Consider the following 288358-nt stretch of genomic DNA (forward strand, 5'->3'; position numbering starts at 1 on the left):
GTCCACCATGAAATTGAATGCAATTTCACTATTCCCTCAGAAATGAGACAGCCTTTAGAAATTTTTTGTCAAGCCACAAGGGCCATGTTTTTGATTACTACAGAAAAGGCGTGTCATAAAAAGTAAAACGATCGCTGACTCAGCCGGGATCCTTGAGTTACTGCACCATTGCTGCTGCCATGTGCTGGCAGTGATCTTGGAAATGACGAGGGTCTCCTTAAACCTTGGGTTCCCATATGTAAAACGAAAAGATTAGGTAAAAATTTCTCTCTGGTCCTTTTTGGTTCTAAATGTCTATTTCACATCTGTGGCATTTGCATTTGAACCATATTAAGAGTTGTAGAAAGCAAGATTCATTTATTTCCTTTGACAAATATTTATTAAATGTCTATAACTGGCCCTACCATTGCTGAATTTGATAGCAAACAAGACAGACAATATCTGTGCTTTCCGTGAGAATACCAGAAAAAAACTTTAGTTGTTTTATTAGCACATCAGCATTTTTATTTATTATCATTCTTTTTTTACCTCCTTTGGATGGCACTTTTCTTTTTCTTTTTGGATGGTACTGGGATTTGAACTCAGAGCCCCCCACTTGCTAGGCAGGTACCCTACCACTTGTGCAACTCTACCAGCCTGACACTTCTTTTCTATTACTACATTTATTACAGTCACACATGGGCACTTTCCAGGTGTTGTCTTCCTTTGCTAGGCCAATGGGTGGCTTAAAGAACAGAAAAGTATTGTCTCACAGATCTGGAGGTGTGTCAGTAGGATCCTTCAGAGAAACAGAGCGTATATACATATATACACATGTGACTTCCATATATATGCTAATATATATATATTGCAATTAGCCCACATGATCACAGAAGCTGGGAAGTCCCATGAACTGCCAAGCTGGAAACCTTAGAATGATGGTGTTCAATCGAATCTGAGGCCAAACATCTGAGAATCTGGGTTGGAGAGGGAGTGGGTCATGGAGGCACAGACTGGTATAAGTCCTGGAGTCTGAAACCCAAGAGCCAGGAGCTGCAAAATGGGAGGACAAGAGAAGATACATGTCTCACCTCAGGAAGAAAGCAAATTTGCCCTTGACTTACCTTTTTTGTTCCATTTTGAATTCAATTGAATTGTGTGATGCATTTTAGGGAGGGTAGACCTGTTTTATTCAGTTTACTGACTCCAATGCTAATGTCTTACAGAAACACTGTCAGAGACACAGTCAGAAATGTTTGGCCAGCTATCCTGGCATCTCACGGCCCAGTCAAGTTGACATGCAATTAATCATCACAGGGGAATAAAAGTCTGAGCTCCAGGTGTGGTCAGGGCTGGTTCCTTCAAGACAGTGAGAGAGAGAGAATCTGTTTTAAGCCTCTCCCCATCTTTGGTGTTTCTTGGTTTGTAGAAACATTGTCCCCAACCCAGAATTCATGTTCATCTGGTATTCTCCCTGAGCATGTGTGTGTGTGTGTGTGTGTCCAGATTTTCTTCACTCATAAGGACAACAGTCATAATGGATTAGGTCCCATCCAATCCCAGTGTGGCTTCATCTTGACACTGTCATGTGCAATGAACCTTTTTCCAAATAAAGGTTCTAGAGCTAGCTCTAGAATTGTTTTTTGGGGGACACAGTTCACTCCATAACAGAGCTGTTGGATGGCTGGAATGGTGGGTTGCCGTCTTCACTCACATTTTCTTTCTTGAAGTTGTGTGTACTGCTGGAAGACATGGTCTCTGTCCTGTATAATGCAGATGCTACACCCACTAGGGAGACTGAGATGTCAATGTTGTGAAGGAAAGGGTGCCTTCATGTGGAGGGAGGTGAGCAGAGATGGAGAGGCTTTCCCATGAAGCCCCTGAGAGAGGCAGGAACTGTCCTCCAGTCCTTGGAGTTGTCCTGAGAGGGTTGCATGGAGCCATGCACCCTGCAGAGAGGAGTGAATACCTGCTTCCAAAAGCAGCATGGCTTCCAGAATGAGCAGATCAGCAGCTATGCGTGGCTGAGGATGAATGGCTATGTACTACATTCCTAATGCCCTGAAATCCACCCAGTGGATTTAGGTGGAAATCTTACACAATGTGTGATTACAAATTATCACAACCCCAGTATCTGTTTTCTTTTTTTAAGTCAAAGCCATGAATGTGAGTCTTGAGCCTCCCTCAATTTTGTGTCTGGAAGAAAAACTTCAGAATGGGTTTTGTTTCTTCAGCCTCTGTAGCGTCAGTTCTGGGGGGCACGTCCCCACTGGTCACTGTAAGTAATCTCAAAGACAATGCCATCAGCACAGACACTAGCAAGGGGTATCTTTTAACATGGGCCAACATGACCACCTCTTGGGGAATGGGTCAGTAGTGACCTGCGCTGGGGACTGGATTGAAGACCAACTGTGAAGGGTGGGGATGACTTTGAGAGACCTCGGAAGCTCATTGCTGGAGAGACAGAGCAGACAGGAGTCAATTTCACTCACTGTGGAGCACTTATTAGGCTCAGGTCACATGGAAAACAGTTATGTCTCTGTTGATTAGACTGTTAAGCATCAGAGACTAAATACCCAAAGCACGACGTGTGGCAGATGGTATACTCTACACAGAAATCAACTATTCCATGTGTTCAGAAACCTGGGGATGGGGAAAGTGAGGGCGGATTTGTAAGACTTCATAGAGAAAATTATATCTGAGGTGTATTTTATGGCCTGCTGTGAATTGTGCTTTCGCCATCAATGTGCTGTTCACATCAGCAAAAACAGCAGCGTGTGGTAGTGAAGCCACACAGGCTACTGTGTGAGCATACACAGGGCTCACTTGTACAGTTGGGTGGAGGTTGGTTTTGTATTTCTCCCCGATGCACCTTTACGTTCTGCGCTGCTTGACTTCTGTTCATGTGACCACAGACTACCTTGGGAATACACGAAAGGTCATGTGGGGTTCCCCGTGAGCTTTCGGCCCTTCCCCACCGTGCATTCTCTTATCCATTCATAACTTCCGGGGTGCTCCACCAGGCTCTGGGAGGTGTGGATGCATTTCTGTCAAAGTGCATCCTGTTTCCATCTTCTAGGGAGAGGCCAGAGTAACAAAGTGCTGTTGTTAGGGTCCCTCACAAGGCATTTCTCTTGAATAATGACATTTCTGAAAAGAAGGCAAGTGCTTGTTTGTGTTTTTGAAAACAGAAAATATTTAACAACATAACTTCTCAATGTAGATGAGGCCTATTTTTTTCTGGTAAAGACATGAATGTAACAGAGGAAGACAAATTATGCAGAACTTCAGGATTGTTAATTGTTCTTTACATTTTTAATTATCAGGTTACTGTTGCACTGGGGGTGCATTGTGACATTTACAAAAGTTTTCACAATATATTATAGCTGAATTCACCCCTCCATCATCCTCCTTTATCCTCCCTCCCCAATATTGTTAAAATTTTTCTGGTTTAATTCTTGAGGCAAATAGTAACTTAGGGCTCAGGTTTGGCAGTGGTGCTGACCTGAACCCCTCAGGAGGTCTATGACATCTATGCTATTGCCTTCTGCATTTTCCAGATGAGAAAACAGAAACAGAAAGCAGTGCCTTGTGTAAGGTCATTTGGTTTGCAGGCGGTAGAGCTCAAAAGCAGTACGGGGGTAGGATTTGGAGGGAAAACCTCATAGTGGATTTCCCGGGTAATTCAGGAGAAAAGAGCCTATGCATTGAAGAAACACCGGTATTTCACATACGGTCGTACGTTTTGTTCATACATGCATGGCTGACATGCAGTTTAATACTGTGAACTTCCAGCCACCATGACTGGCAAGAAGATAGGAATTCCACGTTCAATGAGAAAAAGGAACGGACTGCTATGCCTGCGTCATATGCAGAGACGCACCAGGCCACCCAGGTTGCCCCTTTCTCCATAACCAGGTCATAGGTGAAGACATTGTTTTGTTTTGCTTTGTTTTTTTATGGATGCACAAACCGAGTGAGAAGGCATTTCTTGTGGGCACAGAAAGGCTCTCAGCTTTCATTAACTGAGGTTTTGGGGAACTCAGAGGCTTTCTCATGTTTGTCTGGCCTGAGGTCTGGCCGCAATGGACCCGAGGGCCTAGCTGCTTTACTCAAGGTCCTTGAGGTTAAGACTGAGTCACCCTTAACCTCAAGCTGCCCTTCTTTCTAGCAGCTCTTTGTTCCCCTAGTGTTGGAATCAGGAAGCCACCATCGGGGGTCTTATTTGCATCACCATCCTTGGGGTGACCTGGGTGCTCCAGCACAGGCCTGCATGCCTCCATCCTGGTCCTGGGGCAAGGTGGACCTGGCAGCAAGCACGGGCCGGCGGCAGGGGGCACGGTTGGTCGGCAGAGGGCGCTGGCGGGCGGGTCCGGCAGGCCGACCCTCCCTCGCGCCCGCGCTCTGTGCGCGCTCCCGCTCCCGCCGCCGCTTCCCGCGCGGGCTGCTCTGCTCGGGGCAGAGGGCGGGGAAGGAGTAAAGGGCGCTGCCGTGCGGGCCGGCGCTGCTGCGCGCCCTGGAGACCGACAGTGGGCACTGACACCCGCAGCCGACATCCGGCAGAGCCGTCGAGGCCGCGCGCCACAGCCGAGCGGGAGTCCGGACCGCGCGGGATCAGGTAGGTGACGCGCGCGTCCCCTTTGTGTCGGCATCACCGGAGCCTGCCGCGGCGCTGGGAGGGCGGGATGTGGCTTTGCGGGGGTCGGCCTCGGGGCTCGTGCGGCGCCCGCCTGGCCCGATCCATTCGGACACTCGGATGGCGTCGGGGCGGAGGCCACTGGCGCACAGTGGGGTGGGGTCCCGCCGGCTCCTGGCCGAGGACGCCCGCCCTGCCCTCGGTGGCCCGCGCCGGTGCCGCCTGCGTCCCAGTGCGGTAACCTCTTGGGAATCGCGCGCCCTGGGGTCGTCTGCAGCTCCCGGGGCTTGGGTCACGGTCGCCTCTTGCCGGGCCCGTCCGCAGGCCCCGGGCAGGGCTCGGCACGTTGCTGAACAGGGCGAGCACCGCCCAGGAGCGGCCGCCGCGGAAAGGTCAGGTCCGGCCGCCACCCGTCCCGGGCCCGCCAGTCCCCGAGGCCGCGTCCGTCGCCCTCTCGTCCACCCCGCGCCTCCGCAGCGCGGCAGGCCACGCGCGCCATCCTTGGCGCCCAGCGATCCGATCGCTTCTGCAAGCCGGAGGCTTCAGGGCCGCGTGGGAAGAGGGGAGACCTTTACCTTAAAGATCTTCATGGGCAGGGCTCAGGGTGGTCTGGCCGAAAGTTTGGTCTGCTTCTTGTTCTCATTTTCCCCCAAAGAATAATAACAATAAACTAAATACAAGGAAATGCCTGTTGAGCTGTTTTTCCCCCTCTGCACTGTGTGGGGTCAAAGGCAGGGTAACCAGAGAGGTAGAGATGGCCCCAGCGATCACTGTGCCGCACTTTCTGGGAGATCTACTAAGAACCAGTAACCAGGCCAGGGTGAGTGTTTGGGCAGCAGATAAGGGCCGTTTTATAAATAAAATGCCAGGCAGAAGGGAAGAGAAGTTGGTCTAGATGCTGTCAGCACTGTGGCAGTCCTCGGGGGAGGGGAGGGTGGAGATGGGCCAGGCAGGGGCCTTTGTGAAGGAGGGGGCCTTGGAGTCCAGGCTCCAGGTGGGGCAGGGCCACGCTGGTGGGAAGGGCCCCTCTTAGCGGGGAACTGCCCCAGTTAAGTGGGGGTGGGAAGGTAGGGCAATGAGAGTGACCACTGGGGTTGACCAAGTGGCTGGCTAGGAAGGAGACCAAGCTTGCTTACTGAATCATTTTCTCCAGTGCTGAGATTAGGAGCCAAGTTTGCTGGCTTTTTTCTAGTGCTTTCCCCAGTTTTGTTTTTATTAACTTTTTAAAAAGCGTGCAAAAAAAATGGGGCTAGAGAGGTCAGCTGGGGATAAATCCTGAAGTCTGAGTTCCAGGCCAAGGCTTTGGACTTGACTTTGTGAAGTGGGAGCCATTGATGATTTTGGAGGAGCACAGTGGGCTGTGTAAGCCTTGCTTTACAGTGTCCACAGCAGTGTTGAAGAAAGGGTAGGCCTGCCCAGTATACCCATTGTGGGCTTTAGAGTCAGACATCTCTCCCACTCAATTCCCCCTGCCCCAATACACCAGGTGTGGCCTTCCACCTGTACCACTTGCATGAGGATCAAGGTGAATTGAGGGCCTCATGAGAAAATGGGTGCATATGGCCTAGTTTGAAGGGATGGAAAATTTCCAGCACTGATTTATCACCATCTTGGAGATGCCCCAACTCTAATTTCAGTCCCTCTAGAAGGGGGACTAGGGAAGGGAAGCTGAAGTGATGTGGCTCTCACAGGCTATGCAACGGAGTGGGGCTCTGCCAACTTACGTATTTTGTAAGCACATTCCAGTGTCTTCAGCATGCTAGCTCGTAATGCCTGTTTCCAGATGCTCCTTGACTTCAGTGTGGTTTGGGACTTTGGAAGGACCTCATGCACTGTTCACCTGAAGCTGCTGATACCCAGGGCACATGTGCCGCTCAGTCTGTGTCGACAGCCACAGGGCCAGAAACTACCAGCCACACTGCCTGACTCACAATCCTGGCTTTCCCACTGTGGTTCCTAATTTGGCCTGGCTGCCTTCTTCTGTTTAATTTTCTCCTCTTTTCTGGGGAGCCTTTCTCTCTGGTGGTAGAGACGGGAAGGAAGCCTGGCTTGGGCTACTGAGAGTCACAGAAGTACATGGACCCTCACAGATCCATTGGCTCAGCATTCCCTCAAACCCCATGCCCACTGTGACTATGAGGACACTGGCTGGGGAGGAGTGGTCTGTTGCCTTGGTCACACTGGGCTCTGGTGGGTGTGGCCTGGCATCAGTTCTTCCTACTATCTGTGGTCCTTTCTCCCCCTCTGCTCTTGGAACAGGATGAGGATGTGTTTGCTTCCCTGGGAGGCTGTGTTCTATAGCCACTCAAAGGTATTGAGCCCTTGCCAGGGCATTTGACCAAGCAAAGACCTCCATTTCATGGAGTGTGGGATGTGAGAGGTCATTCAGAGACCGTGGGCCAAATGGAATCTTCTCAGGAGATTGACTGTCTCTATTCTCCTTTCAGATCCAAGAATTATGTTGAAGGTGCTTTCCTTCCAGGCTGGAACATTTGACGTAGTTGCTCTAGGTCCAGCTCCCTTGCTCCCCTGTTTCTGCATTGTTGATGCACAGGGATACCGTTTATTAATCAGATGGAGTTAACTTAACATACCTGCAAGTACTAGCATGCAACAGTTTCCCCCACCCCCCAGGGCTCTGACCTTGGATAACCAACCGGTACACACCTTCACCCTTCTGTATGTCCCCAGTCCTTCAGGATAGCACCATGGTGTCAGCCTAAATATTTTCCTACATTTAGAAAAACAGATGCACTGCTTCAGTGGTATTTGCCAGGAAGATCAATATTGTAGGACAACTCACCATATAAAAAACCTTTTGTAAGAACTTTAGCAAGAAAAAAATGTATTTTAACTCTTAGAAGGGCGGCTTTTCTCCAAGGTCATCTGTTGAGAAACGAGGCCTGAGAGGAGAACGGAGTCTCCACTTTCCTTCTGTGAAGCTCAAGCTTGAGTTGGAAAATGCCCCCTGGCTGTTCTACAGAACTGGGAGAACCTTTCTCTAGGGTGTGAGTTTACAAGCTGGATGCAGGTTACAGAGAAAAGTCACTTCCCTGATGGCCTGGAGGAGTGTGTCAGCTAGCATTTGATCCTAAATCGAGAGAAAACAGTTAATATTCACTGGGCATTTGCCACATGCCAGGTGCTGAGCATCGGTGCTTTGCATGGATTGCAGGTGCAGCTCTCAGCATTTCTCCCCCTACCTGACAGAAGGAGTGAAATCTAGAGCAGAGATGGCTTCTGAGGTCTCCCAGGTGGTTCATGTTGAAGCCCGGCTTTGACCTCAGAGGCTTGCAGAAATGGATAGATTCCATGATCTTGAGGAGGATATAGTCTGGGGATAGGGAAGCAAAGCCATTAATATGTAACCTTAACAGTGGAGTCAGAACAGCAGTGGAGGTGTGCAGAGTACAGTGGGCCTGATCCGAGGAGCCTGCCCTGCCCTGTGTGGTAAAGAGCCTGCTTACTGGGATTTGCAGGATGAGTCCCGCTACACCACACAAATAAGAGGGTCAAGGCCAAAAATCTTGGCCTCAATCTGCAAGAAACAGCCTCGGGTGAATAGCGAACTTAGAACCGTCACAGAGGGGCTGAGGTCACCTGGTCTGTCACTGTCATGTTTGAGAGTGATCCTTTGTTTCTGAGAGCTGTTCCAACAAAGATTCCCTTTTGTGGCACTGTTGATTCATTTGTGGGGTCTTCTGAAAGTCCCATCAGTTCATTTTTATGTTCATTGTTTTGTTTGGGAACCTCTTTCCTTTAAGTGTTTCCTCTGTTTCCCTTCCTACCCCTCCAGCTGTACTTGGTGGAGGAGAGAGTCCAGGGAAGGGTTGGAGGAACCTCTGTAGCAGTCATTGTCAGTACAATCCAGGAGTATTGCTGTCCTGTTCTGTGGCCTAATAAGGTTGGTGGCACTTCTAAGGCCCTATCACCACCTGTGGCTCAGCATGGAGAAGCTCTGAATAGAAGTTAGTCCCAGCAAAGGCATCAGGGTCTTCTGCCTGGGCCAGCGCAGTTCCACAGCAGAGACCTGTGGAGCGAACAGGGTAGGACCCCAGATTTAAAGCAGATGGCGACCATCCTTCAGTTGGTTTATGGATTGGACGGGTTTTGTGTCTGATCTAGGAATATGCACCTGGGAGAACTTTTTAGGCTTCCCAAGAGCTGGTTTTCAGGCAGTCCTTTGGGTCAGGGCACAGGTGGTGGTGGCACATTAGGACCACCTGTGGGGGAGGGTAACTGTACAGATGCATCATACTAGAACATCTCTGGATGTCCTTGACTTGTGAGGCATGCAGACAGCTGACCTTTTCTAGTGCATATCAGAGTGTAAATTGGTGACCAGGATAAGTGGCCCATGGCTCTTGAGCCCTCCCTACCTGCCCTCCTTCCCTGTCTCACTGCACCCTCACCTGCGGGCTTCTCCTATTCCAGAATGGACCCTCAGGTTTCTATAACACTTGCTGGACCCCATCCTCTGCCCACATCCCCACAGGAAGGGAGCCTGCTGTCAGAGGCAGCCAGTGCTTGAGGCTCCACTTGACTGGGAATAGGAGGTATTTCCCTGCACAGAAATGAGCAGAGCTAGGCACCGACAGTCTTTTTCCTCAAGTTCAGACTTTCTCTTTAATAGGTGTATGCAAAGGCACAGGTAGTTTTTCAAACTTTCCTGGGATGTTTTATGTTGGTACTGTGGATTGACCCTCTGCATTCTGACCACTTACCTCTGGTCACTCCCTGCTCAGACACCACCAGCAACCCTGTGGCCTATTGAAAGCCTGAGTAGCCCTTGGTTGAGCACTCAAGATGCCTCACCAGCGGCTCTAGCCCATCATCCTAGGACTGATCTCCCAACAGTTGCTGACTGGACTTCTCTCCTGCTGTGTCCAAGGCCAGACTGCTGAGGGCCCCCTCCCTATACCTGTCCCCTTTCCCTTATAGCTGTAGAAACGCGAATGTGGGTGACAGTGGAGAGCTGCTCTTCTGACACTGCATTTGACAGAGGAGGAGATGAGGCACAGGGAGCAGAAGGCCCACTGCAGACGTGGACCCTGGCCGTGGCTTTGCTCTGGGTTCAGGCGCCTGCCTCCTCCTCTCTGCAGGCTTCAGGTTTTTCTCCCCCAGGTGGTTCCATAGCAACTTTTTTTTAGAAGCCATAATTGCATTTATCTAATCTAATTTTAGTGATCTGTGTAGCTCTTATTTCCTCTACTAAATTATAAGCTCCACAAAGGCAGGAACTTATTCATTTTGGCATTCCCTCAGTGCACATCACACCCCTTCTGCGTGAGAGTCTGTGAAGTGATTGAAAACATAGTGGTTCCAGAGGGAAGCTGCAGGAAGTTCCTCCATGAGGAAGTGGAGTGAGCATTTAAATTCCCTTCTCCAGCACAACCAGAGAGTGTCAGGTGATGTTGGGCCTCTCTCTGGAAGGCCAGGTCACAGAGCTGTACACTGCAGAACATAAGAAGCCAGGTGGGGACAGTGGCTTGCCTCAAGAGTGGAGAGAGTTGAAGGCAGTCCTGTGGCTCAATGTGGTGGGGAAGTCCTAGGGTACTGTGGCGGGTACTGTGGCAGTGTAGGCAACAAGATAGGACAGTTCCAATGTAATAGACGTGAACTTTATTCTTTGGTGGTGGTACTGGGGTTTGATTTTAGGGCTTTGTGCTTGCTGGAACCCTCATCCTCCTACGTTCATCTCCAGAGCAGAGTAACTGGGACCACAAGCATATGCCACCACTTCCTGCCCTGATGAGTCTGTTTTCTGAGTGACTATGGGGGTCACTTAGGCACTCACAAGCGTGGTACACATGTGTTCCCTGGGAGACGTACGCATTGCAAGTGTGCATGCTTGCAGAGACCATGGGGCCTCTTCTTCCTTATGTGATCAAAACATACAGAAGCAGCTGGTCCTGGTCCCATTAATCAGTTTTCCCTGACTGTCCTGATTGCCCCACAAGACCTCTTGTAGCTGGAAGTGGAGTGGAACATTCTAGGGCAATGGAATAGAAAGACCTCTGTAAGGCTGTCAGCGTTAGTTCCCCAGGATGGAAAATTTTTTGGCTAGAAAGTGTATATTTCTTCCTCTTCATTTGGCAGGAGTTATACACTCGAAGTCCCCAAAGTGGATGGGTCAGATCTGACTCTCTGCCCTCTTTCTTAGGGCACAGGGTACTGGTCACCACAGGCCCTGAGAGCAGAGCCAGTCTGGTTGTTGGATGGGGTGAGATGTGGCAGAAAAATGAAAACCAAAACAAATCTTTTATTCTGTCAGTTGGTGGACTCACTCCCAAGGACCTGCCTCTTCAAGGTGTGCCTTTCCTCTCCCACCCTTGCTCTTAGACTCTCCATTACTCCTGTCACCACACATAGTGTGGCAATGGTAGCCAAATATGAGAGTTTTTATCCTAGGATAGGAGCCAGTAGGGAACTCAGAGTGCTACGTGAGCCAACCACAGGTAAAAAGCAGATGCAGGGTACAGAATCCACGCCTGTACATCATTCCAGTGCTTGGAATCTTCCTTCTCTGCCTCTCTGTTGCTGCTTCTCTTTTTGTGAGAACCCCAGTCACATTGGACTAGGGCCCATCCTAAGAAGCCATTTTAATGTGAGTGCACCTGCAAAGACCGTAAGGAGGGCACACTCACAGGTATTGGGGAGTTCAGCATATCTTTTGAGGAACACACACACATGTATAACCCAAGTATGGGTTAGTACACATTTGTGTGCATTTGTATATGTTATGGTGTACTTGGTTAGCAGCAGAACACCTAGTAACCAGGACTTGAACTAGCAGAGGTCTGTTTCCTCAGTGACAAGGTGTCAGAAGCAGGTGATTGCTGCTGGTGCAGCTGCTCTGTGATGTCACCAAGAACCCAGGCTCTCCTCTTCCTGCCTCACCATCCTTATCTTATTGTAACTTTGCCCACATGATGGTTGCCTGGTGGTCCATGATGGATGACCTTGACTGCAGGCTGACATCTGTGTTTCAGGTAGCCACAGAGTCAGGTAGAGTCAGGGCATGTGGCACCTGTCTCTTTCTATCAGGAAGTGACAAGTTGTTCCAGAGTCATTGCAGCAGCCTCTGTTCAGGTTTCAGTGGCTTCTTGGAGCCTGGCTGCAGGACAATCCCAGGAGTGAGCGAAGGTGAGCTAGTGAGAGCCTGGGAGCAGGGAGGAGGTGATTTGAGGCCTGGACCATATAGAGCCCATGAAAAACCACCTACTGCAGTGGTTGGCTGTGCTGGGTTTAATGAACTGTCCTTCCCTTCATTCATCTGCAATTCCTTAAAAATCAAGAATCTGTGTGGGGCAAGATCCAAGCAACGTGCATGTGGCTTCAGTGTTCAGAAACAAACACAGGCCCAGTGTGGAGTGGGGCGAGGGCCAGGCACATGGTCCTGATGTGCTCACTTCTGTGTGCCTTGAGCACCTGCACAGGTCCACACCATAGGCGCTCCATAAGTAGTTGTTTGAGTTGAATCTGCATCTTTTCTCATCAAAGGCCAAAAACAGTCTCATAGCCATTAAGCATCGTGCTATTCATTTATTTTATTATTGGTAATGAGTTCTGGGCATTTAAAGGCAAATTAAAGACTGTAGAGGGAGGGTAAGGACATTCAGAGAAGGCATGAGGGGCCATGAGACTTTTCTGGGACAAGGGAGGTTGTGGCACACTGTGGCCAATTGGGCAAGGCTTCATAAGCTGTTGGAATTTTATAAATTCCAGTTTCAGTCTAGGAAAAACACCCAGCTGGAACACGTAGGAAGTGCTTTCTCCAGCCTGTCACCTGCTCCTCACTTCTCCTCATTGCGAGCTAGCTGGCTGTTGCTGGCGCTCCATAAAGATTTATCTGGGCTCTCCCTCCACCAGCCACTAGCTATGGAGTATGAATGTCACTGGGAAGGACCTGACTTTCCTTCCTTGTGACGTGATTCCTGCAGGCCGATTGGCTGCCAGCCGGGAGTGGTTCTTATCTGTTAATGCTCTAATCACTCCTTGGACTCCTTCCCCTTTGGCCCTCAGCACAGCTTCCTTGACAGTGACCTTGTATTCGCTCTGTCCCTGGCCAGGGCAGAGAGTACAGCTCAGCTGTGTGTGCTGGGGACTGACTGATGGAGGCTTTGAGCTGTGTTCGGCTGGCCTGGCCGATACGGGTGGTTTCTCTAGATGGTACAACCTCACTTGTGCCAGCGAAGGGGAAGTGTGGTCCAGGAGCCTCTGGCAGGTCCCAGTGAGCTGCCCTGGAAGTGGGTGTCAACGATTATAGAGTGAAAACCAAATATGAAGGCTCTGTAGTAGTTTTTATATGGATCACAGGTTGAGACGATATTTTTGGTTACATTGGCTTAAATAAAATATATTACTAAAAATCACCTACCCTTGCTTCCTTTTTTAAAATGTGGTTATGGGAAATTAAAAATTACACATGCAGCTCTTGTTCTGTTTCCTTGGCCCTGTGTGCTACTGACGTGGAGGAACTTGGAGACATGGCTTCTCTGGATGTTAGTAGCCTTTTAATGAGCCCTGCTCCTCTGGAGAGCTTGTCTGCCCCAAGGCCTGGCCCACGGGCATTGTAGGCTCCCACACCAGTGTCTCTGGCCCTGTTTTGTGCTGTTTACCACCTTCATTCATGTCTGGAGTCTGGTGTGGATGCTTGGGATTCCTGGCCCATGTGGGCACTCGTGTTCTCTGCAGCCTGTTATTATTAGGATTTTAATTTAGTATCAAATTAGATTCAAAAGTTCTCGACTGTTATTATTTTTTAAATGTGTAGCAGGAAGGGCTAGGGTTAGATGAACCTACCATTTTTCCTCATAAAACTCCTGACCACTGAACTATACCTGGATGTCCATCACCTTTCCTTCAGGTTAGTTACCACATGTCCTAGTTTTTCTTCAGTCTGGTCCAACGGTTCCTCTCACAGCTGCGAGGGAGTGGGCTGTTGCCATTTTGGCCTTCCAGGGCCAAGGCAAGTGCACTGTCCAGTCCTGGACATACTTGGTGCCCCATGAGGCTGGTGAGGAGAGACCTCTCCTATGCCTGCCTCTGTGGCAGTTCCTGCACCTGCACCAGCCCAAGTGTGCAAGTTCCAAACACTGAGCTGTGGCCCTGGCCAGTTGCTCACTCACCAAACACTGCTGTCCTCAGGCTGACCGCCTCCAGGCAGCTGACCTCCTTTTGGGGAAGGCTGTGGTCCTCATCTGCATCCTTGCTTTCATAGCTGCCCCACTTTTTTTTTTTTCCTGTATTGCCAAAGCCTGTGGCTTTCCCTGACCTATTCTCTGTGGCCTGCATCCTTTCCTGCGGTCACCTGACACACTGTGCCCCTGGGCCTCCTGGCAGACTTCATCTCCCATCCCTATCTCAGCATTGTCTCATCATATACCCTACCCTGATGGTCAAAGAACGGTTCAGTATCTTCCTGCCCCTCAAAGGGAGCTGTGTGGCCCCATCGGGCTTCATTGCTGTTCTAAGAGGCTCTGGTCTTGGAATGACGGGAAAAACTCGGAATCCCTTTACTCACTGGGTGGGTGGGGCACCAAAGCTTGCATGAGTATTGCCAAGTGGGATATTTTTAAAAACTGGAAGTAAGGACTAGCTCCAAAGTACTTAAAAAACAAAACAAAACAGGATTAATGTTAACACATATGTTTTATTATGTCAACAAAATATAGCTGTCCTTGAGCCAACTGAAACTCATGTACACTTAGATAGAAATCATATCTACCCTGAAATGAGGGAGCTTTTAAATGTTTGTCATGAAGTGAGGTGAGGCCTTTCTTTCCCCCACCTGGCTGTGGAGATCAGCCCAGTCTTGGACGGTTGTTGCCTGGTCCACTTCCAGGGGTGAATGAACAGAAAGTAGGGCTCTTGGGGCAGAGATGTATCTTGCTCCAACACAGGTCCTGGTACACCAAACTTCAGCATGTTGACCTTTTAACTGAACTCTGCGTTTTAAAAATAAAGGCTATTGAGATTTTGCCTGAAAGTTTTTCTTTTTTTCTGAAACACCACCCTAGGGTGATTTTCAAAACCACTCACCTGTATAAACTAATCCTCAGTGAGCTGCTAATAAAATAAGCATGTGGAAACTCATATAATTGTATTTGAATGACTTTATGTTTGGATGTTTCCCTGTATTGAATCTGAGCATATTTTCTACACCATACTGTTTATTTGAAGTCAGCCTAGTTACAACATAACTGTGTTAAGCCATAATAAATACCTTACTAGATAAGATAAAGGTTTTCTTGGTAAACATGAAATCCTTATCATTTAGAATTTTTTTCAAAGAGAAATTAGCTAAAAGAAACATTTTCTAGTATGATGAAATGGCTTCGTGACAGGAAGGAAGTGATATAAATCCTGTTGGCTCAGCAGGAGGGATAAATTTCTAGAAGGGATGGCTGAAGGATAAATACATTATTTTTTTTTTGCAATCCAGCTCCAGGAAATGATGCTAAATATGGAGAGAAATAAGTGGTTTATGCACAAATGCTTATTGTTTTTGTTTTTTTAAATAATAGCTCCAAGTGGACAAGATCTAAATATGGGCAAGATCTAATTAGATAAGGTTTTTAGAGATTGTGACCATGGGAAAAAGTTTATGATTTATTATGAAGTGAAAACGATGGTGAGACCGAACCATGTGCTCAATATGGTTATAAATACGGACAGTGCATTGAGGAAAAGAATCATAACTCACAAGGATCTTGACATTTTTTCCTGTTTTTGGCTTTTTAGTGTGGCTTCATAGTGGGCACTCTGCAGCCTTGAATTCAACCAACCTGAAATTGAAAGATTTTGGGGGAGGGGGAAATAAACCCCTGTCTACTGAACCATGTGCAGACTTTTCCCCCGGTTATTCCCTAAATTACAGTATAACAACTATTACATAGTGTTCGGATTGTACGGGGCATCGGGACTTAATCTAGTGATTTAAAGTGGAAGGGGGGCGTGGGTAGGTTCTGGGCAAATACCATACCTGTTCTCTCAGGACCTTGAGCATCTGTGGATTTCCGTGTCCTTGGGGAGCAAAGACTGGAACCAAGCCCTGGCTCGATACCAAGTGACAGCTGTATTTCATTTCATAGTGAAGTGTATTAATTTAGTGAAGCAATTTTTAAATGTAAATTGTGCTGCCCCCAACACACGCATTTTTTAATTTCACACACAGCAAATTTGTTTCAGTGAATTAACCCTCGGCCTTAAGTGGGCATTTTGCTGCAGTGGCTTGAAGAGAAACGAGTAAGGCGCAAGGAAGGAGCCTCCTGTTATTAGACAAAACAGAGCAGGGCAAACATCAGCACTGTTCCCCAGGGCGCCTGTGGGGCTCCCGGTTATGTCAGGCCCGGGCAGATTGGGAGGCTGGTGGCCAGCCTCAGAACCGAGGCAGTGAGCCCGAGCGCCTGCGGCCCTCTCACAGGCTGGCGGCTGTGGTCAGTGCGTGGGCAGGATGAGGTAAGACCACGGGGACAGAGAGGAGGGATCTTGTCCAAGACCTCAGCCCCTCCTCCCCAGACTTGTGCAAAGACCTTCAGCTTCTCTGTAAATAAATGTTCCCATTTTATTTATCTTTAAATAAAATGGGAATAAAATGAGAGTAGTACTAGGATTGCTTCTGTTAAAAACAAACAAACAAACAAAAACACAAAATACAGAGAAAATGTTGCCGGCGCATCCAAAAGGTGAACCCACAAATAGCCACAGTAGTTTGACAGGTGACAGGTAGGACCTTGGAAAGGTGGCCTGTGGAAACTGAGAGTGGCACACACTACTGAGGTATTTACATCCCATCTTGAAAAACACTTCATCGGCCGAGTCAAAGTTTACCCTTCCAATTCACAAGAATGGGGAGACTTCGGGGCTGGGGATGTGACTCAGTGCTAGAGTGCTGGCGTAGCACACCGGAGCCCTGAGTTGATCCTCCTGTTTGCATACAAACAAACAAGCAAGCAAACAAACGAACGAAAGAATTAGACCCATCCAAGCTGTTGATTATTTTCTCTAGTTTCTCACCTAAAGATAGGGTAGCCTAAATGAAATAGTGCCGTCTCTTCCTTCCCCTGTTTTTCTGTTTTGATCATTGTTTTGTGTTAAATTTGTAGTGAAAGTGCTGGTGGCCTTTGTGTTATCTCGAAGTGGGCTGTTTAGTCTCCAGATAGGTGGGGCTTTTCTAGCTATGTTTCTGTTACTGGTTTCTGTGTGAATCAAGAGCACATTTTATGATTTCTGTGTTTTTGTTAATCATTTGTTTTTACATTTGAGTTGTGTCTTATGGCCCAGAATGGTTCATAGCATGAGGAGGAGTGAGTTTTCCTTTTTTTTTTTTGGTACTGGGACTTGAACTCAGGCTTTCACTTTGAACCACTCTACCAGCCCTGTTTTTGTGAAGGGTTTTTCGAGATAGGATCTCATGAACTATTTGCCCTGGTTGACTTTGAACCGAGATTCTCCTGATCTCCACCTCCTGAGTGCTAGGATTACAGGCGTGAGCCATGGGCACAATTTAGGAGTGTGTTTTCTGCTGTCCTTGGATGGCAAGCAGTCAAGTTCAGGGTTGTGCTGTTGAGTTACCTTTGTTCTTCCTGTTTTTTTTGCCTGCTGGGTTTGTGCATTTCTGATAAGAGGGTGTTAGCTAATAAATAAAAACTATTTAATAGCTGACTTGTCTGTTTCTTCTTAAGGTTCTATCAGTTTTGCCTCCTGTGTTTTGATGCACTGTTGTTAGGATTTTTATGTCTTCTTGGAGAATTTGACCCCTTTATTATTCTGTAATGTTCATCTTTGTCTCTGATGACTTCTTGTTTTGAACTCGCCTTTGTCTGAAATTAATGTACCTGGTCCATCTTTCTTTTGATTAGTGTTAGCATGGTACATCTTTCTCCATCTCTTTACTTTTAATCTGCATCTGTATACTTAAAGTGGGTTTTTGTAGACAACACAACATACGGTTGAGTTTTGCTTTTTTTATCCACTCTGAAAATCTGTATCTTTTAACTAATATATTTAGGACATTTGGTTTAAAGTGATTTTTTGATCTTGGACTAATGTCTATCATGTTTGTTGCTGTTTTCTGTTTATTGCATCTGTTATTTTTTTTCTGCTCTTTTTCTGACTTCTCTGGCTCAATGTTTATGTGATTCCATGGGCTTGTCTTGCGACCTCAGTTTTTTTTGATGGATCTAAGAAAGTGCTGATTTTTGGGTTTCTCTAGCCTTTTCTTGTAAGGATGGAAGTACAGACTTTTCTGTTCTTCACAATCAGAGCTCAATTCTAAGGTGTCCACCTTGTAGTTTAATCCCCACCTGAGCTACTCTGCCTGCTTCCCATGTGTGTTCAGTTACACCTGTGGAAGTACTGGACTTAGTGGTAGAGAAGGCAGCATTTCATATGGGTCTCTCAGAGCTGGGCAGCTTTATGGTTCTGGTCTTGACCTTCTAACCTGTCAGTAAACTTAATGAACTCTCCCTTCTTTCCCTCTAGCTTTGAATCCAGCATTCTGTCTCTTTTAAATTACTCGTGTTCCTTCTGCATAGGTTGGGTGTGCTAGATACCTTATTGACATCATTTTTTGTCCTGTTAACTAGGGAATGAATACTTGGATATGCTTTGCATGGGTAGTTTCATCTTCTGTGGGATGTGACCTAATTGGTTTACAGTATTTAGACATTCAATTTTTTTTCCAGTACTGGGGCCTGAACTTAAGAGCTACACCTTGAGTCACAACGCCAGCCTGTTTTGTGAAGGGTTTTCTCAAGATAGGGTCTCATGAACCATTTGCCTGGTTCCGATCTCTGCCTCTGGAGTGGTTAGGATTACAGGCGTGAGCCACTAGCACCTGGCACATCCAAATATTTTTGAAAAAAAAATTAACAAATGACTGATGGAAATTTTCTAAGAAATATGTTATTTAAATTTTAGTTAAAAAATGAACTACAAAAGAAGTCAGACATTAAAAGTTAGAAAATCAGATGTCTCCACTGATAGGAACTCTCCAGAAGAGACCTGGGAGAAAATGTAGGAAATGACTGCTTGTGGGTTTGGGTTTTGTTTCCAGGTGATGAAAATGTTTGGAACTGCACAGCACTGTGAATGTACTAAATCCTGCTGACTTGTGAACTTTAAAAGAGTTCACCTATGCTATATGAATTTTACCTTGATGAGTAAGTAAAATTCATGCAAGACATTTAAAAATCAATTGTCTAACATTACAAAACCAAGAGTGCAAGGCAGCTCTCCCTCCTGCCCCAGGACTTCAGTCTTCTGAGCCAGAGGCATCTGTGGGCCTCAGTTTCTTACATAAGTGATCCCTCCACTGTCATCCCCCCACCATCTCTGCCACACATTTGTTTTACATAGAAAATAGTGCAGTTTGCTGTTTGGAGGTTTTTTTCCCCCTTTCTGAGCACATGTAAATTTACATTATTCCCTTTTAGAGGTGTAGTCAAAATAATTGCTTTCCAGGCTCTTTAAAGTTAGTGTGTGTTTTGTCTCACCATTCTAAATAAATTATTTTCCTGGACTAATGTCTGTGCTACAACAAACTTATTTTGTGCCTACTTTGGCATCCTGTCGGGAAGATCAATTGGTTCTTTGTGAACAGCTTTAAGCCTAAGAATCAGCTCATTTTTATGAGTGATTTCTTAGAATTACGAGTGATGGCAGAATTAGCCAAATGCCTTTCATCACCGCAAGAGATAAAAAAACCTCACTTAATTAATTGATAACCAGTGAGCCACTGCCTTGTGCCATTGCTCTAATTTGACAAATGTCTCCATTGCTGAAGAGTGCATTTTATTTTTCCCCAGAGAAGACAGATATGAAATGACTGCAAGGCAGCTCTGAAGCTATGACTGTGGGGCCCTTCGTTTCCCAGTGCACGAGGCTCAGTATACCGTACAGCAAACAGAGGCGCCTTAGTGCAGCTGGACAAGACCGCTATTCATATTAAAGCCAAACAAATCACACGTGTGCAGACCTCCACGAGCTTCGCTGCCTAGAGCTGTGCTGTGTTTGGAAATCCTGACTGGCAAGACCAGCAGCAGCTCCTAAGTCCTAGATGTGGAAACAGGGAGGCTGGGGGGAACAGGAGGGATTCTTTTGGATCCTCTGAGCAGTGTTTTGCAGTGATAACTGGTGAGCAGGTGAGCAGAGTCTGAACTGTCCATTCATCATGGGGAGGAAGAAGAGAGGCGGTCAGGTGAAGGAAGGTCCCCACTAGGTCCCACTCCTCTGTGTGTTGTCCAGCAGCCCCTGTACTACCAGTGTGCTTCAGGGATCCAGGAATGCAAAGAAATGGGGTCTTTTAGCTCAGAGCTTGCAATATATTATAATTAGGATATGTGATCCTTTGTTGGGCAAGAAAAAGAATGACTTTTCTCTTAACATACAAAAATTTGGGTAAAGTCTACAATATCAAAAACTTAGCCTTGAAAAATTTAAAGTTATAAATGCAAAAAGTAAAATGAAGTTTAGAAATGGAATAAAATGGAGAGTAAATCTCTTTTCACTTAAAGCTATTATCAGCAGGTTTTTACATTTTTTATTATTTATTATTTTTTAGGGGGGTAGAATTGGGGTTTGAACTTAGGACTTTGCACTTGCAAAGCAAGCACTCTACCACTTGAGCCACACCTGCAGTCCATTTTGCTGTGGTTATTTTGGAGATGGTGTGTGTATGTGGAGTCTCTCCAACTGTTTGCCTGGGTTGGCCTCGAACTGCGATCCTCTTGATCTCAGCCCCTCCAAGTAACTAGGTTTACAGATGTGAGCCCCTGGTGCCTGGCTCACCAGGTTTACTTTTCCTTTGCATTCTTCTAAGAGCAATCGTGTGTGTTCAATTACTTTTACAAATGTGGTCATATTTAAATTGTTTTGTACTGTGCCTTTTTGTTTGCAGGTGTCTGCATAACAGCACAGGTAGGACCAGCTTATTCTTCAGTAGTGTGGATGATACCACACTCAGTTTGTCCTGTACTGGTAGACATTTAAGTAGTCTTCCTGTTTCTGCTGTCACACAGGCTACCAAGCTGAGCCATCAGACTTGACTGTCCTCCTCCTCCCCGTGTGAGTCTTCTGCACACCTCCCAGACCCACTTTCCTCCATGTTCTTGGGAGAGTTTAGCAGCTGGCTCACTGTCTTCCTTTCTGTTCCTACTTCACCCATTTTTGCGTCTCCACAACAGGCCATTCTGAAACTTAGGTCCACAGTTTCTCCCTGGTCTCCTCTATACAGTCTTCTGTCTTAGCTCTCCCATTCTCTCTTGTTTCTGTCACGTACCCAGGGATTCTGGCTCCTGGACATCAGTAGTCTCTGACCCCTCTTCCTCTCTCATTGCAACTGACTCCTTTGTCCCTGATCCCTGGAAATACTTCCACCCCATGGGGACCTTTGGCCTTGCTCCTCTTTCTTTGTTCATCACCACTCTGTCCTGTCCTCACTGCTTTCTAGAAGGCCATCGTTGTCCTTGTTCCTTCTTCTGTCATCACCTGGCAACAACCCAGCTTTGGCCAAATGCAGATTCTTCTACTCTGCCTGCACCTGGCAGCTGGATGTGGTTGGGAATTCCTTAACCCTTCACCTGGACTCCACATTGATGAGCTGAGCCTCAGGACTTCTCAGGCAGACTCCGTGGTCCTGCTGGATCCCTTGGCTTTCCAAAAAGATGCTCTCCAGGTTGATTCCTTCCATGTTGGCTGCAATGCACACCCTGTGCACAGTGTTGAGCACTGTACTGAGGCAAAAGACCCTTGTCTTTTTCCTTTGACCCCCTTGCTCAGGTGAGCTCTTGGGATCTCCTGACTACTACAGCATAGACACAGATGGCTCCACTCTGTCCATCCCAGAGTAGCCTAGTGGCCCCACGCTCACCACCTGTGTAGATCCTGCATGTGTACAGGTGGTGGAAGGGCACCTTGTCACAACAGCCAAGCCCAGTCTCCATCAATGTTGGCTCAACATGTTTTTTTTCCCAAGTGTCCTCTTGTCCCCCTTCCTCATTTCATTCAGGTCTCACTTAAAATATCACTCCTTCATAGGCCTCGAAGACTGCTTAAGAATGTAGGATGCCTTCCTCTACCTGGAATTACTTCATTTCTCTTTTTATGGCTTGCTGCTGATGCATGTATACACACATGTATGTGTGTGCATGTGTATGTTTATATACGGACACCACAAAGATCCAAGGATCTTAGTGTTTAAAAAACTGCTCTCACAAACTTTTTTATTTTAGCGATTCCAGCTGTACTTAGTTCTTAGTTTTGTTCATTTATTTAGTAAGAAGTGATGCTAGCGGTAACAAGGGCTTGCACTATATGTAGCTCACATAGGACCCTCATGTATTGATGTGCATCTAATTGATGAAACAGGCGAGTGAGATACTTTCTTGAATATTTGTTTTTGCAACACCTCGGCTTTCTTGGGTTATTTTGAAACTTTCACTTTTTATAACTCATAGTGTCCATGTTCGTATGAAGGAGTGAATTAATTAAATTGGAATTGCCTGAGGAACACACTGCTGGGAAAAGAAGCCTTGTCCCCTATTTTGTCATATTTGCTTAAAGTGACAAATAGTAGTGTATTTATCGTTGTTGTTTTTGCAATTACTTGAAGGGCTGGGTATGGGCATAAGGGTTTCTGTGTTGTCTGAACTCCTTGAGAGCAGGGACCTTCTTAATAGGTTCTGAGCCCTCCTGCCAGTGTCCCTGCAGGTGGCAAGAGCGCAAGATTCGGTTGAGAAAGAGGGGCATCTTTCTTGGTGTTCTGCAAAAACAGGCACAAAAAATATCAAGGTTTGCTGAGAAGCATAAGGAGAGGACCGGCCGTCTGACATGTGCACTGCTTTCTCACTGTCACTGGAGTATGAGGGGGAGCAGGACTGGCTACCCAAGAGGCGTGCACCACAGCTGGGGCCTGTACATTAAAATACACATGACAGCCAGCCAAGTGAAATGCTGCCACTCGTTAGTCCCCCGCTTTTTCTGGAACTGAGGCAGTGCAGATGCAAGCCAGCTTTGTGACAGTGGGCTGCTGGAATGGTGGCAACAGGGTTTTGCAGCCTGGCCACAGCCTGAGAGGCAGGGGCACAGGGCTCCGGCCACAGCCCCTGGGCAGAGAGCTCTGCAGGCCAGCAAGTGAGCTCTCTTTTATAAAGCTGTTTATGATGCAGCTCTGAAGACGCCTGTTGCTAGTGCATCAGCTGAGCAGAGAGCTTCCCTCCTGCTGGAGGTTACAGTTCTATTTACAGGCTGTTCTTACCTGTGAAAACCAGCAGAACCCTGGAGCAAAAGAGACTCTATTGTCTTTTGTCTAAGAGTCAGGATTGTTGCCATGTGAAGGCAGAGACTGGATTTGCAGCTTAGTGGATATCATTTCCTGGAACAGGTGTCTCAGCTGCTGAGGGCACAGTAGGAGCAGCTGTACGTAGGTGAGAGGCTTGCTCTGTGCAGGCTAGGGGTGTCTGGAGATGGGCTCAGTGCTATGCTGGTGAGGCGTGGTGAGCTGTGATGGCTTTGGCCTTCAGCAGCCTGTTCTTAAGCACTGCAAAGAAAAAAAAGGTCAGCATTCCCAGGATGCATGTGGGCAAAGCCTGTTATTGTAGTGAGAGAGCAATGAGGAAGGAATAGAACTGAAGAGGTGTTTGTGTCTGCCCATCGGCTTGTCTGCTGTCCACTTGGCTGCTTTGAAGGTCCTCGCTGAAGAGGCTGCAATGGTTGGTTAGGCTGGAGGGGGAATAGAAGCCCTTGCCATTCTTTTCTCTCTAATCAGAAACATCTGAAAACAAGCAGTGTGCAGATGCTGGTATTGCAGTCCTGATGAGCTAAGCTGTACTTGAGAAAAGCAAAACAAACTTGGAAAGTTCTCATGCCATCTTGCTTGCCCTGCTATTTTTTCTTTTCATAACTTTTCTTTCTCTCCTCTTCCCTCCTCTCTCTCCTTCTCCTCTCTTCCTCCCTCTGTGATAATAGTTTTATAGAGATAAAATTCACATAGCATAAAAGTCACCACTTTAAAGTGTGCCCTTCCACGTTTTTTAGCATACTCAGCTTTTCAAGCATCACCATTAGTTCCAGAACATTCTCCAGAGCCTACAGCTCCACCTGTGTCCATTAAGCATTCGTTCCTTAATCTTCAATGCTCCAAGCTTTTGCAAACCAGTAAATCACTTTTGTTTCCGTGGAGTTTCCTACTCTGGACATTGTATATAGATGGCTTTGTATACTGTGTGGCCTTCTGCGTCTGATTTCTTTCACAGTGTTTTCGAGATTTATCTGTGTCGAGGTGTGACTGGGAACCACAGCCAAATCTATGGTGTGGATAGACCACACTCACCAGGTGATGCAGTGGGGTTTTGGCTAGTATGAATATCGTTGCTTTAATCATGCCCATTGTTTTCAGTTGCCTTTTGGTGTATACCTATGTGAGGAATCCCTGCATCGTGAGCCCTGGTGACACTGTGTTTTAACACTTTAAGGAACTGCAAACTATTTCCCAAAGCACCCTCATTGCTTTATAGTCTCACTGGCCTGAATGGGCTCAGATTTCTCCAGTTCTTGCCTGTATACTTCATTCTAGTCACCCAGGGGCTGTGAAGCCTCCTTGTGGTTTTGGTTTTCATTTCCCCACACGAGGAATCGTACAGAACTTCTTGCACATGAATGTCCTCTTCAGAGACAGGTCTGTTCCAGTGCTTTGCCTAGTTTTCATTTTCACTCTTTTGAATGTTAAGGATTTGTTATAGATTCTCAATCAAGTCCCTTATAAGATATATGATTTGCAGGTATTTTTTTTTCCTGTATCATGGGCTGACTTTTCACTTTCTGGATGACGTCCTCTGACATACAAACGTTCTTTAGCTTGGATGGGGTGTGGTGTTTCTAGTTTGTGTCCTGTTTGTGTTCTTGGAATCCAACCTAAGAAGTCATTGCCTGACTCAAAATGAGAAGGTTTTGCTCTCATTTTCTTCCCAGGAGTGTTATGACTTTAGCTCTTACAGTTAGGTCTAGAATCATTTGGTTAATTTTTTGAAAAGTGTAAGACCTGTCATGCGATTCAGTTCTTCAGCCCTATTTGTCATTTTCCCACCAAAACATCATGGCACTCCTGTCAAAAACCAATTAGCCATACACATAGGGGTTTGTTTCTGAATTGTCAACTCATCTTTGTCTGCTGGTTTTTGGTTTTTTTTTTGAGACAGATTTTCACTGGGGAGTCCGGGTTGTCTTCAAGCTTATATTCTCTTGCCTCACAGCTTCCCAAGTACAGAGATTATAGGCTTGCCATCACAGCTGGCTTTTTGTCTTTTGTAGTATGCTATCTTTACTAATATAAATTTGTAGTAAGATTTGATGTTAAGAACTGTAACTCTTCTAACTTTCTTTTCTTTTCAGGGTCCTTTTGGCTATTTAAGGTCTTTTGGACTTCTGCATGAATTTTAGGACCAGCTAGTCAATTTTTGCAAAAAAGGCATCTGGAATTCTAATAGAGCTTACATTGGATTTATCAATTATCTACTAACCAATTTTGGAAGTGTTGCTATTTTAACAACAGTTTGTCAGTCTGTGAACATGTGATGTCTTTCTACTATGTAGGACTTTAATTTCTTTTAATGATATTTTGGTGGTTTTCAAATTTACAAGTCTTACATTTCTTCAGTTAAATTTGTTTCTAAGTATTTTACTGGTTTTGTTGTGAAATGTGCCTTATGTAAAAGCACATAGTTTTTATCCATTCTACCAGTGTCTTCCTTTTATCTGGGGTGTTTTAAGATATTCAGTGTAATTACTGATAATGTGGAGTTTATGTCTGCCCCTTTAGGCAGGCATACTACAGCTTGAGCCACTCCACCAGCCCCCTATGTCTGCCCTTTTAGTGTTTCTTTCCTGTGGCTCTTCTGACCTTTGAGTACCTCCAATCTTCCATTTTGCCTGTTTATTGTGTCTGTTGTACCCTTTTAATTCCATTTTTGTTTATTTTATCATACATTTTTGAGTTATACTTTTTGAGGTTGTCCCTGGGGAGCACGCTTTTCTCTGACTAAACTTTTCTCTATAGGAACACCGTTGAACAGAATGGGAGACCAAGGACAACTTGTGTGCTGAAATTGTCTGTATTGTTGGATTCATGTGATAATGTCTAGTTGGAATTTGATTGTTTTCTCTAGTAAACTTCACTTCTCCAGTGAGCTATCAGGCTTTACAAAGTTAATGTGGAAGGTATCTAATGGTTGTGTCAACAGCCTTCCACCCATGCTTGGTGACACAAAGGCTCTACTACTGTTGGCCTGGTGACCCACCAGTTGTCCTCCCTGTTCCCTGACTGCCTTGTCTTTCTCTTGCTTCCCAGGTACCTTGCACCTTGCTGAGTCTGATGCTCTCAAGGGACCCCCTTCCCAGGTCAGGGACACCTAGTACCAGAGACCTCTTGTCACCTCCCCATGTGGGCTCCAGAAGTAAGGACAGAGCCAGCTGAATGCACATAAGCCCAGCAGGACTCTGGGGCCTGGCTGGAAGACACCTCCTTCTCTGTCACCTGCACTTCTCACAGGTAACTTTGAATCTGGAAAAGGAAGGCTTGGAATCCTTTGCTTATCTCTTCCCACTGAGTCTCAGGACATTGTCAGGAAAGACAGTAGGGTTGCCTGGATGGAACTTTCTATCCCTCTTAAGTTGCAGCGTTAGGTACATTTCCAATAACTATCCTGAATGAATTGTAAGGAATATCCTTGATACGAGGACATTCCACAAGTGGTTCCTTTATTGCTTCTAACTATGGTGGAGGTTGATGTTGCTCCTCTTATGCTGGAGTCAGGAAACAGTCTTAGAAAGTCAAGGTGCCATACCCAGGGTCTCACAGATCCATGAATTCATTGAGGACATATGGACTGAACTCTCAGGCACCCTCCTTCCCAGTTTGCACTCGCCATGCACACAGCAGCACACCTGACCACTCTCATGGAGACTATTTAGGTAGAGGTGTGAGTAGAAGAGAGGGTGGGTCAGGCACAAGAGACAGTGTACAGCTTACAATATGAAAAAGTAACTTATTTTACATGATAGGATTCAGGTGTGGAAAAAAGAAAACGTAGACCAAGCTTTGTGGGTGGGGCAGGTTGTAGTTTTTAACGGGGCAGTCAGGGAAGTCTTGCTGAACAGATGATATTTGAACACAGACTTCAAGTAGCTGCAGGAGCTGGCAATTTACCCCTGAGCAGAGAGAAGGAGCAGTGGATGCCAAGGCTTGAGGGGAGAGCATACTGGCAGGTTGCATGAACCCATGGAGAGCAAGGGCCAGGGTGGGTCAGGAGATGGCACTAATGGGCTTGTTTGGTGTGGCAGTCATTGGAAAATTCTAGGTTGTGATGGGAAGGAAGTCCATGTGGAGTTTTAAACAGAAGGATGGGACTCATTTCATCCTGGCCTCTGTTGAGAAAACTCTGCAGGAGGTGGAAGGCAAGGGTAGAACCTAGGAAACCCTCTTAGAGGCCACTCTAGTAACGTAGACAGGAGTCACTGTAGCATGTTTCCTAGATGACACTGGAAGTGTCTTCCTGGATGTATTTTGAAGACAGAGCCTTAAGATGTCCCACCATTGGTAGAGGATGTGAGAAAAAGAGGAAGGTCTGTAATGATGGCCTGTCCTTCAGTTTGAGGTAGGGATGGGAAAGGCTGTGGCCCCCAAAGTTGGGTGCAAAAAGAGATTAGAAGTTGGGTTGTGAACAAGCTGAGTTTGAGAAGATTATGGGATACCCCAGTGCAGGGGCTGCGTGGGCGCTGTATTCAGAGCTGAGAGGCTCAGAGGAAGATCTGTGCTGGAGAGAGAATGGATGGGAGTCTGGCTGATAGTTGGTGTGTGAAGAAATAAGATCAGAGGGGATCCCCAGTGAGAGAGACGTTGAAAGGTTGGGCCCTGGGAAATTCCTGTTTTGTGAGGAGCAGGAGGGGAGGCCAGGCCAGCAAAGCAGACCAGGGGAACAACCAGAGGCATAGGGGAAGCAACAGTGGTACATCTGGAGGCCACTTGGAATCATCTCAGAAGGGTAGCAAGGAGCTGTGTTCAGGTGCTGATGAGTCCAGTGAGGACTGATGGATGCTTGGGTCCCAGCTATCTGGGTCATTTGTGGCTTTGGTGGGGACAGTTAAGGTTTTTTTAAACCTTAACTTTAGAGCTATAGGAATATTGCATCTATGCAAAGTACTTACTGGTCACAAGGTACACAGACTCTTCCAGGTATGCGGAAAAATGTTAGAGCGCCCCCCAAAATGTACTGAGTGGAGCCTGAATTCCTTCCTGTGTCTACCCATACCCACCTCCCAGGACGTTCTGTTTGTGACTCTATCTCAAACAAATTCCAAAAGCTGTGAGATGGCTTCATATTCACAAAAGACCCACATCAAAGATGCCATAATACCAGGAAATGACATTCCAGCCCCAGAAAAAACGCTTTTAAATGTTTAGGATTGAAGTGAAATGGTTTTCCTGTCTGTAGACGCCCCTACTTATGTGATGGAAGTGGCTGAATCCAAAAGATAACTTTTTGGCTTTGTCTGTCTGTTTGTTTGTCCCTCAGCACAGAATATCATTGGTTTTTAAAAAGGGAATCCTTGGCTGAGAAACTTTGGCTCAGCCTTGACCATTGTTCAGCCTTGGGAGCAGCTGGGAGTCAGAGAACCACAGCTGGTTTCCTGCTCATTGCTGCTGCGCTTTGGGCTGCTCCGCCCGGGAGCAAAGGCCATTTTAAAATGCCAGCTGGAAAGGCAAATATCAGTACCCCGTTCTGGGTCTCCGTGGGTTCCGAGTTGCTGACGTGGAGAAACGATCCACGTGTTTTAGGAAGGGAAACAAACGGTTAGAGATGCGGTGGCTGAGAGTACGGTTTAGAGAAGTGCTAGCAGCCACATTGCCCACATGTACGGTGTTTTGTTTGGCTTATTTTATTTTGGAAGTGTTTTGACCACTTTCATGGTTGCACGTGCTGCAGTCTGTTGTGCTGGGGAGACTGCATGGCGTTCATGAACACTGAATCGGAGTGGTGGGTCCCTGGTGGAGTCTGACAGTGCAGAGTTCTCCTGCAGGACCAGGCAGCAGGCGTGAGAGACGCATCTGCTGCGTGCAAGGTCACCACCTGCGAGGATACAGGAGCACACACAGGCAGCTTTCTGCTTTGGGGGACAGGTATCCTTTGAGCCGGGTGAGCAGGCTGAGGATGTGAACTTCAGCTTCCCAAACCTGAGCAGGGGCCAGAGCCACCAACTCTATGACCACGAGAAATGGCTGCTGACTGGCAGAAGAGTTCTCACAACCAAGACCTTAAGATGGCATTGGGGAGGAAAGGAGCAGAAAGGAAGACCTCAGGTGCAGTGGCAGGGGGCTGAGGGTGGCCAACCTTGAGTTAGAAGCTAGCTCACTGATGGGCAGTGGGAGGACCTGTAAAATATGTGAAGGGTGGTGACTGGCTTAGCAACTGGGCTGGGACAGGTTTGTTGGATGGTTTTGTGCTTGTGGTGGAGGGGAAGCCTGAAGGCATGGACAAGACCCACAGCGGAAAGCTGGGTCTCCCCGATTTTTAAAGCACAGTTGTTGTTGTCTTTGTGTGTGTGGGGGGGGATTAATTTCCAAAAGGCTGGCACTAGCACTTTCATATGCATACGTATTTACCAAAGAAATACCATGCAGCCCTCTCTCACTTACGGCTTCATAAATAACTTGTAGTCTTGCCTCCATTTACCATTGCTTTATTCAATATAAATGAGGAAACCATTAGCATCTCACTCTTGTAATTTATCACAAAATGGATAGCATTATATCATTACTGTAATCCCAGATTTATTGATTATAACAATCTATTGTGTAAGTCGTGTTCCATAAAGTATTGCTCAATGTTTTCAAAATATTTCTCTTTTTGTAATACGGATAATACACATAAAACTACATAATAAATATGAAAACATTTATTCAAATTTTAAAATAGAAGGTAGAAAAGATTTTCCTGGTGGAACAATTGGTTTGATCATGAGACCTCCTGTGCCTCTTGGTTAATTGGAAAGATTTAAATATGCAAATAGCATTGGCAAGCATGTAATTCAATCATTGTTATAATAAAATCACATGTTAAGTTCTTTTCTACACTCCTTCTGAGTATATTGGCTTAAACAGGGTGCTTGGAAGAGAACGAGTAACAACTAAAATGACATTGTTTACAGAATCGTCACACAGCCCTTTGATCCACTTCCCATAACTTGGGACGTGAATGACTGATGTCTGGGGATGAAATTCTTGAGCAGGTCTGGTGGTTTCCAAAGATTTTCTGTTGTGGTAGGATCTGCTGATTAAATTGTCAGCTGATCTCTACAGTCAGGTTTTGTTATTGTTCTGTGATTTTTGGCATATGTGTAGAAGTAGTTGGAGAGTTGGATTTCATTTTTATAATAAATCATTTTTTCTCAGCTGTGTGTTTCTAAAAGCAAGGTAATGGAGTTATACCATTAGATAGATTTTATACACACACACACACACACACACACACACACACACATACACTTGTTTTCTTTTTGCCTAGTTTCTCTCCCCTTCCACCCAATGCTAGGCAAGTGCTTTATCACTGAGTTACATCCCAGCTTTAAATTCTTTTGAATTTTTTAATGGCAAATGTGGAATATGCAAAGGTCCCTTGTGGGTTTTTACATTTTTAAAAATACCTTTATTTTGCAGTACTGGAGTTTGAACTCAGAACCTTGAACTAGCTAGGCAGGTGCTCTGCCACTTGAGCCAAAGAAACCAGGAAAATCAGTGCTTCAGGCCACACAAAGCATTTGAGGGACTTTTTGGGGGTAGTTAGAAGGATGGATATCCACAGTGGAGAAACCATGCAGCACCCAGCCCCACCTCTTCCTGGAAGGTGATCTTGGAGAGCCACTTATCTCATGGCCTGTGGGAATGAGATTGGTCCTCAGTGAGGATCAGATGTGTTGAAGGAGTAGGAAGTTTGTCATTTGGTGTAAGCCACACTGAGATAGCAGTCACTCAAGTACTAATTATGGCTAAGGCATAGTCTGTTTTCTGTTGCCATAACGACATACCTGAGTCTGGGAAATTTATAAAGAACAGAGCTTTATTTAGCCCTGGGGGCCGGGTATTCTAAGAATAAGATGCCAGTATCTGCTCAAAGTCTGGTAAGGGCTTTCTCGCTGCATCTTAGCATGGCGAAGGGCATCATGTGGTGAGGCAGAGCTAGCCTGCTAACTCGTGTCTCTCTTTCTCTCCTAAAGATACTACCACTGTCATGGCGGCTCCTCTCTCTGATCTCATGAGTCCTCCCAAAGACCCTACCCCCAAATCCTATTAGGTGTCCAGCACATGAATTTGGAAGACACGTTCAAACCACAGCAGGCTAAGAACTAAAAGCAAATAAAGTAATCATGCACTGCCTGCTGTGGGGCCCTGAGGGAGAGGAGAGAGTTTGGGAGGTGTACCTGGGGTGGCCATGGTGAACCTTGAATGCAAATAATATGCCAGGAAGCACTGGGGGCTGCAGCAGCCAGGAGGACTAGGCATTTAGATGGTCACACCGTGCATGCTTTCATCTCAGAAGCGGGGCTATTCTGATTATGAAGGAGTGCTGTAGGGTTGGGAGTACAGCTAAGGGGCTCTTCTTTCACAGCGTGGGGAGAGGGGAAGGCTTCTGGGAGCTTGATTGCATTCCCAGGCTCTTGGAGCCACACAGATCGGACCCCGCCCACAGGTCTGAGGTGGCATGGAACAGCGATGGGTGGCTGTTGTTTACAGCTCTCACTTCCATTTTCTTTGCAGTTCCTAAGTGCACTTCCTTATGTGCATACACTAGTTTACATAACTCATAACCCTGTGAATTTTGGTGTTTTCCATTGTGCAGTTGAGCTAGCTTAACTGAAAGAAGCTTGTTCAAGGTGATGCAGCTGGTCACGGGAGGAGGTGGAACAGAGCCCACCTTCCAAACTTCCTATGACCTTTGTGCCTGATAAGAGTTTTTTAGAGACTTAGGAGAGCAGGAAGATTGGGAAATCTTGGGAAATGTCTTCATTCAGAATAAAAGTGATGATTACAAGACCTCACAAGGGGTCAGATGGATGTGGGGTGGTGGGAATGGAGTGGGGTCATTCCTGGATGTTGGTGCTTTAGGGAAACCCTTATACACCTCTCCCTCCCCCAACCCTTTTTGCTCTGGTTATTTTTGGAGATAGAGTTTTGCTTTTTCCCCAGACCAGCCTGGATGTGATCTTCCTATTTTATGCTTCTTGTCATAGCTGGGATGACAGGTGTGCCTCATCACACCCAGTTTTTTTTCCATTGAGATAGGTGTCTCTCAAACTTTTTGTCCAGGCTGGCCTCGAACCATGAGTCTCTTGATCTTAGCCTCCCAACTATCTAGGATTACAGGAGTGAGTCATGGGTGCCCAACCTAGAGAAGCTCCATTAAGCAGTGCCAGTTAGTGTTCTGTGTGCCTCAGCAGAGATCTTGAGCCCTAACTTTATCTGTGCCCCATTGTGGGAGGTGACACACATATTGAAATCAGTATATTGAAGTCCAGTAGTGAACCCAGTTGGTGGGGGTAGAAGAAAGGTCACCATCCTAGAGAGGATGGATGGCCATGCAGGAATTCCACATGGTTCAGTGAAATTCTATCCTGATCCCCTTTGTCCAACTTAAGTTGAACATGGTGGTGCTGGCTGAAGTTGGTTGTGGATTCAACCAACTGCAGTTCGAAAATACTTGAAAAAGAAAATTGTGCCTATAGCAAATGTAGGTAGGTATTTTCTTGTCATTATTCTCTAAGCCATCAGTCTAACACCTATTTGCTGGGCATTTACATTGTTTTAGGTACTGTAGTAATCTAGACCTGGCTTAAGGTGACGGGAGATTTAAGATGTATGTGCCTAGGTTCCATGTGATTACTGCACCTGCATCCTCAGGTTGACATAACCTGAGGTTCTGGAGCCAGTCCCTTTTGGATATGAAGGTGATACTTTACTCTTTCTAGGAAATCCAGAAACTTCCAACAGAGTAGAGAATGAGCTGGGAGTCCAGGGTCCGAGGAAAGTCCTTATGTACGCCAGTGATTAGAGACTGTTCTCTTTATCAAAAGGACAGAGACAGATCTGGGCTACCTTAGCTGGTCTCTGGCCATCGAGACGGTTCAGGCAGAGGGTGTGGCCATGTCTAGGACTTTCTTTCCATGGACCCAAGCTTGCCAGACCTACCATGTTTTCTTTAAATTCATTGCTGATAAATCAATACTGCGTTTTCTGAATCTGTTCTCAATCCGTCGTTGTTCTTCATCTTAAACCTCTGTATTTGAGTTCCCAAAGTTTGCCAGCTACTTACTTAATTAGCTAATTAAGCTTACTGTTTAGTGTCTGTTTTGTTTGTCAATACTGGGAATTAAACCCAGGGCCTCATGCATGCCAGGCAAACACTACCACTGAGCCTCATCCCCAGCGCACTTTTTAGTTTTTAAGTGAGTATGCTCAGGTTGTAAATTCATGAAAGTGTAATGTAGAAATTTACAGAGTGGGTGTAATGTAGAAATTTAAATTCTCCTTTTTGTCCTCCCCAGAGAAAAACACCACTACAATTCTTTTTTTTTTAGGTTTACCTTTCTAGAAAATTGAGGACATACAAAAATCCCATTTTTAATATGCAGAAGATTATGGCATGGTTCTGTCCTAAGCAGTGTTTTTCAAGAAATATATCTGGTGGAATGTGAAGCCTGATTGGTGACTACCCACGAGGCTGCCTTCCGAACCACAGCATCACAATGCTGCAGCCGGGTGGCTTCCTGTTGCCCACTTTCCCCTGAACTGCCTACTCCCTTCCCATGCTATTACTCCTTAACAGTGATGCCATGTTGTAAGAGGACCTGTACTCTGTGTTCTCAGAGTTTCATGTTAGCTCATTTCAACTTTATGTAACATGTGATCATTTCAAATCCAGCAGTTCAGACACTCTCCTGTCAGTGGATGTTTGAGTCATTCTTTGCTGTCACAAAGCATACAACCGTTTACTATTCTTGTACCTATCCCTGGTCCATAAGTGCATTTTTTTTTTCTTGGTTAAATACTTAGCGTGAGCCATTGGGAAAGAGAAAGGTGAAGTAATGATCAGCTTTACAAGAAAATGTCCAGTGATTTCCCAAAGTGTGCTTACACCAATGCACTTGGCCAGCAGCAGTGGATAAAGTTTCCTTTAAAATTCGTGCCTCTTACCACAGCACTTGGCATTATTAGCATCTTAATTCCCGCCAAATGGGTAGCAAAGTGAATTCAGCGACTGCAGCGCTGTGCCTGCCTTCACGTGTTCAGTCACCATCTGTTTTGTTGAATATCCAATGGTTGTTCATGCCTTTGGTCTAGATTTCCATTAAATAGTTTTTCTTGTCATTGTTTTGAAAGTGTCCTTCTTTCATATAGTCTGAAGACTGTGGCTGGTTTTGTGTGTGAAAAATATCACCCAGTTTGTGCCATATACTTTCATTTTCTGTAAAGTGTCTTTTTGATGACTAGATAGTCTTGATTTTAATATATTGAACATGTCAACCTTGCCCACTGATAAATAGTTAGGGCCTTATGTTTATCTGAGGTCGTAAGTTGTTCCCTTATATTTTCTTTTGACAGTTTTCAAAGCATTTAGAATTCATTTCTGTGTGTGATGTGGAATTCTGATTTGTTTTTTTCTTTTTCTTTTTTGGTGGTGCTAGGGTTTGAACTCAGGGCCTCACACTTGCTAGGCAGGCAGTCTACCAGTTGAGCCATTCTGTCAGCCCTGTTTTTGTGTTTTTGAAATAGGGTCTTATGAACTGTTTGCCTGGGCTGGCCTTGACCCTTGATTGTCCTGATCTCTGCCTCTTGAGTAGCTAGGATTATAGGAGAGCGCCACTGGTGCCAGGCTCTGATTTGATTTTTATACATAAGGAAAAGCAATATTTTGTACCATTTGTTGAACGGTCCCTTTTTCTCTCTAGTGATTTGAAATACACGTTCTGTTGTGTCACATTTATAATGATGGGTTTCTTTCTGTCTCCTGTTGGTCAGTTTACCCAGCTCTATAACCATACAGCTTACTGATAATCACTACAGCTCTGGAAGGAGTCTTGATTTTTGGGGTCCCCCACAGACCTGCAGCCTCTTCTTCAGAGGTGTTTGACTACACTTGGGCCTTTGCCTTTCTATAAAATTTTAGAGTTAATTTATGAAACCAACAGCATCAGCAGAGAGGGAAAAAAATCCAGCAGCACATCCTGTTGAGAACTTGCTTTGATCTGTAGGTTGTAGATTATGTTGGAGCTGTGGATCAGTTAAGAAAAAAATTGAGGCCAGGCATGGTGTTTCACTTCTATAATCCCAGCTACATGGGAGGCAGAGGTAGGAGGATTGCCATTTAAGGCCAATCTTGGGCAAAAAAGATTGGCTATCTGGAAAATAACTAAAGCAAAAAGGGCTTGAATGTATGACTCAAGTACAAAGTACTGAGGTCAAACCCCAGTAGTGCCCCCAAAAGAGAAAGCAATGGACATTTTTTTCTGATATTCAATCTTCTCCAGGATCATCCTTGTCACTGTCTGTGTATTTATGTCTTCTCACATTTTTTTCTGTTAGAATTTTGTACATGTCGCAACTCTGTAGAATTTGTTTCTTGTTACCTTAGTCTTTGGGTGTCTTTGGAAATGGTGTATCCTGGGGTATGCAAACATAATTGGCCATTTTTAATTGACCTTTTATCGATACTTTTTCTTGTTTTCCTCTTTGCACTAGCACCTGTAGTGCATTGCTGAATCACAGCAATGGAAGACATTTTTGCCTTGTTGCCTGAGTTTTATAAATCATATTCTATTTTAATCAAGAATAATATTTGCTGTCACTCTTTTCTAAATGTCTTTTATTAGGGTAATGAAATTCCCTATGTTTCTGTTTTGTGGAGTTGCATTTTGGGCTTCTATCACAAATGCATGTTGGGATTTGTCACAGGCTTGCCCTGTGTGTGTGAAGATGATATATTCAGTTCCCACTGTTCTTCTCACTTACTGTTCATCCACAGTCAAATTCCCTTGGACTCTTTGGAAAAACTAGTTTGTTTAAATACACATCTGGATTCTATTTGGTCATATTTTGTTTAAAATTTTTCTTTCTTTACTCATGAGAGAGTTTGGTGTATGTTTTTCCTTTCTTTAACTGCTTTTGTCTGATTTAAGAGGTTTTTGGGTTTTTTTTCCTCTCAGTTTTTCATTTTTTTCTCCCTTATTTCCCAGAAGATTCTGTGCAGGAGGTGAATTAGCTACTCTTGAAATCTTGGTGGTTCTCAACTGAAAATGAGACCTAGTGATTTCATTGTGGGAAGATTTCTAACTGCTCCATTGTTTTCAAAACTTATACAATACTTTGAACTCCTATGTTTTCTTGAGTTAAATTTCCTGCTTTCCAAGTCAACAGGCATGCAGGTACTCATACTTCTTAGTCTCTTCTTGTTACAAATGCAGTTCAGGTGTTTCTCCTTTTTCATCCTTGACCAACCTGCCGGAGAATGTATATTCCACTATTAATTTTCAAGAAAAATACTTTGTTTTTTACTTTGTTGGTCCTATCTACTGCAAATGTATTTTGTGTTTTATTTATTTTTATCTGTTCTTGTTTAGTCTGCTGTAGCTTTTCTGCCTCTTGAGCTGGAAGTACTCCGCAGTGCCGAGCTCTCTCTTTTTTAACCAAGATGATGTGTTACTGTTCCGGTACTGCGTTCGTGGCAGTTCTTATGTTTTGTTAAATTGCGCTCTTCTGACTTACTTCTGCATCTTACACATTTCCAGATTTACCTCTCTAACCCGTGGGTCATTGGTAAGTCAGCATATTCAAATGTGGAGAATGCCCTCTTTACTGATGTCTGTATTAATTGCACTGAGGCAGGGACGCAATGCTCCATGTTACCAGTTGTTTGAAGTTCGCTGAGTGTTTCTTTATGTTTTGGGAGCAAGTCAGGTTTTGCAAGTGTTATATGTGTTTTTGAAAAGATGGTGAGTTCTCAGTTTGTCAGGTCGGGTTTTTCCTGTGTTGGTTAAGTCAAGATTGTTTTTAGTGCTTGTCGTATCTTCTTTACTTTGACTAGTTTTACATGTCTGCTTATTAAGCAGGGTCTATTGAATTTCCTCACTGTGATGGGCGGTGTGTTTGTTGGTTTTGTCAGTAATTGTGTTATTTTTGTTTTGTATGTTTTGAAGCTATTTGACGTATACACGTTTAGAAGTAGTATAGTTTCCTGATAATGAATTGAACCTTTTACCACAGTGTGTCACCTGACATTTTTTTCTGTATTATGACATTTGCTTGAGAGCCTGTTTCTTCTGATGGCTTAGTTTTGGTACTGGTTTTCCTCCATCAGTTGCCTCCATCCTTTAATTGCTAATGTCTCTGATTCTTTTTGGCTTTAAATATAGTCCCCACTTTTGGAAATTCAACTTTACACACCTTGTAATCCCAGTACTCAGGAGGCTAAGGCAGTAGGATTTCGAGTTCAAGGCCAGCCTGGGATACATAGCAAGACTGTCCATTTCTTTGTTTTGGCTATCAAGTTTAATTCATTTATTTCTCATGATCCTTAGTGTCTTATGACTATTTTATCCAAGTGGTTTTATACTTTTTTTCTACTTTCTGGCTTTTTCTCTTTAAGTAGATTTTATATTCTTCATTTTCTTTCTTTTGCATTTGGGAAGGTGTGCAGTCTACTTCTCTTAGTAGTTACCACTGAAATTTTAACATGTGTACATAAAAAATACCCTTAATTTCTTTTTTACCCCAAAACACAAGAGCCTTAAACTCTAGTTGACCTGAGGACTTATAAACTAGGTTACTTATTTGGTTTTTTTAGCTTGACCCATTTTAGCCCCAGTGGGAAGGGTCCTTGAAGTGTGGTGCAGGATAGTGAGGGGAGCAGATGTCTCCAACTTGGTCTTTGTTGCCACTGCAGATTGCAATGTCTCCTTGGTTCAAAGCCTGCTTCAGTATTCAGAGCATGCAATGATGGAGGCACAGCAGATTGTCAGGGTAGAAAAGAACGTTTTTGGCCGGTTTAACTAGATGAATGGCTCAGATCTCACTTGTATGCAAGAGCAGGTGTTTCATCATACATTATATGGACAAGGAGAAGAAGCACAGCATTTCTAAAATAAGACAAGTGGTGTTCTAGGTTTGTTTATTCCATGGTTTTATGTTACTCTTGTTTTCTGTAGTAGCATGTATTAGCATTCATCAAGAGACTCAGGATCTCTCTCCCCTCAAAATGTAACTACTATATTTGAAAAAAGAAATTTCTTTGTCCAATTTTTTTTTTCCCAGTAACTTGAAACTTCTGGACACATGAGGACTTCACTGTCAAACATGTTAGTAAGTGTCTGTGGCACGGTGTCAGGCCCTTTCAGGGTGATGTGGAGGGCCCCTTATCTTAGGCAAGTCTTACAGTAGGACAACACCAGTGTGTGTGAAAGTAGAATTACAGCAAATTTAGCTTACAGGTGTCAGGGGCATCATTTAGTACAGGAATCTCCAAAAGTTATTTGGGTGAGATTATCCTTTCTGCAGAGGAAGTCTTAAAATCTTCTAAGAAGACTTAGAATTCAGTTCAAACAGAATTCTTCCCAGGTTCAGGCTGGAACAAGCTGGGGGTCCCTGTGGCCCTCACTCACTGAGGCCTCCCATCTCTGTCCCCCAAGGCAAAGCCAGAGAGCTACAGAACTCCCATGAACACTCTTTATGCATGACGTTTTCATTTTAGCAGGGGAGGAACTGGAAGCTGAAGGAGCCACAGGACTGGCCAGTGGCTGGACTCCAAAGCCCCTACCAGACTAGGCAGAGTTTCTGTTTGATGGCAAGCAAAGCTGGTTAGGAAATGATCAGGTACATTTTGAAATTTTTTTTTTTCCTTTAAAGTCAGCACCACGTCTGGGCATTTTGCTGGAGGGCCCCCATTTGCAGCAGGCTGGCTCTGTCGGTGTGAGCCCCCAGCCGTGGGCCTCCCTGGGTGTCTTGCAGACTGGAGGAGCTTATCTGGTGTCTAGTAATAGGTGTGGAGACAGAAACCCCATTTTCTTTGCTGTCTTTTGTTTGCTGGCTTTTGCTGGTCTTGTCACAGTTTGTCACAGAGGAGCTGGTTCTTCTCAAGCAGACAGACCACATGCTATTTCTGGGCTGTAAATTTCCAAAGCTGCTTCCCTATCCACCTCTCCAACCACACACTGGAACAAGATGTGTGCTCGCAGCTATAATCAGCACACTTAAATACTGGTTAAATTCGAAGTGAGTACAAAATCCGTATAGCTCCTCGCCCCAAAAGAAGCTGTAAAAATATGACATGGCCACAGGCCCCCTGGGGCTTTTAAAAATAAGGTGATCCCTCCTAACCTTTTTAAAGCTTATTGGGGTGTTCCAGAATAGCCCAGACCACATGTTAAGGAGCTGTCTGATTCAGAGGGGACTGTGTCTCACACGCAGGAGTCCTGGCCGCTCGCTTCTTCTTGTTTCTGTTTTTCTGGGATGAGATGCACAGTAATAGCCATTTATTTTACAGTAAACTCCTTGAGGCTCATCCCTGTCTACAGCATCTTCAGCAGCTAGTCTGTTCTGAGCCTGAAGAAGTTGTGAAACTGAGGCCTTAGGAGTCAGAGCACCCAGAGGAAAGGTTCTAAAGCTCTCTGCCTCAGTGGCCTCATTTGTTCACTGCTGTGCTTTTGTGCCTCATTTCCAGAGGTCGTCCCATCGATCCCATGACAACCTGTGGGAAACAGGGCAGTTCTTCCTAACCCAAGTCGTAGGTGATGATGCTGAGGCGTCCAGGATTTGGGTGATGGTCTCCAGCCTCATGAGTATAATTTGACATTTATCTTAGATATAGATTCTTTCCTTCTCACACAGACCTCAGTTCTGTCTCAAAGATGCTCTGTTTTATTACAGTGGCTTTGTGTGATACTGCTGAGCTCCTGCCTAAGTATAGCCCTCCATGCTTCTGGGGGACTTGGAGCTGTGTAGTGTACCTCTCACACATTACCCAGCAGCCTCTTGGCATATACATGTGCTACAGAAAATGTGCAGGGTGCCTTCACCTGCAGCCACGTTCTCACTGGTTACTCTGCCTGACACTGCAGAGACTCATTCTTAAAGGTCAAACTTTTAAGGCACATTGCTGAAAATACCATAAGTGGCTTCCAAGGCTGCAGGAGCAAAGTTTGGACTCTTTCTCAACCCATGAAGCAGCTCCAAATTTGGCCCATCTGCAGCCTCATCTCCTCCTGGTTTCTGAGCCCATCCAGACTGGAGGGAGGGACAATCGAGAGTCTCAGCCTTTCCTTTAGTTCCAGGGCCCTGCTTACTCCTAGGACTTGCCATCCTTCTTGGTCAGGTGTCTATAGGAAGATTGTACTGAGAGCCAGTCTGGTAGAGAAGCCCCTCTTCTGTCCTGTGCTGCCTCTGTTGAAACCTGTATCTCCCTCACACTGTCCTCAGAGATGTCCTTGCTGTGATTGGGCTCTGAGGTCTGTCATGCAGAAGGCCATGCATCTGCTCGGGCATTGAGGGTACTGGCAGTTTTGAAATCACTCAGTAAATGTTTGCCTAGTGAAACAACTACATTTTTCAGAATTCCTTCAGATGTGTGCAAAGGGAATTTGATGTGGCTGTTGGGAAGGATGCATTGTTGGCAGATGGGTACTCAGAGGTTCACTGATCTACCCAATGTCCTTCCTTGACATTGGTGGTCCTAGGCTCAAAGGACACACTATACAGAGAGCAATGGCATGGTCAGGGGAGCAGGCACACTGCCTTGCTCATCGACTTTCCCCATATAGGTCTGTCTGCTTTTTCCCAGAGCTGGCTCTTAACAAGTGTTTGTGGACTAGGCAGTGCTGAAATCCCTCACAGCACTTGGTCTTTGGGAGCATTTTGTTCTGGGCCTCTTCTGACATCCTGGAGAGCATCTGAGACATATTTTGATGGCCGTCTCTTTGCAGATGGCTTTTATTTTAAGTAAAAGAAATTTCCTCGCTTCCTCCCACCCTCTTTGCATTCTTGGAGCAGTATATTGTCTTTAGGTGCTGGGACCCATTGCTCACTCCTGCCTCCCACCACTCTATCCCAATTTGCCTGTTTTCAGCAGCTCACATCAGGTACCCAGCTTTCCTTCCGGGGCTGCCGCAGAGGTGCAGTTAGGCATTGGCAGACTGAGGGGTGGAGGAGTCAGGAGGGAAATCCAGGGAAACTCATGGATTGAAGGAGAGCTTCTGTCACGTTGCACTGAAGGTGACAGATGAAAGCACATGGCAGTCTGCTGAAAGGCTATCTTCTGCAGCCACCACATGGTGGGCTCACGGTGACTTCCTCGAAGTTGGAACTCATTCACCACTGTGCTTGGCCTGGGCATCCCTTCTGAGGCTACCACCCTGGGCTGCTGCTCCGAAAGAAAGGCTGGTGAAGGGCAGAAAGGAATGATGTCACGATACTACCTGGAGAAGTCAGGTAGCTCCAAGACAGGGACAGGACAAACCAGTAAGTAAAGACAAACCTGTCTTGCTTTTGGTCCTTGTTTTGTTTTTTTTTTTAAGTTATCATCCAGTTTGGGAGAAAAAAAAAATATGGCAAGTAGTATACTCAATAGAAGGTTCCAGAACCAGGCTTAGGGATCTGTAGCCCTGTCAGCATTTATTGTGAGAAAGCAATGCTTGCGGTCCATCGTGACGCTGTCGGTGGACCCCAGCTCCCTCCGGGCTGTGACATGCATCTCCAGTCACTTAAGAGGCAGCCGTTTTCCTGAATCATAGTGGTGGGTTTATGGAACTTTGATGTGGCTTATTTTGTGCCAAGCCACAGCCTGTGTGCACAATTCTGGGAAAATCCACATGGTCCCTGATGGCCGCTCCTTCCCAGTTCCACAGTTGCTTGTGTGGACTCTGCAGATTAGAGACTGAGGGGCCTGGGCTGGTGTGGACCAAGGTGGGGCTCCAGGTGTTGTTTGCGTAGAGCGATATTGTCATGGCTGTCAGGACAGGTGGCCTCACCGTTTATGGGTTTCCAAATCCACAGCAGTGGGAAGAAGTCACAGTATTTGAGACCCTACTGGACCTCAGCAACTAACATGTGTCCAGCATTTACCTTTCTTTTACTGATGAAGCTTTTGTTTGGCATCAGAGCTTTTTATATTTTTCCTCTAGTCAAGTATCACACGTGATAGAGCTGGTATGGAGGACTTAGAACCCTTTCTCCCGTGTCCTGATCTCTCTATGTGTTCCTTCTGCGCACTTCCCAGCCCTGTGCCTGCTGCCTGCTGTCACAGACCATTCCTGAGCCTGCCAGAATGGGCAGCACGTCCAGGTGCACAGGTGTGTCTGAGCAGGAGGGCCAGGGGCCTGCAGTGCTGCCCCTTGGGTCCCTTGCAGGGCTTGCTGTAAGCATTACTGCCCTGCTTGTTTCCATGGAATTAACTCAGCTATCCCAGGAGCCCTAGGGACTCTCTGACCAGAAGGAAGCCTCCTCATCGTACATCCTCATTGTATCTGTCACCTAGGTGCTAAAAGGGGCTGCTTTTATCACACAACAGTAAAGGGTATCAGCCCCATCAGCTGCTTTTTAGAAGGACTTGTAACTATGGTAGGATGTGTTTATATTAAATATTAGGGCACTCCAGTGTATTTTTTTCTTTAAGAAGTGTTTTACAGTGACTTTGCCCTTCGGTTTCTTGTGGACTCCATAAGCACTAGTTAGAGAGTCTGTTACTTACCGAGGATCTCCTATGGCCACGCACAATGGGTATTTGACACAGTTTCTGATCTGGTCCTTGCAGTCACAGAGGCACCGTCCTCTTATCTGTAGGAGTCATCACTGCCATCACTACCATCTTGATGGGAGGAGACAGGCTCAGCTCAGTGCTCTCTGACTGTTAATAGGGCTGATTCCGACTAAACATCAGTCCTGCTGAGGAGGGGCATATCTCACCTCCCCACTCCTCCCTGCTTTCTCTTGCCTCTTTCTTCCCTAGGCAACAGGGAAGGTACACAGTCTTCTAGAGACAGCTTTCTCTTCCTGTTCTCCTTGGACTAATTAATTCAGTACCTATCCCTGCAGCTCCTGCTTTGCATAAGGCAAATGTGAAAACCCTAATGGATAGCAACATTACTAGGAAACTCCCTGTAAGGGAGACCAGGTGAGGACCTGGGCTTGGAGTCTTGGGTGCCATGTGGTGAGGTGGGGCTGGGATGTGCTGTGCAGAGATCAACGTTGAAAGTGGCCTTATGAGCTGGGGACATGGCTCAAATGGTAGAGCGCTTGACTCACAAGCACAAAGTCCTGAGTTCAAACCACAGTACTGCAATTTAAAAAAAACAAAAAGAAAGTGGCTTTATGAAAGGGATCTACATTGGACCCAATGGCTAGGCTCCTAAGTTGTACCTTTGTTGGTGCAGGGTGCCCTTGGTCATTGCTCCACATTGTTTGCTCATCTGATCATTGTTCTTGCTGCTCTTAGAGCAGAGAGCATGGGTCCTCCCATCGGAGACCCGTTAGGAAGGCGGTCCCTTGGGGAGAGGATCGAGCCTCTGAACCTACGAGTGAAGATAGCACTTTGGAAGCATCCCCACCTCTCTGTGACTCCAGGAAGCACTGATCTGTACCTTGAGGTCTATCTCATGAAGCCTTGCAACCTTCACAACCTGCTTTTCCAGGGAGATCCCTGAGGGTGACCAGGGGATGGGAACTGGTGGGAGGAAACGGGAATTGAGAGGCAGGGTGGAAATGAAAGATGGACTTAGCATATTTGCAGTTACGGAGAGTTAGGATGCCAGGGATCATGGCTTAGTTGGCAGGTGCACTGGCAGGTGGGGTTCCCCAGGACCTCCCTAGCACAAGGTGGGTGCCTGTTCTCTGGGGTACAGACACCCTGCCCTTATGGGTGTCTTTGTGTCGCTTTCTTTCCTCAGTTTCCTGAGACCCCTCACATTCTGTGATTCTAAGAAGTTGTTTTTCTTTAGAAATGTGCAGACTGCCCTGGTATCTGGGAGCAAGTTTAATAGCAGAGCCCTTGGAATAGTGCATGGAAACAAGGGAGGAGGAAAAGTAAACTGCATTGCTTTGCTTTTTTGCTCAAAATCTTTTGCTTTAAATCTTTTCTCCCTTTCCTCCTTGGAGGAGGCTAGGGAAGATGTGCAGACATTTGCTCCTTTGCAGTGGAGTCTTTGCAGCAGAGCCAAAACCCTCTGAGGTTTCCAGGCCAAGTCTTAGAATCAGCCTTGCTTATTACTTTCTACAAGTCATCCTAGCTGAGGTTTGCATCTGGAGCTCAGAAGAGGACCTTCCTTTTGTTTGTTGGGGACCTTGAATCAAGCGAGGTCCTCTGGCCTCGGGTGCTGCTTTTCATCAAGTCAGAGAGGGACAGGGCGCATTGGAAAGTGATGACCGTGGACGTGGCCATCTTGATCACTGATCACCATCTTGAATCGAAGGAGAAAGTAATCATGACTCCAAAGCACTGAAGTTCAGAAGGAAGATGGTGGAAGTTACAAGAGCCCTGGCTTCCTCTCTGTCTGGATATGGCATTTATTTCTCCTCTTTGGCCCTTAGTGTCCTCAGCCATGAAAGGAAGAATCCACACCAGGTAACTTGAGGCCCTTGCACATCTGAAAGATTCGTGGCGAATGGGCCCACTGTGGGATGTGAAAACAGTGGCTGTCTGTGTGAGGACGCAGCCCTTGCAGTTCACAAGTGGCTTGTTTAGTTCTTCCACATGAAGGGAGGACTGGAGGAAGTCCTGGCCCGCACTTGACTTTGAAATTGGCAGTGAAGTGACTGTGTGAAGTCATTGCTCAGTGTAATGCCAACTTAAATTGTGTGTGTGCACGCACCTGTGTGTACATGTGTGTGCTCGTGTATTTGGTACTGAGGAAAGGTTTTTTTTTTTTTTTTTTTAATATACCTGCCTTTGTGTTTGAAATAAAATCAGGTCCCTGGAATGTCTTGGTTGGTTCATGGATTTATACTTTGTTTTTATGCTTTTTCTGGTGATTTCTTTTCAAAATAGCTTTTGCTACTTTTACAACTGGAAAAGAAGTAATAAATGACTTTGTCTCTTAAGGCTGATGTGAGATCAGCCTCGGGGAACCTCATTGCCTCTTCTTGCATCATAGGGAGGCCTGTTGCTTCATAGGTTTTTGATTTCAGTTCAGATGATACCTTCTGTCTTTGATTATACTTAGATGTTATGATAATAAAGGTCATGTTTAGCCTCTATCTAAATAGGAAAGACTAAACTATTTGAAGGAGTGGAGGTATTTTGTTTTTGAGCTTGAACTTCTGTAAAAGAAAATTTCCAGCCTGTGAAGTGCACAGAGCTTCTTTGAATACCTCCTGTGCTCAAGGTTCTGTGAGTGGAGTTTTTGGGATGCAAAGATATTTGATGAAGATCTAGTCTTCGGAGACGGTAATGTCTTTAGGGAGAAGAGATCCACACATAAGTAAGGATGTGATCCATGTTTCATTTACAGAGCTGTGCGACACTAGGAGAGGGAAGCTTGGGTAAGGGGTGCTAGCTTTTGCTGAGTGTGACTTCCTCCAGGTCTCCCTTCTTTTCCAACACCTGTCTTGCCAGTTTCCATTGCTGTCTGCAGTCTTTTCCACTCAGATAACAGCACCCGCCTACTCCTGCTCTCTTAAATCCCAGCATTGAACAGTCCCACTCCATGAGGCATTCATGACACCACCTGGAAGTGCCCAGTCCCGTTTCCTAGGCATTGTGTGATACGGAAATAGTATTTGGTACAGTGTCTGGTCAGCATTTGGAAATCTCTCTATTGTTACTAAATACACGTTAAATTCTGTGTGAACTGTTTGCCTTTTGACTGTCCATTCCCTTATCCGTACACTCACATATCACCCTGGATTGGAGTGATGTTAAGCTAATGTAAATAGCTAGGGCTCCTCACGTTTACCAGGCATTCAATAAAACATTAGCTATTTCCTCTTCTGTTTGCTTAGCTGTATGCTCTTGTCTTCTTTATCTGTGGTGCTGTAAACTTCCTGAGGCAGGCTAATGTCATACCCGTTGCTGGCTCAGGCCCTCACATAGGGAGGGCAATGACTAGAATATCATGTCGTCTCAAGGCTGACACCATCAAATACCATATTGACCCATTAAAGTTTTTGAATGGATCGGTTATTGAAGGTAGTAATGTGACCATAATGGTGATTTTAACAGATGGATGTGTAAAGTGATGCTTTTAGCATTGAGAAGACAGGAGATAGGTTGAATCGGACCTGGACTAGAATCAGGTTAACTTTGGGGAGCAGCTTGCATTTGAGGATGACTCTTTTTGCACTGGACTTTCTACACACAGATAGTAAGGTCTGGAAGGACCACAGGTGACATCACGGGTCCTCAGGTGACAAAAAACTTTGCATATGTGAGAATACAGACCTGATTTTTGGGAGGTAGCATTTTCGCCCTCACTGGCCAGGCAAGTTGTCTCTGGATTGAAATGTTTGTATGCATTTTAGGGATACATGAATTTCCGCCATTTTGTGAGGGCATCAGAAGTAGTAGGTCACACATTCAGATCAATTCCATCCTTGCATTGGCATCACCCTGTTTCTTAAGGGATTAATTGTGCTCTGCCTTGGGTCCATGTCACAGTCTGACCTTGTCCACATTCCTTATCACATATCAAACTCTTCCTTGACATATTTTCTTAAGTTAACCCATTTTTGTGGCTTAATTCCCTTTCTCAGAAGGAATCTGTGTAATTGAATATGCAGTGTCTGCTTGGTAGCCATCAACCTGAGCATCTATGTCCAACAATGGTAAGATAAAAATAGCACTCCAAAGGAAGAAGACCAAATAAACTCGAGTTTAACTCCCTTCCTTTGTTCCCACTCTCCCTCCCTCCCTTCTTGCTTTCCCTCCCTTTCTTCCTTTTATTCGATGAGCAAAATTCTTCTGGCAAGTTAATGGCATATCTGGATGTTGAACGTAGGGTTTTCGGTGATGAGTCCTTCTAAGCCAGTCACTGCATGAGGAACTGGAGTTGCCAAAAGGAACTTAAGATAGTCCCTGTACCCAGGCAACCCCAGACTAGAGGCAGGCCTAAGGTGGACTCTGTTCCTGGCAGAGTGCTCTGCCCTGAGAACCCTCACTATAACAGCTGTGTGGGGACTTGATTGGTCTCACCTGTTGTCCCCTCCCCTAGCTCATAGGCAGGGCCATAAAGAACCCAGTGAAGTGGCTACCCAAAAGAGGAATAAAGTGAAAGAAAACCTATTGCTAGGGTGGCAGAGAAAACAATGGCGAGAGAACACATTGACTTCTAATCTGAATTTTCATTCTTTGAAGCAGAATACATAGAGTATATGGTTTTGTGCTGCTTCTGAGCTCAATGAGAGCAAGGAGGTTTGTTATAGAAATAGGATTTATGCTCTAAAAAGAGTGTTGACCCAGCAAAACCCCTTGTTCCTTCCTATTATTGCTTATACTCTCTCTACAACAAAATTAGAGATAAGGGCAAAATAGTTTCTGCTGGGTATTGAGGGGGGGAGCGGGAGGGGGTGGAGTGGGTGGTAAGGGAGGGGGTGGGGTCAGGGGGGAGAAATAAACCAAGCCTTGTATGCACATATGAATAATAAAAGAAAAATGAAAAAAAAATAATTAAAAAAAAAAATAAAAAAAAAATAAAAAGAGTGTTGACGTGTTCGCATGCTGGATACTTTCCTTGGAATTGTGTATGGAAAGTTGTGCTCGGTGAGTGTCCAGAGTTGCCCCCACTTTCATTGGCAGGTCTTTTGAAGATCCTGCAGGAACTGTAAAACAACTGTGTATGTGGTGAGCTGGGATAGGGCATGGCTGCCCCGGGCGTCTAGGGAAAAGAGGACGCAGCCTTGATTCATGGAGAGTATGCTGGGGCTGTTATAGGAGGCAGGTACTCAGCACTACCTATGCAAGGCCCCAAGTGTGACTTCCACCACACTTGCTAGAGCAGAGAAACTCAGGGTAGTGGCTGGGACAGGCACTCAGTCACCCAGTTTTAGGCACCGTACATTCAGGGTCTTTACAGAGTTTTGGAGACTGTGTGTTAGAAGAGGGAGAGTATTTCATGACTTGGGCATGAGGTAATGTTCAAGTACACATAAATTTCATGGGTGTAAATAACTTAATTGCAAGTGTGGAGTTGACAGGTCAGTGGTGTGGAATTCTGGAAAATGGCATAGGACTATATCTTTAGGGTTTCATCTCTGAAGTTGTTCTGCTAGCCTTTCCTTGTAAAAAGTAAACTAAGCGGAGCATTTATTGTTTTTGAGTCATTAATTATAATACTGAAAGAGTATCTCTTTTATCTACCAGACTGTTATTTGTATTTGGTGAACAGACAGAAAAGTTGCTTCTATATGTTTATTGGGGTTCTCATTTATTAAGCTTCCAGTTTTTAAACAGAATGCACATTTTAGTATTGAGAGAGTTAAAAGTTTAGTATCATTTAAAGAAAGAAAGAGCCAGGTGCTGGTGACTCATACCTTAATCCTAGCTACTTTGGGAGGCTCAGATTGGGAGGATTATGGTTCAAGACCAGCCAGGGTGAAATGATTGCAAGACACTATCTCAACTAGTAGCTGGGGCTGGGTGCAGTGGCACACACCTGTAATCCCAGTTTCACAGAAGGTTAAGATTGGGAGGATTGTGCTTCTAGGCTAGGTAGGCCAAAAAAGTTCTCAAGACCTCATCTCAATGGAAAACGCTGGGCGTGGTGATGTGTACCTACCTTGGGTATGATGGAAAGTGTAAGTAGGATGCTTGTGGTGCAGCCCAAGTAAAAGTGAGACCCCCATCTCAAAAATCATCATTGCACAAATGGCCAAAATGGCTCAAATGGAGGAGCACCTGTCTAGTAAGCTCGAAGCTTTGAGTTCAAAACCTCAATATCACCAAAAAAAAAAAAAAAAAAAAAAGGCTGTGGGAGTATAATCACAACAATATTGGCCAGAAAACCTTTAGAATTTTTTTTTCATTTTTCTTTTATTATTCATATGTGAATACAAGGCTTGGTTCATATCTCCCCCCTGCCCCCACCCCCTAGAATTTTTTATATTGGAGTGATTCTTCAAATGTAGGGTAGGAGGTGGAAGCAACCAACAGTACCCACACAAAGACTAACCAGTCAGTAGCTGGCACCATGGCTGTGTCCTCCCAGAACCTGGGCAGGTGGCACCCTGAGGTTTGTTTGGGGAGTAGGCTAAATTGCCAGTGGAGGAACGTCTGTCGCTGGAATGTCCAAAGCAGCCGCTATAAAAAGCGGCTCCTCGGGTGGCTGGTGACAGGAGCTCAACTCCTTTCCATGGCAACCTCCGCCCTCGCAATTTTGAGTACAGTGAATAGCGGTGTGAGAGAATTCGTGATGCTGAGGCCGTTTTGCAGTGGCCTCTCAACTTTGTTTCACAGGATATCACTGTGCTATATGCTGCACAAGGTGGACTGGAAGTGGGTGGTATGGCAGGTGCGTGAGCTTCTGTGTCCAGGTGGGGACAGCACCTGGCTCCCCGTGGCCAGGACTCTGCTTGTACTTCCCAGGCACTTCCACCTGGATGCCCTCCAGACCTTGCAATACCTGGACTTCTATCCTGCAGAGACTTCTTGTCCCATGTCCCTGCTTTCTTGGCTTTTGTACATCTGTGGCTAATGTCAGGAGAGCGTTCAGCCATCCACACTGGGCATTCTGCAGACACCTCTGTCTCACCCTGCTTCCTGCACACGGTCTTCCCCATGTCCAGCCACGTTGTCCCATCTAGTGACTCTCCCAGCAGTCCTTTGCTTCTTCATTTTCTCCTCATCTGTCACTCCCTGAACTGAGGTTCTGAGCAATTCACATGTGTCATAATCACTTTTAACCATCACTGTGTATTTAGGTCATTCTTTCTCCAATAACAGTTTAGTTCAGCTCACAGATTATCACAAATCAAGCTTGAGAATGTTATAAGAAGCATGTCACTCCTCCTGTGTGGAGAGATGTGGCTCCAGTGTCATCTGCCCAGGTGCTCTGTGGTATCCACAGTACAGGAGAAGGAGGACAAGTGTGAAGACAGAAGCTGAGGTCTGTTAGGACTTCCTGTGGCTGATTCTGGTGCCTTGCTGCCATACGCTTCCCCTCCGTGCCTCCTGGTCCTGCTGTGGGCACTGGAATTTGTCTGAAGAGCCCAAGGACTGTCCCTTTGGTTGGATGGAAGCATGATGACCAGCACTAGCTCCGACCTGGTCCTGGAGCAGCCCTCGTTCCATGGGTGACAGATTGTGAGGCAGGATGTGACAGTAGCTTCCAAGTTTATTGTGTGATTAGCATCCATTACCCACATTGGTCACTGTGATGGATCCTTCATTGGCTGCCTTTCTTTGCCTGCCTTGCAGCCTCATGTCTATAACAGTTTACCAGGAAACTCATTCCCCAAATAAATCACTTGACCAGGAAACATTGTCTTGGGCCCTACTTTTCAGGGAAGCTAAATTAAGACACTTCTGTAGACTTCTGTCTTGCATGTGCAAAGTGAAGGGATGCCAAGAACTTGCTGGAAGACTCAATGATTAAAGAGCATGAATGTTGCTTTGATCTCAGAGCACTAACCTATTTGATTTGGGGATTTGGTTTTTGGTGGGAAAATGAATTTCAGGGAACACCGAGGTTTTCCAGAAATGGAACCGAGAGGGGGAAGGGCTCCCTTCTCACAGGATTCTTGCTTCTGATCACCTCCTGAGTAGCTACGATTACAGGCTTGAGCCACTGCAGCAGCCTTATTTCTTAGTTCTTATTTGAGTTAATGTTGTCCTTTTTTCCTTATGGTAAAAATAAAACCTTTTTCAAAGGCTGACACTATGGAAGTCTCATTCTGAGCTCACTGGCACTTGTCTGACAGGTGATGAGTCAAGGGTATTGCTCCTTTTGACAATAAAATCAATTTCAGATTTTCAATTAGGAAGAGACATGTAGGATAACGGATATATGCTGACATTTTTGGAACTCTGAGCACAGAGAAGAAAACTTGTACCATCCAAAACTTTCCTTTTGACTTCTACAATAATGAAATACTTCACATAGACAGGTAGAAGTATAGAATGAGTAGACTGATAACTCCTTAGTTGAATTAAGGCCAGAAGAGAAGATAGAATCCATCTATTTATTCTAAATTATTATAATGGCACTTATATTTATTTTAATAAAATCGTAGTAATTTTTAAATATCCATAAAGTGCACAGATAAACTTACTTAAACGCATATATTGACAGTCCTGCTGACATGGGCACCTGCCCACTTTCTGCACAGTGCCATTCTTCTCACTTTAGGAAGATGGTTAGGATCTTGTGTATTCACAGTGTTTATTCCTGTAAGTACGAATAAGCACAGGTATACCCCGTATACCCAAGATTTAGCATGTTTGTACACTTTGCTCTTTTTCCATAAAATAGTGGGGGTCTTTCCACCGAATGTTCGCAGGCTCTTCCACTCTCTAAACTGGTATAGAGTTCCATGGTGTGAACATTCCATGCTTTGTTCCACCAGTCCTTTTTTGGGGTTGTTTATGGTCTTAGTATTGTAAACAATACCCCAATGACTGATTTCATATCTAGGTCAAATGCCTAGAAGTGGGATTAATAGGTCAATGAGTAAATAGGTAAAATTTGGGTAAATATTGACACATTGCCCATGTCATCCGTCATAGCCTTTTGTACTTCACCCAGTAATTTACGCCTTTGGTGTTGACCTACAGAATGCTTTGCCATGCAGTTGGGGTTTTTCCCCATTGCAAATGGTGTCTTGATGAAGCACATTTGCATTTCACTTCTTTTGAGCATAGAGATTTAAGGGTCGTTTGTTTTTCTTTTCCTGTGAACTGTATCTTGTTCTTTGATCATCTTTTACTAAATTGTTGCTGTTTTGCTTGCTTTTATCTACTAAAGAGATGAACTTTTTTGTCTTTTGATCAACTTTGCAATTTAAAAAATTTTTATTTATTTTGACTTCGCTTGGTTTTGCAGTTTTTGAAGGTTGTAGTTATAAAGAAATACCGCAGGAAGAAGAAGAAAAACAATCTCCCCTCATTTTAATCAAATGATGATTTTATTTGTGTGAGTATTTTCCTGTATGGTTTTTCTGCTTACTCTTCACCTACTAAGACCATGTCCTAAAAGCACTAATACTGTAAGATGGTATTCACTGACATACACTTCTCCATTTTTTTCTTTTACTTGTCTGATACCTCTCTTAACATACTATATGCATGCACTTCCAGCCTTCTAATATTACAGGAAATGCTGTGCTGAGCATTTTCGTGCCCCTTACTTTTTATTCTGTGGATGAATTCCCAGAAATGGGATTACTTGATCAAAGCATTTAAATGTTTTAACACTCTTTGATCAGTATTGAACGTTGCCTCTCAAAACTGGCATTTTCTTGTGTATTACCATTAGCTATGTTTGTTTCTCCAAGACAGGAGCCAAGTTATTACAGTTTTAAAAAGGTCCCGCTGGTGCTTTAGGAGGAAAAGGAGCCCTGTCATTGTGCACATGAGCAAAGGAGCTTGCAGAGCTGGCCAAAGACCAGCTGGGCTGGGAGCCAGGCTGCCTGTTCTCAGGAAGGGAAAGCTGGCTCCTCTCCACTCAAGGTTACCGCACCAAAGCGCAGGTGGCTGTGCATGGTTCTGTTGAAAATTTGAACATCATATGTTTATTGGGCCTTTATCAACATTGAACTTCAATATTCCATGTTTAATGAGTGCTTTTATTTCTCTGTAGAGAAAATCAAACCTCACGGCCAGCATTATCAAGTCATTCCCTCAGTAAATATTTCCTTCCCATGTGTAATGCATTGTACCAAATTGTGGCTATTATCCAGCCATAGCTGCTCTCTGTTACCTCATGGTGACTTTTAATGCTGCAGCTGGGGCTTCCTCCCAGGTGGTGAGTCCTAGAGTGTGAAGTAAGTTTTATTGACTGGTTTTTATGAAGCACATACTTTGTGCTCTTGCTGGTGTGTAAGCTCTTGAACTACAGTAGTGAATAAAGCAAGTAAAAACCAAGGCCCTCCTGCAGCCTAAGGCTAGAAAGAGAAACCGGTAGTAAGCATAAGAAGTAGCTCAGCAGTGGACAGTGAGCAGAGTGGGAAGGTATTGACTGGCAGCGGGTGAAGAGTTCGCATTTACTGTGTCCACTCAGGAGGCACTGGAGCGCCCAGGGACCCGGAGAGACTGATGGAACTGTGTCATTGCAGGTCTGTGGTTACCTGTGGTCCTCTGAGAGGGCATCCCAGCCTCATGCTCCTTATTTTCACACAGGGGTCAAGAGGCTGGGGGGGGGAAGGGAGACTTGTGGTCTTCCATGGCCCTGGGGACAAGTATCTACTTCTTTCTGGAATGTCAGGATGCATAGGGCTGACCTTCATGTGGCAGAGGCCTGTGGTGGCCTGTGGTAGCCCATGAGTGAGAAGACATTGGTTGGATATAGTGGGCTTGCTATTTTTGATGCTGTGACTCTATTAATGATTCTCAAGTGATCAAGATGCTGTGTGCTCTTGCAGGTACCTGATCCCATTAGACCCATTACCGTGTCGACAACTGTGTCCTCTCCCCAGACTGGTGCCTCCAAGCACAAGGATGCCTTGCTGTGGTTCTAGGTGTAAGAACCCAAGCTTGAAATGGGGCTGGAAATAAGTGCTTTCTAGACTTGTGTTGTTATGGGTATTCCCTGTAGGAATGCCTCTTGCCTTGGAAACTGTTCCCAAGTTGTCACTGGGGTTTTCTTGGGAATAATTGGAAGTTCGTTTCTATTTCCCTTCAGGAAAAATTGCATCAGTTTACCTGATTACATTCAATTCCCTTGAGGTTGGGCTCTGCACAAAGCTTCCTGCTCAGGAAACTCCTGAGCTGGCAGTGTAGTCTGACTCCTGGCGCTGTTGGTCTGGGATTTTCCTAATGTCTTTGTGAAATCTCCCTTTTCTAAACTTGTGGGGGGATTTATTGCCATGTCGGAACTCATTCTGAGTAAGTTTTGTGGTTTTTCTGTCTGTGGGGTCTTCCAGTGTCATCCTCTAAAATATGGAAAGTGGGGGCTACTGGGAGAAAGAAGGACACAAAGAGGCTTGTAGTATTGCTGCAAACATGCCTGTTGGACTGCTGTTGAGATCTCTCTGTCTTGTGATCTTGTCTGCACCTTGGATCTCTCCAGCCAGGGCCAAAATGTTGAGGGATTGGAGCAGCCATAGGTGTTTCTTGAGTGAAGGTTGGAAATTGGGTTCTACAGTAGGGATGGTGACTCTGGGACTTTGGAAATAAATGTCTCTTCTGAATGAATAGGATGGAGCAATGGTGGGTTGGGTTGACCCTCAACCTATGGTCTTCATTCCCATGCAAGGACACACTGAAGTCCCAACCTTCTTCACCAAGAGATGAGGATACTAAAAATTGGATAGCAGACTTTTTTCCCCTCCAGGTATTATGTCAGACATTCACTAGCATTGGCTATGAGTGAAAGCAGAGGATTTCTGTGTGAGTATGGTCAGGATCATTGTGCTCTGGATTTTTTTTCCTACATCTTGGTCAACTGAGTGGTCTATCACTGACATCTTTAAACCAAAGGCCTTAGTTAATACCTAAAGGATTCCATGATGAAAAATATATTCTTCTTAGGTGTGATAAAGTAAAAGAAATGGACTTGCTTCCTCAGTGGGCAACCTTTTCAGTATTTCTACAGATTTAACAGCCAGATTAGCAGTTGCACCTTTGTGTGGGGCATAGGAGTTACTGTCTGTGAAAGTACCTAGGATACCCCACAGCAATGGATAAACTTGCTTGCACTTGGTAGAGTGTAAGTATAAAAGGACCACTTGGTTTCAGATACTGTCTGTACCGCTGTTATCTTGGGAGATTGTTGGACAAATTATTATGTTTCATTCTTGCTTTTGTTCTTTATTTTTTGCAGTACTAGGGTTTGAACTCAGGGCATTGTGCTTGCTAGGCAGGCAGGTGCTCTACACTTAAGGGACACCCCAACCTGATACTTTCTTTTCATCTTTTGGTGGTACTGGTGTTTGAACTCAGGAGGGCCTCACAACTTGCTAGGCAGGCGCTGTACCACTTGAACTACTCTTAAACCTCAGGTCTTAACCTATTAAATAAAGACAAGGAGTTGACTTAATGTCTCCCTACTGTTGATAATAACTTGTAAAATATAAATGGAACATGGATGTTAGAAAACACTGCGGTATATAGTAAGTGTATGGCAAGATGCTATAAAGCATTATTGATCAGAAAATGGGTACATGCTTGTCATGTACCAATAATACGGGTCATAATGTTGTATCTTTAGGCAATGTCACATTTTATTGAATTTCAATAGATTTGTCAGCTATATCAGTTTCATCAGCTTTGCTTCACCAAATTCTCCTTGTTTCACTTGGAGTTTTGACCATGGCAATTTAAGTTTGTAGTTCTGTTCCAATCTTAATTGCTAATAAGCACTCAAATCATACATCTCCCATCACACAGTTGTATATAGATCATATTAAAACCAAAAAGGGTAAAGAGCCTATAGGATTTAGAGAGGCAATGCAAAGAGTCAATACGGGTAGTCAGCTATTAGGTTAACAGACTGATCACAGAAATGTTGAGACTAGGGGTTCAGACATCGTCACAGTTGATCATGCAGTTGGCAGTAAGGATTGTACTGAGCTGAGTCTAGAAATAGTTGGGAGTTTGTCTTCTGGTGATCTCCTTCGCAGACATTGTGAGAAGTACACTAACATGATCATGACAGTGACAGGTCAGTGTGCCATGTTACACCCTGACGTGTATCTGTTCTGATTTAATCAGTCTGATGTGTTCTGTGGGTTCAATGTGTAGTGCTTATTTTTAAGCTGCATCTTATGATAAGTCTGACAAGCTAGGGTGTGTCTGGTTACCTCCAACATCTAGTGGTTTTCTACGTGTACAGGCAAGGTGCAGAGTCATTCCACCTTGACATTTATACCCCCGTATACAACAACTCAGGACAAACCCCTGCTCTGTACAGGATGGAGGAACTCAGGGCAAGGCACACCTGCTCTATGAAAGGGAGCCTCCTCTGTTTTTTAGTGACAGAGAGCCTTGGCTCCATGGCTGTTGGAGAGAGGAACCACCAGGGGAGTCTACTGTTTTGTCCAACCTAGTTAACTCAGCAGCAATGGAAAGAACAAAGCACAGCATTTTTTTTTTTTTTTGAAAAAAAATTTTTTTTTTGAACAGCTGACTTCCTTGAGGGGATTGTGCTTTGAACAATGTAGATTGGTGACATTATTATCATGGCCAATACAGTGCTGCAGTGACACTGGGATTCTTTAGGCTTGTGCTTGTTTTCTAAAATGAAAACTAGTTCTCGACTCTTTCTTCCACTGGGACAGCGTTGAGGCCCTGTGAAATTCAATGTGATCATTTCTGCCCAGCATGGTGCAGCAAGTTTTAATTCTTAGGGATTAATTGTCAGCTGAGGCCATGTGCGGAAGTGGAGAGGAGGGTTTGGAGATGGCACAGGAAAGAGAGTTGTCACCAAGATGCTGCCCTGTCCAGGTTGGCAAAACTAGGGGTGCTCTTCAGTGGGGTTTGCTCGTGCTGTTGTATGTCATACAGTATTGCTTCCAGCTCTACAGACCTGAGACCAACAGCCCAGGTTCCCAGGTGGCCTGAGTGTTTGCATTTCTGTCTCCAGTGTAAGCTGCTTGGCAGGCTCCAAATAGCAGAAGGGGGATTTGAAGGCTCCAGATTTCTTTTCTACAGGAAGTCTCCTGGAAGCTCTGCACATGTCTGTGGGCCACCCTCTTTTTAGAACAATCCCCTAGGGGCCTGTGGAGCTCCAAGCTTGGGTGCTAAGATGGGGAAATGCAAGATTGTCAGATATGTACAGCTGTCTGGACACAGTTGGTGGCAGAGCTCACAGTCACTGTCAAGCCTTGGGCCACCCTAAATTGCTGTATGGAAGGAGAGAGGAGCTCAAATCTCCAGTTGTTTTTCTTTCTAGCAACAGAAGATTCCAGAGGGCTGCTTATTGTTATGCAGCTATTAAGGGAAGTCTTCAGGATGCAGGTGTCTGACTTCCTTTTCTTGGTCTTGACCTCTCATCTAGTGTCCTGGAGAATTTCTGGCTGGAATTTCCTGATGTTTGTGAGCCTCCTCTGTGATCTTCCGGAGGGCTGTATGCACAACACTACAGAGGTCAGACTCAACAAGCAGGGGCTTGTGGGAGTCAGCAGACCGTTCTGTAAAGGGCCAGAGGGGTAAATATTTTAGGCTCCAATGACCTCAATTTCTTTATTTTGCTTGTTTGTTTTGTAATCTTTAAAAATATTTTCAAAAAATTCTTAGCATGTGGGCTGTACAAACAAACAAACAACAACAGTAAACTCAGCCCAGCCTCTTGTTGCCAAACTCTGCTGTAAGCGTCCTGAGGGTCCTGTCCAGCCTGGCGCCTGCCTGGTGTGGTAATGGTGTGTCTCCATTACTGGAAAGGAGAGGAACATAGACACACCCCAAGTCCTGTGGGTCAGTGGTGGTGACTCTGCACCCCACCCACATCTCCCAGGGATGGCCACTAGGACCTTCCTCTTGCTTTTGCAGGGCAACAGCCTCAGGGGTACCCTTGACTCCTGCCTTTCTCCCACACCCTCTCCACCTTCCCAGCACATCCCAGCATCTCTTCATTTGAAGTGTATCTAGGCTGTATCAACTTGCTGTCAGCTCTATTTGTCACTGTACCTCGGGGGACAGCTCCCCAGTCTCTGGATTGTCCTTATCACCTCCCAGCAGAAACAACCCTGGATTGCGATGCTCTGCCTTCACCCCCAGAGCACCTGGCACCCCCTGCACAGTTACTACCTAACCCCTTCTCCCCCTAAAATGTTTCTGCTGAGCTCACATTGCCAAGTGATAAGCTGTGTATTTTTCCAGTTTGTCCTATTGATTCATTTTCTGTCTCCCCAATAGAATGTAGGTTTCTAGAGGGCAGAATATCTGTATCTTCCGTTGTCTGTCAGTCTTACTACTAACTGGAGTCAGGCCTGGGCAGAGATACTGCTTTAGAATGATTAGAAAGGAGTATCTGCCTTTCGCATTTGTGAATTCAGTAGTATTTTTCGCTTAATTCATGTTTTAGTTAATATTTTTATTTGGCACAAATATTGTGCATATTTAGGGGGCCATGTGATGTTTTCAATACCTCTGTGCCTTGTGTGATGTTCAAATCATGAAAACATCTCTGTTCTCAAATGTTTAATTATTTCTTTGTGCCTTTAATTATTTCTTTGTTGTGAAATGTTTAATTTGTCTTAACAACATTGGTAGACATTGGAAAAATAAGAATAAGAGAACATGCATATGTTCTGTGGTCATGTGAGTCATGAATGTTCCCTACCTCTGGGACTTAGTTTGGTCCTGGAATCAAGTGACACTGGAAACTGAGGTGGGATTCTAACAAGTACTTAGAGGGTGTTTTTGCTAAAAGCACTGACTCTTGGGTCCTACACATGATTGATGGATAACTAAACCCAACGTCTCTGCCTTCATTTTGTATCTGTCTCCTTTCCCTTAAACTTGGGGTCAGGTTCTTGCTCAGCTCTGCACATAGGCCTGTTGCTCTTTTAAGGAGTGTTCCATCTAAAGCTGGTAATCCTCCCTCCTAAAGACTGAAGATGCCAAGACAAGAGTAACTAAGGTAATTTTACCAGATGGCCAACTGACAGCTCATACTGCGTCCTGTTCCATACCCCTGGAGTGAGGCCTAGAAGTCTCAAGTCATCGCCCTACACCTTCTAGGAAGAGCAGAGCCCTGCAATCAGGTCACCCCGTAATGTGACTGCCTCCACCACCACCCTGATTAGGAGTCACCAGCTCATGGAATCAAATAGCTCCCCTTCTAGGATCACAGGGCTGATAGATAAACGTCCTGCAGAGCAAATGGCGATGTCACCTGATCGAGGATGATTTCCTTGACACCAAATGAAGATTCTTTCCCCAACAACTACAGTTTTCTTGGCATGATGACTCTGTGTGATCCAAACTGAGATAATGATCAACCAGACCAGTTCCACCAAGACTGCTTAAATATGAAAACCTATTGTACCCACCCCAGTTTGTCTTCTATTTAAACCTGAAGCTCATATGAAAATCCCAAAGACAGGGTGGAGATACTCCGTGCTCTTGTCTTTCTTCTATGGCTGTATTACATTTCTTTCCTGCTTTCTCACCATTGCTTTTCCATTTAACTTTTTGGGGCTAGTGACCATAACCTAATTTGTTGGGACTCTCCAAAATCAGGCCCCCTATAGCCTGGGACTCTTGTAAACAGGACAAGGTCCCCCTCTTTGTTTTGTCAAACCCCTCAGTGTGGGAGTTCTGTCTGTAGCATTGCAAACATTGATTGGCTACTCTTAGTCCACAGTGTTGACTCTGCCTAGTTTTCCCAGTTTTCAGTGCCTGCCATTCTCTCCTTTGCTCCCCGCTAGCTTGTTAGAAAGCAAAGATAGCGGCAAAATAAACTTGGTATGAGAAACTTAGACTTGGTGTGATAGGAAATCCACTTTGTATTAGGAGCCCTCAAGTTTTACCTCATTTCTGTTGTAAGTGTGTCAGGTAAGTAAATCTGCAACCTAACGTTAAGGAAAGAAAGGGGGATTCCACTTGACCATCCAAAGTTGCTTTGAACAGAGGACTGTCATTCTGTTCCTTTAATTTCCTCCCATTCCTCTTACGGTGAACTCTTTAAAGGCAGGTGCTGTGAATATTGTTAGACTGTGCTCTGTGGATGGCTACCTGATCCTGTTGGTTGTTGTAATCCAGTGTTTACAACAGTGCTTAGAACTTTCTAGAAACCTAATCCAGTTTCCTCAATACTTGACAGTGAATAAGTAGAGGATAGAAGACATGTAAAAGTAAGGATAAGAATGGCAGGGCACATCCCTCCGATCCTGGTCTTTGTTCGTGGGGTTGGAACATTAGGAAGTGTGTCTCACTTTGAGATCCATTCCCCTTTCACAGACAAGCTAAGTCCCGTGACTTCAGGTGGACTGGAGGCCTGAGGGTTTCACAGGCTTAGAGAAATTGAGATTTCCAGGAATCCCGAAGCAGCTCCTTAAGCCAGTGTCCCCAGTTGCAAATGAGGTCAGTAGTCCATTATGGTACAGTGAAAGCTTCAGGGTTGCAGGCTCAGCCATCCTCAAAGCTAAGTTAGTTACAACCTAGGTTTTTTTTCCACTTAGGTTTTTTAAATCTGTTTCAGAGAATCCTATCCACTGATTGTCCCCCACTGACTTCCTCCTTTCCACTCCACTGCCTTCATTACATTCTGCTCCCTTAACTCCAGGGATTGACGAGCTCCCAATCCGGAAATTTCCCAGGCTTGTTGCCCTGGCAGCAAGGATTCTGTTTGGTGCCTTGAAGGAAACAGCCATTGTACCCTATGCTGAGTTGGCTACTGGCCTGGTCCACAACACACTCACAAACACTGACTGAAGGAACCAAAAAAACTGCAGATGACTGTAGAAACCAGCCTCTTCACCCCACAAATGGGTCTTTGTGTAACCGAATGTGATAAAATCAGATCCCTGCAGAGCAGGGACCCATGGCTCCTGCTCCCCCAGGTTGCCCTAGCTGCTCATGCATTCCGCTGACTTCTCTTTATACATTAAGACAGGTGTTTCATTGACAGAGAGGAAGAAGCAGTGTTGACGTGGGTTGGTATGTCTTAGATTAAGGAAGGTCTCCCTGAAAGGTTGAGTGATCCAAAGATCCCTTTCAACATTAGAATTTAATGTCTTGATGTATGATTTTTAAAGCACTGACGCATGATGTTTACTAGGGCACATGAATTGAGCTGAAATAATAGGTCCTTTATGTCTTCCTCTGCATTTCATTCCTGGATAGGGGTCAGAGAGCACGGTTATGTCAGTGGCCTCCGTGGGAAGCAGACCATCCTGTTGAAGCCTCTGAGACATTTTGGGCTTGTGAGCAGAGTGTTTTCTCAATGCGCTGGAAGGGGTGGCTTCAACTGACTTGGTCCTGGGAAGGAAAGCATGAGCTTGCTGCTATGAATGGCAATTGTTTCCTGGGCCAAGCACCCTACAAGAGAGGCAGTGAGTTGGGCAGACTTTCTGACACTGAGATGAAAGCTTGACAGAAGCAATTTAAAAGGAGGAAGGATTTATTTTGGCTCACAGTTTCAGAGGTTTCAATGTATGGTAGGCTAGCTGCATTGCTTTGGGCCTAAGGGGTCGCCCATGGGTGAGAATGTGGGGAGCAGAGCTATTTACCTCACAGTGACTGGAGAGGAGAGAGAGAGAGAGAGAGAGCACCAAGATACACCCTTCAAATGCACATCTCCAGTGACCCATTTCCTCTGATTTGACCCTACTTTTCCACAGTTCTACCACCTCCCAGATGTCTCTTCCAATTTTGAATCTGTCGATGGAGTAAACCATTGATTAGGTCAGAGTCCCCATGGTCTCGTCATCTCTGGAAATGCGCTCACAGACACACTCTCAGGTGTGCTTTACTCAACTATGCGTTTCTCAATCTTAACAAGTGGACCGTCAAGATTGACCATCACAGGCAGCTCCCAGAGCTGGTGTGCAGCTCTGCAGATGTTGAATGCTTTACCAAAGGAATTTCCAGCAGAATTTCAGTCCTGTGCATTAGTCACATCCTGTGCAGTGATAGGAGCCCTGGGAGTCCTGTAGGTAGGCCTTTCTTTCTGTGGCCCTTCAGTGGGAAGTGCATACTCCAGAATTGTTAGGATAGGACGGAGGGAAAGCTTGAGCTGTGTGTGGACAGAGCTCTGTCTGTGAGAAGCCATGGTTCCATGTAAGTAGACATTCCATTCAGCTATCCTGTGCATTTCAGCATGTAGTCATGGATGCTGTCCTTTACCTTGGGATCCTCATCATGACTGACCAGATCGCTCACCTGGGCAGGTATATATTGAAGGTATGAAGTCAATTCCATGAGGGTGGCTGTTCCTTCAGTGAATCTGTCACCAGCTGGCTCTGAGCAAAATGGCAGCCCAGGCAGGTGGGTTCCTCCTCTGGTCCATTGGTCTCTTGTTCATTGTGTCTGTTTCTCCCTGCTCTCCTGTAACACCTGAGTTTAGGGACATCTCTTAGAGTCAGATGACAGAGCTCTGCTTTCGTTCTGTCTTGCAGAAGCTTAATGAAAAGCTGTCTTTATTATTAAGGTGTTTTATGGTCCATTTGAGCCCTGTTGTGCACCCTTCTCAGATTGAGTTTTCATTATTCATTAGCATAAGAACCCCTATGGGCTTCAATGGTTAAAAATAAATAAAGAGACCTGTTCAGCTATATTTAATCTAGTTTAATCAGATTTTTAGTGTTGGTGGGAATGTAGACTAGTACAACCACTCTGGAAAAAAATTTGGAGGCTACTTAAAAAGATGGACATCGATCTACCATTTGATCCAGCAATACCACTCTTGGGGATATACCCAAAAGACTGTTACTCCAGAGGCACCTGCACATCCATGTTTATTGCAGCACTATTCACAATAGCCAAGTTATGGAAACAGCCAAGATGCCCCACTACTGACGAATGGATTAAGAAAATGTGGTATCTATACACAATGGAATTTTATGCAGCCATGAAGAAGAACGAAATGTTATCATTCGCTGGTAAATGGATGGAATTGGAGAACATCATTCTGAGTGAGGTTAGCCTGGCTCAAAAGACCAAAAATCGTATGTTCTCCCTCATATGTGGACATTAGATCAAGGGCAAACACAACAAGGGGATTGGACTATGAGCACATGATAAAAGCTTTAGCACACAAGGGAGGGGTGAGGATAGGTAAGACACCTAAAAAACTAGCTAGCATTTGTTGCCCTTAATGCAGAGAAACTAAAGCAGATACCTTAAAGCAACTGAGGCCAATAGGAAAAGGGGACCAGGAACTAGAGAAAAGGTGAGATCGAAAAGAATTAACCTAGAAGGTAACACCCACGCACAGGAAATCAATGTGAGTCAATGCCCTGTATAGCTATCCTTATCTCAACCAGCAAAACCCCTTGTTCCTTCCTATTATTGCTTATACTCTCTCTTCAACAAAATTAGAAATAAGGGCAAAATAGTTTCTGCTGGGTATTGGGGGGGGGAGCGGGAGGGGGTGGAGTGGGTGGTAAGGGAGGGGGTGGGGGCAGGGGGGAGAAATGAACCAAGCCTTGTATGCACATATGAATAATAAAAGAAAAATGAAAAAAAAAAAGATTTTTAGTGTTGGTCTTAACATTACTATTTGGGGGAAGACAGTTGCTTAAAATGTTAACTGTGTTGAATCTGCATTTCAGTGGGCTTATTGGGTTTAAAATAATAGATTTTGTCCTTATTGTTTTGAGACAGAATCTGATTGTGTAGTCCAGGCTGGCCTCGAAGTTGAGATCCTCCTGCCTCAGCCTCCCAAATGCTGGGTGGCACATGCCACCATGATTGACTTAGGTTTTTTTGTTGTTGTTGTTATTATTGTTGTTGTTGTTAATAAACTCTTTCTTTTAGGGCAGATTAGGTATAGATTGATAAGCTTGGATTAGAGGGAAAAAATGATGCAGATAGATTAGAGCTCCCATGTATAGACACCCAGTGTCCTCTGCTAATATCTTGAATTGCTAGAGTGCATTTGTCCCTCTCACTGAGCCAATATTGATAATTATTCATGAATAAATAAAACCATCACTTTATTCAGTCATCCTCATTTTTACCCTCATGCCTTTTTTCTGCCCTCAAGATCTTGAGTTTCTCAGACTTCCCTGGCTCCCTAAGACCAGTTTTGAGGCACATTTGACAGATATTTTGTAGACTATTATTGACCTAGGATTCATTTGGTGTTTGTCTCATGATTATACTAAGGTTGTGGGTTTGGAAAGGAAGACAGCCAAGGCAAAGTATCATTTTCATGAGGTCCTATCAAAAGTGTATGCTGTCTCCATGCCTGGTCACTGTGACATGGACTGTGGTCACTTGACCAAGGCAGTGTTGGCTAGACTTCTGCATTGTGATGTCACTGTCACCCTGTGTACCCTGTGCTTCTTGGCAGGCATCCACTGTGTACAGCCCACGTCAGAGTGGAGAGCTGTCCTTCACCCCCCAAGGGGGGGGGTAGCAGTCAAAACCATGTGGAACTTTTCTGCCTGAGATGTCTTCTTCTCCCTCAGATATTTACTCATTCAGCCAATTATTTATGGTCCCACTGACATTAGTTTTGTATTCTAGGCTACCATTCAGAGTGCTTTGCAGCTTGTTCATAGTTATTCTGCTTCAGCCATTGGGAACTCTCCCGGGGTTGCCATGTTGCTCTGCATTTCTCTGGCAGTGTAGGAGGCTGCCTATGTGAGAACTTCCTTGCAGCACTTCAAGGTATTGCAAGCTCATCTGGGGTATTTCTTGTCCTATTGTTACGACCAGCCATTTGTCCAGTGCCCACCCTCGCTCCTTAAATTGGGGCACTTTGTTTTTTGAGACAGGGTCTCACTGTGTAACCCAGGCTGGCCTCAAATTAGGATCCTCCTGCTTCAGCCTCCCCAGTGCTGGAATGATAGTGATGCCACCATACCTGTCACACCATGTCTGTCACATAAGGCACTCTATTAAAAGCAAGATGTGTGCACCCTAGGTATGTTTCTTGCGAATGGTGTCCTTGCTTCCATGCCCTCCTCTGATGGAACAGGAAGTACATGCGTTTGTACTTAGCAGTGAGTATACACACCAGCAAATATTCCCTGTGTTTCCATCTGCATGAGTATTAAGGGAAGCATGAGTTCATATAGCTCCAGTTCTATTCCATTACCACGTGGATCATTCCAGCCTCGCCCCAGCTCCACAGAGAATTCTCAGAGCCATGGTGCAGATAAATGGATAATATCTGAACATGATTAGTTCAGTGTCTGATGCACCTTAAGCAACCTCTTAATGAATATCTCTTTCTATAGAATTATTATTATTATGGAGCACTGTCCAGAAGGATTGAGCACAACACTTTACCTTGCATAATGTATTTTCAACTTGGGTAGAGAAACTATCACACATCACAGACTTTGTAAGCCACACCTAAACCAGAAAGAGTTGTGATAAAGAGTAAACGGAAGCCAAGATGCAGAGTCCAGCTGAGCACCTGGCCGACCCAGGCTGCTCGGTTCTGCTGTGGAGGAGCTGGACATTGGGTGAGCTTGAGTCCAGGTGGACTTTGGAGCCAGGTGAACATGAGCGGAAGTGGTATCTAGTGGACCAAACCAGACGAGTGGTTCTCAGGCTGTGTGGTGAGTCAGTGTCCCCTGAGAGGCTTGCAAAATTACAGCTTGGAGTGCTCCACTGAGTTTCTGATTTCATAGTTCTGGGTTAGGCCCAGGAAATAGAAAACTAGCAAGTTCTCGGGTGATGTGGCTACTGCTGTTCTGAGGAGCAAGAAAAGCCCCAGTAGGCCACATGCAGCAGAGACATAGAGAAAGGGGAGTTAGTGGAGGGCTCAAAGAAATCAGGGCAGACTTCACAGAGCAGTAGGGACAGGTGCTGCACAGGGGGGATCTGCGATGGTCTGGAGAATTGGTGAACAAAGAGAAAGGAGGCTAGATGGGAAGAAACATGGATCTAACTTGGCCATCTTCAGGAGAGTAGGGACTTCCTGGAGGAAGTTGAGACAGGAAGAAGTGGATAACAACAGGCTGGCAACTGCTTCCCCACCCCAGCATTGTTTTTTTAATTAATTTATTTTTTTATTATTCATATGCGTATACAATGCTTGGGTCATTTCTCCCCCCTGCCCCCACCCCCTCCCTTATCACCCACTCCACCCCCCTCCTTCTCCCCCCCACCCCCTCGATACCCTGAAGAAACTATTTTGCCCTTATCTCTAATTTTGTTGAAGAGAGAGTATAAGCAATAATAGGAAGGAACAAGGGTTTTTGCTAGTTGAGATAAGGATAGCTATACAGGGAGTTGACTCACATTAATTTCCTGTGCGTGTGTGTTACCTTCTAGGTTAATTCTTTTTGATCTCACCTTTTCTCTAGTTGTGGTATCTATATACAATGGAATTTTATGCAGCCATGAAGAAGAACAAAATGTTATCATTTGCTGGTAAATGGATGGAATTGGAGAACATCATTCTGAGTGAGGTTAGCCTGGCCCAAAAGACCAAAAATCATATGTTCTCCCTCATATGTGGACATTAGATCAAGGGCAAACACAACAAGGGGATTGGACTTTGAGCACATGATAAAAGCGAGAGCACACAAGGGAGGGGTGAGGATAGGTGAGACACCTAAAAAACTAGCTAGCATTTGTTGCCCTTAACGCAGAGAAACTAAAGCAGATACCTTAAAAGCAACTGAGGCCAATAGGAGAAGGGGACCAGCATCGTTTTGAAGGCCTTAAGGGTGGGAGGGCCACAGCACTGAAGCCTAGAGACGGGACGGTTCTGAGAGAAGGCCACCCTGACTGTATCATGCTGAATGTCTTTCTGGGGGGCGTTGTCTCTTCCAGCTTTTTCTTGACTTGTATCCATATCTTTCCCACCACCATGCACAGCCCTCTCTATAACCTTGGCCCTGTTTCATAAGTAACTTGCATTGTAAACATTCCGAATTACTTAAATTGAATAATACTTGTAATTGAGCAGATGTGCCTAAAATAGTTCGTTGTTTCCGATGACTTGACATTCACATTAGGAAAACATAAAGAGTGTTTTTTCTTGCATTGTGCATTGTGATTCTCTTAGCAAATTCCTATTACAAGTTTGCAGCTGTTCCATGTTTGCAAAATCCTATGAATGTCATCCTGTGGGGGGGGGAAGGTCCATGATGGGTTTACACAATATGTACTTGTTTTATGTCTTACTGTCACCATGTGAAGCATGGCTTTGAGCATAGCACAGAAACTACTTACTCTAATGGGGAAAGAATGAAGATGTAGCATCAGAAATCGAATTTGACCTGCTTCAGGTGTAGCTTTTGGGGCTGCAGCAGGAGCAGAGGTGAGGCCGAGGGCTGACTTGTGCCCAGGGCAGTGGAAAGCCATATTGTCTGGGGGGTCAAGTGGAAATCATGGTCCAGGAAGAAAGGAAGCCAGACAGTCTTGACCCTAGTGGCCAAGGGTCACTTTCAGAGGCTATAAACTGGAAGAGGAGCTAGACTCCAAAGTTAGGGACAGTGGCCTGGGACAGAGGCTATGGGAGATTCATGTGGTAGGAAACTGTTCCCATGAGTTTGCCTGGGCCAGGACTTGTGGTAGGGTGGCATGAGGGGACCTGAGGACCTTTTGTACAACCTACTCCCCTCTAGGGTTCTGCCACTCTGCAATACCTTTTAGGCCAATATCCTGTCTCCGGCCACACTACTGAGCCGAGAGTCAAGTTCATGGGGCTTCAAAGCTGAGGTTTTTTAGGGCTTTGGTATTTGCTTCTTTCCAAGGTCTCAGCCATTGGCTTGAAGCCCCTAAAAAGCTAATTTTATCCTGTTGTTTCTCTATGGTACAACATTTCCATTTAGTTCATATGGGTTAATTTTCAGATTTTTTAAGCTGGTGTGATAAAGAGCTTCACTTTCCAAGCCAGAGATCTGCTCAGGAACATTAACTACACTGTCACTTACTTTCTACAAGTTCGCATGTGTATAGGTTTGGAGGGAAAAAGCTAAGAGGTTAAGTAATTCCCCCTAAACCCCATCCCTACGTGGCAGAACAAGAATTTGAACACAGGTTGGCTGGATTCCTTTCCCCTATGATGACTGCCACCATGTCCTAAAGAGTCTAGAGCTAGTGTTTATTTGACATTGTTCCCTGCCATCCATGCCAGAGAAGCTTTTGACCCTGGAGACATTTCCAGCCTGGAGTGACGTCTGAAGCCTGCCCCAGCCTCAGTGCTTAGGGTAGGGCTAGCAAACATTCTTAAGCAAAGTCTTGTTTTGTACAGTGGACTTTAACTTGGGAAAGAATCATTAGGAATTAAAACTGGGAAGAAACTGCAGAGCACAATTAAAAAAAATCATGGTCCACAAACTCAGGATGCAGATAGCCCTCGTGAGCATTAAACTAATATTATTAATAAGCAACATAATGAGGCTGCAGAGAAGTGGTTTAAGTGAATAAGACCGCGGCGGGGGGACGTGAGAACTGGTCTAGTGCCCCCTGTGCCCCAGAGAGCTGAGACCCAAGAATCCTCTGATGTCCTAGTCATGGGAGCATGCTTGCTGAAATTATCTGGAAGGCTCCACCCCGAAATCACTTGAGTTTTTGTCACAGGATCCTTGTAACAGTGGAAAACATACTTCCCTCAGGTGACGTCACTCATGGGCGATAGCTGCCCTGGAAAAGGTCAGGCCATCCTTGTAGCTGCTGTCCCTGCCCTGAAAGTCCGTTGCCTGGCCTTATTCCCCTGCCCCTCTGTCATTTCCCCTCACTCTCTGCTGGCCAGGTCTCACCTGGTCATGATGCTTCTGGCCGCTTGCTCCTGTCATGGGTCACCGTGTCATATCTGCTATGTGAGTTTTCGAGTCAGGGTGCTCCTTACTTTTGAGACACAGGTACCATTTTTACATAGAACTCAGCAGGTACTTTGTCCTGAGTATATGTCCAGTGACACCCAGTGACAGAACTTGAGAAAGGAGTGTCAAGTTTTTTTTAAGATGTCTGACCTTAGAAGTAGCTTGCCAGATGATGGTGAGAGTCACACCTAGTTTCAGAGCTGGTGGCCCCTGGAACAACTTCAGCTGGATGAGACACTACAGGGAAGGGAGGCAGGGTTTATATTGACCATTTACTAGTGAGGCAGGGCCTCTGTAGGAGCTCTGTTAATCTCATAACCCCTCTATGAGTTGTCTTGGGAACCCGGTGTGCAGTACAAACCAACCCTGGTGGTGGTTGAGGCTGTTGGAGCTGGTTATGGGAAGAAGTAGTTTGGAAATAAATTTGTCTGATCACAAAGCAGAGTTCCTTCCACCCTTACCATGGTGCTCTGTACCCTGTGTCTGATGAGAGATGGTAGGACATTTTCTTTCCCACTGTGTGAAATGTGACGTCCCCCAAAACTCACGCTTCTTCTTCCTGCCAAGCCCTGCTTTCCTGAGGATTCTACCCAGGCACTCTCTTGTTACCAAGTGTCTTTAGCCCTGACTTTGCACATAATCACACCCTGCCTTGTACGAGGGGTGAACTTTTTATTTGACAAACTATGTTTCTGAAATGAGTGTGGGGAACTCCCTCATCCCTCTTGGGTCTTTCCAGGGTCCTGGAGCCATGTGTCTGTTCTGTTATGGGTGTTTTGTTTCACTTTCCCTTTCCTTCTTGTGTATGTCCTTGTCACTATGTTTAAAATGTTCTAAATCCAAGGCTACACAAGACATAGCCTCTCTTTTCGGTCTCACAAGCTAGCAGGGGCTGCGGGTACTCGGGGGGTAGATAAGGAAAGGTGACACCACACTACCTGTACTGTTTGGATCCCAAGATTTGAATAGCAAAGTAGTGAGTGTTCAGATGGCCAGAGATTTCATCTGGAATTTTAACTTAATCTTACTCAAACTCAAGTTTGGGAAGCATGAACAGCCGGGGCTCCTGGAATAAGGAAATGTATCCTTACTGATTTCAGGTACAAAATAAATGCGTGAGGCTTACGTCAAGCCCAGGGGCTCAACACGAGCACTAACATCTCCAGATAAAAGGATTTGTTCGTGCAGTCAACAGGCAATCACTTAGCGGCCCAATGGGCAGGGGCTTAGTGACAGCTGGAGATACCCCCTTTCCTGGCTCCCCCTCTCCCCCCTGGGAAGGGAAAACTTACTTGCTGCCTACTTAAGGAGGAAGACATTTTAGCAAGTAGTGGAAGTGCAGTGTGACTGCTATGCAATAGGAAAACACGGGATCAGGGGACACCAACGATGGTAGTGTTGGGATGTGGTTAGAGAAAGTTCTGGGTGAATAGTGAAGGACCATGTTATTGCTCCAGCATCCACTGTACCCTCTTGACCTCCATAAGTAAACCTGTCTTTCAGAGACCCTTGCCTTCCTGGCATCTGACCTTCTAGAAAATCTGCTGGCTCAAGAAGCAGACTAGGGGTAGGGGGGAGTAGTGTAGGTAGAGAAAGGAGTATCAAGGTTCAAGGCTAGCCCAGGCAAAAAACGTTAGTGAGACCTTATCTCAGAACACAAGCTGAGCATGGTATGTCATGCCCATAATCCCAGCTACATGGGAGGCAGAGGTAGGAAGATCATAGTCTGGGGCAGAAATGTGAAATCCTATCTGAAAAATAGAAAGCAAAAAGAGTGAGGGTCAGGGCTCAATTGGTAGAGTGCTTCCTAGAGGCCATGTACCTGCCCCCCACCAAATAAATAAAAGCAGAGAGCTTCTTGCTGACCCTGAGGGAGGCTGTTGGCAGCCAGTGGGGAGGGTACATCCTTGTGAGAGCCCAGGGGGCCATAGACAAGGGCTTTGCTGACTGATCTTCTGGTATGTTTTCACAGCACACACTGGAGATCAGTCAAACCCCAGCTGTGACTGTTCTCCCAAAGGCTTCTCTTCCATAGTAGCTGAGCCCTTGCCCTCTGAGCTGGGTGCTTGGTTGAGAGGAGGTTTTCTTGCTGAGTGTACATTGGAGGGATATAGAGGGAGGAATGGGGGTGGGGGTCCTTTCCTATTTTGAGGGTCGACATGAAAGTTACTAACAGATGGTAAAAGAACCACAGAGGGACCCGAGTCCCCCTGGCTAAGCCTCCTCAGAGGACCCATCTGTATTCTCTGTAAGACCCCGACCCTACCCACATAGCAGCCAGGAGATGGGATCCCAGTCCTGACTGTGTGCGTCTCTCATTTCAGACTGCTCTGCGATGACAACAGCAAGGTACCGGCCCACCTGGGACCTGGCCCTCGACCCGCTGGTGTCCTGCAAGCTGTGCCTTGGGGAGTACCCAGTGGAGCAGATGACGACCATCGCCCAGTGCCAGTGCATCTTCTGTACCCTGGTTGGTGTCTGCGGTCAAGCGTGCGTTCCACAGAGTTTCAGGCAATGGTGCTCATTGCCAGGCAAAGCTTTGGACCAGCTCTGGTGGGATGATGAGTCTCTTTGTCGAGGCCTCTTTCTAGCCTCCTTCTTGAGGCCTTTGGCGGAGTTTTTCTTGAGTCAGGCAGGTAGCCAAAGTAGGTTTCCATGACAGTTGCTTGGGGTGCAAAAGCCATCACTTGCACAGGATTGTAGAAGCTGGTGGCAACATTTAGAAAACTTGTAGCATATGTTCTCTGTGCCAGGCAGGAAACGCTTTCTCACACCTCATGGTAAATTTTATTTACTAAGCCCATGATTGAGATTTTAGAAGGAGTGACCTAATGGTTGTCTGTGGCTGGAATATTCTGTCATCACTGTCGTCTTTCCCCGGGAAGTGCTAAGATGGAATGTCTATAGCTTAAAAATCACATTGAAATCCTTAAGATGGAGCCAATGCCCTTTGGGGGCTAGAGGAGCTGTTCTTACAGAATCAAACGGCTTCTAACTCTAGAAGCTTGAAGTTCAACTTTAACACAAACCCAGAATTTTTATCCATCAGAAAGAAAACAGAAAGCTTTTTAGCAGAAAAGACAAATAAGTAAGAAAAAAGAAAAATAATTACTTTTTGTTAATCTCATTTAATTTTTCCTGGTGTTTCTTTTTTGTTTTTATTAGGGGATCATAGGTGTACCCAGGTACATTGTGACATTTACAAAAGTACTTACAATGTATCTTACTTAGATTCACACCCTCCACCCTTCTCCTTTATCCTCCCACCTCCTTCTTAGAAGTTTCATTGTTCCATTTTCATACATGAATACATAGTACTTCTACCTTTGTCAAAGCACAGAGGAAAAGTAAAATTTTATAAAAGCTTCAAGTAACCTAGTACCTGTGCCTCCAACTGTAATCTTAGCTACTTGGGAGGCTGAGATCTGGAGGATTGCAATTTGAGGCCAGCCGGGGATACAGCAAGATCCAAATTCCAAGAAAACCAGAGCACAAAGCCCTGAGTTCAAACCCCAGTCCCACCACAAAAAAAAACCCCAAAATTTCAAATAGGCCAGTGGTTACTGAGGGAGATGCTGGTCACAGGGTAGAAAGTTGCAGTTAATTAAGTTTTGGAGCTGTGGCAGAAGGAATGTAGTAAATAACACTGTATTGTGCACTGGAGATTTACTGTGAGATAGACCTGAAATGTTCTTACCAAGATGGAAAAAAAAAAAAAAAAAAACCAAAACATAACTATGTGAGATGTTGAGTGCTTAATTAGCTCAGTTGTGGTAATCACTTCACAATTCTTACATGCCTCAAAACATCAAGCTTGCCAGGTGTGGTGGTGCATAGGAGGAGGAGGTAGGAGGATCATGAGTTGGAATTTGCCTAGGGTTTGTAGCAAGACCATATCCAAACAGACACAGAGCCAAAAATCCCCATCAAATTGTACAACTTATATATATTATTTTTATTTGTCGGTTATATTTCGGTAAAGCCAAAAATAAGTAAAATACCACAGTTATCATTTTTGAAAGTACAGAAAAACTTTCTGCAAACTATAAAAAACAAACCTGTTGCTTCTGAATTTAACTGCGGTCTTAACTGGGCGGTGTGGGTGGCCATCTGGATTTTTTCAACGTCAGGTTAGAATCTGTCCCTCGGTCTTTCTTACTTTCTTCTCCCTGCTCTGGTCACATTTGCCCTTCCTGCCCATGGTTTGCAGACTTTTTCTCTTGTACCACAGGGATTGTGGCCCAGCATCCCTCAGCAGCCTGAGTCTTAGAGCCAGAATTTAAGTCTGCATCTTGTGATTTCCTGTCGATGCTGGGCTTGGACTTTCAGAAGGGCAGAAGTCTTTCTGGCTCGTTCTCCATCCCCTAAACAAATAGCTTAGTGCAGAACTCAAAATAGCTAATCAATAAAGGCTCGCAGATTGGACTGAAGGGAATTGATTTCACTGCAGGAGCTGACATCCACGAAATGGGCCTCATTAAAGCCCCAGGAAAATCATGTCAACTGCAGGGAAGGAAATTGCTTTGACATTTCTCTGAAAAGGGGAGGATAGGCTGCAGCCTGGGAACGGTGGAGAGCAGGCCTCCATCCAATTAGCACAGTGAGTGGGGCTTGTCTCCTTCTACAGGATGAGGTGGAAGGTGACTGGTATAAATAATTAGCTCTCTGCAGAACGCCTCCCTCTTGCCTGAAGGGACATTTCTAGGCCCTACCAATTACAAAGGTCCCCCTCTTCCTCAAGTGTCTTTGGGCACACTTGCTGTTTCTCCTGCCACCTTTGAGATGTCAGAGACTCAGTGTGTTTTTTTTTTTTTATTGTTGTACTGGAGGTACATCATGACATTTATAAAAGTTCTTACAATATGTCATAGTTGAATTCACCCCCTCCATCATTCTCCTTTATCCCCCCCCATTCCTGGAATAGTTTCAACAGATCTCATTTTTCCATTTTCATACACGAGTACACAATATTTCCACAATATTCACCCTTCTACATCCTTTCCTTATATCCTCTCCCCTCCTGTGGGTACCAATCCTTTAGATAAGACCTGTTTTGTCTTCTTAATCTCCATTTTTGTTTAAAAAAATTTTTTTTTGTTTGACTAAGATAGCTACATAGGGAGTTTCCTTCTGACGTTTCCATATATATGTGTGTTATAACCTGAATTGATTCATCCCCTCTATTTTTCTCCTTTCTACCTTACTCCCCTTCAACAGGTGATTTCAACAGGTTTTGCAAATCTATATTCATTCTTGTGTAGGAAGTCCGTCATCAGTGCAGGTTTTAATATCCCAGTCTTCCTGCCTTTGTGCCGAGGCTTTCATTTGTTGGTTTTTTGCTTTTAGAGAATTGACACGAAGTAAATAAGCAACTCTAATTCAGACCACAGGCTGAATTTCAGTTAAAGAGGAACCAAAACTGTTTTCTCAAAGAGGTGTTACTTGAACACCAAAGGAGCAATGCAACCCTTGTGATGTTTTTCTCCAGAGCTATTTATTGAAAACTAAATTGTTGAAAATAGCTCAGCTTCGGTCATAGCTCGCTGTAGTGTGAGGCGGAGGAAGCACCTGTGTGGCGGCTGGTTGAGAAGAGCAGGAGGTGTGCACATGCTATGCTTGCTTCCATCATGCCCTGCCCTTTTGCGGGGTCCTCAGGTCACCCCACCATGGGCAGGCGACGGAGGAACCAGAGCCTATATCAGACAGTGTGTCAGACTGCAAGGAGGCACTCTTAAAAGACAGTAACTTCAGAATTACAGTCAAGTTCCTAAGTAAATTTATCCCAAGGAAAAAAGGACTAGAGGGGAAGTGTGAGCTCTGAAGCCAGGCATCCCCATTTGAAATGCCAGCTCTATTTTTGACCTGAGGAAGCCTCACTGATCCCAGCTGTGTGATAAACATAGTTTGCTTGAAAGTTCAAAGTGAAGGGCTTATGTAAAGCACCGTCATGGGTGGGTACTGGGTCGACCTGCCTCCTCCTCACTTCTGAGCTGGAACTTAGAACTTAGAGATTGAAAAAGAACAGGGGACAGTTTGCTACAATAGTGTTCTGAAGCGCCTTTGTCTCGACAAGTGCACTCCGAAATGACTTCTGTGCCTCAGTGGGTTTGCTCAGCATTGCATGCTGCATTCTTGTCTCTGTCATCCCAAGATCTTCTGGGTTCCCAAGAGCATGAAATGAGCTAGTCCCTAGCTTGATACACTGCCTGTAAAACCTGCATTTTCCAAATGTATTTGAGCAAGGAAATTGTCCGCCTTCTAGTTACTGTCATGCACTGCCTGAAGCCTGTTCCCTGGGGTTGGCTTGCTTGCAGGGGACCTGGTGATCTTAGGATGATTCCCAAGGTCTTTGCGATTTTGAGGAGGTCACAGAGAGCTTGTGCTTTGAGGTTCTTGGACTTGCCTTGACAGGGCCATGGTGCTTTGGCAAAGGATCTGAGTGGTTCCAGGAGCTAACTTGGGTCTATGTGCCTTCCAGATCCCGTGCCAGCTGGGGGCCTGGTGATGGTGAAAATGGTCAGGTGATTCCGTTTCAAATGTTCCCATTTTGACTCAGTGTGAAATGAGACTTGAAATGGCTGAATGTGAACCTGAGCACTTGTTTGCAAAAAAGTGAACTGTAAGCAAAGCTGACAGTTACTCTGGTAGAATACTGGGGGAACAGAAAGGGTTGTTGACACATCAAAATAAAGCAGCCCTGCCCCTGTCCTGAGAACCAATCTCATTTTGTGTCTGCAGTGGCCCAGCAGAATCCTTCAGAACCAAAATCCAAAGTGTTACATACCAAAGCCATTTGGTTTCCCCTGTACTTGTAGCATTTGATATTTGCTGTTTGAATGCTTGTGTTGTTTTATTGCTGAGTCTGATAGCTACCAGAGTTAAAGGTAATGTTCTCTTTCCAAAGATGGGGACACATGAGGCTCAGAGAAGTGCTGTGATCCCCTTCTTGTGTCATGCAGGAGGTGGAAATGTTCACTTACCTATTAGTGCTTAAAAAAATGCTTAAAAAATCATGGCAAGATTTAATAAAATACATGTATATACATTTATATTTAATGTGTACACAGATATCTTTCTTTAAGCTAGAATCATACTTACTCTGCTATGGGCTGTATCTAGTGATTATTTTTGTCATTAATATCTAGATGACAGGGATTCAATAAATAAGCTTGGAAACTTGTAACTTTTAGTAGACAAAACCTTTTCCGTACAGAATGTATGACTATAATGAAAGCAGTTCTTGTGCCCTATATTAAAAATTGGGACCAGGTGGCTAATTGAGCAAGTGATTGGACCCACATATTTTTTCAGTCTCTCATTACTATGTGATTTTTTTTTTCAGCAAGCTGCTTCATGTCTCTGAGCCTTTGTTTCTCTGCTCAGCCTCACGGACAATTTATGATCACGTGTGTGCAGTATGGAGCCAAAGCCTGCTGGTGATACATCCTAGATTTATCACTTCCTTCTCTTCCTGTGCCTTGCCAAGACCCACGCCCTCTTTGCTGTGGAAACATTGCAAGAACCCTAGCCTTCTGTGTGGTTACCTTTGTTACACTTCCTCACCTAAAGCTTGAGCTGACTGAGGCAGTGGCCTTACTTTACTGGGCTTCCTGTCCCTGCCAGCTGTGCATGCTGAGCACAGTGATGCTTGTCCAAGTTCACAGCAGTGCTCCTTCACTTGATCGCTCAACCCTTATGGAACACCTGCCTTGCACCAAGGGCCAGGGATATGTGGACAAGAGTACATTCCTGTTCTCCTGGTCCCTTGGTCAGCGTGGAAACCCCTGGGTGTGGGTTGTGATCATTTATGGGTGAAACTGCTTACAGTTGCACCTTGATTTATGATGGGGTCACATCCCCACAAACCCATTGTAAACTGAAAATACTGTTAGGTCAGAAATGCATCTGGTACCCTAACCTAGATGGTCACAGTGAGCCATGGTCCACTGGGCAGCATCAGTGTTTGCTGGCTGGGGGCTGAGGGTCCTGCTGCTGCCCAGCTTTGTGAGAGGAAGGAACCACATGGTGTCAAGCTGGGAAAGATCCAAATGCTAAATTCCAAGCCAGTTTCTCCACCATCCTAGTGGAGAATTGTTAAGTGGAACCACCCTGACATCAGGGACCACCTGTGTATACCCTGCAGACAGGGCTCTGACAGCTCAGAGGGAACAGTGACTGATGTCTGGCAGTGTAGTGCAGACTGCAGGGGCCTTTGAACTAGCTCCTGGGAAGCATGACCTGGTAGAGCCATCCCTGGGAAACCATGTACTTGTGGCATAGTGAGACCAGGACCAGAGGCCCTTGGTGAGGTTTCCACCAAATTCTAAAACATAGCTGTGACATAGTTGACAGGGACCAGGGACTCCAGGCCAACGGGCAGCATGGAGGTAGATAGAGCAAAGCACAGAATGCAGTAGGCCTTGTCACTTGCAGAGTGGCCACTCTAAGACCCCTGTATCCGGCCACAGCCACACAGGGAGTAGAAAGGTTGGATTCAGAGAGGGCTTAGGTTTTCCCTCAAGACTTTCCTCAAGACCTTTCCTGCACTGCCCATGGTGGTAGCCATGACTTGGCTGTTGTGTGGGGATCATGTGCCACTGCAGGAGAAGCACTCAACTGTGGAGTCATGAGTTTAGGCTCAGGCTCCAGTTGTCACTGCCGTTAGTGATAGGGCACCTAGGGGAAGTCCTTCAGCTCTCAGCGTCTCACTTCTCCACATCTAGGACAGTAAAGTGGGCTCCTCGTCTGTCTCTGAGTGCCAAGATTCATGAACTTTGTCCCGTGTCTGTCCCACTGTGTTTCTACCAGATTCTTCATGTACATGCAGGCTGCTCACCTCTGTGTCTTAAACCAGGAGCAGGCTCTCTGGTGTTCAGCTCAGTGGGATCTCCTCTTTGTGAGCTGATGGGTGGTTGTGGTGTCCCTGCCACCCTGTCCCAGGAGGGGGAGGAGAGAGCTAACAATAACTCCTGAAAAGCCACTTTTTTCCCCTGGGAATACTGCTAGCCTCATTAGCTATGTAGTCCTCAGGTCTTTACTGTGGGGGCAGCTGAGATGGGTGTACCTGCTGGCTAAGCCAGTGGCCTGGAACCTGACCCGCATCTAGGGGCCAGTCCCCTGGACCTCAAGACCAAGAGAGAGGTGGGTCCTGATTGGAGCTTAGAGTATGGCTTAGGAGGGGTAAGTCTGTACCTCACTCTGAATTTGTGCCTAGGGAAGTTCTTCATGTTAAGGGCTACCTGAGGGAAAGCCCCGGGCCTTGTCTATGCACTGCCCCCACCTATCTTTTTGACCCATGGCCTCAGTTTGCCACACGTAGTCATCCCATATTACTAGAAGCTTCCCAACCCTTCCACCATCTGGCTCTTAACTTTATATCCATTTGCCAGGTGTTGTGATTAGGTGTCCTTATCTAGATCCTGTGCTGCATGGTGTTATAAGAGCAGAGATGGGGTTTGTTTGTTTTCCATAAACTGACACATTGTGTCCCCTCAAAAAAAAGTTTGTTGATTGATTGTTACATACCTGAGTTCAAAAGGTTCAATGCATGTACGGACCAGGTTTTCCTAGCTCTGAGTTTATGATTACACCTGTAGCTGCCACTACTCTGTGGCTACCTCTTCCTGGAGAGGGATTGTCTTTAATGATAGGGCCATCAGGTCTAAAGGAAACTTAATTCTTTCTTCCTGTGTGCTGTCAGCCTGCCCTGTAAGAGGCAGGAAATAGTTTTCTAAGTGTTTTTAAGCTAAGGGTCCCATTGTTCATGTGAAAGGCTGGTGCATGAAGAATGGTCACAATCACTCTCTGTCAGGAGCCAAGGGTCATCTGGTCATTCCTGACTGCGTGCTGGCTCCTGGCCAGGGTTTGGGGGCCTTGAGGACTGTCTTTTCCATGGGCACGGACCAGGACTCTCCTCTGGGGTCTGAGAGGTGTAGAGATGGGGGGGTCTGATGATCAGGGTGGGAGCGGCATCTGTGTTGGCTTCCCAGGTGGGGAAAAGGCAGGACAGGCTGACTTCAGATTCTTGGGGTGGGTTCCAGGGCTGAACAGGGACCAGAGACCTGGTTTCCTAATACCCAGAGGCCTGCAGTGACTTTGTGTCCCGTGCCCAGAAAACCTTCCCAACCTGTGTGTCTTAAGATGGCACCTAGACTCCTCTGAGTCTCTACTGACTTGTCTCACAAGCCACAATCAGAGCGTTATTTTCATATTTACCTCGAGCTTTAGGACCCTTGATAGTAAAGAGGAAAACGAGTGACATTTGTTGATAGTTCCTGGTGTGCCAAATGCCTTACTGTGCCATCTCCCTGCTCCTAAAAGCCCATGGAATAGGCAGAATTCCCTGTCTCACAGAAGGGATCCCTCAGGTGGGAAAGGAAAAGGAGCCTGTTCAGGAATGTACCCTGGATGTGCCTTGATTCCTTGGTGCTTGTTCCTTCCATTAATATCCGCTCCTCTTTGTTGTTTACGTGGGGTATTGAACTGAAATGCTGTTAGTGAGTTTCACCTGCTCTTACACAAGTACACACACACACACACAATCGATATTCTTAATGGCATCATCCCTTTCTCTTACTGATGCCCTGAAAATTGTAACATGCAGCTGCGCCCCAGGCCAGTGGTTAGTCCTGTCAGTCTCTGTTTTTCAGAACCTTGGGTGAAGTAAAACAGTGTGATGAGAATCCTTCATTCAAGTCCAAGGCTTCATGCCCAGCAGAGAACTTCACTCAGAGCTTGCATGTGCTTTGGTTCTAAGGTTTGCAAACCAGCTGTTTAAGTTTCCTAATATATAGTATAAAATGCTTCAAGCGTGGAAGATGAGGGGCTCTGTGTGCAATTAACCAGGAAAAACACTCCATTTTCTGACAGCACAGGATAAATAACAAACCAAAGCATCACGGCCCAAGCTGCTGAATGCCCTTTGTGCAGTGACACCTGACATCTCCAGGACTTGAGTGTCAGGACGGGGTGTCTGCCCTTGTCACAGCTGGGGGCGGGCACAGTGCTTGAAGCCCTCACAGTGTCCGTGCTGGCCCAGAGGAGAGTCGGGGTCCTCTGAGACAAACTGCCGTTCTCCCCCTTGCTAGTCTGCTCTGATCAGTCGCCAGCCTCCCTTCCTTGCTGAGGCCTCTGGGGATGCCTTAGCAGCTGCTGGCCGCTCTGCACACACAGACCATCTCTCTGGAGCCTCCTTCCCCTCCTCTCTACCCTTGCCACCTGCCAGTCCAATAACAGCCTCTAAAATAGACACTTGCTCTTTTAAGTGGGGCTGAGGGGCCCGTGCTGCCGGTCATACTGTTGCTCACTAGCAATTCCCTATCTCATAGCAGTCCTTAAGAAAATGCTGGCTCTTCGTATTGCTTTGCCCAGAAACTTAGCACAGTGCCAAGTGCTGCTCAGGAGGCCTTTGCACCCCCACCTGGGGTCAAGGTCAGAGTCCCTTGTTACTCATCACAGGCCCAAGCACCTTCCTACCTGGGGAGGATCTGAATATCCACTTTCTCTCCCTGTGCTGAGGACTGTTCCATCCCCAAACTGGCCTCTCCAGTACCTGTTGAAGTTAGGTCCTGGAATCCTGCCCCAGTATTGGTCAGATACCCAAATGGATCACTTGCGGGTCTCCCAGCTCCTTCTTGTTCACAGAGTAACAAGCAAACAAACAAAACTCTTGGTTTTGCCATTTGATGGGATGATCCTCCATTGTCTGGAAAATTCTGATGTTTCCTAATGAGACTAGGTTTACAAAGAATCCCTGCTGTACTTTAACCCTCAGGTGTTACCAGTTCCGAGCACCTGCACATGTGTTCGTGTTGTTGCATTCTCAGACTTATTCTCATTGTACACTTCTGTCCTTTCTTTCCTCCAGCCTTCTTATGTTCCCACACATATAGAACCTGTCCAGTAGGAGCTAACCCAGGTTTTATCTGTTCGTTCTCTATTTTTGACAACCCACTTTGACACGGACTACATCTTTGGTTCCAGTAAATAAGTCTTTGTTGAAGGGATAAAATGGATGAGAACTCCCACTCCCTGCTCCTGATGTCTGATGTTATTTGTGTATCATCTACTCTCCACAGTGTCGCTATCTATCTATCAGTGGAAAGCCTTGCATTCCACTGGGAAGGCTTTGCCATGAATTCTTGGTTGGGTTAAATGCTAATTTTCACTCCTCATTGACTTTGGGTTTTTATATTCAACAAGGGGGAGGTGTGGGTCTCTCTCACTGCTTCTCCTTCAGCTTGTGCAGAAGAATAAGAAGTGAGGGGACTTCTCGCTGCCAAGGAGAGAATGGTGCACTATCTCTCAGGTTCCCTCTTCCCCAGCCATCCCTGCACCACTCCCCCACTACTCTGGAGGACAAAAGGGGCCTTCGTGGTTCCCTGGTTCTGTGAAGCAGCAAAATGCACAGGTTTTGATGTCAGTGTCTTCTTATGGCTGAAGAGGAGCAGTGAGAAGTCAACTAAATTCCCAAAGAGCCTCAGGGTGATCCGAGCTGGGTCATGCCATCTGACCATCACATCCTGGTCTCTTGATTGCACTGCCAGTAGCTCCAGCTGTTCCCTTTCCCCTTCAACTCCTTTCCCTTTTCTTATGCTGCCATTCTTCCAAGCAGGTCATCCTGAGGACATAGTTGCCGCCTGCTTCCCCTCATCCAGTGTGTGGCTGCATGCATAAGCCTCCTGGGGACAGCCACATTTTGATGGTCACTTTGATAGATGATGACATAGGTTGCATTATCCTGGAGCTGCCATCTTACAACCATTTCCCACAGCCTGGCACACAGTGCACTGATTGAGAGCCATCCCATCACCCTGAACCTTGAGCTGTGCCCTCCACTTAGGTTAGTCCTTAAGCTGCTGACCTTTCATTTGGCACATCCTCTGCAGACTCCTAGACTGCTCTCGGCTGTCCCCAGAAATAGCATCCTGATGCTCAGCATGCCCCGTTGTTCACTGGGTGCTTCCTGCAGTCAGCCACAAGCACAAACTGCTGTTGGAATGCACCCCTTCTGCCTCCCCATGTCCTGATAAGTTTTTGACTTAAATGGACTCAGCGTTGGAATGTGTGGTTCCTTCCTGTGACATGATCTTGAATAGACAGCATCTGTGTCCAGCCCTCACCTTCCTCAGTCCCGCCTCTATGGGAAATGGAGCTCCTGGGAGCTCCAATGGCTGTGCAGCGAGGGCTCTGTCCTTTCAGCCTTCACTCCTACTTCCATCACACCTTGCCGTGGAAAGGTGGCGCTCAGTGCTTCTGCTGAGTTGACCTCAAATTCCAGACAGGAGACAGACCTACAACCAACACCTCCCTCTTGGTGTCCTTAAACGAGAGTGTTTTTCACCAAATCTCTCAGTCCACATCTTCCCTGGGCACCTATAGTCACAGGCCCCTGTGTATGGCCTGGAAGGGTGACAAAGAGCTGAAGAAGTTACAGCTGCTCAGCTTCCTTCCAGTGTAGGACAAGATGCAGTTTGCCACCCAAAGGGGACAATGGGGTTCCCTTGGATAGCACATGGTGTGTCTTGACAAGAGACCATAGTCATTCCATTTTGGTATAGAAATTTTGCTTGAATAGAATAAGCTTGTTAAATGGGGGGGTGGTAGGGGAAAACTGAACCAGTATTTATATGGTTCTTTCTAACAAGGATAGTTTCTGCAAAGTAGAATCATTATCTTTGTTCTGCAGTTGAAGGAACTCATCTTAGACACTTAGGAAGAAGGTCCAGGGTAGAGCAGAGCTGGAAGCAGAGCCCGATCTTACCCCAAATGAAGCCAGTTGTGACGTGTGCTGGCTAGTGGCAGAGTCTTGGCTTCAGAGAGCCTAGGACACATTTGTTTAAGAGATGGAGGATCTCTGGGTTGGCAGCAGCAGAGTGTAACATAGATAGCAGAGCTTTGCGTTTTACAGGTAAAGTCTGGATTTACTTTTCTTCCAACAACTTTAGAGAAACAGCCTTCATAATTTGGACTTTGTAGCTTATGAGTGAAATCACATTCCTGTAGCCTCAAGGCCAGAAAAGACACTGGAGCTTGTGGATGGTTTGCTCTGGGTTTTTAAGGCTAACCAGTGACACTTACTCCTGGGGTTCCCAGGAAGCTGTCCTTTTAAGGGTGTGCTGGTCCACTGCCAGCACCCCTGAGGGCTCTGCGGAGACAGGCCCAGCCTTCCTTTCCTGCAGAGGGCCACGCTTGGCAACTCAGCTGCTTTGCAGTAATGCTGTATAGACAGCTCACCTCTGTGAGCTCTGTGTCAGGTCTCCAGCTCTTCTGCTGAGATGCAGAGCAATGTCTGTTGCCAAGTGTCTGCTCACCTGTATACCCATCCTTCCATGCTGAGCTGTGCTGCAGATTCATCACCCTTTGCTGCCAGCACTGTTAGGACGAGGAATAGAAAGATAAACAATGTGCCATTTAGTAGGAGAGAGACATCCACGGATCATCCTTTATTGATGGCTCCAGAAGTGGGAGAACACATGGAGGGTCCTGGTGATCTTATGAAGCAAAGTATGTCCAGCTCTGGAGCTGCAGAGCAATCCTATGTGCTACCCCCACTCCCCCCGGGGCAGAGGCTGATAGAGGAAGGCCCTGGCCTTTGTCCCACAGTTGGTAAGCAGGTGAGCCAGGATTCAAATCCTCTGTGGTCCCAGGACCCTTGATCCTTAAATACTGCTCTTTGGGATCAGATGCTGATCAGAGTACTGTTCATCTGGATCTACCTACATATGATGCTTACAAATCATGGTTCCTAATAAACTTAAGCCACTCAGTCACCTTTGAGCAAGTTTCTGGGTGCTTTCTCCTGTTGATAGGGTCATCAGTAGCCAGTAGGCCTTCCAGGAGGAAGTACTTGCTTCAGACTTGCTGCAGTCTTAGGCACAGCAGATGTGTCTCTGTGGCCCATTTTCCCTTGGCAGGAAGGCTCTGGTGCGGTGGAGGTACATTGGCAAATCAGCAAAGATATTTCCCCATCGGGTTTCAAAGAGTTGGAAGCCACAGTGGAAAATGAGATGTCTGGAATATTCTGTGGCTCTGCTGCTCCTCCTCCTTCCTCCCAAGAAAAGAGGCACAGCAGAAGCCTCTTCCTGGAATTCCTTTGTCTTTCTGGCCTTCTGTACTCCACCCAGGAGAGTCCCCTCTCCACCCCGAAGCCTCTAGTTAGAGCCTCACTACCCCTTGAGCATCCCCATCAGAGCAGGCGCACAGAGCAGGGCTGCATCTTCCTTCCATTCCAGACTCTGACTTCTCGCTGCCTGGGATCATGCTCTAGACTGACTCTGGCTTTGCCAGTTTAAAGTACATTTACTTTTTGTTCTATGCAAAAGTTTATGAGGTACTAGTAAATACTTAATAAATAATTGCATCTGAATGAGGTCCTCCCTCCCTCGCTTCCTCTTTCCTTCCCTCCCTTCTTTCCCTCCTTCCTGCCTTTCTGTTCTTGCTTTTGTTTTTGGAGGCAGAGTCTCGCTACGTATCCCACGCTGGTCTCAAATTTTTCCTCCTCCTTCAGGCTCCCAAGTGTTGGGATTACAGGCATGTACCACCCCACTGAAAGAATTCTTAATCGAGGAAGAGGTTGGGAAGAATTTTTAAAAAACAACAAAATTCGCCAACTTTGAGTCAGGCACACATGACTTGGAGCCCTACTGCCTGGACTTAGAAAACCTGACTTTGCACTGGGTTTTAACTTCCCTGAACCCTGGTTTTCACAGCTGTAAATGGCGTGATGACACCACTTACAATTCTCTTGCCTGTGTTTTGGGTTAACCTAGGCAAAGTAACTAATGTAGACTAGTACTTAAAAGGCTTTTGGCTACCAAAAGCTACCGATGTGATAAGCAGAAACTGTGTCAGTCTTTGCTTTGGGACTGCATATTTATTTTGCAGACGTTTCTCTGTTTACCTATTTTTTTTGTACTTATTTCAAGACATCTTTTTGCTATTAAATTGAAAAGCATGGTTTGTGAGTCATGACCCACTTTATATCTGGAAGGAGACTGTACTGTTTTCGATGGAGGCAAGAGCAGACACACAGACCCTCCTCTGTCTGTACACAATAAACAAACTGATATTCCCAGGACATATCATTGTAGGCTTTGAGCTCTAGTAGCATAAGAAATTCAAGGTTTGCTCCTGGCTAGCTTTCATCCAGATGTGACTCACACCTTGTTGCCATCTGCACACTGTTGAACAGTGGTGTCTAGAGACTTCCCTGGGGTTTACATTTCACACCGGTCTTAATTGTCACACTTTGCTTTTTAGGGAGAGCAATGTTCTGTCATTATCTGCTGCTCTGCCAGCATTGTCAGCGTTGTCAGCATTTCATTGGTTGAAGACATCCCAGTATCCCCCAGAGACCTGGTTTAGACAAATTGAATGACAGAAAGTAAAATAATGATCTTGTTGCTCAAGGTTTGGTGTTTTTATGCCCGTAACCACAAGAAACATATCACATGGATGGACAAATAACTTAGTTGGTACTGAGTACCAAGAATGGTGCCATGTGCTGTTATCTACTTTGCTTCTTAGTGTCAAAAAAGTCCAACAAGATGGGTATCCTTGTTGATCGTCTAGGGAGCTACGGCCCAAATGCATCAGTACCTGCTGCATGGCCTTGGGCAGAGGAGCCAGCATTGCTTGAGGCTGTGTGGCTGTACAGCTCCAAAGACCCCACGTGCTCTGCTACCTCCTTGTGTTCCCCAGATCACAAACAGGGCATTCCACTTCTCTACTAGCTGTAAACAGGTCATTGTGACAGCCCTTTGCTGTCCACTAATTCAAGTGGTATGAGGTCGTGACAGATCAGTGATGCTGCCCACAAAGGGGGCTGTGGCCCTAGGGAGTTTCGGTATGACTCCTGTTTTTCCTGGTCTTCCACTCTCCCTTATCTGGAAAAGGCTTTGCATTGGTGATCATGGGTTTGTGTCTAATGACTGCCATCTCATGCTCAGACAGCTCTGAGACTGGGCTCGTCCCAGGCACTACTCTGGAAGCTCTCTTTATAAGTGATGTTTAGCCAAAGGTAGGTGTGCCTGGGAGTGATCTGTGTTCAAGGCTACCACAAGTCTGCAGAACACCGACAGATCAAGAGAAAGCAGGCTGAGGGGTTAGAGCCTCTGCTCAGAATCACAGTGTTATAATTTCACATCATGGTGATGAACAAAAGCCTTGGGAGATAGCTCTGTTGGAGGATAGCCTTGATTTCCATTTTTTAAAGAAATTTCCATCTAGAGTCTACGATGAATGAACTACTGTTTTGCTAGAATGGAGAGAATTCTCTGTTCAGGTCAAATTGTTCTTTATGTACCAAGCATACATTCCTCTCCAAATATTCTGGGCTCTTTTAGAACTGCACTGGAAAGCACAGTAAAGTACCCCAGGTAGCAGATCAGGAAAATCAGGCTGGTAAGTGAGAATGAGCTTTTCCAAGCAGAAGAAGCAGGAACTGCATCTGACCATTGGTTAGGGCTTGTTCATTAATACAACCAGGCATTCTTGTAATGAAATCAGTGTACATTTTCAGGGGAAGGTAGTGAGTAAGGAAACACAGCTTATGGGTTTTTCTTGATGAAGTGCTATCATAGCATTTTAATAGTGGTCTTTTAATAATAAAATAGTGTTGCTTTAGCACTTCACTGGGCAACCTGGGACTCTGCTTCAAAGTGGATTTGGAATGCTGTTTTGAGGTGTCTAGTCTCTCTAGCGAGTGAGCCTGTCTGGGGAAGACCCTATCTCTTCATCTCCTTGCTATTCATCATGTGCTTTTTTGGGAAGCACTGCGTTTCTAAGACTAATATACTTTGTAAAGCAAGAGTAAATTAGTACTGAGAAAAGGCACGTAATCGTTTATATTAACTGTACCTTTGTCTTCAACTTCCTTTTTTTTGATTCGCTTCAGATTTTCCGTAGTTCCCCCTAGAAGGTAAGGTCTGTAGTTACTGAGATGTCACATGAAATATCACGATCGAGGGCTGAGAGTACAGCTGTATTCCCAGCAGGGAAAGTGTGGAGAGTGGATTATGAGAAGCCTGTGAGAACTGGACATAAGTAAGGTGAGATGCAGCTCAACAGCTTTTCCTAATCTGTAGGCCGACATTGGCACAGCTCTGGTCACAGAAGAGGAAAATGAAGAACAGCTGCTTCTTCTAAGTTATTTATGTTTGTTGAAGTAGGAACGCAGGTTTCTCCTTTTACAATGTCATGCCCCTCCTGGAGAACCGCTGCTCCACCCTGTTTACCACTGGGTATAAAAGACTCCCTGAAGGAGGATGTGAGGCTTTTTGCTTGGGGTTTTTGCTTTGAGCTTTTTGCTTTGAGGCCTTTGCTTTATGGGCTTTTGCGTCTGGCTTTTAGGGCTTTTTGGCTTTTTGGTGTGGGCAGCTTTTGGAAGGGAAAAGGATTGCTGAAGGGAAAAGGATTGCTGAAGGGAAGGTGCTGGAGAAAGACCGCTGAAGGAGGAAAATGAATTGAAAGAAGAATTGCTGAAGGAGAATTGCTAAAGGGGAATTGATAAGGGGAATTGCTAGCACATCTGAGGGCTGAGACTTTAAGAAAGCTAAAGAAAACTGTATACATAAGCTTTAGAAAAGCTAAGCTAAAGAAAAGCTAAAGGGAACATGGGGCAGTGCAAGTCTGGGGGCAAGGACTTTAAGAGAGATTATGCTAAAGAACAGCTAAGAGAAAACATGGGGCAGAGCGAGTCTAAGGAAAGAGGTTTTAAAGAATAGTGAAGCAAGGTTTTAAAGAACTGCGAAGGAATAAGGCCTTAAATAAAAAAGACAGAGAAAAGAAGTGGAGTAAATGAAGAGAATAAGAGAGAAAAGAAGCAATGAGGGTTGTGCGTCTCCACTGGAGCACCCAACACACCCAGTGCCACTTTCTGTCTGTCTGTCTATCCTGTGTCCTTTCTGCATCTCCTGTCGCCACCCATTTTGGTCCAGTTAGGTTCAGTAATAACAAGGGAGCTAGAGAAACAGCTTGCTCCAAGTGTGGGCACATTAGCTGAGGAAGCTTGGGTTCAAATCCAGGCTCTGCCTGTTCTGTCTTGGGGTGACATTCACATCTAAAAGATGAGTGGTCATACCTTTCTTGTCAGAGTGTTCTAAAGACTTAATCAACGAGTAGAAGGTCAGAATTTAGTTCAGAACCTGACACCTGCTATGCATTTGAGGACTGTCCTTTCTAGCCACACTTGCTGCCCATCTCGCTCTTAAGTCTTGGGTTTTGTGCTTGCTGACTCTGTGCTCTGGGGTCCCACTCCAATCTTAGCTCTGGGAACCAGCTAAGTCTGAACAGTCCCTGGTCAGACTAGGTACCCCATAAAAATTCAGCAAATAAATGAAACCCCAAAATCTGATGGTTTTATGAGGTATGCAGTGAAACTATAAAAGTGTAATAGAAGAAAGTGCTTGATTGTTCATTTTAAATTTTTTCTTTAATATTATTTATTTATTTACAGTATTGGGTTTGAACTCAGGACCTTACACTTGCTAGGTAGGCTCTCCACTACTTGAGTTACTCCACCAACCCTTTTGCAAGGATATTTCTGAGACAGGGTCTCACTTTATGCCCAGGATGGCCTAGTCAGGATCCTCCTATTTGTGCTTCTCTGCATAGCTGGAATGACAGGCACAGCCACCATGCTCCACCATTAGTTGAGATGAGGGTGTCTTGAACCCTGATCCTCCTAGTCTGCACATTCTGAGTAGTTAGGATTGCAGGAACGAGCCACCACACCCAGTCCTTGACTAGTCATTGTCTTGATGCATCATTGTGTCTTTGGCATCAAGAAAGTAAAGATGCTTATAGACTCTCCTCTGTTTTTCTTTTAGTGCCTGAAACAGTACGTTGAGCTCTTGATCAGAGAAGGACTGGAAACTGCGATTAGCTGCCCGGATGCCGCCTGCCCCAAACAGGGGCATCTCCAAGAGAATGAGGTACCTGAAAGTGAACCCATGTTTGCCACACGTGTGCTAACTCACCCCGCCAGCTCACGGGGCTGTGGCAGGTTCTGTGTGGGCTTACATTGCTGTTTTCCAGCCCTCAGCTTGTTACACAGCTTGTTCGTGTTTTTTTCTTTTAGATTGAGTGTATGGTTGCAGCTGAAATTATGCAAAGATATAAAAAACTGCAATTTGAAAGAGGTAAGTGGCCTGGTAAACCAGCCAGTTGTGATTCTTGTATCAGAAGGTGGATAACTTTGGGAGCTTCCTGGGGAGATATGGATACATCATTTTGAAACAGTTAAGAAGCTACAAGAGGAATGGAAAGGTGGGTGTAAAGTGAACTTCTGAAATTCAGCTGACATTTTGAACTCTCTGAATAGTTTGGAGGCCTGTTTGGTAGCAGGAAGAACTCATGAGACACATTTGCTTACAGGGGCTGGTTTAAACAATGCCATGGAACTTTAGTTTTTTCAGCCAGTTTAAGGTGTAAAGGTTTCAGGGCTAACCCCTTAGACCAGCCCTGAATTTAAAAATCCAAAAGGCGGGGAGGGAGGTCCTGAGGCTCAGTGTAGGTCACCTGCACTGGCATTGGCGTCTAGCCTGCTCTGCCTCCCTCCTGCTGCAGGCTGAGATAGTGGGCTGATAAGTAGTTGAATCTTGGGTCCCAGTATGTCACACACTGTGGAGCTGACACCAGAATGCTGTCTGTCTTCTAACTTTTAACTGTAGTGGGGTTAGGGACCAGATCACCCACCCATAGGTGCAGGCCCTGCACAGCCCTTTTCCCTGGCGTGGGCTGAATGCAGACCCAGGCCTCCTACAAGAGAGCCACGTGGAGTGACACAGGATGAGTGTGTGCCAAGTGGTGGAACTGTGTTTGGGGATCATACTGTTAAGGACTAAGACATGTTGTAAGTCCAGGAGATGCCTTAATTGATGCTCTTAAAGTATCCCAGGATCATAAAATGATATTTAAAAGAGGCTTGTGGATTCCATTGGCTTTCAAAAGATTCAAATGCATTCTGGGCTTCATCCTTACCTGGGAAGAACAGAGTGAGAGACACAATCCGGCAACAAGCCTGTAGAGCTTCCTCGGGGGCGGGGTGAGGAGGCACTGGGATCTCAGCACAGTTGGTACCTCTGGGGTCACTTTCTTCCTGGACATGCCTTTACTTCCAGCAGGGACACACTACTGAGCTATGGGCCAGAATGACGTGCTTACTTGAGAGCACTGTGAAGGTGCAAATGGGTGGCACAAGACCAGCAATGGACCAGAGCAAAATATCAGGATCCCTGTGGATTTAGGACTTTTGCAAATTCTTATTAAAGAAATGCCAAAGGTAACTTTGAGTCTTCTCAGAACAAAAAAAAAAAAAAAGCATAGCCAACTCCAAAATTCAAACAAGTGTTCTGATGATGGCTTTGAAATTTGTTCAATAGCTTATTTCTTCTTTCTTTTTGTTGGTTTGAACTCACTGACCTGAGCTTGCTAAGCAAGCTCTCTGCCACTTGAGCCATGCCCCCAGCCCATTTGCTTTTAGCATTTTTTTTTTTTTTTGCATTTTTGCACAGGCTGGTCTTAAAATCCTCTTACTCTTGCCTCCCAAGTAGCTGGGATTACAGGCGTGCATCATCATGCCTGACTTATTTTTGAGACAAGGACTTGCTGACTTTTTTCCCTGCACTGGCCTTGAACCTTGGTCCTCTTGCCTCTGACTCCAGAGTAGCAGGGATTACTATTACACCTGGTCTTTTTTTAATTGCTTTTTTTGTTGTTATTGTACCGGGGTATCATTGTGACATTTGCATAAATTCTTAAATATATCATAGTTGAATTCACCCCTTCCATGATCATTCTTTATCCCTCCCACTGCTATCAACCCCTACACAGGGCCTGTTTTACCTTTCTGTTCCCCGTTTTTGAAAAAACAGTGATATTTTTGTTTAAGATAACTATACAAGATGTTTCATTGTGACATTTCCATGTATTTATGTATTATAACCTAAGTTCGTTCATCCCCTCTATTTTTCTCCTTTCTACCCTAGTTCCCTTCTTCTGGTGATTTCAACAGGTTTAAAAATTCTATATTCATTCTTGTATAGGAAGTGCATCAACCATATCCACCTTCTTAACTTCCTTCTTTTACCCTCCCTCTCCTGTGACCTCCCCTTAGTGTGATCTGTTTTTCCTAATATTGCTTGTATTCCACATACGAGAAAACACGTGGCCTTTGGTTTTCTGAACCTGACTGACTTCACTTAAGATGATGTTCTCCAGTTCCATCCATTTACTACAAATGACAAAATTTCATTCTTCTTCATGGCTGAATAAAATTATGTTGTGTATAAACACCACATTTTCTTAACCCATTCATCAGTAGTGGGTCATCTTGACTATTTCCATAGTTTATCTGTTGTGAATAGTGCTGCAATAAACATGTGAGTGCAGGTGTCTTTATTGTAACCTGACTCACATTCCTTCGGGTAGATCCCTAGGAGTGGAATTGCTGGATCTTATGACAGTTCTATTTTTAGTTTTTTGAGGGGCCTCCATACTGTTTTCCATGATGGTTGCACTAGCTTGCATTCTCACCAGCAGTTATGAGGATTCTTTTCTCCCCCCTGCATCCTCGCCAGCATTTGTTGTTCTTGCTGTTTTTCATGATGGCTGTTCTAACAGGAGTGAGGTGGAGTCTTAGTGTGCCTTTGATTTGCATTTCCTTTATGGCCAGGGATGGTGAGCATTTCTTCATGTTTTTTGGCTGTTTGGACTTCTTCCTTTGTAAAAGCCCCAAGAGTGTGTTTCTTGAAATGGCATGTATCATTTGCTTTGGGGCAAATGATGCAGTGCTAAAGCCAGTATGGGGGCGCTACAAAATTGATTAATTTGGGTTTCTGAGACTTTCAGGGTCTTCTAAAATTATTTTCCAGAGAGAATCTTGACAGAAACTGGGAGGTTGTTTGGGTTATAAGAATATGAACTTTCCATGACATTGAATTTAATTTAAAAATACAGCTGAGTGAATTTTCCTACCTAATAATTTTAGCTTTTTTTTTCCAGTATTTTGGCCTAGTCAAAAAATTTATTTTTCTTTTGCATAAAAATGAAGCCAAGTTGACTTAGGTTAGAAAAATACCTCTCTCACTTGAAAACATTATGCTAAAAGGTTTTTTTTTCTCTTTTTTTTAAAGAATCTAGACTTAATACCACAGAAGCACTGTCCCAGTGAAATATGAGAACGTTGGGGCTAAGGTAGAACTTTGGATTATATACAGACCCTTGTACAAACCTGGCAATGTGATCTGAAAGCAAACTTATTTGCTCTGCTTCTTTAAAATTTAATTACTGGAGGATGCCTTAGCAGAAATTAATCTCGATGATTTTCTAGCAACATTTAGTTACCAAAAAGCCCTATAGCAAATTCACCTCATGCATCTTCACTTAGTCCCAGTATGTCTCCAGCTGCATGGAAACTTCTTTCCTTCTTTAGCTGAGGCCATTGGCAAGCCAGAAGCCAGAGGAAGGGAGACAGGGGCTGCCTTTTCTCTTTGTGTACCTGCATTCCCACCTGGCTGACTCCAACACCTGGGCAAAGACAGGCTTTTGAGAGAGGGCCCTGGCTCAGCCTCCCATATGTGCCTGCTCTGCTGTATCTGAGCACTCACCATGCGAGGCTGCAAGTCTTTCTTTCCGTGTCTGTCTGTCCAGAGACTCCTGCCACCCCAAGACAGGGATGTGGCTGCCTGAGTTCTCTGTCCCACCTCCAGAGGTCCAAAGAGTGCGTAAGTCAAGCCTTGTACTCTTTTTTCAAAGAAAGAAAAACTCAGAGAGACTAAAAATATGCCAGTGTGTCTACCCAGCCATCAGACCTGATGAGAGCAGAGGACTGACTGAGATGGCCCTGGCTCCTACCAGGGCCCCACCCACCACCACAATCTGGGGTCAGGACTCTAGTCAGGGCAGGCAGCACGGTAAGAGCGAGTACATAGGTGTGTACTGGGTGTGTTTCCTTTACAGTAAAATCTGTTTTTAAAAAAATAAATCACTTCCGTGACAAGCGTTAGACATGTTTATAAGCAGAGTTCTCCGGGGGACTTGCTTCGTTAAGGTTAGTTAAGAATTAAGTACAACCTCCCAAGGATGAATTATAACAGTACTCAAATTGATTTTGGGGAAATTGGTATTAGGATTAGTTTCTTCTGCCGTTCCAGAAAATCTGTGGTTTCGCTTGTTTGAAAAAATGTCCCATGTATATAAAATATAGTAACTAAAAAACACTGTATAAGATAGAATGTATTTTGCAGGGCATCTTTAGACATACAAGTGATGGAGAGGTAGGAAGGCAATACATTCTGAAAAGAAACACTTGCGTGTTGCCTGCTGTGGACTTGGTTATCGGCTCCTTCCCATCTTGAATGCAGAGCTGGGGAAACTGGGACGATGGCGGGTATGTTAATAGATGTCTAAGCTAGGAGCCTGGGCGCTCCCAGGGGTGACGGGCCCTGCAGTCTAGATAGCACACTCTCAGGTCATTGTCCTTTACCTTGCCCATAGGAAGTCTGTCCACATGAGGACATGTGCCATGTCACAGCTCCGCGAAGACAGTAACAGAATTGAAGTTGTTATCACGGAAACCTTCCCTCCATGCCATGGCAGAATGGGGTCTTCCATGAAGAGGGTGTGTGATGTCCTCTCCTGTGGTGAGGTCGCAGGGAGGACAAAAGGACAGATAATGAGCTTTGTGACTTCTGCTCCCTTCTGCTCTTTGGGACTCCAGAGCTCAGGAAAGGGTAGCGATAGCATGGGGATCTCAGGGATCTGAGGCAGGCAACCTGCTCTGTGCAGGCTCTGACCATAGCCTCACAGCATGACGAGTGTCCACACCCTGCAGAGCTTGCTTCAGGAGCTGTGTGGATAGAGGCCGTGTAGCTGGTCTGGGGCTGGCTGGTTCACCCACAGCACACAGGGAGGCAGAGGGCCTCTGGGTAAAGTCAGTGGCAGGAGCAGGGGCAGCAGGGCTGCCAGGCAGAGTGAGCAGCTTGGGTTCCTGGGCTTGCGAGCTGCCCAGGGCCTTCCTCCCACAGTAGCCTGACCTCTCCCAGGAGGCGGGGGCAGCCTCCTCACGTCCGTGTGCTGTGTACCCTCAGCTCTCTGCCTCCACATGTGTCAGCACATCCAACAGCTAGGAACCATTTTAGGAAAGCAAGCATTGAAACTACCCTCGAATAAGACGAGCTGTGACATTGAGGGTTTGACAGTACTGGATGAAGGTCAAGGCGGAGGACAGGGTCTCAGGCTCCAGAGCTCTTTCATTGCCACGTGCTGCCCAGTCCCCTGCAGGCACTACCAATGTGATACTTGTGTACGGTTATTCACTTTTTGTTTGGGCAGTAGGTTTTGAACTCAGGGCCTTGCCCTTGCTAGGACAGCACTCTACCACTTGAGCCAGGCCCGCAGCCCTTTTTGCTTTAGCTATTTTTCAAACTTAGGGTCTCATGTTTTTGCCCTGTCTAGCCTAGACCACGATCCTGTTTGTTCTTCCTGCATAACTAGGATGACAGCTGTGTGGTTGAGATGTCATCTCATGAACTTTTAGCCTGGGAGATCCTCCTGATCTCTGCCTGCTGTGTAGCTGGGATTACAGGCATGAGCCACAGCATCTGTCCTAATTCACCTTTTTTTTTTTTTTTTTTTTTTTAATAAAGAGGCAGAGGTTACTTACATTGAATCAGGAGTCAGTCAACCAAGGCCAGTGTACCAGCCCTGGCCTGAGCCCTGTCCTACTTCCAGGCCTCTGTAATTAAGGTTTTCCTGGAACTTTAATTTACAGGTTGCCACATATGCTTTTAACTCCAACAGATGACACCTAGAAATGGTGTGGTCCACAAAGACTTAAATAACCCCTCTGTACCCTGTACCCAGTTTGCCAGCCTCACAGGAGACGAACAACATTGTACCTGATGCAAGCATGTTTCTAGAACACTAACTCCAGGAACGTGGTACCTCCAGGAAGGTACACACCTATGTGTGCATGTATGTAGTCAACTCAGCTAGTGACATAGTACCTAAATTGCTGCCTGTCCTATGCTGGTGTGTGCAGGTGAGGTCTGTGCCCCAAAAGCTCCCAGTGAGTAATGATCCTGTCTCTGAGACAGGTGTGCTCAACCTGGCTGACTGCCAGGCACAGAGCTGAGAAGTTTGTAAGCATCTTTTCTTGGCCATCCATTTTTTCTCAGCAGAATTCAGTTTTCCCCATACTATGTCCCAAGAACAGGCCTACCAAGAAGCTTAGGAACCAGTAGCCTACTTGCAGGCCTGTGAAAATAGCCCATAATCTGTTGGCCTCTGATCGCTCTTTGGCAGAATGTCACACGCTGCGTGGTTCCCTCCCACTGCCCCTCTTGAAAATTCAGTGTCTCCTAAAATGAAAAAATGAGATGCATAACCAGGCTCACGATGAAGGGCAGCTCAAGACCAATTATTTAAGCCAAATTTTTGGGCAAGGTTGTGAAGGAATAGGAGTGTCACTATATCCTGTTTTACAAACGAACTTCCTGACTAATTCCATGAAATTAGGCTTCTTAGTAACTTTGGCTCCAATTTAGAGGTAAAATGCAGCTAGTGAAGCTCACCCCTTAGATTTAGATTGGGAGGGAGACCATCTTAGGCAGACGAGTCATCTGATTGGGAGACTAATGGTCTTCCTTCCCTCCTTTCTCTACCTTTTGACAAACACATCTGAGTGCTGGCTGTGCTGAGCACGGGGCTGGATTGTGAAGATACAGGAAGAGGGTGCAGGCCTGACTTCAGAGACAGCGTCCTCAGAGGCAAATAAAGAACCATGGTGCTGGCATGCACCAGCTGGGCCAGTGGGTGCAGCTCTGTGGAATATAGTGACCTGAGGGCCGTGAGCCCAGCCTGGAGAGCAGGAGGGCATCACAGGGAGCCGGGGGCACAGCATGTGCACAGGCGGCATCGTGGGGGTGCCAGGTAGGGAACTGGGAGGGGTGGGAGCCCATGTGGAAAAACAAGATGGGCAGAGAGTTGAGGGCCAAGTTTATCCAACTGTTATCTGGGCACTCTCACTGCCATATGTGTTAGGCAGTGTCCTGGTGTGACTCCTCCACGATGGCCCCTTCGGTCCCCTCAGTGTCCTGGGTCTGATGTGCCTGTTTTGTCTCCTTATGCTAGAGGTGCTCTTTGACCCCTGCCGGACATGGTGCCCAGCGTCCACCTGTCAGGCTGTGTGCCAGCTCCAGGACATGGGGTTGCAGACCCCCCAGCTGGTGCAGTGCAAAGCCTGTGACATGGAGTTCTGCTCTGCCTGCAAAGCCCGCTGGCACCCTGGTCAAGGCTGCCCAGAGAATATGCCGATCACCTTCCTTCCTGGGGAGACCAGGTACCCTCCATGCATGAGCTGCTGTGTGGGTTGGAGGTTGGGGGCTGGGGTTGAGGACTGAGAGAAAGAAGTACCCTTCCTTCTTGAAAGTGCCAGATGTGGCTGAAAGTGCAGTGGCCTCAGCACTCACTCCACCTCTTGAGTCTCATTCAGACCTATAGTTTATTTGTTTGATGGTTTATTGGTGACAGCTATTTGCCAGGCATTGTGCAAGGCCTTGGAAAGCTAAAGATGCCTGGAATGACAGTTCACAAATACATAGCGTCCATTACCATGCAGGCTTTGAAGTCCTGTGGTACCTGTAGTATTCCCCAAACTACACTCTATTGAAGCAGATCCGAAATGGGGGTGTAGAAATGGGAACAAGAGTAGTGGGTGGTTATAAACACCAGAAGGATCACCAAAAACAGGTGCACAGCTTCCTAAGACTAAGGGGCTACATCTTCCTAAAATCCCAAGTCTGTTAAAAGGATTTGGGAAAAAAACTGCTGTTTCTGCCCTTTCTTTCCCACTAGCCAGATGGTCTAGCTGTTTGTCCAGATGGAATTTGTAGATTCATTCTGTGTACTTTGGAATTCAGTAGGGTGAAGGGTGAACCATAGAAATTGATAATATTCAGAGCTTTTTTTCATATGAACAGAGTGGCCATGTTTCTGATGGAGGGACTGTTATGGCTGCCCATTGCCTAGCCAAAGGTGTCATCACCAGCTGCTCCCTATTTTCCTCTTTCTTTCTGTTCTGCTGTCCCCCTGCCTACATACCTTGGGACATGTCCCCTGAACCATGTTTTGTTTTATTTTCTTCAATAACAAGAGGTCCCAGTACCTGCACTGGAGCAGTGCACACAGCGTAGCTGGTGCTGCTTGGCCTCTGCTGCTGTAGGGTGTCTGGTGGGTCCCTCTGCACAGGTCTCACCAAGTGTGTCCCACAGCTCTGCTTTCAAGATAGAAGAGGCTGATGCACCAATCAAACGCTGCCCCAAGTGCAAGGTCTACATTGAGCGGGATGAGGGCTGTGCACAGATGATGTGCAAGAACTGCAAGCATGCCTTCTGCTGGTACTGCCTGGAGTCCCTGGACGTGAGTACTGCGTGGCCTCATGGGTGAGGGGTGAGGAAAAGAGACCAGCCATTTCCTAAAGTGCTTGGAAGTTATGCCTATGAGTCAGATGGATGGCACCAGAGAGTGTTTGTTCTGTGATGTAGTGATATTAATTTACTGAATGTGATGGTGTCAGAGGTAGGAATATGGTCAGGAGTGCTGGGTGTGGAAGTTCCGGGCAAGGTTGGAAGCCTGGCTGATCTTGGGCTTTGTCCTAGCCCTATTGCTGTGTTTGGATACCACAGACGGGCGGTACAAAAACCAGATGTCTGTTTCTAAGGGTTCAAGGGGCAGAAGTCTGGGAGCTGGGTGCCAGCACATCTGGTTCTGGTGAGGGCTCCTTCCTGATTTTTCAGTGGTGTCTTCTCACTGTGTCCTCCCATGGGAGGAACAGCAAACTCTGGTCTCTTCCTATTTGAAGGACACTAATCCTGTCATGGGCCTCCACCCTCAATCTAGTACCTCCTGAAAGCCCTACCTTCCCATCACATTGCAGCTTAGAGCTTCACTAAATGAATTTTGGAGAGGGAGGCATATTTAATCCAGTACAGGGACCCTGTGTGGAATACCAAGGCTAAACAGAGGCAGAGATGGCAAAGCATGCTGGGCATGGGCACTGTCCATCTTCATTAACACTTATGTCCTTTGTAGGGGAGGAGGGGCATGTATGCCCTTTGTTGTCTGACAGAATGGAAGTGTCTGGCCTAACCTGGCAACTTTATCCCAAGCATCCTCTATACTGAGGCTCTTCTGAGTGATTCCCAAGCCCCTAACCCTCCTATGCAGCAAGAGCCAAATCCAGGTTTGGAAAGAATTGACATTGCAAAACATGAATTTCTTCTGACCCTTCATACTCAGAGCGCCAATGTGCCTGGGTCCCTACTTTTTTTTGGAATTTCCAGGCCTGCTGTCAAACAGGCTTCTTCCAGCTTCCTGTTCTCATTCCTCACCCTAAATGGTGTCATTAAGATTTTGGTTTTAGAAGAATTCAGTTGTACATACTTTTTCAGAACTACAATTAAATAGCAGATCTAATCGTATATTAAGCACTATAGTTATGATAGTCCAATAAATCAAGTCATATATCATGAAAGGGATATATTTATATCTGTTCTATGTAGCAAAGATGAATGCATCTAATTCATCAATAATTGCATGAAACCACGAGATCTAATTCAAATAAAGGAGAGTTAGTACAAATCCATGTTATACACTGTTGGGGGTTCATCTGTGCAAAGTCTGTTCTTTTTTTTTTTTTTTTTTTTTAATTTTCAGTGGGACTTGGGTTTGAACTTAGGGCTTTGCACTTGCAAAGCAGGGGCTCTACTGCTTGAGCCAAAACTCCAGTCCAGTCTCTTCTTTCTTATCTTGACTAATACCACTATTTCTTGGTAAGTGTCAGTGCCAAAGGGCTATATCAGAGCACTCACCTTAGGTCATAATGGATGAAAGGGTCAACTCAGGTTGCCAAGGTGAAGGAGAAATGGTCTAAACATGGGGCAGAGGGAAATAACTTTGATAGTTTGGCCATCCTTCTCAGGACAGGCTAAGAGATTATCAAGAAGAAAGCAAGTATCTATTTGAAACACAGTATTAACAGGTCGTATACATAAAGCTATCTTTTAAAAATTGAGATAGGTAACTTCTTTGGGGGATTGTTCTTTTACAAAGGCTATAATTTCTTGGTTAACTTTAAGTTGCTAAATACATAGGAAAACTTAATGTAGCTGAACAAATCTGGAAAAATGTTATCATTCTTCTACTTTGGTGGGTTCATCCACTTCCTGGTCAAGATTAATGAATCAGTTACAGGATTTGTTTTCTTTAGCTTAAGCTGAAACTACAAGGCTGTTTTCTGACCTTGTATAGTACCAAGGACATGCTTAGGATGTCTATTGAAATATTACTGAGTTGTTTCTACTCTTCTTTTTTTGCATTTTACTGTTTTCTGGGTTTCTTGAAAACTGGCCACTGAATTATGATATAGTTTGTGTCTGGCCTGCAATTCACCACTCTAGGAAACTCTTCCTGAGGGGAAAGGAAGTGAAATGCCAGCTTTAGTACTTGTTATCAGACCCCCTTGGGGGACTCTTCAGGAGCAGTATTAGAAACAGATGGAGAAAAAGGTTGATTTCTGAAGCAGTCATGGTTTATTCTGCTCCTTCCTGTACTGCCTGGACCACTCACAGGAAAGGAAGTCCACATCTTTCTCCATCTCACACAGCAGTGGGCATCTCATGTGGCACTACCTGCCCACTCCATTTCAAAGCCCCAGTCCTGCTTCCTTTACTGATTCTGCCTGTACCCACCAGGGAGCCTCATGGCACTTTTCCTTACAGTCAGGAGCTCCATGTTGTCCTTTGCACATGAAGAGCTGCTGAAAAATGACCCTGTTGCTGGGGAGAGCAGATTCCAAAGGAGAAAGGGAGTCTACTATGTTGGCAGTCGATCAAGACCTTTATGGCAATTTAGATGAGCTCATAAATACACAGCCAGATGCCAGTTGGAAGCACTGGGCAGAGGATCCAGGAGCACCTTCCCACCTCCTCTTCTCTCACGACTTTTTCTTCTAAGACACAAGTTTGTGCACGTACAAGCCTCCAGGAGCTATAAATGACTTCTTACAGCTTTCTTCTTCCTACTTCTCTGTAACTTGCCATGCCCCACCTCCCCTTGAATCCTCACTGCTTCATAGCTATGCACAGGGTTCCAGAATGAGCTTATCACAGAAGCACCTAGCCGTTGGCTGACATATTGCTGAGTCTGTAGGTCCTACCTCCTGGCTATGTGTGTTGGCTGCCAGGTGGGTCTGAGAGCCCAGAGCCCAGACCCTTCCCCCAAACTTATGATTTCCACAGCCTCTTCCCCCCACATAAAGATGATCTGTTGGGCAGGTTCTGAAACCACTGAGATCTACCTCTGGGTCCTGCATTCTGGCAAGAGTTTACTGCCAAGCAGGACTGAGAGCCCCAAGCCCAGGCCCTCAGAATCACATGACTTCCAGAACGTCCTCCCCCACAAACAGAAGTGGACTGATTGGTGGATGCTGAAAGCACTGAGACCAGTAGGCAGAGTGCCTCAGTGCTTTTGTTCTCCCCCGCCAGTGTTGTATTCAGTGCCATATTTGCCCTCACCTATGCTTCCAACACATGTGAGGTTCATCCTTAGGCCTAGACACTTGCTGCCCCTAGGGACACACAAACTGAGGCTTGTAGAGCAAGTGGGAACCTGTCTATCTGGGAAGCTCACTGTGGCTGGAAGCAGCTCCCAGTTCACAAGAAGGGAAGCTTTTATAGTGAAAGTAACCCAGAAGCAGACAACTGATCCTACTACAAGACTTCAGTTAGTTTTCCTCAGTCTGAGCATTGCCTTGAGCACATGGGAGAATGCTTGGCTACTGTAGAGTGGTGAGAAATAACACTTTGGCAATGCCACTACACTGTCCTACCTGAACATTGAGAGTGCTTCACCTGAAAGAGCACAAGTGATTAAAAGGTTCAACCAGTGTTTTGGCCTCAGATGCATAATTCCCAAGACAGAACACAAGAAAAATGAAAAAACAAGGCAGCATGACTCTTCCAAAACTGCACAACTCCACACCAAAGTATACTAATGCTAATGAAGTGGATGACATCTCAAAGAATTTTTTAAAAAGATTATAAGAATGACCAGTGAAATTAAAAAGGACACAATAAAAACCTGAATGAATTCCAAGAGAACTCAAAGAGTCAAATGAAAAAAGGAAGACTATGCAGGGCATGAAAGAAGAATTCAGCAAAAATATAGATATTCTGAAAAAAATCAGATTGTAATTCTGCAGATGGAAAGCTCAATAAATCAAATTTAAAAAAGAGAAAAATTCAGTTGAAAGCCTCACCAGTAGAATTGATCAAATATCGGGGCTTGAAGTCAGGGCAGATGTATTAGAACATTCAGATGAAGAAAAAGAAAAAAAAGATGAAGATGTATGAACATAACATTCAAGACTTCTGGGACACCATTAAAAAGTCAAATCTATGAATCATGTGTATAGAAGAAGAAGAGGTGCAAACTAAAGTCATAGAAAATATATTCAATAAATAATGGCAGAAAACTTACCAAATCATCAGAAAGAATGGCCATACAGCTACCAGAGGCTTTTAGGACCCCAAACAGAGAAGCCCAGAAAAGAACCTCTTCAATGCATATTATAGTTAAACATGAGGCATACAGAGCAAGGAAAGAATATTGAAAGCTTCAAGAGAGATGCACCTAGGCAAACCCATCAGAATAACAGCAGATTTCTCAAAGGAAACTTTAAAAGCAAGGAGGGCATGAAATGATGTATTTCGAGCACTGAAAGAAAATAACTGTCAACCAGGATTACTGTATTCAGCAAAGGTATCCTTCATAATTGAAGGAAAAATAAAACCTTCCAGGATGAACAAAAACTTAAAGAATTCTTGACCACCCAGTCAGAACTCCAGAAGATACTTAAAGGAATTCTACACATGGAAGAGGAATATAAAGACAACCATAAAAATGCAAGCATGCCAGAAGATACTTAAAAGAATAATACACACGAAAGAGGAGCATAAAGACAACCATAAAAATACAAGAAAAAAAGTAAATCCCACTAGATGAGTAGAGAATCAAAGGCTACAAAAAATGGCAGGAAATACCACACATCTTTCAATAATATCACTGAATGTGAATGGTCTCACTTCCAATCAAAAGACACAGATGGTGGAATTGGATTAAAAAACAAGAACCATTTGTTATGGTTCTGGTGAGGAAATGGGCCTCACTAGCACAAACAAATGTTTAAAGGGAAAGGATAGAAAAAGATATTCTAAGCAAATGGAACCCAAAAGTATATCATATCTGACAAAGCAGACTTCTAGCCAAAATTAATCAGAAGAGACATAGAAAGTCACTTTCTATCCATAAAGGGAGCAGTCTACCAAGAGAATATAACAATTGTAAACATATATACAGAATGTCAGTGTACCCAGTTTCATAAAACAGTCACTACTAGACAGAGAAACACAGGTAGACACCAACACAGTGATAGTGGGTGACTTTAATATCCCCACACTCATCAATAACTAGGTAATCCAGATTAAAAAATAAACAAAAAAACTTAGGAATTAAGAGACATCTACGTAATATTTCACACAACATCCACAGAATATACATTCTTCCCAGCAGCCCATGGAACTTCCTCCAAAGTAGATCATATTTTGAGACATGAAGCAAGTCTTAACAAATATAAGAAAATTGAAATAAACTTCTATATTTTTATCAGACCACAATGGAATAAAATTGGAAACCAACAAGAGGAACTTCAGAAAATATTTAAACAAATGAAGACTGAACAGTATACTGTTTAATGATCAGTGTGAAGAAATAAAGAGGGGAGTTGTCAAAAAATTCCTGAACTACATGAAAATGTAAACAAAACTTACCAGGATGTTTGGGACACAACAAAGGCAATGTTAAGAGGAAACTTTATAGTTATGAGTGCCTGCATCAAAAAAATCAGAGAGAGCTCAACTGAAAAAAAACCTAATAGTGTATCTCAAACTCTAAGAAAAATAAAACCAAGCCAAACCCAAAGAAGTAGACAGAAAGATAATAAAGATAAGAGTAGAAATGAACAAAATGGAGACTAAAAGGACAATGCAAAGAATCAGTACAAGAGTTGTTGAAAAGCTAAACAAGACTGACAAATCCTTAACCAAACTTACCAAAAGAAAGACAAAGGTCAAAATTAACAAAATTATAGATGAGGACGGGGATATCACAAACCATATCAATGAAATTCGGAGGATCAGTTGGAAATATTTTAAGAACTTACATTTTAATAAATTAGAAAATTTAGAAAAGATGGGTTAATTTCTAGATGCATATGACTTACCAAAATTGAACCAAGAAAATATAAACCATCTAAACAGATCTGGAACAAACAATGAAATGGAAGCAATAATAAAGAGTATGCCATCAAAGAAAAGACCAGGATTGGACGGATTCATTGCTGAATTGTAGCAGACCTTTAAAGAAAAGCTAGCATCAGTGATCCTCAAATATTACATAAGATAGGAAGGGAAGGAATGCTACCAAATTCACTCTATGAAGCCAGTATTATCCTGATACCAAAACCAGATACAGACACACACAAAAAGAAAAATATAGACCAGTTTCTTGCTGACAATAGATGCAGAACTTCTCAACAAAATACTTGCAAACTGAATTTAACAACACATTAGAAGGATCATACATCATGATCAAGTTGGCTTGATTCCTGGGATATGGGGGTGTTTCCACATAGAGAGATCAATCAATGTAAATAGCACATAAACAGAATAAAGGATGAAAATCACTTGATCATCTCAATAGATGCAGAAAAAGCCTTTGACAAATTTCAACATTCTTGGGTGACAAAAGCTCTGAAGAAACTAAGAGCAGAAGGAATGTACCTCAACATAATATAGGCTATGTAAGATAAATCAATAGCCAATAACATAGGAAGTGGGGAAAAAATGGAAACCATTTCCTAAAAAGTCGGGAATAACTCAAGGGTGTCCACTCTCTCTACTCTTCCTCAGTGTTGTGCTTGAATTCTTAGTCAGTACAATAATGCAAGAGAAAGAAATCAAAAGGGTACAAAGGAAGAAGTCAAATATGATGCTATTCTTAAAAGACCTTAAGACTTCACCAAGAAACTTTTAGATCTCATAAACACTTTCAGCAAAAAAGGGCTGGGGACATGGCTTAAGTGGTAGAGTACCTGCTTACCAAGTATGAGACCCTGAGTTCAAACCCTAGTACTACCAAAAAAAAAAAAAGGATTACATGAATGGAAAATTAATTGAGACTGGGTATGGGGACAAGAGAGGGTGAACATGGTATGAGTGTGATCGAAGTACTTCATACACATATTTGAAAATAGAATAAGACCCTGAAACTCATAAAAATTGTTTTAAAATTGGGGGAAGGGTATAAGAAAGTAATAAAGGGAGTGAATTTAATCAAAGTACATGATGTGCATGTATGGAAATACCACAATGAAACCCCTTTGTACAATTAGTATACACTACGAAGAAGAGCAAACATTTGAGCATTTGAGAAGAGTTTTGTAGGTAACAGATGTATGCCCTCATAAAATTGTACTGAATATATAGTTTATTTGTATAAATTATACTACATAAGAATTACACATTTTGCATAAATTATTTTCTGATGTTTACTGTTGTCTTTCTACATACTTTTATGGTTTTCAATAAAGCTAAGACTCGTAAAAGAAAGCCATATGAGACTGCTTTGGTCAGAGGATCGGAAAGCCCATCTTTAGTGAGGCTCCATTGTTTTTAGGAGCCCTGCTCTGAGTTTGGGCTGTAGGTGGATGAGGGTGGAGGCAAAAGACTTTGACCTTGAGGGGCCAGTCCCTCCCTGGCAGGAAATCCCACAGCACATGATGCAGGCACATTGCCATGAAGACTGCTTTTCCTCAGGGTGTGAACCTCTCTTTTGCTGAGGGCGCACAGTGGGGCACTGAATGGGGACTGGCGGGTGGATAGGGACCGTGAGGCTAAGTGAGAGTTCATTCACCAGGCAGAGAATAGACAGTGCCCAGTCCCCCAGCTACCAAAGAACTGCACAAGAAGTCGTGTAGGATCTGAGCATGGCCAGAAATGTTGGTCACATGAGCCAGAGTCACTGTGAAGGTCTCTGTGTGCAGAGCTAAGAGCTGTGGTCCAGTGCAGGGACCTGAGCACCAATCCAAGCAGCTGACTAAGCATAGGTTGGATCAGAACTGCTCAGGGAGTTTGGGAAGTAGGCCCTGTGCTAGACCTGTGGGGTAAAGCCCTGGAGTATTGTTTCCCATAAACTGTCTGGGACATTCTGATGTGCAGAACTTGCTTCCACTGGAAAGACTGGTGAAAACTTTTAAACTAGGTGGCGCTACATGCTTTGGTTTGGTTTTTGGCAAATTATTTTTTAAAACTTTTTAAGATCCCACACTACAAGACACTGTGACCAACAGCCTCAGTAAGTGAGACCTGCAAATCAAACTTGAACTGATCTCATTAAGAGCAGTGTGAAGAAAAGAGTAGTTAGAAGTTCAAGGAGGAAAGAGCACCCAGTGGACTGAAGTGGTCCTGTATGCCTTCATCATAGACATGTGGCTTAAAGAGGCTATGGATTCATTTGTCCTGCCCTTCCTCCCAAAGGCGAGGGCCCAAATAAGGAACGTGAGGAGATGGCAGCCTCTGGACTTCCAGCCTCTAGTATTGTACCATAAAAGCCAGAATTTAATGCCACACTGTCATGCATTCATAGCCCAGGAGACTTGGCCTCTCACATCAGCAAAGTAAAGGCTGGCACTCTTCTCTGGAGGAGAATGGCTGGTCTAGCCACCTCTCCTGGCTCTAGCCTAACCTAGTTGAATCTGAGGGGCCAGAAAATAGCAGCTGGTGTCCAGCTCTCTCTGATTTCAGAACAGTGACTTAGGTTCTGTCAAAATCACATTGGACCTTGTATTTATTTTCTGTCTGTTTACAGCCTCAGTTAAATGAGTAAACCTCACTGCCTTAACTGGGTACCGTTTACTACCTGCTTCCTGTGTTGACAATAGGATAGGCAGGAGCAGAGGATGTGTGCAAAGCTGTCTTTCTGTCCCCTGTGCTCAGCAGTACTGATGGAGATTCTGTATAAGGCACTGACTGGGCGGGGGGCATTGTTAGACAGATGGCATTGTGAGGGCCCTACTCCAGGAAACTGCCAGTCTGGGGAGGGTTGTTGTGTGAAGTGGGAGGAGATCCAGGTAGGGCAAGACCACCTGGAGAGAAGTGTGGACCAGAGGTTTTCTATGAACCCTGCAAAGGGGGATCATTGCTCGCTCTGGATAGAAATCGTGAGTAGGTGTGGTTTCTTGGCTGATGAGAAGTTTGAGATCCTGCTGGAATGACCTAGTGGGATGAAGCACTGGCAGGCCCACAGGAGCTCTGGGGAGTAGGAATCTGACCTGCTTCTCCAGTAGCCCAGTGTTGGTACAACATTTGCTCTTTCCTGAGCTTGCTCCAGAGACAGTCATTTTCCCCAGGAAGGCCCTTCTTTGGGCTGGAATCTGAAATCTGGCCCAAGACTCCCTCTAGTGTGTGAGGCTGGCTGTCACCTCTGGGCTGCTCAGTGTAAAGTGATGGCTGGTCTGGCATGTCAGTGGCCAGGTGTGTAGTGCCTGCCTCCCCTCATTGTCATCCTCACTTTTCCTGTCACCACTTACTGTGCTCATGGAAAAGGCAGTGTGGCTCAGGCTGGTTATGCAGTGGACTGAGTGGACTTTCCCATTCAACACCGCCCTTTCTCTGCCCTTCACAGGATGATTTCCTTCTGATACATTACGACAAGGGGCCCTGCCGCAACAAGCTGGGCCACTCCCGGGCATCTGTGATCTGGCATCGAACGCAGGTAAGAGGCAGCCCATCTGTAACTTTGATCTCGGGAAGAAGGAGAAAGTGTGTTTTCGTGTGTGTGTGTGTGTGTGTGTGTGTGCACATACATGTACACTTGCCAGTTGGTTGAAGGTCTGCTGTTTAAAAAGAAAGACAGAAGGTCGTTCCTGCTGGTTTCTCACTAGACTGAAGTTATGTCTGTGGTCATTCTGGCCAAGGGGGAGAAGGAACACACACCAAGTGAGCACCCAATGGATCTCTGCCATCACTTACCACGGACATTACTCATGACCTTTATTGTGATCTGTGCTGACCGTGTTTCATTAATCATGGTATAGCCTGTAATGAAGAGCTGTCTAGAGAGTGCCAGAGGTAAGCAAGTGCATAAAAGGCAGAGATAATGGGGAAGGAATGCAAACGCTCCCCATGTAGTAATGTTTTTTTAGCCTGTGGAGTTTATAATGGGCCCTTAGGTCACTTACTTACACTTTCAACACGTATTTAACCACCTACTGTATGTCTGGTAAAAGGCTAACACATCCTTCTCTTAAGGAACCTATACTCTGTTTACGAGAGAGATAACAAACCAGCAAACATCCACAGTGTAGTGATCTGTGGAGTGACAGGATGGGGAAGGGATCTTCAGATGGAGAAGATGAGAAAACCCTTTGGAGTGGTGCCATGGCTGAGTGATGAGTGGCCCTATGAATGTGTGGAGCAGGACAGGAGGACAGGGATGGGTGAGGGTCTGCATGGGCAGAGTAGGAGCAAGGAGGGTGATCAGAGGGGACAGTAGGGCCAGATCCCACAGGACTCTGCGGGCCCCGGGGTGGCATGTGAATTATATTCTGGCTCAAGTGGAAGCCATGGAGTGAATTAGCTGGAAGAGTCAAGTTCAGAAGTCCCTGGTTGCAGGTAGAAGAGGCTTGATTTACAGCTTTTCTCAGGAGTCCTCTGTTGCTGTTGTGACCCCCATCTGGAGACAGACCGCTCTCAAGGAAGTGGATAAGGAGTGGGAACAGATCCACCCATACCTGCATTTCTTCAGCAAACTTAGCCACAGGTCTGTGGCAAAGCCCATGTGTGTCCACAGCAGGGCCACAGCATGTCCTGTCAAGGGCCACATATGATGACATCTGTTGCAGCTGTCAGCTCTGCCTGGCAGCACACAGCACCTGGGCAAATGGGAAAAAACTCTTCTTAGAGCCATGGTATAATCCCCTGTGGCAGTGGTCACATGACTTACTCAGTGAATGCACTGAAGACGATTGAATTGTGCACTTTAAATGGGGGAGTTGTTTGAAGTGGGAATTGTATTTCAATTAGACTACTATTTTCCAAAAAAATGAAGCATCCTTTTTGGGGCTTAGTGTGCAAATGTTGTGAACAGTCCCCTCCTTGGGAGCATGTGCCACTGTTGCTTGCGTCTATTTGTCTATTTTCCTAGGGGACCTGGACATGGCCCTTTCCATTGGACTTTCACATCTGTGGCTTCCTGCTGTTCCCAGTTGAAGCTTCAGACAGGTGCATGGGTGCCTTTGCAAAGCTTCAGGGTATGGTGGCCAGGGTTCACTTGGCTAAGCCGTCATGTCCATTCTTACCAAGCTGTTACACAAGGAGCATGTGACAGAGCCCTAGTGGCAGAGCCAAGTTTAAGTCTCCTGTCTGCCAAATCTACATCTTGAAGAAGTGGTGCTTTGCTAAGTTCAATGCAGGTGAATAGCAGCTCATCTGAATGACTCTGGGGTCAGGTACACCTTAGTGTGGTTCCCGGAACAAATGGCAAGGGCTCCATTGTGCTGCCCTCCTTAGATCACACCCACTCTTAGATCCCATTTGCTGTCCAAAAAGACTAGAACAGGCTTTTGGGCCAAAGGCTAAGGCGTGCTGCCCACTGGTCTAGAGTTAGCTTGGTTCTATTGCCATTTCTCCCTCCTTGGGGCACACGTGACTTCAGTGCTGCGCTTTCCACATCTGTGAGTCTTCTCAGGCCACTGTGGCAAAACTGCAAACCGGGTGGTTTGGAACAGCAGAAATTTGCTGTGTGTCCTTCTGGAAGCCAGAAGTCTGAAATGAGGTTGGTGGAAGGGCCACGCTTTCTCAGACCTGTCAGGAATCCTTTCTTCCTCTTCCAGCACTGGGCTTTGCCAGCACTCTTTGGCATTCCTTGGCTTGAGACGCATTATGCTAATTCTTCGCCTGTGTGTGGGCCAGTTCTCCCTATATGTCTTCATATATGTCTTCATATATGTCTTCATATATGTCGGTCCCTGGGTCCAAATTCCCCACTGGGTAAAGACACCAGTTATGCGGGATAAAGGCTTATTCTAATACCACCTTATAACTAGATTGCATCTGCATATTTCCAAAGGTTACATTCTGAGAAACTGGGGACTAAAACGTCAGCGTATCATTGTGGAGGAGCACAACTCAACCACTAACAGCAGCCGTGGCCCACCGCCCAACCCTCACAAATACTGTAGGAAACTGCAGTGAGGGCTTTTGTTTTTCCCTGGGTGTGGATATGGGGCATCCTGCATTTGCATAGCCACTGTGGGAGTGGAAGCTGTGTGCACCTCAGCAGAAACTTCGAAAGTCCGGGTGAGGCTAGATCTTGGAAATCCCACTGTCCAACTAACAGTTTACATGCAGAGAAATTGAGTTCCAGCTGAGAAAAGATGACTTGCCCTAGGGCTTTATCTATTGCTGGGTCTTAAGTAAGTCTCCTCAAATGCATTTGCTTAACACCCCCTCATTTACGATGCTCTTTCATCTGCACTTGTAAGCAGGCTTGGCAGCTGGAGCTCGTTCTGCCCGAGCTGGCTGGGGCAGATCTCTTATTTCCCATCACTTACTGTGAGCTGGTGGTTGTTCCTGGCTGCTGATGGGGTCTCAGCTGGAACTGTCAGTCAAACATCCTTCTGTGTATCTTCATATGGCCTGAGTTTTCCAACTTCATGGAAACTGGGTTACCAGGGCAGGCCTCCCAAAAGAGGGGGCAAGGAAGGCAGAAACTGTGGCTACCCTTTTTGTGTGGCCTGGGCTGCCACACAGCATCACTGGCATCATCTATTTAGGAGAAATGAGCTAGGTGTTCTCAGGGCCCTTGGTAGCAGTGCGTTCCTGGCAGAGACACTAGAAGGAGGCACTTGAGCAGCACGTCCACATGCCTGTATGTTCCACTGCTATAGGGGGATGATCAGGGTGCACCATACAGCCTTGGTCACTCCCTACGAGCTGCTCATACCGTGTTCTGCTGAGGACCTGAGATGGCCTGGAGCCGCACAGGGGCAGGCATGCTTCCTGGTCTTAAGGAGCATTCAGTCCTGGAACTGTCCCATGTGATTGCAGGGGGTGCCTCCTGAAGGCATTTGCTATTTTCTCTGGTATATGGCATTCCAGAGACACACAGGCCTCAGACCAGCAGAGGACATACACACATTAGTCTTCAATGAGCAAGCCAGTGTCTGCTGGACAGGCAAGGTCATTACAACCATGAGCCAAGTTCAGGAAGGATAAATCAGGAGAGGTGATGTCCAGACTCATGGCACTAGCTGAGGGATACTGCTTATAGGACAGGACCTGTCTCAGGTCGACATGTGCTTGTAAACAAGGGAAGGCCCTGTGCTGGGACCTACAGTATTAGCCACACCTAACACAGGGCAGCATGCATGACCGAGTCATGTTGTGATGACATTGCCTAGAAAGGCCTCATTCCCCTGCCAGGCTCCTGGTTCTGGATCCATTTGGTGCCCCCTGCATGTCCTCTTTGGACCGGCTTTGTGCCTTTGCTTTGCTCTCAGAGGAGTGTGAACAGTCCTGTGAGTCAGAGTTTGACTTTATTTGTTGCAAAGCCCTGCGGGCACAAAATGGGTTTCACCATCTTTCCTCAATGTCTGCATGACTTCTTGCTGAGTGTTTACAGAGCCTGGAGCCGTGTGGGAGGTGCCGATGGCTGGTGCTCAGGGAACCTGGTCCAGGCTGACCATGCGTCCTGGACCATAGCTTTCTCCTCCTGTGCTCCCTCCGGAATAAAGCTCCTGCCTGCATGTGGTTCTGCTGTTTCTCCTGCCTCTTCCTCATCACCCATGGCTCTTCTGAGTTTCCTGGCCATACCCAGCTCTGCAGCCCTGTTCTACCTATGCAGCCCCGTTCAGGTGTCACATCCTAGTTGATGACATCCAGTCTCTTGACGTCCATCCCTGGGCCCCACTTCTGCTATACCCCTTGCTGCTCGCACCATCCTCTCCTCTTGACCCTGTCTCATCCCCTGAAGTGCACCGGAGTATCCTCAACGACAAGGGCTTGTTTTGCCCCTGTGTGGCCTGGTCCTGTGCCTGGAACAGAAATTCTGTGGCTGGATGAAACAGCAAAGGGTCAGCTGGCCTTTTGTGTGGCTGGCTTGCAGCTTCCCTCCTGCAGCTAGTGCTTGCTTGTGGTGAGGGCTCTTACGGCCAGGCAGGGGCAGGGTGGGTGGGTGCCCTGCTGCTGCTCCTCTCTGTGGCGGGGCTCTCTGCTTCTGCTCCAAGTGTGTGGAGACACCAAGCCTTGTTTGCTCCCATGCAAACAAAGAGTAAATGGGTGAGGCTACAGAGGCTCTGTTACTTTGCCTTCTCGAGCCAAGCTTCAGACGTGGAAAGTGCAGTTGTGTTTGGGGAAACAGCAGCGATGACTGACAGCATGATGCCCTACCCTCCCTAGAGGTGCCAGGCTTCGTTCAGACTCATATTTGTCTGTCTTTTCGAAATGGGTCCATTAAAGGGATCACTTCCACTGTCTCTTGCCTGGTTTTGCAGCTTCTTGTGTCTCTCTTGCCACCTTCCTTCTGCCCTGCTGCAGCATTGTTCACTCTGCACTCCCCATGCAGAGCCTTGAATGAAACCCAGCAGCACAACGGATTCTAATTGAAACCTTTAGGTGCTGGGTGCTGGGAGCTCATAAGATTGCAAGGCAGGGTGAGAATTGGAAGCAAGGAAGTGTTTCTTGTTGCTAATTCAGATTGTGAGATTCAAGAAAAACAGCATGAAGTGAAGGCCAGCTAGATCAGACTTTAGTGATTATGAACACTAAGTTTGTGGAAAGCACTTTGCGGGACCAGGAACCAGCCAGGGACATCTGGGGTGCAGCTGATGAGATGTCAGGCATGGAGTGATAACTGGACCAGGAGAGGATAGGGTACCATGCTGTTGGATTAAGACTGGCAGTAGGGAGCCACAGAGGGTTTTTAGAGCAGCAGAGTAAAACGCTTAGAGGTGCATAACCTGAAGGCTTTTACATCATGACATTCCTGGTCCACCACATCCGTTTAACCTACATCCGTCTCTACAAAGCAGCAATTTGCTGTCCTCTTCCATTTCCATGTCTGTGCTCTATTTGCTTCTCCTCTCCCACCCAGATCCCTTTCTTCTTGGAGATTGCTCAGCCCTATCTCCTGCAGCCAGCTATCTCTAATCTCCGCAGAACACGGGCTAACAGAAGCAGCAGCTTTTGAACTTGATTTGAGGGCACCTGTACCTTGTAACTCACGCAGGTGCTTGTGCATAACTCACCCACTCTCTGCTTTTATGTTTTCCATTCTGTCCCATTTATCAAGTCCAGATCTTGACCCACAAAGTGGATTTTTAACGCCCCTTGAATGAATGGGTCAGATATGCCACCCCTGGCTCTTTGACCTTCTCAACAGGTGTTTTCTTGTGTGCCTTGGGGAAAGCTTCTATGTCTGCCACTCAAGGCCTTGCCCAACTCAGATCTCCCCAGTTCTCAAAACTGCACCCTATGGTCCCAGTGTTGAAGAGTGGTGTCCTCCCAGTATAATTGGTCAGTTTTGCATTTTTGCAAGTGTTTTGCTCCCTAACTCTTCCTGTCTTGTAGATGTTCTTTGAAATTGTTCTAAGAGATGTCGGTCTTCAGCATGCATCTGGCAACTCCCGCAGCTTGCCTTTATTATGGTTAGGCAGTAAAAGTATTATTCACCGAATATATTTTACCCAGCACTCTTGTCAAGTGAACTTACTAACAAGACAATGTGCTTGTTATGAACAAATAAATTACATCTTTGTCATACCAAGGATTTGTGGATTTGTTTTGTCCCAAGTGATATATCTGTTATTCCATGTAACAATGCCTCCTTGCTGAAGCAAACAGGAGTGAGACAGCAGGGTGTCTGTGCCAGCTCTGGTGCACATCTCATGTGTTGTTAACTGTGATGGCCCTGTGTGGGAGCCTCAGTCCCTATGGACCTGCCTCATCTGCCCTGCCCCTGCTCTCCTGTACATTTTCCATACACACACCACCATGAAATGTTTTTCTGCCTGTTCCAGTGCTATTTCAGAAACTGTTCTCACCTGGAAGAGCTGAAAGGCTTGTTTCTTTTCATGAGAGGAAATCTACTCTTTTATGATGCCTGCACCTGCCAGGACAGAGTCTTGATCCAACGCTGGCACTTCCTTCTCCAAGTAACAAACGGAAACTTTTTATCCAGATCCAGCTCTGTTAAAAGGCAGAGCTCATGTTAGCTTGAGGATGGCGCTTTGGACATCCAGCCAGTGGGTTTGTGACTCTGCATTCACACTTGTGTGTGCATCTCTGCACAGGGCATGTCCTGTAACTGAGCTGAAGTCACCCTTGTCCTGAAGCCTTATGAAGTGGCTGTTCTAAAACAGTGAAATGGGTGCTAGGATGCTCTCTCTGATATCTGAAGCAACCGTTAGCACCTTGGAATCACTTTCTGGCCATAAATTTTGCGGTCGTGAAATAAGACACTGGGACTGAATTATAATCCACTTATCCAATGTGGTTTCATTATCCTATGCTTATTTTCTCCATGTGATTCCAAATTTCTGTGAATTACAGGTGCTCGTTTCACCCCGCTGCATCTTCGATTTTGGCTTAGTTTTCCCAAGCTCTGGAATGTGGTTTGGAGAACTCTCTGGAGAGGCTCTTAGAACAAAGTCAGTTTCTCCTCAACTGCTTCATCCCAGGACCATGTATTGGACATCCGTCATGAGAGAGGCACTGTACAGCATGTTAGTGGGGATCTGAAATACTCAGAAAGAGTGCCTTCTGGTCTTGAACTGTGCATGGTTTAGAAAGCTCAGTGGAGGGATTCCCTGCTCTGAAGTTCTCGAGGTTTTCCAATGCAGATCTCATTGTGTCATGTAGGGACCCAGGCAGAAACATGGACTACTAACCATCCCTCTTTCTCCCATGTCGTTTGATCTAGCACCTGACATTCATTCATGATTATTTGATTATTTTCCTTTTGTGATACTTGTTTCTGTCTCATTATTTCCTGTTGGCTACCTTCTTCTGGCAATTGCTACTTCTTCCTATCACCAATTGGCAATACATTGGCAACTCAACTTATCAAACAGAATGAAGTAAGAGACAAGGCAGATGGGGTGGCAGGCTGAGATGGTGTCTCACTGGGAAGGGTTTGGTGTGGGTGTGACTGCAGAGGGTGTGTGACGCCTTTGAGACTGACAGTCCTGTGCCAGGCAGCCAGGATTCGCAGGAGTGCCTTCCATAAAAGACCTGGCTGCCTGTTCTTACGGGTTTGAGGGTTTCAGTGTGCATGTGATTTTAACAGTGTGAACCAGTTTGCACTATGTGATTCCACATGGCATCGACATTCAGCAATAAGTGTTGCCAGTTTAATTGCCACAGAAGAGCACAACACTAGCACCATCTCGTTTATCGTTGCTATGTGACATTGTTTATTAAATCTTTATAAATGCTGGTGCTGTGTTTGTGTGGCAGTGTGGGGGTGGGGGTGTTGGTTTTCAGACAAAATCTCATACAAGGTATCTTTTCTTTCACACACCTGAGATGCTTTAGTGTAGTAATCCGTTTTAGATCTGACAATAGCCCTTCCACATCTTTTGTCTCATGTGTTTATAATTAAGTTGAAAAAAAAAAAGGGCCCTAAAAGAAATGAAGAATTAATGTGAACCACAAACCCATGCACTCATGCGCTTATCGCTGAGAACACTAGGTGGTGGTCTAACTCCATCTTCAGCTTTTGGTCCTGTGCTTTCCTTGTCTGGTAGAGATGCAGCTGATGGCTCCTTTGAACAGCCATGCTTCCTGATTTAGATGACAGAAGCTTGTTCTACTCAGCATTTACACATACCTAGGGGTAAACGTGTTTTTAAATCAAAAATTAATGTCTGTAACAGAGTTGGGGCTTACACTTCAGGAAGGACAAGGGTCAGGTCGTTGCCTAATGTGTCATGTCTGTGCTGTCCCCATTCCTTTGTTTGGAGTGGCTTACTGTCCCAGTCTTTCTTGTATATTAATCATCTGCGTATCTCTGTAATCACTGCCATCTCCCACTGGGACCTACCCATCCTCTAGCAAATGTAAACCTCTGTCACTTGGGTGCCCTTTGTACCTGGAACCTGAAGAAAGTTTCTATAACATGTGTTGTTAACCATTGATGAAATTTTGGTTTTACTCCACCAGATGAGGTGCTCCTTGAGGACCCAGATCTAGGGTGCCTTTGTATTTGCAACATCTAGTTCACTGTCTGGCTCACAGTGGCTCCTCAGCGACATCCTTGGTTAATTGGATGCATAGATGGAGGGAAGGAAGGAAAGGCAAAAGAAGAGAAGAGAAGGGATGAGAAAGGAATAGAGAAGGGAATGCAAAGGGAGGGAAGAGGTGAAGAGTTGAATCAATGGCTGGGTGGATAAATAGGTCGTTGGGTAGCTAGGTGAGTGAGTAGGTAGATGTATGATTGTTAGAAGAATAGATGGAGGGGTGACTAAATAGATGATAGATGGGTGCCATGATGCCTGCATGTATGGGTGGATGCATGCATACATAGATGGATGGTTGGTTGAATTGATGGGGAAATGGATGAATGGGTGGTTCAATGGATGCATGGAAGAGTACAGTAGAATGATGGCTAGATGGGTATGTGGTTGGATGGTTGGATGGATGGATGGATAATGGATGGGTAAGTGGTTCTGTGGTTTAAACTTTAGCTATGGAATCTACAGACTATCCCTTCTTACCTCTACTCTTTGGTGTCCTTCTTCCAGGTCGTGGGAATTTTTGCTGGATTTGGGCTCCTGCTCTTGGTGGCCTCGCCTTTCCTGCTTCTGGCCACTCCCTTTGTACTTTGCTGCAAATGCAAGTGCAGCAAAGGTGACGACGACCCATTGCCCACCTAGAGAACAGCACGGTGCTGGAACAGACCCCTGCCTTGGGATGTGTGGCTCCCCACCCCCACCAACCCCTCTCACTAAACATGTTTCTTGCCTTATGTGCCCCATTGAGCTTCACAGTGTCAGGATGGATGCCGTGATTTCAGGGACATCAGCATGTTTGCTGAGGCCCCAGGTATGGTCACCTGGGCATGGGGAAGGCAAGGCAGATGTGGGTAGGGCGTGTCCCACAGAACCAGTGTCTGCAGACCCAATGGTGTTGTAAGTAGCAACGCCAGGCAGTTTCCTCCCCATGGCCATAGGCTGGGGTTGTCTGGTGGTCGCGTAAGAGACCTGCTCAGACAGAGCATTGTCCGTGTCCTCCTTGGCTTCAAGATGGTGCCATGTCTTTTAAGGATTACAACTCTCTTCAGACAGAATCTGATTATTCCGACTTGAGAAAAGCACTCTGTTTATGACAACTGTTTTTATTACTAAGGCATTTAGTAAAATCCTTTTTAGAAGGCTTTTTTTTCCAACTGAGTAGTGAAAATCAACAAGGTGCATATAAACCATCCTATGCCTTTCTTGAAATGTGCATTTTAAGAAGTTCTAGTTAAAACACTTTTTCAGGAGATTTAGAAAGCCTTATGTACTCTTTGTGTTTTTCTTAAAATTTGCTGTAATAACTTTTGAATGCTGTAAGCTGTGTACTGTTATAACGTGGGTCCTAAACCGCTGCATTACTTGGAAAATATTGATACGTTTAAGGAACATCTTCTCTAGGTTTGCCCTCTGTTTCTTCCTCTTTGGTGATTCAGCTTACAGGGCTCCACCCTTCTCACCAAGGGAGCAACAAATACCTTTTCATATCTTTAAACCAAATTTTTTTTGGAAATAGATCTATTCAAATTACTGTGGGTTGGCGCCTCTTGCCCCAATTTTCAAGTAGACAGTAAGAAGTTGGCATTATCCATTCTTGGAAGCAGGGCCTCCTGCTAGGGAGGCTAGGGATGGGGGAGCTCTTAGAGGCTGGGCTGGAGCTTTCTGGATTTTCACACTTTTAAATGCTTTAGTTATTTTGAAAAATATGCGTGTTGCTTGGTCCCAAGCCCTGTAAGCTAACCAGTTTGCCCTTGCTGACAAAAAAAAAAAAAAAAAAAAAAAAAACCCTTCCATTTTATTTAGTTATTTTGATGTAGGTGTTTTAACACTTGGTCTTTCCTAGGGCTATGGTGACTGTTGCCATGGCATCAAAATGCACGGATCAATAAGAAGTACATTACTCCAGCCATTGAATTTGAAAAGTAGAGAAAGTGCTTCCTTTAAAGAGAATTGACTTTCAAAGCCAAGTGTACTTGCTAGGAGCAAAAGGCAAACAGAGTAGATTTAGTATAGAGGAATTTCTAAAGACTTATTAAGAAGTCCACAAAGAAGTAAAACAAAAACAAAATCCTTTTATCTCAGTTAGTTGCGCATTACAAGCACATTTTCAACATATGGTTATTTTGTGTGGGTTTGGCTCCACATTTGTGTATCAGTCTCAGGTGCTGACATATCTTCCCTGTCTAGAAATGTCATTGTTATTTCTTAACAGTCAAGAGCTAAGTGAAGCAAAATAATTTCTCTATTCATCTCTGGTATTGATTTTCTTTTTGAAACTAAAGCCATTTAGAAGATCAGCTTGTGTCAAAATTATGTTGCAGAAGTTCTCTTTGTTTAAAAGTTCAGTAATTAGAGCACGACTGAGGCCGTCTTTGTGGATTCAGCCTGGGCCTAGAGCCACTGTGAAGGGTAGGATGCTTTTCTAGAGAGGGTCGACAACTTCATTCCCGAGTCAGTGGCTGTGGTTTGGGACCTCAGCCTGCAATTTGTAGGTGTGGCTTTCTGGCCACCACCCTTTAAAATGCCTATCAAAGGTGGCCACCCTGTGGCCCTGTTTGCACAACAAGGCAGACCTTCATGCCGCCTCAGTCCTTCCTGTCTTGAATAGCTGCTGCTCATTGTAGGAACTCACTGAGTGGTACCCCATCCTGGGGGTAGGAGTTGGAGCCTTTGGAAAGGTTGTGTCCTAAAGGCTGGAGCTCAGACCCCCTATTCTAGAGTGGCAGGATGTCCTTGTGTCTTGGGAAAGTCTCCGGCCCCATCACGCACACCAGGAACCCAAACCATGCCTGTGCCTTTACCTGCAGTGTGTTTCCCAAGCACATGGCTTGCCCCAGGTAGGGACCACAGCGATTCTGGAGTCAGCCAGGAGCAGTCAGGTTAGCTCCTACCTTCTCTGAACTTTTGCACCAAGCACACCTCCTTTGCTCAGTTTGATTTAGCCATAAATCTTTCCATTCCCTCTATGAACACCAGCAAGAACACACTGAGATACATAAACTGCCACAGCTGTTTGTCACAGGGATGCCATCATAACTGTTTTCCATGTAGAATGGACAGAGAACATGGGAAGATGGTCCTGGATGTGAACTTTGGCCTTGCTGTCACTCCCCAAGGAAACATGGGGGAGTTCTGCATTCAGTAAATGAATTCATTCCTGCTACTCAGCCTGGTTTGTCCAGGTTGAAAAATGACATTCCCTTTTACTGATAGTCTTTACTTTGTGGCCTGGAAGGCTGTGATGTTCATTCACTCAGAGGCCATTTAGCCCTGGGGACAAGGAGAAGACCCTTAGCAACAGGCCATGGCTGTTGCTGGGCTTTCCGGTGGGGAGCCCATGGAGGACACAGCTGACCTGTAGGTTACCTGAAACCATTTGGCAACTAACTGTGTTTGGAGGTTTTACTGAATGAGCCTGGTCTCTGTCCAGCTCAGCCATATGTCCTGCAGCCCAGCCAGCCAGACTTTGCATCTTCACATAGGTGACACTGCCAGAGAGAGACAGACTCCCTATAGATGTTCATTGAGCAGAGGTTGGCTTAGCACCTGAGCAGGAGCAAAAGCTTGGCTTTCAGGAATTCCAGTTCACTGCAATTCCTCCTCCCCAACCAGGAGGAGCTCAGACTGAGGAACCAGCATCTGCCACCTCAGCATCTTTCTCAAGGCAACAAATTCTCCTTACAGTTTATGACACACGCCATAAAACTGATGTGGGATCCAGGCCAGTTCTCAGTAGAACGCAGGGCCTGAGGGGAGAAGGATTGTCAGAGATGCAAACGTGACTTCAAGATTAGTATCTTTTTCACTAAGTTACAAAAGGCAAAATTATTTCAAAAATTAGAAGAGAAAAATTTCTCTTGGTTGTCTTTAAAAATTAGGGGATTAGAACGAAACAGGGAGGGCTTTCTGTAATTTCTCAGATTCCATTTATTAATAAATTCACCTGTGTAAATATATGTAAATTGCAATGAAACCATCAAGGGACAACAGTTTGCATGTACAAAGCTTCATGAAGGTCTCTTTGAAAAATACCAAAGCTTGTTTATTCCTTATAATAACCCAAGCCTTTATGAAAATAAACAAAATAAAGAGATTATGACTGGTTATTGCCAAAAACCCTAAACGGAGCAAAGGGGCCTGCATTAAAACATAATTGCTAAAGTATCACACCTAGGACAGCATGCTGTTTTGATACCTAAGCCTCACTGTCTCCAGCCCTCCTCTGACATGTGTAACCCTGTCTTCTGTGATTCCAGGACCTTCAGTTAGGGGTAGCTATGTGCCACGTGCCTGACCTTCCTTTGTTCCTTGCTCATTTGCCATGGGTGTATTTTATCTTGTATAAAAATATGCATGGATGAGTCATGCACACGTATACACTACGTATTTGACAAGTGGTGGTGAAACAAAAACAAAACAAATTTGGTTTGTGTTTTTGAAATGTCAGTCCATTTTGTGCCACTAACACTGTGATGTATAAAGAGCTGTTTGAATGCCTTTTGACGTTGTGTTTTGTACTTTGCAATCATATGGAAAAGTTTGATTTGTGATTTCAATACATATTTTAAATGTATTGTGTCTTTCTCTCCCCTTTCAAAGGGATTTCTTTTTAAAGATATTTTGGCTGGAGTACGGGTGACTTTTGTAATCCTGTGTGGCTCCATGCTTAGTTGGCTACTAGCCTGAAGATCAGGAAAAGGTGGTGGAAGGGAGAAAGGGCTGGGCGGTACCACTGGGAACATGGCTTCTGTCCTCTGAGACTTTCTCTCTTAGCGGTTGTTTGAAAACTTGGATGCCAAAGTCAGCCAGATCACTGGGTAGGTCAGTACATCCACCATGCTCTGGGAAGAGTGCTACATAAGGTACTCTGCTCTCCGCCCAGATAAGCACCTCGTGGACTGATGAGTTTATGGGAGCACCATAAAGTCAGTGAGCTTTCCTTTTCTGCTAGAGAAAAAAGATAGAAGTAATGTGGCTACTTCAGATTTGATAAATACAGTCATCTTTCCATATTCACAGTGCATTGGTTCCAGGATACCCCTCAGATACCAAAATTTACAGATGCTCAAATCCCTATGTAAAATAGTGTCATATTTACATATAACCTACACTCAACTTTCTGTGTACTTTAAATCATTTCTGAGTTAGTCATGAAACCTAATATGATGGAAATAGCATCCTATGGAAATGGTTGTAGTGTGTACTGGTTAGGGAGTAATCACAAGGAAAAAGTCTACATGTTCAATGCAGATGTGATTTTAGTCTTTTCCTGAATATTTTCATTCTGTGGTTGGTTGACTTCTGATGCAGAACCTGCAGATAAAAAGGAATAACACTAACAGTAAACCAAGATTAGAGTATTTCACCTTGATTTTCAGCTGCCTCATCTACACTTCATAGAATATATACCTCATTCACAAGCATGACGCTAAAAGGTAGGAGTAGGCAATTAGTTTCTGGTTCTGTATTTAAGTTTAAAATCTGTCCTTAATAACTTAAGGCACAGGTGGAAGCAGTGATTTATATGGGCAAAGACTCAGTATACCATTTTTAAGAAGTTCTTAGTGTGAGGGGAGACAGAGAAGTCAAATTACAAGGAATGGCAAGTGCTGTTGTGGAAGCATGTACAGCAGGCTTTGAGAACAGCAGGCATGGACTTCGGCCAGTCCTAGAAACCAGAGAAAGCTATCTAGAGGATGCCACAATGAGCTGGGTCTTGCAGACAAGTAGGTATTAAGTAAGGAAACACAAAAAGAGTGATGGAAGAGATGGCTGCTGCCAACAAGGAAGTTCAACCAGTTTGGTCTGACTGCATTTGGGGAGAGTTACCGATGGTGTCACGGTGGCACCGGATCATGACCTTCCTTATAAAGCTTCTGGGAAGTGTGTGAGTGCCCTAGGGCTGCTGAAAGAAGAACCACAAACAACAGATACTCATTGTCTCACGGTTCTGGAGGCTGAATATCCAAGATGAAGGTCACAAGGGTTGAATCTTTCTGAAAGCTGTGAGGAAGTCTTAACCATGTCTCTGCTTCCTCTTGGTGGTGTCTTGCCATCATTGGCATTCTCCAGCTTGTAGCTGCATCACCCTGATCTCTGATTCCATCTTCACATTGGGTCCTCCCTGTGTGTGTCTGTCTACTGACTTCTTGTTATAAGGACAGTCATATTGGATTAGGGCCACCTAATAACCTCATCGTAACTTGGTCATCAGCCACGATTCTATATTCAGATAAAATCACATTCACAGGTTCTCGGGGTTAGGAGATCAATATCTTTTTGCAGGGTGCTATTCAACCCACAAGATGGAGTGTGGTCTGTGAGTAACCATTCTGGTTTTACTGAGGCCAGTCAAGGGAGGCATCCATGAGCAAAGGGTGGTGAGGCTCAGCTGCTGATGGTGCTGCTGGGGGGCATTCAGATTAGTTCTTTCCCACACTGGCTTGACCTCAGTTCTTTGAGTGTACCTGTATTGTGGGAATTCCACCAGGAATCTCTCTGCTGGAGAGAAATTACTTTAAAAAAAAATAAACCTAAGCCATTTCTCTACCACTTAAGCCATGCCCCAGCCCAAGAAAAAGAAATCTACATGTGCGTGTGTATATGAGTATTTGATCACAAAAATTTTATGAAATTCTCTTTGTGTCAATGCTTACTGATGTCAAAGACCTGGAGGAACCCACACATGACAGCCTTGGAGAGAGGGACATGGCTGTGGTTGCCTGTGCTTGTGGGGAAGGCTGTTCTAGTTGCTGACTTTATTGTCCCAAGGGAGGATCTAATTGCTGGGATGACCAGACCATGAGGCATTGCCACATAGGCAACTCAGCTCTGCCCCCATGGGGTGACCGGGCAATACTGCTCCCCACTGGCTTATAGTTTGTTCACTGGGGATGTACATTTAGGAGGAGGACAACACTGAATGTGAAGTGAACAGCATGACTGAGTATGGCTTGGCCACTGTGGTCTGGGAGGGCTGAACCAACCCCAGGTGGGTGATTTCTTGTGTGAGGCACTCAGCCTGGGAGCACTGCAAATAAAGGTTTAAAAAATATGGGCTCTTTCAAGAGATAAATGATGAAATGGCAAATAAAACACAAAGAAAGATGAAGAAATATTCTCCATATGGGAAGATCTTAGTTTGTACTCTGAAAAGTCATTCACTGTTCTCTGGGTAGTTATCTGAATCTGTGTTTAAAATATATTTTTATTTATCCTGCTTAGTTCTCTGTCATTGACCTAGAAAAATCCATTCAGAATGTACATACACCTAGTGCATTTCCCATGGCACAAGAAAGATCCAGCAAGCAGTGATCTCTTCTCACTCCTCGATGTTTCTCGGCTTATCACATCATTTGTTAAAAAGCCCAAAATGCAAAAGGAAATAACATTCCAAAAGCTTCTGCCAGTTGGACTGCATCATTCACTTTATCCAGGACTTAGGAAGTTTACATTGTAAGTATGAGATTTTCTTATTTCCCTAACCAACTCTTGCTCTCGTCACACATGCTGTTGAATGCTCGTCACACATGCTGTTGAATGCTTGTCCAATGAAGGAATCAAGCTTGTGTGTAGGTTGAAAGAAAACCCCTAGTATAGGCCAAGAACCTATTACAAGCCACATTTTGCTTCCTCCTTTCCAAGGTCTGTGTTTAAGGATCACAGACCTGCAAGTCTTACCATCACCAAATTAGTGAGAAAATGGGCTAAGAAGCTTCTGGGCCAGTGACTTCAATGGTAAGTGAAAAGGTGAAGTTAGCCCAGGTTATCTTCTGAACCGGTGTTTTTCTCATTACAGTTTTACTGACTCACCCCTACTGACCTATGGCGACATCCCTAGCGTGCAGGTGGCTTCCTTTCTGTCTCCCCAGCAGTTCTAACTGTATTCTGACTGAAGAAGACTGTTTTCAAGCTAGCTGAATAAATGAGAAAGGTGGCCCTAGGGAGTCCTGAGGGGGAAGTGGCTGCCATTGGAATGCTTTCAGATTCTGCAGACCAAACGCTCTTCACCCCACACCCAGTGATCCCTGAGGGACCCTCCATGGGGCCTTCCAGGGTATCTGCAAGGCAGATACTGTGCTTCCTGGGTCAGTGTTCTGTGAAGAAGAGGAGCTGACTCACAACCATTCTGGGAAGAAAATACTGTGATTGTCACAATTCTTCTTAGGTGAGGAAGCCAAGGTTCAGAATCATTACAAGTCTTGTCCAAAAACAAGTGATTGCTGGGTAGACCACAGAGTTGCTGCCCAACCCCACAGCCTATAGGAATGAACACTGGTCTTCAGGCACCCAGAGCATCAAATGTCAAGGACCAGGTAATCATGCTCAGAGGGGCCTCCCTGCAGTGTGGTGTTAGAGAGGCTGGGGTCCCAGCATCCTTACACAGCAAAGACTGAGCAGAACGTGGGCATCTTTCTAACTGTGTTTCCATGACAGCAAAGACCTTCATAGGAAAGGATCACCCTGGAAATTGACATTCCCCACAATCAGAAATAGAACACAAGTGAGCCAGAATGAATTTGGAAACCACCGAAGTAAATGTCATAATCTACTCAGCAGGAGACTGACTTAAATTTCACGTCCAGTGTGGATTCGCAACTGGCCAGGATGATGTTCCTTCAGTGGACACCTGCTCTGCAGAAACCTTTTAACAAGCAAAATGCAAGGAGGCACAGCGCTTCCTAGCCCCTGTGCTCCAGATCTGGTGAGATTGACAGAGTAGATGGCCACACCACCACATGTGGGAGGTACTTTAGGACTACAGGAGTGAATGCAAAGCATACTTGGAGTAGGGCAGGGTCTGGGAAGGCTCCTTGTGTCAAGTTAATGAGTGTTGAGGGATGAGCAGTTCTCAGGTGGGCGGTGGGGCTAAGTGGTGACAGAAGTGTGAAAGGGTGGCAATTTCAGACAAACTACACAGTGGCCTGGCATGCATACTCAGTGCTCAATGAACACTTGTTCTTTGAATGAGCAAATAAGTAATGGAATTCATATGGCTGAAGCCCAGGGATGAGGTGAAATTGGCAGGATGTAAGTTAAGAGTCAGTGGAAAGAGCCGTATATGGGGAATGAGTGACTGGGAAGCAGAGCTTGCTCCCAGGATAAAGAACCTCTGGAGATTTTGTGTCCTGCTTCCATCCAGCACACAAAATCCCTGAAATGGCTCACTTGGGACCTACAAAGGATGAAAAGGACAAAATCCCAACTGGGCTCAGCTCCTTGAGAACTTTTCAGGGTTAAGAAAATGAGGTTGCAGTTAGAGTTCGTTTCTCTATTCTGCACAACTTCTAATACATTGTTGTGCACAATGAATGTTAACTAATAATTAAATGTTTTTATTAATGACAAAGAAGCAATCAACATGTTAATGAAACTTGCAGATGATACTAAACTGGGAGTTATTACAAATAGCAATTAGGGGATGCAGACAATGGAAAGAGACAAAAAAGAGGGAATGTTACAACAAAGCAAGTTTCTGTTTTGTAAAATACAAGCAAATGCACCTGCAAAAAAATGCAGACTGTGGGGAAGCCCGGAAGGCCAGGCTGATCCAGGCTTAAAGGGAAAGGAAGACAGTCCCAAGGCAGCACATTTTGGAAATGGCAGGCTCCCGTGTGTGATACCTTGCTAATGGTGAAAAAAGCACAATCCACCTGAATTCCCCATTGAAAATGCATTCAGCCCTATGTCACCTCACTTTGGTTAAACTTTACAAGATACACATGACTTTGAACTCTGTGCAGCCCAGGTTCACATCCTCTTCAGTTTCTAGTGGATACACTTTCTGCTCCTTGTCCCCCACTCCCTCCGTCTGTCCCCACGATGCTCTCTTCACATGTTGTGATGACCTGTTAAAAATCTTTGAGGACCACCTTTACCTGTGTGATCTAATCAAGTTCTTCTAGCTACCTACTTTTTCTAGATTTTTCTCCTGAAGAGACACATGTATCAGCTCACCTTTCTCTGGTGGGTGTGACCTGGAGCCCCATAGATGAAGTACAGTGCAATCACACAGAGTAGGACATGGTGTGTCCCCTTCAAATGGAGGAAGAGTGAGATGTAGATGGCAGGGTAGCAGCCACACCTGTGTAGCATGCTCCTATACCATCTGGCCTCTGCGGTGTTCTGCAGATACAGACTCCCCTTCTTCTCTCCTTTTTAGAAATTCTTCTTAATCTGGGCTCCAGATCAAATGTGGTGTCCTCTACAAAGCCCTCTCCAAATCCCCCAAGTTGACTTGAGTTTCCCTTTTCTTGCACTCCCCCCAAACACCCTTGGCACCTCCCATTCAGCCCTTTTCCTTGATGCAGGCAGGGTGCAGGCAGGGGAGAATGCAGAAGAGTGAAGCCTTGGAAGCTGGGATAGCTTGGCAACTTGGGGAGAAGCCTCACCTGGGCAGAATCTCCATAGGGGTAGACCTTCACTGGGGGTGGAGAATAAGATGGAGAGGACCCCAGGGACCAAGCTTGGCTGGAGAATCCCAGGGCAAGGTGGGCGGTGACACGGTAAGGTACAGGTGTTGTCTACCCCAGGGAAGAAGGAGTGGTAGAGGACCAAGGCCTGGAATGTGTAGGAAGCTCTGAAGTGCAGGGAAGAGGAAGTGGGGTCCCTGCCCAGCCTCTGCAGTGCAAATGGGAGTTAAAGAACAGCAGTAACAGGATACAGAAGATAGTGAAGGTTACAGTGCAGAGGCGTGCTTTCTACTTTCTCAGGCATCTTGGCTAGCTGTGTCCGAAGAGTGGCCTCTTTACCAGGGTATTGGAGTAGCCATGGTTATCTGGACCCTTTCCTGGGCTTTGTTGTGGCCTTGTGTTCCAGGATTTCATCTGCCGAGTAGAGAAGTTCTGCCCTGGTTATGTGGGCCTGGCTGCTTTCAACCCCACAGGATCTTTTCAGTGGTAGTGCTCACTTCCAAGAGAATCACTAAACTCCACAGTGTTTGGAAAAGCCCCAGGATGGGATTGCTCTGCTGTACCCAGTTCTTACTCCTATTACCTACCCCTTAATCCAACTCAGTTAGGACGTTTAATTAAAAAGAACACAAATGCTTCCAAAATGTCCTTTGCCTTGGTAGCTGTGACCAAGAGAGGAAGTCACAGAACAACAGACCAAACTGTCACTTCAAGTGTCAGCTCACCATGATTCTTTCTATGGTTTTTCACAGGATGTAGGCACTACAGCCTGGCATCTAACGTGAGAAGCCATGGAACTCTTGTTTTCTCATCCCCACCTAAATGGGAAAATTGGTATTATTTGGCACCCATTTCATGGATGAGGACATCTGAGTCCCAGTGAAGCTCATCCGCTCACAAAGTAATCCATGCAGCCAGGATCTGAGCAGTACCGTGGGCTCCAAAGATGGTTCTCTGCATAGAACCTTCCCATTTCCTTAGTGCTCATAAAGGGAGTCTAGCAGAAGCTGGCTGGGGGGATCACTGTCTTGAGGGGATGTATTCTGAGGACCAACATGCATGTGTTGACCCTGCTTCCCAGTGACAGCCCTCTGGTCTCTTCTACATTTGAGAAAGGAAACCCATTGGTCATGACACCCATACTAACAGTGTCTCTGTCATGACAAGGAGGGGTGACTCACTTACTGAGGACCTTGCTGCTCTCCAGAATGCTCAGCTGTGTGTGAATCAGGATGACTCCTGCAAGGGAGCCCCCACCACTACTCACCGTTTGCACATGCAGTAGTTTAGGCACAGCTACTGTATGTCTCCTTCCGACATTTTTTGCATTAGTAATCATTTCCTTTCTTATGCATAGCACTATCTCTTGAAAGTCACTTCTTTGGAGTACTTCCACAGGGCTTAAACCTGCTCAACATAATTTTTCAGTTTTTAGTGAAATCGAGAAAATCGATTTAGAGATTAGGAACTGGTGACAGATCCTTTCTGTTGATTCTTATCTTCTCTGGCTCGTGTATAACCAGAGTTGGAAGACATTCAATTAGTACATATCTAGTGTTTACTGAAGACGTGGTTTCAGATTTGCATTGCCTGAGAACTAGATAGGCATGCAGAATCTCGGGCAAACCCCTGGTGATTGGTGGGCACAGCGTATTAACGCATAAAAAGTTAGCAAAAACTCAGTGCCTTTACACTTTTAAATAAGTAGCCAGGTGTAGCTGCGCATGCTGGTAACCCAGCACTTGGGAGGTGGAAGCAGGAGAGTTGAGAATCCAAGGCCAGCCATAGCGTTCCACAGAGAGACCCTATATAAAACAAACAAAAACCCAAACTTGTCATCAAGTCTGCAGTATGTTTTTGTCTTTTTTTTTTTTTTTTGAGGTGCCAGGGAGCAAAGCCAGGGCCTCACATGTGGTAGGCAGTGCTCTACCACTGAGCTACATCCTCACCCCTGTGGCTAGGATCTAAGCAAAGCCAACTGCTCCTGCCTGAACTGCTACACAGGTAGCCCAGCTACCTCCCCGCAGGTGCCATTTAGGGAGTTTTCACTTTACCAGACTGAAAATCCCCAGTTCTAACTTCTAGTCATTCTTACAATTCTAAGTTGATTCTCAGGAAATAACCCCAAAATCCAGGTCCCTTCTCACCAGTGGGAAATGGCATTCAATAAAACCATCTAAAAAGCAAAACTGGCCCATCCTGGTGAGGGCCTCAGGGCCTTTGTCAGTTGCTCTCTGGGCTTCCCTACTCAGGTGCTGGTGAGCATGTACCTTCTGTAACCTGCCGAGGTCCAGTGAGGTCCTTGCTGTGACTGCCTGGCAAGAAACTAGTCAGGAGACTGCATGAAGTCTCCTTCCCACCCCAGACTAGTGCAGTGTTCCACAGGAATCTAATCCACAGGCTGATTTTAGCATTATAGTCAATGACCTCACTTCTCTGTGGTCTCAGTTCTCATAGACATTAGGCAGTCCATAAAATTCACCCAGAGAGCCTCATGGTGGCTGTCTTAATCGCATTGTGCCCCCTTCGACATGCTCACACTTGGAATTCATTTGAGGTCATCTTCATGCCACACGGAGCCTGCATTTACCTCTTGTAACTGTGTCCCCTCTAGCATCCCTGACCACCTTCCCGTCCCTCCCATTCCACCTAACTTCTCAGGTAGTTTTACTTCCTCACCCCCCATATCTCAAAGCATCTCTCCTTCCCTTACTCATGACTGTTCTGGATTGAACTGTGTCCCTTCAAAATTCATATGTGGGAGCCCTAACCCCTAGTACCTCAGAATGGAACTGTATTTGGAGATCTGGCCTTTACAGAGGTAAGGAAGGTAAAAGGAGGCGCCAGGGTGGCCCTAATCCAACACGATGGGACCCTTATAAACAGATAGGACACACAGAGAGATGCCAGAGATACCCACACGCAGAAGGATCCTGTCTATATAGGATTAGACAAGGATTAGGAAACCTGATAGTTCAGAATGATGACTTGGATGTTGATGAGGAATCACATCCTGGACTGCTGTCATTAACAGAATGACTTGTGACATATGGCATGGCCTTGCTGACCCCAAACTCCCACAGCCCCTGGAAAAATGACAGCCCTGATCTGTCCGTTCAAGGCTAAGAACTCCCCTACCCAACACGTGGGAGGAGTTAATGATGCAAAACCCAACTCCCCTGAAGTTGATGACACATCAACTCAGTTTTTCAGGACTGACCACCATGTCCACAGTCACCTATAAAAGCTTGAGGTCTGAGGCCTTCCAGTGCAGCCCTCCTTCTGGAGCCTGCCCACTTCCCTGTCTGGAGAGTTCACTTTTGCTATGCTTTCGCTTTGCTTTGCATTAATAACCTGCTTCTGCTTAAGTCTCCTCGGTGTCTGTCCTAGAATTCTTTCCATGATGAGACAGGAATTTTCTGAGAACCAGTGACCCAAGTCCAGTGACAATGCAGGGATATAGTGAGGCCGTGTGCAATTCAGGAAGAGAGACCTCAAAATAGACATCTTGATTTTGGACTCTTAGCCTCCAGAACAATGAGAAAATAAATTTCTGTTTAAACTGTCTTTTGCTATGGTAGTCTTATCGAACTAATACAATGGCAGGACAGACCTGCTTTTTATGTACTTAGCCACATGCCTGCGGTCCCTCCTCATCCAGCTGCCATACTCTGTCTAAGGTTATTTTGCCTCTTAATCTCTTCTCTGTCTTTGCAGCTCCAATTCCAGGCCGGCACCTAATTCCACTTTCCCTTTCCCTTTCCTCCCTGCTGCAGCCCTCGAGCGCCCCCTCCTGTTAGGAAATTGCCTCTGCATATTTTGTTTGCAGTCCTTGAAGCCAACACTTCATTCTGGTTCTTCTCCTTCCTTACCCCGACCCTACCTGCCTGCCTTCCTGGCAGATCTCGTGCGTCTTCATTCACTGAAGTCAGGACCAAAGCAGGCATGTGCACCCAACACTCCTGACAGTCTCTCTGCGAGGCACAGCCCTCCGGCAGCCTCGCCTTGGCACGCTTAGCTCTGTGCAGCCTCTGCCTCCTTCAGCCTGGGATTGCTGAACCTGAGATTCCCTCCAGTCTGGTGTTTATCAGGGAAGCTGTTTACACACCATCTGGAGGAGAGGAACTACGGGAAGAACAATTGCATCTTCCATCATAGAGGGTTAGAGCTGTCATGCTACGTCTTTGTGCGTGGAAAGCTCTCTGCAGCCGTTATTAAAGAACTGTATTATGTTTATCTGTGAGAGATTCTAAGTTATTGGAAAGTTGAACTTTTTTCTCCTCGGTCTCACCTCTTCTCCAGCATGACATTTAATGCACGCAAGAGTGGTTGCTGAATGAGTGCTCTCTGGCGCATTCCAAAAGCAGAATGTGGGACTCTCACTGAGGAAGGATTCATAACCTCAAGGCAGTTGTGTGGCCTCTTGGCAAGGGTGTTAGGGAGGCAGCAAGATGTCAGGACACCTGGAGTGTTGTTCTCCATTCACTCACTAGCTCCGTGAACTTGGACAAATGTTTTCTTTGATTTCCCTTTTTCAGTCACCTAATTTTGCTAGTACCTCCCATCCAAGGCTCTGGTGGATGGTAGAGTGATAGAGAATCAAGAGACTACGATTTGCCTTCATGTGTTGGTATGGGAGAGGTTCCATCCATCCTGGTGAGATTAAAGATCTTACAATTCCTAAGTATGCTCAAAACCTCAATTCACAAGTGCTGGGTACCATCTACCAATTGGAGTTAATTTGCGATAGCTCTACCAGCCCTGTAACAATCACTTCAGCAGACTGCAGTACATTTTCGTACAGAAATCTGCACAGATATCAAACATTAAACAGGGATTTGTCAGTGGGCACAACATATTTAGAGTGGAGAGGCCAATGGGGGCACTTGTGTCCAAGAAACTTCTCAGAGGAACAGAACTGGAAGTGGTGTTGAAAGGACATGCATGTTTAAATGGTAGAAGGTAAATGCTGCACTTTCAGTGTGCACTGGCTGCTTTACAAATGTTATTTAGTCTTCATAAGAGTAAAGAGCTGTCTCTTCTTAATGTAAATATGACAACGTGGCAGGCGTTTAAGGTACACATCAATAGGATACTTGACTTGTCTGCTCTGGAAACATGCAGCTTGTCCTGGGGACTTGGGCACAGTTCCAAGAGCTGAGACTTGAAGAAACAGTAGAAATTAGATCAGAAATGGAGGAAAGAGAAGGAGAGCAATAATCAAGAAAAAACCAGGGTGCTCTGGGCAGAGAGAAAATGTGAGCTATGTTGCCCAGCTCAGAAACGAGGATGCAAAAAGGACTGTAAAGAGAAAGTCATTACAAGGATTTTTTAAAGATTTTTATTATGGGAAATTTCAAACGAATACAACACAGAGACTAGCATGGGGATCTCTATGAATTTAACCCTACTTTTAACCTTTAAATTGTGTCCGTCCCTCTTGCTTCATCTAAATAGTCTTCACCTTCCAACCTTTATGAGACTGAAGTGAACAAGAGTTAATGTTTGTAAGGATAAGGGCTCTTTTTAAATTAAGTGTAGCCCATGCTGTTGACCCATCTGAAAATTTAGTGATTATTTCTTGATACCACAAGCCTTTCAAGAGTGTTTAAATTTCCACTATTGTTTCACACATATTGGATTAGTTGGTTCTAATCAGATACTTGGAAAGGTCCATACATGGCAATTTAGGGGACAAACTGTCCCTTTGACACGATAGATTTCTCTTTCCTCAGTTTTTTCTTTGCAATGTTTTGTTGAAGAACAGGGTTGTTTTTCTCCAGCATGCACTACAGTATGACCTGTATCAGTTGGTGGGGAAAGCATGCTCTCTTTCTCCTGGACTTTCTGAAAGCCTGTGGGTCATGGCAGTGACCTGGTGACCTGCATGTCCAGGGGTCATGAGAGGTACCTGCAGGTCTGCAGGTGATGGAAGTTACCTGTTTGTCTGCATGGCAATTCTACCCAGGGGTACTTGGATAGGAACTTAAAGTGGGCATTGTAAAGTGTACTGACATGAGATAAGATGAGGGACTCCTTAGGAAAAATGTCATGGTGCTCATGGATGATTGTACACAGAATTCACCAAAGGCTTTGGTTTTCCATGTCTCTGGAACTCATGCTCCATCTTCCCCTTTAATCCCCAATCCACCTCCTCCAAGTCAGGCGCCGAGGGCATCTGTGTTGAAGTTTCTGGGTATAGTTATTACATTGAACACCAGAGAGAAGCTAGAGTCAAGTGTCCACATTACAGTTTCAAGAGGGACTTTGCTGGAGATGCAGTGACCAGCGTAGACCAAGCTGGGGAGCCAGAGGCCACCATCTTCTCAATAACAGTGTCCAGATACCAGCAACCAGGGATCAGCAGCCACATGAAATATCAATGAATTTTGAAAAGAGCACAGAATCAGAGAGAAAATGGAGTGAGGCAGGAACTCTGAGCCAACTTTAAAAAAAAAGAAGAAGAAGAAAAAGAAAGCTGTGAAGTGATTGTTTAACATGAAATGCTAAAATCTAACTTCTGCCCTTGAAAGATAGAGATGCTGGAGGTGTCAAGATAGAGTTGCTATACATTGTTATGGATGTCTGCACCTGTGGAAGCACTCGGTTGCTTAAGGTCTTGAATTGCTGTCCCAGGAAAATGACCCATCGGAAGTGTTATTGCCTGTCACATGAGTGTCCTGACGTATTATCCATCTTCTGGGCATTTCAGCTTATTAGAACAAGAATTGAAAACCAGATTCCTCTGGAGTGAACCCTCATTGAACTTGGTTCCACCAAATTATGTTTCCTCTCTCTCACTCACTCTCACCCACAACTTCTTTTCTTTCCTTCTTTTCTTTTTGACCCTTCTGTTTGTACCTCCCTCAAAACTTTTGAAAGTCTAAATAAGACATGATTCTAATATTTTTTGAACTCTAAAGTTTCCAGTTGGATTATTCTGACATTCTGCTTTCCCAGGAAGATGTCTAGTCTGCCAGAGAAAGCCTGGTGTTGTCCACAGAGGGTAAGAGCGTCTGCACAGCCATGTGTCACAATGACCTATAGGCTGAATGTTTCCCTTGTCTTTCCAAATCTCCAAGGACCCAGATAACTAACATTCCAATGCCCTTGGTAGTCTTTTTCTCTTGCAAAACTTTGCCTGGAAAAAAAAAATCTGAATGGACAGAAAGGTCACTGCATTTTTTGGAGCCCCAAATTACTGTTCCACATTTAGCTCGGGTTTTTCCAGCTCTCGCTTGTTACCACCTTGTGTCCTTCACTGTTTCCCAGAGCAAAGCAAAGACACTGGGAATTCCTCTCACTCTCTTCTCAGCTAGAGGAATGATTAACCTCTAGGAGATCCAGCTCAGGTGTTCTATCCCATTATAAAGCTTCTCACACCTTCTGCTCATCTACCCCCTCACCACCCTAACCAGCATCTGCAGTCCCTCCTTCCTCTGATGCCACATTTGTGACATTTAGTCAAATTGCCATGTTGTCACTTAGGCTGAGTAGCCACTACCTCCTTACAAAGAGTGTTGGTCTTCTTTCTTGGAATGTGGTTTCCTGGAGAGCAGATGGGGCCTGAGTTTAATCACTTATTTCTCCTAACATTTGGTGAATGGGCAATAAATGATGTCTAGAAGGCCAGACAGAGCCCATGGACTCAAAAGGGACTTAAAGAAATGCGTTGATGATCTGGACTCTACTTTAAGACTGGCCTGAGCAATCCCACCTTAGTCACTCCTGACATTCCGCCCCTCTGTGGTCAGAGGTGGAAGAGGCTGCTACCTTTTCAGACCTGAGCCTCAGCATCAGCTCCAAATTAATTCCCAATGTCTAGGCTGAAGCAGACCATGGTGCTCTGACAACTCTCCCCAAGCTCATCTGTGCAAATATTATTCTGCAGTTTCATGTCTCTACATTGGTTTCTGTCTTCCAATGTCAGCCCTGATGAGAGCCTGGCTTCCCACTAGGCTTCCGTTGAATATGTATGAATACTCTGTAGTAGCTGCCTTCTATTGTTTCTGGAAGACTTGTATTATTTAGAGAGCAATCAATCATACTCTGAGGGAGAGTGGGGGAGCCAAGCCACATGGTGAGATTTTTGATGGCTTTTTCTTCCAAGATGAGCAAAATAATAACTTCAGCCAAGGCATTCCTGAAGATTTGCTTATCTCTTGTATTGCTCTGCACACATCTCTACAGCCAAGATGGAATTCCACTACCAAGCAGGTAGCCAAAGAGCACAGTTCAGGCCCTGCTCCCAGCTGTAGAAGCTGCAGAGGGTTGGCACACCTGCTCATTGAGCTCATGATTTAGGCCAAATGCTGAAGTCGAGAATTCCATCTTACATTTATTTTGTTTAGGATATCATTGCTCTTCAGATTACCCAGCACAAGGATGAGAAATAGTTCTAGAACTTCAGAGGTTAGTTTGAAGGAGAGATTAACACTGAAGTGGCTACTGTGTACATTAGTCATATTAGCTGATAGGCATTACCTATGGAACATTGTACATATTATAAATAGTTCTTATACAACAGGCCTAGTTTCCCACCTTACTCTCATGCAGAGAAAAGAGGTTAAGTGGTGGTATATCCACCTGCCATTAATGAGATGAGTGACGGATCACTCCAAAATTCAGTGATTTAAAACAATGAGTTTCTTTTCATGTCTATGAATTCAGGAGTCCCCTGGGCAGCTCAGGTCTCAGCAGAGATAAATGAGCCACTGGCAATGGTCTTTTGACAGATGGGTCCCTATTTCTCAAGTGGAGGCTGGGTCTTCTCCCTGTCTTATATGTTAGCTCAGTCTGTGTGCTGCCTCCTGTGGCCTCTGCTTTCTAGCTGGCTTGGCAGGAGCCTTCCTCAGGGAGCCTGGACAAAGGTTTGAGAAAGAGCAAAAATAGCACAGTCTCTCCAGTCCTGGGTTTGAGACTCACATTTTAATTCTGCTGTGATTTTTGTTAGTGGTCTTTTGTTTTTGATTTTTTGCTCAAATGAATCTCACAACTGGTCCATCATTAAGGAATGTCTTGCTGGGAGCTACTGTAAAGTCCCATCGCAAAGGCTATAGGCTGTGAATTCAATCATGCATGTGTTTGAGAAGTGTGTAGGGTTCTCAGAAAAAAAAAATAGAACAGGAGCTTTTAATCTCAGCAAGAAAAGTTGGCAGTTTCCGGAGATCCCCATCAGTGACCTCCACAAACATCTCCTCTAGCACAACAAAAAGTCCTTTGGAAGTATTTGTGATCAGAGTCCTGAGCAAAGATGGAAAAGCTAAAAGGGTGACTTTGTCCTGAGGCCAGGTGCTAAGCAGCTGAGGCATGCTCAGCCTTGCCAGGAAGGAGCCCCAGTGTAGACCCTTTCCCTAGATCAGAGTGCAAAATGAGAATCAGCCACAGAGGATGGCAGAAGTCCTCACCATAACCTGGGCAGAGTTTAGAAAGAAGATGTACTTCAAAGGTGTTTGCAGAATGAACACTGGAGGTTGCCAGGTGTGCATACATGGAGATGACAGAAAAACAAGGGCTCCTGGATTTGGGCTCCAGCCCTGGATGTGTGGGTATAGTGTCTTGGGTGAGGAGCACAGAGAGGGAATAAGAGAGAGAGGGAAGATTATGGTTTAGTTCTAGGCAGGCAAGCTTGTTTTGCATATGTGGGACCTAATGAGAACATCCAAAAGGCAGGAGAATTAAGAGACCAAAACTTAGGAAAACGATGAGGGTGGGGATTACTTTTGGGACCATTGCTGCATGGATGAGCAGTAAAGCAGTGGGAATCAGAGAGGTTTGGAGAGAGCCTAGAGGCAGCAGGTCAACATGAAAGGTGGACTGAGGAGGAGCAGTCAACAGGAGGTAGAGGGAGTGGTAAAGGGAGAAAACAAGAGTGGAGAAGAAAGCAGTGCAAAAGGAAGACATTGCCAGATGTGTGGAAAATTCACAATAGATCTTTCTGAAAGTATCCATTATCTCTGGCAATATGGAGGTTGAAGGTGATCTTAGCAAATTCAGCTTCGTGGAAGAGAGAGATGAAAACCTTCTTAGGGCCATAGGCCATGTTTAGGAGATGTTGGAATGAAGAGGGGGAAAGAAATGAATTAGTACCAGAGAGGAATACCGCTGTGTAGAAAAAGCAAAGGTTGAGATGGAATGGATCAAAGTGTATCTAAAGGCAAATGCTAAGCTTCTAGGGACAAGAGTTGGGGGAGGTCCTGGAGCAAGGGGAATTAGAATTCCCCTTAGAAGAGGGAATTCTCCTACTGTGACTAGAGAAGTAGCCCAAGAGGGTGAGCTAGTAGGCTTGGCTGAAGGAAAGCTAAGGAGCTCCTGGCCCCTGACTTCCTGGACTCCATCGGAGCAGAGAGACGAGAAAGCTCTGGTGTTAGGGTCGCTGAGGGAGCACACACCAGCTCAGGCTGCAATGAAGCCCAGGAGAATGGGGGAGGTACAGCTGAGATTGTCTCAGACAGAGGGAGGGATAAAAGACCCTGTTTGACCTTGGCCTTGACACATGAATGCATGACCTCTCCTTTCTAGAAAAAAGCAATTTGAGGATGAAGAGATATTCATGAGCGGACAGATATGCATGTAGCAGGGAGTGCAGAATGGCTTCTGGTCACTTTGCTCTAGATTAAATCAATTGACACTGAGAGTTTAGGGTGGTTGTTGGCTCTTTTTGTAGTCCCAAGTGGATGAAACATGATTTCTATCTGCCAAAGGATAGCTCCCCATGGAGCAGGCTCCAGTAACCCAGCAGGGAGCATGCTAATGTTTGTAGAGCCTCTGCTGTGTGCCAAGCCCCACTCTGAGCAGTTTCCATGGGTTGACTCACGCAATCCTTGTAATAGTCTCAGAAGGTAGTTATCCCCATCCTCTCCTACTTACATGGGGAACTGAGGCAGGGAGAGACCTGGTCTCCCATCCCACTCCCACTGAGTGGGAACTCCTGTGTGGAGGCGAACTGCCAACCACCACACTCACCTCTGAGAGTGGAGAAAGGTCTCCTCAGGAAGGCTGCACTTGACTCTGCTTCTGCTTTTCTTCCAGGTGACTTAGTGACCCGATCAGAGCTGTTTATCAATCAAGTATCCAGCAGCCAGGTGAAGAACAGGCTGTTAGGGAGAGGGGAGTGGGGAACACCGGCTTGTCCTAACTATGAGCATGGCTCTGTGGCTAAAGGGTGTGTGGATCGGGAATCTGTTGGCAATTGCACTAATGATGACACTGGTGACCCTTCTTGAGGGTTTAGCAACTCCTCAGTGAGGTGCTTAGCATTTTAGACACATTTTCTTATGGAATTCATCCAACAGGAGTACGAGTTTGGTCATTTCAGTTCCAGTTGATAATTGGAAGATTCGGTTAAATGGAGGTTCAGAAACGTCAAGTAAATTGACCTGAGATCACACAGCTAATAAAGAGGGAAAAGAATGCAATTCCAGGTGCTTTGACCCTGGGTGCACGATGATCTCATAGCTTAGGAGTGCAGACATTGGCTGCAAGTTTCAAGTGGAGATCTCTGGAACACAGCAGAGAAATGGAGGTAGTTTACGACAAGATACAGGTGGGCATACAGGAAGCTCTTGTGTGGAGTGGGAAAGAATGCAGGCTCTCTAGCAAACTCTGAAAATTCTCCCCAGTTCTTTTGCATAGACTGGAGACTTACACTGTAGGTTTTCTCCATGTCAGCTTCCTGCTTACAGCTGTTGGTAAGTTCATATTTGGGTTTAGGTTAACACTGGAATCTTTTTGTTCTAAGTCCATATTCTCAGAGAGGACCCCTGATTCCTGAAAAAAATTGACCTTCTACTGTCCCATCAACAGAAGCCATCTTGACGGATGCTATGTACCATAGCAGTCACTGATATGGTGGAAATGAGCATGGAGTTTGGGACCCAGGGGCTTTCAGATTCCTGAGCATCCCTGACATTGATGCTGGTGTCATCACAAATGTCATAGAGAAAATTACTGGCACCTCCTGGGTCTGGACTCTGAGACGGTGCCATCCCAATGTTATCATGATAGCTCATTCTCAAAGCAACCCTATGGAGTAGTCACTTTGCCTGTAGGAAACTGGAAATTGACAGTCCACATTGCTCTAGATCATAAGTAGCACAGCAAGAAAGCCAATCAGCTCACCCAACCTCCCAAACCCATGACTTCATGTGGGCCTTGTTCACATGGAACTGGGAGACACTGAGGTGGGGAGCTGAATGGTGAGTACCAAGGCACTTGGACCACCTTCCTGATTGCTAGAGCTGCCTTTTTTACATTCCAACATGGCTGTACTAGTGTCAAGAAAACATGGTTGGGATGGGCTGTCTAGCCTCTGGTCTCTATCATATTGTAGCAATGAATTAATCCTGTTTTAAGAGTAAACTTGGGTGCCAGAGGCTATTTGATAAGATTTTCTACCAGGCTTTGTTCCAGCAATGTCTCTTAGCACCACTGAGCACCACCGTAACACTGCTTTTTCATATTTTCTCTTTTTCCCTCCCTTCTCTTTCAGAGTGTTTCTGCTTCTCATTTTTTTCTCTTTATGTCATTTACTACCTGTCTCTCATTCTGAATACCTGCCTCTCTCTTTTTCATTCTCTTTGTCTGACTGTCTTGCTCTTATCCTGGTAGTTGGAAATTGAATGCTTTTACAGAAATCTCTCGTCATTTGCAAATAAACACAGCCTAATCTTACCCAAATTTTGGAGAGATGAGCACAGAGTGTTTGGGTGCAAGTAGGTGAAAACTCGGGCCCAGCCTGTACCCCGGAGCAGGTACAAGAAGCACTGCACCTGCACATGCAGGTGAAGATGCAGGCTTGAACTAGTCTACTGGAAGTTCCTCACATCCTGGAAGTGTGCTCCTGGAAACAGTTTAAAGTTTTGCCTTTAGTGATGAAAATAGCTTAGCTTTCAATACTCTGTCAACAGTTCTCTTGCTTGAACTTTTCAAGATTGAAAGCTGTCTTTTTCTATGCATGGAAGCGCTAAAATAATGACACAGTTGTGTTCCCCCTAAAATGTGGCATATGGGTGAGAAGGTCCACAGTGCCACATAAAGGTGAGAAATACAGAGAGAATGCCATGATAAGAGATAACAACTAGAAAGAAAAAAAAAGTTATCAGCAATCAGCAGAAGCTATGGAGAGGCCAGGGAGGACCCTACCCACTTTCAGGAGTGAGACCCTGTTAAAGCACTTGATCTTGGACTTCAGCCCCCAGAACTGTGTGCCAGCAAATGTGAATATTAAGCTACACCCTTTGGTGTGATTTTTATGGCAGTGCTAAGAAGCAAACAGAGCCAGCTGCAGATCCCTTGTTAGGCAGAGGTGCGGTGTGCAGTGTCTTCGATTTCCCCAGATGGGAGGTGCTGAAGAATTTGAATACTGACAATCAGAGATGGAGTGCAGGTCAGAAGCCTGTTGGATGAGGTCAGGGGTTTATATGGTCAGTGTAAGTTGACAGGCTTATAACTTCTAGCAGTGTGACTTTGAACAAGTTAATTAGACTCACCTCCATTTCTCAATTCCAGTTCCTGCACAGCACCTATGTGATGATTACAAGCAAGTGCCACCATAGGTGAAGTGCAAGCACAGGCTTGGCATTTACTAAGAATAATATGATTCTCTTCCCTATGCTGTCATTCTGGAGATTTGAGATGCTGCCCTATTTTTTTCCTGGTGACAATAAGCACTGTGATTGACACAGGTCAATGTGGTCAGGCAAGAGTGCTCAGGTATGCAATGACCCAGTGAACTAGATGTAGCCTTGAGGCATTTTGTAGATATGATAAGCATCTACCATCAGCTGGCTTTGAATAAAAAAAGACCAGTCTCCATGTTTGGGATAGGCCTGGTCACTCAGTTGAAGGCCATAAGAGAAGAAAGAACTGGGTTTTCCTGAGAAAGAAATTCCACCCAAGACCTCAGTCTTAACTCCTGCTCAAGAGTTTTTTGCCTGCTCTACGCATTTCAGACTTGCCTAGCCACCGCCCCACTACCCCAGTTACCTAAGCCAGTTCTTACTGGTTCTGTTTTCTCACAATCCTGATTTATATGGGTTTGGGTACTAGGAAATAGGGTGCTACTGTAATAAATATTAAAAATCTTAAGTGACTTTGGGCTTGAGGATGAGCAGAGAAGAAGAGATAAAGCATAGATTGCCTCGAGCAGACTGCTGGTAGCAATACGGAGGTTACAGGTGCTGCTAACGAAGGCGGAAGGAAAACAAAGGAAAGGGAATCATTCTTACAAAGTGCTTCCAGATGTCCCATCCACATCTACTATGAAAAGGACAGCTTGGCCCTTGCTAGCGCAGGTCTTGCGATCAGATTTTCTGATTTCCAAGTAACCTGGAAGGCCTTTCTCTCTCCTGAGCCCAGGCCAGGAAACCTCAGCAGGTATGGAGAGCCTCTGTGGAGAGCTTGTATCATGCCCATGACACCTCCCTAACCCATTGGCCATCAGCCACTGGACAGCAAAGGGCCTGTCCTTCACACTGAATAAACAACTCTTGGAGCCTCTTTTTCTCCATAACTGTAACTCGGTAAAATGAAATGATTTATTTGTGCTGCTGCTGGACCTTGAATTTCTTTAGCAACCCAACCCTGCTGTGTGCTGGGGAATTAGCCGAGGGGTGGTGCAGTGAGACACAGACTTGGCCTCTCTCGCAGCCCTGATTTCCTACAACTGTCCTGTGACATCCTGCTGTGCAGGCTGGCCGGCCTATGGCAGCTGCGTTCTCCATACCCCGGCACACACTGCTACCCGAGGCCTGCTATGAGCTGCTCTTGCTGAGAAATTTCTCCTTAATACTTCTAATCCTTTATTCAGTCCTTAGTGATTGGCTTTATCCTTAAAAGGACAAATAAGAAAGTGAGTAAGAAACTCTAAGACAATTTGCACAAGATGATGATGTTAGGAAGCAGTAGCTGGATTTGGCTCATCCTCAAAGTCTTAAGTCTCCAGACTCAATAGTTGAAGCAATGACCAAGCCAACTATTCCAGGCCAATGGGCAGATGGTGCATATGAGATGTATCTGAATGTTTGCATTCCTCCCTACCCTCTGGATCCCAAGGATGCTGGGAGAATTCCACTAGCACATCCCCTGCTTTCTGCAGAGCGATGAGCTCTAGAGGGTGACTAGGGCTCTTCACATTCTCATCTACTTCCATATGTAGACCTCTGTTCACCTTGTCCTTATACTTTACAATGAAACTCTGCTTTCTGTCTTCAACCTGTGTTTCCAAAACAGGCCTTATTTATGCTTTAGGTGGCCAGTCCAGGCTAAATTACCTCTGATCCCTGGAGCCCAAAATAATGGGGACTGTCTGCCAGGCAGGCTTCACTTCTGGTTCAGTTCTCAGGACCAGACTCAGATGGTGGCAGGAGAAAATGATTCCACTCTTACCACCCACAGGTGACAGGGCTGTCATCCCACTACTTGGATATGGGGGTCAGCCTGCAGGGCTAACAGGACTTTCACTAGCTGCAAAGACAAGGTGTGAAGATATGAGCTAGAATCTGCTTTGCTACTGATGTCATATGGCAAGGGCTGTACCTATTGGAAGCTGTGGGAAGTGAAAGTAGGCCATCCAGTCTCTTCTTGAGCAGTGTGATCCAGAGAACTTGTGTGAAAGAGGCGCTGTGCACCCATGCTAATGGTGTTGGAAAGCCTTAGTTGTCTTCCTAGTATAGCCCTACAAAGGCGAGGTTTTTTTTTTTTTCAGATTTACAACATTTAAAATTCCACTACCATGAATGAAATAGACAATGTCACTGTAATAGTTAAGAAGAAAGTCAAATTATGAATGTGACAATCTGTATGAAATAGATAAAACTTCTTGAAAAACCCAATGATCACCAGCGACAAAAATAGAAAAGTTGAAGAGTAAAGAAGCTGAATACATAATCAAAACCCTGCAATACAAAAAACAAATGAAAAACCTGGGCCCAGATGGCTTCACTAGTTAAACTCTTAACAAAAATTTAAGGAAGAAAATTTAAACCTCTCACACACAAAGTCATTCAAGAAATAAATGAAGAGAGACACCCTTCCCTTATTTTGTAAGGACCAGCAGAGCATTGGTACCCAAACCTGACCAATCACAATAAAAGAAAATTATGTGAACATAAATGCCAAAATTTTAATTAAATTTGGCATTCAAATCTAACAGCATGAAAGTATAATTCACCGCAGTGAGAATAAAAATGAGTTATATAATTATCTTACAAGGTGCTTGTAATAGTCAACTTCCATTTATGTAAGAACTCTTAACAGACCATGAATAGAGGGAAAATGCCATAATTGTGAAAGAATATCTATACAAAGTCTACAACTCATAGTGAAATACTAAATGCTTTCACCTTAACATGGGGAATAAGGAAGGGTTATTTGCGCTGTTTAGTTCTGTCCTAGTTAGTTAGAGTAATCTGCAGGAAAGACATCAGGATTTGAACAACAAAAAGTAAAACCGGCTTTATTTATGGAGCAGATGATGACTTAGCAAACTCCACAGATCTACACAAACCTACTGTTGGTACTGACTAAATTAGGCTTTTTTAAGATATAGGAAAAACAAACACTTGAACACTTAGTTGTTGAAAGTCCATTCAATAGCAGCAAAAACATAAAACACCTAGGAATATATTCAACAAGATAAGTGCAGGAGTTCACTGTGAAAGTCTCTGTGCTTTGCTAAGAGCTGTTAGGCTTATGGAAGGAAGCAGCAGATGCAAGACGATCCTGAGTTGGAGGACTCTGTGCTGTGAAGACACCAATTCTCCCCAAGTTGCTCTCACATTCAAAATATCCTCAAGACATAAACTTTAGTTTTTGCAAAAACTAAAAAGTTGGTTCTAAAATTTACATGGAAATACAAAGGAACTGGAAGAGTTAAAGCAATCTTGAAAAAATTGGAGGACTCATACTGCCCGCTCTGAGATTTCTTATGAAGCTACACGAATCAAGGCACGATGGTTTTGGGATACCCTTATGGAAAAATGGGTGTTGGCTATTGATAGCCATGGGCAAAACGCAGTCTTTGTCAGTTGTTATACTACCTGGCATTCTATAAAGATAATTTTTATGTTTTAAAAGTTAGACAACATCAAAAGAATGAAGATATTTTGTGGCACACAGATATTACAATGTTGATTAATTGATCTGTTTTCCATGACTGCTTTCCTTCCATCAGGACCTGGGTGACTGTGCAACACAGACCATAAGGCTTGCAAGACCTAAAATATTAACTTGATGCCCATTTTTTGAAGTTTTCCAGTCCCTGGATGAACAGATCAAAAGAAAGAAAGGAATGCTCCAACTAGACCTGCATAAATACAATGTTAGCTCTCACCCAAAGTGCCCAGGCAATTCCAGGCTAAAAGTCCTCTAAACAAATGGATCCATAACTGGGTAAGTACATAGAAAAAACCTGGCCCTCCATACACACTTCCTCCCATCCTACCAAAACTAAGTTGAGATTGAGCTTAAGTTTAACTCAGAAGATACTGGAAGAAAGCATGGGATAATGTCTTTCTGACCTTGGAATAAGCGGAGACTTGTTTGAGAGAACAGAAAAGCATTAACTATATATAAAAAAACCAAGATTGACAAATAGCATTTATCACAGTGAAAACTAAAAATCAAGAAGGGATGCCATTAAGAAAAAGGAATTGGTTTCATATAATCTTTCTCAATTTTTTTATTGTTGGTGTATAGAAAAGCTAATGATTTTTGTAAGTTGATTTTGTATCCTACCACATTGCTGAAGCTGTTTATGGTGTCTAGGAGTTTTGGGGTAGAATTTTTTGGGTCTTTGAGGTATAGGATCATGTCATCTGCAAATAGAGATATTTTGACAGTTTCTTTACCTATTTGTATTCCTTTTATTTCTTCTTCTTGCCTTATTTCTCTAGCTAAGAATTTCAGAACCATGTTGAATAGGAGTGGGGAGAGTGGGCACCCTTGTCTCATTCCTGATTTTAGGGGAAATGGTTTTAGTTTTTCTCCATTAAGTATGATGGTGGCTATAGGTTTGTCATATATAGCCTTTAAAATGTTGAGGTACTTTCCTTTATTCCTAGTTTTCTTAGAGCTTTTATCATGAAGTGGTGTTGAATCTTATCAAAGGCTTTTTCTGCATCTGTTGAGATTATCAAGTGGTTTTTTATCTTTGCTTCTATTAATGTGCTGTATTACATTTATAGATTTGTGTATGTTGAACCACCCCTACATCCCTGGGATGAAGCCAACTTGGTCGTGGTAAATGATCTTTTTATTATGTTGTTGGATTCGGTTTGCTATTATTTTATTGAGGATTTTTGCGTTGATGTTCAATCAAATACCTAAGAGTTAACTTAACAAAGGATGTGAATGACCTCTACAAGTGGAACTACAAACCTCTGAAGAAAGGGATTGAGGAAGACTACAGAAGATGGAAAGATCTTCTGTGCTAATGGATTGGTAGAATCAACATCGTAAAAATGACTACACTACCAAAAACAATCTACATGTTTAATTCCCATCAAAATCCCAATGACATTCATCACAGAGATTGAAAAATCTACCTTAAAGCTCATTTGGAAACACAAGTCACTGTGAATAGCCAAGGCAGTACTCAGCAAAAAGAGCAATGCTGGAATCACAATACCCGACTTCAAACTATATTACAAAGCAGTAGCAATAAAAACAGCATGGTACTGGCACAAAAACAGATATGAAGACCAGTGGAACAGAATAGAGGACCCGGATATAAATCCACTTAGTTATGCCTATATGATGGAAAACAGACAGCATCTTCAACAAATATTGCTGGGAAGTGGTTATCTGCCTGCAGAAAACTGAAACTAGATCCATGTCTATCACCCTGTAGTATTATCAACCCAAAATGGATCAAGGACCTTAATTTCAGACCTGAAACTCTGAAGCTAGTACAGAGAAGAGCAGGGAATACTCTGGAAACAATAGGTATAGGCAAGGACTTCCTCAACTAAGCAACTAAGAGAAAGGATGGACAAATGGGACTACATGAGATTAAAAATCTTCTGCACAACAAAAGAGTCTCTAAACTGAAGAGACCACCCACAGAGTGGGAGAAAATATTTGCTAGCTATACATCAAAGGACTGATAACCAGAATATACAGGGAACTCAAAAACTAAACTCCCCCCAAATCAATGAACCAATAAAGACATGGGCAACTGAACTAAAGAGAACTTTTTCAAAAGAAGAATCCAAATGGCCAAAAAAATGCTCACCATCTTTGGCCATAAAGGAAATGCAAATCAAAACCACAATAAGATTCCACCTCACTCCTGTTAGAATAATTATCATCAAAAACACCACCAAGAAACAAATGTTGGTGAGGATGTTGGGAAAAAGGAACCCTCGTACGCTGCTAGTACAACCACTCTGGAAAACAATATGGAGGGTTCTTACAAATCTAAACATAGATCTGCCATATGATCCAGCAATCCCACTCCTGGGGATATACCCAAGGGAAGGCGACACAGGTTACTCCAGAGGCACCTGCACACCCATGTTTATTGCAGTGCTATTCATAATAGCCAAGTTATGGAAACAGCCAAGATGCCCCACTGCCAGCAAGTGGATTAAGAAAACGTATTTATACACAATGGAATTTTACTCAGCCATGAAGAAGAATGAAATCTTATCATTCGCAGGTAAATGGTTGGAACTGGAGAACATCATCTTAAGCAAAGTTGGTCAGGTTCAGAAGGCCCAAAATCGTATGTTCTCCCTCAAGTGTGGACTTTGGATCTAAAACAAATGCAGTAATATTATTGGACATGGGTCACAAGCTAAGGGGAGAACACATACAGGAGAAATAGGGAAAGGTAGGAAACCCAAAACTTGAAAGTGTTTGATGTGCCCACTGCAGAGGAGCTAATACAGTAACCTTAAAATGACAGAGGTCACTATGGGAAGGTGACCCAGACATAGTGAAGAGGTGTGGTAGAGATGGATCAATTCGGGTTGTGATACACTTGTGCATGGAAGCAATGCTAGGAATCTCTCTGTATAGCTATCCTTATCTCAACTAGCAAAAACGCTTTGTCTCCCTTATTATTGCTTTTGTCTTCTCTTCAACAAAATTGGAGAAAAGGGCAGAACAGGTTCTGCCTGGAAGCAAGGGGTGTGGTGAGATAGGGAGGGGGCGGGGGGGGGGCAGGGGGGAGAAATGGCCCAAACAATGTATGCACATATGAATAAATGAATAAATTAAAAAGAAAAAGGAAAGGCAACATGGTTGGGAGAAATTACTCATAGTATAGCACCTAACAAAAGACTTATATCTCAGTATATAAAGAACTCCTGTGCTAGGCATGGTTGTGCACACCTGCAATTCCAGTACTGGAGAGCCTGAAGCAGGAGGATCCCAAGTTCAAGTCGCCTGTGCTACATAGAAAGACCCTGTTTAAAAAAATAAACACTACAAGTCAATAATAAAACATAACTAACCCAATTTAAAAAGTGCACAGACAATGCATTATTCACGATAAACACATGAAGTGTGCTCGGCATCTTAAGTCAATGGACAAATGCAAATTTAAATCACAATAAAAGAAGACGAGTTTTCTATATCTGGAGGTCCCACATCCATGAATTTGATCAATGGTTAGTATTTGAGGAAGAAAATGATACTGCTGCCTCACATGTACAGCCATTTTTCCTTGTCACTCACAATTCCCTAAACAATTCAGCAAAGCAAGTATTTACAGGGCATTTGCATTGTACAGCTATTATAAGTCACCTAGAGAAGCTTTAAAGTATACGCATGTGTGTGTGAGTTATACCCAAATCCCATGCCATTTTACTTAGGGGATTTTGGTAACCTTGAGTTCCTGGAACCAATCCTCATGGATTCCAAGGGATTACTGTACTATTGGGAAGGCTAAAATTAAAAAGACCATACTTAATGTTATGGATTAATAGGGAAAAACGTGAACTTTCTTATTTTGATGCTAGGAATGCAAAGTGACACATTTGCCTTGGAAAGTAGTTTCATTTTCCCATAAATTATGCCTGCACCTATCTTACCACTGAGATTCCACTCTTGGGATTTATTTAACTTATTTACAAAAAGATAAAAAAATGCTATCACAGCTTTATTCACAATAGCTAAAAGCTAGAAACAACCCTAATGCCTGTCAGAATGAAAAGAAACCAAAAAGATTGTCGTCTGCCTATGAGAGAGGCCTCACCCAATATCAACCCTGGTGTTACTGGACTTCCAGCTTCCAGAACAGTGAGAAATTAGTCCCCGTTGTTTCAGGTTTGCGATCTGCAGTATTTTGCTGTGGCAACAGGACTGACGGCTACAAGTCTACTGAGAGTGGTAAGGAAGGGTTGGTACCGCAGGGCAGAGCATGGCTGACTTTTGTAAAGGGCCAGGTGGGAAATACTGTAGGCTGCACACCATAGTCTCCATTGCAGCTGCTCAACTCAAGCTGTTTTAGGAAGTGTCATAGATACAATGTAAACAAATGTTACAATAAAACTTTATTTGTAAAAACAGCCTGTCTATTTGGGTCATATTTTGCCCCCAAACAAACAAATAAAACCCCATAAGGTCAAAAATGAGTGTTCTCCCCCTCCACTATGCCGAGAATGGGCCTTTTTAGCTCTCTGAGGAATAGAGGGTGGTGGCAGGTTGGGGAAGCACTGTGCCCAGGGGCCAGCTCTGTTCTCCACCCTGAGCAGCCAAGATCATCAATTCATCGCCCCTTCTCAAGAAGTGCAATGTTGCATCAACACTGATGTCTTTTGGGGGCTCAAGTTCCCCTTGAATTTCTCATCTGGAACCCTGTCCTTCCTGTGTTTACTGGTGAGGCCCATTTCAGGCTAATGAATGTGGTGAGGTGGATAATGTCTTCAGGACAAGGTCTTCTCCGAGGGACATTGTCAGGCAGCTCAGAAAAATCTTCCTTGTACATCCCAAAGTGCATTTAATGTAGAAACTGAGACTTCCCCCACAGGTCCTGGAGAGGGGTTGCTGGTTCCTGCCGGAAGCGGGAAGTGGAGAGGAGATGGAACCAGGAAATGGTGGAGGGGCACATTTCTTAGCCGTAAATTAACCACACAGAATGCTTGAGATGTGTGTGTGTGTGTGTGTGTGTACACGTGCACGTGTGCATACATGCTCCCTGGCAATGGGTCTGGGGTGGATCACAGGGTACTCCAGGTTAGTTTAAGTGCAAAAATAACCAAGGATGAGAGAAGTTTGCAAGAAGAGAATTCTGAGGAGAACTTGGGGTGGTCACCATCTCTGGAACTGGCCTGGAGAGGCTGCATTTAGTGAGTCAAACAGGTTTCTGATGGCTGCTTTTATGTACAAGTGCTAATCCTGCATAGACAGAGGTCACCTGAAGTAGGGGATGGTGTGCAGGAAAAAGTGCACTGCTTCAGGACACTCATAAAAGGTAGAATCAGTAAGATAGAGAACAATCAACGATGACTCCCAGATGTCTGTCCTGGGGCCCTGGTTCAGGGTGGTGCCACTACTTGGCGGGGGTGCCTGGAGACAGAGCGTGTTTGAAAGGCTCGGGAGCTGGGGGTTTCAGGGTTACCACTTAGAGGTCAAGGTGTTGCAGAGCACTGGAGTGGAAGGGTGACTTGGTGACTTGATGTCAGGACTTGGCTGTATTGATTTATGTATTGAGCCATGTCTGAATTTTCCTCATTAAAGGCATTTAGCTTCGAGCCTAGAGACAAAAGGGGATAAAAGGTTACAAAGGATTCCTGGAGGAGGGGACAGTGCTCTGCTCCAGGGCCAGGAAGTGAGAGGAGGAGGCAAGAGCCCAGAGCCACCCTGTAAAGGCTGGGAGGTCGCAGACAGGCCATCACATGTGCTGCCTCAACCTCCTGTGCCCCTTCAATGTGATGACCAGATCTGCCAGGGATTCCCTGGGGCAGCTGAAAACAGGACAGAAGTCACCAATGTCTTCTAAGTGCCCATAGCTGAGCTCTAAGTGAGGGGAAGATCCAAGGTGTTCTGTCATCCCTCACTGGGAAAGACATGAGTGCATAAACCTCTGACTTTTCAGCTTAAGGTAGGCATCACTGGATGCTATTGAAAGTGCCAGCATTTATTTTGCAAGTATTGAGCAGGTGGATATTAATTTGCTAGGTATTGAATGGAGTTCTGATGTTTTAAGTACCACACTCTTTGTTCTGAGGAACAAACCAGGATCTCACAGGTTAGAAGGGGGAGGGCACCAGGAAGCAGTTGTGCTTGGTACAAAGCCTGAGAAAGGCACAGCGTGGGAAAAGCAGGGAAGAAAAGTTTGTCTTCTGAGGGGGGCAGTAGCAGCTTGAATTGGACCTAGAAAGAGGCAGATGGCATAAGCAAAGGTGTTTGGGGAAGCTGTGCTTGAAGCACAGATGAGGCCAGGCTGTGACAATCCCCCACCTACCCAGGAGGCCTAAGCACACCAAGGAACTTGTTCCTACAGGTGATAGAGATCCCTGGAGGGTTTCAAACAGGGAAGTGAGTACAATTGGTAAGTGAAAACACTAAGTTCTTTTGCTAAAGTTTAGTTAGGTCTCTGCTTTAGACAGACTTTCAGGTAACTGGATCGGGTTTGCAGGAGCCTACATTTGGAGTGGTTTTCTAGTGATGCTGAAGTTAGTAGGATGGAGCAGATTCCAGGCCAGCCAGCATGCAGTGTCAGAATATGGCCAGCAGGTGGCACTGCAGCACTTTGTTTAACCAGTTTTTGGGCCCATGCTTTGCTTTGTGTGTTTGTTTTCGTATGCTTGCTTTTTGTGTTGTATGAGCTATGGGTTTTGTGCCCCAGGCCCTTTCACCTTATGCCCAGGCAGCCCCCTTCCAACTTCTAGCAGGATGTTTTTTTTCTTCCCCTTCCATTAACAAGAACCTAACAGCAGCAGAGAGGGAGAAGGCAGGCAGCAAGTTCCAGAAAGCACGCTTGTGAGGAGGAGCCATGGGTGGTTTCCATTAGTTCTGACATGCCTGCTATTTCCATAGAAACATGAATTTAAAGAGTCTCCTTCCAAACTTAAGGACGCAAGTATTCCTACACCTGAGCCTGTCCATGGCCAGCTCGGGGCTGGAAGTGATGTCACAAACAAGTGGTGGTCCTTCCCTCCTGTGTGACCACAGCCAGAAAGCATACTTTGGCTCAGTTATGCTCTCCCTGAGCTTTCATTTCTGTGTGTGTTTTAAATAAGATCGTGCATGCAAACGTGTTTGAGACTGAATGGTCATAGTAAGCCCCCCAGCAATGTTAGATAGTATTGTTAACGAAGGAAGGTATGTGGCTATAAAAATGGCTTGACCAACTGTCTGGCATATTTTGGATGCTTTAGAACTATGACTCCTTTCTCTGAGATGCTCCATTCTATTCTCTGAGATGCTCCATTCTGTTCTCTGAGATGAGTGACAGAACCCAGAATCGATCAGTAGAGTATAACTTAACGTTCATGATATTGACAAGAACCAGCCAGAACAGAATTTTGGAGGAGTAATTATGAATGAAGTTATGTACAAACGCTCCCATGTGTGTACATGCACAAGTCCACAGACAACACAGCCCTGCCATACTGAACAGAACCTATGAGCAAGCTGTGTCACTCTCTCATGACAGACAGGAACTACCTGGGTTAGTCAGAGACTCCTAATCTGAACAGGATTCAATCTGGGTATCACCTGCCATGATGGTTAGTCAAGGGAAGAGACTGGCAGCATATTTCAGATAAGTCACCTTAGATGGCTTAGATACTCCAAGCTGTTGGAGTATTCAGATCCAGTGGGCTGGGTAGCAAGGGGAGATGAAAAGAGTGAGAAGTAAAAGCAGCAGGTGGGAGAACTAGGCCAGGGGAAGGCTGCCCCGAGCTCAAGTGTGTGTTGATAAACCAAGTTTTAGCCCAAGCATTGTGTTGGGTTGGAGGAGGGGTGGCTGGTAAGAGGGATGTCTCATGGCTTGTCTGGACAGAGGCTGGGAGACCACACAGAGAGGAGAAAGGACCTAAGACTCCCTGGAAGAGCTGCCTTTCTCCTGTGTGGCTGGGGAAGCAATCTGAGGGAAGCTTTGTTAGGCTGGGGACAGCTAGGCCACCTAAGCCACCATGTGCAGCGGGAGGAAGTTGCTCATCTATGGCTCAAAGTCCCAGTACCCCCGTCTCAGGGCAGGAGCATTTGAGCTCAGGGAAGTCTCTCCCTGGGTCACTGATCAGGAAAGTCAATGCCAGCCCATGAACATTCACAGGTGCAGCAGGAGCAGAACAAGCATTAGTCATCAATGAGAACAAGATCCTGGGTCTTTAAAAAATCTTCTCAGAGCTCTAGAATATAGGGCTTTAAAATATAGCTATTTTACAATACAGCAACCTACAAATTGCTTTTTAAAGATTTACTTAATCATAAAACACACACCATTTAGCTGTCACAGATGAGGAAATGGAATCTCAAGACAAGCAGTCTTCCTGGATTCATGAAGCTCATGAGAAGTGGAGTCTGGGTGTAACTGGCTTCACAAATTGTGCTCTTACTCTCTGCATCACTTGGCGTAAGGGTCCTGAATTCATCCAGGTATGCAGAGGTCAGCAAGGGGTTAGTTTCTTTTTTGAAGGTTATTTATGGTGGTTGTATTTATTCAAATGTGCCTGTAGGCAGCTTGGTACTATGTGATTTTGTGTGTGTGTGTGTGTGTGTGTGTGTGTGTGTGTACACATTGAGAAACAGGTGTGCATTTGTGTGTGCTGTTTACCGGTGCACACACCTAATTCAACTTAAGGCAACCAGTGGCCATTCCCACTGAGCATATCCAAACACCCTGCAAAGATGTTTGGCCGTGTTCTAACCCAGGCGACAGAGCCAGTCAGCTTCTGTGGCATGATGGCACATAATTCTTTTTCATTAAGCCCTGGAAACATCTGTTCTCTGTAGCCCATTTAAAGCTTTCACTTTATTAGGTATTGGTTAATGATCACAAAGTCATTTGCCTTTAAAAGCAGGTGCTCTTCTGTGCACTGAAAGCTGGTGTCTGCGGCTAATGGGAGAGTAAATGAGTGTGTACACAAAGTGCTGGCATCCCTGAAAGAAGCCCCTGAGTGCCAATCTAGCAGAGCATCCAGCCGAGACCCCCCCCCCTTGGCCTCCCCTGTCTTCATACTAGTCCTGCTTACTCAAGATCATGATGGCTGTTTACCTGGGTGGAGATTGTTGGGACCATGTTTATCTCCAGCATTTTGGAATGTCCACGTGGACACATGAAAGCAAGTGCACTCTAGAATTAGACTGGTGAAGGTTTACAGTTGTTTAGTTCTTCCCTGTACCAGCAGAACTGACTGCCCTTTGAGCTTGAGCAAATGTGAACTCTGTAGCTGCTCCCTGCAGCTCTAGAAGCTGCAAACCCTAAGTGTGTGATTGGGCTTGGGGAGGAGGCTGTAGCAAAATGCAGCTCAGGCCAACACCAGCAAGCCAGGGGCTGGAGAGTGGGGCTTTCTTCCCCATGAACCATGCGATGCTTACCATTGTATGTGGAGATGCTGCAGCTGCAGGCTGTGACAGCTTCCGTGCTGAGCTTAATGTCTGAGACTTTATAGGAGGTCAGGGACAAGGATTTCAGAAGTCATGGTCTGGGAGTGTGGCTCAGTGGTAGAGCACTTGCCTAGCATGTGTAAGGCCCTGGGTTCCATCCATGGCACCACAACCACCACCACCACCACCAAAAAACTCATATGTCATGATTCTTTGATCCTGTTTCATTCCAAATCTGCAAACTTTGATTGGTCTCCTTCTATGTGTCGAGAGTCCTGAGGGATATGATGACTCGGATGTCATCCCTCCTTTGAGGAGTTTAAAATTTTTGAGCTCCTCATCGAAAATTGAATCCCTGCGTTTGACAGTCATTTTCTGTCTCCCACAGTATGCGTCAAGAGCAGAAAGTTCAATTTGTCCCTCTATGTGTCCTGAAGCAAAAGGATGGAAGGAGGCAGTGCCCTCTGGTTCAATGGTTCTTAATCCTGACTGCACATTAGAGCCTACAGAGCTTCAGGCACACAGGCCAAGGCCATACCACAAAGAATAAGTCAGAGATTTTGGGGCTGAGACACATGTGGTGGCATTTGCTTTTCACCTCCAATGTGTCAGTGTGAAGCCACTGTTGAGAACCGGTGCTGCAATGCTTAATGAAAACAACAGGTGTGTCACATTAGAGAAACCGATTTTACTCCATTCTGAAGCAGCCAAGTTATTTATTTTTCAATAGCTCGGTTGGCTATAGAGAGTTATTTTTAGATCTTCAACATCTAGCACTTGAACTTGAGGGATAGAGAGAGCACAACTGTGCAATTTAAAATATTCATTCATTTATCATTTATTCAAGAACTCTTGGCAAGGGCTCACTCTGTGCTAGGGATTGAGCTGGACACAGGAACATACAAGAGTGAGGCAGGAAAGAAAGCCCTAATCTCGTGAGTGAGACAAACATGTGAATGGACGAATCCAGTCCAATGTAATGAAGGGAAACCACTGGACAGCAATGGCCTTCGTCAACATGGCTGTCCCCCGTACCCCTGGCAGGTGCACCTGGAACTTCAGCCTCAGAGGATGACATCTGCTTCAGCAGTAACTACAACCACTCCTAGGAACCCTGCCCTCCTATCTGATGCTTGATGGTGGACTCTGTGCTCTGGCCCTCAGACGTGCTTCAGGTCCATTCTGTGTGAAAATTCATTCCCTTGGCTCAATGATACAATTGTTTTCATTCATAGAAAAGTCTACAAGTCAGTGTAAAGATATTACCATACATTTATTTTGTTAATAAGGGGTTGATTTTTAATTCTTACTTTTCTGGATGTCAGCTTTTTACATGGTTTCACTTTGAGTGAGGAGACATCCTCTTCATCTCCAACATTGTGGACGCCATCATCCCTGCTCCACCTCAGCTTCCTTCTTATTTGAAAAAGGGGAAGATTTGTGTACAGCAATAAGTCAAGAGTACTAGTTTTTTGACCCAGACATGGAGACTCAGGACCCAGAACTACTTGTAATACCTCTCCAGCCTGTAAGGAGGGCTCCTCCCTTCTCCATTAGTCTACTGAAGTGCAGTCGAACTTGGTATCTGCAGAGGATTGGTTTTTGGACCTCCTCTGATTATGCAACTCAGAGAATGCTCAAGTTGCTTAGATAAAATGGGGCAGTATTTGCACATGGCCTGCACTTACCTCTCATCTAATTTGTGTCACCTCTTCATGACTTATAATACCCAATACAATGCAAATGCAGTGTAAAGAATTGTTACATTGTATGCCTTGGGAAATAATGACAAGGGGAAAAAAAGTCTTGTACATGTTCAGATGCAATTTTTTCAAATATTTTCCATCTGAGGTTGGTTGAATTCCACAGGTATTGAGGTCAACTATACACTAATAGTCCTTGCTCCCTCCATTTTTGCTCTTCCAAATCTGGATATTTAGACAATAATTTTAAAGCCTTGGTCAGGTTCTGTAAAATTCCTTTCCACTTAAACTAAGAGTCTCTGTATTTACCTTACTCCATTCATCTTTGTTTCATCTGGTTGAGTAGGTTAACCCAGGTTGGTTTTATGACTCATGGCTCTGGTCCAAAGGACCACAGCAGTGAGCTTGAAAATTTAGGCCCCATATTTGACGTGTCACTCATTTTCCTTTTGGAGATGGTTACCGGGTTGCCATCAAGAAAAGACATTTAAACACAGAGTAAGGACACTGATTCTAGCTCTCTCTCAAAGCTGCCATGGAAGCTGTTGGACTTTGGAGCGTTAGTCTTTCCACATGTAAAATGAGAGGCTGGAGGTCAACCCCAGATCTAATTTGGGATTTTGAGCTCTATACAGGCTTACCATGAGACCACAAAAGAATTTCACTGAGTCTTAGTTAAGGAGGGCGGGAACACAGTGGTTAAAGCACACATCTTGACAGCTACTAAGGAGTTCATGGGATCCCAGCTACATCTCCAAATAGGTCTGTTCCCTGGTGATGAGGCTCTGCGACCATGTCAGCCTGAGCACGATGCTCAGCTCTTCTGACCACAGGTCTCACAGGGAGGTCATGTCTGATGTCCAGCTCAGAGTTGGTGCCCAAGTGTTGGCTGTGTGTTCTAGATCTTCTTTTTCATAGGTCACAGTGATATCCCTAAGGACATTTGTACAAGGCTGTCATTTGGTCCGAGCAGTTTCACAACAGAGTTGTGGGGAGATGGATGCTTACTCTAGTCTAATAGCTAAAAAATCGCCAGGTGTGTTAGCTTTAAGAAAAAAATAAGAGGAGCAGTTGAGTCTTTTCTGTTTTGCTTCTGTGGCTGGCTGCTTCCTGCTTCATAAATCTGAGGAGGGAGGCGAGGGAGTCTGTGAGCTGCTCCCCACGTCCCAAGCCTATGGAGGGGGAGGTGGCGGGGTGGGCCTCAGCCCCTCTCTGGACCAGCTGCCACGTCCATCTGCAGCTGGGGCCGCTCCGTGATCTATGGCCAGAGTGCTGTGCCTGGAGCCTTTATTGCTGCTTTGTGGCAGCTGGTGTGAATGGGACTGGAAAAATAAACTCCTTTCTTCCCCAACACCAGGAAAAATGCTCCCAAAGACAAACAAACCAACACGCGCCTCGCCTCCTCTGCTCTAGATTGCAATCGCAGGCCTGTGCTGTGAGCTGGGCTTGCAGTTGTCACTTGTGAAGGCCTGTGTCCTCAGGGAGCAGACTGACCCCCCCTGTGATACATCAAGGTTAGACTGGGTGTTCAAGTTCCTGGCCTCCAAAGGAGGTAGGAGGCCCTGGAGAAAGGACTGGCCTCGAATGAAAAGAAACAACATTTCTGCTTCCATTGACTTTGGATTTTCATTTCAAAACCACTCTTCGAAATGACAGATGGCAAAGGCTATTACATCGCTCGTTGACAACACTGCACTTTACTGGATCATTGAAACAACGTTAGACCAGACAGTGAATCTGTGCAGCCCCTGGCCAGCCCTTCCTCAGGCCTGCACACAGCAGACACCATTAAAGCAGCTGACACGCCTCTGTGACAATGGCGCCACTCCCCGGAAAGTCTGGTGCTTCAGTGAGCTAGCTTAGAGCCCAGAGGGGCTGGGTCAGGAGTCAGAGCGTGTGTGCCTTTGGGTCTTCTTAGCAAGTCTTTTCAGCAGATACCCACAAACGTCAAGTGCCTTAAGTCTTTGGTTTAGACAAGTCCCAAACCTGAAAGTGGTTCAGAGCCCCCAGAGAAGCAAACATAGCTGTGGGATACAAATATGGCACTATGACCTACCTTTGTAGGGAGCACCGTGGGGTACAAAGGAGGGGATGGTTCGGCTTGCCAGCAGAAAGGGGCACCAGGGAAAGACCCACGTCCTTCACAGTGAAAATGGAGTGTGAATAAAGTTGCTGATTTTTTATTGCCAGGTTAATGGTACTCTCTCCATGAATCCTTTTCAATAAACTAGCCCAAAGTGATTTTTTTCTTCTTCTGGGTTCCGATATTTTACGTTCTAATATTTTTTCTATTTGATGTTTCTTAACCTGTCCCTTGGATATCTTCTTACCTCATGGTGGCCAGAAAGCACAGAGTGAGACCAAAAGGGGCCAGGGAAAAGGTATATCCTTCCAGAGCACACCCCCAATAACCTACATCCTTAAACGAGGCCTTACCTCCTAATATTTCTACCACCTCCAATAATGTCACGAAAGTGTGAATCAATTCATCAAGGGACTAACCTACTGATCAGGTAAGAACCCTCAGGATCTGATCTCATTGTCCGTTGGAGGATAATTCATATAGAGCCATAAAACTCAGTTTCCTTTTCCCTGACTTATGTTCCCTGACTTATGTTCTGACTTGTATTTCCTGTAGGAGACTTTCCTCAAATGTCTAGTGTTTCTGGATTTTCTTCTTAAAAAGCAAGCTCTATATAGCTGCCTGAAAGGTCTGGGTGTGTGGCTTGCTAACTGGCAAGCTCTTAGAGTAGCTGGAGCTTGGGGTTTATAAGATGTGTCTTTGGATGGTGTCTTTGGACCTTGTCTTTTCTTTTGGTATTTTCCATTCTTGAGTCCATTTCTCTTATCGCCCTGGGGTGTGCTTAGAGCCAAGGAAAGAAGGAATGCAGTTAGGTGATTTCCTCTTTATTGTCCTCTCCTTTGGGCCTTGGGACTTACTTTCTCTCCACCCTTCACCAACCACCTCTCTATCTAGAGACTGATATGTGGTCTCCCACAAAGATGGAGGAGTGCAGCTTTCCTTCTCAGGGTGGAGCAGGGGACTGAAAATCCACTGCCTTCTCTGCATGAGCTTTTAGCTATTTTTTGTTTCCAGCCTGTCTTCTTAATTCCTGCTTCTAGAAGTATGTGGAGCCTCTGATTTCTGAGATTTTCTGTGATGCTGTGGCTTTAATAAGCTACTGACTTTACATGCAAGGATTTAATATTTTGTTTGGATGAACAACAGAATCTGAGACCATGTTGTATGCCAGTCATGGTGGGCATACTCTGGCTGGTAAGGTGGAGTGTCAGAGGGGCAGCACCTAGGACCTTGTCAAGAATTAGCTGAGAAAAATAAAGAGAAACCACTCAGGAAAGCGACTCTATTCTGTACCTGGAGGTTGGATTCATCTTGGGGGCAATGAGGTAACTATAAAAGGGAATAAAAGTACTCAGCAAACAGCTCAAAGAAGGCGTGCTCAGAAAACCCCCCCACCTTCTTCTATTGTCTCCACATTTCCTCTTGGGGTCCTTTCTTTTCTTCCCATTCTTTTGTCACAATCTTTCTAACAATGACCACTTTCATTCTAAATTTCCCAATGGATTTCCTATCTTTGATTTTATAGATTTCTAGTAGTCATTTAACTGATTTGGCTGTTCTTGGCTTATGTCATTTTTTTAGTTAAAAAAAAAAAACATGAAGGGTTTGACTTTTTGGAAGCAGTTTTTAAATTATTAAAACAAACAGCACCAATCAAAAAAAGTCAGTACTTGGAATAGCTGAAAGTGGATAGATACAAAGATTTGGAGCACATCTGATAACTGAACAGGAGGACTGCCTCAAGATTTGGGACTAAAGGTTGGCCAAGATTCCCATATTTAAAGATTTGCAGGAAGTGCAAAACCTGTTTAAAATAAGGCACTCCTGTCTCAAGTACTGATCACACTTGTCCTAGGCATAGACAGAGCTTATCTTACAAATATCATCCAAGGGAAGGTCAGAGCTGCCCACCTGGTCTGTATCTTCACCAGCTGTGAAAAGAGAAAGTTGTAAAGGGAGTGCTTCCAAAACATTCACGTCTTTGACCGAGCATGGGAAAAAAAGCCAAATTTATTAAACATCTGTTATGTATAAGGCACTGAGCAAGGCACTTCCATGCATTTGTCTTATTCCACTTGGTGGTGCTGAGGGGGGGGCGATGGTTTCATTCCCATCTTCCTGTGGGGAGACAGGGGTAAGGAGGTAGACAGTCCAGCTCACAACCCAGGATTGTCTGTGTCCTCGCAGGCTCTGAGAGGAACCCCCAAATCCTAGGATGCCTTCTCATTGTACACTGTACAGAGCAAAGAGCCTCAGGGTGCCACTGTGAGTTCCAAGGGAAAACAAGTCTCTCGGTGCCTCTTGTTGGTAGTGACAGTCTGTCTTCCCCAGCTTGGTGCCCAGGGTCAGTTTAAACCCTCAGAAGTGCCAGGAGCCCCATCTGCTGCTCCATCTGAAATGGGAATATTTTGTTCTTTTTTTTTTTAATCTTGATTTGGTCTTTCAGGGTCTGTGTTACAACCTTCAGGCCAGATGTCAATAATGAGGAAATTGTATTTAGCAATAAGGAGAAATCAGTGAAATGCATGTGAACAGGGAGCAAAGTCACAGGGAAATGAAATCACTCCATAGCATCCAGTCCAGGTGTGGCAGGGAGTGAACACGCATGCCTGAGAGATTCCAACAGATACCAGCGTGGCCCCCACATCTGGGGTGGAGGAGTCAGGATGGCCCTGGAGGACGTGCCAGAAACACCTTGAAGAGACTCTGCCTGAAGATGCAGCCTGCTCCACGGTGCAGCTGCTACTTATTAGGGAAACTCATCTTTTATGTATGGTTGACAAGGGAGTGTTGCTGTAGCACGTGGTATGCTGGAATCTGCAGACCCTTACCTTCATGTCCACAGGCAGGACTTTGGCTCTCCTTCACAGGAATGTGAGGACAATTGTACTACAGAGCTGAAGGACACCATGATTGAGGGGTGGGGATCAGGGACTGAGGAAATGAGTATTTTTGACCCATGGTGAGAACCACCTGGGTACCGGCTGCTAGTCAAGTCCAGAGTCTCTCTGATCTGTTCCTTCAGCTAGGTTGTGCAGCTGGAGAGGTGTGCCATAGACACCTCTGATCTACGAGCACAGAGAATGGCCCTGTTCCACCTACTGTGCAAGGTACCAGAGTTTTATCCATGATCACCTAATAGAAACCTCTGAATTTTTAGTTGAGGAAGGGGAGGCCTAAGGAGTTGAACTGGTATTTTGCTTTGAGACGGTACTTGTTTAACTCTTTGCATTAACGAATCCCTTTTTGAGGAGTGGCCACCCTTGACTTTCAAGCACATGGCTACCGAGCTGCCCACATCCTACAGAGGAGAATGTGGAGTTGTGGAGTCTGGAGCTTGCACGAGGAAGTCAGATTCCTGGAGCTGAAGATTGAGGGTTGCCCTACACTAGGCAAACTGCCTGTAGGGCATCTCAGGCTTCCCAGGCATCTTTTCATGGGAAAGTGAGACCTCCACTTTTCCAATTTTAAAGTTAGACTTCCTTGCAGGATTGTTTCCTGTATATGTAGAAAGAATTCTACAGATTTCTTTACAAGTTTGAAAACTCTTGAGTTCTGTTTGATTTCTTTGTTTATCTATACAGAATGATAACACAGAAAGTGCAGGCACTCCCACAACACATTGAGACCTTTCAATCTGCTCCCCTATAAGACTGTCACTGGCCCCAAGACTCTTGTATTAGTAACATTTATTGGATGGCTTCCCTGTGGGGATCCCCCAAAAGGCTGAGTTTTATATTCATATAAATGAGAAAATACTCTCGACACCCCAAAATAATCAAATAGCAGTATTTACACAACCACTTGGAAAGAGGGTTATTTTAAAGCTTGTCTTTTTCCTAATTTATCAGCTAAGAATTTGGTAAGTCATGGATGCTACAAATCTTACCTTAGTTAATAGCTAAGATGAATTAAGATAGTAATAATAGAATTATTTCCTAAGACAGAAAGCAAAGGGAACCTAAACATTAATGCCAAATATTTCCTACAAGTCCTACAGTTTTGAAAAAAATCAGAGACAGTGCCTTTGAACTTGCTGGTGATGTAATTAACCTCTGGCGAGCCTGTACACCAGCAGTTTCTCACAGTGCAGGAATACAGGAGAATGAGAACATCCCTCGTCACCCCTGTGTTGCCAGGTATAGGAAGCAACCCACACAGCAACTTGCTGGAAAACATCCTCAGGAGCCCCTCCTTTGTGAAATGGGGTCTGCTAGGCAGCCTAGCCTTGGCTTTCCATGACCAAATCATAGTGCTCAGTATTTCTGACGTGGTGCTTCCACTGAGCCTCTAACTTCTTATGATTTTGCTGCAAAGTCTCATTTAAGCCTTTCCTGGCCAAGCAGATCTATGGCCAGACACTCTGTGCCATGCCAGATGGGTCTTTGAGGTTCTTTGTTTTTTAACTCAGAAAATGTTTCTCCCCTCCTTTCTTCCTATCCCTGGTCTCTCATTTGATGTTGCTTGTTCAGCACAGCAGTACTTACTCCCTGCAAAACAAATCCACTTATCTTCCAGATGTTTGAAATTTGAAAGCCATCTAGATCCCACAGAGAATTTTCCTGCAGAAATCACCAACTTTGTTCTCAACAGCAGGTGTCACTGTTGCAACAGAAAACCTTGCGGTGTCCAGGGCCTGGGCGAGCCCAGAGATATTTTTACCCAAAGGAGAAAAGGCCCAACATGAGACAAAATCTTGGCAAAAGAAATTTCGAGATGAATGCGAAACCTCCAAAAAGGCTGTAAATTATCAGCATGTCTTTAAACACTGAACCCTGGTTTTGATCACCCATCCCTTTGGAAGAGGCAGCAGGACTGGGCCCAATCACAACTGCTAATGGCCTGACCACCATTGTGGCACAATTGCAGGCCCCAGGCCCAGGCTGCTGTCTTCACCCAGGAGGAGATGAAGGAGATGGGACCAAATACTCTTTGTCTCTTGGACCATAGGCGTAAGGGGAGCAAAGGGGATTTTGTTGTGTATGTGCTGGTGTTTGACCCTCATGGATCAGACCTGAGGACAGTTCCAACATGAAGACTGGGTGTGAGAACTCACAGTTGCCTAATTTGCTAAGGGACACTCAGGTGTGAGCAAGGAAGCCAAGACATAAGGCCATCTTTGGGCAGGCCAACTCTTCCTTTCACAACTCAGCCAGATACAGAGTCAACTACAAGATCCATGGAATGGGTCACCAAGACACCTCCAGATCTCTATGCACGACATTAACTGAAAGTGAATGCAGCTCAGACACTCTTAGGGCTAGGGCATTTGGGATGGCTCCACCAAGACCTGAAAAGGTGGTGACAGTTATGCAATTCAACATGGCACATCTCTGAAATGTACTTTGTTCTTTGCAGATGTAGTCTTTCCATAGAAAGTTCAGCACTTTACAAAAGTAAACAGGGAGTCGGAGTTTACCTACCTTTAGGCAACTTACCTTTAGATAAACTGCATATTTAGTAAATAGCACTTCCAAGTGCTGACATGTGGCTTAGCACATGTCCATAGAGTTTAAGTACATTAAGGATACATCATAAATAGTGAAAAAAAGAAGGAAGACTGAAGCTAGGGAGCAGATGGGCATCTTTCCACACAACCTGTCTAGTCCCCTACAAGGCTAGCACTGATCGGCGAGTTGGGGATCTGCAATTGCACACAGACCACACTTTCTGAGGATGTGCCATGCAAAACACCAAGACAGATGAACCATTTTTATCAATGGAAGGGAAGTCACACTATTTGTTCACTAAAAAAGTGCCAGGTGCTGGGATTCCTCAGTGGAAACAGGTATTTTTTTTTCCTAGGAGAGGGCAAGTAGCACAGATTCCATACCCCCAAAGACCTGGCTTGCCCACTCAATCTGGACCTAAGTAACTGCCTAAACCTCAAGTTAGTCATCTCATCCTCCCTAGTCCCAACTTTCCAGCTATAAAAGAGAGTTCGTAACACTTTCTACTCAATGGAGCTGTGATAGGAATTAAAGTAAAAATGAATATGCATCCTTGCTAAGAGCAAATGTTGACTACCTGATAACTAGGTATTGATTAATAATGGATAGGTGGATTAACACTTGGCTGTACTTCTCTATGCACAGAGCTACAGGGCTGAGGTGCCTTTAGAGGTCAGAGGCAACAAGGATATCTGTCTCTGGGGTCCACATTTAAGATGGTCTGGAGGGCTGTTTTCTGCAGGATCTTGAAGTCCATCCACAGTTAACATAGGAAAGAATTTGATCTTAATTATCAGTCCCTGTCAAGACCATGGGAAGGAAAAGTGATGCACAAGGACTACAAATCTGCCATTCAGTGAGTATGACAGCCTCATCTTTGACAAGCCCATAGCAGTCAGGCACCTCTTTTGGTAACAAGGTGGTTCTGTGGCAGACATGGTCCAGATCTCAGGCTCTAGCTTTCCCTGAGCCATTTCTGCCACTGCTTCTGCTCTTCAGTGTTGTAAGGAGATAACTGGTCACCTCCATTGAAGAGAAAGCACCATACACAAGAAAGGGTGTTAGTGGTAAGACTTTAATTAATTTGTTCGCATCTGTGGCCAGGATCAGGGCTTTGCTTCCTTATCTCTAGGGTGGAATTTCTGAAGTCATCTCATCTATACTCCCAGGAGAGACCATGACATCATGAATTCTGCTGAGTCCATTAGAAAGACACAAGAGAACAATGATTGGACAGATGCCTATAAAGACCCCACCTTGACCCCAGAGAAGTGACTGCTTGGGCTCAAGTGTCCCTCAGATGCTCACCTATAGCACTTTGGGCAGATGTGGGTCAAGGTGCTGGACCAGCCCACACCTTTCCCTGGGCCAAAAAAGTATATTTTAAAGTGAATTGCCACCAGGGGTGGGTGCTAAAAACAGGATGGAAAGAGCTACCGGCTCTTGATGGTTTGAGGCAGCTTTCGTTCTCAGCTTCCTATATCCAAGTGGAAGTTGCTTGAAAGAGAACAGTATCAATGTTAGTATATGGGTGAAAGTACTTCAGATCTCCCCTCTGATTTCAGATAGGCCAAGGTCTTGCTTATTCAGTCCCAACTGTGTGGTTGCAGTAACCAGAAGGACAGGATACCATGGAGACCGTTATACTTCATGTTGTCTGATAAGGCAACCAGGATATAACAGACCCATGAAGTTTCAAAGTAAATAAGTAGACTGAAGACATCCCAGAAGACACAACCCAACAGATGAATCACACAGCATCAGGTCTAAACATGCCTTGTGCAGGATGCTTGACTCTGCATGGGGCCTGCTTACAATCTGTCCACCTTCCCTTCTTATTGGACTTTGACTACAATGGTCCAAAATTTAGTTTCTAGCAGATGAAATATCTATTTCTAACAGTGTCCAAGGGCTTTTTAAATACAACAGTTCCTGAAAAACGGCAAAAAGAATTGTTCACGAAGGGCCAAACCAGCATGCCGGAATGGGGGAAAGGCCTCCACTTTTATGAAGCTTATTCGTATACAACACAAGTTCTACCTACATGGTGGGGCGTTGATATTAATTTCCACACTGAAGTGTGAATAAGAGAATCATGTCTGTGCATGTATCTTCTAGCTCTCCCTAGTTCTTTTCTCTAAGACCTGTCTGATCAGTTTTTGCAGGTGCTGTGCTTTCTGGTCTTATGTCAATATGTGCTAGAAAGTTACCTTACTGTGTTCTTTTAATAATCTTCAGAAAGTTGTTGATTTGTAATTGCTAAAATGCTGTCACACATACCTTATCCTTAGCAACATGCTATGCAGTCTTCCTCCCCTCGCTGTGCTTTGCTTAGCTCCACTAAGTAGGGTCAGACAGGTGGGCACAAAATTCAGTTCTGAAATGACAGACATCCATCCTGCCATCTTTAGATGTTAACTTTCTCCCTTGGTTGAAGTAGTCCAAGGTTTCAATATTTAACAGACTCATATTTTTTCATAGATAATCTAGACATGGATGAACTGGCTATCCCACATCTCATACACTCCATTCAGGATGGAGCAACAAAGCCAGGACACCCCCAGCCCTGCATCACCCAATGTTCTGGTCTTGTAGAGGCTAACGACAAAGTTGCAGATGTCACTTCATCTTGTGAGATTCCCTGATGGGAGAATCTAGCAAGCACAGGTATGGAGGTGCCACTAGTCTTCCCAGTCATCCATGGGGACAGACATCCATGTGTAAGAGCATCCTAACCAGAAGAAACTCTGTCTAGCCAAAATGAGGGGTCATGTCTCTCCTTTAGCCCCCAGGGCCTTATCTTCTGAAAAATTAGTGAATCTTTTCAAAACCACCAACAATAAATTTTGAGTGGATAATCACTCATAGTAAATAAAAAAGGATAATTATTTGAAATAAAAGGCCCATCAGGGAGCTGGTGGTTGCCATCACTGCATTAATCTGTGTATTGTTCAGCAGAGTCTTAGGTGCCAAGAATACCTGGCTACCTTTCCCCGGCTATCCAGTGCGGTGGGTGCTCTGCATTGCAGTCTATTTTCTGTGCTTCTTGGGCTGAGACAGTGCCAGGGATTATGTGACTCTTCAGGCATATTCTGTGGGTTTTTCTTGAAGGAGATGTTGGGCATTCAGAGAGGAAGGACGACAGCAAGTGGGGACAAACTTGGTTAGGATTTTTTTTTAATAGTGTGAAAAAAATGTCTACCCTCAAATCCAAATATCTTAAAGTTTTGAGCTGGGTTTGTTTGCATGTCGAACATAGCTTGAAATGAGCAAGTTAAATAAAGCAATGACACTGTACTATTTTCTCTTATGGCTTCTACAGAAACTGATTGTGGTAACTTTTCTACAATATGCATTAAAAGTTCTAAAAACACTTGTTGTTTTGACCTGCTTCAAAGGATTTTTCAAATATGGATATACAGAGATATCATCAAGCACTTTTAAAAATAATGACAAAGACACTCACCTGTAACCTGGGTGCTGCAAGCGAGCCCATGGGATGGACGGACACTGAGAAATGATGGGCATTTTATTTACTAATCTGAAGACCTGTTAAAGTACAGATCATACATACAGTATGATTTTATTGTGTAATACACACAGAGATATTGGAAATCTGTAGGAACTAACCGAACACAAGCTCCAAAAATGCTAAAAGGAAATAAATCTTTCTCAATTGGTTTGATAAAACTCAAAGGAAGTTTACCATTCCTTGGAAGCACACCATTACCTTGGAAGGGATTAAGCATCACTTCCGTTACCTTCCTTGTCCCAAATAAGTATGCATTAACTGTATAATAAAGAAAGTTAAAAAAATGAGTAAGATGTCAACCTAACTGTGAACATGTTTTCCTTAAAACAAGAAATGAGCAGTTATTTGATTGACTTATTTTCAAAGTGATTTCTTTACAAATTGAAGGTTTTTCAACTCAGGACCTTTTGAATCTTTCTCTCAATTTTTTCCAAAGGACAGTTTGGAAATGCCAGCTGCCATCTGGTCAAGTATTGGCCTAGATCATTGGGGAGGCAAAATTCTGCTTAGAAAAGAAATCCAGAAGAGAATTCTGGGACTCAAAATACAGTCAAAGCACAAAACAAATTACTCTCCTGGAGAGAAGCCTGGAGGAGCTCAGGACTGCAGGGTTTGGTTCTGGTTCCCTCTGAGCACTGAGCAGGTCAGCTGCCTAAGATTCTGGTTTGGTCCCAGGGAAAGATCTTCATGTTCTGTTCCAGCTTTTGCTCAACATGTAAAATAATGTTTTAAATTCTTAATTATAATTCTTTTCCATCTGCATTCTACTTTCAGAACATGGTTGTTTCACAGACATGCATGCATGTCTTAAGGTTTTATTTAACTTCACAGCTCTGGGAAGTTTCCATTTTGCTTATCTGAATGGAAGCATCCAATAGCTTCTTACTGTTAGTCAGTTAAGCTGGTGCTTCCTGGGCCTGCTAGGAGTGAACCTGAATCATATGTGTGTACTCTGGCTGTAGGGGCCAGAAGCTCACCCTCTACTCCTCTCAACATAAAGCAGGTCCATGTGGCTTGATTTGGCCATTGGATTGTGAGAAGATGCAATGGTGCCTGAGAGCTCCCCAGGCCCATGCTACAGCCTGTCTTCCCTTCACTACTGAGTGCACATGGAACATCCATTGAGGCCCTCTGAGGCTCTGGTATGCTTGAAGATGCCAAGCCCACATGATAGAAGCAGCCTTGCAGAAGAGCTTCAAGGGAGTCTCCTGACAAGGCCTGTCTACATGGGCATTTGGGGCAAATCAATGCCTGTTAGGTTAAACCACTGAGAGTTTTCAATTGATAAACACCCAATATATTTTTCAAAGAAGATAGACTTTAATACAGCTCTTGCTAAATATTCCTATATCTTAAGGAAACTGTACTCTTTTGCTTTAGCTCTAAAACTATCTCTATCTCCATTTCTATCAATAGATCAACTGATCAACCTATCTATATCTCTTCTACATTTCTTGCTTCCATCTTGGGCATCCCTCTCCTTTCAAGAGAGGCTACAGTACTGCATTCCCTACCTGGAGGAAATGATGTGTCTGGCACATGGACCTCGTCATCATTACCTATCACACACTCACTGCTGAAGCTCTTTGCCTATTGATTTTCTTTCTGGTCAGCCTGCTGTCAATTGCACTCCTGTAGAGGAGCTCTTTTGGCACTGAAATTGACAATTGGGTTTTGGAGTCCTTATGGTGGTTTTCACTTTGCCATCTTGTCAAGGCACTGGTGAAATAGGGTGTCTAGTGAGGTCTTCAATACATCAACTTGGGAGGATGCAAACAGTTCACAGCAGGAATGCGTCACTTAGAATTTTGGATAGATTTCTATTCTTGTTTCCAATGGATCATCTTTAGCTTGGTGATGAGGATTAGGTCAATTTAAGAGCAACTTTGCATTGAGATAGAAGATTTGATTCTGTTGTAGCCCTCACCAACTATAGGTTCTTGGCCAAATTATTTCAGTTTTCAAAACTTAGCCTCCTAAACCACAAAATGGGAGTAATATTATTTGTCTTGCTCAATTACAGTGTAGTCTTAGATAATGTAAAGCATGAGAGATGTCTGCAGGTCTGGCAAAAAATAGATACTTAGTACTAGCTCTTCTTATAAATATTAATAAAACGAAGTTCAAGTTGGCTTTTTGATTAAAAATCTGCTTTGCTTAGAGGCAGTCTTTGAATGTGAAATAGTCTAAAAACAAGCTAATTCTGTAGCCAGTGCAAATATTAATTAGCAGTCTAGCAAGAAGCAGGTCACAAAGCTGAATGTCAATGTGCTAAAATGTCTCCAAGTTTCAAGACAGTGGCACCTTGCTAATTTGTCATTAAGGGGCCCCTGGAGCTAAGAGAGATGACAAAAATCTGTGTGAAAGAAAAATTCTCACTGACTAAATCAAGCTTCGGCAGTTCGTAAAAATGTGCTACTTTTGTTAGCTTTGCTTTGGAGTTTGAAATGGTATCCATATAACTGACAGAGTCCTTTTATAGGTGGACTTTCACCTCTCCAGATTAAAAATTGACATTTTCTCATCCAGAATGGAAAAAATTTGCTTTTCGTGGGCTTGAGATTAAGAGCATGCCCAAATATAAATTTCTGTCTGAATTTTGGTCAACTCTGTAGACATTTTGCAGCCGGTTCTATCTTCCTTCTCATATGTAATATCACAATATGATGCATTATCGGAAGTTTTTCAAGACTGTTTAGTATTTCCATATAAAACTAGGATAGTTTAGAAGGTTGAGAGACATTGCACCATCCGTTTCAGAAGTAGGCATTGCATGTTGAACTGACCCCACATTTTGAATTCTGGGCTTCAGCGCTGTCTTAGTTCTGCTTGCAGTCCTGAGAGCTTTCTCCCTGTTGAGTTTCCTCTCTGTGAGTCTCTTCTGACACCCCACCCTGCTCCTTAATCCTTGGTGTAGGAGTTGCATGTGCCCAGGTCTGGGATTTCATTAGAAAAATCAAAGAAAAGACAAAGAAGTAAGTAGCTTGTGGATTCTATTGTGCAAATGCTTCTCCTAGTTAGAAACAGCACATTCTAACTGGGCTCATTTATATGCTTATTAGGGTCCACACTGAAAGAAACTCACAGTTTTGCCATTGGGACAGTCTTGTGCTGCATACATTTACAAACAATTTACATTTTCCTCATTTTTAGCAATAGTAAAATTCTTCAATGGAGACATTTATATTCCCTAGCGTGTTTTTTTGTGAAGGGTTTTTCTTTTCTTTCTTTCTTTTTTTAAAATTTTTATTTTATTCATATGTGCATAAAATGTTTGGGTCACTTCTTCCCCCTTCTCCCGCCCCCTTCCTTACCCCCCCACCCCCTCTCTCTCCCCCCATCCCCTCGCTACCCAGCGTTCACATCCTTTGTGAGGCTTACACCTAGGTATTTGAATTTTTTTGAGGTTATTGTAAATGGAATTGTTTTCGTATATTCTTTCTCAGTGTGTTCATTATTAGTGTATAGAACTGCTAATGATTTTTCTATGTTGATTTTATGTCGTGCTATCTTGCTATAGCTATTGATGGTGTCTAGGAGCTTTTCAGTAGAGTTTTTTGGGTCTTTAAGGTATAGGATCATATCATCTGCAAATAGGGATATTTTGACAGTTTCTTTACCTATTTGTATTCCTTTTATTCCTTCTTCTTGCCTAATTGCTCTGGCTAGGAATTCCAGTACTATGTTGAATAGGAGTGGAGATAGTGGGCATCCTTGTCTGGTTCCTGATTTTAGAGGGAATGGTTTCAGTTTTTCTCCATTAAGTATAATGCTGGCTGTAGGTTTGTCATATATAGCTTTTATAATGTTGAGGTACTTTCCTTCTATTCCTAGTTTTCTTAGAGCTTTTATCATGAAATGGTGTTGGATCTTATCAAAGGCTTTTTCTGCATCTATTGAGATGATCAAGTGGTTTTTGTCTTTGCTTCTGTTAATGTGGTTTATTACATTTATTGATTTTCGTATGTTGAACCACCCCTGCATCCCTGGGATGAAGCCTACTTGGTCGTGGTGAATAATCTTTTTGATGTGTTGCTGAATTCGGTTTGCCATTATTTTGTTGAGGATTTTTGCATCAATGTTCATTAAGGAGATTGGCCTATAGTTTTCCTTTTTGGAGGTGTCTTTGCCTGGTTTTGGGATAAGTGTAATACTGGCTTCATAAAATGTGTTTGGCAGTTTTCCTTCCCTTTCTATTTCGTGGAACAGTTTAAGGAGGGTTGGTGTCAGTTCTTCTTTAAAAGGTCTGGTGGATTCAGCAGAGAATCCATCAGATCCTGGACTTTTCTTTTTAGGGAGACTCTTGATTGCTGCTTCCATTTCATTTTGTGTTATAGATCTATTCATGTAGTTAATTTCCTCTTGGTTCAGTTTTGGATGGTCATATGTATCTAGAAATCTGTCCATTTCTTTAAGATTTTCAAATTTATTTGAATATAGGTTCTCAAAGTAGTCTCTGATGATTTCCTGGATTTCCATGGTGTTTGTTGTTATCTCTGCTTTTGTATTCCTGATTCTACTAATTTGGGTTTTTTCTCTCCTCATTTTAGTCAGGTTTGCCAGGGGTCTGCTGATCTCATTTATTTTTTCAAAGAACCAACTTTTTGTTTAATTAATTCTTTGTATGGTTTTTTTGGTTTCTATTTCATTGATTTCAGCTCTTATTTTTATTATTTCTCTCCTATTTGTTTTGGGATTTGCTTGTTCTTGTTTTTCTAGGAGTTTGAGATGTATCATTAGGTCATTGATTTGGTATCTTTCAGTCTTTTTAATATATGCACTCATGGCTATAAACTTTCCTCTCAGGACTGCCTTAGCTGTGTCCCATAGGTTCCGATAGGTTGTGTTTTCATTTTCATTGACTTCCAGGAACTTTTTAATTTCCTCTTTTATTTCACCAAAGACCCATTACTCATTAAGCAATGAGTTATTCAATTTCCAGCTGTTTGCATATTTTTTGTCTTTACTTTTGTTGTTGAGTTCTGGTTTTATTGCATTGTGATCAGATAGAATACATGGTATAATTTCTATTTTCTTATATTTGCTGAGGCTTGCTTTGTACCCTAGGATATGATCTATTTTGGAGAAGGTTCCATGGGCTGCTGAGAAGAATGTATATTGTGTAGAAGTTGGATGAAATGTTCTGTAGACATTAACTAGGTCCATTTGATCTATTGTATATTTTAGATCTAGGATTTCTTTATTGATTTTTTGTTTGGATAACCTATCTATTCATGATAATGGGGTGTTAAAGTCTCCCACGACCACTATGTTGGAGTTAATATATGCTTTTAGGTCTTTCAGGGCATGTTTGATGAAATTGGGTGCATTGACATTGGGTACATATAGGTTGATAACTGTTATTTCCTTTTGGTCTATTTCCCCTTTTATTAGTATGGAATGTCCTTCTTTATCTCATTTGATCAATGTAGATTTGAAGTCTACTTTGTCAGAGATAAGTATTGCTACTCCTGCCTGTTTTTGGGGGACATTGGCTTGGTAAATCTTCTTCCAGCCTTTCATCCTAAGCCTGTGCTTATTTCTGTTGGTTTGATGGGTCTCCTGTAAGCAACAAATTGTTGGATCTTCCTTTTTAATCCATTACGTCAAACTGTGCCTTTTGATGGGGGAATTAAGTCCGTTAACATTAAGTGTTAGTACTGATAGGTATGTGGTGATTCCTGCCATTTAGTTGTCTTAGTTGTTTGAAGGTTTGATTGTGTGTACCTAAGTTGAGGTTACTCTCTACTTTCTTGCTTTTTCTTTTCCTGTGGTTTGGTGCTGCCTGCTCTTTTCATGGTTATGTTGGGTTTCACTTTCTGTGTGCAGAATCCCTTGAAGAATCTTTTGTAGTGGTGGCTTTGTGGTCACATATTGTTTTAGTTTCTGCTTATCATGGAAGACTTTTATTGCTCCATCTATTTTGAATGATAGTTCTGCTGGGTAGAGTATCCTGAGGTTGAAGTTATTTTCATTCAGTGCCCGGAAGACCTCACTCCAAGCTCTTCTTGCTTTTAATGTTTCTGTTGAGAAGTCTGCTGTGATTTTGATGGGTTTACCTTTGTATGTTATTTTTTATCTCTCTTACAGCCTTCAATATTCTTTCTTGGGTCTCTGTATTTGTTGTTTTAATGATAATATTCTGTGGGGTAGATCTATTTTGATCTGGTCTGTTTGGTGTTCTGGCGACCTCTTGTATCTGTATGGGAATAGATTTCCCTAGATTTGGGAAATTTTCTGTTACTATTTTGTTGAATATATTGTGCATTCCCTTTGCTTACACCTCTTCTCCTTCTTCGATGCCCATGATTATCAAGTTTGGTCTTTTGATGGAGTCGGTGAGTTCTTTCATTTTCTTTTCACAGTTCTTGAGTTGTTTTATTAATAGTTCTTTGGTTTTTCCTTTAATTACCATTTCATCTTCAAGTTCTGAGATTCTGTCTTCTGTTTGTTCTGTTCTGCTGGTTTGGCCTTCTGTTTTGTTTTGCAGTTCTGTTTCATTCTTTTTTCTGAGGTTTTCCATATCCTGGGTGGTTTTCTCTTTAATGTTGTCTATTTTCATCCTGAGTTCATTTGTCTCTTTATTAATCATGTTCTTTGTTTCACTTTGGTGTTTATACAGTGCTTCTATGGTTTTTTAAATTTCTTCTTATGTTTTTTCAAATTCTCTATTTTTGTTGTCTTGGAATTTCTTGAGTGTCTCCTGTACATTTTGGTTGACCCTATCCAGTATCATCTCTATAAAGCTCTCCTTGATTACCTGTAATATTTCTTCTTTTAGATTATTCTTGTTGTCTTCATCGGGTCCTTTGGCATAGTTTATCTTCATTTTGTTGGAGTCTGGATCTGAGTTTCTGTTCTCTTCATTCCCCTCTGGTTCCTGTACTAATTTTTTGCTGTGGGGAAACTGGCTTCCCTGTTTTTTCTGTCTTCTTGTCATTGTCTTTGGTGTTGTTACTGTCCCTGTACTGTGTGCAATTAAGTATTTTCTAGCTTGTAATAATAACAATGGTGATATTTAGAATGGAAAGGTGAGAGGAGAGGGAAAGCAAAGAAGTTAAAGAAAGAGGGAAAAACAAATAAGTAAACAAAAAACAAACAAACAAAAAGTTTCAAAGATATAAACAGAGAGAGATAGTGTACTAATCAACCGTACAGGCATTAGAGAGACAGAGAGAAGATTTGCGGGAAAAAAATAAAATAAAAATAAAAAAAATTTTTAAATCTCCAAGTTCAAATGCAATAAAGTTTTAGTCTTAATAATTTTGGTGTTAGTCCCTCAGCCTCCAATCCTGGAGATGGTGTCCATAAGTAGTTCTGTCATTGTCTCATCAAAAGGGAAAAAAAACAAACCAAACAAAACAAAACAAAAATAACACCACAAAGTGTCCCAAGTTCATATGCAATACAGTTTCAGTACGTTTTTCAGCATGCAGGTGTAGTTTGGTTGTTGTCTCATCAAAGGTAGGGAGAAAAAAAAAAGAGTCTGGAGACAGTTCTGAGAATGGTATCTGAGTCCGTGGTTCACCTGCTTGCTGCTGTCAGCCTGGTGTTGCTGGAGGCTTTATTTATGCAGATCTCAAGAGTGAGCTTAGCACTCACCTGGCCACTCAAGCTTTGTTTACTCAGAGTTCTCCTGTGCACGAGCCGCTGCTACAAGCTTTCCCCTTTCCAAGCACACTGGGGGAGGTGACACTGCACCCACTTTCTCAGGCCTGCATGTTTATTTACAGTTCATGTGGGAAGTGGGTCTTCCCCCCTCTCCTGTGGAGTTTTCCTCCTACCACCACTTTTACAAGCTTTCCCACTCCTGGTTGCTGGGCCTGTGCTGCTGCTCCTGCCTTCTCCAGCCTGGCTTGTTTATTTACAGTTCTGTGAGGGATTCCTCTCTCCCCCTCTTCAGCACTCAGGGTGCCCCGCCTTCTTTGCTTCATGTCTTTTTTGTTGTTATTGCTTATTATTCAGTTTTTTCCTTTATTTCCTGGGTAGGGGTCGGTCTGTCCAGGGGGCTATGCTGATTTGGCCCAGGGTTGTCTGTAGGAGTACTGTGTGCCATTTAGCTCACCTTGTGGTCTGCATCTTCCCCAGTGGTCTGGGAGCTGGCACGGGGGCCCTCCTGGTTTCTCCATTTAACGTGAAGTGGGGATGCTATGCATGGGCTGGGGGTGTGGAGGAGTTAAAGTTTTGCCTCTTCTTGATGGTTTTTCCTGTAATGTGAATCTCCAGCATCTCTCCAAGATTTTACTTTAGAAAGCACGCTTTCTGCTTCCTCCCTCTAGCTGCCATCTCAGAATCCTTCCCTAGCATTTTTTTCTTCTTTGGTCATAACCAAGATTAAGATGCTCTTTTTCACCTCCAAAGATCGATGCATAATTTTACTTAATTAATAGTTCATCTCTGCCTATACACTGTGGTTGTAGAGGGCTACCAGTCTTTTTCGTGAACAAACTTCTTTGTAACAGTCAACCTCTTTGTCCCTGAGGGATCCTGTTTGTAACCCCAAGGTATAAAACAATATCCAACATTTATAGTGCACATTTTAAGTCTCACCCTATGTAAGACATTTCTCATTCAATACTTATGACAAACCCACAAACTTGGGAAGGTAGTTGTATCAGTTACAGTTTATAGATGGAAATATCACAGCATTGAGAAATGAGCTCTCTTGTCTGAGGCCAAAAAACTTGTCAATGTTGGAAGATGCAACTGAACACAGCATTCTTGGTGTAATATGCATAGAACCATTATACCATATGGCTTTCCACAAAATATAGCATTCATTTGGTTAAAACATGACTAGGAGCCAAGAGTCTCAACTTCTCCACTGACTGCCTCCCAGGGCAGCCCTCCTTAAAGTACCTGTGAGTAGAGCTAACCTGGACCTCTTCATCAGTTCTTTCTTCCTTCTGACTGTACCATTTTCTTTTTTTTCTCAGTCTCATTGCTTTAAATAACATGTATCCTCCCAGATGTACCTTTGTGTCCTACACTGAAATCCAGATTTCCATATCCATCTACTTGATAGTTCTTGCTGGATGTTTGATAGGTATCACACCCTAACATATCCAAACTAACTCCTTACTCCTTGATTTCTGCCTTGAGCAGCTTTCCACATCTCAAAAAATGACAATCCATCCTTCCCCTCTCCCAGGTCAAGCTCTAGGAAGTCAGTCTTATTGGATTTCTTTCTCATAGTTCACATGGCGAGTCCTACCTAATCAATTTCAGAATAAACCCAGAATCTAAAACCCTGACCATTTTCACTGGCAGTCCTGATCTAAACCACCCCACTCCATCCTGGGTCATTCCAGTTGCCACCATGCTTGTCTCAGCTTCTCCTCTGGCCCATGTATTATGGTCCATTTCCGACCTAAAGTGCAGAGTAAGCCCTTCACGTGGGAATCAGGTCTTGTCTGTCCTGTGCTCCTGGTGGTTCCCATCTCACATGACTCATCCCTGGCCTGACTTGTTGCCACTCTGCCCACATCTTTGTCTTCTGCCTGTTTCTGGCACCTCTCTTTCTGTCTCCCTGGCACCCTCTTTCCTCCCTGAACATGCTAAGCACTCCAGATCTCTCCCTGCAGTTCCTTCTGTGGGATCACTTGGCTGTCAGGCAATTCTATGCTGACCTTCTCATCCTTGGACAGTCTGAGAACCATTTCTTTCCCCTCACACTTCTGGAATGTGCTTTATTGTTTTTCCTGACATTTAATACTACCCACCAGGTATGTCCCATAATTTTGGCTATTCTCTCTTTACTCCCTCACATGCCAGTCTCTATTAGAATCTCATGAAGTCAGAATAAGGATTTTATTTTTGATATTGTCACAGAACCTGTAGTGCCCATAGTAGGGAGCCAAAAACTCAATTTTTTCAAAATTGAGTGAATCTTCTAGAAGCTGCTAGCTTTCACAGAACAAAAGTCCATCAACAGTCCCAAGCCACCTGAGCCCTCATGGTGGGGAGGGGGGCAACAGGTATGACAGTGGCATGAATGAGGTGTAAGGGAGGGAATCTGGAGCCAGATTAGACCTGGCCACTGAGTCTATTCCAGATCATAAGGACTAGGAGTCTAAAAAACAGTTCAAGTTTCCCAGGGTGGTTCTGGGGATTAGTGATGATGGCAAACTTTTGTTTGATCCATGCCAAAGTCAATATCCAGGGTGAGCTAGTCAGAAAAGTGGGATGCAAGAAGTGACATTTGCAGTAAAATCACCAAATGTAAATCCCAGTCTATTTAGAATAGAAGGAAGTGTGTGGCTATGACACAAGGAGGACTTCTAGATCCCAGGAGTAGAGAGAGAGAGATCCAGCACTGGTTGAACACATGGAGAAGACTTGGGGTCAAAGTTTCTTAGGGTTGTAGTTTCTGGGTCTGGGAAAGCACCTACTACTATGTTCAGACCTCCCTACTCATAAGATATAATGTGCTCCAGTGGTTTCCTCCTTTGGGGGCTGAAATTTTGCAAGTGTTGTCACCAGGTAGCACCTGCAGCTGAGCTAAGCTGGGGGAGGCACGGTAATGTCTAAGAGTATAACAGATTACCTTTTGGAGCTTTCTCCAGCTTATGTTTGTGGTAGTTACCTTCTGTTCCTTTTGTTTTGTTTGTTTGTTTAAAAGAAGATTAAATAACCTCACACAATACCATACCACATGAAAATAAAATGAATCTTGAGTTTTTTTTGTAAGGAGATAATGAGGTAAACAAACACCTCTGTCTTCTGCCCACCTCTCAGGTGTTCCTGCTGTCAGAATTCTTCTTTTATAACAACCCTATTCCTGAGTACACATACATTTTCATATACAAATATCATTCATGGATCTCAGTGGGTCCTGTAGCCCATCTCCTCCAAGAAGCCTTCTTTGTGAATTCCAGCTAACATTGACTCTCCTGGACTAAAAGCCCACAGTCCCCTACAGTTTACAATGTGAAATATTTGTCCTTCCCATTGTTACCTGAAATTTTTGCACATTTATATTTCTAGCACAGATTTCTATTCTGAGCCAAGACTAACAACCCAGTTGACATCTGAACTTGGATATCTCAAGGGAAAGTGCCTTTAATTTCAAAATTAAAGTCATCTCTTCAAGCCTGTTTAAAGTTGAAAATGACATCAAAACCAGACATAGCGTAATTCTCAGACAAAATGTGAAAACACATGGACAAGTCCAATAATAAACATAAAATGCCATACTAGTCTGACATCTGATAGAAGAATGGTGGAAGGCCATCATCTTGTCTCTCTCCCACATCCCATCTACCAGTGACGTGCTGCTTGAGATTTTACTCCTGCAGATCATCGAACCATGTTTCTTGTTAACCTTAATGATTAAAATAAAATGCCATTACTTTCTGATTTTAAAAAGATACTTTCTAGAAATTTTTAGAAACCATCTTTTCAGGTATGGCAGTAACCTCTTAAAATATAAGGACCACTCAGAGGCCAAATAAAATCAGAGTGATAAAATAAGCCATCACCATCAGGACAATTCAGTATCCATTCAGTTTCCAACTTTCAAGGCCACACTAAGCATGGGAAAGCTGAAGTCCCATCTATGATGTGGTGTACCATAGATCCACCCACCTAAACCCATGATTTCAAGGACACCTCTAGTGTAAGGGAAAGCTAGAACACACTCATTCCACAGATGGCTATAGGGAAAATCACCTGTCTCAAATTTTGTCCCAAGTTGAAGGTAAAAGAAATCTTCCCTGAGAATTTATAACCACAAGTACAGCCTCACATAAGTTTTGGATATCTAGTTTATATTTTATATGTGTGAAAAAGTCAAGGCAGTATCAAGCGTTCCCAACCCCTGATAAAAGCAAATGCAATTGCTTTCTGAAGGGATTCACCTTGTTAGGAATGTAGGCTCTCAGGACCCAACACATGTACATTCAGGAATTGCATAGTGTTCCAATGCACAGGAGCTTGCAGTACAAAAGTCATAAAACACATAAAAAATCAATGCACTGTGAGCCAGAGGGAGCAGAAACAAGACACAATCACACCATGAAGGCATAAGGTGTCTACATATGACTACCTCATTACTTCTGAAAGTTTATGAATTAGCTGGTGGTACTGTGATTTCAATACAATGGAATTCTAACATGGTATGTCCAAGATTTGGGCCTGATTGTCTACATTCTTTTTTTATTATTATTATTGTTGTTGTACTAGGGTACATTGTGACACTTACAAAAGTTTTTACAATATATCATAGTAGAATTGCCCCCTCCATCATTCTCCATTATCTCTCTCTCCCCTTCTACAGTCTTAATAAACTCCAGGTGTTGCATTGCTGCTGATCTGTGGGCCACAGGGAAGTAGTAAGGCTTTGATATTGTGCTTAATATGTTACACTCATTTTCTATTGCTGCTGTAAACAATTACCACAATTTAGGGTCTTCCAAAAGTATGAATGTGTTATCTCACAGTACTAGAGGATAGAAGTCCTAGTTGGCTCAGCAGAATTCTTTGCCCCAAGTTTCACAAATTAAAAATCTAGCTGTTAACAGGGTAGGCTTTTTAATGAAAAGGCAGTGGAAAAATTCACTTCTTAGATCACTCAGGTTGTTGGCAGAATCTGGTTTCCCGTGACTGATGTCCCATTTCCTTCCTGTTTGACATCTAGGGGGTTGCTGTTAACTCCAAGGTGCCTCTTGGCATACATTGACCTCCTCTTTGTGATCACTGTAGGGGGGTACTCCACCATTTCTGAGCCAACAAAGGCATGTTGAAGTCTCACCCATGGAATCTCTTAATTTATTCCCTTTCCATGGCCTTGCTCTTCTATTTACTGTAGGAGAAATTTTTGTCCTTTTAAGGCCTCATGTGATTAGATTGGATCCATTTGGATAAACAAGCTAATTTCCCAGTATCAAGGTCTGTATCTGTAATTTCACCTACAAAGTCCCATTAGTCATTTAAGGTAAGATATTCACAGATTCTATAGGGCCTATGCATGTTTTCTTGGGGGGATTTCTTTTTATGACATGTGTATGAAGAGGAATTGGAGAAGTTTGATAATATCTACAAAGATAAGAGAATAAAAATAATAGGGAAGATTTATTAGAGAAATAAATGAAGAATTGAACAAAATAACATAATCATTGAAACTAAAATCTTACTAGAGAGAGTGAATGGATGATTGGACTCCATGGAAGGAGAATGAGAAGTTGTAGGGAATACAGAAGAGTCACATGAGAAGCTAAAGAAGAAACATGGGTGGAACAGATTGAATTATCTGATGAAGACAGTACTAATGTGAGAGAAGATGCAAGGACATAAAGGCTTATATGTTTACAGAATTCTTAAAGGAAATCAATTCTTAGATCCAGAAATCCTACGAAATCCCAAGCAAGGCAGTAAAAATAAATCCTTACATAGACACATTATAATGAAACTAAAAAAAAAAAAACACCAAAAGACAAAAACAAAGACAAATATCTTTAAAATAGAAAGACAAGATTAGGTTTACAAAATGACAATCTATTTTCTGACAATGGATGCTGAGAAATAACATTTTCAGGGTACCAAGAGAAGATAAACAGCAAGTTATAATAGTGAAAACTATCTAAAGAATGAGGATAAAATAAAGATTTTTCATATAAATAGAAACTGACAGTTTTTGTCCATCAGACAGAGAAATTTCTAAAAAATGTACAATGATCAGAAGAAAAATTTTTACCATTAGAAGGTCTGAGACTCAGGAAGGATTGAATAAAACTGGTAAGTATGCAGAAGGATCTAAGCAATCCCAAACACTGTCCTACAGTAGTAATGAAAACTGTGATTTACAGAAAGAAGAAATAACCAAAATGAGTGATGATAGCTTTATGCCAGAAGAGAGGCAATGGAGAGTAAATGTTTCCAGAAATCTGTATTGTTAATGCAGATGGTAAGTTTATTTTATTTTAGTCTCTGATGATTAAGTATGCATGTTAAATTGTCTATGTTAACCACTGAAAGAATAGAGCACATAACTTTTGAACTAATGCTGTAGGAAAATGACAAAAGGAGGACTTAGCCAATTAGATGTAAGATGAAATGAATCAGTGTAAAGCATAAAAATCACATGGTGGAAATAAGTACTTACACACATGTGCATGTCACTATATTTGTAATGTAATTGTGAATGAACTGAAATGTTCAACTAAAAAACAAAGATTAGTAGACTTGGTTAAAATTATTTTTATATAGAGAAATAGGTGCTATTTATAAGTATCACATCTGAAATAAACACTTAGAGAATGGTTTGAAGTAAAGGCAAACACTAACCCCAAAAAGTCACAATGGCTACACTAATGTCAGACATATTAGTTTTAAAGGCAGAATGCACTACATGAGAAAGAGGCACCATCTACAAATTATCATGAGAATATAAAGCTATAAAATATGCAAAAACTAAAGAGATGAAATTATATGAACTAGTAAATGGCCAAAAAAATCCCTAAGGCATTGACCAACATGTCAGAGACTGGGGTTAGAAGAGAGGGATGGCTTCCCTGAGAGGCAATGAGACTTAAAATACAACAGGAATTGAGAATAAGGAAGAAGGGACTTGTTGGAAGAAAATTAACCAGAAGCAGAAAAGAAACTCTATTATCAGTATTTGATAATAGAAACCTCATTTATGGAAACACTGGTACACATACATAGGGAAAAGAAGCATAATTATAATCTTTAAAAGAAAACATAGAAAGACTTCTTTATCATCCTTGAGTAAAACTTTTAATAATACATAAAACATTAAAAACAAAAAAAATCACAAAATGAGCTTTTGTTGAAATTAAGAATTCCTAGGACTGGTGGAATGACTCAAGTGGTAGAGCACCTGCCTAGCAAGTGTAAGGACCAGAGTGCAAGCCCCAGTACTGCCAAAAAAAATTTTAAGACTCCCTTTACCAAATATGCCTCAAAGAAAGAAAATGAAATCAATAAACTGGAAAAAAGTATTCAAACAGTTAATTAAATAAGAAATATTTTAAGAATACTTAAATATTTCTGTGAGATGTTCCAGAAGCTTTGCAATTATGAAACTCATAGGTGTGGGACCCCTCTGGCAGCAGAGGTGATCAAAAACTTTGCTTAGTAGTTTTAAAATCTATTATCAAGTACCAGAGGAAAATGGCAGAGGAATAGAAGCTTTCTCCTTTGGGCCCCTTGAAGTAGAATCTGGTTAAGAAAGATGAGAGTATATACAGAAGAGAAAAAGAGAGGAAGAAGAGCACTGAGAACCACAAAAAGCTACAGGACAGCTAAAAAAAAGCCATGGCAAAACAGAAAGGTGATAGAGCAAATTAAGGAATAATTTGTAGCTCCAGCCCCAGCTCCCCCAGGGGAGGGGAAGCTGAGGTCTCCACCTAAAGGTAAGCTATGTCACCTCTGCAACAGACTGGCAGACCTAGATGTGGGACAAAAACCAGGCCTCCTGCAAATCTTAAACCCAGTGCAGTGATTTGACAGACAGTGACTTCCCCAGCATGGCAGGCCAGCATTAGACAAGATAACCTTTCATTCCCCATGCTTCAGAGAGCTGTGCCATCTTGAGAAAGGAACTCCTGATCAAGACTGAGGAACTCACTATCTTGAAAAAAGAAGTAATTGCTGCTTGGGGTACCGCAAGCCCTCTGGCAGCAGTGTATGAGAGGGAATGGCCTTGAGAGGATCATGGGGAAGGAGAAGTTTTGACTAGGGTCCAGTTGAACCTAAATTTTTTTTGGTGGTACTGGGGTTTGAACTCATGGTCTCATGCTTGCTAATCAGGCACTCTACTGCTTGAGCTACTCTGCTAGAAGACTTGGGGCCAGTTGAGATGTTAAAGGGAGCTCCAGAAGGGAAAGGTGCAGTATTGGTGCTCATACTCTATCTGCCTGTGCAAAATTTAAAAAACAAATCACTTAGTCTGTGGTGTAGAGATCTCAGGTTACAGGAGCTCCCCTAATCTGTATATGAACAGATGGGCTTTGGGACTGAGTCAGCCTTGGCACTCAGAAAATTAAGAAACAATTATAGTTTCCAATCACAGTGTTGGGAGAGAGACTGCCATGAGAAATGGTTAAGAAGAGGAAGATACTTTGACATGGGTGACCTGAGAAATTAAAGCAATACCAGGAGCTCAAGAATTGAAGGACCTGGTAGCTGGTGGTCCTACCCTTATTGGCTACAGCAAGCCCCAGTGCAGGCAATCACTACAAAAATAATACCAAATCTGTGGCTCCCACAGTGCTTCACTGTTTAGTGGCTTTGGGGTCTGGCTATAAAGGGGAGGCTGAGATCTCTGAGCATAGGATTTGAGGCACACAAGATATCCCCTAGCCAAAAAGAACTGAGACCTGAAGATAGAACACCTGCTTGATGGAGGCCATCAATTTTCCACCACCAGTACAGATCTCACTGAATTATTTGTCCCACCTACCACCCGGCACATTCAGAGGACATCCTGGGGGTGTATATGTATTGCCCCAGGGGGCACAAATGGGAGGACTGTGCAGCAAGTGGGAACTTGCCTGGCCTGTAGACTAAAAAGCACTATGTGACCAGCAGTGACTTCTAGTACACAAAGAAGGGAAGTCTCTAAGGTGGAAACAGCATAAAAGTGGACAACTGACCTTTGACTAACCCTGCCCTCGATCACAAATAACATCAATCCATAAAACACAAGAGTCTCAAACTACTTCTCTAACTGAGTGGTGCCTTGGACATGCAGGTGAAAGCTTGTGAGCAGAGCTGTCCCCTAGTCCAATGGTGAGAAACTATACCACGACTCTCCCACTACAGTCCTGCCTGAACACTGAGAATACTTCAACTGCAGGACCACTGTGATTAAAATTTCCAACCAATGAATTTGGCCTCAGCTGTATAAATCTCAACAGAGAAACACAAGCAATATGAAAAAATAAGGCAAGATGACACACACAAAATTCAACAACCCAACGTAACAGACACTAAGGATAGTCACGCAGAAGAAAGACCAAACAAAGAGCTCACAGACATGATTATAATAATGATTGACAAATGAAAGTGGACATAAAATGCATAAAAATTCATAAAAATATGAATCAGTTCAAACAGGATACAAAGAGCTGAATGAAATGAAAGAGGAATTCAAACAGTGCAGGATATGAAAGAGGAATTTAAAAATGATGTGGAAATCTTGAAAAAGAATCAGACTGAAATTTTGGAAATGGAAAGCTCAGTAAGTTAAATTAAAAAAAACCTCAGTGGAGAGTCTTTCTAGTATAGTGGATCAAATTAAAGATATAATATCAGGGCCTAAAGAAAAGGTCAATGTATTAGAACATTCAGAAAGAGAAAAGGAAGGAAAATAGAGAAATATGAATGGAAGATGCAAGAAGTCTGTGATTTTATCAAAAGACCAAACCTACAAATCATGAGCATTGAAGAAGGAGGGGGTGCATGCTAAAAGCATAATAAATATATTCAAAAAGTAATAGCAGGAAACTTCCCAAATAATGAGAAAGAGATGCCAATCCAGGAAAAGGAAACCTCTAATACTTCACACAGGCAAAAACAAAATAGAATCTTTGATTGGCAAGTTATAGTTACAGAGAACTTGCATCTGCAAGGGAGAAGTGCCAAATCGCTATAAAGGCGAGCCCATCAGAATAACAGCAGATTTCACAACAGAACCCTTAAAAGCAAGAAGGGCATGAAATGAGGTATTTCAAGCACTGAAAGACAAAAAGGAGAGATCTTAAATAAATAACCTAATGATGCACTTCAAGTTCCTAGAAAAGCACAAATCAATACCAAAAGTAGTAGATGAAAAGAAACAATAACTGTTAGGGTAGAAATTAATGAAGTAGACACCAAAAAACTATACAAAGAATTAATGAACCAAAAACTGGTACTTTGAAAAGATAAATAAGGTTGATAAACCCATAGCTGGTCTGACTAAAAGGAAGAAGGAAAAGATCCAAATGAATAAAATTTGAAATAAATAAGAGAGATTATAACAAACATGAATGAAACCCAGAGGATCATGAAGGATTCAAATACAGATTTGAAAATCGACATTCAAACAAACTGAAAAATCTAGAAGAAATGGATAAATTTTTGATGAATTTGTCCTCCCCAAATTGAACCAAGATGATATAAACTGCTTAACTAGAACTTTTGAGCATTAATAGTATATCAAGAAAAGAAAAGCTCAAGATATGATGGGTTCCCTGCCAAATTCTACTAGACCTTTAAAGAATAACTAATACCAATACTTCCCAAATTCTTCTAGGAAAGAGTAAGGGAAAGAGCACTATCAACCTCATTCATTCCAAAACTGGACAAGGACACAATGAAAAAAGAGAATTATAGAACAATATCTTTAATGAACATAGAAACAAAATTCTCAATAAAATACTTGCAAACCAAATTCTACAACACATTAAAAAGATCACAAACCACGATCAAGTTGGTTTCATTCCAGGGATGCAAGAATGGTTCAACATATGTAAATTAGCAAGTGTAATACAGCATGCAAATAGAATCAAGGACAAAAATCACATGATCATCTCGATTGATGCAGAAAAAGACTTTGACAAAATTCACATCTCTTCAAGATAAAAACTCTGAAGAAACTAGGAATAAAAGGAATGTACCTCAACATAATAAACATATGTAAAGGCAAACATGTAGCCACCATCATACTAAATGGGGAAAAAACTGAAACCATTGTCAACTAGATGCACATATCAGCCAAGAGATATACTGGTGCCCTTTACAAAATATGCAGAAATATGGCAACACATTGAAAACAACCCATGAAAGAGCACATGTGTACATGTTGGTTTACTCAAAGGTTGTATATAGTGAGCAATGGAAGTGAGTTCCTGTTGCACTCAGAAAATTAGTGAGCCTTACGATCAAAATTTTAAACAGAAAAGCAAGTTGTTGAAGAATAACTGTGATATAATTTTGCTCACATAAAATCCAAAATTTTCTATAACCAGGGGCTATTTTTCAGGAATAAAAATGAATGTGGCAAAATTTTAAAGAAACGTTCATGCTGGTGGTCCTCTTGGGCTAGCCTTCTGACTATAGCTCTGCACTGCGTTTTGCAAGCATCTTCCTCCATCAGAAAGAATTTACTTTGGTAATTTTTGCAGAATCATTTGGATAACAGTGAGTTGTATTAATATGTTTATGTGAATGTGACCTCATTTCTGATTTTATTTGCTATTGTCTGAAGTTTATTTTTCTTGGGGATAGGATAACATTGAGATTTTTTAAAATTTCTGCACTTTGATGATGAAATTCTATTATTTTTGGTTTCTGCTATTGAGCCATCTTTTTGTTGCTCTCTTGAATGATTGAATCAGTTTTTTCTAGCTGTTCTTAAGAATTTCTGGGGGGATTTCCAAGATGGCTCCTAGAGGTAAGAAGCAGAAAGCGAGCCTCCTATAGTGAAATCTTGGAGAGATGCTGGAGACACACTTTGCAGGCATAATCACTGAGAAAAGGCATAACTTTGACCCCTCCACATCTCCAGCTGGTGCAGAGAATCTCCACCTCACGTTAAACGGAGAAATGAGGAGAGCCCCCGGGGCCGCCAGTGGCCAGTGCCCATACGGCTTGGGAAGACACAGACCAGGTGAGCTTCGCAGTACCGTGGTACCCCCACAGACAAGCCTGGGCCAGAGCAGCATAGCCCTCTGGACAGACTGACGTCCACCCGGGGAAAAAAAAGAGAAACTGAGTAATAAGCAATAAGAACAGTTAAGACACGCTGGAAAGAGGGTGGGGCGCCCTGAGCACTGAAGATTGGGGGAAGGGAATCCTTCCTGGGACTGTAAATAAACAAGCCGGGCGGGCAGGAGAGCCTCTGGCAGGAGCAGGAGCGGGGCGCACACCCAGCAACCAGGAGCAGGGAAGCTTGTGAGAGTGGCGGAGGGAGGAAAACTCCACAGGAGAGGGGGAAGACCCACTTCCCACGTGAACTGTAAATAAACACGCAGGCCTGACAACGCGGGGCAGTGTCACCTTTCCCAGTGCTTGGAAAGGGGAAAGCCTGTAGCAGAGGCTCCCGCACAGGAGAACTCTGAGCAAACAAAGCCTGTGGGACCAGGTGAGTGCTAGCTCACCACAGAGATCTGCATAAATAACGCCGCCAGCTACAGGCTGACAGCAGCAGGCAGGCAAGCCACAGTTGCAGATACCACTCTCAGAACTGTCTCCAGACTCTTTTTTTGTTTTCTTTTTCTCCCTACCTTTGAAGAGAGAACAACCAAATTACACCTGCAAGCTGAAAAACTTACTGAAACTGTATTGCATTTGAACTTGGAACACTTGGTGGGGCTTTTTGTGTGTGTGTGTGTGTGTGTGTGTGTGTGTGTGTGTGTGTGCAGTTTTGTTCTACTTTATGCATCCCCTTTGAGGAGACAACAACAGAACAACATCTGAGGCACCATATCCAGGACTGGAGACTGAGATGGACACCCAAATTATTAAGACTGAAACTGCATTGCATATAAACTTGGAAGTTGCTTGGTTTTTTTTTTTTAATTTTCTATTTTCCATTTTATTTTAATTCATTTTCATATATAGATATTTCTTTCATTTACTTATTTTTTATTTTTTTTATCTTTGATTTTCAATCCTCTCTCTGTCTCTCTAATGTCTGTTCAGCTTACTGTCGATTAGTACACTAACACTCCCTGTTTATACCTTTGAAACTCTCTTGTCTGATACCTTGTTCTGCTTTCTCCCTCTAGTCTGTATATTTGTTTTCCCCTTTTCTTTAACTTCTTGCTTTCCATCTCAGCTCACCCTTCCATTCTAAATATTACCATTGCTAGAAAATACTTAATTGCACACAGTACAGGGACAGTAACAACACCAAAGACAATGACGGGAAGACAGAAAAAACAGGGAAACCAGTTTCCCCACAGCAAAAAATTAGTACAGGAACTAGAGGGGAATGAAGAGAACAGAAACTCAGATCCAGACTCCAACAAAATGAAGATAAACTATGCCAAAGGACCCAATGAAGACAACAAGAATAATTTAAAAGAAGACATACTACAAGTACTCAATGAGAATTTTATAGAGATGATACTGGATAGGGTCAACCAAAATGTACAGGAGACACTCAAGAAATTCCAAGACAATAAAAATAGAGAATTTGAAAAAGCAAAAGAAGAAATAAAGGAAACCATAGAAGCACTGTATAAACACCAAAGTGAAAGAGAGAACACAATGAATAAATGGATAAATGAACTCAGGACAAAAATAGACAACAATAAAGAAGAAAACAGCCAGGATATGGAAAACCTCAGAAAAAAGAACGAAACAGAACTGCAAAACAAAACGGAAGGCCAATCCAGCAGAATAGAACAAACAGAAGACAGAATCTCAGAACTTGAAGATGAAATGGTAATTAAAGGAAAAACCAAAGAACTATTAATTAAACAACTCAAGACCTGTGAAAAGAAAATGCAAGAACTCACTGACTCCATCAAAAGACCAAACCTGAGACATGGGCATCGAAGAAGGAGAAGAGGTGCAGGTGAAGGGAATGAGTAATATATTCAACAAAATAATAACAGAAAATTTCCCAAATCTAGAGAAAGATATTCCCATACATATGCAAGAGGCCTCCAGGACACCAAACAGACCAGATCAAAATAGAACTACTCCACGACATATCATCATTAAAACAACAAGTTCAGAAACTAAGGAAAGAATACTGAAGGCTGTAAGAGAGAAAAAACAAGTAACATACAAAGGTAAACCCATCAAAATCACAGCAGACTTCTCAACAGAAACATTAAAAGCAAGAAGAGCGTGGGGTGAGATCTTCTGGGCACTGAATGAAAATAACTTCAACCCCAGGATACTCTACCCAGCAAAGCTATCATTCAAAATAGATGGAGCAATAAAAGTCTTCCATGATAAGCAGAAACTAAAACAATATGTGACCACAAAGCCACCATTACAAAAGATTCTGCAAGGGATCCTGCACACAGAAAGTGAAACCCAACATAACCATGAAAAGACAGGCAGCACCAAACCACAGGAAAAGAAAAAGCAAGACAGTAGAGAGTAACATCAAGTTAGGTACACACAATCAAACCTTCAAACAACTAAGATAACTAAATGGCAGGAATCACCACATACCTATCAGTACTAACACTTAATGTTAATGGACTTAATTCACCCATCAAAAGACACCGTTTGACAAAATGGATTAAAAAAGAAGATCCAACAATTTGTTGCTTACAGGAGACTCATCTCACCGACAGAAATAAGCATATGCTTAGGATGAAAGGCTGGAAGAAGATTTACCAAGCCAATGGCCCCCGAAAACAGGCAGGAGTAGCAATACTTATCTCTGACAAAGTAGATTTCAAACCTACATTGATCAAATGAGATAAAGAAGGACATTCCATACTAATAAAAGGGGAAATAGACCAAAAGGAAATAACAGTTATCAACCTATATGTACCCAATGTCAATGCACCCAATTTCATCAAACATACCCTGAAAGACATAAAAGCATATATAAACGCCAGCACAGTGGTTGTGGGAGACTTTAACACCCCATTATCATCAATAGATAGGTCATCCAAACAAAAAATCAATAAAGAAATCCAAGATCTAAAATATGCAATAGATCAAATGGACCTAGTAAATGTCTATAGAATATTTCATCCAACTTCTACACAATATACATTCTTCTCAGCAGCCCACGGAACCTTCTCCAAAATAGATCATATCCTAGGGCACAAAGCAAGCCTCAGCAAATATAAGAAAATAGAAATAATACCGTGCATACTATCTGATCACAATGCAGTAAAAGTAGAACTCAACAACAAAAGTAAAGACAAAAAACATGCAAACAGCTGGAAACTAAATAACTCATTACTTAATGAAGAATGGATCATCGATGCAATAAAAGAGGAAATTAAAAAGTTCCTGGAAGTCAATGAAAATGAAAACACAACCTACTGGAACCTATGGGACACAGCTAAGGCAGTCTTGAGAGGAAAGTTTATAGCCATGAGTGCATATATTAAAAAGATTGAAAGATCCCATATCAATGACCTAATGATACATCTCAAACTCCTAGAAAAACAAGAACAAGCAAATCCCAAAACAAATAGAAGGAGAGAAATAATAAAAATAAGAGCTGAAATCAATGAAATAGAAACCAAAAAAACCATACAAAGAATTAATGAAACAAAAACTTGGTTCTTTGAAAAAATAAATGAGATCAGCAGACCCCTGGCAAACCTGACTAAGATGAGGAGAGAAAAAACCCAAATTAGTACAATTAGGAATGCAAAAGGGAAGATAACAACAAACACCATGAAAGTCCAGGAAATCATCAGAGACTACTTTGAGAACCTATATTCAAATAAATTTGAAAATCTTAAAGAAATGGACAGATTTCTAGATACATATGATCATCCAAAACTGAACCAAGAGGAAATTAATCACCTGAATAGATCTATAACCCAAAATGAAATTGAAGCAGCAATCAAGAGTCTCCCCAAAAAGAAAAGTCCAGGACCTGATGGATTCTCTGCTGAATTCTATCAGACCTTTAAAGAAGAACTGATACCAACCCTCCTTAAACTGTTCCACGAAATAGAAAGGGAAGGAAAACTGCCAAACACATTTTATGAAGCCAGTATTACACTTATCCCAAAACCAGGCAAAGACACCTCCAAAAAGGAAAACTATAGGCCAATCTCCTTAATGAACATTGATGCAAAAATCCTGAACAAAATAATGGCAAACCGAATTCAGCAGCACATCAAAAAGATTATTCACCACGACCAGGTAGGCTTCATCCCAGGGATGCAGGGGTGGTTCAACATACGAAAATCAATAAACGTAATAAACCACATTAACAGAAGCAAAGACAAAAACCACTTGATCATCTCAATAGATGCAGAAAAAGCCTTTGATAAGATCCAACATCATTTCATGATAAAAGATCTAAGAAAACTAGGAATAGAAGGAAAGTTCCTCAACATTATAAAAGCTATATATGACAAACCTACAGCCAGCATTATACTTAATGGAGAAAAACTAAAACCATTCCCTCTAAAATCAGGAACCAGACAAGGATACCCACTATCTCCACTCTTATTCAACATAGTACTGGAATTCCTAGCCAGAGCAATTAGGCAAGAAGAAGGAATACAAATAGGTAAAGAAACTGTCAAAATATCCCTATTTGCAGATGACATGATCCTATACCTTAAAGACCCAAAAAACTCTACTCAGAAGCTTCTAGACATCATCAATAGCTATAGCAAGGTAGCAGGATATAAAATCAACATAGAAAAATCATTAGCATTTCTATACACTAACAATGAGCAAACGGAAAAAGAATGTATGAAAACAATTCCATTTACAGTAGCCTCAAACAAAATCAAATACCTAGGTGTAAACCTAACAAAAGATGTGAAAGACCTCTACAAGGAAAACTATACACTTCTGAAGAAAGAGATTGAGGAAGACTATAGAAAGTGGAGAGATCTCCCATGCTCATGGATTGGTAGAATCAGCATAGTAAAAATGTCGATACTCCCAAAAGTATCTATATGTTTAATGCAATTCCCATCAAAATTCCAATGACATTCATTAAAGAGATTGAAAAATCTACTGTGAAATTTATATGGAAACCCAAGAGGCCACGAATAGCCAAGACAATACTCAGTCAAAAGAACAATGCAGGAGGTATCACAATATCTGACTTCAAACTATATTACAAAGCAATAACAATAAAAACAGCATGGTACCAGCACAAAAACAGACATGAAGACCAGTGGAACAGAATAGAGGACCCAGATATGAAGCCACACAACTATAACCAACTTGCCTTTGTCAAAGGAGCTAAAAATATACGATGGAGAAATAGCAGCCTCTTCAACAAAAACTGCTGGGAAAACTGGTTAGCAGTCTGCAAAAAACTGAAACTAGATCCATGTATATCACCCTATATCAATATTAACTCAAAATGGATCAAGGATCTTAATATCAGACCCCAAACTCTAAAGTTGATACAGGAAAGAGTAGGAAATACTCTGGAGTTAGTAGGTATAGGTAATAACTTTCTCAACAAAACCCCAGCAGCACAGCAACTAAGAGAGAGCATAGATAAATGGGACCTCATAAAGCTAAAAAGCTTCTGTTCATCAAAAGAAATGGTCTCTAAACTGAAGAGAACACCCACAGAGTGGGAGAAAATATTTGCCAACTACACATCAGACAAAGGACTGATAACCAGAATATACAGGGAACTTAAAAAACTAAATTCTCCCAAAACTAATGAACCAATAAAGAAATGGGCAAGTGAACTAAAAAGAACTTTCCCAAAAGAAGAAATTCAAATGGCCAGAAAACACATGAAAAAATGCTCACCATCTCTAGCAATAAAGGAAATGCAAATTAAAACCACACTAAGATTCCACCTCACCCCTGTTAGAATAGCCATCATCAGCAACACCACCAACAACAAGTGTTGGCGAGGATGCGGGGAAAAAGGAACCCTCTTACACTGCTGGTGGGAATGTAGACTAGTACAACCACTCTGGAAAAAAATTTGGAGGCTACTTAAAAAGCTAGACATCAATCTACCATTTGATCCAGCAATACCACTCTTGGGGATATACCCAAAAGACTGTTACTCCAGAGGCACCTGCACATCCATGTTTATTGCGGCACTATTCACAATAGCCAAGTTATGGAAACAGCCAAGATGCCCCACCACTGACGAATGGATTAAGAAAATGTGGTATCTATACACAATGGAATTCTATGCAGCCATGAAGAAGAACGAAATGTTATCATTCGCTGGTAAATGGATGGAATTGGAGAACATCATTCTGAGTGAGGTTAGCCTGGTCCAAAAGACCAAAAATTGTATGTTCTCCCTCATATGTGGACATTAGATCAAGGGCAAACACAACAATGGGATTAGACTATGAGCACATGATAAAAGCGAGAGCACACAAGGGAGGGGTGAGGATAGGTAAGACACGTAAAAAATTAGCTAGCATTTGTTGCCCTTAACGCAGAGAAACTAAAGCAGATACCTTAAATGCAACTGAGGCCAATAGGAAAAGGGGAACAGGTACTAGAGAAAAGGTGAGATCAAAAAGAATTAACTTAGAAGGTAACACCCAAGCACAGGAAATCAATGTGAGTCATTACCCTGTATAGCTATCCTTATCTCAACCAGCAAAAACCCTTGTCCCTTCCTGTTATTGCTTATACCCTCTCTACAACAAAATTAGAGATAAGGGCAAAATAGTTTCTGCTGGGTATTGAGGGGGTGGGGTGGAGAGGGAGGGGGTGGAGTGGGTGGTAAGGGAGGGGGTGGGGGCAGGGGGGAGAAATGAACCAAGCCTTGTATGCACATATGAATAATAAAAGAAAAAAAGAAAAAATAAATAAACAAAAGCAGGAAATTTGCAAAAAAAAAAAAAAGAATTTCTGGTTGCATTTCATTTTCAGCCATTGGATAATATGTACATAGTTTTATTAGCTGTCATTTTCTGTGCATTACCCCAGGGTGGTTGAACTTATTGAGCCTGTGAGTTTATATCTTTTACCATGTTTGGAAATCAAGCCATTATCTCTTCATTGTTTATGCTTCATTGATTGATGCAGAAATATGTCTTTCTGTCTGAATGGTCCAGAAATATTTATAAAATTGAGTTGTGACTTTCACTGATGTAAGAAGCCAATGTTATTAGCTGCCTTGCAGAGAAAAAGGTTGTCAAATTGAAAAATTGTCTTTATACAGGCAACCATTGCCATGTATAAGCAGTGTCTGTACTTTGGTTTATCATCTATCTGATGTAAATTGCAGACTACAACATGTAGCTGAATGAATTTAAACTTGTACTCCTATGCATCTCATAAAGTATTCCTTGAAAATAATATGATGCATCATTGAGAAGAAAGAAGGCTATTTGTACTCAGAGATTACAAGCTCACTAGCTATATGGCAATAGCAGACTGGCCAGTAAGAGACATAAATATTGGTAAATAGAGTAGAAAAGCACACATAAAATTTGAAGCTAGGAGAGATTAAAATACTTTGAGATTATCATACAGGTAGGTGATATCTGACCTTGAAATTCCTCCAGTTGAATTTGAAGAGAAGCTGCTTGCCTTCAGAAAGTAAGGTTATAATTTATACCAAATACTAAAAGCAAGGAAGACCCAGTTATTCTTCTCAATAGTCAAAATTATATTACGGATGTTGAAGTGGTTAAAGGATGAGTTTCATACACATTGGTTAACAACAACGCCCCAGGTCATCTTCAAGGGTACAGAACAACATAGAACTATTAAGGATTTGGAAGACTTTCGGACAGAACTTTGCTAAGGCGTCTACTCTGCTTTCAATTGGAATTTCTGAATGCTTGCATTTGCATTTAGCATGGACATGGAATCCAATGGTTTTTGCAACCCAGCTTCTCTGATTTCCCTTCAACCCTCCATCCCCAGCCCATTCTTTCTCCCTGTCCATTATAGGAATCTCATCTTCACTTCATAAGCCAAACTGTTCTGCTTCAGACTCAATCCCAAACCTTTTCCTCTCCTCTATCTTCAGCTTTTCTTCACTATCCTCTGTAGCTCCAACTCTTCAAATTGTGCCAGTTGCTCCACAGAAGGACTCTCGAATGTAGTGTTTTATGAAGGCCAGAATCCCCTATATCAAAGGATAAATCGAGCCTATGGCCTGATTTTGCAAGGACCAGGATCTAAGAATGATTGGAGCCTTTTGAAAATGTTTGTTAAAAAAGACAAAAAGTAGGCTGAAAAATGAAGAGCTTACAACAAAGTCTAGGTGTAGCCTGCACAGCCTAAACTGTTTACTCTCTAGACCTTTACAGAAAAGGTTGGCTAACTCATGATTTAGACTTGGAGGGCTCCAGAGGGACACGCCTTTGCTGTCATTGTGTATCTAGATAGGATTGTGTTCTGCAAGAATATCCAATGTTAAAGAAGAAAAGGGAGGCCTGAAATAGAATATGATTGCAGGATTGATGGCAAAGACATCAAGCTTCAGGGACCCGAAGGTTTTATCAAGTGCTAGAATGGGAAAGCAAGTCCCAGGTAGGGAGTGGGGAAGGCCAGACAGGTTGGAGGTCAGACAATAAAAATAGACCAGAAAGGTAGGCGAGGGTATTATAATATTTTCTGTGCTTTCACTAGATCTCCTTGCAACTCTGATTCACTACTGGTCAGTCCTACCCCTCTTCTGTGCCCTTCTGTGTGTGACAAAGCCTTTCTCTGGCCATGCTAACTATCTCACCACTCCCTGACATGAACCCTCTATGGGCTTCCCTGGCCTCAGTGTGTGCTATCTTTAACTTGGTTCCTAATATACCCTTCTTCCTTTTTAATTTTCTTTAGTTGAAGACCACAATCACCCTTAAGAACAGATTTTGAAGGTTAGCCTCTATGTGCAGCACGGATCCCTTCCCCTGCTGCACATTCATCTTGAAAGCACAGACCCCTCTATAGTGTTCTTGTCCTGTCTGGTTCCTCACATGCCCTGCCCACCAGGTGTGAGAGGCAGCTGGGAACCAAGAATCAGACATGTCTGTTTCTTCTTTAATGCTTACCAATTATTTCAACTTCAAATCCAGGGATTCTTATAGGATTCAGCACTGTGGAGGATAAAATTCCTATATTCAAGTAATACTTTAATTGACAACCTGACACTTTCACACATAAGTGGATGCAGGTCTGATACAGAATTAAAAAAAACCCTATGCATAGCACTTTGCACACCATAATCATTGCCTTAGTGGATTCTCACAGATGTGTGGTGACCATTGCCCAAAGGACATACAAATGCATTAGGGAGCTTGTTCAGATTGCTACAATTATTGTTCAGTAGTCATAATTAGGAACTTAATTTTGGCCTTCCTACTCCAAATACTATGCATTTTCCTACAAGTCATATGTTTTTTGACCAAAATTAATGATGAAAGTGACTTCTTCAGGAGTTACCATGGAAGCAGTGGTTAGTGAAGGCATCACAGAAAATGTTTGAGACAACCCTGGAAGAAAGGAAAACAGGTGATGGATGAAGTAAAAGTGAGAAGCATTCTATAGGTTGAAGGTATGAACATGCTGCTTTGGGGACATAAACTTTCTGGCTGGGTATAATTTTAGAATGCTTTGAGCGCATATTAGAGTTTTATTTCACCTGGAGAACAAGAGGAGTTTTAATGGCTTTAAAGCAAGAGATGCAATGATGAGTGTGTTACATACCCAGGGCCTCCATTTAGAGGTAGTGCTAAGTGGAACAAATTATTAAAGGTTACTGAAGCAAGATAACCAGACAGGAAAACCGCACATATTCAGGTGTGATATTATTTCTGACAAACCCCAAAGGTCCTCACAGACTGCAGTGGTAATAAAATTACATTTACAGAAGCAGCAATTATATACTACCCAGAAAAATCTCGATCCACCTTTGATAGTTTACAAAAGGTAAAAATATTTATTTAAAAATGTGTTTTGGTTTTCTTTGATAGACCACAACAAATAACACCTACCTCCCACATCCCGTGAGCGATCCAGCTTCTGAAAGTGCCACAGTGAATGAGCCAGTGCTGTCATGATGAGTGGCTGATGTAGAATTAAATGTGCTCTCAATACAGATATTGGGTACTTCATGACAAATCATCATTCTCTTTGGGAGAATGGCGTTGAAGGCCAAAACAGAGGAGTTGGTCTTGGAAAGCAAATGCATTGCTTTAACAGTTTCTGCCTCAGTTGAGCTGGGATGAAGCTATAAATGGCTTTATTCTTGAAACTGCTTGAAGGAATTCAGTTGAATGGAAAATGTTTTTTTCTCTTGTTCCTGTGGGCAGCTGGATGAAAAGTTTGAGGCTTTGTTGTTGTTGAGAACACTGGTCATTTTCATCAAGCTATTCAGAATATTCTCGTCTCCCAAGGAAATGCCCAAGTGGGAAGCAGGTACTGGAGCAAATTTTTTTCTAAATTTAAAATAAATCTAGAGGGTTTTGTGCTAAATAATCACCAGCTGCTGTGAGATCAATGTGTGTGGAATTATTAACAGGAAGCAAATTACTAACTACAACCTTTGGAGAAAATTTGTTTCAGGCAAGAACTTTCTTTGAAAGATTGTACCCAGCATGAAAACATCTAATTCCCCCACAGTTACTCCATAGAGACCCACCAAGGGTGCCACTGGCAATAAACAAGAACATGCCGGCTGCAGGGCTTTGGAATTACTAACCTGAAATACAGAGTGGGAAGTTGTAGGGGAGGAAAAGTGCATTTCATCAACAATCCCACAGCCTTTGTATAAGGACTCTAGATTAAAATGTTCGTGAGCAGGTCTGAGTATTTGACCTTGGGATCTTGTGCACAGGAAGTCCTCATGAAGTGTTTATGGCTATTTATTGAACCGCAATGTGACAATGATGCAATTTTAGTGCTATAAAACACCATAGGGACCATTTAAGTGAAGTTCATTTTTGTTTTATTCTGGTGACAAATGTATGACCTTGGTCACAAACTAGTTGGTGACCTACTAGTAGGGAACTAGAATATAGATCTTCAGAAGAAGTTCTACTGATCAAGTCACCTCATCACAAGGCACTTAATAACCCCGATGATATGCCCAGTCAATCGCTGATTTGTAATAAAGTGAGAATATAAATCCATAAAAAGCTTTACAGAAGAGTAACTCAACTAGAAAGACAGGCTGAATACCCTTAGACCTTTTCCTAATTTTCCCTGATTCTGTAAGATATGTGGGTTATGTTTACTGATTGTTCAGTAAGAAAGGAGGTGCCATTAAGAAAGAGGCAAATACTCTGTCCTAAAACCTCTCACGTACTCTAGCATCATGGCAAGGCACTGTTCCAACACAGCCTGAAGGGCAGGACAAGAGCGCAGGTCACCTGAATCAGGTGAAAGGGGGAATCATATAGGAAAGTCTGCCTACTGGAGAATTGGGCTCAAGTTGCAGCACTACAATTTACTAACTGCTTAATCTTAAGGCAGAGTCTTTGAACTGTGTTATCCTAACTGATGAATGTGTGTATCCTAACACACATTCTCTAAGGAGATTGACAGTACACGGACAATTATAAATGTGAATTTAATATTAGAGTTAGAGTTAAGACACTATGATAATGTCAGTGGTGGTCCTAGGGTTAATATGAGTGAGAATTTCATAGAAATAAAGGTAACTGAGCTGAGTTCCGAAGACTGGTAAGGCTTTATGGGGAGACTGGTGAAAATCTTTCCTCCAGGCAGGGAATAACTCATGGGCAAGTTGAGATGATATAAATGAAGGGTGGAAATCCAAATGCTGGGAGCATGGTTGGCAAGATGCAACAGTGTAGAGAGATGAGGAGAAGGGTCTGATGACACTGGCAGATCATGATTGACTTTCTATGTTAGATTTTGACTTTACACAGTATTAGAAGGAATTTTAATAAGGCATGGATACGTTTGTATTCCATAAAGTGGACACTAGCAGCAATGTAGATAATGGTTTTGATGAAGGAACAGGAGAGGAGGGGCACATAGTGAGATAGCTACGGCAGTCTTGTAGAGTAGGTATGAAGGTTGGCAGTCAAGGCATTCATTCAGGATAGGTTAGGTGATACCAAAGGAACAAAGGAGCAAAAGTTCCAGGGGTGACAACCACCAAAGGTTATTTCCTCCTGTATTAGGTGTTTGTCTGCGGGCTCGGCTCTCTCTCCGATCAGTCTGTGAGAACAACCTCTCTCTGTCATATTATTGACAGCCATGGTAGAGAACCAGGAAGATGGAACAGTGGCCACTGGCTTTCAGAGGTCTTGCCAGTGATATCAATACCCATGTCTCACTCTTCATTGGTTAAAGGAGCTTGATGTGGTAGAGAGAGAAGAATGGACACTGGATATTGGTGAAAAGTCATGCATCTGCCATGGAGATGTGACATGGAGGAGGCTGGGTAACCATAAATAGAGTCAAAAGTGTTACACATTTTGTGTTGGATCTAGCCTTTCTTTTTTTTTTTTTTGGTAAGTCTTGTAATAGGACTGCATGGCCATGTCTACAGCTCCAAGTAAGTTTTGGATGTTTAAAACAAAGAAAGTCAAAAGGTTGATTCCCTCTCTTTACCCGTCAGCATTTCCATTTTCTTCCAACGAAGGGGAAAGTGGCAATCCACCCTGAATATCTTCATTAAATAGTGATTTCACACCCATTCTTCTGGTGGCAGGGATGTTTTTTTCCACATTGTTATTGGTGCCAGATAAGTTTGGCCTCAATTCTTGGATTTGGTTTTGTACTTCTCTGGCTATCTGACAAAGTCTGCAGTTGAAATAGATGTGGAGACCAAGATCACAGGACAGCTGCTCTGAAGCCTTTGCCCCAACTGTCAAGGGTTGGTCCATGGAGGTTCCTCCCTGGGAAGCAGTGCAGGAAGACGTTTGTCAGAGAGTTAATGTGTGCTTGTTCTTATGTGGAGGGTAAATGAAGGCAGCATTTCCCCATTTTTGTCTGATTAAGTATAAGTACTGGATTCTGAGTGGAGTCAGAATTTAGTCCTCAGAAACAAGTTCTTTGGGACACAGAGAAACTGTCAGCAGGTGACAGGTTGCGTGCCTCTACGTATAAATAAGCAGATGAAATTTTCAAGCAACAGCCATAAATGTCTGTGGGGCTCACTATTATGCTACTTTTTTGTAACAAATATGCACTTACTCAATCTCATAGTTGGGTGATAAAAGGACACATTGTTTTACACTTGGGTGGAAAGGGCACATTAAATCTGACTTAGGTAGTAATGATGGGCATTAGGCTTGAGCTATCACATGTAGAATCAGAGTTGGTGACAATACTGTGTTAAGTTCAAGATATGGAAGTGGTAAAAAGATAATAAATAAATGAGGGCCAGACTTTTAGAGGGAGCCCAGAGGCTACACCCTGGAGTCAGAGTAGAGTCAAAGAATACTAAACTTTTTATTTGCTAATTCTTAATTCCCATGCCATGAATTCTGGCTATAAACTTAATTTTGTTTCCTTCTTAAAAACTGTAATATTTTTGAGTTATTGAAATAGTGGTGTCTCATTTAGTTTATCTTATTTTGTTGGAATGGATTTCTATTGTGTGCGATTTAGAGAATCTGGAGTGGATGACACTCTCTTTGGATTGGAGTTGAAAGAATGCAGGAGGGCTCTGGCAGTAGGTGGACACCCGGTGGTCTCTGGATGTGCAAATAAGCAAGTACCCAGCCACTGTTCTTAGGAACCTGATAGGTTCAAATAGGGTGCTGTTTAGCAACTTATGGGTTTCTATGCATGTCTTTTAGCAGAGTTTTATCAAAATAGGTCTTTTCTCCTTCTTTCCCTTCTTCTTCCTCCTCCTCCTCCTCCTCTTCCTCTTTCTTCTTTTCTCTCCCCTTACTCTCCTTTGGTGGCAGGCACTTTTGCACTTGAGCCACACCTCGATGCTTTTGCTTTAGTTATTTTTGAGGTAGAATCTCACAGTTTTTGCCTGGGCTGGACTCGAACCTCAATCCTTCCACCTCTATCTCTCACATAGCTGGGATTATAGGCTTATACCACCATACCTGGCTGTTGGTTGAGATAGGCTCCTACTAACTTTTTTGCCTGGGCTGACCTTGAACTGAGATCTTTCCTATCTCTGTATCCCAAGTACCTGGAATTATAAGGTATGCCACAATGCTTGGTCCCCCAAACAGACTTTCAAACATGAGTTTTGCAGATCTCTTTAAAAAGTGTTAAAAAATATTTTATGTGTATCAAACAATCTTGTTGGATTTAACATGATATTTCAGTATGCTTAAGTGTGATACTTATGATTTTGGAACAGTATCATTCATTTGAAAACATGATTCTTATAGTATTTTGTGATGAAGAATCATGTCTGAAACATCAATATACTTTATGGCAAAGGCAAGAGGCAAATATGGGACAATATATACTCCTATACACATGCACATGTCTAATTTCAGGTGACTGGAGTGAGTGAGTGTTTATATTAGGTCTTGGATTCCATGTAGCAAATTATTAAGAATGTAATAGATTGAAAACAAGCACACACACATTTATTATTTCACAGAGCCTATGAGTTAGGCATCTGGTTTAACTAGGTCCTTGACTTGGGGTGCCACAAAGCTGTGGTCAGGTGTTGGCCAGCTGTGTGCTCATCAGATGGTTTGATGGGACAAGTTCTGCTTCCATGTTCATTCAGGTATTGGGCAGAATTTCTGGTTATTGTGTTCATATCAGTTTTCTTCTTCAGAGATACAAAGGGGAAAGAGAAAGACTAAGAAAACTTGTGCCAGGGTTTTATGGAATCCTGTTCACAGAGTCATGTACATCAGTCTACCACATTCCATTGATGATGAGCTAAACATGGTCCTATCCACATTCAAGGACAAGGGATAACACCAAGGTGTGGCCAGGACGTAGGTTCAAGGGTCACCTGTAGTCCATTGAAACATTTCTAAACCACTAGAAAATTGTGGTCAAATTCTATAGAAAAAAAAGTACAATACAAGTAATTATGCACAACAACAAACCATGCACTAATTCTGATTGCAAATGAGGATGAATTTTTTGTTCAAATAACCCAGTAAAATAGAGATTTGGAAAAATGTCTAATCTTCGATTTGGATTAAAATGTATGTACTTTCCCTGAATTCCACTGGTGGCTATTGGTTCACTGGTCCTGGAAAAATGAAAGTAGGTTATGAATATATATGCATATATATATATATGTATATACACATATATATATATATATCCATCCTGTTAAGAATTTGAGCTAATTATATAAATCTTTTAAAATTGTAATAATTATTATATGTCATATTTCATTATTTTTATGACTTCCTTAAAATTCCACTTAGAAGAGAGACTTCCAGATCTAGCTAAAATGGAGTAACAGAATCCAAATTTACCTTGTTTCTTACAGCAATCATGAAAACCAGGAAGCATGTAGGGCAACTACTTCCAAGATGCTAGACACCATGCAAGAGGTATGGTGATCCCGGAGAGATGGGAAGCGGGCTAAGTGAGCTCTGTGACTTCCTCAGCTTAGCAAGGCCTTGATGAAGCTCCCAGGGAATTGTACACAGCACAGTCTGGAAAATCTCTGAGATAAGGTGGAGGACTAGGGGCATGGCTCAAGTGGTAGAGCCCTGCTTAGCAAGTATGAAGTCCTGAGTTCAAAACCTAGTACGTCAAAAAAAAAAGGAGGGAACTGAGAGCTGGGGGACAATGAGGCAGTGAGAATTTGAAGGACAAACCACTAAAGAGGAAAGAGCCACACAGTGAAAATCCCAGAGGTCTGCAGAGGGTCCCCTTGGGAACCCAATGCATATGAAGCAAGCATATGAGGCCAAGGGAACCAGAAACAACAGAGCCTATCCTAAGATTAACACTGAGAACGATGGCTGCCCCACACAACGGCATGGGAAGTCTCAGCATTTATGGGGTACTGGGTGCAATACTCATAATGACTTTGTCTCAGTAGTAGGGGATAATTAACTTGAGATTAAATACTGCTCTGATATACTTTAGCAAGTATTAAAATCAAGACTTCAAAGAATCAAGTAGTTTCCATGTAAGTTAAGTGCATTCTAGGAAAAAACCTTCAAGAATGTTTATAGGGGTGAAAAGATATGCAACAACTGATAAGATAAAATTATAATGTCTACCATCAAATCAAAAATTACCTCGTATACAAAGAAGCAGGAAAATACAGCTTATCTTGAGAAGACAAATCAATTAATGAGAACTGACTTAGATGCTGGAACTGAAAAAGAAGGTGCTACAATAGTTACTGTACCACTAGGTAGACATCCAACTTTAGAGGAAAGCTACAATGTTGTGGATGGTGGAGGCCTCGAATAGATCAATAGCAGATTAGACATGGTAGAAGGAAAAACTGGTGAGCTTGATGATGCAGATAAAAGACTAATGCCTATGAAAAGACAGAAAAATATTTAAAAAATGAAAATTACATGTACAGAGAATATACATAGAATTAGATTTATTTTCAATGATTTTTTGGTGTGAACTGTAAATCACATATCCAAGAAGCTTATTGAGGCATAGTGTAAGAAAGATACATGAAGAAAGTCACATCAAATTACACTGTAATTAAATGTCCCAAACTAGAGATGAAGAGAAATGTCAAAAGGAAGGTAGAAAAAAGCAAAAGACATGTTATACACAGAAAAATACAAGATTTGGATGCCACAGACCTTTTATCAGAAAGAATATAAATGTGAAACATTGATATTAAAGTACTGAAAAACACCCTGTCAACCTAGCATTATAGATACAATGAAAATACCTTTCAGCAGTGAAGAGGAAGTGAGAACTTTATCAGAAACTGGCATAACCCATCACCAGAAGACCTGCAGTAGTTCCTTCATCAGGAGGAGCAAATGTAACTAGATGAAACATGAATCTGCCCAAGAAAGGGAGGAACACTAGCAATGTTCACGATACAGATGAAGAAATATCCTTAACTATTTAAATAAACACAATAATGTATCACAGGGTTTATGGCATATGTGGATAAAATGTACAAAAACAGAAGGTGGAAAGGAATTAACAGAAGTATACTATTGCATGGTTTGCTTACTGCACTTAAAAGAATTTTGTGATATATAAAATATATAAATTAGAAACCCGAAAGCAACCCCTATATAACTATAACTAAGTTGTAACTTTAGCTACACTATAACTAACTAAACTAACTAGGTTATAGTTAGTTTAGTAAAAAACTATACTTAAAGTTATGGTAATAAGGTATGCGAAGGAAATCATTTAAAGTAGAATTAATCCACAAGAAGGTAAAGTAGAACAAAGGTCAGAAGAAGCAATGGTTTAAAAAAAAACAACACTGTCGACTTACAGCAATGGTAACAAACATCCCATTAAGTGTAAGTGGTCTAAACAAGTCAGTTAAAAGACACAGATTTTCAGATTGGACTGAAAAACATGATCCAAATATATACTGCAGTGCTATCAATATTTTAAAGCACTTGAAATATAAAAACACAAGTTGATCAGAATAAAGTTTGGAAACAAGTATAAAACTGGAGTGACTCTATTAGCATTCAAACTATATTCCAGAGGAAATAAATATTACTTGGTATAGAGATCTTCTCATAACAACAAGGGGGTGAATTCACAAGAGAATGTAACAATCATAAATGTTAATTCACCTACTGAATAACAAAGCTTAAAAATATGTAGAAAAATGGAAAGAACTGCCATGAGAAACAACCCAGAATCAGAGTTGGAGATTTCAATTCTCCTCCTTCAAAAATTGACAGAAGTAGACATGCCTTCAGCAATAATGTATTCATCTTCCTGAATCTCTGATTTTATGGAAGAAATCGTGCAGCTACTATGTAGATCAAGTAGCATTTGCTTTCATTGTTCGAGCTACACTGTACACTAGAACAATTTGTTTCCTTGCCTGACTCCAACAAAGAGCATTTTCAGAGGGAGAAAACCAGAACATATTTGGATCTAAGCCTTCCCAGGAGCATGTGAGGTTCACTGGCTTGTGAAGTAGCCCAGAGGTTGTAGTCTGTCTTTATACAAAACCTGTTGCTCATTAATGATTTAAGAAATACATCTGGATATACATCAGCCCAGATGGCATTCAAGGAACCTTTGGTGAGGCTTAAGGCAGACAGTAATTCTACATGATTTATTGCCCAGGCAGGAGTATAGGATGTTCAGCCCAGTAGACTTCAGGTGGAACTGTACATTCAAGGACAGGAAAGTCAAGGCTAGGTAGACACTGTTAATACCACATAACACCACGAGATCACTTGGGAACAAAATATCCTTCAGCTGTAACTCCTCTTGTCTCTGTCATGGTGAGTTTGTTCAGCTTATAACTAAGGAAGAGAGACTCTTATTCATTAAGCTTCAGAAATTTCTGTGTGATTCTTTTAACTTCTTTATATATTCAGTAATTAAATGAATTAAACAAAAGTTTAATTTCTTCTGTGGAAAGAATACTATGCTACATTCATAGGGGTGCAATGGTGGGATATTTCCCAGAACCTGTTACAAAACACACGTAATATGTTTTTTAAAAAGTGGGTTTGTAGAACAGAAATTAGTAATTAAAGAAGGCCACATAGACTCCGATTTCTTAAAATTAAAATTGTAGCTTATCAAAATTTATAACAATTTAAGGAATAAAATGCCTATCCAAACCATGACAAATTGATTTTATCACTTGAATTACCTGGTATGCTTCCAGGATTCTGCATTTGATCACTGGGCAGATGAACAGGACCAGTATATTTCATCTCCCTTCCATGCTGGACAACTACAAGGACCTTCCTCATGGCTGATGTGTTCCCCAGAGTAATGGACATCAAGAGCTCCTCAGTGAAGATGGGTTTCCTAAGCCTTGGACAATTTCAGTGACCTTCCTAGACAATAAAAAGCCCAAATTATAAATAAAAATGAGATAAGAATTAGAATATTTATCCAGAACAAAATAATAACAAATACCTAGAACATTAGAGTTTAGGCCCCACATTTTTCCAAGCTGTATTTTGGCAATTCATGAGGTAAGCATACATAGAAACACTCCCTTATTGAAAATCGTTCCCTGTCATGTACACACAGCTGTAAATATTCCCAGTAACTCCAAGCGCTAATGGGATAGAAGGAACAACAAATTGAGCAACACTCAGACTTCAGTTGCTCCTGTGTATGTTCAGTGGTTGATTCCTCTGATCTCACAATCCTTGCCAGAGAGCTAAGGTTAGCTCTCTCATGACCAGGCATGGTGGCATATGCCTCTGTTTCCAGCTACTCATCAGGTGGAGAGAAGAGGATCACAGTTCAAGGTCAGTCTGGGAAAAAATGTGAGGCTGTAGCTGAAAAACACTAAAAACAAAAAGTAAACACTTTTTGTTTACTTGCCTGGCAAGCATGAAGCTCTAAATTCAAGCCCCAGTACTGTAAAGAAAAAAAACAAAACACACAAATAAATGTAAGTGCCACAGTTAAATTTGTAGTATCAGAAGACAAACTTTTAAAATTACTGAAAGCCAAAGGCTGTATGTTTTCTCTCATATGTGGAATGCAGGCCCAATACAAATAAAAGCAATATTATGAAAAATAGGTCATGGTAAGGGGAGGTCACTAACAGGAGAGGGAGAGTAAAAGAAGGAAGTTAAGAAGGTGAATATGCTTGATGTACTTTCTATATAAGAATGAATATAGAATTTTTAAACCCGTTGAAATCACCATAAGAAGGGGACTAAGGTAGAAAGGAGAAAAATAGAAGGGATGAACCAATTTAAGTAATAATACATATACACAGGGAAATGTCGCAATGAAACTTCCTGTTTAGTTATCTTAAACAAACAAAAATATCTTTTTTTTAAAAAATGGAGACTAGAAAGGCAAAACAGGAAGACAAAACCTCTGGGAGGTTAGTACCAGTTGGGAGGCAGAGGATATAAGGAAAGGGTGTAGGAGGGTGAATGTGGTGGAAATATGTACTCACATATGAAAATGGAAAAATGAGACCTGTTGACAGTGTTCCAGGAACAGAGGAATGGGGGGTAAAGGAGAATGATGGAGGGGATGAATGCAACTCTGATACATTGTAAGAACTTTTGTAAATGTCACAATGCTCCCCCAGCACAACAACAACAGTAATGATAAAGGTGTCAAGATGCAACTAGGAAAAAAATAAAATTACTGAATGCATCATTAAACATGTAAGGATTGCTAGCGTGTACTCATTTAAAATAAATCATGATATACTTTGTTGTACATGTATAGATCCAAAGAAACATGGATGTATACGCATGATTAAGACAATTGGCACTGTCTAATCAGGTCAATTTAACATCTAGAGGTTGTCTGTTTCCTATCTGGGACACTGGGACACTGGGTTGGCAGTGTGTTACCGTCCTCTGCACAAGATGTAGCACCCTGCTTATACTAAGTGTTAAAATGATTATGAAAGATTCTGATTTTATCCAAGAATATATGAAGCATATGGTATAGAGTTCTGGTAGAAAAGGAGTCCTAATAATGTAGTTATATTTTGCTTAAATTGCCCTGGTTTAACTGACTACAACTCAAATTGTGTCCAAAGAAAGTCAAAGAGAACAGCTAAAGGTGCCCTTGAGTTCTGGGCTTCAGAGTGGAGATTAAAAGAGAGAGATTCATGCCTTGGATAGTATCTGGGTGAGGGGGAAGCAGAGCCAAGGGAGTGTAACTGGGAAAAAGAATAAAATGAAGCAAAAGAAAACTGAGCGAAGGAAAATTAAAGCCATTTTAGCAGTAAGTGCTCTTAAACCATTGAAAAGTCTCTCAAGGGAGGTGATAGAAACCTCCTTGCTCAAGCCATTTCAGAATTGACAAAGCAGGGAAAATGTTCTGGTGCCAGCAGGGAGCAGACATGATGATTCAGTGGTTCTTTTTTGTCTCTCATCCCCATTCTGTGAAATTGTACTGCAGCTATGAAACGAGATACCCTTACTCCGACAGTGCGATCACAGGGGCTTCTGAAGCACCAAGGTGGAAAGGTGGGAAAAAAGCATTTTAGAACTGTCAGTCCTTATTGTTTTCTTAAACTTGAGTTGCAGAGGCAGTGTAGCGTTAGAATATAAATTGAGTTGTCGGGTCTTTTCATTTAAGGTCTAATGTGTGTCTGTAACTTGAAATAACGAATAATTAGAACATTCAACTTGTATTTGTAGCAATGTGTAATAGTAAAAAAATAACATAGTAAAATAATAAAAATTTGATATTTTTTTTCAAATTGCCTACAGCAAAATCCATAAAAGTATAGCTTAAAAGAAACAGTAACCACTAAAACCTAATTTTAGCACCAAAGGAAAAGTATTCGATTTTTTCTTTATATTTAGAAATCTAAGGACAAGTATATAATTTTTTAATGACCCTTCAGCTTCATTGCTGTGTATTTCTTGCTCAGGGAGGCTCTTAATTCTCTTAAGAGCCAAGAGAATTCTTGTAGGAAGAAACCTAGGTATAAGCCGCATACAAAATCCGTATTGAGTTTTAGTTGGTATGATTTCTCAATGAAGGACAATTGGTTAACTGCTAAGCGAGGCAGGCACCTTTAGGGGGAAACGCCTATATTCATATGACTTCAAAGTGTTTTTTTCATTTTTTCAAATGGAAGTTTATGATGAAAACTAAGCAAGCACATAGGCGGTCCTGTCCGCCATCTCTAGGATGCAGGCCAAGCATGTACAAAAGTGCTCCTGTCAAATATGTGCTCCATGACTTTGAGCTAAGCATCCCCTAAAATGTATCTTTCCTTCTTACTGACCTCACACTGAAGGCTGGGCAATGTGCTCCCACCCAAGTCATTATATTTTCAAGTATTTCTTCACTCAGTTTTCTCTTTCTTTTCCTCCTGGTATTCTTGTTAAAAGTATGCTGTCTTTAATTGTCGCACATTTTTTGGACATTCTGTCTTCCCCATCTCCAGCCATTTGCCATTCTTTCTCTCTTTGCTTTTCAGTTTGAGAAGTGTCTATCGATACATTCTCTAGATTTCTGATTCTTTCCTGATCATGGCTAGATTGGTCATGACCCTGTCAAAGGCATTCTTCTTTTCCATCTCAGTGTGTTTGATTTCTAGCATTTTCTTTTGATTCATTCTCAGAGTTTCCATCTGTCTGCTTGCATAACGCATCTGTTCTTGCATGTTGTCCATTCTTTTCCATTAGAGACTTTGCATGTTAATCGCTGCTATTTCAACTGTTATTTCACTTAAAACTACTGTCTTACAGGTGTCTAAATGGAAGTGATGGTGTGGTACCAAGGGAGGGGAGGTATTCTTATTTCTATCATCAGGGAGGCCATAACTCTGGTCTGTGACATTCCCAAATGCTTCTCAGCCCAGCTCCCTCAGTAATCCCTAGGGGAGACAGGAAGACTAGATAGAGAGATCTGAGCTTAAATTTTTTCCCTTCCCCCCATGTCAGTTAGACTGTGATAAAATCTACAGAATTTAGGGCCATGTAAATAATTTCTTTGAGGGCAGTTGTTTGTTAAGAATACTCTCAGTGTATTTGAAAATAATCTTTTCCTCTCTTCCTGCTGGATCACAAGAGGATTTTTTTCCTCAGATAATCTACACCCTGATTACCTAGAGGGGTTCTGGAGTAAAGTTCATGTGTGTGTGTTTCTCCTTAAAGTCTAGGTCCTCTGGGAGTTTTTAACTCTCAAGTCCACACTGAACTCCAAGCAATTTCACAGTTACAAGCAAGATTTTCTATCCCCTTAGGATAATTAATTATGTGAAAAGCAAACACACACCATTGTTTATAATATATACATGTGGATGAAATATAATGACATTTCAAAGAAGTGTTTGTATTCTATGTGCATATGTGCTCATATACATATATATTCCTCTGTAATAAATACTTCGTAAGTATGTAACCTATGTGTAACTACACATGCAGTGTTTATACATTCAAGCATTAATTTTGAAATATACTTTTAGGAAAAGGAGAATTATTACTGCAACAAAGGATATGTCCTTTTATAAGTGTTTTTACACAGGATCTTTATACTGTCCCTCCTTCTATCATCCATGTAATCCTCCATGCCTTTCATTTCTCTTTGTCTACTTTTCCAACAACACTAAAAAGGTCATATGAATTTATGCCCCCAATAGTTACAACTGAGATAAGTTGCTTCATTCCACACTTTTGAAAACAATTTATTGTTTCAGAGTCAAAGATATTCTTAAATTCACCATCCATACACCTTCATTCAAAGAAGGTGCATTATTCTCTCTGCTTTGTTCTCCTGCTGGCTGAAGTGTTTGAAATTCTGGTAGAAGCATTTTTGAAAAGCTGACCTCTGATTCTTATTTTCTTTCTTCCTTTCTTTTTTGTCTCTTACAAGAGAGCAGATAAGAGAGGCGTCCTGTTGGTAGACCACTCAGGTCCCATAATAGTCCATCTCATAAAGTAACTAGCCTATTGTGCTCGAATAGATATTTTATTTTTAACTCATGGTTCCAGAAATATTAATCAGATGAATATTCATAGTTTAACAATCATAGCCATGCAAAATTTAACAGAAGGGTGCTTGACCTGAGGGATACTTCGGCACAATGCATAATTCAGCAAAAACACTTTCAAAGAGATTTAAACACACCAAACTCCCATGATTTTACTTGCTTAAAATTGGTGAAGAGAATGCAGGGAGCTGTCATTTACTGTCTGGCTGTGACTAATGTCCCATTTCAGAGCCATGACTCCCTTCTGTCTTTGTTCAACTTCAAAGGAGTCAGAGGCAAGTAACAGGCTTTCTTCAGATACCAGTCCTGACTCTCCTTTTAGTTCTTTCAAGCACAGTTCTTCCCTTTCATGGACAGTCTGGAGGACAAGTGGAGTGAGGTGGAAACCATGTCCTCTGCATTAATGAAGTATCCCCACAAAAGACACTAGGAAGCAACTTTGGGTTGGTATAGCGCAATCCCTGCAACTTGCATATGAAGAAACTGAAGCTTGGTGTTGCTCTCTGCTTGGTTCATATTGCATCAGTGGTCGGTGGCTCCCATTCTGGATCATGGCCTTATTATACACTCAGTATTACAGATGACTTGGAACTATAAAAAGATGAAACACTACATAAGGCAAGTTGTTCTATTCTCCTGAAGTATGTATGGCAGATCCTGAAAACACAACTAGAACTACATTTACTTGGAAAAGCTACGTCAAAAGTCTTCACATTCAGTAATCGTGGCAGATACAGAGTTTACTGTGAGATCCTTAGGCCAGGTCAAGTATGTATGGTCAATCTACTTCCTGGAGTGGACCATGTTCTTTATACACCAGGGGGCATTGCTATTTATTGGAAGTTGCTGTAGGACCAGCACCCCAGAAAGTTCAATATGGTAATTTCAAGAGAAATTTTATTTTCAATTTTCAATTGGAATTTTTTGATTTTCTATTTGGCCATATTGGTATTTGGTCATATCTCACTAATTTTTTTCTCTTCTTAAGACGCTCCTATCTATTTGTCACACCTACAGACTCAGTGCTAAAAAAAACTCCCCTTTCTTTATCAAGCAAAATCCTGTTTCATGAGCAGTATATGTTCTTGACTCCATAGAGGAGATTGGAGAGAATCATTTCTGTGAGAGATGGTTTGAAAGTGGCAGGGAACAGCCAGTGCCCTTTTGTGTTGTTTCCCAGACCCAATACCTGGAGCAACCTAATCAACACATGATCTTTCATTTTAAGTTCAGATTGTCATTGCCTAGATGGTACATAAAGAAATGTATGTTTGTACATTAAAAGATATGAAAAGCTTTGTTATGTCAGGAAGCTATAATGTAAACACAATAGCTAATATATATTAAGGTATGATATATGATAAATATTGTAAAGTAAGAGCTTTTTATCTTATCTAACTCTTAGAAGAAGGAAACCTATCCTTGTCCACAGAAGAAGAAAAAGGGCCGCATAAAATGTGTGTGACTTACCTGGGGCCATCCTCTTCACGAATGGCTCAGCTAGGATTTGAATTTCAAAACTGTGCTGCATAAACATTTTGCAACACTGACCACAGTTGAGCCAAAACCAAACAAAATAAAACTCAACAGGTGAGTGGGCAACATATGAGTTTGACGGTCAGCTGCTTCATTGCGTTACTCAATCTGAACCAGTCTACATTTTAAACTAAGCTCATTGTTCCCTCATTTCTTTGCTCAGTGGAATTATAGCCACATATTGGAGATTTTTTCTTTTCACTTGCTGTTCACTTTATAATCTTTAATTTGAAAGTGCAAGTTTTTGAATTATATGGATGAAAACAGAAATAACCCATCAGATCTAGCATTATGTTCCTAAATAATTAAGGTCATTGAAGAAGAATGGGTATGCAGAAATAAGCCAATGAAGTTGGAGCAGAGAAGGGATTTTCCTGAACTACATAAATAGCAGGTTGATAGGCAATAGAAAGATAGATAGATAGATAGATAGATAGATAGATTGATAGATAAGTGTTAGGTAGACAGATGACAGTAATAGATAATAAGAGAGAAGGTTAGTAGATAGACTGATGGATAGACAATGGTTTCTTAAATTGGGGTAAAAACTGATGCTTCCAAGATCTTCCCTGGTGACATCCTTGGGCAGCTCTGGGGCTCTGAGGAAGAATGATTCTCAGAGTAGAAAGGGATAAATTTGTGGGACCAAGTCTGCAGAGGTTCTGAGTCTTCTAAAAGTTTCTCAGAGAGCTGTTGACCTGGTGGGCCATGTAGGAAGAGACAATGGCCATCTTGGTAGTAATAGAGTGGACAAACACCCAATGATCTGAGGACAAGCATTGTGAGAGGCAGGCTCTGTGTTACTTCTCTGAGAAGAAAAGTGAGAGGAAATCCACAACATTGGCCTAACGTGACTTTTCTTTGCCAGACTATCAGAATAGAGTTTGGAATAAAAGACTGGCTTATGTATATACAATATCTTCTACACTGCAGGTCTGTTTTAAATACCTATCATGTCAGAAACTAGGAATTCGACCTAACATTAATGTGCTATAACATACCAGAGATTACCCATCAAAACTACCTAAGTATTCACGTCAGTGACATTTAAAGTAATTAACAATTTGTTAGTGGATCTGAATTATCCCAATTGATGCAAAGCTATATCAAAACCGATAAAACTCACAATAACAACAAAAACCAAGCATAGGATCTAACTGTAAAGGTGTTTTTTGGATGAACTCTTGACCTGTTACCCTGGCAGGACAAGTCTTGGGTACTGGAACACCAGCAGTGACAACCAGTGACAAGCAGAGAATAGAAAGGATGTGTGTCTCATTGGTAGAAGGCGTAGCGTTGCCACTGGCTGATGTATTCTTTAAAGATGGCAACTTTTGTCATGCTGCTCTGTGTTCCATATCTGACAGTGCAAATGAAGTGCATGTAGCTCTTTTGGGCCCAGTACTGGACTTAAAGGAGGATGTGTCATTGGGGAGGGAGAGAGGCTTCCTGAATCAGGTATCTCCAAATACAGCCTCATGATAATTTTGTCAGGACTTAGCTCCCTCAGGCAGCAATCACATTTGTCTAGCAATCCATTTTATCAGTATCTATTACATTTCTTTGCTGAGTAAAATTCACTGCATGTATTCATGCTTATTAACTTAAATAAAAACAAAGAGTTAAAAATAATCAAATAGTATCAATTGAATCCAACTAAGATCATGAAGCTGGGGATAGCAGTAGAGAAAACACTTACTTCTTCATGAATCAAGTAATAACACAGAGACTTGCGCACAGCCCCGATTTCTCACTTTTTAAGGTCTATTTGTATGCTAGGTGGGGTAGCTTTACCCATTGTGCAATCACACTTTTGCAGAACTTGTTTTTCTCCAACCAGAAAGAGTTTATTGTCAAATATTGGCAAATATATGCACTTTTTTTATTGTGATGATTTATGTTGTTATTTGTGGGTGGGGTATATTGAAGCATTTACAAAAGTTCTTACAATATATCAAATATATCATACTTGAATTCACCCCTCCACCATTCTCCTTTACCCCTACTCCCAATTTGTGGAATAGTTTCAACAGGCATCATTTTTGCACTTACACAGGTGTACACAGCATTTGCACAATATTCACCCTCTTACCCCCTTTATCTGCCACCTCCCCCCTCCCACTGTTACCAACATCCCTTCCTGGACAGGACCTGTTTTACCCTGCTGTTCTCTGATTTTGTAGAAGAAAAAAGAAAAAAAGAGGAATGACATTTTGCTTATTTAAGATAAAGATAGCTACACAGGGAGTTTTTTTTGTAACATTTCTGTGCATATATGCATTATAACTCCAATTGGTTCATCTCTATTTTTCTTCATTCTACCTTAGTTTCTTTCTTATGGTGGTTTCAGCCTGTTTAAAAATTCTATATTCATTCTCCTACAGAGAGAATATCAACCTATTCATCTTCTTACTTCCTTCTTTTACCCAGGGAGAAAGGTCAAAGCCAAGGTGGTATAGCTGGGCGATGCAGAATTCCCCTCCGGGACCTCCAAGTGAGGCTCTTCTAGTGCCTGCTTGTATGTCTTTCAAAAGCAATACACTGCTTTAAAATTTTCTCCTGGAGCCATAAAACTGGGAAAAGCAGTGATGTTTCCCAAGGCATGAGGAGGGTTCTGCTTTTCCCCAGCCTAGCAGGTTGCCTATCGTTCCTTGGAGAACCGCCACTTCAGAGCACCTCAGCTCATGGCACAGCCTCTGAGCTCCATGAGTGAGGACACAGTGCCGACCCATTTCCCTCTCCCAGCATGCATTTGTTCACTAGAACCAGTTACTGACCCACTGCCCTGGCCAAAGGGACAGGGTCAGAAGTAGATTCTCACTGCTGCCCAGTTGTCTGACTCCCAGCCCCTGACTTTTTCCATTTCACCAAAAATTCATCTACAAATTTTAAATTTTGCACATCGTGGATTACTTGGATTTATGAGACTAAAATTACACATGCTTAGCTCAAAAGTCAGCATAACCGAAAATCTGAGTGTTATTTTCTAGTTATTTCAAAACCTCCTAAGTATTCTGTAGGAAAATATATTTACCACAGCTAATAAGGTTCTGTCTTTCTACTATCATTACATTTCTTCAAAGCATTTCTAATAAGAACACTCCAAATTATCCCCCCTCAGCTAGTTCATCTGTTCAGTCAATAAGCAACATTTTATTGCTTTTATGAATTAAGCCCACTTTGCATCCAATCATTTTGCAAACATCTGTACAGAGCAGTCTAGGGAGCTTTTGAAAAATCAATCAGAGGGGAACAGCTTTCACTTCATGTATTGGGCTCTTTTTTTATTTTAATAAAGTATTTACACGTTTGCTGTGCCGGAAATGGACACACATTGGAGGCAGAAGCTGTAGAATTGTGGAATACAGGGAGAATAGTCAAAGCCAAGGTGGTGTGGCTGACAGATGTGGAATTCCCTTCCTGCACTCTCTAGGTGAAGCTCTTCCAATGCCTGCTGCTCTCGATCCCACAGCCAAGCTGGGTGAGGCTCACCAGGGTCAGGTAAGACATTGACTTACTTGACTCCTGTTGATTGGTTGAAGGCCACTTTTTTCTTCCTACCTTTCTCTGTGGATGGAAAAAAGAGGGAAGTATTCAGTTATAACAAGGTACCCAGGCTGGTCCTCATAAATGACAAATTAAGCTCCCTGTGCAAGAGTGGATGTCAGTATGGTGACATAAAGTTGATTTCAGAAGTCGTTGACAAAGCAAAGTTGGGAATGACAAAGAAAAAAGAGAGTGTAATGCTCAGAATACAGAGACTGAAACCTGAAGCTGAGGACTGTGAGGGTCACTTCTTCCAGGAGGAATTCTGGCATTGGCTTAGATCCAGCGCTTCTAGGAGTGTATTCATTTTCAGGTTTTTTCCTTAATCGTGTTGACACCTCTGTAACATTTTGGAATTAGTTTTCAGTACATGTTTTAACATGTTTCGTGTCTTGTGGGTTTTTCTAAGATTTCTACAGTGTGTGCTTCTTTCTTCCCCTAACCTGCACATGAAGGTCATTTTGGATCCTCCACCATGCAAGAGGAGAGCATGGTGACGTATATTGTACTCTGTCAGTGATGCCGAAATGCAACAAGACTGAGCCAAAGCTGCTTAGGGTAAGAGGGGAGTTGAAGCCTCACTTCATTGGTAAGAAATTTAAAGCCAGAGATGTGAAAGCACTTGGTGGGAAGAAAACCTCAAAGGGATATGTATCACTACGTGGTTCTTTAATTCATTTTCTCTCCACATTTACCACTGAAGACTTGAAGAGTTTCCTTCCTTCCTTCCTTGGGCAGACAAGTGCTCTACCACTGCACTGAGTCACATCCCATACCAAAGAGTTTCTTTTAAGCAGTGTGGCTAGTAGAAGCACTGCTTACTATCAAGAGAAAGATGGTTACAGAGAGAGAGAGAGAGAGAGTCCATTTTCTTTTGAAAAATGAAAGGACTCAGTATAAAACAGGACATGAAATCTGCTCTCCTGACAGAGAGCAACAGAACGGGGCACACAATGTACTCTAGAACTTGAAGGTTGTGAAAAGAGGATGCTAGGACCCTGGGGGTGGGGAGGTTAGGAGGAAGACTTGGAAGTGAAGACGGCTTGGAAGGGAGGACATCCAGGAAGTCATGCAAGACGAATCTAGTGTTGTTTAAAAGTCAAGTAAGGAGAAAGGTAAAGAGGTATTTAGACCATCCTTGAACCCTGAAGGGGTTCCCCACTAACCAGGAGAATAGATGGGTCCTTTCTGGCAAAGACTAGGCTGTGTGCCTCTGCCCAGATGAGGGCACCTGTGGGGATGGAGATGCAAGTCTCTTTTTTATTGAACATGGATGGTTTGGGAAGCAACACTGTAGAACCAAAATGAAGAAAGGGTTCAATAGTTTTTTTTTTTTTAATCTGAATGCTGTTTTCAGAAAAATCTGTGGTTGAAACTGGACAGTTCAAAAACAGCTGAGAATGGAGGAATCTCCCTTTGCTCAGAAGACTCCTGTGCATGGAGGCCAAGTTTGATAACCCCTCCATCTTTGAATTATTTACTAAAAGGGCTTACATCAATTCAGTGTCAACCCCTAAAGAAATGTACTTCTGTGTTACTTTTAGAAAGCTGTAAGCCACTTTGCACTGAAATAAGGTATAGAAAACTTGAGTTATAAGAACACCAGATACATCCCTGCTTTACTGAAGGTAGGGTAATTCCAGACCCTCAGTGGATATTTACCTGCTGTTTCATTGTCACAGGCTTTAGAGCACTGGCATGTTTGCCAGGAATACAAGACTGCCTGTGGTCACATGCTTTACATCAGACAAGGGCTTCCACAACACGGTGCTTAGAAAGGTTTCCTCTCTTCTTAAAGAGAGGTAGTGCAAAGTTACTTTAATTAATACTAAAAAATATTATTGCTATTTTTTTAGGGGAGGGTTGAGATAGGGTCTTGTTGTGTAGCCCAGGTAGGCTTGGACTCTTGGTCCTTCTGCCTCAGCCTCCCAAGGGCTGGGATAACAGGTGTGCATCACCAGGTCCAGCCTAAAATGATCATTTTTGTAGTATTAGAATAATTGTGTTTAAATCACTGGCGACTCATTACCTTGATTTAGTATTTAATGGTTTCCAGTGCTATCCTGAAAAAAAGGCAAACATTAGGAGAACTGCAAAATCTCCATTCTCTTTGTATTCACTCTGTGGCTGGTTTGAAGCGTTGCTGGCTTAAGTGGTGAACCTTACATTTTCCCTGGCTGTGGCTGCCACGAAGCTGTTGTTGAAGGCACCAGATCACAGAGGTGCATCACCTCTTCACTAATCACCGCAAACCTCAGGAAATCTAGCATGAAGACCTTCAGTGCTGTCCCAGCCTTCTGCCTTTTCCCAATTTGGGTGTCATTACTTTTTGATAACTTGGAGGTTCTGCTACCAGGAAAGTTTATGAAGTATTCTAGGCCACGTGCTGTGGGTTGGTGACCAGGTCCTATCCTCTGAGAACAATACCTATTTTGTAGATGAGTCTGGAGGACCAATTTCCTCTGGTTGGAGGAAAGGCATGATTCTGGTTCATCTTTGGTGGATGGATCCAATGTCACCTTGAGGAGGCAAGGGAGTCAGAAGAGATGTGGAGGTGAAGCAGGCATGAGCTGTGCAGTCTGATGTGTGGATGAGTTAAGACTCCACCCCATGGGAATGAGGTGCCTCTGCTCCTACCTAGAACTCATTCATTACTTAGAAGTCATTAAACACTGGCTTTAATGGGACATGACTTCTACTCCTTGATTTGTTCCTATCATTTTTTGCTTTTTATCTGAATGCCTTACTAATTATTTTGCAACTCCTTCCTTGAGACCCTATCTTCACTTAGTTCCTTGGACACTGCCTCTTATAGCAGTGTTACTTTTGTCGACAGCTTCCCCAGTCTTCTTCACTGAATCCTCTGTATCTTCCTGACCTCCAATGCTAAAGCCCTCAAGATTAGTCCTTGGACTTTTCGTTTCTAAACTATCACTTCTATCTTCATGGCCTCATTCCATCTCACAGCCTTAATTATCATTCTTTTGGCAATAACCTTTAAGTGGGTATCCCCCACTTGTTTTTCTTGCTCATCTCCACATTTGTGTATTCCTTTGCTTACTTAACATTATGCCTGTTGTGAGTTTAATTATGCTCTCCCTAAAGATATGTTGAAATCCTATGTTTGACCTTATTTGGAAACAGGGTCTTTGCAGATGTCATTGACTTAAGATGAAGTCATGCTGGATTAGCGTAGACTCTACTCCAATATAACTAGACCTCATAAAAAGAAGAGACTCAGAAACAGAGACACAAGAAGAATGATGTAAAGATAGAGACAGAGATTAGAGCCATGCCACTAAAAGCCAAGATTTCTGGCCACCAGCAGCAGCTAGAGAGGCCAGGAAAGATTTTCTCCTAAAGCCTTCAAGAAGACCACGGCCCTACTGACACCTTGATTTCAGAATCAAGCCTCCAGAACTGGGAGATAATAAAATCTGAAGTTTAAAGACACCCAGTTTGGGGCACTTTGTTATGGTAGTCCTAGGAGGCTAACATTGTCAAAACTTGACTTTTGATTCTTTATCTCTAAAGCTGCTCTTTTTATAGCCTTCATTGTAGAGTAATGGTAATTGTGTTTTTCTTGTTCCTCTGAACAAGAGTCTTAGAGTTACCACCTTGTCATCTGTCTGGCATATTGTAGGACCTCTTGCTTGATCTTGTCTTTTATCCCCATCTTCCTCTAGGCATCACAGTATTCCAACAGCAGGATTTTGCATGTGTATGTGTGTATATATATGTATATATATATATATTCTTATTCTATTGGTTCTGTTTCTTTGGAGAACCTTAATCAAGACAATGTGGGTTCAAAAAAAGATTCTAAGAGAAGGAGTCCTTGCTCTAAGAAGGATGTAAACATGTTGAAATTTAACTTGATTGCATAGCCTGTGTCTATATTTAAGCCAAGAAAACCACAAAAACATTTTAGTGGCACATCCAGAGACTTACTGGATTATTCAAGACTGACTCAACAAATTGAGTTCAAGGCTTACAGTCTGAGGATATTGTTAAAAAAGAAGAAATCTGAGCCGGTTGCTAGTGGCTCACACCTGTAGTCCTAGCTACTCAGGAGGCAGAGATCAGGAGGATTGCCATTCAAAACCAGCCTAGGCACATAGTTTGCAAGACCCTATCTCGAAAATACCTAACACAAAAAGGCCTGGTTGAGTGGCTCAGGTTCACTCTGGTTGAGTGGTTGAGTTCAAGCCCTGGTATTGCAAAAAATAATCTGAGCTGTTTTATAGACTAAAGAGCAGTAATAGGAGACCCTAGACAGACCAGTCTGTCACCCAAAGCCTACTGAGTTTTCTTCATTCTCTTCCCAGTTTCCCCCATGACTTCTTAGTGGATTGCAATGTATTTACCCTGTCTCTTTCCCTACAGTTAAAAAAGAATGACCTTGAACCCAAAAGATATTCCAGTCAAGGCTTTTCTCAGAGCATTTAAGGATCTTTGATTTGCTAGAAAGGGCATCTACTACGATTAGTTAAGACAATAAAATCTGAAAACGAAATCTTTAAGTTTCTTCACAGTCTTTGTGAAATAGCAAAGTACAGTCAGACTGACTAGTCCCTCCCTGGGCAAGCCGATTCTCTAGCCACCAGAGTCATGTCTGACTGTGGAGGGGAATCTCATTGCTACTGCATTAGGCAGCTGGACTTACACCTTTCCTTTGCTTAATTAGAAATTTTTGGGAGAGAAAACCTCATGAAAACACAAACAAAGGCCAAAGGGTTTCCAAGACTTTGGTCGTGCATGTCATTTTTGGGTAACTTCTGCTCACTGTGTGTGAAGCTGTGGGGTTTACAGTCACATGCCTGACACTAGAGAGACCCTGTCTTTCTTCAGTGACTTCCAGGAATGTCAAGCCAGTTTTAATATTAAAATAACAATAATGAACTTTCTCATTTCCCCTGCCAAAGTAACAAAAAAAGATGGTTGCAGTCTAGAGTAAATGGAAGAAATCACGTGCTAATCAGCTTTCTGCTGATTTTCTTCCTTGCCAAAGAGTATCAGTGTGAATGGTGCTTTGGATCAGATAAATTTTCCTCTTCTGCTTGTAGTGAGTGCGCTTACACCAGGAACAGGCCGAACTTCTAATGAGTACAGTTTAGGCAGGAGTATTGGTCCAAAACTACTTAAAGCAGTTAGATTCTGCACAGTCCCACACCATGGTGAATCTCTTCCGATAAAAGTGGATAAAAACACTAACATTTGACAAATTCTATAATCTCACTCATGTGCAACAAAATTCCCTCTTAATTTTTCAATGAGATTTCTCAACCAGATTCAACATTATACATATAATACATGCTGCATACTAAGTGTTAGAAATATACAAAACAAACTATCTGACTCCAAGGAGATGATATTCTAGTGGGGAAGTGTATATAAGCAATTAAATAAATATAAAATAGTTATAATTGTTTAAAGAAAAATATAGGTGAAGGACTTTGAATAATAGTGAGCTTTTGGGGTTTTTTGATGGTTAAAAATTTTAACTCTTAGAAAATAATTTCTTAAAAGTTTAAATTAAGATATAATTCACATAACAGGAAATTCACCATTTTGAAGTATACAATTTAGTGGGTCACACACTGTGCTGTGCAACCATTGCCGCTAATTCTAGAATATTTTCATCCATCCAAAAGGAAATTCCATACTTCTTTCTACCTTCCCTCATTTCCTGGCAACCAGGAATCTACTTTTTGCCTTTGCGTATTTGTTTATTCACCAGTGGAATCATACAGCATATAGTCTTTTGCGCCTAGCTTTTTTTTTTCACTCAGCGTGTTTTCAATGTTTATACATGATCTAGGGTATATCAGAACTTCATTTCCTTTTGTTTTTTGATTCATATTTTGTTGTGTGAATAGACCACATTTTGCTTATCCATTCCCTTTTTAGCTATTGTGAATGGTGGATAGAGAGCTTTTGGGGGAGGATGATCATAGAAGGTCACTGGTATTACAGTGTAGAGTCTGTCTAAATAGGCACTCAATATATGTTTGTGGCAGAAGAGGAATCTAATTGACCCTAGGATATCTGTCTATTTGGAATTACAATGGGGTTATAACCCACACAACCTAACCTCTGATGTAGGTCTCCTTCTAGCTTGCATATTAACATTAATCTTGACTCATTGTAACTCTTTCCAGTGTCTCTCCTTTGTCTGCTCTCCTAAATTGTGTTGCTTAAAACTGAAAATTGGGAGGATGTAATTAATTTTATTAAAGCTGGATGAAGATGTAGAGCACATAGGACCTAAGTATGATTAGAGGATTTGAGGATCTGCTCCCATAATTAAGATGAAATGTCTGAATTTAGGAGTCAGAGGTAGACCCATGTAGAGTGGTGGGAATGGTCCATCCCAGGTACAGGCACTAAGGTGCATGGTTTGCAGAAAAGCTAAGAACCAACAATAAGAAAAGCAAAAGTTGGCCTGATTGTTATGATTGCACCAAGAATTTTAATGTCAGTGATGATATACTCTTTCATGTGGTTGGCTCCCACCTCTTTTCCTTATTGAAAAGACCACTAGGGAAACTCAGAGCTCAGTTGTAGGAAAGAGACTTCCTAGCTATTTCAGACTGAAGGGATTTCAATAGAATGAACTTGGTTCTTCAACACTGTGGGAAAAGTGAGGAAAATAGCTTCTAGTCTGAGTATGGAATCCCAGAACCTGCTCACAACTGCAATGGAGAAAACAGAGATCAGGAGACATTACAAGGTGCCTGGGCTTCAGGGAAACCTTCCTGCAGCTGCTGCGCTGCAGTCCAGGACCCAGGAGGCTGTTTCACTCAACTGACCTCAGCAGCAGGGAGCATGTGACTGGACACCAGCAAGTCCAGTGTGGCTGCTTGAAGCTCTACCTCTTAACTGCTTTTCCTGCTTGGCAGGAGAAAGCCGCTGGAGGCTTCAGATTCGGAATATGTCCTGCCCATACTCATCACACAACTGAACTGTGCAAGGATTCTTAGAAATGTAGTTTTTGACTTTATAATTTGTGAAATACAGGAAGACACATGAACAGGAGAAAGAAAAGAGTACCAAGTAGTAATCTAATACTTTCCTACATAGTCACCATGTTGGCTACTTCATAGATGACCACTCTTGCCATGCACTTTTAAATGGCCATATAATAATAAGTTCAGTAACACAATGTCCCACCTAACAAATTGCAGCCACCCTTGATCAAGGCCCAATGCACTTACCTCTCCCCGAAAGGAGAGACAAATAGCCTATCATTCATGGCATCCATCCCTGTTACATGGAGTTTTCAGATACCACCTTGCTATCTTATAACCCAAAGCCTAAATCAATGTTACTATCACCATGCCTATGACACTGAATATTTAGTTGTAATCTTGATAACTTATAACCTGAAGACTAAATCAATTTTACCACCAGAACACACCTTATAAAAGACAACAGGAGAACTAGCTGAAGGAAAACGAGATTGTTTAATAAATATAACTATATACATAAAAGAGTAGAGAAGAAGTTACAGTGGGCTGTTGGAGCCTTGTTTCTGCATCTGCTCATAGAGCCACATTTGGTATTTATAACTATCTTCTCCCACTACCCTTTGTGTGACCTAATTTGTCAGGGCCTTTACCTGTGATTTGAGGGATGTCATTCTTCCTAACAAGTTGAGCCTGTGGTAGTGCTGCCCACCAGGAGCTGCGAGATTCACCCATCACCTTTTATGGCTGAACATAGAGTCCCTGGAGGAATCTCAGAGCATCTCTTGGATTTCAGAGGAGGCATTCAGGAGCACCAATGCTGTATCCCCTTGAAATTCAGTACCAATTACTGGGTCAATGCAGTGATCCCGCTTTGGTCTACTGGTTCTGTGTCATACTGATTTGACTTCCATCTCAGTGGTATTTATGTGAGTTTCACTTATTGGGTGATGAGAGCTCAGAGTCCTGGGACAACAGCAAAAGCTTATGAGAGAATAAATCATTAGTTGAATAGTGAAAATACTGCTATCCCAATAACTGAGTTTCCAGACCCATTTATCCTGACTACTGAAAATTCAGTACTATAGGCAGATCCATCATTGTAGGAATCATCTCACTCTCAGCTGTTACAAGGGCTGAGTCATCTATCAGCCTTTCCACCATTCTCCAAGGCTGGCTTCTCCTGGGAGTGCTGAATCAGAGAGCAGAGCTCCAGTGCAGGGATCATAAGGCAACGCCACTGGGCAGCCACTCAATACCTGTGAGCTAGTGACTGGATGAGAGACAGTCCCATGGGAAATCCACAGGCCTCTGTGGTGTGTCCACCTCCACTGAGAACCAAAGCACAGGAGGGTGGAACGCACAGCGCTCAGCTGCCAGTCTGCTGAGGAGCATGTGACTGGCAGAAACCTATTCACAGCTTGCCTCCCAGCTGCAAGAGAGTCCTGGAAATAAAGCTTTTTGCTGTCTAGCTGTGACATAACAGGGAAGTAGATGACACAGGGTAAGATGGAAGCCATCTCTTTCTCTGCAAATTGTAAAGAATTAAGGTGAAGTAAACAAATAATTGTCACAATGTGCTAACAACTGGTTGATTATTGACAATATTAATAAAATGCATATGATACTACATATATAGTAATAAAAGAGTAACATATAATTATTAAATTCTCACCATTTCTCTTTGGGTATAGTTTTATAACCCTTATTTTATAAATAAAGACAAGCACTCAGAGAAATGAGTTAATTTATCTGAGAGTACAAGGCCAGGATTTGACACAGGCATGGCTACCTCCAGAGCTCATTTTCCTTTCACTGGATTGCATTGCCTTTCAGCATCTATTTGAGGAATGCAAAGATTCTGTTCCATGCTTGTTCAATATTAAGGCAGAATACACTAGGTCTCAAGAGATAAGAATGGACCAGGCAGGATAGAGCTTGTTTCAGACAGGATGTTATAGAGAATAGAGGCTATAAGTAAGACAGAGCAGGGTTTGTGTCCTGGTTCTGAACTAAACAACTGTGTGCCTCAGGTGAATTTACTTCACATGCTTTTGTGTGTGCCTGCCTAATTTCTCTCATTTATAAACAAGACAAAAGCATTAATAATGATAGCACTTGAACCATTTTAATAAGCATTAAATGGTATTGTGTACATAAATAAATTACTTGTTTCTGTCTTTAGCACATTGTAAGTATTCATTAAGGGTTAATCCCAGGGCCAATAACTGCAATACTGACTCCAAACACCAGAACGATGCAGTCAGACCAAGGAAAGGGCCACTGTGAATCCTAAAGTAGTCTTGGAGAGTGTTATTGTAGCTCAGTGATTGGGTGAGATCAGCAGTGTTGTTCAGGTGGAAAGGAGGAAGCACAGAACAGATTGTAAAAGACATAAAAGTGGGTGGAAAGAGAGTGCTATGGTTTGGATGTGTGTCTTCTAATACCCTTGTTTAAAGACTTGGTCCCTAAGCTAGTGGTATTGGGAAGTGGTGTGACCTCTAGGAGGTGGGGCCTATTATGGGGTCTTTAGGTTTTTGGGAGCATGCCACCAAGGGGGACTGTGGGACCTTGTCCATCCTCTCTCTCCACTTCTGCGTTCTTAAGGTGAGCAGTTTGGTTTTTCCTTGCTACCATCGTGATGGGTTGCCCTTGCCAGAATTCTAAGCATTGTGATCACCTGATCTTGGATTGGAATCTCCAGAACTGTGAGCCCAAATAAGCATTTATCTTTATAAACCATTTGCCTCAGTTTTTTCATTATAGGAACAGCAAGCTGACTAACATAGTCAGCTATTCAGAAGGTATCAAGAATTCATGAATATATGGAATAACTGAGAAATTTTAACAGATTATATTGGAAGTTGAATGGCTTTAACTCATTTGAATTTCTTCTATAAGTATGGAGGAAATCAATGCAAGGCATTGAAAAGAAGTCCATCTGGGGAGACGTATAGGAAGAAATGTCTGTGGAATCAGGGTTTGTGTTTTGAGTGTCCTTTCTCCTATTTTAAGCATGGTGCTAGTGCATGACTTTTGCTAATTGGCATTCCAGAGTGAGACAGCTCAGCACAGGGTGCATTGTATGAGTGCGGACAGGAAGTACGAAAGCACATTGAGACCTTTGCCTATGATACAGCATGGCTTCAATTTGGACTTGTGACTTGACAAGCATAACAATGTATCTTATATTCAATATATTGCTTACCTGTGATAAACGGTGGACTCCTTATACCAACAAAACTCAGTGGAGTTTATTTGAGCAAAAACAAAATCGGTTTGTGAATTAGCAAGCTCTGAGAACCAGAGAGGGTTCCGAGAACTCCCACTAGGAAAATGGAAATGAGACACAGAAATCAATTTACTTGGCTGTAGATTAACCAATAGATCAGTCAGTTGGGTATAACATACCTAGTAAATTGGGCCTCCTCACCAACCAACTTGTTACTGGATTAAACTCTGCATTGATTTGGACTGTTGTGTTCAGTACATGTGTCTAGTCCATATCAAGTCTCCTTTGAATTTATTTACTACTTTGAAAATGTCATTCTTAGCTCCAGTTGGCAAGGGTCTGGATAGGTATAAACAGCGGTGCTCACAGAGCACGGACTCTTGTTGAACTTGGAACAGAGGCGTTTTAGTCATTTTTTGTCACTGTGACCAAGATGCCTGAGAAAACAATTTAAAAGGAGGAAAGATGTATTTTGGCCCATGGATTCACAGATTTCAGTTCATAGTCAGTTGGCTCCATCATTTCTGTGTCTGTGGGGAGGAAGAGCATCACAGCAGAAGGGCATGGAGAACAAAGATGATCACCTTATGGTGGCAAGAAGCAGGGAACAGAGGGAGGGCCAGGTAGAAGTATGTCCTTCAAAGGGACACTGGGACCCATTTCCTCCAAGTAGGCCCCACCTCCTGATAGCCTGTTCAGTCATGGACTCATTAATGGATAAATCCTTTGATGAGGTCAGTGCCCTAATGATCCAATTATCTCAACAGCACCACCAGCTGGCAACAAATCTCCGCTACATGAGCTTTTGAGGTTGCACTTTCTATTCAAACCACAGCAAGGGCACAATGAGAAGACTTGCAGAGAAGGGTGTGGGGACCCTCAGTAGTGGCTAAGGAATGAATACTCACTGAGCAATCAATATTTGTGTAGGACGTCTCCATTTCTCTGCCTTCCAGCCAGGGTTGACAGGGTGAGAGTCTGCCAGGAGAAGGTGCAGGTAGGAAGATAGTGTCCCTGACTAGGCTTGCTTCCCATGTGGAGTGTGTTGGCTACACTGCTCTCCTGAATACTACAGCTCCTTTCATGCAGTTTCAGAGTCAGGTGTCCTTTGAGGGCTAAAGAGCTGTGCAATAGTTCCTGCTAGCTCTGAGCTACTGCACAACCTTGTGATTCCTTAGGCACTCCTCACAAATCTGTAAGTAGACATGTGTCAAAATCTCTTCAGGTCGCCCATTTGAGTTTCCAGTGAGAATCTCAGTGGTCATCTTTGGCAGGCACAGGGATCTTTCTGAGTGCTGGAAAGAGGTGAAGGGACCAGCCACCAGTCTGGAGCAGTAAATTATGAGAGTGTGGTTGCAAAAGAAAAGTTTCTGCAGTCATGGAGGGAGGATAGGCAGGAAAGAGCAAGAAACAGAGGGAGAACTGAACAAAAAAGGGGGACCCTGATCCATTTTGTGAATGAAAGACTGTGGCTTTGTGTCACTCTTCTAACACCCCAAATGCGAGTTGAAATCTAAGTGCAATTCAACTGCAACCTGAGTGCAGGAATGTGACTTTGTATGTGTATAAGGGTGAGTGAGTGTTCTGTGGCCTAGGTGACTGTGTGTGGGGTGAGTGTGCACATGCACACTAGTTGATGAGTTGAGGTTACTTTTGGTTCAATCTCAAAGGAAAAGAAGGTAAACCTTCAGAAGCAAGAGCTGGAGGCAGAGCAGATGTAGCCAGTTCTGTTCTTTGGATGAAAAGAAGCAGGATTGGATTTGTGGGGTTTTCCACCAAATTCTTGAAGCTTTGAGGCCACTTAACCTAAATTATGGAGGGCCAGTTGGCAACAGCTGCCAGGCTATAGCTTTTATGATTAATTCCATGCTAAATTGAAGAGCTAAAGCACTCTAGTGACAGGAGGCTTCAAAAGTCAGCCATTTTGCTTTAGACTTTAGCATGGTCTATTGAATGGAGTACTAGTTCCATATCTGGCAGCTGGCTTACACTTTGAGGAGAGATTGCATTGACCCTGGGTTTAAAATAGCGCATGTCAGTTCAGAGCCTGAAAGTAGACAAAAATGGCCAAATGTTTACATTTTTTAACATTTCAAATAGATTGCAGAAGCCCAAGTGCAGCTCTTTTTTTCTTGGCTTTGTGCTTATACAGAAAAATCTTGCTCATATCATTTCAAGGAGATTAAGGCTAATATACATTGGACTTATTACAGGCTGGTTCTTTGGAGAACTGAGAATTTGAAGCTGGAAGAGAAGACTTCTATCTCCCTTGTTATTCAACATCTCAGGAACTAAAGATAGAATCTCTAGATGGTTTTGCCAAAGGTCAGAATGGAGATAGAAAGGAATCCTGAGTGAGTCCCAAATGGTTCTCTGTTCACTTCCCATTGCTGTATCCTGTTTTGGATTTCCTTTCTTTGAGAAAATGTAATTACAAAGCAAGATGGGAGGCAAGAAATAATTTAGTGGCAGTAGGCAACTTAGTGTTGGCAAAATCATGAACTTTGAGTGTGATGCTGACATAGAATTGAATTTCTGCATTTGAAATTTCCCAAGTCTTGGCTTCCTTCCTGTAACACTGAGTGATGATGTCTACCTTGCAAAGTTGTATTGAAGATCAGGGGAGTCATGTTCATGAAACAAAGAGTGGAATTTTGCTGGTGATCACCCAACGCATCCCCTCACCCCCAGTGATGTGACTCGTGCCTTTGCAGGGCAGCTTGGATCAACTTCCTTTTGGCTATTGTGAAATGGAAAAGGACTCCCTGTGTGAGGCCATGTAAAACCCAGTGCCTGGGTTCCATCGGGGGTTTGTTCCAGGCATTCTGCTGTGATTAGACATCCAGTTAGGGGCTTCTGCAACTATACTAATCCCATGTGTCCTTGTTGCTGATTTGAATAGGGATGCCTGCCAACCTTAGCATTTGTGCTTGGTCTCGATATGAATTATACTTAACATAATCCCATGTTTCAAAATCATGGTGAAAAAGTCTTGTTTATGAGACATTGTCACTTGGGCATTCAAGAAACTGTCCTGATAGATCCCAATGCTGACATTTGCAATTTTGAGGGGACTTTGATAAGGTAGAGGAGGAACAAATGAGATGTCCCTAAACTCACTGTTTCTCCATTTGCCCCAGAAAATAGGTATTTATTTTGTTTTCTCTAACTTCCCTACTCCTGTGCCTCATATGTCATCTCTGAGTCTCAGGGGTTAGTAGCTATGAGGGGGACTTATGTAACAAGTCACCTTTAATTAAACTGTTTCTCAGGAGGGATCATTGGTTCCTTCCATGCTAGGGAAATCAGTATAGTCATCTCCATGTCCTCAAGGATGTAGATGGGAGCCATGCTGAGGATGTGAACACACCTTGCTACTCAGTGGCTCCAGCTTTATCAACACAGTTTACTTTCTCTGAATTTTCTCCTTTGCAAAGATCAAATTAATTATAAATATGCAATCTATAGACAGGAATGAGCATCTTTAAAGGCTGTTATCCTTGTAAAGCTGGATTTTTTTTAATTGTTGCACTGGGTAGGGGTACATTGTAGCATTTACAAAGGTTCTTACAATGTATCAAATATATCATACTTGAATTTGCCCCCTGTTAAAGTTGGGTTTTTAACCTTCTCTTGTCTTACATGATTTTCCATGTCTTTCTGCTGGCTTCTGCTGCCAGCGGCTCTCCATTGAACACCCACACTCTGTCCCCACATGCTCCGTGGCCACCAAGGCTGCCTGGAGAGTTACTATGTGATCTTTTTTGAACATGGTTCACCTTTCCCCATGTTCTTCCAACATCTTCTTCCATATTGTTGCTGCAATGGTTCGGTTCTGGTCTTCATCTACTCCAGTGCAGAGGTTCCTGCACTGGCTCTGCTGTTCGGTGCCTGGCACCTTCCCAGGGGTTCTTTTGTCCCTGGATGAAAGGGATACACATTTACCTGGGTCCTTCCTTGCCCTGACTTCTTGGGCAATTTTCTATACTTCTTTATGTCACTTTTCCTCTCCATGGTAAGGAATTCTTGTCTACAGTATATTCATTCCCCAAGCTTCATGTCTGCTTTGCCCTGTAGGTAGATGCCCTCTCTTACCAATTTTCCATGTTTTACACAACTACATTGTGACGTAAAAGTCACAGTTTATCTCCATCCATGTAAGCATTCACCACATTGAGCAAAGCAGAGCAGTGGCTTCATGGTCTGCTATGTCTTAGCCTTGCTAAAAAGCCCAAGTCCATGGCAGCTTTCGTTGGAGAACTGTGTTTCTAACATGATGTGTACTGTGTGGCTTGGTTCACCCTGGGCTCTGTATTTCATAGCATAACTAGTACTCTTTAAATCTCCTGACACTTAGCTTTATGGTTTTACTTTCATCATTAAATAAAAAAATTGAGTCAGTTTTCTCTCAATCACTCTTTTTGTTGATTAATTTTTTAAATATCTCCCTATAACTTTCACTAAAAAATATTGCTTAAAAGGCTGAGCATGGTGGCATAAACCAGTAATCCCAGCTAAGTAGGATGGAGAGTTAGGAGGATTGCAGTTCAAGGAAAGTCCCAGCCAAAAAAAGTGAGAGACACCTTATCTCAAAACACAAGTGTGGAGGTGTTTGTCTCTAATTCCAGCTACTCAGGAGGTGGGGATAGGAGGATTGTGGACCAAAGCTGGTTTGAGCAAACAGACCCTACCTGAAAAATAAATTAAGGCAAAAATGGTAGGAGGAATGGTTCAAGTGGTAGAGCACTTCCTAGTACTGCCAAAAACAAAAACAAAACAAAAAACTATGGCTTAGAGATGCAGGGGGTAACACATGGAAATGTTTACAAATATGGGAATGTACTGAGGTTGGTATAGCCCTGTTCTTTTTCTTCCTCTGTCAACAAAGATAGCCCAGAAACAGAAGCCTTCCAGCTTGCAAGCACACTCAGGCCCAGACCTGGTTTCTAATCCCATTCTCCAACAAAAGACATCAAGGCTCCACGGAATAATATCTGACTCTGGACATGGGCAAGACACATACAAAATGGTTCTGGAGTGTATTGCAGTGCTGAAAAAGAACAAGTGCTGAAATAGAACTAAACAAAAAACCCCACCATGATGGAGGTATGTCCGAGGCACTCAGAAGCCAAATGAAAGAATCCCAATTGGGAAAGCAAGAAAAATTTAGTAATAAAAAAAAGTAATAGTGTGTTATAAACAAGAGTGTATAATAAATATCCACAATTCTTCTTGATATAAATAAATAGGCAGACAAATAAATAGTGAAATGCAAATTTATATTGAGTTTCTCATTTCTTATGTAATGGGCCATGGCTCCCCATTGTTTGCATAGGGGCTGGTGTAGGGACTTCCTTCCATGTACAGCCCAGTTTAGAAAAGGGGAGAAGATGAATTTTGTACAGCACCAAACTTAAAGTCATGACCTCAGTCAGGTGATCCAGGCCAACAAGAAAAACAAGTTGTGTTGATAGCACTTAGTCTTTGTATGGTAGGATGAAAATGCTACTTTCTCCCCAAAGCACAGAGTCTATCATGGCTGAAAAATTCCAATATAGGGACATTCTGCAAGTAGTTGGCCAGTAATCCTCAAAACTGTGAGAGTCCCAAACAAGGAAAGGCTGAGAGACTGTCATCACCAACAAGAGCCCAAAGGGATTATAACAACTGATCATCCATGGGATCTGGGAATGTGAAAATATTAGGTTGAAAGCCAAGGATAGCTAAATAAGCCATGAACCTTAGTTAGAACAATGTACCAGCTCATTGCATTCATTTAATTGTAACAATTGTACCATAACAAGGTGAGATGTAGAGTAAGAGATGTAGATTAAGAGTAGTGGAAACTGAGACTGGGGTATCTGGAAATTTCTTTAATATTTGCACATTTTTTTCTGCAAATCTGATGCTATGTTATAAGACACTTCGTAAGAATATCTCTTGAATCTACTATACAAGCCAGGCCTTTCTCAAAACACTGTGATTGCAACAGTGAATGAAGGAGAACATCTCTGGTCTTGTGTAGTATATTTTCTACTCTGACAGATTTCCTGGGCTTTCTTTATATTACCATTACATTTGGATCTCTGCTCAAATTAAATTTGTATGAATGCTATGTATTTCACTTCTCTGCCATTCAGAAACTTATTCATAGATCAGACATGACTAGAAGCAAACATGAATATAGACAATGTCTGCAGAGAATCCCCAAGAGCTTGCTCAAATACCATGCCTGTTACTCTTGGGGAAATGAAAGTGTGATTGGCTTTTGTTGCAGTTGTTTTTTGGCAACATTGGGGTTTGAACTCAGGGACTCAGGCTTACTAGGCAGGTGCTCTAACACTTGAGTCACTCCACCAGACCTTTTATATGTTGGGTATTTTCTTCTTTTTTTTTTCCTTAATTTTTATTAGGATATATTTGTTGTGCAGATTTGTTTCAACAATTCCAAATAGGCTCACATTGTACATTGGTTAGATATTTTCAAGATAGGATCTCATGAGCTATTGGCCTGGGCTGGCATCAAACAGTAATCCTCCTGATCTCTGCCCCCTCAGTAGCAAGGATTACAGATGCAAGTCAACTGTGATTGCTGACTAAAACATAATTTTACTCCAGGATGATTTCTCAACATAAAGCCCATAAAGATGTCCATTGATGCTCTGGCAACAAGAAGAAGGGCCAAGAAAACTGGCACCAAAAAGCAGGTGCTCATGTGAGTGTGTATAATTGTCTGAAGGTCCTTGGTACATGAAAACAAATTATACATCTATAAAGATTTTAAATAATAACCAATTATGATAACTGAGAGTCATAAGGGTGCTTCATCATCGGTTGGTGTGTTACTCAACTTTCTGGTACCATAACTAATACTGAGATAATCATTTTATAAAGAGAAAAGATTTATTTTTATTCATATTTTTAGTGGTTGTAGTTGCCTGTGGTCCACGGCCCATGGTCCTATAGCACAAGGCAGCAAATCATGGTTGGGAGCAGGCGCAGGACAAAATTAATCACTTTGTGGTCAGGATACAAAAGAGAAACAGAGGGGGCTGGAGTCCCACTATCCCATCCAAGAGCATGCTTCCAGTGACCCAAAGACCTTTCACTCGTTCCCACCTCTTCAAGGTTCTACCACCTCTCAAGAGTGCCACACTGGTGACCAAGCCTTTAGCACATGGGTCAAAAAGGGGACCCAGCTTTGGCATCCAGAGTGATGTGGGGGAGAACACAGACTATAGGTTGAGACCACTTGTGCTTTGCCACACAGTAGTTCTGTCAGAAAGGGCTGTCCTTGTCTTGGTTCCTTACTTTTATGAGTCCAGCATTTTAGGTCTCACATATGTGTGAGTGATCCTGCAGTGTTTCTTTTTCTGCATCTAACTTCTTTCGCTTAACAGTGTCCTCCAGCTCCTGTTCATCTCTGCTGTAGATGATGACTGGATTGTCTTCATTTTTTAACACTGAATAATCTTCCAATATGATGCATCTACCACATTTTATTTTCCCATTCATCCATTGAAGGACACTTTGGCTGATTTCACATCTTAGAGAGATTGCTAATAACTCTGAAATTATCACCACTATCAGTATTTTCTAAAATCTTCAGTTTATGGTTTTATTTGTCATTAAGAAATTCAGTTACTCTCTCTCACTCACTCATCTTAGTGTTGATTATGCTCACTGCTCACCTGGAAAAGACTTGCTGACATTATGATAGGTAGAAGAAAACAGGTGCCCAAACCAAAGGATTTTGTGAGAGATAACACTGCATTCAATGAAATATGGCTGCATACTGATTTTGTGCAGATGTCTCTTCAACATAAAAATTGCATTTCCTTTAGATATATACCAGTAGTGGGACTTCTGGATCATACAGTAATTTTATTTTGAGGAACCTCTGTACTCTTTTGCATAATGGCTATATTAACTTGTGTTCCCACCATCAGCATGCAAGTGCTCCCTTTTCTCCACATCCTTACCAACACTTGCTATAGTTTGTCTTTTTGATCATAGCCAGTCCATTATTGTAGTTTTAATTTGCATTTCAGTGATTATTAGAGATAAAACTGCTGCCTTATGAGCAGCATAATTACCATTTATAATTAGTAACACAAATTTCCCATTTGGACCTACAACGAATCTCATTTTGTTGGCAAATGAGATTGCTCGTTGAAGAAAAACAATCTGAATTGATTGACCTTCCCAAAGCTCATGTTAGAAATCAGGGAGGAAACAGGGTTCAGAAGGAATGCCATAAATGCTGTAATCCACTGTGCTGGCTGTTTTGTATCTCTCTTGTGTCTTGTTCATAATCCAGCTCTTGAACACCTGTCTTCCTGTCCCCATTCACATTCTTCCCAGTCCATGACCCCCTTACACCTTTATTCACCCCCCTCTCCACCATGTTGAGAAGCAACACTAATTATACAGTAAGCTGTTGATAAAAGAAGTCTGCCACTCCATCACTTCTGAAATCATAATTAGGAACAAAAGCATGAACGATGACTGTATACGATAATTTTCATTATAGAGGTCTCAAAACAGCAAGTAGAGTTTTGGAGAACAAAGCTGTCCATCACACGGTGATGGGGACAGCCCCACAAGCCCGTTTCCCTGATCACCTGGAGAAGACTTGTTGACATCATTGTTGGGAGGAAGAAGAAAACACAACTCCCCAAACCACAGGATCTTGTGAAGGATAAGTCACTTTCAATAAAGAGACTGCATAGTAACTGTGCTTTCTTATGAGACAGCTCAACACAGAGGAGGAAAAGGTATGGTGAATGTGAAATGAGCACAGTTGTACCATGTATCTTGTCTTAAAACATGCAGTTGTTGAACCAAATGTTTGTCAAGGAAGCCTCAGAGTAGCATTAGAGAAGAAACCTTCAGAGTATTGGCTGCATTTTCAAATTCTGTCTTCACCCCAGAAATGGCCCAGCTTCCCAGCTCATTAGGATCTGTCCCCATAAAGACTCTCATAATTGCCTGAGGCTCCCCTGAGGAATTCTGTAGCTCTCATTGGCATGCACAATTCACAGCACAGCACATGTTTTCTCCACTGTCATAGTGAAGATGTCCTGGATGAAGCACTTCCAAGTGCTTTCCAGAAGATACCCCAGCCTCCCAAGAGCCAGGGAGCATCAGGTGACCTGCTGTAATTGAGCAGGCTGGCCCCAAAGACAGGACCGAAATGAGTGTCAAGAGTGGGACCCACCAGGAGGAAGGAATCAAGAGACACACTGGGAATCAGAGGACAGAAATCCACCGCTTCCTCGAGCACCTGCTGTGTGACAGCTATCATGCTACCCTGAGCTGTTTTAGAGGAAGCTACACAGTGCATCTTGGAAACTTTCTCACAATTTTCTTGTACATTGTAGTATCTTTTTCTTGAAAAAACTCAATTTTATTTTTTATTTGCATATAATAGTTATAGGGGGATACATTTACATATGTGCTTATAATAAATTTTAATTAGGTTCACCCCCTCCATCATTCTCTCTCATTTTCCATTCCCCTGTTCTTAGAACAATTTCAGCAAGTTTCATTATTCTATTTTCATGAACAATGAATACAAAACATGAATACAAAATATGTTCACCGTATTCTCCCTTCCTCATCCCCTCTGTTTACTTTCCCCTCTCCATTGGTACCCACTCCTGGACACCTATCTGTCCTTCATTTTTCAAAGTGTGTATTGACTGATTATGTGTGTTTTACCTTGGTATTTCAGACATGTGTGTATCATGCTTTAATCAGATTTAACCCACTATAATTTTCTCTTTCTCTACCACCCTTCTCCCCTATTATTCAATGGCTTAGAGTGCATTGCATTACACTATTTTCCCGTACAGATGCAATTTATTTCAACATAACTCACTCTCTTCATTCTCTTTCCTCTCCCTCCTGCCCTCAGTTTCCACTGAAAGATCCACTAATACAGTATTGCTCTCTCTCACTCCATGGTCTTCAGGACAACCTTCTGTTTTGTGGATAAGGAAATTGAGGCCTCACAGCATCTTTGTCCCTAGACTGTCATGGATTGTGCAGTATTCTCCAGATTTGGTCATCCCGAGGAGTAAAAGTTTATTTAACATTTTACACATTTTGTTGTTTTCAACTGGAAGGAAAGTCATCCCTCAAGAGTAATAGTAAATAGCTTTCTATATTACTGACTCTCCACCACCTTGTCACTGTGGCAGCGATGCAGCTGCATGGTGCAGGATTTGCTTTACATTCAGGAATCAGATTTACATTCTTAACTACTACTTTCTAGATCAAGGTCTCTTAAGTTTCACCATGTTTCTTTTTCTTCCCTAGGTGAAGATGTTTTTTATCTAGGCAGTTGGCTCCCTGATTGGAGGGGTCCCTGCATACCTGAGATAGGCAGTAGTTTTTTTATTTATTAATCTATTTGTTTATTTATTTATGGTACTAAGGATTGAGCCCAGAGCCTCGTGACTGTCAGTAAGTGATCTAAAACTTGAGCAATGCCCCTAGTCATTTTGTTTTTATTTTGTTTTTGAGATAAGGTCTTGCTTACTTACAGACTGGCCTTGAAGTTGTAGTCCTCCAGCTCTGCCTCTTGAAGAGCTGGTATTATAGATGCATGCCCTCACAAGCAGCAAATGCTGTAGTCTTAACATCCCAAATACTTTGCCTAGTGCAGAAACCACCATCCTTCCAGAAAGAGTTTAATCTGGGAAGGAGTGGCATGGAGTTCTTGTCATTCCCTTGCAGCTGACCTTTCTGAGAGAAAATGCTTCCTCTAGGGCTTTTGGTCTTACTCATGGCTGTAGTAGACACAGGAGATGATCAGTGTATAGCTCTCTGCAGAGGAAAGCGGACACTGTGGTGGAGGCCACTGACCAGGGTACTTCCCAAGACCTCTTGCTGGCCTTGGCAGTTGTAATCTAGTGCAACTATGGTGAATAGGAGGTGACACGTCTTGATTGGGTCACTCTTCAGAATCTACACGTGGGAAGCTAAGTGATAGAACACGTGTACTTACTGAGACATTGACACATTCGTAAAGCATCTAACAGGTGCTGGGTTACACACAAGGTACTGGGATTACAAGGAAAGATGACACCCAGACCTACTCCCCTGAGGGTTGCAATTAAGTAAGTGACAGAGACAGAAGGACAATTGCAATCATAGTCACTGGTGGAGATGTCTATGGGACAACTGTGAACCCAGAAGAGAGAGAAGATGAAGGGAGTAGGCATGGGGCATGTTTCTGCTTCTGAGAAGAAAGGCTGGCCTAAGTCTTGGGGAGTCTTCTGTGGATAGATGCTGGTAATTCTGAAACAGAGAGGACTTTTTTCACTGTTGCCATGGTGAATTGAGTCTAACTATTCATTGAACAAATGTTGTGCTTGCATTCTGTGCCAGGCTCTGTGTTAGGCAGGGAGAAGATAGAATTCTTGCCATCAGGAACCCACAGTTTCCTGGTAAAGGCAGACAATAAAGAACTATGGAGCAATGTGGCTAGAGTTATGGCTAAGAAGTTCCTAATAGGAGGAGCCGATAAGTTTGAATGGCCAGCACTTAGTTGGTATGTGACAATTGGACATCTGTCTGGCCTTTCCTCCAATCCCGAAATCATGGTTGGCATCGAGTGACATGCAGGCATCTCTTTTTAGATGTTTGTTGGCACATCCTCATAGTGCTGCTTTCTTCTTCAACAGAAAAGGGACTGTAGACTCATGGACCCATGTGGGCTCCAGCCTCCTGTGTGTGTCTTTGTGTCCTGTGAGGCCACATGGTTCATAAGGATTAGGACCGTGTTCAGCCTGTCACCTTTCCCTTCTCTCTTAGCACTTGGAAGATGCTGTTTACACATCCTGTGTTTATTCACAGGTTAGTCATCTCCACTTGGCCTTAATTTACTTATTTATATTTTAGTATTTCAATTAGTCAACCAAATTTATCAGAGTCTGTCACATCCCAGACACTGGACTAAATGCTGACACAGAGGTGACAAGGGGAAGTAATTCCTGCCCCATGGAGTTTTCAGCACAGTGGGGAGACAAGCAATTCAACAAGGAATTAAAAAAAAGTTTGTTGAGTGCTTGAACAGTTCACTTAAAGATGAAAGCCAATGATTCCCCACATTTTAAGAGATTTTACCACATTTACTAACTAGTAGCAAGTTAATTAAAACAAATGATAAATTTTATGTTGTCACAATTAAAGAAATGCACATTCAAAAGATGACTTTCCTGAAGTCTCTTAAATATACATAACGACAGGATTTGTTTTCAATAAATGATAATCAAAATAAATTTGCTGAAAATGCAGTTACATCTTTCCTTCTGACATCCAGTCTTACGACAATGTCCACAGAAATTAACACTGAACATCCAACTGTGCTTTCCAAGGCGTAATGGGAACTCCACTCAAGAGAAGGAGGCTGTAAAGATGGAAATCAGCTTTGTGCAGCCTTAGAACTCCAAATTCCAGGTCCTAAGAAGAGAACATGTGTGGCCAAAGAGACCAGAGGAATTTGTTATGGGGAGCCAGGAACCTGCCTGACAGGAGAAGGTCCCAGTGAGTGTCTAGACTCCCAGGTGAATTTCCCTGAAGCACTTTGCTCAGTATCTCTGCACCTGTCTTATGTTTGCATGAGCACCTTAGAGAGAATGTTGCTGCTGGCAGTGATTGCTTATTTACTGTTTTAACACCTGAGCAAGAAATCACAAGAAGTGAAAGATGTCACTTATACTGAGCTGTTATAAAAGATGGGTGTCTACAAGCAGGCAGAAGAAAACATTATTTTAAAAATCAAAAACAATGTATGCAAGATGCAAATTGCTGCATCTAAAAAGTCTTCTTTTCAATGGTTTTTATTAAGAATTTATAGCACTGACTATGGGAGCAAAGAGAATGGCTGTGACATACTCAGAGTAGGTCCCCTAAAGGAACAGCTTAATTAATCAATGTTATACCTTCTAAGAAAGATTTTAAAAAGGGAAGTGCAGTCCTTGTCTTCTTCTCTTCCCTCCTTACTGGATATCCTTCCATTTCAAGGCATTCTCTATTTTCAGGAAGGGCAGTTGCTTTTCAAAGTGTGTATCGGGAGGACTTTGCCTCAGTCCACATGCTTGTCTGCCTTCATGCTGAAACCTTGCTTGTATTTTTCCACAGCGTCTAAATAGAAACAGTTCATTCAAATGTTATTCAACTTCCTAGAAGTAAAATATGAAAGTGGGTGAGAGCTGCAGTGCTCTCTGAGATCCAATGCAAATGTATGCAAATTTCTTCATATTAGAATCATTGTCTAGTTGTCATCCTCACACGGGGCACATCAAAGCCATATGACCTGATTTTTGCACCTGCTGTTTAATTAAATTTACAAGACAGACACACTCTCCACTCCCGGTGATATACAAATCCGTTTTTTACAACCACAGCTTCTAATTTACAAGGTAGTTGACTGCTGAGTTTTACCATCGATAGCTGCCCAACTGTTCTTTGTTAGGCTGAAGATTGAAAAAGGAAAAAGAAATGGCCACCATTGGGCAGATGGATTAACAGAAATATTAAAAGTAATTTCCTTTTGCCATTCAACCCTTGATTTTTTAAAAAAAACTTTATTGAGATACAATTTGTAGATAAAGAATTTCACATATTTAATGCATGCATGCATTCTGAGGAGTTTGGACATATGTATACACCTGTTGTATACACTTTGTTGTAAACACTTTGTTGTAAAGATGCAAAGGAAGTTCTGATTTGGGGTATTTGATGCCAACAGGAACAGTATTTTCACATTCATTTTTTCCCCTCACAGTCATGAAAGAACAAAGCGCTAAGCTTTCAGCAGCTCAATCTTCTAGTTTCTTAGTACTCAGAGGAGGAGGAATCCATGACTTAAAGGCCAGGCTGGTTTGAGCAAATATCAAAGTTCTAAGGCTATCATGGGTTGTGAGTGTTTTCTGAAAGACATCTATTGCACGAGAACAAAGTACTGTGAAATTCTCTCTCAGTTTTTATCCACAAGGAAGTTTCATTCTTTACATTGTATGTATCTTGGCAAAAGGGTGAAAGAAAACAGATGCCTGATTCTCATTGTTTTGTGTTAGGTTGCTATTTTTTCCTGGGCTGAACTGGTGTTTGTCCCTTCCTGAAGAGTAAGTGCACAAACATGTATTTGATCTCCTTGAGAGATGGCTCAGAGAGAAATGCCACCAGAAATATCTTAAGAGGAGGAAAAGGAAATACTTTGTCTTCCTCACTAATTCACCCCATCTAAGGACTCAAGTGGAAGAGTATTTCCTTTTCAATTATTGCAAGGAATATAAACTAATACAAATAGTATTTTCTTTATTTTCATCCATATAATCTGAAATCTTGAGGAGCCTCAAACGCCGTCTTTTTTAAATTAAATACTTGAAACATTATCTTCTGATAAAGGAAAGTGAGCTTCTGTGGTTCTACCAATAGGTGGCGCCACACATTCATTGAACCAAATAATGCTGCAGACAAGTTTGGAACAAGTCACATAAATTAAAGCCTTGAGCTGCAGCTAACTGTGAGACATATGGGTTGAGTCCCAGGCCTGTCCAAGAATAACTTTGAAGAAAATTTTGTTTTCTGGCAATACAGATGCTAACACACCACAGAACCTTTAAAAAGAATAAATATGTAGACGGTTCATAGCTTTCAGAATAATTTAACCTTCCCCCGAAGTTATGATAGCAGCACAAGAATAATATAAGCACTGGTTTCTCCTCCTTGGAGGGAAAAAAACCAGGTTGGTGGCCATGATTCTTTCAAGAACTATATTCCAGTTAGTTTTTATTTAATGACTTTTTAAAATTTCAGTCCCCAATGTTAAGGAAAAGAGTGAGCTTATCTTAAAATTAGCTAATCTTTGATGAATAAATAATATTTAAATTCAGAGCTCTCTGTGTAGAAAATGTCATTGTCTAAATTTGTGCTTTTTTTGCTTCTTTGTTCTATGGTATGAACTTTGTAGTCAGAGCATTCCCACTTGAGGATTAAACATTCTTCCTGGAAAATTCTTCACTGTCACAGAAGAACCTTGTTATCATAAGAGAATAGGTGGAAACAGTTTTGAAAACAGAATTTGCAAAGCTATTTACTTTAAAGTGGAAGCTCTAACCTTATGATAATTAGCATCTAGATTACTGGTTACAAACTCTTTGAACCAACATGCACCTTTTGGATCTGTAACTGGTTGTTGTTTCTCATGAATACGGACCTGCCTGGCTGAGGGTGGACACCTGGAGAAACACAGCTAGAACACACACAAGAAGGCTCTGACTAATGTCAATGTCAGGTCCCTTTGACTAATACACATCTGCAGTGGGGAGTGTTCTAGAAAGGACATAGGATAAAATAAACTCTAAAACATCTTTCTCTGTTGCCTTGGAAAGGTAGACAAAGACAGCACAATTGGCTTTAATTTATACCTAAATAAAAATAGTGCCTTTTGGGCTGGAAGTGTAGTTCAAGCATTAGAGCACCTGCCTAGCAAGTGTAAAGCCCTGAGTTAAAATACAAGAAACTCCCTCCTCCCCCAAGAAAGGTACATTTTGATACCCTGAAAATATTTTCAAAAGCTGGATAAATGGTCTGGTAGAGTGGCTTAAGCAGTAGAGCACCTGCCTAGCAAGTATGAGGCCCTGAGTTCAAACCCCAGTACTGCCAAAACAAAACAAAACAAAACAAAACAAAACAAAACAAAAAACCGACAACTGGACAGGCTGTATAAGACTATCTCTAACATATTTTGCTATGTAAACAAATAGCATTCCTATAAAGAAAACACATTGAAAATGATAGATGAAATCAAATTATTTTTCATTTCATTCTTACATTTTCATACACGCATTTACGTCAATGTATACATGTCTATTAGTAGATAACATATGGGTACATGCATATATGTGTGTGTGTGTGTGTGTGTGTGTGAGTGTGTGCGTGCACGCATGAATTTAGAGAAAGGTTAGAAAATATTTAAGTCTGGGTCCCAAAGCAGGGATTACCAAGATAAGTCACTAGATTTTGATCTTAACACAGAACATTAAGTTTGTATTTCTCACCCCAGACACAAAAGCTGGACATATCAAGGGTCATTAAACACTCATGCTTGGTTGTATTTTATTTTTATTTATTGTTTCCATTGATCAAATTGGTGGCATGACATCCAGATGTGGACCACTGTCTGAGTGTTAGGACATATGACGTCATGAAAAACATAGACCTTTCTTTTTTTTTTTTCTCTAGATCTCTCAATTTTTATTAGCATATATTAATTGTACAAAGGAACTTCATTGTGATTTTCTATACATGAATATAATGTACTTCGATTATATTTACCCCTCTACAGAATTCTCAATTTTTTAATAATTAAAATAATTTAATTTAGTATCAATACAACTAATGTTTTTGCTTTCACTAGAAAAGTCTTATTAATAATTGCCTAGCTCTCTATCTATCATCTTTTTTGCATCCCTGGGGATTGGACTCAGGGCCTCATACTTGCTAGGCAAGTGCTCTGCTATCTGAGCCAAAACATGGACCTTTCAATCTCACTGAGTTCATGCTATAATTATTGACATAGACTTGCTTATGTGTAATTCTTTTTATTTTTTATTTTATTCATATGTGCATACACTGTTTGGGTCATTTCTCCCAACTTATTTGTAATTCTGATGAAATAAACTGTCCCTTGCTTTTCTGGTAATTGGCTTCTTCATTTGCCAAGCCAGGCTGAAATAACCCTTTCACAAGGTTGGGAGGATTAAATAAGACAAAATTCCTGAGGACTGACTTCTAGTGATCTTCACAGAGCTCTTGTAGACTACAAGTCACCAAGTAAAGATAGCCCCTACCTACTCTTCACGATTTTTTCTGTCATCAGTCATCCACTACCAGTATCAGCTCCATTTTGCAGAGGATCACATGGGAATTCTTTCCTTTGTGTCCTTTCGTTCATTAAATGTTTGAGTTTTATTAATGATGCTCACTAGCTGCCCACAAACTTAGAATTCCCAGCTGCTTTGCATAGCATACCAGGCCCTATACCTTGGACAATCCCCTTCTCACCAGCATCCCCTGCGCTCTGTGCACAGCCATGAGAACCGCTCCTCGTTCTGATGGGTGATTGACTCTCTGTCCCTTTCAAAACAAGCTCTTCCTGCAATTGAGATCTTCTATCAGCAGACAGAAGCCTCCCCTTGGTCCTTCCCTTTCCATCTTGGTTTAGTATAACGGAGTGACTACCTCGTGATAAAGGTTTGGCAAGTCATCAGAGTACAAGACGCACTAGCAGGGCATCTTGCTAAAGAGAGACTTGAGTGTCCCAAGAACAGTGATGCTCTTTGTGGCAAAAGCACAGTGAGTGATGCAATGGGGTGTGCTGACAAGGAAAGCAGCCAGGCAGGGAGAAGTGCAGAATCTAGATGAAGCTGGTATGACCAGGCACCTGAAGCTGGTCAGTGCCCATGTGATCAGCACAGCAGCACAAACAAGAGAGGACCCCAGTGACTCTGGCAAATGGCTGTATTTCCTTCATAACCCTCCTTTCTTAGTCCATAACATTCATTTTCTTTTAACTTAAGCTGAGGGACACTCAGTGCAATATTGTGACCTTTCAGAAACTCAGATGCAATAGAAAGGAAGGCAATAGAAAACCTAATTTTTTGTTTTGCACCAGAAAATCTGATTACCTGATTTGGGGTGTGGTGATGTATAAACCAGCCTCTTAAAGTCACCAAAAATGGTGTAGGAATGCTTGCTGTCATTTAAACTAACTAAGCAGGTCTCGCTAACATTCTGTCACTCCATCGTCTCAGCCACAGTGAGATTTGGCTGTCTGTCTACCTCCTTAGAACGTGGGGAAATCTGATGAGGAGGCACCCACGTGTGAGGAGCCACCTAAGCGGTTATGATATGCCCTTCTCAGTGTCCAGCACCCAGGCTCATTGAAGGTATCAGGCAGACGTTGTTGCAGGAGCATACCGGTGACCCTCACTGAGGGCATGTCGCCGGGGTTCCTGGGGAATCCACAGCTGGTTTTATGAACAGACAGTGTTCAAGCAAACTGGCCTTGAGAGTCTTCAGAGGAATGAGGTAGCCCTTTGACTTCAGAGACCTGTAGTCAGGCACAGACAGGGAGATTCTGCTTGCAATACACTAGCCAACAGTGGCCACTTCCCTGGATAGGGACAGTGAGAGGCTTTACCATCCCTTGTCAGCTGGGGGCAGGCAGGTGATTCTGGCGCTCCTGGCCCCACCTAGTGGCTACAGGATCAGCTCACAGAGGGCAACAAGGACCCCATTATAGCCCATCCGCCATGGCAACTCACATGCCACCAGCGGCTGGGTCAACTCCACAAGATCGTGAGGGGGTGACCCACACTCAGAACTTTTCTGGTCTCCCAGTCCTAAGTCTCTCTAATCTTTCTCTCTGTACAGTCACGCGCGTGTGCGTGCGTGTGTGTGTGTGTGTGTGTGTGTGTGTGTGTGTGTGTGTGAGATGAGTGCAAAGACCTGGACCTGGATCCAAAAGATCTGGATGCAAATCTCTGCCCTCCCTTTAGTTATGATCATCCTGCAACATTTAGTTCAACGGTGTGAGTGTCAGCATCTTCACTTCTAAAGTGAATATTCGTAGCCACATTGGTGGTGGGGGAAGTGAAGGTTGCATCAGAATGTAAACAAGTCCCATCTGGGGTTTGATATATTGCAGGTGCTCTCTGAATTTCTTAGAGACTGGCCAGCTTCCCTCCTTCCTTGTGTATCTGCACGACCCAGGTCTTTGCTGATGCCTGATGGCCTATATAGCTAATAATGATGCACTTGATTGCATAAGAAGGCAGAGACTCCCAGGCATTTTTCTGGCAGGAAGGTTGTAGAACAAAAGGCTGTAGAAGCGATTGTCAAGGCTGGGATGGGAGGATGCTTCTGTTGGGCTGTACAGGAAACTTAGGAGCTTTTAGTTTTGGGGCTGTACAACTAGAGTTCAAATCTCAGCTCCTCTACTTGTCTTAAATGTAGTCTTAAAATGTAAGTATGAACCAGGTTCCAGGATAGTGTGACATGACACTTTAAGTGCTTAGCATATGAGTGACATGGGGTCTGTGCTCTGTGAGTGCTGGCTGTATCTCTGGCCAGTCTCTTACTAGTTAGCATCATAAGCAATAATGCTGAACCACTGGGCTGTGTTCCAAGTACCCAAGTACCATCCACTTCACCAGACCCCAAGTTCCATTCCCTGTCTAGCTCTGGCTAGGCTCACATGGATCTATAGAGATGAGGCCATGTTGGGTTTAGAGTTTACCCATCTACTCCACGTAGGCATCTGTCCTACAGAGTCTGTGAACAGTCTGCTTTAGGTTCTTGACAACCATGGGCCTTACTGCCTCAGAGTGATGTTATTTAACCCAGTAAAATGTCACTTTGGGAAGTCTATTTTTATTATATGAACGAATCTTCTATCTTTTTAATCAGTCCTCATTCAGATCTCTACATGATAATGTTTTAGTGTCTCAAAAATTTCTTTATTTTTGAAATATATTTTTATTAGCATATAATAGTTGTACAGGGGGATATTTTGTGATCTTTACAAATGTACCTGAAATATATTTTAGTTAGATTTACCCCTCATCCTTTGTTCTCCCTCTCACTCGTAGAAAAATTTCAACAGGTTTCACTTTTCTATTTTCATATATGGATCAAAATACACCCACCATATTCACCCTCATTTCCTCTTTCCTTGTGCCCACCCATCTCTCATTGGTACCCACCCCTGGAAAAGACCTATTTTTCCTTCCTGCCCTTCATTTTTAAAAAAATTAAGTATTTATTGACAGCTTGGTACTTCAGGCCTGTGTATATCATGCCTTAATCAAATTAACTCCCTCCCCCGTTACTCATTTTCTGTCACCGTGCTCCCCTAGAATTCAATAACTTGCTGTAGAGTTCATTACTAATATTCATATACAGATGAGTGGTCCAATGTTTTTCATTTTCTAACATTTTATCTCTCTTGCCTTCCTTAAGCCCCTGCAGATGGACTCACTAATACAATTTTGTTTTCTCCATATGTAGAGAGAAGAATATGCATATATGTATGTACATAAATATGATCATATATGTTTCTATATATACATTTAACTTATAAGTCTATCTTCTACATTTGAGGAAAAACATGCAAGGATATTGTAAGGAATTTACTGTGTTATTGTCATTATTCTGACTGTATAAACTCTGCCTCCTTCTGCTCTCTGCGATTAGCATGTATTCAAAAACAGAAACGGAATCCACTGCTAAGAATGGAAAACAAACAGAGAAAAACAGCAGATAAACTGTGGCTTTTCAGTCCGAGCTTGCCTGTAAACCCCTGCTTGGTTTCAGCCAGTTTCCTTGGCTCTACATCATATCAGGCCACTTTGGTGGCTGACAGCTGGGAAGGTGCAGGCAGCAAATTTTAGGCTTCTTCCACCTTTGCCTCCTGTTTGCTCAAAGTCATTCTAGGAGGAAAGGGACCTCAGCAACTACCGCTTGACAGTCCTGAGGGCCAGGTGCCCCAAGTCTCAGAAGCCCACTGTTGTGTGTCTGTCATTGCAAGTCCTGGTGGTCTGTCTCCAGAGTAACCCTCTTTGGAAGGGTGTAAACATGCTGGCTGTCGAAAAGCAGACTTATATCTGCCTGTGCACATGGTGGTCTAGCTTCACTGGGCAGAGGATCACTCTTGCCAGTTTGATGTGTGATTTCAACCTGGCCATCTGGGGTCATACAGAAACTCAGGCAACCAAACCATCTAAGCTACAGAAAAGCAGCATTCCAAGGAACTCTCTCAGGCTCCCAGCGCTTTCATGCCAGCATTGTCCAGTGCACTGCATGCCAGCTACCTCTCCCTCGCTCCTCCTAGTGTAGCCTCAGAGAATTGCTGTGGGATCTTCTTTTGCAGAGAATGAGAGTCAAGACTGCAGAAAACTGAGCTGTTGACAGTGATTCCCCTTTTTACTGAAAGCACAGGCCTTGGGGCCAGAGAACTGAAGGTGAGCTCAGGTGCCGTACCATCGCCACCCAGCATGAGAATGTTCACTTCCAGGGAACTGTGGTGCCACCCATGCAGCATCAAAAGTGCCTGAACTTAATTATTTCAACAAATCCAGAGTCATTCATGAATAAAGCTGGTTCTACAGTGCCAAAAAAGTTCCTTGATTTGCTGGATATGGTGGCTTATGACTGCTACTTGGGAGGCTGAGATTGGGAGGATTGCGGTTTGAGGTTAGGCTGGGCAAAACTTCACAAGACTCAATCTTAACCACTATCTGAGTGCAATGTCATGTGCGTGTCACCTCAGCTACAGCAAGAAGAGTAAAATAGGAGGACTATGTTCCTGGCTGGCCTGGTCAAAAAAGCAATACGCTGTCTCTGAAATAACTAGAGCCAAAAAAAGCTGAAGGTACAGCTCAAGTGGTAGAGTGCTCTGCTCACTAGTTGAAGTCCAGAGTTCAAACCCCAGTGTCACCAAAATGAATAAATAAAAAGTGCCAGAATGTGATAGGAAACAACTCCTATTTAGTGAGGACAGCCACTGCACAGGGCCCGTTGCCAGTCTGAGTGTGGTGGCCAGGTGTACACAGTAAGCTGCTGGGCTCCAGCAACCTTGCTCACCTGCCGTTGGCCACAGCTGATGCTCTGCCGAGAGCTGGAGGTACAGCTCTGCTGTGGATTGGACTGAAGTAGGCAGGTTTGAAGAGGTGTGCCTCTTTCAACCTCCCTCACCTATTTCAGCTACAAATATCTGCTTGTTCTGTGAAGCTTGCAAAGAAGTATAAATAACCTTAAGTTAGAATAAAATAGTTGGGATACGTACATGCAATGATTAAGACACTGTGAAGCAGGATGCTGTAATACTCAACATGCAACTGGTTCAGAACCATTGCTCACACAAGTCAGAGCAGGGAGAGGTTTGTGCACTCCAGGGGTCAGTGATAGGAGTTACCTTACCAGAAGGATGGGGACAGACCCAGGAGGAGAAATTTGCAGAGGGTCCTTTCTCTGTTTCCTCAGCTCCAGTCTCTGATGGAGGCAAGCATGGCTTTTGCTCTTCTCAGAGCTGCCTTGTGTTCAGTCACAAGTGCTTGAAGATTAAGCTAATGAGTATCCCTGTGGCTGGCGGTAGGGAGCCATGGCCTCCATCCTTGGTTATTTTTCTTTTAGATAAAGAAACAGGCTGTCTAACATCAGGTGGAGACCTAGGTGCCTTAGGTTGGAGAACATCTTTGCCTTGGGTGACAGATGGCCTCTCACACTCTAGCTCCCAGACCTCTGGCCCAGCCTCACGGCACATGTGACACTCAAGTTGCCGACACTCTGTCATCCGTTCCCTTAATGGATGATAGAATTCAATCAGCCCAGCTGCCTGCCCTGCATCAGAGCAGAGTTGTAGGAAGCAAAGAGAAACACTTGGACACCTCCGTGACCTGCTTTCTTTCATTCCCTTTCTGGCAATACTTCAGCCAGCCTTTCTCCCAGCACTACAAAATGCAGAATCCGTTGTTGATTGTGACGTTCTGAGCGGATCACACTCTGCCATTTCTCAAGTCCCAGCTCTGCTTTGGAGTCGTGGCAGGCATGCTACATGTTCACTTAAAAATCTCAGCAAGGCATAACTTTGTTTTTGTTTAATGCTACTAAATTCAAAGGAGGTGTGTTTGTGGGTGAGAGTAAGTACCACAGCAAAACATTTCCTATTTTTGTATAATTATGTATGTCAGGTGGTTATTCACCATTCTGTTGTTTATTGAGCTCTATTCATTTTTATTTTTTGCTTACTTTTGCTCCTTGCAGCTCTGCAGTTGAGACTGGTATCAATTTTAAGACTCTGTGACTCGGTTTTTATTGGAGACTTGCAGGAAAGAATTAGCAAGTTATTACTGTGGTAGGAAACCATTGAATGACTATCTGAGACCTAATCTCCCCCATTTCCTTGGTAACAGAACTGATTTTATTAAGTGCCTTTTAGAATATCACATTCCCCAGCCTTTCTGGGGATGGGGAGGGGGGGAATGGGAAAGGAGGAGGAGGAGGAGAAGAAAAGAGAAAAAGAGAAGAGATAAGGAAAAAAAGTAGGTTAGAAACTAGCAAGGTCATCCAGTGATCAATCAGACTCTGGCCCAAATGTACAGGGCCTTGTGAACTATCTCGCCATCTGAAAGATTTGGATGTCATTATGGAAACCACAGCACACATTTGCAAGATTTAAAGGGTGGAAATAACATAAGGAGATGTGCACTTTCCAACTCTCCCCTTGCTGCAGCCTGAGGAGTGAATGCGAGGCTGGCAAGCACCATCTGTGGGAAAGGTCCATTGGGTTGTGCTCTAGCTTCCAGGCCAAGTGCTGGTGCTCCTGCTGCCGACACTTGCACTCCAATGCTTTCCTTGTTTATGGTTCTGCACACCTTTCCTTGCATTTGCTCTGCTGTTCCTCTGTCTGTCATTTCCATGCTAATTACCCAGCTTATGTTCACAGGGATGTGCCTGGAACAGGCGCTCATTCCCTTCTTCTGAAACCTTCTTTCCCAAAGGCCTCGAGTGTTCCCATGAGCTGTCTGGGGAGGGTGGCTGTCAGTGGGCATCAGCAGCCATTTTCCAATATTTCCTTGTCTAATGAGCTAGGCAGTGAGTGGGTGGCATCTTATTCTCCAGCCCTAGCTGGGTCTGTGCAACCCTGAGGATATTCCTGGGAGATGCTTTAGAGTCACACCATGGGTGGAGGCCAGGAAGTAATGGATGCAATGGCTGATGGTTGATTCCTGCTCCTCTTTCCACCTGCATCCAGGCCCAGCTCTTCTCGGCTTTACGGGAAGTGAGTTTCTGAAGAGAATTGTGTTTGAAAAGTAGCCACTGATATTACAGGTCTCAGGAATTCTGTGTCCTCACTTATGTGACACCAATATGCCATATTCTGGACCTGCCAGCTAATGACCTTATTTGATTCTGCTCAAGCCTTGACACCAGGCTGTGTCAAGCCTGGCAGCAGCGTCCTGTCCTTGATGCCCCTCTTCCCAGAGCCAGCCTTTGCTTCATATCTGCTCAAAACTTGCCTGCCTGTGCTTAAACTCCACACCAGATCTAAATTTTTGGGACTGGTGTCCAAGTTGTACATAATTTCTTCATTAGAAGCACAAGTAACTTCTAATTAACCTACATATCTCCTTGAATTGGGCAAAGCTCTCCTTTGTCCCTCTTTTAAGCCATGTTCTTCCCTAATCTCTTTTCACCTTTCACCCTTTCTCTTTCTACTAGCCCAAAATGCTACTAAGCTTGAAAAATACTTCACTTTCTCCCTTTTTCTTCCCTGCAGGAAATTACTGGATGTCTCCTTTTCCTGGGATCGTTAGATACAAGCTGCCTGGGTGTCCTACACAGCACTATTCATTTTACCTGGTCTTATGATACCTTCTCCTGCTGCCTCCTCAGCTAGATTGTTAGCTTTGACCACCATCAGAGGCTACGGCAGTTCAATGTGGCCGCATGACATGGAAATACCAGGCTACTTTAACGTGGTTCATGTGAGTTTTTCTTTCCTTCATTGGCATATTACAAAGGCAGAGTGAAAACATTTCTTCTTTCTGGGAGACTCTAGATGATTAAATGTCCCTTGTCTTAGAAGAGAAATGACAAAGTTCATGGTTCTGATTGACTAGCATTGTGGGCTGAATGTGCCATCATCAGGCCTGTTGTGATGGAGCAGGGAGGAGACTTGGGGTGGTGACAACAGATAATGAGAGGACCTTCAGTGTAGACCACAAGGAAAACCTGAGCATGGAAAGTTGGGAGACAGAGGTGAGAGTAATGATCATAGAAGTCGCAGAGCCTCAGGCTGTCTTTCAGGATGTCACACAGAAGATGGAGCTCCATCTTTCTGGTAGCCTCAAGTCTGAATGTTCAAGGGCCTGGCTGGAGAGAGAGCAGGCCTTGCCTCCTGATGCACAGCGTTCACCTGGACTAGGACCGGCCAGTGCCTGTATGGGCCCCTGCCCAGGTTCCACCCCTGCCCTGGAAAAGATTTCACTGAGACAGGAGCCATAGCCACTGAACCCTTAGGGAAAGGAAGACCAGACCTTCAGTCATGTGCACTTGCCCGTCCGATCGCCTATGAGGGTGGCTGCCCATAGCTACAACCCTAGGACAACTGTGGGCTCAAATAGGAGGCCCGGGTATCTAATAGGATGCTTACTAATGGGGAACTCTTACAAATGAGCTTGGGATGGCAAAACTACAATAGAACAAGACCCTTAGGCTAAAACAGTGACATCTCTCCTCCAACTGGGCAGAAGGACAGTGACACTAAAATGTTAATTCTTGTCTTCCTTAGCTCATGTCATCTGTAATCAGTGACACCTTCGGCCAGAGGCTCAGTGTCAGCTCATCCTCAGACAGGTCTGACCTACCAGTAGAACACTGCATCCTCAAGGCTCTGAAATCAAGGTGGACAGCCTACGCTTATTTCCCAGTGAGCCTGAGCTGAATCTCGCTCATCCACAGCTCTCTGGCCATAAGGCCCTTCTCACTCCACTCACCTGGTCTTTATTCTGGAATTGACTTCCTGTGTTCACCTACTACATTCATCCCCCGTCCTTCAACTTGGCCCTTGATCTAAAGCGCGCTGGAAAAATGAATGGGTCAAATCCATTAGACACACTTTTGTTGAACAGTGGCTGACTTGATTATCAACTTGCTTACTCTGCTGAAACAGTCTTGCGTCTTCCTGTGGGGAGTGTCAGTCCAGTTGGGAGACATTGCACTGTGACTGGTGGAGTTGGGGCAGAAGTGAAGACACAGCTGGCAGCACCGGGTCACCTGCACAAAGTCCGCAATTTCCCAGCTTCTCTGAAGGGGCTTCTTTTTCATATCTTCCTAAGGAGCTTCATGGAGACAACGACTTTCTGTTGAACATCCCCAGCAATTGGAAAGGGATGGCAAAGGGAGGGTATTGCTCTTTTCCTCTAATATTGTTATTGTGCTTTTATTTTTATCTTCTAAAATGAGTTCATTTCTTTAATCTTGTTTTGAAGGGATACTTTTTTCTAGTATTTAGTGGCTATTCTAACATTGCAAAATGTAATCTTGATATTTTCTAATAAGTTTTAGAACCAACAAATAGATTTTGTCTTCTTATACAGATTTCATGTCTTGGCATGTTTTAACTTTCCTCCAAACTCTCACTCTGTGATATTGCTGCCTGGAATTTTATTTATATTTTATTAAAACAGAATATATACTTGCAGTATTTACAACAAACACTTTGTTCTTGGTCTTTCTTCTCTACCTTCTAGAAAATGTATTTTAATAGTTTTTGTTTTTATGATGATCTGTGGGTGATAAATGGTTTTAATATGTGGATATTTGAAAATGCCAACTTTCTGACTCTTGCTTTGAATAAGAAATATGCTGGAAAGAGGGTTCTAAATCAAGAATTGTTTTCCCTCAGCATCTTAGTATAATATCCAATGATTTCTGACACCTGTATTTACTGATGAAAAGTCTGCTTTCATTCTTACTATTGTTCCGTTGTATATAATTGATTTAGTCTTGTCTGGTGTTTTTATATGTTTTCTTCTTGATATGATACACAGCTTTATGGTATAAATATGTATTAATTTTTAAAAAGAATTCTACATAGGAATTGGTAATGTTTTTCAATATGACAACCAATGTAATTTTTAAGTTTGGGAAAGGATAAGCTGGTTTTATAAGTATTTTTATAAATATTTTTATTATGTAGCATTTCATTATGTATTTATCATTTAATTTGTATATATTAGGCATAATTAAGCTTTTATTAGATTTTCTCTATTGTTACTAATTACTTCAGTATAATTTATACTATTTGATGTGTCTTCTGACTGCCTCTTCTCAGCAGTGACTCTTCCTTCATCTTTGATTTGTAAACTTATTTCCAGTCAGAGTGATTTTACATGGGAATTTTTCTCCCCAAGTGCTTTCCATTTGGAGGCAATATTTTATTATTAGTGTGTATTAATTATTCAGAAATCTGTGTTTCCTTGTGACATTTTCAAACATAGATATACTTTGGTTGTATCCACAGCTCCCATTCCCCTTCTTGCTGACCCCTCCCTCTCCTCCTGATTCCTTTCCTCTTCTCTATTAGTCTCTCTTCTATGTTCATGCCTTTTTTTTCCAGGAGGTGCATTTATGTGGTAGCTTCAAACCAATCTTTGATCAGCTTTTTTGACCATTCCTCAAATTTGATTCATACATATTATAACATAGGTGTTCACACATTTGAGGCTGTCTCTGATTTTATCCATGACTTACGGTCACCTGCCTGATTCTGGGGCATGCTTGAGTTTCAGAAAGAGTTTTTCTAGTCCCAGCTCAAGACTGGCACAACACTTGGTCATATGCAAGGTGTCCAGTTATGCCTCTCTAGGTCACTGTATCCTTAACCTGTGTCTCAGAGTGACTTGGAATATATTTCAGAAGATGCACATCTGATTTGAATTGCATGGCTATATAGTTCTTTGTAATAGTCTTTATTTCTGGTTCCTGAAGATTTTTCTTTCCTGCCTTTTATTATAATAGTTATAAAAAGTCACTTATAATTTCTGTATGTTTAGAAGGGGTATAGATACTGGGTGGGGTTTCTTATCTTTGAGTTCTTAATCTTGCCTGAGACTTTACAATATATTTATCTCCTTCAGGTCTAGGTTGTCTTGGTACACTTGTGATTCTATAACAAAATGCCTGAAATCAGGAAGTTTAAAAACAATATACATTTATTTCTTACAATTGTGGAGGCAGAGAACTCCAATATTAAACTGCTGGCCAGACTGGTATTTAGCAAGGGCTGATCTCTGCTTCCAAGACGGTGCCTTGTTGCTGGTCCTCTGGAGGGGATGAGTTTTGGGTCCTCTCTATTGTGATGTTTTCTCCTAATTGGTTCATTTTCATTTTTCTGGTTTTCATTTAATTTTCTCTTCTGAGTTCTCCCAGAAAAAATACAGTAGTAATTAGGTATATGCCTTCTTATATGTCAGTTATTAAAAAAAACTAATGGTTGAATTATAGGTACATCTGTAAATATCGCAGTGAAACCCCCCAGGTACAACAAATTATGTTAATACAAGTGTAAAAATGAATAATAACAAAAAAGAAAGAGTGCATGTCTAGTCAGTTCTTGTAATTCACCCTAGCTGTGTTCTAGAAAATCACTGCAAATCTGGCAATAGTGAATATTGAACATGGTGCCTAGTGGAAAACACAGGATTAGGCTCCTGAGGGAACTAATCACTTTGCAACCACTGATGTGTAGTTCTGTTTAAATTTACCTTATTTAGTGTGTACTGTTGATTAATTGACATCAAACTCAAAGCTGATAGCATTATATCTAGTACAAATTCACCATAAGGAACACTGAAATCTTCTTGTACTTAAGAATTCTAGATAGACCTTCAGAGCTACACTTATAGTTCATTTTAAACAGTTAAATCGCCAAAAATTGTGGTGATATTTAGACCACAAAAAGGGTACTTGTTTACAGTATCATGTCTACATCTGAAACTGAAGGCAGCATGTTGCTTTGGTCTGCCTCAGCTGGGAACTTGTTGTTGGGTAACTTAAATAATTCACTCTTCTACACATGCCAGTCAATGACCATAAAAGTACCACGGCCAGTGACTTGGAGTTACAAATAAATGTTAAAAAGAAAAGAATTGACAAATATAGATTACCTGAGTAATGATTAACTCCACTTATAAGATGCGTGTTGCAGTACAGTAAACACAAATTAAACTAGAAACCCACTAACTGGGTATTCATCTCCACTCTGATTCTGAATTATTGTGGGATCTTAGAGCAGTCACAAACATTCTGTGTCTGTTTTCCCTCAACTGTAAAAGGAATTATTAATGAGATTTAATTGATTGAAAATCATGATTGTACTTTGGGCAAAGAGTAGAAGACAGTGTGTGAGCAGCCTTAAAGAGGGGGGGATACATAATAATATCTTTGGATAAGGTTTTGCTCAAGAGATGACACTTTTGACAGTGGTCAGGTAGGTTCTCAAAGTCAAGGTCACTATGTGCTTTGAGTGACCTAGGTGAGATTTTTGGGCAGAAATTGCAAGGTGATTATTCAGGAACATTCCCTCCATTGGTCAAATGAAATCTGATTAGAAATGAGAACAACTACTACTTTCTACTTGACATGACTCAAAATTTTTTGTAAGTCTATAATTATAGTGGCTTTCTTGGAAGTGGTCACATGTATTGATTTTATACCCAGCTTTAAGAGCCTAGGCAACACAAGGACTCTTATCTTCACTTCCAGGCATTACCATACGTACTATTCCCCAGGACCTTGCTGTGCAGAAGCGCAGACATCCCCTGGGAGCTCATTAGAGCCCCCTCTACACCCTGCACAGCACTAGATGATAATGTGCATTTTATGATGCTCCCTGGTGAGGTGTATGTGTGTTATAAACTGAGAAGGCTGTTATGGGATTACAGTGCTACTTTCCCAATTGCTCCACTGTCCAAATGAACCCCTGGTTTACTATATAACAAGAATGCATTAGGAGAGCTAACAACAACATAAACTCATCATTTCACCATGAAATGTGGATGACTCCTGGATTTAACATTAGAAAAGGACCTACCTAAGTCCAATCTGACCTCCCAAGCAGGAAGACTAAAGTGAGGAAATCCAAATGGATTCAGCTCAGGAATGTATAGGAAGTTACTCTTTGTCTAAAGTGTTACAGGTTTACGTAATGGTAAGTCCTTGTCCTCACCTTCCTAAATATTCTTACAGGACCAAATGGAGACCAATGATTCAGCTATATTAAGAGGTCTCCAGTAACAGACAGATCAGAATTTTGAGGGCCTTCATAGCTGTCAGACATCTGCGTAAATGGAACCTGATGCCTATCTCTAGTTCTCTTCAGGATGAGAAGAAGTTAATTGAAGTTTTATTTACCTTTAGGGACCCCAAACAAAGGCATACCTGTCATGAATAATAAAAACAATGGTACCAATGAGTAATAATATGACTGTTGATTCTATTCACTGTTTCTAAGCATTTCTAAGATATTGTCTTGTGTTAACCTGAAAATGATCCCACGAGGTAGTTGTTACTAATACCATCTCCCTTTGCAGCTGAAAACATTGAGACACTGAGATTATATAAGCTGTCTAGGTACTAACCACTGTACTCTTCTACTTTTCAAAACTGGAAGTCAAGGCCAGTTTGAGCATAGTGCCCCAAGGAAGCAAGGGAAAGACAGCCAGACCACCTATGATTAAATACTGTCATCCTATTAATGGTATTTGATAGACAAATAGGTCCAGCAAAAGTCAGAAACACTGTTCTCATTAATTGGCTATCACTGACCCTTAAGTGTTCTATGAAGGAAACTAATAAAAGATGGGAAAAAAATGTAGTAGCTCCCATTTAGACAATTCCACAAGAGTGAGGTTCTCCTTTCATAAAAGCATCAAGATGAGGATTTAAAGTCTCTTTTATTCATGATTAGAGTCCATTCATGTTACATTGCTGCAAAGAATTTGTCTGCATTTTGCCCAAGCCCTAAGTCTTTGTGGGAGGTTGAGTTTGAAGACTCCAGACTAATTAATTTGGTGGAGAAAATTTCAAGACAGCCCAACATTTGAGCTGTCACACGGGTTGTGCTAGTTGCTTTTAACAAGATTTATGGTGAGAATTGGGGGAAGAAAGCAGAAATATTGAGAAGCTTACAATTTGGCGAGAAAAGAAATGCAGGATGCTTTCCGTTTCCTGATGGTTGTGATGTAAGCTGTCCTCTCTGCCATGTTCTGCCCACCACAGTGCCCTGAAACCTCTGAAACCATGAACCAAAAACGAATCCTTCCCCCTGCAAGTTGTTTTACTCAGGATTTTATACGGATTTTGTCACAGAGATAAAAACTGACTAACATCTCATGTATCTTTCAATTTTCAATATCATCACACATGACAAAAATGAAATGACTGCTGTGTAATTCTTTTTTTATGTAGTAGTAGAAAGATAATAAATTCTGGGATAGAGCTTACCTATAAGGTATGGATAATTATTATATTATGAAGCAAATAAGATTCCAGTACAAAAAAAGCACACAAAATGTATGGCACCGACACAATTACCACCACTATCCCTACCACCATCATCATCATCAAAGTAAGGATGAAAAAATGATGACAGCAGGCCCATTTTGCTAGTGGGACAGATAGCATCCAGTTCAGTCACATGTAATATTCTTACCAGATATTGAATGATACCATTTCTCTTTCCAGATCAGGCTTTTGAAATTCATCCTACACCAGGTTGTAGAAATTGCTCATGTCAGAAAGTAAATAACCAGATCCAAAGGTACCACTAAGACACATAACTAACTCCTCTGTTATCACTGTTTGAGGAAACAAAACCAAATATCTCTATTTATTTCTTTTAAAAATGTATCCCTATTAAAAAGGTGGGAACCTGGTTTACCATATGAGTTCAACATAAGACCTTAAATACTCTGGAAAAATCTCCATAATGCATCCAAAGTTATGTATCACTTGAATTTGTACCATTTTAGCACTAACTCAAGTCTTATGGCCATGGGAATTTTGATTTTATTCTTGTTTTGCTGATCAATTTAGGCTGTTCTTTTTATGTCCTGGACTTCAGTTTCTTCATCTGTAAATCAAGGAAATTGGGGATAAATAACTATTGGGTTTCAGCCAGTTCCATTACTGTAAAATCCTATCATTCTGTGAAACCATTCCCAATCTTCAATCTCCATTCACATCTCAGTGTGTTCTAATACCATAGTAATCCTTGTGTAGTCACCACCATTCCATCAGAGAGGACACCAACAATGCACAGTCAGCAGAGCACAGTGTCTACCCAATAGGTGGGTTTTATTAAATGAGAGTCTAGATTCTGCATTTAAAGCTGCAGTTAAGAAAAAAAAGGTAACCTTTTTATAGAACCAGCCAGCTAAGAATGCGAGAACAAAATGTTATCATTGTGGAAGACAAGCTGCAGAATCATCACACGTTTACTGAGGACTTTAGGTTGGGAACCCAGAAGGACCCTTCTTATCAGAAGATTAAAGTTGGGTAGGAGCCCACTAGCTTCTGATTCTCCCTCGTTCCATTCCTGACACTTAAACACCAATTAAAGAACCACTGTTCTCTCTGAGCAGGAGAAGCAGCAGGATCTCGCTTGAAGCCTGCTACCTTGATTAAATATTGGGCTCATCATTGAAGAGCAGCAAAACATACATTATGCTTTCCTTGATTCTAAATATATGTACTTTTCATCCCTGCATTCAGTCTATAGGGTAGCCCGCCAGCGAATAAAACCAAATTACATACTGTACACATAAACTCAAAAAGTACTGATCAGTGATTAGAGGAAGGAAAGAGTGGGATGCTGCTATGGAAAGGCACAGATCCGAATGGTTAAGAACGGACACATTGCTGTTCTCAGGGAAACCCGATGTATCAATATGTATTTTAATTAAAACATGAAGTACAAGCAAATTCCATAAAGTTCTTAGTCAGCACCTTTACAAAGTCTTTTCTTTATCTTTGTTGAAACCAAATACAAAGTGATTTATTTGGCTGGAAATTTATGATTTCTTAGGCTGTATAAATCAACCATTTGGGGATAATTGCTTCAAACGGAAACATATTTGTATTTGAAAAGGCAAGTTAAGGTTTGGGAAGAAATTCAGTTTCTTTATGAGAAACTAAATGTTTGTCAACAAAAACAAATGTATGATCTGAAACGCTATTTGTGGAATGGGCCATTATAGGAACCACTGTGTGGCATGAGAAAAGCGAGAGAAAAATATGTGTCCAGTATGTTCAAATGCCATTAAAATGATTTTGCTAACAAAACTTGTCTAACTCTTGTTGGTAAAGTGGATTTCCTTGAAAATTATATTTTATTGAGTATTAAACATAATTATTTTGTTGGCCTAAATTATGCTGCTAATTAACTGCTGATTGAGCTGAATCAAATGAAGTGTTGTTTTGTGTTTTGAAATAAGGTACAGAAAACACTCATGGTTTGTAAGACTCATCTTATCAAAAACAATCCTCCTAAAGAGAAAAATGTATTCCTACCTGCATGAGTTGTTCAAAGATTAAAGATTGAGCAACTTGAACATTTGGAAGAATCTTGTGAAACAAGTGAATTTTCATCCTTTTGCTAATCTGGGACTTTGGTATTGTAGAGTCATAAATGAACATGCAAAGTTGACCTCATTTGTACTTTAGGCTCCTCAGGATGGATCAATCACAGACACAGAGAAGATTGATTCCTTAGCTGGGAGCTGCTTGCTGAGGTCATGCATTTGTCTACTTGCGGCACACATACAGGAAGAGGGGGAGTCAGTAGCCAAACAAGCTATGCGAATGCATGGAGCATTTTAAACAAATTCCACAAGACTCTCAGCATACTGTGATTTTAAATCTTTTGTTTCATCCTAAAGACCCTTGTGTGTTTACAGTTTCACAGTGAGAAGAACTTTTCCATGCCAGAAATTTCTGAGAAGAATTTGATAGTCTAGTGTCAAACCCTGCTCTTTTGCTCAAGCACGTTTTTAATTTAAGTGTTCTTCTTGAACACTAGAAGCTTCAAAAATTTAAGCAAATATATTTTGTTCAGTATCTTACATTTATTTTATGCATTACTTTCTTGTTTTATGCAAATTCAAGGACTGTTCTGTGATTTAAAGATGAAACTGCAATACATCTGTGTTCTGTGTTCATTTTACTATGATACAAGTACACAGGACTGTTCCCAGACCCCCAGTGTCTTGGCATAGGCAGGTAGTGGCAGCCTCCAGGAAGCTCACGTGGGCAGGGTGAGGCAGATTGCAGTTGGACAGAATTGGCATGGAAAGGACTGAAAGATCAGGGGAAAGGTTGACCGATTCTGATTTCAGAAAATCATAGCAACTAAAGCTGAGAATGTAGTTTTTGAGCTATATCTTGAAGAATGGTTGGTTAAAGGGGTTGTGTGTGTGTGTGTGTGTACACCTGATTCTCACATTGAATTTGGGTTTTCTTCTCAGAGTCATACAAGTTTTAAGCAAAAGTGCTAAAATATTTTTTTTCTAGATTGGATATTGTCTTTATAGTAATTAAAACACATGACATATAAATCATATGTGGAGTTGAGTATTTTTGTTGGATTTTTTGCAGAGAAAAGAAAAAGTCAGACAGTGCTCAGACTTCCAATATTTCCATAAGAATATTTATTGTAACATTATTTATAGCAAAATGATTGAAAACAATTTAAATTTCTAATAAGGGATACTAAAAAGTCATTATTTTATTTTTACCTCTTTTACATTTTTTCAGCAGAACTAGAGTTTGAACTCAGAACCTTGTGCCTACTAGTCAAGTACTCTACCACTTGAGGCACATTTCCAGTTCTTTTTTTGCTTTAGGTTGTTTTTCAGGCAGGGTCTTGCTTTTTTGCCCATGGCCAGCCTCTGATCACAATGTAATTCTCCTACCCATGCCTCCTGTGTGGCAAGAGTTACAGGGTGTGTGCACCATGCCCAGATCGTTCTGTTGACATGGGGTTTCACTGACTTTTTGCCCAGTTTAGCCTGAAGCCATGATCCTTATGATCCTCATGATCTCTGCCTCCTGAGTAGCTGGGATTGTGGTGTGAGCCTCTGTGTCCAGTGAGGGATAGTAATATTTTATGAAAAATAAATTAGGGCTGTGAGGGTAGCTTAATGGTAGAGCATTTGCTTAGCATGTGCCAGGCCCTGTCTTCACTCCCTAGGACCACATCAAGAAGAAAATATTATTACCCATTTGTGCAGTTGAAAACTATGAAGTCAGTAAAAATAGTGAGTAAATTTTATATGTTCTCTTTGGAATAATTCTGGTATTGTAAAAAAGCAAACAAAGTGAACTTTATATGGTATTCTATTCCTATTGCTTTTGTAAAAAATAAGTCAGGCATGATGGCACAAGACTGCAATCCCAGGTGGAGCAAGAGGATGCTAAGTTCAACAAAACAAAAAATACAAGTAAAAGATCTAGGATATGGCTCGAGTTGTAAAATACTGGCTTAGCATGTGCAACGGCCTGCATTCAATCCCCAGTCCTGCAAAAACTAAAACAAAAATCCCAGAAAACAAAGGAAAAAAGTACATGCACGTGATTTTATGTACATACTTGTATACGAGTAGAACAGCTCTGGAAAGATACAGAAGAAACAGGTAAAATGGCTTTCTCTGCTAAGCAAAGATCAGAGATGAGAAGAAACTTAAGTTTTCATGATTATTCATTTATGCACTTTGAATATTGTACCATTCTTTCATATTCACAAAATAATTATCTTTCATATGGAAGTGCGACAAAATGGGCAGATCAACTAAGGGAAAACATCACTTTACTGATCCTACTTAGAACTCATTCTTTCTCAAACAGAATTCATTAATTCTAGAACATTCTTAGTATTATCCACTATTTCCTCCCTCCCCTCTTTTGTCTTCTGGAATTCTCATCCGCCAGTCACTGCAGCCTCTCCAAGCGCCCTGCATCCCCTGCTGTATTTTCCTTAGCATTTGCTCCTTCTCTGGTCATGTTTTCTCATCTTCCTTCAGGTTGCTGATACTGCCTTAAGATGTGACTGGATGCTACCTATGCATTCAGTTCATTTTATTTTAAATCACGATGGTTTTGATTAGAAAATGTTCTTTGGGTCTTTAAGTTTACAGGGTGACTTTGTATGCTGTTTCATTCTTTATAGAGGTGATAAGAAATTCTTTATCCTTTTAACCATTTAAATAGTATACGTAGAGTATGATTTTTAGATTACTGTTGTACTATTTCTAGTACATGTGAGATATTCATGACCCTTTTTGTGTATCTGCTGTCACAAACACTTTTATGTAAGTACATATTTAAATTTTTTATTATTGTTGTACTGGGGGGTACATTGTAATATTTACAAAAGTTTTTAAAGATATTTCCAAGTTGAATTTGCCCCCTCCATCATTCTCCTTTATCCCCTCTCCTCCCGTTCCTGGCATAGTTTCAACAGGTCTCATTTTTCCATTTTCATACATGAGGACCTAATATTTCCACTATATTCACCCTCTTACACTCTTTCCTTATGTCCTCTCCCCTCTACTGGTGCCAACCCCCAGATAGTTGTTTGTTTAAGATTGCTACAGAGGGAGTTTCATTGTGACATTTTCATGTGCTTATGCGTTGTAACTAACATGCATTAATTACACATATAAACACAGTTCAGCATGATATTTCAACACACGTATAAAGAGTGCACTCATCAAATCCAGTCTTCCTTTATCCGCCTTCTTCCTTCTCCACTCCCCAGCCTCTAAGAATCGCTATTCTACATTCAAGCAAACTTTTTTTAAACTTCCACCTGTGGTGGGGAATGGGCAGCACTGTGGGCTGTATTTTAAAACATTAATCAATAGTTTGAGTTTTCCTTCATAATGAGGGAAATGGGTTCCTTAATTCCAAATCCATGGCTTCATTTCTGGGGAAGTTTCTCACAGAATGCCTTGTTTTCCGCTGAAGGCAAGACAGACTTCTCTTTTTCTCCCCCTTAGCTGCTGGACAGATTTTATTAGCTCCCATTTCCCCAAATGAGCAGCACTGGGGAGTTCTGGCTTCATGCAGGATTTCACTTCTTATCCTCCACTTCTTACTGTCTTGAAGCCTTGCCCCCAGGTGTGTGCAGTCATGATAATTCAAGTGCCAAATATCTGCGGGTGACAGGTGCTCCAGAGCCACAGCTCCTAACAGCTTTGGATTCTTGCTTTGGCTCCAGCTACTCCTTTCCTTCTGGTAACAGAAATTTTTTTTTTATCACAATCCCACTTATTCATTAAATAGATTAAAGACATTTTTAAAAACAGCCACAGATATTCCATAGTTGGGGAAGATATTTACAACAAGCATATTTCTCAAAGAATCACTTCCAGAATATTGAAAGAATCACTGTGTGTGAAAAATAGCAAGGAACCCAGAGAAGCTGAAAGGGAGGAAGTAAAGGGTGAGGTCACAAATGGACCTGGGTTCCACATCACAAAACGTTTTTCTGGCCTGTGCACTCTGAGTGAGATGGGAAAGCCACTGGGTGATGTGAACAGAGGGTTGATAAGATCTTGTTCATGTTTTAGGTGGATCATTTTGTGTTGGGTAAATGCAAAGCAAAGGGATTCATTTTAAGTTCCTTGCCCTAACCCAAGTTAGAGAGGATGGCACCTAGAGTCAGAGCACTGGTGAGGGAGGTGGCATGGTTCTGTATATTTCAAAAGACAGGATTTTCTGCCAGATTGAACACATATTCTGAAGGAAATAGAGGAGTCAAGGTAAATTCTAGAGTTTTGTCCTAGACAATTCAAAGAATAGAGCTTCCAGAAGCAAAGATGAGGGATGACTGTAGGTGAAACATATTTTGGAAAGAAGAGCAGAAATTTGTTTTTGGAATTAATCAAATTAGAGAAAGAACTGGAGATACTGAACAGGCAGTCAGATTTGTGAATCTGGAATTCAAATGAGACATGTCTGCTGATAAGATAAATCTGAGAGAAGCCAGATTTTGGATGGTATTTACTCAAGTCCTTTGAGTTAATGCTCCCACTGAGGCAAAGGGATAAGTGGAGAGCAGATTTAAGGATTGAATGACCTGGGCATTCACTAATTAAGAAGTTGGGGACGTGAAGAATGATGTTTAAAGCACGCTGAGGACAGCAACCAGTAAGGAGGGAAGATAATGATTTTTTTTTCCTGGAAACAAAATAAAAACCTGCAAAGACAGGCAATGTTTAACTGTGTCCAATGCATTTGTTGGACCGAGATTGAGATATGACCTGTTGACTTACTAATGCAGAGGTCAAGGCCCACTGTAAGTAATTTCAGTGAAGTGGATAAAACAAACGCTAATTGGAGTTCATTAAAGATAAGCTGGGACCAGAAGCACTGGAAAGGATAAGTGGGTTAAAAAAGTTTTTTAATTAACTGTTGTGATATAAAGGACCAGAGAAAGAGAAGGGTTTGTTCATTTGTTTATAAGTTGGGAAAGATAATAGTATATCTGTATCCAGTGGAGTGAAGAAGTATAAGAAAAAAGGAATTGTTCAAGTAATGCCCTGGTGTGGATGGGAAAGTGAGGAAGGTGGTATAAAAGTTGATGGGGTTTCCTTAAACAAGAACTTGAAAGTGCTCAGTAATGAAGAAACTCAGAGTGAAGACACAGCTATGGCTGGTTGGTAGACTTGATGCTGGAAGTTTTCAGAAATTTGTTTCTGATTACAGCCATTTTATCAGTAAAATGCCAAGCAAATCATTGGTCGGTATTAAGAACAGAAATGCAGGTGTTAGGGTTGAGGAGGAAGGAGAGTGTATGAAACAGTAATCTAATGAAGTAATGAGTGAATAGAATACAGGACTATATTGTTATGGCCAGGCAGCAATAAGCAACTATGTGAAAGTCTTGGTAAGAATTTTGAGAGTAATCTGTGTGGCTGTGAGATTTCTTCCAGAAATAATTAGATGTGTGATCACAGTAGGTAGGACTTGTGGATTTACTGAAGTTGTGGTTTTGCCAAGTAAGGATGATGTAACAAGGAGTGAGGAGAAGATGAAGGCAAGGGAGCTATTATAATGATTGCTCATGAAGTTTACAATGGAAAAGGAAGATAGAACACTAAGGGGATGAGGGACAGTGGAAAGATGGTAGACTATGTGGACTGGTGACAATTTGAGGTGACAAGACTATGTTGGAATAGTAGAAGTAAGCTGAGAAGATAAGAGGTGATGGTCAAAGAATGGGTGCTTGGCAGTGTCAATAGGAAAGAGTTGTACTTAATGGTTAATGGGTTAATCTTGGTTGTAACCATAGACGTGGGTGGCTGGACTTCCATGGAGGACAGATGGATTAGATGACAGGAGATCATGGAACTACAAAGCCAGAGTTCTGACAGAATCATCTGTGTATGAAGTGAGCTCAGCAATTGTCTAGCCAAGGGATTGTGGGAGAGAGTGATAGTGGATCAGAAACTAATATCTTAAATATTAATATCTTAATATTTCTTATTCAGTAAATAGAAGTCCATGAGCTGATCCTGTTTCTTAAATCTGCTTTGTTTTCTTCTTTAAAGTTTTGCCATCTCTCTACTTAAAGATACTGTGTGTTACAGCCTCTTAATTGGATCTAGCCATCATGCATCCCAACTTTTCCATCCACCATCCATACTTCATGAAGCTATCACTAAAATATAGATCTGATCTTATCACTCTACCACTTGACAGTCCACCAACCATTCCCCATTACCTGTAAGAAATGTCTGCCTGGAAATCAGGTCTTCTATGACCTGGAGGCTTTCTCCTATCTCACTTCCAACTTGTTTGTCTACAAACAAACAGACATTCATTTCCCCATGATTTTGCCTTCTACTGGGACTGCTTTATCACTCTGTCCCAAATCTCTAACTACCTGCAATTCATCACATGGCTCTCACTCAAGGAACCCTTCGAAGCCCTCAAAGCCAGAATGTTTGTCACATCATGGCATACTTGTTGCAGTAAGCTTACCAGAAGTTCATGATTGTTTGTGGAATAGAGGAATAATTACATGTTTGATATTTCATTTTTACACTTTTGGGGAATTTAGGATTTATAATAAACTAACACCTTTAAGCTACCCTTCAATTTTTGTGCTTATTTGTTTTATATTTGAAAACAAGTAAGAAGCAAGATAAGACAAAATAATGTTTTATGATATTTCACGTAGTCTTGAGCCATCCAAGAATGCAAGTTCTGAATGTTTAAAGAGGAAACTTGCTCCAGTGCTACTCAAAGTATGATCCTCCTGGTACTGGTCCATAAACCACCACTGGCTTCTGAATGATTTGTCTCCTATTTTTGCTTTGAGATAAGGACTTTGTTTGTGCCTGACTGCAAAGTAACCCCATTCTGAAGCACATCGATTAACTCAGATGAAATGTTTTTTCTTTCTTTCTTTTTTTTTGGTAAGGAGATTCAATTCTCTGTACATTGATTTACATCCTGACTCAAATTCCTTAACAAGGCATGTTGAATAGGATTGTCTACTCCTTTTAAATTATCCATGGTGACACTGAGGCACATCCAGGGTAAAGTAACTTGCATAAAGTCACTCCTGCCCTTCAACCTTTCTCACTCCAACTGCTTTCTGCTACTTTATGTTGCCCTTGGAAATCATTTTAGATCTATGTCTGGTTGTAATCATTTGACTCTGAGCTTTGTTAAAGAGAAAAAGTGCATTCCTACATTACACTAAGTTTATCTTTGTGGAAAGAAAATCAGCATGTGTTGTGGTATTATTATTTAAATGTTTATAGTCTGCCATTTTCCACACACTAAGTCCCCAGCAGCGTCAAGTCAGACGGCCCCACACAGGTATCGTCTGCTCCATCTGGTCCTCGCCTTTCTGCAGGCAGGCCCTGGATGGTGCAGCAGCTGAAGGTCCAGATGGTCTCAGGTGTAGCCCCAGGTAGAGCATATTGTAGCGTGCCAGTCTGTGGGCCCTGAGGCAGGAATGACTGCCGGGAGGCACACATCTGAGTGAAGTGGCCACTGCTGTGCCCAAATCAGAGGGCAGAAGGTGTTCTTGGCTTCCAGGATGGTCTGGACTTCCAGGACCAGTTGGGGACCAAGAAGCCATACTGAATTGCAAATGTCAGTGCCCAGGAAAAATCCAGAGAGTGCAGAAAACTTATTCTTTTCTCTGCCTGCTCTCAAACCTAGTAGGTCAGGTAAAGGATTTTGGATTGGTATTGTTATAGAAAATACAGATAGAGGGAAACTGATGTGCCCAAAAACTCAGAATGGGATGGATTCTTCTTTTAGTGTAATAGTTCCTTTAAATTTAACATTTTTGATTTAGGAATTTTGTTCTTTGTCTCATTCTAAACAGCTAAGAAGACAATAACATTCATAAAGGATATCTGCCTGAAAATTTAGAAAACTTTTCTTTTCCTTTCTTTCCTTCCTTCCTACCTTCCTTCTTTCCTTCCTTCCTTCTTCCTTCCTTCCTTCTTTCCTTCCTTCCTTCCTTCTTTCTTTTGCAGAACTGGGGTTTTGAATTCAGGGTCCTGCACTTGCTAGGAAGTCCTTCTACTGCCAACACTTTTTGCATTGATTATTTTTAAGATAGTGTCTTGTTTTATGTCCAGATCAATCTGAAGTATAATATTTGTGATTTCCTTTGTATCTGGAATGACAGATGCACATCACTGTGCCCAGCCAGTGGTTGAGATGGGATCTCATGAACTTTTCCCCTGGGCTGGCCTTGCACCATGATCCTCCCAATCTTTGCCTCCCAAGTAGCCAGGATTACAGACATGAACCACCAGTGCCCAGCTTTGGATCACATTTTTGGTAAGAAAATTGACTAGTCTTTTTTTTTTTTATCTTCGAATGCTTGAAATTTAATTCCTCAAGTTAAAGAAAATATTAATATGTACCTATTTGTGAACATTGAAAAGGGGAACAATCAAATAATTTTAACACTTGTTTTCATAAAATATCAAAGTATGCAAAAATAAGTTTTACTTCTAATTTTAATAATTTCATGTAGTTCTATGGAGACACATCCATTTGCTTTTGGAAACTGTACCAGTTCAAACTCAACCAGAGCCAATATTCATCAGGTTTTGAATTGCTTTCACTTTCTATAATCCCCAATGCATAAAGAAATGGGGATTAAATCACCTGTGTACTTAGTTGTGACATAATTGGAGGGTTTAGTTCAAGGAGCAAGGGCCAGAGACGGAATGATGATAACATTTATGTTAGGAATTCGCTTTACAGGGAGGACAAATCTTTAAGTTCACAAATGATGCAGGATTACGTAGAGAAATAGAAGTATATAGTCAGAAAGCAAAACATGTTTCAGACAATGATATGAAAACACAATCATTACAATTTAAAGATGAAAAAACTGAGACTCAGTTCATCATTTGTTGTCAGACAACTAGATTGCAGATAACTACTATGGTCATTAAACTGCTTACTCCTATAGAGGCAATAAAACTCCCCTACCTGAGAAAAGCAGAGCTAACTGGAGAACACTTGAAGAAAAGAAGGGTCATCAAATGCATTGGAATATCTGAATTAATTTTAGAATCATGAAATCACTGATTGGCTTAAATCCAACATAAAAGGTAAAGTCTTTAAAGTAAATTAAAGTAGAACTCAGAAAGAAATGTATAAGCTTAGATTTTTGGAACTGGTTTTAAAAATAAGTATCTGACAATTAAATGGAATTTCCAAGTGTTTGATTTGGGTGTGTCATTCCAGTTACTCTGCCTACAAGTGTGTTCTGATGTTTACAGGTGACAGAGGGATAACTGTACTTCCTAACCCTGACAGCCTGAAGGGTGAAAGTGGATGTAGCCCATTGTCTAAGCAAAACATGGCTATACGGTGAAAGTGAACTTTCCATGCCACGTGATAAAACATGGAGGTTCAACTCACTGTGCAAAACCCCTGAGTGCGTTGTGTCTGTATCATTGAGTCTCCTAGTGCAACCCACCTTCAAATATCAGCCCCTATAGAAAGTAAACTACCTCCAGTCACTCAGTGTGGTACTAGAGGGAGAAGCATTTTCTTCTTTCCTGGCCTCCGTGGGCCAGGGAGGAGGAGCTGTGGTGACCTAGATAGTCCCTGGGGATGCCTGAAGAAGTTGCGGACAAGACAAACAGGGGTTAAAAGCAAAGGAAGAAAACAGTACAGATACTACAGTACAGTTGTACTACCATAGTATATAAATCTTGGGCTGGAAGGAGTGTGCTAAACATCCGTTCTGTGGTTATTGAGATTAAGTAGGAATTAAGGTGACTTAAAAGAATTAAGAGAAATTAAGGTCAAATATAGGAGCATGCTTTATAGCTCTGGGTAAGCAGTTTTGTAGTTTAAAAGGAATACCATGAATATATGAGGCATGGCTTGGGAGGTGCGATTGCCAACAGAACTAGAGGACTCATTCTGAATGCTAACTTGGCAGCCTGGTTGGGTGGGCAATCGATATTTTATTATGTTGTAAATGGATAAGAATGTTATAGCGGAGCTTCAGAGGGGACACGGGTTACCTTTTTAGCCAGATCATTTCTAATTCTGAACATACTGAAATAGGACATTGTTTTCCTCCAATGGTTATGTGCCTTTGAGATCAGTATTGATTAATACCTGGGACCTTAATGCAATCATTTTGCTGCACATTCTTCTTCCATTTTTTATGTTTCTCCCCATCAAATGGGAAAGAACATCTAGGTTTCAAATTCTCCAACCAGCAAATATTTGTGAACTTCTGTTGTGCATCTCCTGGGCACACCCATTGTATGTCTCCAGGTCAACGCAGAACCCTGGAAAGCTTATTTCATGTCTAGTCTTCAGTTCCCTGCCCTCCATGTCTAAGAGCCTTATTTTGGGGTCTCTTTCGTTCTATCCCAGCTACATATATTCTCAGACATCCCTGTCCTTATGACCTTAAATACTGTTGCCTGCTTAAACATGAGCCTTCCTCACCCAGAAACAAGTGTGCTATTCTCACTATTTACAGTTCAGCCCAGTGTACTGATGAAATAGTCCTTAAAATCCACCCCCAAAAGCTGCTTGCAAGAAGCTTATGTTTGTAAAACCTACCCTAAAATGTATATCCTTTTGCACGTCTGTTGCCTGCTGTTTTCCCTGTTAATATTTTTAACTCAGTTATCGTGGAGTATTGTTATAAAAGAAGGAGTTTTCAGACTCCTTTTGCCAAAGGGACCCTTCTTGCTGCACAGTACTTCATAATTCTCGTGCATCGCTAGGCTTTGCCATGGCTAAGGCTTATTGGCTTTGACATGCCGCAAATGGCTAAGAGACTGGCTGTCTGGAGAGCAGCATGCAGCCATTCAGCCTCTCCTACAGACAAAGGACTTGCCAAGGAGCAGCCTTATCAAATGCTCCCAGGCAGCCACTGCAGAAGAGATGCTACTTTGGGCGGGAGTGGGGAGAAGGAGCAGGCAGTGGCCTGGGATTGGGGATTGTTAGCACTGGCTTGCTGATAATGCCTGTTCCTGGGAGTCAGGGTGGGGATGGGTGCAAAGTGGCACTTCTCTCAGTCATGTTCAGAACAGCAGCAGTGGCTACTGGGCCAGAAGAAACCATTTTGGACTGAGAATAAGAAGGAGAAAGCAATGAAGGGTTCAGATGGAAGGGGAGACTGAAAGATAAATATTCAGTCTTTTGGAAAATTGCCAAGGACCTTAGGAATACGATTTCCTCTCTTTGAGGGTGGTTTAAAGGCACATCCATGGACATGGTTCCTGACCTATTCCTCCAAGTCCAGCTCCAACTTAATCAAGCAAGCCACTCCAGTTCTCAGGTCAAGAAAAAGCCAACTCTCCCACTCTTCCAAAGGACCAGGCTTCTCTGGGAAGGCTCTGATTTCATTCAGAGACTGTTGTTCCTGATGTGAGGCTTCCTCTGGTTGTCGTACAATCCATTCTAGAAGGGGCCAAGTCCCATGTACACAACTGGTGTTCAGAAGAGTCTGTCAGGTTGGCATTAATGTAAGTAACTTGAGTGCCCCCGATGAATAGGTTCTTGCAGGCACCATGTCACAAGTTAGTAACAGTGAGCTTTGGGTAGAGGAGGATAAGGAATCTTCACAACCAACCTGGAGTAAGTCTCAAGTCAGGGAGATGGCAAAATACAAAAGCAGTTTACCTAAGACAAATCCAAAATACAGTAACAAAAGCAAAGCTAGGCCCTCACAACAAGAGCTGCAGACAGGACCAAAGATCCAAGCATATTCATGTCAAATATTATTTTCATAGTGAAGGCAAAAACCAAACCCAACATAAAGAATTTGAGAAGGGAATACTAAAAATGAATCTCGAAATGAGACGCAGACATTTCTTTTTATATTTATAACTATCTCAAGTGATTTCTTAAGATTTTTCTGTGAGGGATAAAAATAGATACTCGAGTAGAATCTATTACTTATAGCTAGCTCCTGGTAGCTTGTGAGCTCCCGAGGCAAAGACGCCTGTGTCCTTTGCACAAAGCCCTGCCTGCCACGTGTGGGCACTGTCACACACGCACACTTGACCCACACAGTTCCTGCAACCCAAAGCTCTCAATCCATTCTCAAATGGAGAGAACCACTCATGCATCTGTAATATGCAGCACGTTAACTAGTCACCCTATGAGCAATGATGCGCCAAAACTTGTTCCCCATCTAATTGTAACATTGTACCTCTAAAAACAATATGAAATATAAAAACTACTGAGAAGAAAAGCAAGTGAGTCTTGTGGACACTGCTGTGATAACTCTAAGTAAGAGATTCATCGTGTAGAGAATGAGAATAAGCTCTCCTGTTTGCAAATTCCAGTGAAGTATGATAGGTCAAAGGCATGAGAGGGTGAGAAGGCTCTAGAGTCAGTTAAATCTGCTGAGAAAATCAGATGAGGCCCTGAAGCTAAATTTCCTGAAGACTTGGGGGATGTCAGCATACATGGAAGAAGCAGCCTGAACCATAGTTAGATGTGGGATGTAGAACTCACCATCCTGTGTCATAACGGCTAATTGGTGTGTCTATACCCTACCTTATCCTTACCTCCTTGATTTCAGGGGTTCTGGAACCTCCCATGCCTCTCTGTAGCCCAAGAACTTAGCACAATGCCTGGCAATCGTCTGATGCTCAATAAATGTTTGCTGGATGAATATGCAGCAACAGATGAATGGCCTCCCAGAGACAGTCAATATATTTGCATAATTACCTCTTATCTCATTTTAAATACCTGGCATTTAACCCAAACTTCCCACACATGGCTTATCTACAATTGGGGGTAAAAATCAGAAAATTGTGCTGAAGTTAGCTTGAATTTCCAAGAAAAGAACAGATGGTGATTTTAAATAGTTATGGGGAGAAAATGGTGGGAAAGAAGACAATGGTAAGGCAAAGCATTGCCTTCTCTGCTGGCGGAGGGCTGCTGGATGATGTCAGCAGAGGCCCTCCAAAAGCCCTCCTATCTTTCTGTTCCATTTTGACTCTGCCTTTCACTACCATCAGTCCACATGCTATAGCCAAGGACACTCAGTGACATTCTTTCCCGCTGGCAAAGACAATGTGACAATCAGGTCTATTCTTATGTGGTAGTGAATTGAATTTATGTTAAGACCACAAATGGGTAGGATGAGAGAATAAAAGAGGGAAGCTTTGAATGTCCTGAGAGCTTTTCCCCACCAGGGGAACGACCGGTAATGCAGCCGTGGGGGACAGAAAGCCAGGAACTGTTGAAGACTCCGGGCCTCCCATCCTGATGTTCGCAAACAGCACTAATACTCCACACAGGGTTTCTTTGTAATTGGGCAGAGCAGAGAGCTGGAATGCAGTGGAAGTCCTGGGATGGTGTGAGGCCACAGACTCTGTGAGGGACCTGGGGACCTTCAGCCTCTCCCTGTTTTCACACATTTGTTGAGGGCAGCACTGCTCGACAACCAGCGTGTGTGCCTGTGCACAGAAACCTGAGTACACGCTCGCCACTCACAGTTTGACTGACTGAGTTCTGACTATGGATTAGAGCTTAGTTTGCACATATTTCACAGGTTCAGGGGCTGAAGCAATAACTGTAAAATTCTAAGTTATTTTTAATAGGCTTGAGGGATACACCAGAAAAAGTATGTAACCCTGTTGTAGGCTTTGCACCACGTTTGTTTTAAAAATTGTGAAAAATAGTAAAAAACTTGCTTGTCCAAGGTTTACAGTCCTAGCTACTTGGAAGGCTGAGGCAAAAGGAGAGTCTGAGTCCAAAAGTTGGAGCCTAGTCTGGGCACCATAACAAGACCCTGTCTCCAAAAGTAAATAAAATAAAATAAAACAATAAAGAGATTGTAAGTGGAGTTTTGAAATCAGGGTGATTGGACAGCCTGTTGCCAGTTCCTCAGCCAGGCAGAGTCCCTCCTTGCCTGTGGCCTCTGTGAGCTGTAGGGGTATGAAGAGGACAGAAGGAAGAGGGGTAAGAAACTCTGTGTGCATCAACTTCTCTTGCTTGGCTCATTGCTCCAGTATGGGAGTTTTCTGACATCCCATTCCGGTATTGTGGATTTTGCCTGGGTGACTACACAGGCAAAGTGGGAAAGATGGCCACAGCTCCCTGCTCTGGCCAGGGCTACCTGCACTCCAGCTCTGACAATGGGATGCTTTGCATTCACCTGTGGGAGACATAGCCTCAGGCACTTGGCAGAGCCATTGAGTGGTGTCCCCAGGGGGCAAGCGCACATGTACCTTGAGAAGCCAGGAAAGAGATGCAGATGGACACATCAGTCTTCTGTCAGTGCCCCACAACCACTCCCAGCTGGGAAAGTCTCTTGGCTTTTTGGGCTACTTTGTGTGTCTCAGATGCAAGGAACCTGCTCTCTTCCCTGTAGTCTACACTTCCTCTCTGCTCTCTTGGCTCTACATCCAGACCTGGGGGCTTTCCTAATACCTCACATGTGTGCAAGGGATTTCAGTAAGCACCCATGTCTGGCCTCGGAGCCTGAGTGGCAGCCCTGTGAGCAGAAGGAAAGTGTTCTGGGCATGTGTCTTCATCCTGTAATGAGAACGGCCTTGAGGCTCCACTGCCTCTGCAGGCCTCTTCCTGCCTGACTCTGCTTTCAGGCCTCTTCCTCCTACCCTCAGGAGGGAGAGAGATGAAGTCTCACCTTGGTGCGTATTTCTTAGGTAATCTGGAGCAAAGTATAATGGCCAAATGCTTGTTTCCAGATTTACAGTCTTGGCAATTTGCACCTCAATAGTGTTACTGGCATTTCAGTAACTTTAAAATTCACGAACACTGCTGAGATGTGGTTGCCAATTTTTTTCTGTACAATGACATTATTCATGCTGACCACTGCACTTGACCTTTTTCAGCTCTCCACTGATGAACAAACCCCATTGAAAATTCCTAAATGGCAGACACCTTGATAATATTAGGCTTGAGCACACGTTACACAAAGGTTGCAGTGGGTTCCAGGAGTCTGGTTGACTTTTGGGGAGGACCTGATTACACTTTAAGCATTGCAGGGGATTCTGACACATGTTCCAACCAGACGCTACCTTTGTAAAAAGCCCCTTCCATTCTGATTGAAATTTCAGGTAAAATGCTGCCCCTTCAGGATTCAGAAATCCTGTGTCTTGAGAGAGTGGGAAGGAAGACAGAGCAAAGGGTTGTTGGTTGTACTTTTATGATGGGTTAGAATCTAAGAGGCCAAAATTAGGAGAGTTAGTAGTTTATGAAGAGATAGCAGAGTGGAAATAGTTAATAACTTCATGGGTGTCTTCTGTGCTGCATACTGGACTTGAGTCACCTCAGGCAGATGCTCTGATTTCATCCTCTAACTTCTAAGAGAAAATCACTAGGGTAAGTTTAAGATAAAACACTTTCACATTTCCCTACATCAGAACTACCCTATGGAAGTTAGAGTTCCAATTTGAGTTTAAAAAAAAAAAAGGCAAGTCAGGTATACTGACTCAAGCCTGTAATCTTAACTACTCAGGTGCAGAGACTGGGAAGATTTTGGTTTGAGGCCAGCCCTGGCAAAAAGTTAGGCTGATCCCATCTCAACCAAAAGCTGGTTGTCCTCCCAGCTATGTGGGAAGGGTAAAATAGGAGGATCACAGTCCAGGCCCACGTAAGCATGAAGAAAAGATCCTATCCCAAAAATAATTAGAAGGAAAAAGAGCTATGGACTAGCTCAAGTGGTAGAGCACCTGTGTAGCAAGCAAAGGGCCCTGAGTACAAAGCCACACTTCCTCACTTCCTCCAAAACAAAACAAAACAAAACAAGACAAACAACAGAAAACCCTCCCAGCATTTTAAAGCCTGCCTCACCTACTATGTAATTAAAACTCCATAGTTCTGATAAGTTCTGTGGTAGGATGGCATCAATGCATTCATTTTTCCTTGAAGAAGGCTCTGATCATTTTTCTCTGAATAGCAGCTATAAATATGAGAAGAGGAAGTCTCTTGGAGTTCTGTTCTGATTGTGTGTGTGTGTGTGTGTATGTGTGTGTGTGTGCACACGTGTGTCAGAGGGACCCACGCTTGAACATGTACTTGTTCAGGCACAAACACCAGTAATATTATCTGGGAAAAAACTGGGACATAACAATCAGAGGAAGACTTTTTCACGTTCTTACAGCGTTTGAATTTTTTTACCCTGTGTGATTTGTATTCTGAGGAAAAGCTGGGTGCACATGCCTCTTCCTCCTATAGCTACGGAAACAGATGAGTACTGCACCCACTCGCAAAGGGGCCATGGGGACACACTCCATTCTGGGATCCCACTTGTTCCATGGTTCACCCAGAATCCACAGAGTGGCAAGGGGGAGGTGGTTTCTTCCGTCTGATTGGGGACTGCTTAGTGCAGGGGACAGTGCTTTACACCAGGAGACCGTGCTTTAAGCAGGCAGCCTGCTGGCTTGCTGAGGCCAGTGTTACAGTGGCTCCTGCTCCACAAAAGAGGCCTGAGCTTGAAAGCATCCTTGGGGCAGTGGACACAAGAAAGGCAACGCTGGTTTTATATTTCACTGCACACAACATGAATAACACACTGTGTTATCAATTCTCAGCAACTGAAATCGTTACTAAAATCTTTCATGTGATACTTTATATTCTTAAGACATTTCCTGTCCACTCCTACACTGTTTCCTTTGAAAGGTTCTCTTCAGGAGTTTCCTTACCTTTTTAGTTACCTTGAGAGCAGCCCAGGAGGCCATGTTCAGCTGTTGCATTCTCTCCAAGAAGGTGGCTTGCCACTTCTCTCTCTGGATTTCAGTTTCCTATTTCACATTTGGAGGGACTTGAACTTGGCGTTCTTCACGACCCCTACTGGATAAAAATTCAGAGAGGAAACCCAGAGGTCAGGCCAATGTGCCTCCTCCTAGCTCAAGGGGAGTTTTGCACAATTTAAGGGAGAAGAGCCATTTGAGATTCAAGACTTAGTGCTCCCAGCTTTTGATTCAGGATGAACCCAGGTCACGTGTAACCCAGGACTGTCATGAAGGCGTCTCATCATTGTTGTTATTGATTTTTTAAGTGTGTTCATCCTCAGCTTCTAAATCCATTACAAAGAACAAATACACATTTAAATATTTATTATTATCCGAGATTGTGGCCACACACTTCCTCATCCTCCCACTTGCATCTGCTCTGTGATTGACTGAACAGATGGGCATTGCACCCAGTTCTAAAAGCCAGAATCCAAGGGCTCTGTGCTTTATCCTAAACGAAACTGTAGAAAAGGCTGTTGTTGAGGGTTGCATGTTCTTTCTTTTAGTTTTGTCTTATTAGTTGCTCAGGAATTTCATAGCACTGCTGAAAGTCATAACTACACCATGCCAAAGAGCGCAACTAACAGGATACTGTCTATTGAGTTATTTAGGTCTTCTCCACGCCTTCTTTGTTTCAGGGTAACACTATTCACCCATCTTCTGAACTTACACTCTTACTGTAATCTTAAACTCTTCTGTTTCTGTCCTTACTCACCTTGGTAACTTCATTTGCTATCAAATTCTAAGCATTTGAAATTTGCAATACTGCTGAATCTGTTCCCATCTCACCATCACCACTGCTTCCACCGTTGTCCAATTCTTTAGTTTATTTCTTCCAAATTTCCAAGTCACTTGCATAAAGGAAATAGAATTGTTCAGAAAAGCTCTAGAAAGAACATGGGATGTTCAAGAAGACAAGGTGGTCGTGGGACAGAGGCTGGGTACCTCTAGGTACGGGATAGAGTTTGGTCAACTTTTTCCATCTGCCATTGAGTTTGGACTTAATTCACCAGGGTAATGGGAGCTACTGAAGGTTTATTGAAAGTACAAGAGTCACATGACTGCTTGAGAGAAGGAGAGTAAGTACTTCACAAGGCCAGATGAACCATCCTTGGGGGCCAAACTCCATAAGTGCCTGTGCATATAGAGAGAAGGGAATGAGTGAGTGAATCATTTGTGACCGAATCAACAGGAGATAGTGGCCAGAGATGGAATGAAAGCAAGAGAGGAGAGTTAAACTGATGTCTAGGTTTCTCACTTGAATGACTGGTCAATATCACTGCCAGAACACAGAATACAGAAGTACAAGAAGAGGAGGAGAACAAAGGAGCAGGGATCTCAGCAATTTGAAACTGCTGATGTTAATCACCCGTGAGACTATCCAGGTAAAGATGCTTAGCACAGAGGATAAGCATCGTAAGCTTTATTGAGTAAGAAGTAAAGGTCTTTTCTACTAAAATTTAAAATGTGCATACCTATTGAATGATCACTTGTTGGCTTCTGACCCAGGAGAAATCTTCTCAAATGTGTGCAGAAAGAAATGTAAGCCAATTTTATTGAAGCGGTATTGTAGTACAGAAATTTGGGAATATTCTAATTGCTCATGAATAGAGGAATGATGAAATAAAACGTGATCTTTTAATATGATGAAGTGCTGTATGCAACGAAAAGGAATAGGATGGTAGAATGGTAAATGTCTTAGAGTTAGCTCCTCAGGAAGATATAAAAACACTGCTTTGTAGTCTTTGCAATTTTTGGTGGCATAAATATTCCCACCTGGCCCATGGCAACCTTCCAGGTGACAGGACTGAACATGCTGCTGGGAGAAGTTGCCTTCAACAGTCTTGTACTGGCCAGTGCAGACCACTCCAGCCCCCTGCTGGGGATGACACATATCTCTTTACATCAGCACAGATAACTCTCAAAATATTAATGTTGTATAAATGCTAGTGAGGTTGTGGGAAAAGGGAACCCTTGTACACTGTTGGTGGGAATGTAAATTAGTCTATCCAATATGGAAATCATATGGGGCTTCCTCAAAAAATGAAAAATAGAATTACCTTTTGATCTAGATATTCCCAAGGGAATCTAAGTAAGCATACAATAGGGACACCTGTATACCCATGTTTATAGCAGTACTGTTCACAATAGCCAAACTATGGAACCAGCCTAGATGCCTATCAACCAATGAGTGGATAAAGAAGATCTGGTACCTATCCACAATGGAGTTTTATTCAGCCATTCAGAGGAAAAAAATTATATCGTTTGTAGAAAAGTGGATGGAACTGGAGATCATCCTATTATGCAAAATCAGCCAGATTTCAGAAAGACAAATGTCATATTTTGTCTCTTCTGTGGACTCTAGATTAAAAAAAATGAAAGTAGAAGGAGACTCCTTGGGAAGAGGTAGAGGAACAGAAAGAGGGATGGAAGACAAGAGAGGGTAATGGGAAAGTGAAAGTGATCAAACAACAGTATATATGTTAGGAAAATGTCATAATGAAACACATTTTATACAAAAAAAATTAATGTCAAGAGAAAAATACAAGTTTAACAATGATTACAGCATGGCAACATTCCATAAAAAAATAAAAGCCAAGAGAATCCATACATGCTGTCAGAAATATTCTCAGTTAGAAAACAATTCTCCTAAAAGAAATAACAGATTTCAACACAAACTTCCTCTGAGGATGAGGGTGGAAGAGGAGGTGATGAGTAGAATTAGGCTTGAGTATCACACTATAAGGTTAAAAAAAATTGTATGTTTAAGCCCAGGACCTCAGTATGATGTCATTTGGAGGTGGTGTTTGGAAGCTTTGGGAATTAAAAAGATTTAGATTTGAGCCCATTGTGGTAGCTCATTCCTTTAATCCTTGCTAGGTTGGGAGGATTGTGGTTCAAGACAAGCTTGGGCAAACCAGTGAGATTACATCTCAACCAATAGAAAGCTGGGTTTGGTGGCATGCACCTGTCATCCCAGCTACTTGGAGAGCATAAATAGCATTGTCATCCAGGCTGGCCTGGGCATAAACAGAAGACCCTACTAGAAAAATAAAGCAAAAAAGGCTGGGGGCACAGCTTGAGTGGTAGATCACCTGTCTCAGCAAGCACAAGGCTCTGAGTTCAAGCTCCAGTACTGCAACAAAAAAGAAAAGAAAGAATAGGAAAAAAAGATTTATATTAGGTCACAAGGGCAGGGGACCCATGATAGCAACAGTGCCTTTATGAGTAGAGGTTGGAGTTCCTTTCTTTCTTTCTCTCTCTCTCTCCCTCCCTCCCTCCCTCCCTCCCTCCCTCCCTCCCTCCCTCTCTCTCTCTCTCTCTCTCTCTCTCTCTCTCTCACAAATCAGGAAGAAAGCCCACACTGACTCACTGATGAATCAAATTTTGTGTATCCAGATTCAAACTTGTGTGAAATAAACGTCAGTATTTCTGCCACCCAGTCTCAAGTATTTTGTTATAGCAGTCCAAGCAAACTAAGACAAATGATTAGTGTCAAGAAAGAAATTTGCTAAGTGTCACATACCAAACTCTGAAGACCTGAAGTTAAGAGAACTCTACTCTGTATCCCTGATCAATGACCCAGAGCAAGCACCTTGTTTTAGTTTACTCTAAGAGGGATGCATGTGTAGTTTTATTGCTAACATGTAAGGGAAAGCAATCACGTGGCCTTGATGTTGCATCCAGGGACAGAAGGATCAGATGCTAGAGTATCACTGAGTTCCACCATATTGGATGACACAAGTTAATGTTACTCTGCAAATTAGCAAGCGTGAATGCTCCCTTAGAAGAGCACTGGACCAGCACTTTGCAATGGGTGTGGTGAGTCAGCATGGGTAGGAGCTGCTGAAATGATTGTGTAATGTAGCAGAAGAAACAGGGGTCCTTCCCTTTACATTAGGCTAGAAGGAGAGCAATTGGATTTTAAAAGGAAAAATGTTTAGGGAAGTATTTCAAAACATATGTTCCTCACTTATTGACTCACTGGCAGTTACCTATTCTCACTTACCCATGCCCTGGTCACGTAGAGCTGCCCTGTGAACTTCCTCCTTTCCTTTAGAAATCCTCAAAGCATTAGGAAATGCTTGCCCTCAGGAAGCTGCATTGATTGCCCCAGTGCCTTTGGCAGGGAGGTCTGTCCCAGGCAGGAACTTCAGATCTTCTCAAAGTCATCAGCCATGCATCATTGCTAGAAAAACCAGCTCTATTGGACTTTGCCTTCCCTGTGTTCCTCAGGACTGGACACAGGGGCCAGGCACCTGATGCCTTGTTGACCATGATGCATGAACCATGCAGAGCAAAGGGTGAAAAGTTGAGAAAGGCAGAGGCATTTTCCTTTTCATAGGTAAACAAAAGAACACTTCTGACTCACTATGTTTTAGCTTAGTGTAATTAATAAATCATTATTGGTTAGGAATTATATGATAAATGATATTTCTATGACCCAGGAGAGACAAACATACAGTATTTATAATATAGTGAAAATAAAATAAAGGCTATATCGGAGGTTTAACATACACACTTCAGAAGTAAAAGGGATGAAGTCACTGTAATTTATTCTTCCTTGGAAGAAGCTGCAGCTGAGGAAAAGCAACAAGCCATGTAGGAAATCTTCAGGGGGAGCAGGAGAAAAGGGGCTAGGAATTTGATGCAATGACTGCTTGCAGATGAAGCAAGCATTCATTTTGTAGAAACTCTTGAATATGAATTGGCATAGAGAAAAACACCACTCAATCCTACTAATTCAGTGGAAAAAACAGTTGAACCAATAATTCGCCAAGAAGAAGACAAAACATCCAGCTGATTTGCCGGATTTTATCCTGTTTTTCAGGTTGCCAAATTGATGTCGTACACACTCACACACTGACTCCCTCTGAGCATCTATTGTTTCGAGGGGCAGGAGACTTCCCTTTGCAGAAATACAACAAAACAGGTTTCTGCTTGTTTGTGTGGGAGCTAGGATATTATAAAGAAGCAATACAATGTAGAGAAATTGCCATTCAGAGATGCGCCTCATTTTTAACTGTTTTCAGTGGAGTGGATGGAAGAGTGTCACATTGTCTTTGCCAGCAGGCAGCATATTACAGGGTCATGAGTACCACTGTGTACCTGGGCAAATGCTGAAAGCACCACATCCTCAGGCTCTTAATCTTTTCCAACTGAGCAAAATGTTCAGCACGAACTTTTAAATATAGTGACACCTTGCATGTCCAATCTGCCAAAATTTGCAGCAGGAAACAAGTAATGGGGAAAGCTGTGAAATTTTTAAGTGATTTGATGCTGCTGAACGTCCACATTTTCTCCAGGAAAGTTAAGAAGTTTGGCTTGGCAATTGACAATCAGATGTGATGAGGTATTTTTTTTTATATAGGGCATAATCATATCTAAATTATTTGGAAGGAGAAATCAAAGTCAATGCTTAAAACCATGTATCTAGTAGTAAACTGGATTTTTAAAAAACATTTTTCAAAGTGATTATTTTAATCAATATGATTGCATTCACCCTATTGTAATACCCATTCTTGCTGAATTCCTTATAAATAACAATTAACAGGATTCCTATCATAAATTACTGATATGATTGGTAAAACATTTTCATTTGTTATGCCTATGATCCTTAATAAACCAGAAATTATGAATGAATCTGTATTTTCCTTGCTCTACCTGGAGGTGGAGATTGCCATGAGTGACTGTTCTGTTCAGGGGCCATATTTCTACAAAGGAAAGCTGGTTTGCTTCAACCAGCATCTACGATGGAAAGAGGGATGAAGAAAGGAATGGTCTAACTTCCTTCAATATTCCCACAGTGCAATGAGGGGAGCCCTACTGAATGAAATGCGACTGCAGCAGTGCTCAAATTATATTCAGAACTTGTTCACACTTAGTCATTGTACTCCTGGTTTACACCTGTTGTATGCCAATGGCTCTTAATGAATAAACAAATGTTGAATGAATGAATATGGATGAAACTGTTGTGTGACTTGACTGCTCTATAAAAATATTGATAGTTGTTATAAAGAGGAAGAGCATTATTCTTGTCTTGGCCAATATCTTGTTTCAAAATCATTTCAAAATGACTTTTTAAATGACTGAAGTCACTTAATCTTTTCATGTTTCAATTTCTTAAATGCCAAACGAAGGATTGACATAGAAAATTTGAAAATTATTTTCATATCTAAAAATGTGAATTTTCTCATTTTTAAAAAGTAAACATTGAGTCCAGTTATACATAAATAGAACATAATTTGTGTTTTAAAAACACACAGTAAGATTTAAATAAACCAAATGAAGAACTATGTCTACAAATACAAGACTGCATTTGGAATGTGACTTATTTGCTCCTCCTTAAAGTGAATTTCACATTTTCTTACAACAAGTACATATAGCTCATACCCATTTGTATTGAGAGACAAATCCTCACCTACACAGAATAAAGGCAAAATGTTTTAGATTATTCAAAGTGACAGCTCAGGAAAGTGACACTGATGCATTGATTCTGTTGAGATCCTTGTAATCTTTAGATGAAAGATGGCATGTAAATAAAACTGCAAATCAGATTTTGGGCAACTGAAGGAATACCCTAGATGATATTAATGTGGTCCTCCTGTGACATTTTCCTGGACAGCCCACACTTTGCTGCGGTTCCTAGCACCTATGTTGGGGTTGTCATGCACAATTTCTCCTGCCTGCTTAATCTGGTGGTGCCCACAGATGTCCCCATCTGAGCTCCACCCATGTGTGCTTGCCAAGGGGGCATCCTGCCTGTGCACGGGGCAGGTGTTGGCCTTGCTCATCCACTTGATATTATTGCTGGTGAGAACTGAATGCTTTCCATTCAACTTGCACAACTGCCTCTGACCAGGGCAGTGGTCTGAGCAGTCCTCACTTCTATGACCTGATAAAGAACCCCACTTGCCAATTTGTTATGTAGGAGGAATATATGTTTAAAAAGAAGAAACACAGCAGGAAAGGAACATGAGGAATACATGTTTAAAAGCTGCAGAATGTGTGAGACCAGTTAGGTGCTCCTAATGCACTGGAAGATCAGGGGGATCGCGACAAGTATCTGTCTGAGTTTCTTCTTCATGCCAAGTACCATGTTAGGGGTTGCAGACAGGAAGTGAACTTTGCTGTCATTATTTTATGTTTGGGAAACTGAGGCTTGGAGAGGCTGAATAATTCCAAGTTTTTCTCACTAAGAATTGATGGAGATAAAATATCTTGTCGTTCTGATTTCTTACTGCCGCCTGGCTGACTTTTCCAACAGTAGTGATGCCTATATTTAATCTAATTCTGGTTGTCCTTACACTTGCCCTCACATATTTTTTCTTAAAGCAGGGCTGCTAATTGAACTTACTCATAGTTTCTCTTTGAAAATAACTGATTTCCCTAAGAGCAAAAGATAGCTAAGAAGTCATGAAGTCACCTTCAATTTGTAACAAGTCAACCCAAAGAATGGTTTTCTCAAGTCCTCTGCAGTAGCTGTTGACAGAACTAGATGCCAGTTCTCTTGCTCATCTTATTACTTATTTAAAGCTGATTCTTTAGGATCAATGCTGCTTTTATGTATTATTTACTTATTATTTCAATTAACCAATTTGAATAGCAACTATGACTTCTGATGTATGTGTTATGTGCCTCAATTCATTTTTCTTTCTGTAATTCTACATAGAGAACACGTAACTATACATTTAAAGATCAAACAGGTAACCCAGTCTCCAGTTCTCAAGGAATTTCAAGTATAATGCAGGAAAAGAGTCTGGTAAAAGTTAGAAAGAAAAGAGTGTGTGACAGGTATAGTGATAGACTTGGGGAGGAGAGTGCTATAGTAATATTAAATTCTTACAAATTTGGCAGCTCAACACAATTCATATGATCTTAAAGTTCTGGAGGCCAGAATCTGGACCTGCCCTCAAGGGCTAGAGTCAAGGTATTATAGCTTTATTCCTTCTGGTGGTCAACAGAGGAATCTGTTTCTTGACTTTCTTGTTTCCGGGTATCTCAAACATTGCTTGGCTTATGGCCTCTTCCTCTCTCTTCAAGCCCTTTGTTCCCATCGTCTTCTGTCCTCTTCCTCCTTAGAGGACTTTGTGGTTCCACTGAGTTCACATAGATAACCCAGGACAATCACCTCATCTCGCTGTCCTTTGCTTAGGTAAGGTGACATGTTCCCAGGTTCTAGGAATTGATACAGAAACATCTTCATGAAGCATAATCCTGTGCCACAGGTGCAGAGAACCATGAGGTAGAGAGAGGGTGCTGGGGCAAATGGAAGTATAGGAAAGATATTCCAGGAGGTGAGAACAGAGGGAAAGACTCTGAGGCATGAAAACTGGACCATGTGACACAAGGTGAGGATGGTGCTAAGAGATGAGGCCACGGTAGTGGACGTGGTCCAGGCCATGTCAAACCATTGTTCTCCTGAGCACATGTGCTGCGTGCCCTAGGCATCCAGAGCCCCTGGAGTTGTGCAGAGCTGGGGAGCGGCACGATTTGGTGGACAATAGAACAATGAAATTTTGCCTTTGTTGAGGTAATGACAGAGCAGACTCAGGAGAGAGTGATGGGAGCCTGTCTTCTGGTGGCAGCACAGGGGATGGATGGATTGTTAGGAGCTGAACACCCATCTGTTGGGTGGGGGAGAGTGCATGGTAGGAGGAAGCAAGTATGATGCCAGGGTTAGGATGTGGGAGACTGCATGAATTGACACACGTTCAATGGAACGCAGCGTACTGGAGTAAGAAGAACCTGGTGCCATTGGCGAATGGTACTGGGAGCAGGGATGGCAGTGAGCAAAACACGCACAGCTCTGAAAACATTGAGTCTGTGAGGCATTTGGGTAGAGTCTTCAGGAAGTCAGGTCATGTTTTCTTCTTCCTCCTTGCTTCTCTCTCTCTCTCTCTCTCTCTCTCTCTCTCTGCCAGACATTGCTTCAATTGCTTTACAATCTTTCTTGTGCCTTTCCTTCCAGCAAAGATATATTAAGTAATTAATCTACACTACTCCTATGGTAAACTTCAAGGTTACCCTGAAAAAGAAACGAGACGTAGTCTCTGTTTAGTATTTAATGTTGGATCTCAAGAGAAATATAAGTTTGAAATTCCTCAGTGTGTGTGTTTACATGTACATCTATCTTTTTATCTATGTATACACACAAACAAACACAGACACACCTACCCCGCCATATTTAATGGAAGTGTGGAACTCAGTAAGATTCCTCAGGGATACAATATCATGTGATGGTGAGAAAAGAGTGGCAGGGTAGATTCCTGGCAGCCAGCAGCCTGGAGAGGAAGAGAGAAGATAGAGACCCCAAAGGAGACAAGCCTAAGTGCTGACAGTCCCTTGTGCACCAGGTCACTGATGAGCTTTGTCCTTTCATCCACAGTGAGGACAGCTGTTGTGAGGACTGATGGAAAATGAACAGTGAAGACAATGAATACAGCTCGTGCTTTCTCTCCTAGGGTGACTCCAGACCCAGAATATGACATGAATGTAAAAGGGGGACTGTTCAGGGAGGGACCGCTGAAGGACGAGAGGGTGAAAGGAGAGGGAAGGGGAGTAATTATGACAGAAGTACTTTATATGCAAGTATGAAACTAGAATCATGAAACCCATTAAAATTGTGGATGGTGGAGGGAGGATGAGGAGAGTAATGGAGGGAGAGAATTTGATCAAGCATATCAGGGATTTCATACCTTTTTTAAAAAAATTAATATACACACACACACAAAAAGAAGAAGTCAATGGAGAGGAAGCTGAGATGGTGACGAGAGCAGGTTGCCATGAAGATGGACCAGTCCTGGTACAAAAGGCAGAGCTGGTACCGTGAGAAATACAGTGACATGGGCCAGGCTTGTCGTGTCTGTGCCAGCTCAGAACTTCAGCTCCTCTAGCACAGGACAGGCTGCATGTGAAGACACATTCCACCCTGTGGCCAGAGTTCTCATGTTTTGTCTCCTTTCTGTGGGTGTCTAATTCATTACATTCTTCCCTCCCTCCTGTCCTCTCTATGCCTTTGTCTATAGACTCTGGTCTCCCTGACAGTCACCTTTCAACTTGATCTGTGTTTCTGAAACCTGGTTCTCCCCTCTGCTTCTCTATCTCTCACATTCTCATCTTCCCATTTCTCAGATACATTCACCAGATATATTCTCCTTGACAGCCACTTCTGGCTGAACCCAGCCTTCCCCTAACATGCTCCTTCTTCACCTCTGACTCACCTCAAGAGAGCTCAGGAAAGAGAGACAGCCTGTTTCATCTGCGCTAACAAGAAACTGGCCCACACACTTTCATTTAGCAATTAGTTAAATTTTCTCACAGTTGCATGAATTTTCCTCATGTCTGCACAGTGCTTGGGATGCCTCTGTTGATCAGTGAGATGGATTTAACAGCATCCATGATTGCCCTTTTTCTTTCTTTGTGGTAGGGGATAGAATCCAGGGCCTGTGCATGCTAGGCAAGTGCCCTACTACTGAGCCACACTCCCAGCCAATTGAAGTGACTGGCTTCCATCTTAAAGCTTGAAAAACCCAGACTTGGAAAATGAATAGGACCGCATACTGCAGGGCCTGGGGTTTTTAATTCCAGGCCAGGGTTCTTTCCTTTTTCTGCAGTGGGAGCTCCTTCACCAGGAAGAAGCCAAGAAAAGGCCACATTGTGTCACAGCAGGAAAGATGGAGGCCTTGCTCCCAGGTCACCCTAAAATCAGGGGAATGGAGCTCATTTTTCCAAACATACAACCTCCTAGTGTAGCCTGGGATGTGAGATGAGAGATTAAGGATTTATTTCAGAGAAACAAAGAAAGAGATGCCTGGGGTGGTTTTGACATTTTAGAATATGTGCTAGGGTGGCTTTGACATCTGTGACCTCAATAATTGGAAGGCTTGGCTGTGCTGTGATGGGAGGGCAGCAGGCAGTGCCTGTCAGATACCATGTCAGGATTGATAAATGCGTTATTTGGTGCTCTGTCAAAATGCTCATGTTAGCTGGGCGTGATCTCTCTCACACATGGAGCATGGTTGTGCCATCTGCTCACTTTGGAGCAGAATCTTGAGCCCATCTTGCTTGCCCAGCCAGGCCTGTGACTCTCCCTAACATGAGCTGCCTCATGCCAGGCTCTGCCCTTGGGAGCACAAAGGCTTGGGGTGCTCGAGAACTTTGGAGGAATTACTGGTACCCTGAGCTGTGGTCCTGAGCTCTGATAAATCACCCACACTCTCCCCACTATCCATCCAGGGATTGCTCAGGCCTTGGTTGAGTGCTAATGTTTTTATAATGTGCCTTCCTTGCAACAGATTGGGATCAGAAAGCAGGCTGTTAAATGCCCTTTGTTTCTCTTCAAACAAGGTCCTTTTAAAAATCATCACTGTCATCAAACCAGGACTGGTGTCTCTGCTTGGCAGAGCCCACTGTGACCACTGTTGGCGTGGGTATTCTATCAAGCCACTCAGGCTCACTGTCAGCCACAGGGGTCCCACGCTTAGTGTCAGGAGGAGGAGGGGACGGGGCTCTTGATTAATGTTTAAGTCCTTCAAGTGCTCTGTCTTTGTGTCTAAGAAGCACCAGGGCATTGCAGGGACGATGAGGTGGGATCCTTGGCAGTAATTAGTTGAGGAGTCAGCTCTGACCAGAGGCACAGGCTAGTGGCCTGGAACAGCTGGGGCCTCTAGAAACCCAGAGACCTGACTCCCACTGCTGGTTTTGCCTTTCACTTACAGGCAACTCTGGAAATGTCACCAACTCTTTGAGTCTCAATAGAAAAGACTGCTTTCTGTATATGGAACAAAACATTATGAAATTGCCTTTCCTAGCCATTTTCTTCTGATCCTCAAAGCTAACCCTACACAGACAGTCAGTCCTTCTGGGGGCAGTGGTGAAAGTGCTTCTGAGCAGCATGGTTGAGAAAGCCAGGGACCCAAAGTCCTTTGTTCAGATCCTTGGAACTTCTATACCAATGTGGGCATCCTGATTTCTATGTTCTTGACCAGTGGCCACCTAAACTTGCACATTCCTGTATCAATATACATCACATAGTGTTGCTTGAAACACCTGAGAAAAGCTCAGAGTTCTTGGTGGGTGCTGGCTAACATTCCCTGCAAAGGGCTTACTTTATGGGCCATCCTATCTTTGTCATAAACTGTCAGCTCTACTGTGGTAGCACAGAAGCATCCATTGACAGTATGTATACCTATAGTCACGGTTGTATGCCAGTAAAACTTTATTTTCCAAATAGGATCGCTGACTGATTTGGTTGAATCCTTTTCCTGACTCCTGGCTATTTGTGTTGGACCTGTTAGGGAACATATTCTATTTGTCCTACCTACAAGTTAGAGTATAAGAAAAATGGAGGTAGTCACGGTTTGGTTTCTGAAGTCCCTGACAATGTCATTGTTTCTTTCCCTTTTAAATCAAATGTAGAAATTTCATTTAGAATATTTCAAAAGCTATGTCATCCATAGCTCTGGATGAGAAGTTCCATGTTCTTATGCTAGTGAGAGATGGATGGCAGAGGAATGCCATTTTGTATCTTTGCCAGACTATGGGAAAACATTTGTGTTGTTTTGATGGCATCTGAAGATCACGTCACTCAAACCTCTTCTCTTGAGTGGAAGATAGAGATGCTACTTACTGCATCCCTCAGGTTGAGAGCTGGCAGCATCTCTGGTCTACTCACAGCTGACGTCATCCTGCCCATGATTTGCTACCAACACAAGAGATTGAGCAGGAAGCTTGGAGGTCCCAGGCCACATGAGTCTGATTTGGTCCTTTCTTTCACTGCCTAAAGTCATCTGAATATTGCCTAGTGATGGGAAACAATTGTTGAGACTGAGGGAAAGGGTCTTTCTTTAATCATGAGACATGCCTGGTCACTGCTGGCTGTTTGTTGGTCTTCAGTTTTCCTTCACAGCCTCCTGTAGATGGGACAGGAGTCAAAATGGGGAGGGTCATCTTCCCCTGCTTGCCTGTGTGGAGCTGACATCAAGGCTGCAGTTGAGTGTCTCTCTAAAGGACTCTTCTGCACCCAGGTTTGCTTGCTGGAGCCCCTGATCCCTTAGGAAGGAGTTTTCACTGCCTTTTTTGGAAGATGTACCCCCAGAAGCATCTGGGGAGGGGGCTTTCTTCTCAGTGAAGTTCCATTAAAGGGTCCTGTGGTATAGTTTTCTGGAATCTTGAGGATAGAAGCATTTGCTTCACACAGATACAACCTCTCAAATTTTAAGACTGAGCCTTGCTTATCTCTGGGTCTTCATTTTGCAGAGAGACTTCTTCCCACTGTCCTCTGCAGTCCTAGACCCCCTGCACTCAGTGCATCTCTGCTGTGCACTCCCCATCTCCAGAGCCAGAGCTCCAGTCACGCACAGGTGTATCTTTCCTGGAAGGTTCCCTGTGAAGGAAGAAGATGATGCAGATGGAAATGGAGATGGGGTGGCTGCCTCAAAGGACCAGGTTGACCTACTACCACATTACAGCCAGAAGGATGCAGCCTCACAATGCTCCCAGGACAATTCATAACAGTGCTACATAAGGAACAAGACAGTTTTTCTTACTGCCATCCTAGACACTGCTGAGGCTCTTGGGAAAAAGAAAGGTTGTGCAGCTGTGCCAGAGATCCACTGTGGGTAGAGTCTGTCTACCTTGGTAGCATTCCCTGCTTTTAAACCACAGTAGGTGAAGGGAGCATATGTTTTGTTGGGCAGGTGATACCAAGGGGGACCCAGCCTGACATAGGAAACACAGGGCTTGTCTCATGCGTTCTGAGGTAGGTGACTTTAGCTGCCACTCAGAATTTGGCTTGATCTGACGTTTCCTGAGGAAAACCATGCACTGAGTCCCTCAGGAGGCAGAGTCACTGAGAAGAAGTGACTTGGCCCAGGAACAGGGCTGGAGTGTGCTGCTCCCCCTTCTGACTTTCACTGGCTTGGGCAGGCCAACCACTCTGACCCGCAGGTTCTTTATCTGCAAAGTACAGATGCTGGTGTCAGAAAATAACATTAAAAAAAAAATCTGCTTCCCATTACTGCTTTTAGGATTAAATGTACAAGCACTTCAAAAACCCCAAGATTTTTGAGTATAAGAAATTCTTATTTTTGGGGATGGTCTCAGGGTTGACCAGGCAGCATGGAGCATGGAATAGTGATAAAGAAAACATTTTCCCATTACCAGTAAGTCCAGGGTCTAGTGTAAGCGTGAGGGCATAGAACAAAGTTGTAATCCGCTTGGTATAGCTGTGGTACTCAGTGTGACATCATGAAGCACCCACTCCACATCCAGGGAGTCCTCAGAGAGCCATGAGGTGCAATGGAAAGACACTGGTTTTGCAGTCAAACATGCTTAAGTCCAAATGCAGACTTTTCTGTTTAGGAGTGAGGAGGCTGGGGACAATTGAATCAGCCATTCATAGAATCATTGTCTTCAGTTGTAAAATAAGAGTGACACAAGTAAGACAGCTTTGTCACATCATAGCTATGAGGAGAGATGACATTAAAGAAGTGCCCAATTACTTCTGAGAATCTAGGAGGGCTGACCACTTCTTCCCACCATGGGCAGGAATGAGGCGGGGAAAACCCCAAATAGAGGAGAGTGCCTCTGAGCTGGGCTTCAAAGTATGCTAACAAGTTCACCAAAATCAAAGGACAATGCAACAAGAAAGCACACAGCACGTGTAGGACTTCAGCAGAAATCTGGACTGTAGGGAGAGAAGGAGGCTGTGAAGCTACCCAGAGACCAGAGAACACCAAGTTGAATTCTTGATTCTCCTGGTATTTGGAAAGTCACTCTTACTGGAGAGGCTGAATGCTTACTAGAGGATTTTTATGTTATGTGCGTGTTTTAGCTCCTCCTTTCCTCTCCTCTAGTTTCTCTCCCAGAAGAATGTAGTAGAGGGGGCAGAAATGAATAGCATTCATTTTCTGCCTTCAAAATGTCCTTAGTCCTCTTCGGAAAAAATGCCTGCTGAACCTAGTGCTGTTCAAGAAAGAGGAGGTCATGGCCTGACTGATAACTGCATGTGAGGGAGGTGGAAGGGGAGAAAGAGCAAGGGTGTTTGTGAGTGTGCGTGGGTATGTGTGCATGAGTGTGTAGGTGGATGTGGTTGGGCCTGAATGCATGCAGGGGAATATTCACACATTCGTGTTTTTGTGAGAGTCTGCTGCCTTAGTGTATACGAGTGGATGAATGGCACAGAGGTGGCAGGTCCAAGCCTGACCCTTTTGGAGACTGATGCCTTATGTTTCCAGCACAGAGTGGCCACACAGGAGCAGCTGTCAGCACCAGCATCCTTGGGAGGCATGTTGCTTGCAACCCATGCAGAAGCAAGCCAGGTGGTTGCTCGCTTACAGGGGTGGCTCTCTGCAGGATGTCATCTGTCTTTGCCTTACCATGGGTGCCTGCTGTGCCTCTTGGAGGGATTCCTCTCTGAAACAGTCCTGGAAAAATGACACCTTCAGTGTTTGGATTTGGGGAGGGTTAAAAACAAAACATGCATAGTTTCATCCCCCAAAATCAAGCTGCTGGGAAGTCTGGCCAAAGAGAGCAGGAGGTAATAAGTAACTGCCCAGGTGTGGGCTTGGGGAGGTGCCAGGCCTGATGGGCACTGTAGGCTCCAAAAAGGCCTTTGTTAGATGGAGAAAGCCCCTCACAGAAACACCACACAAAGACTTGAGTGTTTGTCACTTCATAATAAAATCCAAAAGGGTGGGTGAAAACTACCAAAATTCTGCTTCACCTAAAGAAGTTAATATTCTTCAGGTGAAAAGTGTTTCTGGAATTGGTGTCAACAGATCGGATGGCTGTCTGTCCAGTGCTTGCACGTGGAGGCTGCAGAGACCAGTGAG

General features: G+C 43.0%; 1 protein-coding gene across 6 annotated transcripts; it reads left to right on the forward strand.

Moving 5' to 3' along the window:
* The first annotated feature begins 4386 nt into the window (after positions 1 to 4386).
* On the forward strand, positions 4387 to 119098 carry Rnf144a (ring finger protein 144A). 6 transcript variants are annotated; one of them, XM_074049102.1, is made up of 9 exons: positions 4461 to 4597; positions 25965 to 26165; positions 70514 to 70659; positions 88019 to 88123; positions 88270 to 88330; positions 95325 to 95532; positions 96464 to 96611; positions 105993 to 106082; positions 115111 to 119098. In XM_074049102.1, exons 3-9 carry the CDS (start codon positions 70525 to 70527, stop codon positions 115240 to 115242), a joined length of 879 nt encoding a protein of 292 aa, XP_073905203.1. In that variant the 5' UTR covers positions 4461 to 4597; positions 25965 to 26165; positions 70514 to 70524; the 3' UTR covers positions 115243 to 119098. The 6 variants fall into 6 exon arrangements, with proteins under 6 accessions (XP_073905205.1, XP_073905203.1, XP_073905201.1 ...); XM_074049104.1 differs by lacking the exon at positions 25965 to 26165 and having other exon boundaries at positions 4387 to 4597; XM_074049100.1 differs by lacking the exons at positions 4461 to 4597; positions 25965 to 26165 and adding an exon at positions 26214 to 28973.
* Positions 119099 to 288358: the final 169260 nt, after the last annotated feature.

Source organism: Castor canadensis, chromosome 12, assembly GCF_047511655.1.
Source record: "Castor canadensis chromosome 12, mCasCan1.hap1v2, whole genome shotgun sequence".
In the NCBI taxonomy this organism is placed as follows: Eukaryota; Metazoa; Chordata; class Mammalia; order Rodentia; family Castoridae; genus Castor; species Castor canadensis.

Excerpts from the sequence above, each read along its gene's own strand:
- Rnf144a (XM_074049099.1), top strand. The coding sequence starts at position 64,805 with ATGCAGAGTCCAGCTGAGCACCTGGCCGACCCAGGCTGCTCGGTTCTG. Across the intron at positions 96,612-105,992 it reads ACTGCCTGGAGTCCCTGGAC|GATGATTTCCTTCTGATACA; the intron begins GTGAGTACTGCG and ends TGCCCTTCACAG. Across the intron at positions 106,083-115,110 it reads TGATCTGGCATCGAACGCAG|GTCGTGGGAATTTTTGCTGG; the intron begins GTAAGAGGCAGC and ends TCCTTCTTCCAG.